At 43.7% G+C, this 288358-nt stretch overlaps 1 protein-coding gene, 2 long non-coding RNA genes and 1 other non-coding gene across 11 annotated transcripts; 1 reads left to right on the forward strand and 3 right to left on the reverse strand.

The window, feature by feature from the left end:
- Nucleotides 1-208: 208 nt before the first annotated feature.
- LOC139032442 (uncharacterized) lies at nt 209-7210 on the reverse strand. Its single transcript, XR_011484981.1, has 2 exons — nt 3694-7210; nt 209-731 (listed from the first exon to the last, which is right to left on the reverse strand). It is a non-coding gene; the product is annotated as an uncharacterized lncRNA (long non-coding RNA).
- Nucleotides 7211-8378: 1168 nt separating this feature from the next.
- Nucleotides 8379-214407, reverse strand: DAPK1 (death associated protein kinase 1). Of its 8 annotated transcripts, none has more exons than XM_070459526.1 (27): nt 214336-214407; nt 212862-213031; nt 104159-104380; nt 69634-69772; nt 67747-67876; nt 67523-67571; nt 67410-67436; nt 66777-66929; nt 66360-66405; nt 64797-64886; nt 63355-63447; nt 60384-60503; nt 59824-59922; nt 58890-58988; nt 57361-57459; nt 56286-56483; nt 54502-54699; nt 50346-50444; nt 43672-43749; nt 29150-29372; nt 21666-21854; nt 18860-19057; nt 17640-17778; nt 16310-16430; nt 13566-13754; nt 9439-10667; nt 8379-8975 (listed from the first exon to the last, which is right to left on the reverse strand). In XM_070459526.1, exons 2-27 carry the CDS (start codon nt 212921-212923, stop codon nt 8942-8944), a joined length of 4323 nt encoding a protein of 1440 aa, XP_070315627.1. In that variant the 5' UTR covers nt 212924-213031; nt 214336-214407; the 3' UTR covers nt 8379-8941. The 8 variants fall into 8 exon arrangements, with proteins under 8 accessions (XP_070315627.1, XP_020757799.1, XP_070315626.1 ...); XM_020902140.2 differs by lacking the exon at nt 214336-214407 and adding an exon at nt 213893-214241; XM_070459525.1 differs by lacking the exon at nt 214336-214407 and adding an exon at nt 214167-214234.
- On the forward strand, nt 115290-139810 carry LOC110142782 (uncharacterized). The gene is made up of 5 exons (XR_002315410.2): nt 115290-115562; nt 129386-129513; nt 129714-129786; nt 137933-138171; nt 139634-139810. It is a non-coding gene; the product is annotated as an uncharacterized lncRNA (long non-coding RNA).
- Nucleotides 214408-236186: 21779 nt separating the features above from the next.
- On the reverse strand, nt 236187-236294 carry LOC139032503 (U6 spliceosomal RNA). The gene has a single exon (XR_011485045.1). It is a non-coding gene; the product is annotated as a U6 spliceosomal RNA (small nuclear RNA).
- Between the last annotated feature and the right edge of the window lie 52064 nt (nt 236295-288358).

Genomic DNA, 288358 nt, shown 5'->3' on the forward strand with positions numbered 1-288358 from the left:
AAAACTTGGCATGTCAGAAAATGATACAGTTCATATGTATACTTGATAGAATTTTCTTGGATTTGAAAACAATTCTCAAAATTTATATGGCATTACTGATAGTGAATTTTAAAGCTGAAGGTTTTCTAAACAATCAGTAACTATAATTAGTAACTAATCATTTTCATGTCTCATGATGGTGATGTTGATTGAAAAAATACACACAACCTAAAAGTTGAGAGTGATCTTTTACTTAGAGGAAATTTTTAGGGTTTCAGTCTGGAGGTAGCATCTGAAGAACCCTGAGAGAACTGCTCCTAGGAGGTGAGGCGAGGAGTCAGGTTATATAGAAGTTTTGGAACAAACGGCGGGTAATCTGAAGGTCAAAAGTATTTTTGTGAATTAAAGAAAACCAAGCATCTCAAGTTCAGGAATTTAAAATTTTTCTCTGGATAGAAGTTGCAAGAGTCTGGGCTCACAGAAGTCATTCCTTTCATAAATGCATCTCAGCTATCTGAGGCCAGGGTCCGTGTTTTCACACCCTGAGCTCCTTTGGGCTCACCATAGGTAGGGAGTGGCCGCAGTCTGATGGAGGCTGATGGCGGGTATTCTTCTCCTTCCCCAGTGCTCTTAGGCTCACCAGCTCACATTGGAGGGCTGTAGTCACTGATGACTCTGACAGCCTTGTTTACTGATATGGCAAGAAATATTTCATCTCTCAGTGGAAAGATTGAATTTTCTTTCCATTCTTGCTAAAAGAATGATATTATAAAAGTTGTTATAAGCAGCAAAAAATGTAATAAGAGACCATCATAAGGTGTGTTCACAGTTAATAGGTAAAATAACACTTTTCTGGGAAAATAGAAATCCAGACAGAGTGCAACACGAATGCAGTTTTTTTGTTCAGCAATAAATGTTTCCGACCTTGGATTTTTAATTGTCATGTGACAAAGCTTCACCCCCACCCTGAATGTTTCAAGTCTAATCCAAAATGCAGGGGGGAAGATGCATAAAGATGTTTGTCCCAGTTTTATTTATAATGCGGGAAAAAGACCTGAGTATTTCATGGTAAGGAACAGTGAGGTTAGGTGGGATATGACAATGCTATTTTAGTATTATGCAGCCATTAAAACTAATGTTTCTGAAGAGCTTCTAGTAACATTGAAGCAGCTGTCACGTTACATCAAAGAAAAAGCAGGTACACCAGAAACTAAATGATAGAATATGTCAACTACACTTCAATTTTTTTTTAAAGCAGCATATAAAATTGTACATCTTAATGTCCATTAAAATATGTCTAGAGAAAGAGTGAAAGGAAAAAACAACTTCCATTGCATGGAATTGCCTCGAAAGCCGAAGGACACAGTTGAGCCCCAGGGAGGGCCGGCATAGCATGGTTTGCTGCCTTCAGCACAGGGGCTTCTCCTTCCCAGGCGAGGACTGGTCACAGAATCCCGTGATTTAGAGGAAACAGCCCTGGCCTCCGTCTAGGGTGACTGCCTCTCCCTTCTGGGAAGACAGTAACTTCGGCATCAACACTGGCTGTGATGCAATCTGAGGGCTGTGCAGAACCCCAGAGGGTCACACTGGTGTGGGAGGTTGGCACAGGGTGGGGCAAGAAATTTCTTGTGATGCTGTTAGTCACCCCGGCTGTGGGAGATGGGCCCTCAAGGCTGAATTAGCAGGAACAGAGGCTCTTGCCCAGAACAGCTGCTCATTAAACATATACACACACTTATACACAATACACAACACACACATTTATACACACGCATATACTCATACACAAACTTATACATGTATATACACATACACTTGGGTTTCCCTTGTAGCTCAGCTGCTGAAGAATCTGCCTGCAAAGCAGGAGAGTCCGGTTCGGTTCCTGGGTCATGAAGATTGGCTGGAGAAGGGATAGGCTACCCACTCCAGTATTCTTGGGTTTCCCTGCTGGCTCAGACAGTTAAGAATTTGCCTGCAATGTGGGAGACCTGGGTTTGGGAAACCTGGGTTCCATCCCTGTGTTGGGAAGATCCCCTAGAGGAGGGCATGCAACCCACTCCAGTATTCTTGTCTGGAGAATCCCCATGGACAGAGGAGCCTGGTGGGCAACAGCCCATGGGGTCACGAAGAGTCAGTAAGCACAGCACACATACACTTAGACACAGGTACACACAGTTACATGGAGGCATGGACACATGGACATGCCGCACACGTACACATATACACATACACTTGTGCACACTTATGCATACACACGCAATATACATACATACACATGCACTCATGACACTCATACTACATTACAATATAAACACTTAGCAGAGGAGTATAAACGGCCCCAGTTGTCAGAGGGCCCGACACGTAGTCTAAATTATGACTAATTGAACCACACTTATTTGGTCTAAATCTCTTAAAAGACTTTCCCTCCAAACAGTGTGGTTGAATCACTATCTGTAAGATCTCTTTTCATTGTAAAATTCTGTGATTTCACTGGGACAAGACACATTATTCACCAGGAGTTTGTCTCGGTCCCTTCATGGTCCTGCTGACAGGATCCCCATGGGCTAGCATCCGCCTTGGGCACCTGGCCAGACCACACTCACCAAGCATTAGCCCCTAGAGTGATGGGCATCAGAGTCCAATGCCATGGAAACCTATGCTGTAGTATCTGTGGAGCTTCTTTCCTGCCCTCCTCTCCACCCCCACACATTTCTTTTGATCAGAGAATTGCCTTGTGAACAGTAGACACAAGCACCCGTTTGAGGTGTTTCTGCTAGGATTAGCAGCTGTTTCCTTCTTGGGTCATTTCCTGCTCCACTACACGCATTTCCAGAGATGCGGATGGAAGTGGCTGACTACTGCCTGAAATCCCTTTCCAGGGGCACCTCCCTGACCAGGTGTTCAGCAGGGACAGAAGTTGCTGGTTCTGACCTGGCCCCTGCCTGGCAGCTGCTGAGTCCTCTCACCTGCACATGACCTTTGGCTGCAGTGATAAAATGGACCTCAACCTCAGGTGGCCTTGCAGACACAGTCACAGTCCCTGAAAATAGCCCCCTGAGAGCAAATTTTTGGGCTCCAAAATCACTGCAGATGGTGACTGCACCCATGAAATTAAAAGACGCTTACTCCTTGAAAGGAAAGTTATGACCAATCTAGATAGCTTATTAAAAAGCAGAGACATTACTTTGTCAACAAAAGTCTGTCTAGTCTAGGCTATGGTTTTTCCAGTAGTCACATATGGATGTGAGAGTTGGACTATAAAGAAAGCTGAGTGCTGAAGAATTGATCCTTTTAAACTGTGGTGTTTGAGAAGAATCTTGAGAGTCCCTTGGACTGGAAGAGATCCAACCAGTCCATCCTAAAGGAGACCAGTCCTGGGTGTTCATTGGAAGGATTGATGTTGAAGCTGAAACTCCAATACTTTGGCCACCTGATGCTAAGAGCTGACTCATTTGAAAAGACCTTGATGCTGGGAAAGATTGAGGGCAGGAGAAGAAGGGGATGACAGAGGATTAAATGGTTGGATGGCATCACCGACTCAATGGACATGGGTTTGGGTGGACTCCGGGAGCTGGTGATGGACAGGGAGGCCTGGTGTGCTGTGGTTCATGAGGTTGCAGAGTTGGACATGACTGAGCGACTGAACTGAGAGCAAATTCCTTAGAGAGCTGAGTTGAGCCCCAAGGCCAGCCTGGGGATCAAGTGCCAACTCACCAGGCTCCGTGTGCCCAGGGCTGGCACCTCTCATAGCAACAGGTGCCCAGCAGACATCTGGGGAATGACGAATCGGAGCACCTTATCCCCGGGAACAGTGTGGCCGAATTAAATCTTCAAGAATCCAAAGTCCTGAAAAGACTACTGTCGCCTTCACAAGTATGAATTCAAACTTTTCAACAACAAAAAGAATTAAAACCTGAACAGTAAATGAAAAAAGAAGTCAAACAAAATTCTGACTTCTTCCTCCCATGATAACCATTTTATAGTTTTTTTTTTTTTAATAACAAATATCAAATCCTTCAAAAGGCAATCTTTCGTGTTTTTATTTCACCTTCCCCCCAAAGTGGGAGGCACATGCTTTGTTGGGCTGCACTAAACACATGAGTAGTCTTGTATATTACCAAACATATGAGTAGTCTTGTATATTACCAAACACATGAGTAGTCTTGTATATTACTAAACAAACACATGAGTAGTCTTGTATATTACTCAGCAAGCTTTACAGTTACCTGGGTATTTTTAGGTTCCAGCTTTCTTTTTTATCTGTTCTTAAAAAACTGCGGTAAAATAAATATAACATTTTTTTTTCCCATTTTAATCACTTGTAACTGCATGGTGCAGTGACAGTAAATACACTGGTATTGTTGTGCCACTGTCACCTCCAGAACTTTTTCATCTTGCAAAACTGCAGCTTGCCTTTTATTCTTAATGAAGGTCTTCCCCTATTAGCTCAGATCTCTTGGCTACCCTTTGGTATTACAGCCTGGCTAGCATCTAGTGCTGTTGATGCAGGAGTAGCCAGGCCCAGCTCTCCACTCTGGTGTGGTTTTTCTGGGGTCACACAAGCAGGATTTAGAAAGACTGGTGGAGACTCTGGACACTGAAAGGGCCAGAGAGAGTGTTTAGTTGCTAAGTCGAGTCTGACTCTTTGCGACCCTTTGGACTGTAGCCTGCCAGGCTCTTCTGTCCGTGGGATTTCCCAGGCAAGAAGACTGGAGGGGATTGCCATTTCCTTCTCCAGAGGATCTTTCCAACTCAGGCACTGAACCTGCGTCTCTTGCTTTGGCAGGTAGATTCTTTATCCAGTGAGCCATCAAGGAATCCCAGAAAGGGCCAAGGGTAGTTTTATGGTTTCAGAGAATCCTGTAAGTGTAATTGTAAACTGCTTTTTGCAGAAAAGACCACCCAGAATTCTGATTCCTTTTCATAGGTGTGGGATCCAGATTTTTGAACCAATAAGAATTCCCAGAAGTCCCCTCCAGCCCATGCCTTAGACACTTTGGGTCATTAGCATGCTTCTGTCCACAGGGGGACCCTGGGCACCCCAGAGCAACCACAGGGGATGAAGAACATGTGCCCAAGTGCATTTTACAGCAACTCTAATAAAGGGTCCACAAAGGGCTTCTTTCTGGCTCCGAAGAACCTATACTTGATTCTCACTGTGGTGCAGGAGGCTATGAATGGCTTGGCTTCTTCCCTCCTGTAGGAGGCAGAGTCGTCTACTAATGCTGGGGTTCTGTGACGGTTCCAGCCTGGCTAGAGTTCATGGCGCAGAAGACCCGCAAATGTGGCCTGGAATGTCCCCACAGCACTTGCCGGGGCAGGGCAGTGAGCTCAATGGTCCTTAAACTCTGGGTAGTAATGATTCTGAAGTATGGCTTCAATATTTCAGCAGCTTAGGTGGCCCCATAATCTTACGAACAGGCACCTGCGTAAAACAAAAGTATGAAGACTCGTGCGGGATGTTTGCATCCTCTGCTTTATTTACCCAGCATCCTCCTTCTGTCCCTTTCTCCTGCTGCTACAACTCCCTTCTTGGGCGAAATTGCTCCTTTCCCAAAACTGTCCCAGGGTCCACAGGGCCAGGCCAATCATTTGACTCTGTCTCTCTCTCTTCCAGACACTGGGAGGGACCATGACCCAGACTGGAGCACTCAATCTTTCTCTGGGGTTTTACTTACTGATGCAACCAGACACAGTCCTTGCCTCCTGGGTGCTATGTCCTGGTGCTAGAACCTGTGATGTGAAGCACTTTTGAAGCAGGAGGAAACAAAGCTGCCACTCAGGAGGGAGTTAACGCAAGAAAAGGAGGTTCTGGGAGTTCTCTGGCAGCCTAGTAGTTAGGATTTCGAAATTTCACTGTCAGAATTCAATCCCTGGTCAGGAAACTGAATTCCTGTAAGCTGAGTGTGGCCCAAAATAAAAGGAGGCTCTATTCCTCTAAGGCAACTGTGATTTCAATTTCAGCGCCATCCTTTTGACACATGTCTATATGTAGCTTTAAATTTTACTCCATTAAAATTTATTTTCTCCCTATAAAAGTAAATCATGTTTACTAACGACAATTTAGGCAAAACAGAAATGAATTCTACTTCCACCACCACAGAAAAACATCAACCACACCATTGTAGTATTTTCCTTCCAGTTTTTTTTCCTTTGCTACTTTTTTTTTTTAAAGAAGCTTTGAGGTTTTACTAAAGATGGGTTTTGTCACTTAAGAGTTTTTGTCACTTACAGCTATCAGCTCAGTTCAGTCACTCAGTCGTGTCCGACTCTTTGCGACTCCATGAATCGCAGCACGCCAGGCCTCCCCGTCCATCACCAACTCCCGGAATTTACTCAAACTCATGCCCATCGAGTCGGTGATGCCATCCAGCCATCTCATCCTCTGTTGTCCCCTTCTCCTCCTGCCCCCAATCCCTCCCAGCGTCAGGGTCTTTTCCAATGAGTGAACTCTCTGCATGAGGTGGCCAAAGTTTTGGAGTTTCAGCTTCAGCATCAGTCTTTCCAATGAACACCCAGGACTGATCTCCTTTAGGCTGGACTGGTTGGATCTCCTTGCAGTCCAAGGGACTCTCAAGAGTCTTCTCCAACACCACAGTTCAAAAGCATCAATTCTTTGGTGCTCAGCTTTCTTCACAGCCCAACTCTCACATCCATACATGACCACTGGAAAAACCATAGCCTTGACCAGATGGACCTTTGTTGGCAAAGTAATGTCTCTGCTTTTTAATAAGCTATCTAGGTTAGTCATAACTTTCCTTCCAAGGAGTAAGAGTCTTTTAATTTCATGGGTACAGTCACCATCTGCAGTGATTTTGGAGCCCAAAAAAATAAAGTCTGACACTGTTTCTACTGTCTCCCCATCTATTTCCCATGAAGTGATGGGACCAGATGCCATGATCTTAGTTTTCTGAATGTTAGGCTTTAAGCCAACTTTTTCACTCTCTTCTTTCACTTTCATCAAGAGGCTTTTCAGTTCCTCTTCACTCTCTGCCGTAAGTGTGGTGTCATCTGCATATCTGAGGTTATTGATATTTCTCCCGGCAACCTTGATTCCAGCTTGTGCTTCATCCAGCCCAGCATTTCTCATGATGTACTCTGCATGTAAGTTAAATAAGCAGGGTGACAATATACAGCCTTGATGTACTCCTTTTCCTATTTGGAACCAGTCTGTTGTTCCATGTCCAGTTCTAACTGTTGCTTCCTGATCTGCATACAGGTTTCTCAAGAGGCAGGTCAGGTGGTCTGGTATTCCCATCTCTTTCAGAATTTTCCACAGTTTATTGTGATCCACACAGTCGAAGGCTTTGGCACAGTCAATAAAGCAGAAATAGATGTTTTTCTGGAACTCTTGCTTTTTCGATGATCCAGCAGATATTGGCAATTGGATCTCTGGTTCCTCTGCCTTTTCTAAAATTAGCTTGAACATCTGGAAGTTCTCGGTTCACGTATTGCTGAAGCCTGACTTGGAGAATTTTGAGCATTACTTTACTAGCGTGTGAGATGAGTGCAATTGTGTGGTAGTTTGAGCATTCTTTGGGACAGCCTTTCTTAGGGATTGGAATGAAAACTGACCTTTTCCAGTCCTGTGGCCACTGCTGAGTTTTCCAAATTTGCTGGCATATTGAGTGTGGCACTTTCACAGCATCATCTTTCAGGATTTGAAATAGCTCAAGTGGAATTCCATCATATCCACTAGCTTTGTTCATAGTGATACTTTCGTGCAGGACAAAATCTGATGGCCTGGGGCAGTGTGGTCTCTAAGTAAAGGCAGGCAGGTATGTATCTTTTGTAGCAAGTTTTCTCTTGCTCCCATAGAGCACTAGTCTCTCCATCTTTGTACAGAAATAGAAAGCTTCCTGTTTCCCCATAGCTGAGAACTAAATGATACAATTTGGTTTTGGGGCTCACCCAAGGAAGTGGAAAGAGCTTCTTTTCTTTAAAGCAAAAACACAGGTGACATCATCCAAGCTCTTTCTGTTTTTCCACACCATTCCCAACTTCAGTAATAATTAAGCACCTAATAAACTGCTGTTGATTTCCAGCCCTAAGAGTTTAGGTTTAATCACTTTCTGGACTGGCTGGTCCCACGAGGGTACTGATAAATGAAAACATGACAAAAAGAATCCTTCTTGAATTAAAGACCAACAAGCTAATGCAACAAGCAACAGTTTATTTATAAAAAAAAAAAAAGGAAAAGAAAAAAAAAAAACCAAAAAGAAAACTTTTTTTTACTACATCTTAAAGATTAAGTAAAAATACCTGTATTAATATATATGTATATACATACTGCATATATATATATACATATGATATAATATTAAAATTACATGCTTCTCAGGACAGAAGAATTAGGACATGTTCCCTTATTTCAATTTAAAACTCCATCACAATTCAAAATCACTGCAAGAAAACTTGCTTCCTTTATTTTCTTTTTGAGACTTCAAGTATAGGAAGTTTTCAAACCAGGATCTAAATGTGGAGAACCGTCTGCTATGCACATGACAACAAACTGCCACAAATCATGAGTCGGGGTCTTCTGAATTCTCACACAGGTCTTGGCTCCCTATGACCGTGTCAACCTTCTACCTGAGACGACAGGGGATGAAGAAGCAAGACAGCCTGCAGGTTCCACGTGAATGTTCACACTGACGTTGAAACAAAAGCAAACACGAACATGTCTTGTAGTAACAACACTGGCCATGAAATTGCTCTAGAGGAGGTTTTCTTTCTCCCCTTTCCTTGCCAAAGGAAACACAAAAGTTTCCAAAAAAAGAAAAAAAAAAAAAAAACCAAAATACAAAAAACCAAAAAACCCTCGGGTGAAGCACCTCTGGCGATGATCAGCATACAGGAAGAGACAGAGAGGGAGTGTTTCTTTCTCGACAGCTTCGGGCTGACTTGGATGATTTCAAACACACCCTCTTCTGCAAAAGGCACTCACATATTTTCTGTTTATAAATCATACAGTGGGGTTCCTTACATGGGAGTTTTTCCTACAAATATAAAAGAGATAAGCTGAGGACATGGTATAACAAAGAAAAGAGTATAAGAAATACACATCTTGGATAAATGTGCACTTTTTTTTTTTAAAAGGACATTTAATATAATAGTTTAAAAAAATTTCATTGAAAAGTTAGGAATTCCAGTAAAATTATCATTAAGAAGCAAGGTACTAGAGGATGAGAGGTGGAGGGTGGCTAGCTTTTCAAATGGCCAAAGGTTTAAAGGACAGGGTCTGCTCTTGAACTAGAAAGACCATTCATTCACACACCAGGGAATGTGTGAGAGGAGGGAGGCGGTGGCAGAGAAGTAGGTGAAGCGGGGAGGGAGGGGGCGTCCTTCAGGATGTGGGCGTAGGAAGGAACGCGCCAGAATCTCTGGTGGGAAAGATGGGCTTGTGTCCCCCTCGCCCCTGCAGTTGGAAGAGACCCTGCCCAAGCCGAAGGCTGCCCTCACCGGGACACGACCGAGCTAATGGAATTGTGAGATGCGCCACTGTTGCAGCTTGAGGCGTAGGCCTCCTGGCCGTTGCCGTCGAGGTTGATTTTGAACACAGAGGACGCCTTCAGCAGGAAGTCCGCTGCGTCCCGACGCCCCAGCTCCCGCAGTTTGGACATGAGGATGCCGACAGTGCTCTCGGGGTAGGAAGTCCATTCCCGGAGCAGGGCGTGGGCTGGGCTTGGGAGGAACTCCTTGGGAGACCCGTGATTGGTGTTGTACTTGGCCACAAGGTCGGGGAGGCCCAAGTTCATGGCAAGGAGGCACCAGTCCTTCCCCATGGGGTCGGGTGGGTCCAGCAGTCGGCTGAGTTTCCTCCGGGTCAGGAGGTTGAGATCTGACGCGTGGATGTCCATGCCCAGGCTGGCCTGCGAGTAGACATCGTGACAGCCGAAGCACATGATGCTGCTGAAGCTCTCCTTGTACCCGCCCATAGTGTTGGTCAGCGAGGTCTCCTTGAGGGTCTGCGCCCGGAAGAAATCCCGTGGCTGGTAGATCATGACGGGCTCGTGATGCTCTCGCAGCTGCTGGGGGCTCAGGTAGTGCTTCACCGTCAGCAGCCCGGGCAGCGTGGTAGCCATGACGTTCTCGATGGTGCTGCATACCGAGTCCAGCAGGAAGCAGCACTTGATCTTCTCCGTCTCCAGTCCACGCACCTGCACCTCTATGCCCTGGCCGTGGTTGACCAGGAGCACCAGCAGCTCGGCCCCGCGGTTGGCGATCTTGCAGCCGTTCACCCACAGGCGAATGTCCGCGTCTCCCTCCGCGCTCTGCTGGTGGATCCACCGGCATAGGTTCACCTGCACCTTGTGGAAGATGCCACACGGGAAGGGGGTGAGGTGCTCCACCGGGACGACGCGCACGCCGCCGTAGACCCGCACCTCGTCCTCCTCGTCCGTCCAGGAGCGGTGCAGGTTGTCAGTCTTGATCAGGGCGGGGATGTCCACCATGGTCCCACTGCTCAGGTCCCGCGCGCAGATGTCCATGGCATCCAGGATCTGCAGCAGCTCCTCCACGTCGCTGTCGGGCACCAGGCGCTGGACGTCCTCCATGGTGTAGCGGCCGCGGTAATGGTGCAGGGCCCGTGGGGTCTCCACAGAGAGCAGCTTCCCCAGAACATTGGTGCACAGCCAGCGGGGATCTAGGAGCAGCACGTCCTGGACGGTTTCGCTCTGCATGATGTTGATCTGTCCCAGGGGACAACAGGAAGTCATGCATTAGGAACATAAAGGACCAGATAACCCAGCTGCTCAAACCACTAATGGGCCTGAGCAGGGATGAAATCTGTGCAGATGCTATAAGGAACGACCCAGGACATTCGTATGGAGGGGTCTCAAAATCAACACTGAACCAAGAAATACCATTTGGCAATGCCATAAAGGAGATTCTGAAAAGATTACCTTTGACTCTTATTATAAAAGGCCAATGCAATAAAAGAGAGAGGGAGAGACAGAAGCCCAATGCAATGGGTGACTTTTGACTGGATTCTGAATCCCAAAATAAATACACAAATGAATAAAATTAGCTGTAAAAGAAAATACTGGGACAAGTGGCAAATACTTCAATGAGGACTATAAATTCAACCATAGTATTATATCAACATTACGTTTCCAGGTTATGATAATCAAATATATTATGGTTATGTGGGAGAATGTCCTCCTTAGCAGATGCGAACTAAATTATTTAGGGGTGAAAGGTCATGATGTTTGCGAAGCAAATACATGAACAGAAGAGAGACAAAGTAAATTTAGCAAAGCGTAAACAGCTAGTTAAATTAGGTTTGGAGGATATGAGGATACATCCTACTATTCTTGCAACTTCTCTGAAGGCTTGAAATTTTTCAAAAAAGATTCAGAATGTTACATTAGACTGTTCTGGAAAGATATGCCACCACAGTGGTTGGCCCTGGAGGGGCAAGGGAGGAATGAGGTGAGAGGTGATGGCAAAGGGGACTTCAGCTTTTCCTGTCATATTCATTTCTTTAAAAAGCAGAAGTTAGAAAGAATTTAAAAAAATGACACACACATACACACAAATAGAAGCACCTTTCTCCTTTTTGGCACTTACCCCTCCTTCCCTGCCTCTCTGTCCTGGGTTAGTTCTACAAAGATCAGGGATCTCACATGGAGGCTGAGATCTGTTTGCACTGGGAGAACTTTTCTCCCCATGAAAAGTGAAAGAGAGTGTTAGTTACTCAGTCATGTCCAACTCTTTGCGACCCCATAGACTATATCCTCTGTCCTTGGAATTCTCCAGGCAAGAATACTGGAGTGGGTAGCCATTTCCTTCTCCAGAGGATCTTCCTGACCCAGGGATCAAACCCAGGTCTCCTGGGTTGCAGGCAGATTCTTTATCACGGAGCCACCGGAGAAGCCCCACTTTTCTCCTCGAGTCTAAGTCTTTGAGATGCCCTCTGTTCAAACTTGAGACATTTCTGGAATGTAGAGCAGTACCTTTTAGTTTTTAATAAGACATTCGGTAGAATGGGCTTCCCTGATACCTCAGTTGGTAAAGAATCTGCCTGCAATAGGGGAGACCCTGGTTCAATTCTTGGGTCGGGAAGATCCACTGGAGAAGGGATAGGCTACCCACTTCAGTATTCTGACCTAGAGAATTCCATGGACTATCCATGGGGTCGCAAAAAGTTGGACACAACTGAGCGACTTTCACTTTCACTTTGGTAGAATGCTGTCTGCAATTCAGTCTCAGACATAACTATCTCCTCAGGGTCACAGAAGACAGACAGATACACTGTGCCTTATTGGAGGCCACTAAGGAGACAGATGACTGAGTGCAGTGTGTGATCCTGAGCCAGAAGAAGACAGAACAACTGATGAAATCTGAGTAAGATCCTTAGATTATTTCCTAGACACCAGAACAGTACTGGAGAGGGGCTGGCAGCCAGTCAGAGTGAGGCTGCCTGATTCAGATTTCCCTTCTTTTCTTTCTACCTTTATTTACTTATTAAAGTCTCAAGAGCAGGGAGAGATGAATTGCCAAATCTCCATAATCTAGAAAGTTGCTGATCAAATGCCAGAAGACAAGAGAATACTTTATTAAAAAGAGTGAGCTTATTATTTTTGTTAAAATATATAAATTTATATGTAGCACTATAAGGTAAGCTTTGGTCCTTCATTTTCCCCATCCTTGGAGGCAATCATTTAAAGTACCGCTGGAGGGGCTAGTAGATTTAGCCTGTAGTTTCATGGGGAGTCAAAGTGACACAATCACTGCTTGAGGCTCTAGTATTTTAGGATCACTGGCTTCTTGATTTAATTAGAATTTCAAGCCTATATGATCCATGGCCAAGGGCCCAATGTGGCCCCTGAGAATGGGGAGGCAAACTTCTTGTTTGTAAATTCTCCGAACTGCTTCTGGTTTTTCACGTTCAGAACTGTTCTTCTTGGTCCAGACTAGCTTATACTGTCTCCTGATTTTACAAGATGGACGCATGTGAAGGCTACGCCCTCTTTAGTGGGACAGGCAGCATATGAAGCAATTAGAACAGACTTCCCAAACTACATCCCAGTGCTGAATGTAACATAACCAGAAACAGAGATTTCTATTTCTTGATCATTTCTGGGGACCACTGCTTGCTACATCTTACTGTCTCCAGATGTCATCTCCATGAGGACACATCACTGTCATTTCTTGACTGTCTGTGAACCCACTAGGTCTGTGTGTAGCTGACACAGCTCATGGGGATCAGTCATCCGAGCTGCAGGAATCACAGCTAAGCACCAGGGGCTATGGGGAGAGGGAGGAGAGGCCCAGTCACCCAGTGTCATGGGAATTCTGCCCTCAAACTAAGAGAAGCCAGAAAATCGACCAAGCAAAGCAAAGAAAAAAAAGAAAAAAAAAAAAAAAGCACAAAAAAACCACCACAACAATAACAAATGAACTGTGCTTTTAAGGTGAACAGGAAAGCAGAGGCTCGCAGTTTAGGAAATCACCCAAGCCTTCCTGTGAGGCATCATGGGCAGTGCGCAGTTGCCACTCTGCCCCTCCAGCTCATCCTAGCTTCAGATGCTGGAAATGCATCCTGGGGGGCTCCTCCCAGATCCCTGCCAGGCTGGAGCTCTCACCTCGCCAGCACTGTGGAGCTGCTGAGCGATGCGCCGGAGGTCCGCCTCGCTGGCCAGGGGGTTCAACTGGTCCTGTACATCATACACGAACTGCTGCAGTGACATCAGCTGGTTGGGGCCGTTGAGCTTCCTCCAGGAGGGCAAAGTGGAGATGATCTTTTCACATAGGTGAGTCATTGGAGGGCAGACCTAGAACATGCAGGATGGGCAGGTCAAGGTACTGCTGTGGGGACTCAGGGAGAGCTGGGATTAAAAATGATGCTGCTCACATCTGCACTGCTGCATGGAATTATTTGGGTGCACTCATGCTTTTTTGGCTAAGTACTGGGGCAGTTCTTTTTTTTTTTTTTAATTTGAACAACACTAATAGCTTTATTTAACAAACACGGATTGACTACCATGTGCAAAGCACTGTGTTAGGTGCCTGGGGCAGTTCTTTTTTCAGACTTGCCTTTAAGCAGAATCTATTTCACAAATCTACAAGTTTACAGAGGCTTTCACTTCTGCTCATGTTAAACAGATGGTGAGGCTTTGCAATAATGGTTCTGGAACTGTGGACTCAGTGACCTAAGGTGCACCAACTTCTGATGTCCCCCCACCCCCTTGGAGTGAGGGTTTCAGCCAGGGGATGACCGCTTTATGAACAAAAAGACAGGAGAAGAGAGTTAAGTATCATTATATCAACATTAGATGGGTTTTTTTAAAATTAGGTATCGGTGAGGATTACTGTTGAGACATGCACGCGTGCTATGTCACTTCAGTCGTGTTCCACTCTGTGTGACCCTATGAACTGCAGCCTGCCAGGCTCCTCTGTCCATGGGATTCTCCAGGCCAGAATACTGGAGTGGGTTGCATGCCCACCTCCAGGGGATCTTCCTGACCCAGGTGTCGAACCTGTGTCTCTTATGTCTCCTACGTTGGCAGGTGGATCTTTACCATTAGAGCCAATTTGATTAATTCTTGGTAATTGGCTTGTAATGAGCTTTTCATCTCTTAACTTGGTTAAATAAACCAGTCTATGTTACAGACTCATATAATCAACACACCTTCCTAATTAAACCTCCCACAAGCCATACACTGCACTGCATCATTCGTTAGGCAGTCCCTTCTGCAATCATTTTTATGCCTCCTAAATTTAACAGCGTTCCTAGGGCTAAAAGCAGTGGGTTTGGTGAGTTCCATCTGCCTGATTTCAGGAGCTATGGGGTGCAGGGACGTGGAGCAGATATATGCCACACTCAGCTCAAAACTCCGCAGGGAGCACAGGCCCTTGTCCCACCTGGTGCGCAGGCGCTGAGCCCTTCACAGACCGCTGTTCCTGATCGCCACCCACTGGGTTCTGTGACCAGGTTCTCTGAGGCCCTCCAAGCTGCCCACTGAGCACTGTAGTGTGGCCCTTTTCAGAAAGTCAGGGTCAGGCTTCATGAGAGAGGAAAGAGTTCCTGAAAATTCCCAAAGCACATCTGGAACTGGAGCCTGGTATTGTAAACAGGTCACTTCCATCAGGTAAACAGTAAGCTATAACTAAAGATGGCCTCTACCAGGCAGGGGGATAAGAGGTGTATCGTTGTTACACTGGAGCTTAGAAGAAGAAACAGTCCCTGGAGCACTTTTTTGTTTTGTTTTGTTTTGTTGTAGCATTTTCCATTGGAACATTTGCTCATTTCAGAGAGCTTTTTGAATATTATGGATAGTAATCTTTCATATGCCAGAAACATTGAGAATATTTTTTTTTCCCCAGTCCATGTCACCTTTTAACTTCATTTATGGAATTTATTTGCCAGAAAAAACTTTTTAAACTTTTATGTTGTCCAATGTATTTGAACAAAATATTGGTGTATTTTCTTTGAAAACTTCTGAGGTTCTCTGTCTTGGTTTGAAAGTTTTCTCGAACACTCTGGAGGTATTTTAAAAATAAATTCTCTTGCATTTCCATTCAAGATACTACTTTTTACATTTAAAAGCTTTAATCTGCCTACATTTTATTTTGGGGCTGCGTAGTGAGGAGGAGTTCAACCTTATTTCCTTCCAGGCAAATAGCCAGTTGTGCCAGGTCATTTATTAAATTTCCCCATTAAATTTAAATAACATCTCTGTTTTCTATTACATTTCTGCAGATGTTCTGAACTATTTCTACCCTCACTAATCTATTCCATTTATTTACTGATTGCAGAGCCTTTATGTTCACTTATTCTTCTATTGAAATGTTAAGACAAAAACCCCATGTCCTCAATCCCATTCAGATGCTAATGAGAACTGTACAAAGTTTATATAACTCCGGAAAATGAAACACTTCCTAAGATCTTGCCATCTAAGAACACCATCTCATTCCATTTGGTCATCTATTATTTCTTCAGTGAATTTTGTTGGTGACTGTTTTTCCACTTTTCTGCATTTCTGAAATATTTCACAATATGTTTACTCACTTTTGAATTGCTTTTGTAATTTTTAGGAAGCAATTTTACTCTTAAATAAACCACTAAAACTCAGAATTTCATACACTCTAAGGTAGTCTGTCTTGCCCATAACAACTCTTCATCTCGAGGCCATCTCCTCATTTCTTTACTCTTCCTCACCCTAGAACAACAGGATGAAAATGTGGCGATGTAGACACCTTGTACTGGGTCCCGTGAAAACCAGACTAAACCATGAGAACCATACAAAGAGGCACAAAGAGGTCCAACTCCCTGGTCACTGCATGGTCTGGTTGAAGGTTGGGTCCAACCCTCCCCAGGTATACTCACCGAAACAATCTGGCTCCGTATTTCTTGCAGGTGATTTCGAAGTACCTTCATGTCCTTAGACCCAGAAGCCCCAGCATCCAGAACAAAGAGCTTATTTGAAATGTGAAGATCGTTCCCAAACCTAGGGGAAGAGCAGTGGCCTCCTGAGAGTGACGCAGTCTCCCCAGGTGTTTCCACAGAGGACCAGGCTCCTGCTGGTCCAAAGGGCTGGGGGTGAGGGGGAGCAAGGAAGGGCTGGTGGCCTTGCGGAGACACACCCCCACCTGCTGTTGGCTGGACTCTGTAATGTTACCCTGGTGTGGAGGCCTGGGGACACCGCCTGCTCCAGGTGCAGATAGGTGCCCCAGGTTCCACAAAACTGGGGAACACAGCTTCCCTCGACACAGGAAAGGGGAGGCCTAATGAACTCACTTGACCAGGCAGGAGAGGAGATACTGTGGAAGCTGATGGAGTAAGAACAGAGGGATGAGTATGCACCAACACCTTAGATCTAAGGTATTAGTAGATCACCGGAAACTGTCACAACATTGTTAATCGGCTACACTCCAGAAAAACAAGTGTTAGTTCAGAAAAAAAGTTCAGAAAAAAAAGTATTAGTAGAAGCCCAACTTTTCACATCAGGAAGATAATAGGTAAGTGTGAGTTGATAAACCAAGAAATCAAATTACTAGCATATTAAATAGAGCTGCAGGTTCAACATTTTTTGGGGGGGGGATAGACACTAAGTAAAAATAGATACTTTTACACTGTGATTCTAAGCGAAACAAAAAAAGTTTTCCAAGAATACTTGACGTAAAATGCACTCCGATATTTTCTATCATGTTCCTCTCACCTACATTGTACCTTGTACCGCAGGCCTTTGATACAAAGTTTATGATCCACTAGCAGGTTGCAACTTACATTTTAAGAAATACTGATTGATGTCTTCATACACAAAAAAGATAAATATGTGAGGTGACTGATATGTTAATTAATGAGATGGAGAGAATTCTTTCACATTGTGTATATATATATATTGAATCACCACTTTGTATAGTTTAAATAGCTTACAAATTTCACTTGTCAATTACACCTCAGTAAAGCTGAAAAAAAATGCATAAAACAACTAAAAAGAGTTACCTCTGGGCAGTGGTACTCCAAGGCTGCTGATTTTTATCCTGTGCCTTTTACTTCTGTTTAATTTGTTATTATGTGTATTGGTGGCTTTGGTAACAATGAAACATACAATTAAAATTTCAGCCAAGCCAAAGAGACCTTTCAGTTCTTTCATTCCTCTCTCTGGGTCACCTGATTTCGGCTGCATTACCTGAAGATACAGCAGCCACCTTACCTGTTCCTGATCTCTTTCAGCAACGAGGTATCTTTGTCATATCCAAACTCGCCTCCAGCTGGACGAGGAAGGTTCATGATGTCAGCATGGGTGGCCACCACGACAACTCGGAGTGGGTTCTTCAGCTTGCCGCCAAAGGCTGAGGGCAGAAAGTGAGCCATTTCACACCTGCCCGGGTGTGGAGAGCAAACCTCCACCCTGCCCAGGTGAGGTGGGGTGCTCGGTCTGGGCTGCCTCGCTAGGTGGATGAGACTGGTACATTTTGCCTGCAGACTTGCAAACCTGTGCCTGCTGATCGGAGTGACCTGTAAGGTCACTAGAAGGTCTAGGCCTGGCCAAAGATGGAATGAGCCTATTTCCTGGGCCTCAAGGAAGGCTGCTCAGAAGTGGGCCAGAAGCGACCACAGAGTGTGACACAGCTTCTCAGATCTTCCTCCAAGTAGGCCTTATTTGCACAGTGAGGGGAGATCTAGCTTCTGGCTGGGGGATGCCCTTTCCAAGACCAGAGCCAGCTGCTGAATGCAGCACAGCACAGAAATGGCTCAGAAGGGAAACTCCTGCAGTTCACATCAGCAGAGAGCCTCTCACTTATGGCAGTGTTTAAAATGAAAACATGAAGAAGGAGGAGGCAAAAGTGGAGGTACCCTGAAGGGAATTAGCCCAATTTATTTTGCTGTTATATGCTTCTCAAGAAAAGAATTGACTGCTGAGTTTTACATTTCACTAGGGAAGGCTGCTTCTTTTTTTTGTATGAAAAGAACAAAATAAGTCTGTCCATGCTGTCTTTTCCTTTAGGAATAAGGCTAAAATACTACATTCAGTTAACATGGTTCCCTTTCTTTCATTTTTGATGGATGAAGGGGAGCTTGTTCTGTTTATTAACTACATGCCCATTAGGTAAAGGCACAGCAGCTATCAGATAAGGTGCCCCCTATGCACCTAACAAAAGTGACCACAGCTCTGAAATATAGAAAGAAAGTCAGAAATGACTCTCAAGGAATTGTTCAGAACTGAGTCTTTGTGGCAGAAATATGCAGTCATGAAACAACTCCTTGCAGAACAAAACCAACAGCTGAGCCTTAGAAAGCTTCCCGAGTGGAGATCTCCTGATAGGAAGGAGGAATAAGGGTGGCTTACTGGCCACAAGCTGCCAGATCTGGGCATGAGCGGGAAGCAAGGTCAGGAGGAAGGGACACCTGCCCCCCAGCGTCGTGGCTCACCTATTGGTTCTTCCACTGGGACAAGAGACTTCAGGAAACTAAGCCAGAAAATCACTTGATTCAGCTGAATCTCATAGGGCTCTTCTAGACTGAAAACGATGACATGGATGGACGTGGGATCGTTTGCAGCAAAATAGTCATAACAGCAGAAGTAGACAGGATTTCCAGAGAACTCCCATACACTGAAGTCACCAATGCCTACAGAGAAAAAGGAAAGGAAAGATTAACAAGCGTGAAATGCCACCAAATTTTAATCACAATTTTTCTTAGCACTTTAGGGATTATGAATAGGGACAGTGACATCCACCGCATTCATCTGTTTACTTATGCATCTACTTAAGTATAGATCTACATATGGAATATTTACATATCTCTATATTTTCTGTTTATGTCTGTTTCTATACTCATGCCTTTTATCTATACAACGATAGATGGCTTAGGCGGTAAAGAATCTGCTTGCCATGTAGGACACCTTGGTTCAATCCCTGGGTCAGGAAGATCTCCTGGAGAAGGAAATGGCAGCCCACTCCAGTATTCTCGCCTGGAGAATCCCATGGACAGAGGAACCTGGTGGGCTACAGTCCATGGGGTTGCAAAGAAGTGGACATGCCTGAGTGACTAACACTACTACTACAGTAAACCTACTTGTATCTGTAATCTGCTTTTCCATTTTCCTTGACACTTCCATGATCATATCTGTATCATTATTACATGTGTATCTCTATCACATCTATTTATAACACCCCAGAGTGGTACAAACACACACAAACCCCACACATGTGGGTATGTGCATGCCTATAAGCATACCTGGAGAGGTGTATGTGTACAAACACTTGGTTTTCTATCCCCCAACACTGGAATCTTCACTATGAAATGTAACCTTAATTTTGGTTTAATAGTGACTAAATTCACCTTTACGGCTAAGGGGCGATCTGTTCTGGATGGTCAGAAGGGAGTAGGCCACTGCACACAGGTTTAAGATGCAATAACTGATTAGCGGCTTGGCACACGAAGGATGCAAGAGGAACTGTGAGGAGACTGGGTCCGAGAGGCCAACCACACTGGGGGAGGCAGTGGAAGGGTCAGGCTGGGGAGGAAGTGTGTGTGTGTGTGTGTGTGGTAGGGGTGCGGTCGCTTTCCCACACAGGGGCTATGGTGTGGCTGGTTTTCCTGTAAATGTCATGGGCGAGATTCTGACCTGGAGTTTCTAGGGCACCCAGAACCTCCTCATGATCGTCCAGACACCAGGACACCACCAGATCCCACAAGGTCGGTGACACCTACCCAGTGGCCTCTGGGGAGTCAGGCAGGACCACTTCAGTTACAGGATTTCAGGCTCCTTTTCCCTAATTTTCCCCCTTGGTGCTTACTCTGTGCAGAAATTCTGCAGTCGAGACATTCTGGAAGATCCACAGGGTTTTTCTAGAGCCCAGCACTCCTGGGGAGCATGACCCTCTAAGTCTGGCAGCTAAGACCTCAGTGGGAATAGTTTGGGGAACACAGAAACAGGCCCTTTGAGCCTGCGGAGTGCTGGAGCCAGACCGGGAAGGGGGTGAGACCAGGGAAGGAGGAGGGGTGAGGGTGTGCTGCGCACACACTTCGCTCCCTACGCGGCAGGGCCAGCTGTGCTCCCTGGAACTCGGACAACACTCAACTTTTAAGGGAGCAAAATGCATATGAACTTTATTTCCTTAGGGTCCCTGGCCCAGTAGCAGCATCGCCAGGAAACTCCCCAGATGGGCTGAATCAGAGGCTTAGGGGCAGGGCCTGGCAGTCTGTGCTTCCAGTGGCTCCAGGGCGTGTGTGTGTATGCTGGAGTTTAAGAACTGCTGCTTTAGGTAAACACCCTGAGTATTCTATTTTTAACTGGGTTTAGTATATAAAAGGGCTTTCATGAAGATGCCCCCAATTTCTTCTGAGTTCCTCTCTCTAGTACTTTTAATAGACACCAGCTCATAAAATCCTCACAGTTAAGGGAACTGAGGCTCAGAAAAACTGCTCTATCCCTGTTCTGAATGAACTGCATCTCAGCAAGCTTTGTGTTCCTGGTTGGGGCCCTGGGAACTCTAGGGAGAGCCAGCACTTGGGTTTCAAATTGGGTATACCAACTGCTAATGCGACTCTATTTTATGAGGTTAAAAAATGTGCTAATTTACTCAACAGACTCAAAAGACTGTTGAGTAAAGTCTTCATAAAAAATTTACTCACCGTCTTTGAATTTGAGTCTTTAAATTTATTCCAAAGAGTAAACATACTCTTTACTCAAAAGACTCTTCACTTTTACTCAAAAGACTATGAGAGTCTCTTGGACTGCAAGGAGATCAAACCAGTCAATCCTAAAGGAAACCAATCCCGAATACTCAGGATGCTGAAGCTGAAGCTCCAATACTTCGGCCACTTGATGCAAATAGCTGACTCATTGAAAAAGATCCTCATGCTGGGAGGTACTGAGGGCGGGAGGAGAGTGGGGCTCAGAGGATAAGACAATTGGATGGCATCACAGACTCAGTGGACATGAGTTTAAGCCAAGCTCTGGGAGATGGTGAAGGACAGGGAAGCCTGGCGTACTGCAGTCCATGGTCTGGCAAACAGTCAGACACGACTGAGCAACTGAACAACAACGTAACAGTCATTTGTTAAGCACCTACTGTGTTTAGCTTTACTTTTGGGATACTAACCAGCCGTGCCTCAGCCCTGGGTCACTCCCATGCTGGCCCTATCTCCACCCTTAATGCACCTGTGGCAGATGCCCGCCAGGACAGGTTCCCTGCAGGAAACTCTTTCCGTTTGGGGAGGGTGAGCCTACCGTTCAAATAGGCATTCTGGATGTCGATTGCCTTGGTGGACTGGTCATCCGTGGCGCAGTGCGGGTGGTGGGACGGGGCCCCGAACACCTCCAGCACCCCCTTGGTGAGGCCCGGCTCGAACATCATGCTGCGGCTCCTGACACTCACGTTCTCACAGCCGGGGTACAGGTTGTTGATACTCACGGACACTGTGGGCCAGAGAGCGGGCACGTTAGGTCTTGCCCACCCTGTCCCTCCCAGCCTCTACCCTCTGTCTCTCCCTCCCTTCAGGCCAGGGTGTGTGTGTGTGTCGCTTGCATATGCTGCGCATCAGTGATTCCCAGGGACATTGTGCTGATCCTGTTCACTCCACCTCTCGAATCCTTTCCTGTGCTGACTCAATGGACTGCCTCTCTCAGGCTTGCTCACCATTTGCCTCCAGTTAGGGGCTGCCGAAGGGAGGCACTGGAGAAAAACGTTGATGCCCATTTCCCCTTGCACTGCCTGCTGCTTTTCTGATGCCAGTTGTGTCTCTGACTCTAGACTTCCCTGAGCAGCTTCTTCCCTGGAGCTCCAGCTTTCCCAGGATTGCGACTTCTTCCTCTTGCCCTTTCCGCCCCAGGGGTGGTAGCTAACCTAGCCTCTGGGTGCTTCACGCTCTCTTGTGCATACCTATGAATTGTGTCTGTGACTTGGACCTTTCATTAAATCCCCACCAGGAGCCTGACTGATACAGGTGAGATGAGTATCACTCCAGCACATGAAAAGTTAGATTGAAAGAAAAGTGACCTTAGACAGTAGCAGGCCATAGCATTAATTAATGCTGAATCACAGTGAGAAAGCTATTCCTTTAGAAGATCCCCTTGAAAGTTTTTAAATTGCTTTAGCGGTAAGTCTCAGTTTGTGGCATTAAGTCTTTAGCATGTCTTCAATCCTTGCTAATCTCCCCTTTTAATAAGGAAGGAGTGGGTAACAGTATATGAGTTTCCCTGGTGGCTCAGATGGTAAAGAAACTGCCTGCAATGCAGGAGACCTGGGTTCCATCTCTGGGTTGGGAAGATCCTCTGGAGAAGGGAATGGCTACTCATTTCAGTATTCTGGCCTGGAGAATTCCATGGACAGAGTAGCCTGACAGACTATACAGTCCATGGGGTTGCAAAGATTTGGACACGACTGGGAGACGTTCACTTTCAACAGTGCATAGCTAGATTTTCATCACATCACTGTTCACTGTATTTATTTTTATTTACTGGTAGCAGTGGTATTGGTTTTCTATTCACAGAAAGGATGGTAAGGATTTCATTTTCAAATCTACATATTTTAGTAAATAAAAAGAACCAGTTTTAAAGATAGTATCATGAATAATAATGGCAGAACTTTGTGGGGGATCAGTTGAATAGCACAGTTTGGGTCCCCGGGGCTACGAGCAGAGCCCTGTCCTCAGTCCTGACTGCCTGTTGGCTTGCTTGTCTCTCCAACAGACCTCCAGCAGTATGGTGAAGGCTAGGACTTGGGTGGGTGCATCTGGGGGCTCTGGGAGTGCATTAGGGCGGGGCTCAGTGAACTAAATCATACTATACAGTCAGTACCTTTGGTTCAGAGTTAACAGTGACAGACACAGCAAGGTCATCACACCTGGGTCACTTGACTTTTAAAACTGGTGATCCAAACACAAAGACAACCCTTGTTGAAAGGCCAAACATTTCAGATGGAGAACATAGACAATAGGAATTTTCAAGAGGTTGTGGGGGAGGAGGATAAAATTGGAGCTCAAAGGCTGGGTCAGGTACAAGGGCGGAAGAAGGGGCAATAAGATGGAAAGAACTATTCATATATATGTTCTCTGCCCCACAATCTTCCCCCAGCCCTGGTATAAAAGAAAGAAACTGCTGGCAAACAGAAAGGTTAAAGGCCAACACTCTAGGCCAACGAGATAGTTTAGTGTATTTCTTTAGAGATTGTTAGTCCAAGTCTGAGAAAAGCCATGTGACTTCCATAAGAATGGGTGTGTCTATTTTCCTGTGCTCCAAAACCTGTGTCTGGCACGGCCACTGTTAGGAATAAGTTTTGTCTTAGTAGCACTGTGGGCTTGCCGAGGAAGAGCAGACTAGATTTGGTAAGTGACAGGCACTCCTGCACCTCACTGACGGTTTTTGTTGGGAGGATGAAAATCAGGACATTGTTTGCATACAGTATTATTAAAGAACAATTTTACAGGGAAACAATAAAATCATGAGGAAAGCATTTTTGCTAACCACTGACCTCTAGTGGCAAATTTGGGAAACTCAGCAGTGGCCACAGGACTGGAAAAGGTCAGTTTTCATTCCAATCCCAAAGAAAGGCAACCCTAAAGAATGCTCAAACTACCGCACAAATGCACTCATCTCACATGCTAGTAAAGTAATGCTCAAAATTCTCCAAGCGAGGCTTCAGCAATATATGAACCATAAACATCCAGATGTTCAAGCTAATTTTACAAAAGGCAGAGGAACCAGAGATCAAATTGCCAACATCCGCTGGATCATCGAAAAAGCAAGGGAGTTCCAGAAAAACATCTATTTCTGCTTTATTGACTATGCCAAAGCCTTTGGCTGTGGGATCACAATAAACTGCGGAAAACTCTGAAAGAGATGGGAATACCAGACCACTTGACCTGCCTCTTGAGAAACCTGTATGCAGGTCAGGAAGCAAGTTAGAACCGGACATGGAACAACAGACTTGTTCCAAATAGGAAAAGGAGTACATCAAGGCTGTATATTGTTACCCTGCTTATTTAACTTATATGCAGAGTACATCATGAGAAACGCTGGGCTGGAAGAAGCACAAGCTGGAATCAATATTGTTGGGAGAAATATCAATAACCTCAGAAATGCAGATGACACCACCCTTATGGAAGAAAGTGAAGAGGAACTGAAAAGCCTCTTGATGAAAGTGAAAGAGGAAAGTGAAAAAGCTGGCTTAAAGCTCAACATTCAGAAAACTAAGATCATGGCATCTGGTCCCATCACCTCATGGGAAATAGATGGGGAAACAGTGGAAATAATGTCAGACTTTATTTTTTTGGGCTCCAAAATCACTGCAGATGGTGGTTGCAGTCATGAAGTTAAAAGACGCTTACTCCTTGAAAGGAAAGTTATGACCAACCTAGATGGCATATTAAAAAGCAGAGACATTACTTTGCCAACAAAGGTCCATCTATTCAAGGCTATGGTTTTTCCAGTGGTCATGTATGGATATGAGTGTTGGACTATAAAGAAGGCTGAGCGCCAAAGAATTGATGCTTTTGAACTGTGGTGCTGGAGAAGACTCTTGAGAGTCCCCTGGACTGCAAGGAGATCCAACCAGTCCATCCTAAAGGAGATCAGTCCTGGGTGTTCATTGGAAGGACTGATGCTGAAGCTGAAACTCTAGTACTTTGGCCACCTCATGTGAAGAGTTGACTCATTGGAAAAGACCCTGATGCTGGGAGGGGTTGGGGGCAGGAGGAGAAGGGGATGACAGAGGATGAGATGGCTGGATGGCATCACCGACTTGATGGACATGAGTTTGAGTAAGCTCTGGGAGTTGGTGATGGACAGGGAGGCCTGGCATGCTGTGATTCTTGGGGTCGCACACGACTGAGCGACTGAACTGACCTCCAGTGGTAAAAAGTGGAAGGCCCCGATGGAGAAGCCACTTTTGCACCCAGGTCAGAAGAGACTTCCTGCAAACACTGCTCTCTGATAAGCAGGCAGCAGCCTCCTCAGGGCTCTTTCTGGGCATTCACTCCCCCACGGACACCAGGCGTTTCCTTCCTACCGCAGGATCACAGTTCCACAGCTGTAGCACAAAGGGAGCGTGTGCGGCAGCCATGTGCCGTGAGCGGCTGCACCAGGTCCCGCACGCCATGCTATCCTGTCTCCTGGCTGGTGGCTCAGCCTCTAGCTCCAGCACACCACAAAAGGCAAGTTTCTAAAAGCCCAGAACCTTCCTGCCGCCTGAGGGATATAAACGTGCTCACGCAGGCACCTCTCCCGGGGAAAGGACGAAGGCCTGACCACTCTAGCGGAAGTCAGGGGTGTCTAGAGCTGGGGCACAGCTGAGCCTGGCTGCAGCAGACCTCCTGCGCTGAAGACTATGCTCCAGAGCAGCCTTTCCTCATGCCTTACAGAGAAACGCTGCCCGGTCCCTTCTCCTACGGTACCCAAGGCCCCCAGAGCCTGCCGCCCTCCCCCAGCCGGGTCCCCCCAGGCGGCCCTCCTGGTGCTTATCTGTGCCATGCTCCGTTTTCCTGAGGACCCCCTTCTGCTTTGTGAGGGTCAGAAAGTGACTGTTAGGCTGCCTGGTCTGGGGCTGCGGGCGTCCTGGCTTCATGTGCTGCCGCCTCCTGCCTGCACTCTGCAGCCGGGGGCCTTCTGGCCCGGCACTGGGCAGGGCCGGAGAAGGAGCCTCCTGCAGAAACACAGCCTCCCAGCTCTTATCAGCCTCAGCAGGACTAGAATTAGCTGCGAGTGAATCAGCCTCAGCAGGACTAGAATTAGCTGCGAGTCAATCTTGTCACCTCTAGGAACTGTCCATATAGACACTTCAGCCACCCTCAGAGCAGACCAGCCACCTGGGCACGAAGCCGGGTGAGCCTCTTCCGTCCTTGCCCAGGCCCTCCTGGAGGCTGCCTGGCCTTGGTCAGACAGATTTGGGATAACTAGGAGTGACCTTAGCCCAAGGGTCACACACACCAGTGCACTGCTGAAATGTCATTTCTGTCACAGGGAGAAATTTCAGACACAGATGTGGGGAGTCTACTCCTGAGCTCTCTGTCCCGGGGTTAGGGGGCTGGGTGGGGCAGGGTAAAATGCAGAGCCTGGGCCCCTCGATATGCTGCTACGCCCCTCACCCCAGCCACTAACTGGCTCCAGGTAGAAATGTGAATCCAGCGTGGCCAGAGCTCCCAATTTTATTTTTCACAAGAAACCAAATAAATATCCAACTTTTAAGGTGAGGTGTCTTGATTTGCAAACTCTGGAAGTTAATTCAACTTTTCTCCTTCCCCTTCCTCATACTACACAGAATGCTGCAGCTTACCAGGCTGCTGACCTCTGACCTTACATCCCTGCACCCCGAGTTACTTTTCACAGTCAGGGACACTCTTCTGGTCCAGAGCACCTGTCGTCCTTGAGAGAATCTTGTCACTCAGCCGCATGACTCACGTCTCTCTAAGCCCTGGCTGGAAGATGCAGTGAGATTTGCCGATAATCTAGTCATCCTGAGGGGCCTCCCTGGTGGCTCAGATGGTAAAGAATCTGCCTGCAATGCAGGAGACCTGGTTTGATCCCTGGGTCAGGAAGATCCCCTGGAGAAGGAAATGGCAACCCACTCCAGTATTCTTGCTTGGAGAATCCCATGGGCAGAGGAGCCTGGCAGGCTACAGTCCATGGGTCGCAAAGAGTCAGACATGACTGAGCGACAACTCTTTCTTTACTTTAGCCATCCTGAGCTGTGTTTTATCAAGAATCTACTTCTGGATTCTTCCAGACATGGGAACTGATCAGAGGAAGAAGAATGGAGATCCGACTTCTGAGAAGTGAGGACAGAGCTGTTCTCCCTCCTGGAGAGCCTGTGTGTCACCTGAAGTGTGCCCAAGCGCTCCTGCAGCGTAGGTGAAGTGTGAAAGTCGCTCACTCGTGTCCAACTCTTTTCGACCCCATGAACTGTAAAGTCCATGGAATTCACCAGGCCAGAATACTGGAGCAGGCAGCTGTTCCCCTTTCCAGGAAATCTTTCCAATCTAGGAATTGAACCCAGGTCTCCTTCATTGCAGGTAGATTCTTTACCAGCTGAGCCACAAGGGAAGCCCCCTGCAGCATAAATTCATATCTAATATGGCTAATGGAAATTCCAGATCACGGATCTGTATAGATCTCATCTCTTTGTTTCTCTCTGCCTCCCTCCGGCTGCACTTCCCAGCCTCAAGTCCTTGAGCCTGGGGTGACCTTACCCACAGCAGGTGAGAATTGGCTCCCTCTAGGGGCGACACCAGGAACTGCTGGAGAAGCTCACTTAGAAACAAGCAAAGGTTGGCAGCGTCCACACACACAGGCTGAACTTAATGGTTAAATCCGGAAAGCTACTGGCTTCCGAGAAGGTATAAACCTATCTTACATCCTGAAATTGAGCAAAATTACGGTGGAAGATGGAAAATGTGAGCACAAATATGCCCCAAGTCAGATGGAGTTATAAGCGTCATTAATGAGCCCTGGCTCCGGAGCCAGACACTTCATGAACTGCCGGCTGTGTGACTCTAGGCATGTATCTGACCCCGCAAGGCTTCAGTAAAAGGCTGGCAAAGCTGCCAATAAAGCTGTCACGTGGGTTAAATGAGGTGTCAAACGTACCACATTTTGCCTAGTTCCTGGCACACGGTCAGGGCTCAGTTTGCATTAGCAGTATGTGTTAGCAATATTATAATCATTCTAATTATGTGTCCATGTTGGCTGTACTTCTTACCCTCGTTTCAATCCTATTGCTGTGCTCAGAGGGAAAAAGTTGAAAGGGGCATTAAGATCTCAGTCAATGGTCCCTCACCCTATTAATTCTGCCCAGACCTCCTTCCTTATGGAGAGAGAAATTACACAGAAGCAAAACTTTGAAACACCTGCTTCCATTCTAGGTAACAGATATGACAGCTTTGTATTATGTACAGAAAGCGAATCTGAGGCACAGAGCTTCAAAAGTGACATTGTTTAGAAAGTCTCTGAAGGTCTATATTCCTATCTTTGAAAAACTTAATTCCCTTACTCTAAAAGGGGTGGGGGGAGTCAGGAAAAACAACACTCCAGACTGTTCAGCTTCCTCTTGGTCATCTCAGGTGTTTCTCCCTGGGAGGGACAGGTCGCCCTGCAGTTCTGGGTGTGGACCCACTGATAAATTGTGTCTGTGGGAGGTGGGGATAGATGGCAACATCTGCTTTGCAACCAGGGTCCAGGTGAGCAGATGGACCAATTGAAAAACCATTAAGGAAAATGTCAAAACCACCACCCCACTTCCAGATACACGTGGATGGGCCTCCCCATGCACCCAGATTTGTTGCTCTGTGTTCTCACATTCCTGGATGTGTGCACAGCATTCCAAGGAGAGAGCGTTAGCGGTGAAGACCCATCCTGGGAGCCGGTATCCCATCTGTGCGGCCTTGAATTTGTATCAGCCCCAGTTCTTTGCGTCTTCAAGGGCAGAGTCCCTGAGCAGAATACGATGCGGTTGTGCTATTTTGCGCGTCTGTGACTGTGGACTGTGAGTTCAACGAGGCCCTTCCTTGCTAGCCTGGGGGCAGGGTGTACTTGCCGTCCAAGAGTGAGGTGGACACGGGGCCAAGAGCCAGGGGCCCACACCTTGAAGCCACCAGGACGGCAGGAGTCGGTCAGCCTCTGGCCACGTGCTCAAAACAAAGCCACCCCCCCCCTCCCTCCCCCCGGCTTTGACTTTGGAAGCACCCAGTGGAGAGACAAGGGCTGGTGGGGTGCACACATACCTGCCGGCTTGGAGGCCAGGGGCGAGGGTGGGAACCGGGCAGAGTTGGTGGAGGAGAGCCGAGGCCGGCGTCTTCGGAAGAAACTCCTCAGCAGCCCGCACTTGAGAGATTCCACCAGAGTGGTCTTCCCAGACCCCGAGTGGCCGAACAGCTTCAGCTTGATTCTCGGCTGCAGGTTCTGTGTGGGTCGCAGCTGCTGGATGAAGAGTCCTCGGTGCGTGTCCTGAATAGAGACGAAACGGGGCCCTCAGTCAGGGAGAAGAGCAGGCCCTGAGCAAAACGCACATGCTGATTGCCACGGTTCAAGGGCTGATTGCCCTGCTACTTGGGACTTCCCTGGGGGTGTGGGTCCAGTGGTTAGGACTCCATGCCCAGGTTCGATCCCTGGTCGGAGGACTAAGATCCCGCAAGCTGTGCAGCGAGGGCAGAAGATAAACAAAAACATAAACAGCCCCCAAAACAAACAAAAGACCCCCAATGCATCCTTTTGGTCTGTGAGTTTTCTTTGCCTCTAAAAAAAAAAAAAAAAAATGAAGGTAAAAGTAACTTGTAACATTAGTTTCAAATCAATGTAAATGATTTGATGTTTGTATCTATTGTGAAATGATCATCATGGTAAGTCTAGTTAACATCCATCACTACCCACAGTAAAAATATTTTTTTTCTTGTGATGAGAATATTAAAGATCTATTCTCATCAACTTTCAAATGTGCAGGAGAGTATTATTAACTCTAGTCAAACGGCCGTGCATTACAGCCCCAAGGTTTATTTAACTTCTAACTGGAAGTCTGTACTCTAGGAGGTCTGCCATTTCTACTCATGTGGTAGATACTTCTTATTCTGTCTCCACTGCATTAACATTTTTTTAATGTAAAATAGACATAATATAGGCTCTCCAGGTAGCATTAGTGGTAAAGAACCTGCTGCCAATGCAGGAGACATAAGAGATGCAGGTCTGAACCCTGGGTGGGGAAGATCCCCTGGAGAAGGACATGGCAACCCACTCCAGTATTCTTGCTTGGAGAATCTCAGGGGCAGAGAAGCCTGGTGGGCTACAGTCCATAGGGTCACAAAGAGTCAGACACAACTGAAGCGACTTAGCACACATACAGGCATAACATACAATTCACCATTTTAACCATTTTAAAGCAGACCTTTCAGCGGCTTTTACTACATGTACAACTATCACTGCTATTTGGTCCCAAAGCACTTTCACCTGCCCTACAAGGAACTTCTATACCTACTGGTGGTCACTTTCCAGCCCTCCCTCTGCCCTGCCACTAGCAACCACCGATGTGCTGTGTCTCAGTGGATTTGCCCACTTCTATTGCTCTTCGATACACAATGAACTGGGGAGAACAATTCCTGGGAAGCAGTCTAGACTGGCCTTGTTAGACCGGCCAGGGCACCTGCCCCTTCTGTGTGGAAGAGTCCTGCTCCTCGACGACATCCCGAAGGTACAAGATGAAGGGCGTCACAAGGTACAAAGTTAAATGTTGGGGAAGGGCCTGCAGGACATGATAACATTTCTGCTGTCTTCTTTCTCAGCCCTACAGGGAGAAGCAGAAGTCTCCCCAGCCCTGGATGATGCACAGATTCATCAATAAACATTTGTGGAGGACCTCCTGTGTGCTAGAACAGGAACGTCTACACCAGCCCCAGATCCACAGCTTTGAGGAGAGACAGACACACGAACAATGTGCTATCAAATATAGCACGGGTGCTTTTGAAGGGATGGTGCTGGCGAGGAGCTCTGTGCAGCCGGAGAACCCACCTCAAGGGCTACATGGCGGAACACTGGTCATGCCACCCTCGCTCCATCCTGGCCTCACGCATCCTCTTGGCTCTCAGCTCCCAGCTCTGTAATAACAGCCTCTTCCTTGCAGCCTGAGGACGAGTCCTTCTCCCCTACCCACGATGGCGCCCTAGGCTTTAGCCTGTTAACTCCTTGCATCCTAGGAGACCTGTCTTGCTGTGATCTCTCCCGGAAGTTTCCTCGACGGCAGGCTCCAGCCCACATGTGGTTCTCCATCGTGACCCCACTGGACTGGAGGGTAATCATGTGATACCCTTCCCCTCTAAAACAGAGGCCAGCTTGAGGGCAGGACGGTATCCCCAGCACCTGGCTCATGTAGGACAATAAAGAGGTGCTGCATAAATGAGGTACTCAGCGTGACCCATGCAGGAAAGCCTCAGAGCTCAGGCTCTGCCTTGTCCTTCCAGCGCGATCTCAGGCCTGGCTGGGCCCCTGCTTCCAGACCTAAATCCTAGGAGGTGCTGATTTAGTGCTCATCTCCTCCGCCTGAGCTGTTATTACATTTCCCACCAACAACCAAGGGTGGGAGCCCTAGGGCATGCTCATGCCTTAGTAACAAACTCACAACTCCCCCGCCTTCCCTCCCCCATTTCCTCCTGGTAAACTCCAAGCCATCTTTCTGGACAAGGGGAACACCACCCAGGAGCTGGCATTTTGAAGATGGCTGGTGGCAGTTTGAGTTCTCAGCGCTGGGGGATGCTCGGGGGGGCGGTGGGTAGGGTGGTGCTGGGCTCCTGACATGTACAAATAGTGTTCTGAGTGGGACGAGTTCTCCCGAGTCTGCTTGACTTCTGAGTGTCTGCTGAGCATTTATCTAAGAGAAAGAACTTGTTTGTGATCATCTGAACTTAGGACTTAACTGCATTTTAATATGACCCAGAGGGTTTTGAGAAGGTATGGTTTAATACATACTGACTTTCTCAAGAGTGCAACTATTGTATACGTTGGTGGAATTATACACACATCCTTTTCCGCTTAATCTTTCAGAAGCTCTGATCCCCACTTCTAAAATGTCAGCCTGTTGCTGCTGTTTCGAGTTGCTGTCCCTCCAACATCCACGGCATCTGTAGTGTTACATCCGGTGATTCTGTGGATGGGCCCAAGCGTCTGTCAAGTTAACAACGCCTCCTCATCGCCTGTGCTCTGCACTTATAGACTGAAACACATTCTATGATACCACATGTATATTACTTTGATGTCTTTGTTCTATTACAGTTAGGCCATTCTGTTGATCTTTTAAAATTACCTCAGTAGGTATACTGTTATCTTTGAGTTTTATTTCAGGACAGTAACGGCGGCATCACAATATGTACATTATAAAGCAGGGGTCCCCAACCCCCCGCCAGTCCTTGGTCTGTTAGGACCCAGGAAGCGCAGCAGGAGGTGAGCAGCAAAGCTTCATCCGCCGCTCCCCAGGGTTTGAATTACTGCCCGAACCACTCCCCTATCCAAAAGGTTGGGGACCGCTGTTACAAAGTATTGGTTCTCCTAGGGTTGGAAACCACAGTTTGGACAGTGATCTGTAGAACTTGAGGTTGTCCTTATTGGGTTTCTTCTTTTAACCTCAAATCTCAGCAGGTACTGAGACAAAACTCTGCATTGGGTGGAAAGGGCTGGAGTATCTTGCCAGCCCTTCCCCTGAATTATGACCCAAGTCAGCACAGGAGTTGAAAAGTTCTGAGGCAGTTACTCTTTGGGGTGCTGCTGATCAGGCAAGAAGAAATGGGGCACTGGCTTCTCCCTGATGCCATTTACTGTGGCAGATAAGCCTATGAACCCTGAAGCCAATTTACCACCTTTCATTATAATTTCATCTTCAAACTAGCCCTTCTATCTTCAAGTAGTGTGTGCTGCATGCTAAGTTGCTTCAGTTGTGTCAACTCTTTGCGACCCTATGAACTGTGGCCGCCAGGCTCCTCTGTCCATGGGATTCTCCAGGCAAGAACACTGGAGTGGGTTGCCGTGCCCTCCTCCAGGGGATCTTCCCAACCCAGGATCGAACCCACGTGTCTTATGTCTCCTGCATTGGCAGAGGGGTTCTTTACCACTAGCATCACCCACTGCACAGTGAGTGTCTGAATTGTGAGCAGCTCCCTCCTTTAGGAGTATCTCACAAATAAATAAAGAGGTTCTCCACCTAGTCCATGACACATGGCTAACTAACATGGACAGATTCTTTGTGTGAAGCTAGTATGTGCTTCTCCTGAGATGGGGCAAAGGCAGAGAACCTGCTTCTGGCTTTAGTCCCATTATTGAATCTGGGGGCATTACCCATAGCATTGCTCTATTCTGTTCCGTGTCCCCTGATCCTGACACTGTGAGGCTGGGCCAACACATCTGTCTTGTGTGAAAGAGTGAGGGCACCTCTGTTCCCCCTGCATGAGTCCCGCAGGTCTGAGCCCAAGTCTGAGCAGATTGCGGTAACCGTTGGACACAGGTGTTACCCCGTTGCTTCCAGCAGCTGCTCTGAACCAACGTGGGCTTGTCCCCCACCACTGCGAGAGGGTGTGTCCCGGCCTTGCTCAGTGCTGCCTGGGTTGAGAGCCCTCCTCGCTCCTTCCAGTTCCACTCAGGGCAGTGGTGGGCTAGCAGTGGCTGGTGGTCTGTCTGCCTGCTTCCCAAGTCAGCCCCAGAAATGGAGGAAAGAGGGAAGAGGGACTGGTGACGGTGGGCTGTGTCAGCCTGGTTAGTCGAGGAATTCTCCTACCCTTGATATCTGAGCAAACTCATGATGCCCAACATTGATATCTGAGCACCTGCCCTGCCTTCAGCAAGAATCCTGATGAGTATTATAATCTTTAAAGCTTTCTATGTTTCTGCAGCTTCAATGTCCCCACAAACAAAACATGTGAGCGCCAGCCCAGGTGCACCCGTGTGTAAGTGGGCTCAGCCACAGGTTCCCCTTCCTACCCTCCCACTGTGACCCCAGTGACACGCCCTGCACCTTTCCTGTGTACCCACCCTGACCCCAGGAAAGCACTTGCCCCAGCGGCTCTCTGCTTCCCCCTGCTTAACTGAGTCTGAGCTCCATGACCCAACCCTAATCCCTGTCTCTCTGGGACCAATGATATAAACAACTGCATTTCCCCCAAGCCTCCCTTCCCTCTCCTCTTGTGGCCTCAGCTGGCTGACCATCTCATGAAAGAATCCAAGGCATGGGTCTAGCAAGAAACCCCTTAGCCTTTGGGTTTTGCCTTAGTGATTTTCCATCCATGAACCCCACCCAATTCCTTGGTTGTAAATCCCCGCTTGTCCTTGTTGAAGTTGGGGTTGAGCTGATCTCTTTCCTCTGCTCCACACCCACTGCAATACCCCCAAATAGTCAATCCTACTGTTTTCAACAAGGGTCCTGAAGTATTCTTTCATGAACACGCCTAGGAGTTGTGACAGATGCAGTTCCTGTCTGCAGCAGTAACTTTCAGGTTTGTATCTTTCAGCTTATGCTGGGCTTTTACTCACATTCCTCATTAAACTGCAAAGAAACCTTTGTGATTAATGTGGTCGTTCTACCTTTCAGATGTGGAAACCAAGGCTCAGAGAGGTCAAGGCCCTTTCTTGACCAAGGAGAAGACAGAACTAGGTTTCCTTTCTATCACTGCTGTCCCTGAAAGGGAGGTGATGGGTTTCTAGAAGGGGAGTGGTGAGCAAGGTGGAGTAAACAAGGATTTACAAAGTTGAGAACAGATACTCAAAGCTGGGTTGTGCTTCAGTTATTATGAATATGATATGAATATGAATATGAATATCCAACAAGGACTATGAATAGCCAACAAGGGTCATTTCCAGTTTGTTCCACTAAGAAAACACTTCCCACTTAGTGCAGAGTCCTGATTTAAAGTAAGGCTTATAAGTCATTGCTATGAAAAGGGTCAGTAGGATGAGCGTGCACCCTGCCTCCCCACTCTGGATTTGCACGGACAAAGGGTACACTCGGGCACCTCATTTTTCCTAAGCAAATGAGTTGGACTGCTGGCCTGTGTTAACAGGCTCCATGCCCTTGGGGAGCTCCAGGGGAGCGTCTTTTTTTTTTTTTAATCAGAAATACAGATTGAACCTTTTTCTGCAGGGACTGCGTTCATGTCAGAACCCATCACTAGCTCTCATGCTGTTTCCCAAATATAACAATCCTCAAGAAATCTTGTTTTGTCCAAGAAAATACTGCTTCATGGGACTGACAGCTCAGCTTTTACAGTGTCCTTGATTCTGGGATGATCACACAAACACACACACATTCTCACCTTTCAAGTGGAGATGAATGGCAGGCAGGTGAGAAAAATATTTCGAGGGCCGAAGAAACAGGTCTAGGGGTTGCAAGCCATCCCACATTCCTGCTCTCTGCCAAAGGCCTTCACACATCTCCCTGCCCTCCCTTCCCCTGCAGTCAGGAGCTGCTGGCCTAGACTGGGAGGGACTCTCACCTTTTACTTTGCCCTTTGGGAGATGGCCTGGGAAACTGCTTAAAGTCTAGGACAAGCAGAATATACTAGAGTCTTCAGTCAAAGGAAATCTAACCTCATCCTTGAGGAGGGCCCCTCCCTGCTGGTGCTCACTAAGAACCGCGAAGAATCTGAACACAGAATTTGAGACAGCCTTCTGTGACAGAGGTGTGGTACTGGAGAGGACTCTTAAGAGTCCCTTGGACAGCAAGGAGATCAAACCAGTCAGTCCTAAAGGAAATCAACCCTGAATATTCATTGGAAGGACTGATACTGAAGCTTCAGTAATTTGGCCACCTGATGCGAAGAGCCAACTCATTAGAAAAGACCCTGATATTGGGAAAGATTGAAGGCAGGAGGAGAAGGGGGTGACAGAGGATGAGATGGTTGGATGGCACCATCAACTCAATGGACATGAGTTTGAGGAAACTCCAGGACACAGTGAAGGATAGGGAAGCCTGGTGTGCTGCAGTCCATGGGGTCACAAAGGGTCACAAAGACACTGAGTGACTTAACAACTCTGCAACAAGAAGTTTCTGCCGTCTCTCTCCTGCTGTTGGGTGGTGCACTTCCACTTTTCACCATTAGATGCCGCAGCAGGGACGAGTGGCGTGCTCAGATTAGCATCTGTCCCCAAGAAGGCAGCTTCCAGCAGCCTAAGTGTGTGTGCCCTCCAATGCACACTCTGGTTTTGATGCAGAGAGGGAGCAACAAGAGGTATAGAGTGTGCTCCTGGTTAGCTCGAGAAGGTGGAAGAATGTGGATTTCTTTGGAGGCGGAGTGTGGTCTGTATTTAACAGAAGCTCCAAGATGCCCCAGTGCCCAGTCTGGTCAGGCCCTCACTGGCCGGGCCAGGGTAGCGTGAGCAGGGACGCTGCCCAGAGGAGAGGAGGGTCAGGACTTCTGGGTTCGCTAAGTCTTGACTCACACCTCAAAATATTCTCGTGTGTCCCGGCCCCCTTGACCCCCCAGGCTGGTGGGTGTGGCTGGGACGCAGCAAGGCCTCGCGTGCAGGCTGGGAAGGTGGGAGGGGAAGCAGCGGGGACCCTGAGGAACCAGACCCTGAAACCAGAACTCAGGCTCCCAGGTGCTCACAGAGGGGCATTTGTGAAAGTGGGAGGCCAGAACGTCCCCGTTAGCTTTAACCACATACTTCAAATATTTACACAGGAAAGCGGGCTCTCATTTGTATTCCTGCCCCGAGCTCACAAAGTAACAGCCTGAACAGCACCAGTCCAAGCAGCCGTCCCATCTCGCCTGGCTGCCAAGACCACCTTCTCTCTGGCTTCTGGGTCTGAGCAGTCGGAGGGAAATCCCGAGGCAGGAGGAGAAGGGGCCGACAGAGGACGAGACGGTTGTGTGGCATCACCGACTCGATGGACATGAGTGTGAGCAAACTCTGGGCGCTGGTGAAGGACAGGGAAGCCTGGCGTGCTGCAGTCCACGGGGTCGCAAAGAATAGGACACGACTGAGCGATTGAACAATTTACTTAACACACTTGGGCCAGTACCCGATCATCTTTCCAAGCCAGGCCTGTCTTTCTGCTCACCTCCGGCACCGTCCTCTGCCCCAACAATCACACTCGAACTCTGCTGCTGCCCCAGTCGCTCCCTCCTTTTAGAGCTATTTCTAACTCTTTACTTTTCTCAGACCTGTTTCACTCACTGCTCCCTCCGCCTTCTCCTCTGGCCAGTTCCTGTAAAGAACCTGGGGGTCTCTGTTGTGACTGCCATGTATGCATCTAGAAACCAGCCATAGACAGGAGAAAATAGAGGGGTGTAGCTCTGTTCCAATAAAACTTTATTTACAAAAGCAGGTGAGGGGCCGGTTTTGGCTCTATGGTTATTGTTTGCCACCCCCTGACCTATCTCACATTTTCTTATTTGTTTATTGACTGGTCTTGCCTCTTTCCTTCCCTTGGTCTCTCATAGTTCTTGACCTATGGTAGATACTGTGATTATCTTTTAAAGGAGTATTCTTTGGTAACTGTATTGCCTTTTGAAGCCCTGGTGAACCCTGGTGTGAAATTAAAATATCTCCTGCCATATTAATAAACCAGAAATGTCACAGCCACCAGCGATTTCTGGCCTCCAAATGTGAATGAGAGCTCCCAAAAGTGCAGATGCTGCCACCCCCAAGGGTGATTGCTGAGGAGCTAGGGGAATGCAAGAAGCAAGGTGAACAAGGAAACAGGATTGGCCCTAGAAAGCTCAGCTGCCTTTGAAAGGAATGAATTCAGTGAGCCCAGAAGCTTGCATCTCCCCATACATATGATGCTAAATTCCTTAACTTGATACCCAATGTTAGGTGTTCAAAATGCCTGCTCCCTTTGTTACAAAACTGTATACAGCCTGACTTCCCCTCCTGCCTCTTTGGAGCAGTTTTCTCAGAGCTACTGAGATGCTGTCTCCTTGGCTCAGAGTCCTAAACATTCCCACCAAATAAAATAACTCTACTTTCGCATTCTGACTATATTTTTTAGTCGACACCGGTTCCTAGTTTCCTTTCTTCCAGCACCTTCTACCCCCTGGCAATTCAGCTTTCACTTTCTCATTGGCAAAAGTGACTAAACAGCAGATTGATGGGAGATCGAGAGCCATCTCCTGTCTGGGAAAGATACATAAGAGAATGGAGTGGTGACGTGGCTCTCTGCACGTGGCAGGATGCAATTAGACCCACAGGATGGGAGCAGCAACTCTTAATTATGCAAATGCAGTTTACTTGTGATGAATTCTAAATTTTGGGCAAGCTCCCAACTTTGTCCTATTTTTTCAAACTATTCCTGGGCATCTTTCTTCACCATCTAGTCTCAGACTTAGGAAAAGCAACTATTTTTAATATCAGTTTGCAGAAAAGCTGATTAGAAGGACAATCAAACAAAATAAAAATAAGCTGACTCCTCAAACCCCTTAAAACTAGTGTTTTAAAATCAGGAAAGAATAGACCTTGATATGATAGCAAAAATGGATGCCAGTACAAAACCCGAGTGGAACCCCCCTCCCCGCCTGTTATAACAAGCTCCCCTTTTTCTAGGAGGAGAACTGGTTTGGCTAAGTAACCACAGAGCTCTTGAGCAGGTTTGGAGGGCTGAAGGGGGCTTTGTTTAGCAGTGGGGGTGAACAGAGGACAGTAGAGGGTGCAGCGTCTTATAAGAAAGTGATACCTACCATGCATGGAGGAGCTAAGGGGGCCTCCAGAGACCCCTAAAGCAATGGTGTGCTGGGAGACCAGCTCAGTGCAGGGGATGGCGGGGGGAGTGGGCTGGGGTTTCGGGCAAAAGGTGAAGCCTGACCAGTGTTTGCTGATTCCTGTGGTGTAAATACCACTACCACAGCTGATTTCAGCCCCGAATGTGATGGCACTGAACATGCAGTTGGGGAGAGACGTGTATGGTGGGCTCTCCCAGACATTACCAGGGGCTCCTGCATGCCACCACCCCATCATCTCCTGTTGAACTGGGTCAGAGAGGAAGATGTGCTGTGTTCTTCCTTCCCTCACAAGCCCCAGCTCGGCTCCCATCTCCCCTACCTGCCCGGATGCAGACGCACTGGCCGCAGGTCTCACCTCCCATGGTCAGCCCCCTGCGTTAGGGATGTCATCTCCCCTCACTCTCCTCCAGCCCACCCTCCGCTGCCCCATGCAGCTCAACAAGATGACTTTGGTTCTGTTTTCAGAAGAGCCAGCTCCATGGCTTACCCTTAACAGATGTTTAAGAACACGTTCCTAGGCTTGACAACTGGTGAGAGGTGAAAACACCTCTCTGTAGCATTTCTGTTGCTAATTTGGCCCTGAGAAACCAAATGGCAGAGCAAGGCAACTTACGGCCAACCCCCACTGCTGTCCCAGACACAGACTTCACCCAGTGACTGCGCTTAGGGTGCGTGTGGGGTGGGTGGGCAGAGGGTGGCACCAACCCTGGGGGTGTCAGGAAAGGTACAGAGGCAGTTTTTTGGTTTCCACAATGAATGTGGGAGGGGATGCTTGACATTAGATCCTTGGGGGTCCTTGCATCCTGCAAGGACAGGAAGGTCCACCCACCCCCAAATTCTGACAGCATCCTGGTAAGAAACACTACAACCTGGAACAGAAAATGACACTGAAAGAAATGGTGATAAAATGCCCCTCAGTGTAAATTATCTTCTTTCGTTCCCCTCACCCTCTGTACAGGGTGGTGGGCAGTCTCTTGCTGCAGATGATCCAGGTTACGATTGCAAACAAATCGCCTTTCTTGGCTTTCTCTGCAGGTAGAGCCTGCTCCTTGAGGCAACCGCCCACGAGTCCTCTGTGATGCACTCTCCAGGGACACATTGGGACATCATGATCATTTTCAAGAACCAAGTTCCAGTACTGGGTGTCCCGAAATCCCAAGCAGTTATTTATTTTGGGATTTACTTTTTTTTTTTTAAAGATAGAGGATGGTCAGAAATGTTTGGCAGTCAACTCCTCCCTTTCTGGCTAATGGGAAAGCTGAGGTCTAGAGTCGTTTGAAGGCATGACTAAAGCAAATGATTATATGGATCTTGTCGAACATGAAGCTGGGGAGGCACCGCTGAAGGGCCCAGGGCTCTGCATTACCTCTAGGGAAGTGACCTGTGTCTGCCACCAAGTGGGTGACCCCACTGGAGGGAAGGACCATCTTGGGCTGTTGAAGAATTGACTCTGAAGGAGTCCTGAGCCCCTGATCAAGCCTTGGAAGCAGGCACTTCTGTTTTGGTCTGGGTCTCTGCTCTGTAATTAGCATGTTGCTTAACCTCGTGGAGACCGGGTTTCCTGCAGGAACATCCGCATCTCAGGGATGTAAAATTACAGTGCTGTCACACACACTGAACATCGACGGTGGCTGTTACTAAAAACGACTCTCAAACGTACCCTGCCACGGCTGCCATTGCTGACACCCCAACATCTGCTCCTGGGGGCTGGGTCACAAGAGGGGGCCCCCACGGAAACCTCCATGGTTCCCCTGGACCTGGAGGGTGGTCTGCAGGATGCGAGCTAGGATGCCGACTGTGGCAAACACACGGTGCTCACGGCGTGCAGGCACTGCTCTAAGGACATCATTTACACCACCCGCCTGGCCCTCACCACCATCCCGTGAGTAACACTGTACTCCCCATTTAACAAACAGGGAAACTGAGGCCCAGCCTGATAAGCAGATTGCTAGTTCACCCAGCATGAAGGTGTGGCAGAGCGGGGACTCCTGAGTCTGTGCTCTCAGCCTTTACCCTATATTTTTCCTCTGAAGACAAAGACAAGAGGGGAATCTCCCAGTAGATTCTGGGCTCCAAGAGGGATGATGTACGATGTTTCACAGGCATTGCAATGACTTTCTTTATCTCCTTACAAAAATCATAGGATAATGGTAAAAGACTAAACCCTGTAATATTCCTTCTCCACCCCTCTTGAGAAAATCTAGACATCAAAAAGCAAAAGTACAAATTAATGGAAGGAAAAAAAAAAAAAAGGAAAGCCCCAAACTGTGACCGTATAAGAACCCATGCCACACCGAATTCAAAATTCCAGTCTGGAGACCTCCACCCTTCCCTGAACTGCATGTGGTGTCACTTACTATTTATATTCCTAATGATAAAAGTAGCTGAAGCACAGTAAGAAATACAGGAATCAGATAACGGGAAGAAGTGCTTTGAGCCCCACCCATCCAATCCACCCAACAGTGGCTATCTTGTAGAGTGCTGTCCTTCCTGTCTTTTTTAATGGCATTTGTCTGTGGTTTCTGACCTGCTGTAATGGACATCTGGGCTTGTATCTAGCATAGTAACGTTTTTAAATAAAAGTATCTTCCTAAGGGGTAGATGGGCACTAAAATACAGCACAGTCCAAGGAAGAGCCTTGTCCCTTGGCCAGAAGAGGGTGTTTCCTGGGGTGACCATTAAACCATGGAAGATCATGGCTTGCAGCTGATCTCTGCTTTAAGATGAACAGGCTGCTCCTTTCCCTGGAGAACTGCTATGTAACAGGCGTTTCTGAGATGATGAACCGCACTCCAAGCCAAGAAAGTAAGAGGCAACAGTACTGTCCAGAGTGCTACGCTTGTGAGAGGGGTTGCCCGTGCACCAGCCGAGCCCACAAAATACCCGCAAGGACGACACTGGGCTCAGAGCAGGACGATGGCACCAGGGGAGGCAGGCAGGTCAAAATCCTGCTTTGTGGAATTCGGGGAACCTCAGAATACCTGACTCAGCATGTTTATATACCTGCTAAGGTATTGAGCCTAATAAAGTGTTTCTTCCTCATAGTGGACCATACTAGAGGTATTAACTGTAAAAATGTGTACTCACCCAAACTGTGGAAAGGCCAGATTTGCTTTGGTTTCTTTCCACGATGAATGAATATTATAACGGGGAATCAATTTAAAACTGCCCTTATTATGGGACTTCCCTGGTGGTCCACTGGCTAAGACTCTGTGCTCCCAATGCAGGGGGTCCGGGTTTGATATCTGGTCAGGGAACTGGATCCCACACGCTGCAACTAAAACCCGGTGCAGCCAAATAGATAAATATTAAAAAACAAGCAAAAGATACTGTTTACATTAAAAAAAAAATCCCTTAAAGTGTGATAATCTGTCTATAAACAGAATTCTATACTCAAATGCGGGGGTCCCTAAAATAAAATCCACCAAAAGTCAGAGGTTGCAACTGGTGGCCTCTGAGTCAATCTGGCCAAAAGTTGTGTTTCATTTGGCTGAATATCACTTCAAATAAAGTGAATTTTAAGATTAGGAGATTTTATGCGAAAGTTCATTGTTGATTTGCTGACAGACTCATAGGTTCCTGCAACCCTACGCCCCCCCAACCCCTTGCCTCTTGTTTTGCTTGTAAACAAAGTTTTCCCTTGCTTTTCTAGTTCAAATTCTCCCTCACAGTGAGATAGTCTGTGGTGGTACAGAGTGGGAGAACATGAAGTCCAGAGTTAATTTAAGTTTTTCCTCTAAGAACGTGTGAATAAGGCAGGTCTCTTTCCAGAAATTCTAGATCAAAGGGGAGACTGAATCCCAGCAGTGGCCTGGAGGATCTGTGTTGATCAGCTCACAGACTCCAAAGCACAAAGGTGTGAAAGTCCATTATCTTCCCGGCCAACTCCAAGCACTGAAATCATTGCAACCTCTGCGTGTGTCCCCTTGCCCTTCCCCTGTAATCAGGACCAGGGGACCACTATGACAATTCAAACTTTTAGTAGCTGTGAAAGTTAAGACATTTTTATCCCTCCCCCAGGCACTTTTCAATTTATATGGCAGGATCTTTGTAGGATACCCTGAGCTTATTTTAAATAATAATACTGTTTCATGAACACTTAAATTAACTGAGTAATTTTTAAAATTTCTATAACATTTTTCCTTTTTAAAAAAATTATTACGTGATTATTATAGGAAGTTTGGGAAAAAGTTATGTTTAAAGAAGAGACTGTTAATTAAGAAAGCAAAACCCAAAGACACCACTGTTAACATTTTCTTTCTATGTATTTTAACAAACATAGCTGGAATTATAATGTGCACATAATTCATCTTCTGCTTTGCAGCCTAGGAACATCCTAAACATTAAATTCCTGTTACTAAAACCTCTTCAAGAACATTTTAAAGGCCAAAATCCATTCTATTTTATAGCTGTATGACAGTTTATCAGACATTATTTTTGGTCATCCAACATTTACAATTTTTATTGTCAATTTTTATAAATAATGCTACAATGGACATCTTCGTGCATACAACTTTTTTTTAAATGCCTTTCTTTCATTTCTCTAGGATAGAGTCACAGACAGAGAATCCCTAACTTAAAGGGTGTGACTATTTTGAAGTCTCTCAGTACACACTGTTGTGATGTGGGCTGAAATGGCATACCTGCATTTATTTATTTTTGTCATGTCTTCTTAAACCTTAAGCCATGATGTTGGATAAGCTGGAGCATATGTGATATTTTGGAGCTCGAAACATTAAGAAAGAAAGAAGCAGGGTCGGCTTTTTCATTTCCCTTCTACTTCACAGGGGGCAGGTATTATAGACAGGGTGAGAGGAGGAAAATTGGACACAGACATCACAAAAAGAGGCCAGTGATTTCCAAGTCCTAACACAGAAGAAGAAACCAGAGAGGGAGCTGACACGTTTATGCAAATTGATAAGCAAACCACAGCCCAGGACAGGTGCCTTTCGGTACCACCTGTGTGTCTAACAGAGTGTTCATTTTCAGCGATCATAAGGGACAAGACAGCATTCTTCACATAAAAAGCACAGAGCATTTCAGAGCACAAAATTTCTCACCTTTCGGAGTCTTGTGAGGAGACCAGCTACATGTTCATGCTGTTCCGATTTCGCAAGATCTTCTGCTGTCTTTCCATCCTGTTGGAGATAAATGATTAGTTTTTTCCTTCACTGCAGAGAACTGTGTGTTCCACACACCAACATCACCTTCTGAGACAGAAACAGTGTAACAGGCATCAGAAGCAAATAAGGTGGACAAAAGACCCTGTCCTGAATTATTCCCTTTTCTGTGGAATCCTTATTTCACTGACTGTCCAGACAAGGAAGATGAGAAAAGTAGGAAAAAACATGCATTGGTGCTTGAGGTCCAAAGGCAAGATGTCTCAGGTCCACAGGCTTTAATCAAGCCAGGAACCTCATTAGCAGGCAGATTACTCTGCATCCTGAACCTCCCTCCAATTAGGCCAACGATAAAGACTGTCATTAGCTGCCAAATTCTAGTTAGTGGAAGCTAATGTCTTAGAATCCTTCCAGGGACAAACCTCAGCACTCCTATCAAGCTAGTTACTGGTTAATTACTGTGCATTTCAAAGAAAAAGCTGAGTTTTACAGACAATTTGGATCTGAAGATCTTCAGTGAGACATAAAAGGGGGGAAATAAGGGTCCACAGCAATTCAGCGTTTGCATTTTAATTGGGGAATTTTCACAGGGCTGCAGTTTCATACTGAACAAATTTGTTTCCAGGCTGTGAACATGCACGATGACGGCTAACGTTTTCCGAGCGCCTCCTCATAGTGTCAGAGCGTTGGGCGTAGTAACCTCCGAAGAGCTCCCGGGCGGTGGGAATGCTGGCTGTTCACCCACCACAGAGCAGGGATCGGAGACTGAGGGACTGCTCTACTGCAGCTTAGGAATCATTACAAATTTAAGAGTAGAAAAGGTGAGAAGCAATTTCCAAAGAGATAAAAGCAATATTTCTTAAATGAGAAGACTAAGCAGTCTTTGGCCCATCTGTCAGTGTTTACTAGGGACAGTTCAAGCACCATTCCCGAGGAAGCGGGGGGATGCCCGGATCTGCCTGACGGCACACCTGCCAATCTCGCAGCCCAGGTCACAATCCCAACCAGCACATCATCTCAGCCTTGGCACTGCTGACATTCTGGCCAGGACGATTCCCTGCCGTGGGAGGCTGTCCCGTACACTGTGAGATGTTAAGCAGTACCCTGGCCTCCACCACTAGACACCAGCAGATTTCCCTTGCACCAGCTGTGCCAACCCAGCGTCTCTGTTCTGTGCTTAGTCGCTCAGTCATGTCTGACTCTTTGTGACCCCATGGACTGTAGCCCACTAGGCTCCTCTGTCCATGGGGATTCTCCAGGCAAAAATAATGGAATGGGTTGCCATGCCCTCCTCCAGTGGATCTTCCCAACCCAGGGATCAAACCCAGGTCTCCCACTTTGCAGGTGGATTCTTTACCGTTTGAGTTACAAGGGAAGCCCTTTACCATCTGAGCCACAAGGGAAGTCAGTGTCTCTGGACATTGCCAAATGTTTCCTGAGCAGTGAAACTGCCCAGCTGAGAAGTATGGTCATAGGCTGTGGTCGGAGCTCTGGTGGGTGCTCCCAAGAGGCATGCTCTACACTCCTGTTGCCCACCTCTCTCTGCCCACTCCCCACTGTCAAGTCCTGCAGTGGCCCCCGTGGGCAGATAAAAGCTTCTAGTTTGCTTTGGGGTGAATGAGGTAAGTTTTCAGACACTGCATCCAAACAAGGGGGTCATACCAAACTGTCTAGGTCCATACTGACATGATAAGGACAGGCCTTACTTCTCAAACCTCATGGCACCCTGGAATCACTGGGGTCTTTAAGAACTTCTGCTGCCTGGTTCCTACCCGCATACTCAGCTTCTACCTTTCTGAGGTGTGACCTGGACATCAGGGTTCTAAGCCCTCCCAGGTGATTCTATTGTGCAGCCAGCAGAATGGCTTCTAACTAAGGCAATGGTTCCAATAGGCTTTGGAACCATTGCCTCAGTTGGAAGAAACCTGAGCCCCAACCTAAAATCTTCTGTCTTCTGGTGTGACTGACCATAGATTTCTCTCAAAGGCCTTCGACCTGCATAGCACACAGACACAGGATGTTTGTTCACTGGCAAAGTTACTATCTGCAGTCAAGTCTCTCAAATGACAGGAAAACTCCACCAATACTTCCTTATGTTTGCATGGTACTTTACAGTTTGCAAAAAGTATTGCTCTGAAGGACACTGTTCAGCTTCCAAAAGAACTCTTTGCCAGTGTTTGGAAAGAGGCTGAACTCTAGAGTGAGAAGCACCAGGTTTAATTCAGATTCCGCCCCCCCCAGACTCTGTGGTCAGTCACTTGGCCTCCTAGAGCCTGGGTTTCTTCATCCATGAGATGAGAAATGACACTCTACGGCAATGGTTCTTGAGCAGATTAGAGAAAAACAAATAAATGAAGCACCAAGAGCAGAAAAAGGAAGCGGCAGTCATTAACAAAAAAAGAGCTGAGAGTGTCCCCAGCGTCCCCCTCCCCATCTTTCCGTCCAAGAAGGAAAGGGGTAGGAGCTAGATCTCCTCATCCCAGTCTCATGCTAAGCAAGGTGCCAGCTCTGAAGCTGGCCCACAAGTGAGCCCAGCACTTTCTGCCTTCCTCGTCATGCACAGTGGTCTAGGAGGCTGACATCATTAAGAAGGTGACATTTGAGTCAAAACCTGAAGGAGGTGAGAGAGCAAGCCATTTGGATACCCAAGGAAGTTTTGCAAAAGGAAAACAAAAACAATAACAATAACAACAAAACAGCAAGTGCAAAGGCCCTGAGACAGCAGAAATAGCAAGGCTTGGTCCTAGTGCTCAGGGGTCAAACAGGGCTGGAGATACCGGATGCAGGTCTGAGTTCCCAGGTGCAGCTGCAGCCATGGGACTTCTGAAAGGAGCAGGGGGCAGAGAGTGGGAGGGTAGCTGGCCAGGTTGGGTGGAACAGCAGCAAGAAGACCTAGAGCTGGAGGAGGGCAGCACAGGTGGGAGGGGAAGAAGGGCAAGTAGGATTTTCTCATCCAAGGCAGGGGTGGATGTCAAGGAAGCACCACGTCCTGAAGAGATAACTAGATGTGACTGCTGGCTCGTAGGTGAGAAAGACATCAAAGAAAGGCAAGGAAGGAAATGCTTAGAGAACTACAGAGTGGGGCTTACACTTGGGGTGGGGGGTTGGGGTGCACTGTGGCTGGGACAGGCCACTGGGGGCTTCTGGGGTGGCCTCTGAAGTTCTGTTTCTAGATCTCAATGGGGCTACAAAGGCGTTTGTCAAATTCACCAAGTTCTTTTGTCCCTGTCCTTTCTTAAACAGAAAATCTGTCTTATTTTACAACAAAGAAGTTTTGAGGGGCTTCCCAGGTGGCTCAGTGGTAAAGAATCCGCTCACCAAGCAGGAGACACGGGTTCGACCCCTGTGTCGGGAAGATCCCCCGGAGGAGGAAATGGCAACCCACTCCAGTATTCTTGCCTGGGAAATCCCAAGGACAAAGGAGCCTGCTGGCCTCTACGGTCTATGGGGTCACAAAGAGTCAGACATGACTTAGCGACTAAATAACAACAAAAAAGCGAGGTGACTCCCTCTGCTGAGTCTCAGGGATTCGACGACAGACTGTGGCGGGTAGAGGAGAAGTGGGAAGCAAGGAAAAAGAGAACCAGACAGTCAGAAGACTTTCCAGCCATCCTGGCGGAGGACAGGCTGGGAGAGGAAAGATAGCCGCTAGGAGGCGCTGTAGGGTCGAGGGCGGTGGTGCTGGCGGGGAAGACCTGTGCGGTCCAGCAGAGAAGAAAAGCTCGCTGACAAAACGGGCTGGAGGGTGCTGTCCATAGTGCGGCAGCCGAATTCCACGGACAGAGGAGCCTGGTGGGCTACAGTCCATGGGGTCACAAACAGTCAGGTACGACTGAGCGACTTAACGCTTTCATTTTCACTTTCCACTCCCCATGCAGCTCCTGGGGCTGGAAATGTGGAGCTAAGATGTGCTGTGGATGAAGACTTAAATCAGAGAACTTAAATCAGACAGATTTTGAAGACTTAAATCGGAGAACCGGACATACCTCAGTAATTCAAAAATAATGATTGCAAGTCAAAATGATAATATTCGGCATATGATGTGCAAAATATATTACTTCATATATTACTTTTAGTAACTGACTGATACTGACTTCCTGTCTTTTTCCTCATCAGATGTGGCTATTAGAGAGTTTAGAATGACTCAGGCAGCACGCTGTCCTTCTATGGAGCCAGCCTAGGCCTGCATTGGGGCACCTCCATGATAACGCCGGTCCTGGTGGAGCAAGCGTGGTTTCCACCGTGCCTGCTGGGGAGGCCAGGCACACCCAGCCCCGTCATCCCCCTGTGCTCCAGCCCACAGACCTTCCTCTGGGCTCAGACTGTCCTCCTCTCTCTCTGAGGAGTGCTCCTGACCTCCGGAAACTCCTGGGGACCCTGGCTCCCAACTGGCTCAGGTCCCACTCTGCAGCTGCATATTCACTGTGACCCTTGGTTCTGACTCTCTCCCACTAGACTGGAAGTTTCTCAAGGGAGGGCAGCTCGCCTATCGCAGCCCCGCTGTGTCCCCGCATCTGTCTGGAGTGCGGTACCTGCTCAGTTATCTGTTGATTGAATAAACAATGGAGCCCCCAGGAAGCGGACTCGCAGGACCGAGAAGGAGCATCTGCAGTGAGCTGGGGTGGGCAGGGAGTGGAGGTTCACCTGAGAGCCTCCAGAGGGGGAGCCCGAGGCTGGGGGGCAGCTGCTGTGGGGAAGGCACGGGGAGGTAACTGTGGCCTCACAGAGGGCTTCCCTGGAAGCTCAGCTGGCAAAGAGTCCATCTGCAATGCAGCAGACCCCGGTTTGATTCCTTCCTGTGTCAGGAAGATCCCCTGGAGAAGGGAACGGCAACCCACTCCAGTATTCTTGCCTGGAGAACTCCATGACAGAGGAGTGTGGCAGGCTATAGTCCATGGGGTCTCAAAGAGTCAGACATGTCTGAGCAACTTTCATTTCACTTTCACAGAGGCCACGGGGAAGCCTGAGGACCCAGCAGAGTCCAAGACTGACCCACACTGCCAGGCTGGTAGGAGCAGCTGCTGGCATCTTCAGAGCCACTGGCGGCAGTTTACTTTTTATGAGGCAACATCTGTAAAAAAAAAATATTTCTTCTCGTAAAAACGTTTATAAGTGCTCTCTTGTGGAGTAACTAGACTGAGTGCCTAGACATGGCTGGGGAAGCTTTGATAATGGCACATCAGGTTCATAGGTGGCTGTGGGTGGGCTTGTGATAGGTGAGCAGGTGCCCTAAGAAGGTCCAGTCCCATGTAGAGCACTGGTCATCACTGGGCCTGCAGAGGAGCCCAGCTCAGGGCTCAACACTGCATAAAAGAACCCCTGCTTGTGGGGAGGGAGTGACATTCTCGTCACATTTGTACAGCCAGGGAGGCAATGCCCTAGGCCAGGAGTTAGCAACCATTTTCTGTAAAGGGCCTGAGAGCAGATATCTGGGGCTCTGAGGGCCGTAGGGTCTCTGCTGCAGTCGCTCAAGTCTCCCCTTGAAGAGTGAAGATGGCTGCAGACAATATGTAAACAACAGGCATGGCAGTGTCCCAATAAAACTTTATTAACAGAAGCCGGCAGCAGGCTGAATTTGGTCTGTGGTCCACAGTTTGCCATCCCCTGTATCCAGCTTCAGATCCTTGATTTTCCCAAGGTTAGCTGCCATGTTTTAAAACTCCAGGGGGTCTCCTCTAAAGAAACAATTTATGTCAGCGAAGCTCTTCTGAGTTTTAGGAATCTCCCACATGAGCCAGTGGAGACTCAACCCACTGCCAGGCCAGAAACAGCTCAAAAGATAATGTTTCAGTGCAGCTGTAAAACAGCAACCTTATCTCATCCGCAGGCACATTATTCCTCTCTGGTATCCTTGAAATGAGGATCAAAGGGTTTCTTCTGCAGGGAGGTACCAGGTCTGGAATAGGGAGTGTCAGGAGTGAGAGAAACTAAAGAAACCTCATTTTAAAATATGCTGTGGCTTCCCAGGTGACGCTAGTGGTAAAAAAACCCACCTGCCAATGCAGGAGACATAAGAGATGTGGGTTAGATCCCTGGGGTTGGGAAGATCCCCTGGAGAAGGGCATGGCAACCCACTCTAGTATCTGGAGAATCCCGCGGACAGATGAGCCTGGCGGGTCACAGTCCATGGGGTCACAGAGAATCAGACACGACTGCATGCACGCAGGCCCAAGAGCAAAGCCAGACTTTTCAAAGACGAGAGGACAGCTCTTGTCACCTGTTCCCCCCCACACCGAGGGGCCTTCCTCCTCCCTCTCTGAAAGCCCATGGCCCCTCCAGTCCCCCCCAGTGGAGGGGGCACATTTAGAAAAGATAAACACACAAGCTAACACAAAACATGAAGGCCTGTTGTATAACACAGGAAATGAAAAGGCCAGTGGGAAACAGCAGGTGTTCCTGGCAGTGCGGGTCTGGGGAAAGAAGAGGATGAGGCATTAACAAGATCTTACCCTGGCTTTGTGTGGGCAGATGTTTACGTAACTGCCTGTGGAGGAGCTGGAGCTTAATAGCAGCCTGTCTGCTTTGCAGTGCAGTTGCCAAGCAATACCTTTCCTCTCGTGCCCTTGAGGCCTGAGACATTTGCAGTCATTTTCTCCTGCCAGAGGGCCACTCACCGAGGTCAGCGCCTCCACATTGGCGCCCATCAGACACAGGTAGCGGACCACGTCCAGAATCCCGTTGTTGGCGGCAAGGTGCAGAGGCGTCCGTCCATACTGCGGGAGACAAAAAGACCCGGGAGAGTCCTCACGCTTGCTGCCGAGGATGACGTGTGTGGAGGGATCTCACGGGGCCAGCACTGTGTAAGGATCTGGGAGCCACCAGGAAGAGACAGGAGGCGAGGTCTCCTCTCTCCAGAAACTTGCCATCTCCTCGGGGAGGCAAGCCAAACAAAATGTTTTCAAGTATTTCTCAGCTAACAGAGTGACTTTAAAATAAAACTTCAAAGGCTGAAAGAGTGGGAGGCTTATCATAAAATAACTAAATTAAGTCTCCTGCTGTGCTGGCAGAAAGGAGGCATGAGTCAGGGCTGAAGGCCCCAAAGTTCCGGAAAGATTTGCACTGTGGCTCAGATTTAGATACAGCAAGGGAAGAAGGCATGGAAGGACAGAAAGTGAAGATGCTCTAATGAAGTGAAACACCAAGGCCACACCCAGCATTTTTGATTGCCTACGGCTCCCACACCATGTGCCAAGGTATCTGGGGGCACTGCAGTATACTCAAGGGGGTGCTGAGGAATATTTTAAATTTTTGATGGAACCAGCAGATTCAGACACCAGGGAAACTACTAGCTTCAGGTAGTTCAGTGTCTCAAATTAGCTGGGACTGCCTTCCTTTCAGTGACATTGTGTATGCACAGAATGGGGTTGGTGGCGGCTGTGATACAAAGCAGGTCTCTTGTGAAGATCCACACAGAACAGGATACGGGGTGGTGGTGTCCACTCTGAGTCCAAAGTTTAAAGAGTCGTGAGGCGCCCAACAAGCACACACCTTCCATTAGTACACAACTGTGGTCAACTGAGAATTAAATAAAAATAGCTTTCTTTCAATTTATGTGAATCATTTGTTCCATCAGCTCCTGAAATATTAGGTTGTTTGGGTTGAATAACTTAATAAACAGAACGTAAGCAGCCTGGAGTGCTGCAGTCTACGGGGTCACAAAGAGTTGGACACAACTGAGCGACTGAACAACAAAGGTATTTAAACAAATTTTTTTTCTTTTTTGCTTGCACCACATAGCTTGTGGCGTCTCAGCTCTTGGCCAGGACTGAATCTGGGCCATGGCATCGGTGAAAGCCCAGAATTCCAACCACTAGGTTACCAGGGAACTCCTGGAACTTAAGGTTTTTCTTTTGCTCTGGGGAAATCAGAAAAAAATAAATTACTTTACACAATGGAAATTATGAACTGAGCAAGTCTGGCTCTCTCTGTTTTGTACTGCAACTAAATGTAGGTTTTTGTTAAGAAGTTAACACAAGCTCATTTAGAATATCCAAACAACATAGAAGGATACACAGTAGAAAAATGAAGTCCTTTTCTTCCGTTCCCCCAAGTTCCCCCACTCAGAGCTAGCCCCACGCAAACCTTCCAGGCTTTTCTCTATGAATTCATAAGTGGAGAGAAATAATTTTAAAAGTGAAGACATAATCATATTCTACCTTACATTCTGTCAACTTGCTTTATTCATCTGACAACAGACTGAATACTTTTCCATGTCTATAAGGAAATCTATTACATTCTTTCAGATACCTGAATAATATTCAATATATAGATATATCATAACTTATTTAGTTAGCCTGCTGAGGATGGACACTTAAGGTGGTTCCATTTCTTGCTACTATAAGTATTGCTGCAGTGTGTGTGCATATTTATCTTTTGTTTACTGTTAACTCCTAGAGTCATTTAGAAAGCAGATATGAAGCTTTCAAATACCACAGAGCTAAAGTGAAAAGTAAGGAGTTGGTTTGGAAGATCTGGAGGAAGTGTTTGGATTTCTGTGTAAGGAAGATAGTCCTGGGTAACAAGATGCATTGTTTTATAGAAGGGAAAAAGGTCAAGGAAGAGACATATGATGAATAAAAGACTAGGAGAGTTTACAGTTTCATGGCCTCCAATGTTTGACCGAAAAAAACTCAAACTCCTTAGCATTATATTCAAGGTCTTTCACCATCTGGACTCAATTCCCCTTCCTGGCTGCCTCCGTCTTATTGAAATATTGCATTCCCCCTCTTTTCCATCTGTCCAAATCCCAATCATTTAAAATAATCACCTCTGAACAGCTTTTCCCAGTTTCTTTAGTCTCCAGATGCCCATGCTTTTGGAGCGCCAGTGTCTCTATCACAGTAGTGGTTATAACACGAGATGCTCTTATAGTGAAATGTCCTGGGTGTGTGTGCACATCTGTGTGTGTGTGTGTGTGTGTATGTGCGTGTACACCCAGGCATGTGTCAACATGCTTTTTCTCCCTTTGCTGATCAGAAGAGCCAATTCAGAAGGGAACAAAGGGTTAAGGGTGTGCTCTCTGTATAGTCCATTTCCTCCCTTCTACCATGTTCCCCAACACAGCCGAGTTAAATAGCCAGTCTCCCGATTTTCAGGTGAGAAGAATGCAGATAGAGAAATGCCTGTTTCATGGCAATGACTGTCAGAAATCGTGACAAGCTCCTGTCACATCTTGGTGACAGGGGTAGGATCTGAATGGCCGTGTGTGTCTCTGGGGAATGGAATTCAGGTGAGGAAACGGCAGGGCACGGGAAAGGGGTGACCGTCTGCCTGGGCGACGTGGGCGACGTGGCCGTCACTGTGCCATGGCCACGCTGTCGGTTACCAGGGTCAGTCCATGTAAAGTCAGATATGCTTTTTGGGGAAACAAGGCCTTTCTCTTACTTTTCTGCACATTTTTTAAGTTCCTCTATAGACCTCATCATCTTTCCTAAAATAAGCAACAAAAAAATGGAAGAGAAAAACAAGCTGACACCAGATCTTCTGAAGATGCAAGACCCACAAAGTCACCATGTACAATGGCCAAGTCAAAGCCATTCAAATGAGTGCCACAAGGTCCCTAAAGCTGCTTTTTATTCATTTAAAGACTCCTAGAAGGAAAGCCAACCTCTTGATGCTGCTTAATATTATATTACACTTAGTTTCTTCCTTAAGCCACTTACATAACTGACTTGGCAAGATTAGAAAAGGATAAACTAAGAAAGCAACCAGCAGCTGATGGCTAGGACTTAGGCTATTGCCTTTTCATACTTCCAGAATATGAAGATTACCTATTTCAATTTCTATTAGAATTAATCACATAATATGCAAGAAGAATATTTTTCTTTTGGTAGAAGCATAATTTTCCAGGCATTTCAGTTATTCTTTTACCTTAAACAAACCATATTAAATTCTGCTGGTATCATGTCTGCCACTTACAAACCAACATTTCCTGCAACTACAAAATTAATTCTACTTGGACTTTGTTTTTAACATAATGGTAACAGAATAGTGCTTGCCTTTCATACAGTTACAGAGCTGAAACCACATGACTATCCAACTGTTCTACCATACTTGGTAGTGAAAATCTAGATGGCATTCAGGGAAAAGAGAAGGTGTTAGCTAATTTCTAGAATTTCTAGAAGTCAACATATGGGGATTTTTATTTCTTTGTCATTCACCAAATGATAGTATACCCTTAGTCTTACCAAATGTATTTAGCACAAGAAAGATGTTATGAATTTTTGACCATAAAACACCCAAATGGGGGAAGCTGGAGAAATCTGGTTCCAGGGATTTCAATCATATCATAACTCATTAGGTGTTTTCCTGAAGACTCAGTGCCCCTATTTATACCATGTTCTTTGATTCTTCTCCAGAAAGAGAACATATACACACACACTCTCTCCCCCGCCCTCCCTCCTTCTTTCTCTTTCTAAATGTTCATAAATGGTAAGCCAGTCTCAGCAGGAAGTATTAATGTAATACTTTCCTGGGACTATTATTAAATTAATAGTCTACAGGAATTTAAATAATTTAATTTAAATAATTTCCTATATAATATTTATTTAATAATTAAATAATTATTAAACAATTAAATTACTAAACTATAGGAAATTATTAAAAAGTCATATGCAAAATACACTTAAAGTGGAGAGCCCTATGAAAAAGAACAGGTCCATAAAAGCAATACTGACTTTGAACAGTGAAGAGAGAAACTTGCCCAAACCCAGAAGCAGGCAGACACAGAGACATGGATGGACTGTGCGGGGATCTTCCCTGCAGCTTTACCTTGTTGGAGAGATCCAAATTGCAGTTAGCTTCACAGAGGGCCACTACAATCGGCACGTTGCCATCTTTACAGGCCACATGGAGGGGGGTGTTGCCATGCCTGTCTTGGAAATCGACAGAACAGCCCTGGCTGATGAGAGTCTGGATGACCTCCATTTGACATCGTCTCACGGCAAGATGTAGAGCAATGTGTCCATCCTGTAACAAACACCAGGGCCATGAGTGCTTTTGACCGGGCATGTGGGACTGGCTGGTTGCCTTTCTAGCTTCACTGGGTCAGGTTTAACTGGCAATGGGACCAAACCTGAAGGAGGATTAAAAACCAGAAACTTTACTCGTGGCGGGGTTGAGGTGAGGCCCCACATGTCTCACTCTGAATAATCACGGGCTGAGCTGAACATCAGTTTAATTAATCTAGGCTTGGCCACTACATTCAGGTGGGAAGACACCACACTCCTTCTTGTGTGTGAATTCATGGGACATAAATCATTGTTGGTTCTCCAGTGGCCTGTTTTATCAAGTATTTTGAAAACATCTGCTCAGTGATCTTTACTAACTTCCTAAGTAGAGAGTTTATTATTTTATTTTATACTCTGAGAAACTGAGAAAGCGAGGTGATTGGCTATCACATAGATGAGAAGCAAACTGTTGTTGCTTAGTCGCTAAGTCATGTCTGACTCTTTTGTGACCGCAGGGACTGTAGCCTGCCAGGCTCCTCTGTCCATGGGATTTCCCAGGCAAGAATATTGGAGTGGGTTGCCATTTCCTTCTCCAGGGGATCTTCCCAACCCAGGGACTGAACCCACATCACCTGCATTGGAAGGAAGGTTCTTTACCACTGAACCACCAGGGAAGCCCTGAGAAGCAAATATAACATATTTAATCTCTGCACCCACACAGCACCAGCCTGGGAGTCATTCTCCCTGTTGTAGAGCCCCTAGTGAAGATATGTGCTGAGTTTTAGGAGCTGGGTAGAGGGAGCTTAGAAGCATTTCTATAACTCATCTATTCTAGGGTTGTTCAACCTCAGCACTGTTAACATTTGGGGCCTGTCCTAGGAATTGCAGGCTGTTCAACAGAGCCTCTGGTCTTTATCTTCTAGATGTCCCATCCTGGCTCTGATGACCCCAAACTACTTCTACAGCCACTACCTAATGTCACCTGGGGGCTAAGTCACTGCCCACTTGAGAACTGCTGCTCTGGACCAAGAGAATACTCCAGAGGGCAGTGACTAAATGAACCACGGTATGCCCAAACCACCATGGATGGTGGCATCAGCTTCACTGTAGCATAAGTTCACAGTAAGAAAAGATTATGTTGAATTTGCTTAATTAAAGAAGGGAAACCTTGTCTAGAATTGTTATCAAACAAATAAGAATAGTTTATTGTCTTTCTACAAAATAGCAGGTGATGGAAGTAAATAGACCACTTATTTCTTTGTCTATCTACAAATCGATAGTGTGCTGCCAATTTCAGTCCTAAATGAGGATTTGTCTTGGGTACCACGATCATCACTGTACCTGCTCCAAAGCTAAAAAAGCTAAAAATAAAATAGAGACTTGAATTATTTGATCATCTCATAAATTTTGCTGCATCTCACAAATGAACATTAATTACGAAACAGAATCGAGAATCACAGAATCTTTAGATTACCGAAGAGAAAGGATAATTATAACTTGTTGCATCTAAGTTATTTTAGGGAAACGAATTGAGCAGTCTTGTGGTCCCTGGAGCCCCCACTAGATGACTTTTCAGCAAGTGGGATACGTTCACCCACAAAGCACCTTGTCGGATGCATTAAGGTCGGCTCCGTGCTCAGCCAGACACTCCACGATGTCTTGGTAGCCCCTGGCAGAGGCTGTCAGGAGGGGGGTCTCGCCTTCTCTGTTCTTCATGTTGACGTTGCAGCCGGCTTCACAAAGGGCTTTGGCCACAGAGTAATAGCCATGCCAGGCAGCAGAGTGAAGGGGTGTTTCTTCTTCCTGGCCACGGAGAGAGGCACAGAGAAGAGAAGGCAACGAGATGAAAGAAAGTACAGGCGTGGTGAGCGTCCTAACCACATTTGGCAGCAAACTCAAGGCAGTGGAGAGAAAGGGCTTGTAGCTATTGGAGCAAAACATGAACATGAAGTAATGGGCTGGGTCTGATGCCTTTCCTTAATTCAAACTCAGCTTTCTCAGCATTTTACTGACAATTGACTTTTCAGAGCCCACTGGCATCTTGGGCTCAGCTCTTCTGAACAATGGAGGCCCCGCGTGTGTGATGTACAGCATCTTTCCTGTGAAAGTGCAACAGTTGACTTCATTTGCGATTACTAACAGAGGGAGATCTGAGCAAGAACTCCTCTGACAAACCTGTCTCAAGATTCCTGACACGAACATCACATAAAGATGAGTCACATCAATGGATTATTGTTCTGGCAGAGAAAGGGTCAAGATAACCACGCTTCAACAAAAAGGAGTGGTCATCAGGTCTACATATTCATGACCAACATCATCAGACACACAGAAATCTGTCTATAAGAGGCTGTTACACTGTAGTGGTTATGAACACAGACTCTGGAACCAGTCTGTGTGGGTCTGAGCACTGGCTCCACCACTACCGAGCTGTGCTATCTTAGGCAAGCTCCTGAACGTCTCTCGGCCTCAGTCTCCTCATCTGTAAAATGGGAATTGAAGGGTTGTTCAGAGGATTCATGAATGAATGAACGGCAGTGCTTTTGTTTGAGTCCCTGCCCTCTGTAATTTAAGCAGAAAACCTAACTTGGATGCACCTCCAAGCTACTCAAGCCTATCATTTGGCTATCTGTGCATCCATGCAGAGTCGGAAGAAGTGAGGACATCAGCTACCATGACCCACCTTGTCCTGGAAGTTGGGATTCGAGCCGAAGCTGCACAGTAACTGAACCACGTCAGCGTGGCCGTAGCGAGCTGCCACATGAAGGGCTGTCTCTCCAGACTGCAAAAGACACAGCCAAAGGGTCAGAGCCCCCTGAGAATCATCTCCAGGGACTAGGACATGCAGGACTGGAGGCCCACTCTCACACATGCCTGGCTCCATGTCCTCCCCTGAGGCGGTGCCTGCCCCTCTCAGGCCAGATGCCCCTTTGGTGACTGGGCCAGGGACCCTGCAGTGGGGTGTCCACCAAGTCGCTAGTGTTAAACTCACATACCTGGCCTCTCTCGTGTGTAATACCACCCACCCTAACCACCCCGCCAGGTGAGAATCCATTCCCTTTTCTGTGACGGATGTTCCTAATCTTTATATACTGATGCTTCTAGCTATGTGATTTTTTTTCAAAACACAAAATTCCTTGTTTAATATTAAGTTACTTAAACACAAGGTTTTATTTATTAGCAAGTTTCTGATTTCACTGTCTATGTTTAATACAATTTCTTACATCCTCAGAGATTTTTATAAATATTACCATTAGCCCCTACAATAACATATTCTGTGAATTAGTAATAGATGCAAGTTCTTAAGATATTTGACTTATATCTGCCATAAAACTGTCAGAATAAACTGATCTAAAACAGAATGAGATATTTGTTGCCACCTGACAGAAAACTGCTATAATGACAACCCATTCCAGTATACTTGCCTGGAAAATTCCATGGACAGAGGACCTTGATGGGCTACAATCAATGGGGTTGCAAAGGGTCGAACATGACTGAGCAACTGAACATGGAATGTGAATGTTATCCCTTATCCCTTAGATATAGTACAGTGCACAATCCATACAACTGTACATGACAGCCCTGACTGAACATAACAAATCAGTCTACTAGTATTAGAAGCAGAGAAGGGTTACATACACAGTGGAATACATACAGAGGAGAAAGTAGGAACCCTACATGCAACTCCCAGCCTTGCAATTGATTCACAGGAGTATTGTGTGGACTGAATGAAACCTGGTATGTGAAAGTAGGGTATCTTCCTAAACTGATAATTTTTATAACATTTTTATCCCCAAAGCCTTAACTTTACTTGCACTGTCTCATTACCCCTCTAGTACCAGTGGTCAAGGTCAGCAGAGTCAGTCATGTCAAAGACGAAGAAGATAGTAAAGAGACACGCATATGGCGCGGTGAGAAGAGGATCAGGACTCAGGTCACTTTCTGGTTGTCCTTCTAGCAGAACTTTTGAGTTTTCATGTTATGGGGAAGATAGTTCACAGCTCACATAATATAACAACCACTTGGCATATTTCAGCTAAAATCAGGTTTTAATGTTAGACCAAGTCCCCAGCAAAAAGAAACTTCTAAATTAAATTTTCTGTAGGAAGATTGTGGTTCTGAATCCTTATTTTTTGGGTCATGATGCAGATGGCATGCCGACACTCAAATGCAGTCTTTTATCACTTTCCATAAGAAGAGTTGTGGCCTTACCTTGTCTTTAACGTCCAGAGGGCATTTGTTCTCATTGAGAAATTTCAAGGTATCCACGTGGCCATGCCGAGAGGCCCAGTAGATGGCATTGGACCCACCCTGTACAAAAACCAAGGCAGTGTCATGCTCCCAGGTGGATCCAAACACACACATCACTCAGTTGCTATATTTCTTTTCCTATGTGATGGCAAATGCCAAAGGAGCAACTCCCAAGAGGAATAAAACCCCATTTCAGTTTTTGGTTTGACAAAGGGACCAAGGTTATGTAAGACATGAACATTCCAGAAAGCTGGGTGAAAGGGATAAGTGAGCTTTCTATATTATCTCTATAGATCTTTTTTTTAAAATCTAGAATTATCTCAAAATAAAAAAGTTCTTTTTCTTTTCCTAAAACCTTCATTTCAACTTCCAGTTAGAATTCCCTGTATTGTCAAGGGCCAGTTCTAGGCTATTAACAGTGCTGTTGAAAGTCTATGGAAGCTGATGACAGATCCATTGTAATGACAATTAGCTGGTTATCACTTGTGTCTACACTTCAAGTGAGGTATACACCTCAAAGCATATCCTCATTTTGTTACCCTAATAAACATGTGGGGAAATACATTTCTGATGAGATTAATTGGATAATGAAAACTTCTCCAAATGTAGCATCAATTAACAACGCTGAGTCAATGTGATAAGTAAGGAGTCAATCTGGGCAGGATGCAAAGAAAGGCAGACGCTGAGTAACAGAGCCTCGAGGAAGATGAATGTTTGCCTTTTCCCTTATAACCTGTTAGACGGGACCAGACTACTTAATCAGTTCATCTTCCTTTACAGGAAACTGAGAAATGAAGTAGGGCATATGTGGTATTTTTCTCTGTTACCTCTATGATTAGAGACATTTGGAAATACTTAAAAAATAATTCCTTTTGCAATAAAACAGAATTATGACCTTATCCTGGATGTCAATTCTTGAGCCTCTCTTAATGAGCAACTGTAGTATTTGAATATTCCCACAGCCAGCAGCAATAAGTAACGGAGGAGTCCCATGCTGGAAAAGGTGAGAAAAAAAATACAATTTTTCAGGTTTGATAGGGAAGGAAAAGCCTAAACTACCACCGCTGCCCCAGACACCTTCCTGGGTCTTCACAGACACACACCTGCCGTGCCTGACAGGAGTGGAAACAGAAGAACACGGTAGCCTGCCCTCTTTTAGATTCACAACCAAAAGTGACATTTTCACTTGCAAGATGAATACATATAGAATTTCATGGTTAGAGCTGCATGCTAGCTGCATATAGAAAGGCCTTGTGTGAAGAAAGGCCCTCAATGCAAAAAGACCTTATTTCTAATTCAATTCACTTTCTAAGCAGAAGTGATTTTCCCCACAGTATGGAGTTTATACAGGAAAGGAGGATGGAGAAGTAGATGGGTTCTCTCCACCTTGGACTTGGAGGAGCACAGTCACCATGACCCCTGACCCCTACTCCCCCCGGCAGGACAGCGTCAGACCTTGTTGGGTTGGTTAACGTCGTAGCTGGACAAGGAGCCCAGGAGGTGCTGCAGGCCGGGGACATTGTCATCGTTGATGGCATGGATGATAGCTTTCATCACAAAGGAGTCTTCCTCATCCTTGAAAGAGACACGGAAGAGGGAAAAAGGTTTATACAGCTGGCTATACTGCTCCTTTCACCAGCATCAGAGAAATTAAGGCTCATTTGTTAAAAGGAGCCTTCACGGGGCAAGTAAGCCATTTAATCCCCAAATCTACCTGGTTATGAATGAAGCAGGAGGTCACCTTTTGCCCCTCCCACATTGGGAACTAATACCACCTACTATTTACCTTTGACTTTATGTCACCTGCATTATAACCCAGACAGCAAACAGCTCTGAAGATTCAGATTTAGGACAATGATTGATGACAAACTACTCTTTGTGTTTATCATAGGAATCTTTCAAAACATATAGTTCCAGAAACCACTGTAGAAAATTTCAGGTGTAACTCAGACTCTAAAACCACTGAACCAAGGAAATGATGTCTTTGAATAAGAAGGACTTACTTTGCCATTTTTGCAATTACAGATTGTCATTTTTTGATTACTAGAAATTCCTGTATTCTATAGCATAATACAATTCTCTGAAAGTTGGTCACAATTGTTTTTTCTTTTTTTAAAAAAGGTCCTAAAAGGGGAGAAATGTAAAAATAAAGGCCAGATAAAACAAAGTAAAATGGATGCATTTCTATTTATGAAGAGAAAATAACTAGATACTGTTGAACAATAAATTTACTAAATTTTTGCTACTTTGTCAAAAGACTTTCTTAAATATCTGGAGTTGGTGATGGACAGGAAGGCCTGGTGTGCTTCAATTCATGGGGTCGCAAAGAGTCAGACACGACTGAGCGACTGAGCTGACTGATAATAAGATATTTGTAAAATATGGTAAATTAAAACCAAAAATTAAGCTGGAAAAATTCCACACAAAAGTTTTGGACTTATACAGGTACGGCTACTACAATTTCAGACCCGGAAAAGCATAGCTGCAGAGACTGAACCTCTGCCTGTGGGGGTGGTATGGAGAAAGCATTTCTCTGAACTCTGCTTTCTCTTTGTAAATCTGAATTCAAACAAGCTTCACAAGGGCTGTAATACTATTTGTAGATAGTATGTGCTTAAGATTACCATCGGTTTTCCTTTTCAAGTTGAAGACTAGGAGACATTTGCCTGAAAGTGAGTGACGAGAAAGGGAGAATGGAGGAATAAGCAGGCTGCTGTAAGACCTCATGATCAACAGGATACTGAGATGATGAGACAGAATCTGAGGGCTGCGGATGGGGGTCTTTCCACCTGGAGCTCCTTCACAAGCCCAGGCCCTCCCCTACCCTAAACTTTTCATGGCAACGTATTTTCTCCCGACTGACTGTTCTGTGATTTTAACTGATAAGATTTAATCATTCTCATCCTCTCCCTTAGATGAATAGTCTGTATCTTGCCTTGGTTCCACTGTCACCCTCAGACAATTTCCCAATCCAGACTTCTTCCTCTTCCTCTCCTCTCTTCTCCTAACTTGCTTCTCTCCAACTTCTTTTTTCTTTTTAGTATTTCCTAACTCTTTTCATTCTATAAGGCTAGCCCTGGAACTTGGGTAAAACTGTTAGCTTCAGGGGATTAAGAAAAGAACTGGTGTCTGCTGACATGTGACCTTGCCCTTGGTGTCCCCAGATTCCACTCAGGAAGCCCTGACTTCTCAGTGATATGAACCCGCAGGTTCCCACAGAACCACCCTTCCTGCCTTTTCTGGAGTCTGCTTCTCCTCCAGGCTTCACAAAGTCCCGTTTGTCTGACTGTCTGGTGAAGTCGTGTTGAATTTTGATGTGTCCACTATATCTCAAGAGTTAATCTATGATTAGGTTTCAGTTTGGATTAGGGAAAAAAAATTGTGCAGCTGTTCTCAAGGCCCTTTGGAAGTCAATACAATGTCAACAAAGAGAGTGGGTTTAGCCTTCTGATCTACCATGAACTATATCATCAAGCCCCACTGCATTTGCCCTGATTTTCTGCTGTGTGTGTTTGTGTGTGTGTGTATATTCAGAAGCAGGGTTGTCTGTCCCTTTTGTACTATTACAGTTCAAGATCCTCCAAGGTCAGCGGAAACAGAGGGCTCTCGTTTTAGTTCATGAAAATTAGATGCTCCTTCCCCTTTACTGGCCAGCCTCTCTTTTATCAAACTGTGTTGGAGGGGCGGAGGAGGGTGGGAAGGTGGAGGCTGGAGGTAGTGGGTATAGCCAATCAAAACAAAGAGGAAAAAGGACCAAAAAGTATAGAGTACATCAAATCAGCCATCCCAACTCCCTCTTCGAGAGGAGGAAGAACAGGCCTGACTGCGGGGAGCCAGCCTGACTGCTCAGGCTCCTTCTCGGCTCTGAGAGAGATCAAGAGGTCCCTCTCTGTCCCGCCACCCCTGATTTATTAAAGCACAGGTTGGCCTTTCTCACCTCCCTCAAGGAAATTGCTGTAGCGATCTTTCACCTGTTTTCCTGGTGCTGATAAACTCGTCATGATTGAAGCCTGTTATCTATCTAGTTAATGTTCTATTGATCTCAGTCATGTTGGGTGCTAGGGTAATACTTTACTGTCCTTAAGTGGAGGAATTTAAAACATCTGTGCCTGTAGCTCTGCACATATGCAAACCTTTAATCTATTAGTAACTCCTGTTAGCACATATATAGGTGTGGTATTCTTCAATAAAGTCGTCGGTTTCAGTCGAGAGCTGACTCTGTCCCTCTCAACCCCATCTTTTCTAGTCTTTTATTTCTCAGGTATTTCGGCGATTGCGCCCGTGACCGGTTCGTTTGCCGGCAGGCTCCGGCACCTGACATTTCCAAGATTTCAGGTTTTCTGGGTTGTTGAACAAGTCAAATAGCTTAAACATTGTAAATACACAGTGCTAAGAATGAATCTATCCAGGGAAAAGGATTGCTTACCAGAGTATCATCGCTTCTGGCAACACTCATGTTACTTCTGGACAAGAATGACCTGGATAATCTTTGGCACAGTGATATCAAGCGAACAGATTGCTTTATTAAAAAAAAAAGAGAAAGAGAGAGTGAATAAAAGGCAGGGAGAAAGGAGGAGAGAGAGCTTATACAACAATACTCAAATTAGTGCAGATGACAAAGTCTTTTGAGATAGCATTCACTGCTGACAGCACATACTCTTCAGGGGTGGGCAATCCCAGAAGCAGGTTGGATTATATTTGCTTAAAGAAACTTCTAAAGGTCTTATAAATCAAGACAACAAAAGAGAGATTCTCCTTCTGCATTTCATTGTCAAACCATAGAGGTGGACATGTCTGTTCTCTCTCCGTATTTCACTCTCTACTCTTTGAGGAATGTGATCTGACCCTAACAAAGCCTGTGGACGTCCCCCCTGGAGAAGCATGGCAGGCAAGGGCCCCGAGTCCGTGGTGGCCAGGCAAGCTGGTAACGGCAGACGGTGAGACACTCAAAACTTTTATAGTTGTTAGAAATGAGCGGCGGGGGGCGGGGCGGGGGGACATTTTTGCCAATAGGACAAACAGCTCTGCATTTACTCTCAAAGGCAGAAGCAACATGTAAAGACTCTGTGTGTGTGTGTGTGTGAGAAAGAGAATGAAAGAAAGAAAGTTACGGTGGTTCATTTAAGCCTTACTTTCAGGGCTTCTTTGAGAACTAAGAGTCAGGTCTTGAATAATCTGTTGCTGTGGTCCTCATCTCTATCAAGGCATCCCAACCTGATGGGCATGACAATGAGGTAGGTATACCTCTGGGCCAGTGATGAGGAGATATGGCAAGTATCTGCTTCCTCTGGGCTTGATGTGACCCTATGCGCAGGAAGCCATCCTGTCCCCCTCTGAACCCTGAATTTGTATTTGTTCAAGTTGGATGGAATGTTCTTTGGAGCCACATCCTACTCAGCCCCTGCAGAAACCATCCACCCTGAGAAGAGATATCGTAGTGAATGCTCCTGGCCCACCCTACCCTCATCTCAACCACTCACAGACCAAAGCTGGATTTAGAGAACCATTTACACAAACTCTGGGATAATCATAATGCCATGCTGCTTACCACAAGGAACAAATCTATTTAAAATGTGGTTTGTTGCATTTAGAAAAAACTGCACTATAATTTTATTGTACTGATTTAAAAATGTGCCTTGGGAATGGCTTTGATTTAAAAAATAAATGTAAGATTACATGTAGAAAGATGAGCTAAATAGGACTGAAATACTATTTTTGCTTGTCTTTGAAAATAGAGTAATGGTACAGATGTGAACTTGAAAAAAGGATGCACTTTTGCATTGCTGAGATCAGAAGACATGCGCCCTTAGCAGAGGGAACCATACAGGAAATTGAATTAGTTAATCCCTTCAAATCAAACAATCTTACTTTCCATTTTTTCCGGGCTGCGAACTTCTTGAATTTCTCCATGTTTACTGCTGATGCTTTTCTACTAAGTGCTTGTTGGGTATCTTTAGGCTAAAATGAAAATCCAAGACAAACAATTTAGAGCTCTCAAATCACAGAAATGTGTTACATGACCACTTCTGGATACCTCTCACTATTTGGGATGCTTACCTATTCACCTTGCTGAAGTAGCAAAACAAGTTGGTATAATACAGCAGATCTAAGAATCTAGTCTCCAAAGGCTAACTCTTGTGGCTAAAGATTTGAGAAAAATCCATAAAGACTGGGTCTTGGGGGAAAGTTGAAAAGTTGAGCTTGGACCAAGCTGAATTACAACTCTCCAAAAAAGAGTCTGGGAATGGGATGATTCATGGTGAGGCCATGTTATGAGACAAGTAAACTTAACATCGTCAAGCAATTTAGAGCTGTTTGAGACCTCAGAGGTTAGCAAACTCACTATCTCACAGCATTAAAATCCCTCCTCCACTGTATCTTTTTCAGAAGGCCATGAAGCTCTACCTCTGAGAGAAGGAGATGGCATTGCTTTCCAAGGAAGCCGAGGTAACTGCTGGGAGCTGGCACAGGCGGACTTTGTCCGCTGCCCCAAACCTACTTCTGCAATGCAAGTTACTGCATTGCAATCTGTTTACTGGTTCCATGATTTTAGTCTGCAACTGCCATGCTCCCCCACCCTTAGTCCTTTCTGCTCTAGCTGAAGCAACTTTGGTTCTCTAACCCAAATGCCAACAGGCGCCAGGCAGGTAGGTATATGTATGGTGGGGGTGACCGCTGGCCTGGCACAAGGGCAGCAGAGTTTCTGGCAGCCTTGAGGAATGAGGTCTCTGTGTTGGCAGAACTTCAGATTTTTCAAGAGAAGCTGGGAATCTAGGTTTGATATCATATTTAAATGCTGGAATTTAATTAAAAACTTAACAAAGACAGTGTTTGGGCTAATATCCCACAATCAAACGCAAGGCGGTTGAGTGGCTCTGTCCTTCAGCTTCTCATCACCATCCTGCCCTGGGGTAGCTCACTCCTCTCTACCTCTGTTATCATGAGGATTCTCTCAGCTGTCTTAAGATACAGCACCAACAGCAAACAGAATACTCCACACGTGGCCGTGGTTAGAACCCACAGTGCCACGTGATAGCCTGTGCTGTGCTGAGTCGCTCAGTCGTGTCTGACTCTTTGAGACCCCATGGACTGTGGTCAACCAGGCTCCTCTGTCCATGGGGATTCTCCAAGCAAGAATACTGGAGTGGGTTGCCATGCCCTCCTCCAGGGGATCTTCCCAACCCCGGGATCGAACCCAGGTCTCCCATATCACCGGTGGATTCTTTACCATCTGAGTCACCAGGGAAACTCAAGAATACTGGAGTGGGTAGCCTATCCCTTCTCCAGGGGAAACTTTCCAACCCAGGAATCGAACCAGGGTCTCCTGCATTGCAGGTGGATTCATTACCAGTTGAGCTACCCAGAAAGCCCAGGGCAAATGAATTCCAGGACACCCTATGATCCCCAAACCAACTGCAATATGCAACTCACCTTGATCCAGGGATGCTGCAAACTATCTTGAATTGTCATTCTCTTCCTTTGGGGGTGGGGGGGTAGGGGAAAGAAAAAAAATGTGGTGACCATAGAAGCAAACACTAAGATTGTTTCCATGCCGGCTGGCTCTACCAAGCAGATGCTCTGGAAAACGCAGCTCGGGGCCTGCTTCACGGAAGCAAGCTGAAAATAATGTCAGTCTTTGTGTGATTATTTCACTGTGCCCACCGGGACTGACTGAAAGGTGCCAAGGGCCCTGCCTGCATTTTCTTAAGCGTTTCACGGGGCATGCTTCTCTCTCCCAGGTGGAAACAACCAGAGAGGAATAAACACAGCTGCGTGTACAGGATAGGGGCTAACCCTCATCTAGCTGAGGCTGCGGCTAGGCGACTTTCAGGAATAAGGGCCACTCACTTTGGATCCTTGACGAGGAGTCTTCTTATGAAATCTTTGGCTAGGGCACTCGTATTACTGAAGTACTCTTCCTCAAATTCGTAGTTGACAGCAGATACGTTCGCTAATGTTTCTTGCTTAGTGTCTCCGAGAAACGGGGAGGCCCCACTGAGGCTGTTAATAAAGTGGGGCACAGAACATGAGTAAGTTCCCCCTGGTGTTATAACGCTGCTCCTCTAATACCTGATTAGGAGAATGAGGAACCACAGTCTGCTCTGGTGCTTGAGCAGTCACTTCAGAATTCAATTACATTTTACAGGGCGTTTAATCGTCATGCACAGAAGCTTCAGCTTATGCAAAGGACACATTTAAAAAGTTCATTTAGAATAGCGTTTAGTAGTTTATAAAAGAAAAACCTTTCCTCTTTTCTCAGGAGTGATGGGCCGTCAAGCTTTCTTTCAGTGATTACGTTGCAATTTCTGATGACTCATTTCAAATTAAGAGAAAATGTGTAATTAGTATAAACTAAATGTGTTCTGGAGGTGTAAAATGACTATGTGTACATAAAAAGCATGCATAACCTGAAGTGATCAACATGACACATAATTTCAAAGAAAAAGGGGAAGAACATAAATAGTGAAGTTGGGTACTTACAGAATATAGGTTATTACCCCAATACTCCTAGACATGAAACAAGAAGAAAAACAATATCAGACGAATAGTAAAATAAATCAGAAAAATGATAACATTAAGGACATGTTCCTTACCACATATCTGCCTCAAGACCAAGAGGTTCATAGTTGACTATCTCAGGAGCTATGGGGAAATGAATGCACATTTAGTTTTGGAAGGAAGTGAACCAACAGAGTCTAGTTTTCATGTATAAATCAGAAACATGTACCCAAGAAATGATGCTGCAGCAGGGGGAATTCTGCCAGCATGATGTTTATGAGAAATGAATGGAATGGCCATAGGAATGAAGAAAACTTACCAACAAATTCTGGTGTCCCAAATATATTTTTGAATTCATTTCCAAAGTCAATTTTATGGGCCAATCCAAAGTCAATGATCTTGATCCGAGGCTTGGGGACATTTCTATCCAAAAGCATTATATTTTCGGGCTTTAAAAAGAGAAAAATAGTACAGCAATGTTCATTGCAGTGTTATTCACAATAACCAAAAGGTGGAAATAACATGATGTCCACAAAACAGGACCTACCCATACAATGGAATATTATTTAGCCTGAGAAAGAAAGTAAACTTCTGACATGTGCATCAATATGGATGAACCCTAAAGATACGATGCTAACTGAAATGTCAGTCACAAAAGGAGAAATGTTGTATAATTCCACTTATATGAAATATCTAGAATAGGCAAAATCATAGAGACAGAAAGTAGAATGATGGATGCCAGTAGCTGGGGGTAGAAGGGCTGATGATTAGTGTTTAAGGGATACATAGTTTCAGCTTGGAAGAACAGTAAATTCCAGAAATAGAAGGTGGTGATGGCTACACAACTACGTGCATAGATTTAATGCCACTTAACTGCATACTTTAAAATGGTTAAAATGGTAAATATTATATTGTGTTTATCTTTCCACAATAAAAAAAAAATACTATCATAAGTTATGCTGAGGACAAGATGGCAGTGTAGTTCTTCCTCTCTCCTGAAAAAACAACAAAAAGTAGGGATAAAAGAGAGACTGCAACAGAACACCAGGAAAAACAAGTGTCTTGGTTTAGGTTCTCCCAGGAACGGATCTGGAAAGGGATCTGCCTGCAAGCGGCTTAAGTGGGAGGGGACCCCAGGGAATACTGGGCAGAGGAATGGGAAGACAGGAAAGAGAAGGAAGGAAGCTGATATAAAGTGTCTTATCAAGGTGGGGGTGACTGGAGCACAGTCTCTTTGGAGGACTTGGGGAGAAATGGAAGCACTCCGAATTTGCCAACTGAAGCACAAGGAAGCTGGGGTATTTATCCACTATCTCCCCAAGTCTACCGCTAAGAGCTGCTTCAGTGGGTATTTATGCTTTGGCATTTCCAGCTCCCAGCAACAGTCTTTGGGGTATGTGCCAGTGAGTCCTGGGGGATCCAGACGTGGTCTTGACAGCTCTGCTACAGTAAGTATGGAGAAAACCTTCCCTTCTCTTACATCTTATCCTAGCTCCAGTGACAGGGATCATTCACTTGGCAATCAACCACACACTGCTTGGTGATAATCTCACTGTTTTGGACTGTACCCTGAATCTTACACTGTCACTTCTGTTGCTCATATGGATGTCTTCCCCTCCCAAAGAGACCATAACCTCTGTGATGGGTGGGAGTATGACCTGCCCACCCCCCCCAGCTTTTTTACAAATTGCTGATAATGCCTTGCCCCTAGTCAACAAAGACCCCAAGCAGACAGTCTCAGAGTCTGGCTTAATTGATTGCGAGACACCGAGTCAGCCCAGAAGACTTTGCATCAAGAAAGAGAGCAGAGATTAAAATACCTTCCATCTTCTATGCTGGCAGCCAGAGGCAGAGAGGAATGGAGCAGCCAGTGGCTACTCCAGGCTGAAAATACCCCATAACCAACAGCAGCCCCCTTGCTTAAAGACTTGGCTGGCAACAGCCCTCAATTCTTCCCCAAGAGAATCCTATACTGTGATGATTAATCCTAAGCCTCTATTCCACACAATCGTTAGGAACTGCTGTAGTAAGCATGCATTATATACTTGCTGATTTATACCGATAATTGTATGCAATAAACCCCTTTACGGAAAAAGAAAACAACAACACATGTATCTCTTTTGGATGCCTCCATTTTTCCCATCAAACAAACAGCAAGTGCTATGATATGCATATGCTTTCATCTGGTTTACACCAAGCAACGTACCTTAAGATCAAAGTGGGCAATCTGAAGGGAGTGTAGATAGTAAACACCATTAAGAATTTGTTTGAGAAATTCAGTTGCTTCCTCTTCAGTCAGAGATTCCTTTTCAGCTAAGAAGTCAAACAGCTCACCACCTGCAACGCTGAAAACCAGGAAGCAGAGGTTACTGATGACAGCTTCTGTCTCCTATTGATTTGTTTTCTCAAAGACAGTTTGCACGCTCAGATTTCTGGCAAGAAAATAGCATTGAGGACATGCTGAAACTGCTAAGCAAGGAATCAGAATTCTCTGTGCTTCTCACTGTTGGACGACAATTCTGCATTCAGGTATGATTGTGCTTGAAAGCAGCTGGGTATTACTCTCCTAACATGCTAGGTTCACAAATGGGGGAGGAGCAGAAACGTGATGGGAAAAAAAAAACATCAATGCATCTTTCAGACATCTTAATTCAACATATTCAGATGTGAAGTCTTAACTCACTGATTGAAAAAAAAAAGCACCCTACAATCCAACTTCGTGTAGAATTTATAGAATATATCTTCCTAGCCCAGTCAGAGACTACCTGGAAACTTCAAAATCTGTAGGTTAGTCAATTAAAAAAAAAACAACCAAAAAAACCTCACATCACAACCTATGGCCTGACAAGCAGTGTTTGTTTGTATACTTTGTATTTGTATCTATGTAAATACTTCCACATTTATAAAAATCACAAACATACACAAAATTGAAATGCCTGTGGTTGCTGGGGATTTATTGAATCTGTCTCCTTGGCCAGACTGTAAATCCCTGGAGGGCGGTGGTCGGCCCCCAGCTGTGGGCCCACTGTGTGTATTCTCCCCACTCCTTCCAGTGGGCCAGGCACACAGGAAGAACACGAAACTTTTTAATTAAGTAGATGAATGAAGAAACTCCCCTAAAAAATCCACAGTAGTGATTAATGGCAAATAACAGAGAAGTTGTAATAAGAGTTTTTATAAGTTGATCTTTATCGAGTTTAACCATACATTCACAACACAATAATTAACTGCAATTATGCACATAACTGCGTGTGCATTATCTTTCTTTCAGCAAGACAGCTCTATAAACATACCTACCACATCTACATCCAGAATAAGAAAACTGGTGTTTGTGAGATTAAACTATAATGACAAACAAGCTGCTTTAACAAAAGAAGTTTGAGATTTTGCCCCTTCACCCTCCAAGTCCATGTTTCTCTTAGCCTGGCTCAGGATTCACTGGGAGCATAATGGCTTGGGGGTGTTTTAAATATGCAGATTTGGGGCATCACTCCCAACCTGCTGCATGAGTTTCCAAGAGTGGGGACCAGGAGTGCGGCATTCTAAACAAGCACCTCAGGTGATTCTTGCATGTGTACTAAGTCGCTTCAGTTGTGTCTGACTCTGCGACCCTAGTGTTCCAGGCTCCTCTGTCCATGGGATTCTCCAGGCAAGAACACCGGAGTGTTGCATGGCCTCCTCCAGGGGATCTTCTGGATCCAGGGGTCGAACCTGCATCTCTTGCATCTCCTGCATTGGCAGGCAGGTTCTTTACCACTAGCGCCACCTGCGAAGCCCCAAGTGTGATTCTTAGCACACTAAAAACTGAGGACAATTTTTCCAAGTGTTAATGACATCCTCCCGTTTCAAGGCTTATCTCTAACATTTAACCTGAGGATGTTTATCTGGAGGAGGGGGCAAAGTGACTCCTCCACCCCTGGGGCCCGAGGGCATTTCTGTCACCAGCCACAGAGTCTGAGCCCTGCCTTGGGAGGGCAGAGGCTGGTGTGGCCCTTCATAACACCACCGTCTGCACCCTCCCAGTCTTGCTCCCCGTGGCCATGGTGCCTCACACTGGCTCCCTGCACAACTTCATGGCGCCCTTTGCTTCTCACTTTTTTGTTTTATTCCTCTTAAAACCAAAAAAACAGGGAGAGGGACTCCTTCAATTATAGGGAACAAAAAGGAGGAAAAAATGGGAAACTGTGAACCACTTAATGCTAAGAAAATCGTTCTACGGTCCTTTTGCTTCTTTGTTCTCCGGCCTGCACGGCCACCCCTTAGGTAGACACTGCGGGCTGCAGGATGGAGAGATGGGCCAGAGTCAGCCTGTCACACTCAAACCTTAATTCTGTGGCCAAAAGTTTATTCCTTTGTGCTGAGCCTCATTTTTTCATCAAATGGGAATAACAGGACTTACTATTTGAAGGTTTTGAAGCTTTATGATAATAAATATACATAAAGTCCATGGCAGGCAGGTCTGGCATGAGGCTGAGGTGCAGTAAGTAGCCTGGTACTATTATAAAGGAAGGATCCATGCACCTGTGCTCCAACATGAAAGCCGCTTCCTGCCTGTTCCCCTCTCCCCATTCAAATCCACTGCCTGCATGCTCAGCTGTGTTTGATTCTCTATGATCCCATGGACTGTACCCCATCAGGCTCCTCTGTCCATAGGATTTTCCAGTCAAGAATACTAGAGAGGGTTGCCATTTCCCCTGGAAGAGGAAATGTGATGTGCTCAAAGGGAAGGGACGTGTTTAAACAGCTCTGAGACCTGGTCCATGGAGGCATTCCAGATTTCCCCAAGATGGCATAGCAGCACCTCTCACCTCCTCTGCGCTGTGATCTTGCATCTCGTTCCACCCCCTTGAATCTGGGCAGGTCCATCACAGCTTTGACCAATTAGACACAGCAGAGTGACGCTGCGTCAGCTCTGGTGTGTTTTTTCACAGGCCCAGGGCTTTCATATCCCGCCTCGTGAATCCCTCCTGTAAGTGTGATGATCCTAAAACTACCCTGTGGCATACAGAAACCCTGGAAGATGAGATGCCTCATAAAGAGAGAAAGAGGCAAAGGAGCACTGAGCCAGGAAGGAATCTTGGAAGTTAGACTGTCCACCTGAGTCCTTCCAGAATTCCTGACCCATTAAATGCAATGGTCATTTTAACCTGCTATGATGGACACCATCATATGAGCTCCGCCCACATTTCCCTTGAGGAAAGACCTACTGTCCCCAATGTTGGGGGTGGAAGCAGCATAGCCCCAAGCCCTCACCCAGCAGGGCTCATCTCTGCTGCAGAACTGCTGTCCAAGGTCTTGTCCTTTCCCTGGAAGCCCACAGCCAATGGCTACTGTGGGAACACAAACCTGAGGTCGACTCACTTCTAGAAATAGCAAGATACTAAATGTTTTAGGCTTTATCAGTAATACAGATTCTGTCACAACTACTCAACTCTATCCAAGCAGCCTGAAAGAGCCTTAGATCATATGGAAATGAAGAGTGGAACTGCGTTCTAATAAAATTTTATTTACATAAACCCTTACTTGTCTCTTGAGAAACCTGTATGCATGTGAAGAAGCAACAGTTAGAACTGAACATGGAACAACAGATTGATTCAACATTGGGGAAGGAGCATGTCAAAGCTGTATATCGTCACCCTGCTTATTTAACTCCTATGCAGAGTACATAAGGCGAAATGTTGGACTGGATGACTCACAGCTGGAATCAACTGTTTTCTGGGAGAAATGTCAACAAACTCAGATATGCAGATGATACCACTCTAATGGCAGAAAGGAAAGAGGAACTAAAGAGCCTCTTGATGAGGGTGAAAGAGGAGAGTTGAAGAAAAAGAGAAAAAAAGAAAAAAGCTGGCTTAAAACTCAACATTCAAAAAATTAAGATCATGGCATCCAGTCCCATCACTTCACAGAAAATAAATGGGGAGAAGGTGGAAACAGCAGGCTTGTCTTGGGCTCCAAAATCACTGCGGACCATACCTGCAGGCATAAAATTAAAAGGTGCTTGCTGCTTGGATGAAAAGCTATGACAAACCTAGAAAGCATATTAAAAAGCAAAAACATCACTTTTCCAACAAAGGTCCATATAGTCAAAGCTATGGTTTTTCCAGTAGTCCTGTATGGACATGAGAGTTGGACTATCAAGAAAGCTGAGCGCTGAAGAATTGATGCTTTTGAATTGTGGTGCTGGAGAAGACTCCTGAGAATCCCTTGGACAGCAAGGAGATCAAAAAATTAAAGAAATTAACCATGAATATTCATTGTAAGCACTGATACTGAAGCTGAAGTTCTAATACTTTGGCCACCTGATATGAAGAGTGGACTCATTGGAAAAGACCCTGATGCTGGGAAAGATTGAAGGTAAGAGAAGGGGGTGCCAGAGGACGAGATGGTTGGATGGCATCATTGACTCAATGGACATGAGTTTAAGCAAACTCCAGGAGACACTGAAGGACAGAGGAGGCTGATGTGCTGCAGTCCATGGGGTAGCAAAGAGTCAAGAAATGACTTAGCGACTGAACCACAACAAAACAGGTGGCCACCTGTATTTGGAAAACATGCAAGTTTGTGCACCTCTGATATAAAAGCCAGGTCATCCCAGCCCAATTTGGGGCAACTCTCAAGGGTCATTCTGGCTCCAGAACTCTGTTAGACCAGCCAGGGCTGAGCTGCAAGACAGTTCCTTCCTCTCCCTTGGAAGACTTAATTCTAAGAGCAGTTCTTCAGGAACATCCTATACATTCTACTCCAACTCAGAGTCTGCTTCCCAGGGAACATACCTTGCGCCCTGCTAAATTTGGAGGTAGTTTGTTACATAGCAACAGCTGTCTGGAACACTCACCATCTTGCCTGGGTCTGTTTATTCTGAGCAGCCAATGGACATCAAGTTTACTGTTCTAAAGGCTGGCTACCTCATGCTCTATTCAGTCTTCAAGTCCTAAGAAACTTAACTCCAACAGTGCTTCCTGACCACAGAAGTGAGAACTGGGAACAACCCCAGAGTGAGGGAGCAGACAGCAAAGTGGCACTGCTATGAGAAAGGAAGCAGGGATCATCTTTGATTTTCTCCATCTACCCTTAGCCTCTCCATCTGCTCTTAGGCCCTTTTCAAACTCTGTGCTGTTCACAATGCGGTCCATACCATCACTTGTGCTGGGAGCCAAATCTTCTAGCTAGACATCAGGAGGGTTAGGACGATCCCCATCTCACTGCACCTGGACCCATCACTGGCTTCCTGATGCCCTGAAGGTCCCCCCTATATCCTCATTCTCCTTCATGCCAGTACAGCAAGGCTGATGTTTTAGCCAAGGGCCTCCACTTTACAAAATCTTTAATCAATAATCAAAATAATTGAAACTAAGTGATTCCAGCAAAGGGTGGGGAGAATGATAATCATCCCTTGTTAATTTACCCCCTTCTTGTTCCCCTAAACTCAGAAGATAGAAAGTGACCTGATTTTTTCACATAGAAACTTTCACATGCATGCTTTGAACCAGAACTCAAATGCTTACAATGCCATTGCCGCACAGCAGAATATTGTAAACAAGGAGATCAGTCAAAACCCTAGTATTTTCACTCTTTGTTCCAAATTGTACATTTTGCTTAAGAGGAGGAAGATTGATGGAGAGAAGAGAAGAGCAATCTGTACAGTAAATTTAGAAAGTGAGTTTCACCTCCTTTATTAGGGCATTGAGTCAGTGTTTTAAATTATAGCATCATAATAGAAATTGTGTGGAATGCATGTTAATAAAGCATCGGCTGTTTTCATCAAGAGCTTTGGAAAATATGAAGGTTTGCTTTCCTCCTCATGACTTTCATCAAACAACAATGCCTTCCCTGAAGCTACTGTATCAGAATGTCATCAGGACATGTTACAGCCTTAAAGATGAGGTGGGCCTTCAGACAGACCTAAGAGAAATTACTATAGGATTCCAGTTTCTAAAGTAAGACACTCTTCAGGGTCCCTGACTCTTACTAGGAATTGTCCAAGATATAACAAGACTTGATTCTGGACCAGATTTGATCATAATCGAAACTTCAGGGGACTCCTGGCTACAAGTTGATAAGGATTTTCAAGGCACATGCTGTGACTCTACAGTGTTGGGCTGGATTTCCATGTCGGTGGCTTAGAGCAAGTCTGTGTGGTTGTTGAATTGGGGGCCATTCAGGAACTGAGTATGCTCTGCCGGCTATGACACAGAGCCCTGGGAGGCAGCCTGGCAAGTGGACTGGATGGGCCTCAGCGCACAGGCCCCCACTCCAGCTCTGGCCTCAGGCTGTGGGTGGACAGGAGGAAAGTATGGAGGTCACGTCGCTTCTCTGGACCTCAACTTGGCTGTCTGCACAATGAGAGGGTTGAACTGGTAAGGGACTCTCTAGCCTTATTGTCCATAACAAGAATTGGGAGGTTTGGAAAAATGCAATTTCCTAGAGCCCCTCCCTGAGGTTCTGACTCAGCAGGTGGGGCCCCAGAAGCTGCATTTTAACAAACCCCTCAGGGGTCCTGATGCTGGTGGATCGCATTTGGAGAAGCCTACCTCCCGTCCCTTGCAGCCCTGATCACACAAGATTCTATGAATCTACGTGTGAATGCAGCAGAGCTGTGCCTCCATCACGCTCACCTTCTCCTCCCGGGTGCAGGGCTAATCTGCACTTCCCAGCTCCCTTGAGCTGAAGACTAGCTCTAGCCAGTGCAACACGAACCAGAATGAAGTGTACCACTTCCCGGCCTGGCCCCTGAAATACCTCATGCAATCCTCCACTCTCTTTCCCCTTTCTCTTTGGCTACCTGAACATAGACGACCCAGCAGAGGACCCCAAGGAGGACTAGAAACAACGGAGACATCAGTTAGGAAGTATGTGGATCCCCGAGTTAATGCTTGTAGGAGAGCCACTCAACCTGCAGCATCCACACTGGACTTGGAGTGAGTGAGAAATAAGTACGATCAGGTTAAGTCACTGAGATTCCATGGTTGCAGTCTGTTTGCTCTGAACATAAATCACTTTAGTCAGAAGTAAAAATGCAAAATCCATTTTTTAAGTTAAACTTGAAAGATGGCACTGATGAACCTATTTGCAGGGCAGCAATGGAGACACAGACATAGAGAACAGACGTGTGGGCACAGTGTGGGAAGGAGTGGGTGGGACGGATTGATACAGCGTAGAAACATACACATTACCATATGTAACACCGAGAGCCTGGGGGAACTTGCTCTGTGACACAGGGAACTCAACCCACTGCTCTGTGACAACCTAGAGGGGTGGGATGCAGTGGGAGATGGGAAGGGCGTTCAAGAGGGAAGGGACATATGTATACCTGTGGCTGGTTCACGTTGATGTATGGCAGAAACCAGGGTAATTATAAAGCAATTATCCTCCAATTAAATTTTTTTTTAAATTAAAGGAAAGCAACCAATGCAAAGCACAGAGTACATTAACTGTTCCTGTCATCTATTGCTATGTTACAAATCTCCCCGAACTTACTGGCTTTAAATGCAGCTATTGTTTTGTTATCTCTTAAGGTTTCTATGGATCAGAAATCTAGGAAGGGCTGGGCTGGGCGGTAGCTCTGGCTCAGGGTCTGACATGGGGGTGCAATCAGTGGCTGAAACTGAAATTACAAGGGTGCCAGAACACCTGGGACTGTCTGGGTGTCTCTTTCCACAAAGTCTTGTGTCTCTGTGTGGTCTCTCCACTTGGGGTACTTTGGGCTTCCTCATGGGATGGCAGACTCCAGCCAAGTGAACTATTTGCATGGCAGTTTAGGGACCCAGGGCAAGTGTTCTAGAAACAGGGTGGAAGCTGCCTTGGAAGTCACAGAGTCAGAGCCCGTCCAGATTCAAGGGGAGGAGATTTAGGATTCATCTCTTGATGGGGGAGTTTCAAGGGTACAGACGGACAAGGAGGACAGGGGAGGAAGTTGCAGCCATCTTTGGAAAATATAATGTCACATTAACTATGAGAGAGACGAATAGAAATTCTCACTCTTACTTATCCTACATGGATATTTGATAAGGGCTAGGTATAGGTAGCTGCATTAGTTTACTAGGGCTACATAAACAAACTGGATGGCTTCAAACAACAGAAATTTATGGTCTCACAGTTCTAGAAGCTGGAAATCAAGGTGTCAGCAGTGCCTTGCTCCCACTGAAGCCTGTAAGAGAATCTTGCTTCTTCCTAGTTTTCAGAGGTTTGCCTAAAAGGAAACGCTGGGCTTTCCTTGGCTATGGATGCATCACTCAAACCTTATGTTTGCACATGTTTGCACATGGCCTTCTTTCTTTCTGTGTCTTCACATCATCTTTCCTCTCTGCAAGTCTGTTTTTATGCCTAAATTTTCTCCTTTATATAAGGACACGGGTCAGATGGATTAGAGCCCACCACAGTAGCCTCATTTTAACCTGGTTACATCTGCTAAGGCCCTATTTTCAAATAAGGTCACATTCTGAGGTACTAGGGATTAGAGCTTCACCATATCTTCTTTTTTTTCTTTGCAGGGGGCATAACAGGTAGTAACTGCTCACAGGGCTGTAACAAAATACTATGGGATGGCTAAAGCAACTCAGGGAAAGGAGAGGATGCAATAGAAAGGGAGGATAAATAGAATCCACTGATGTTTTTTGTTAGTCTTGCTTTCTCCTATGAAGGAGGGGTTCATTCATGCACTATTATAAAAAAACTTTTAAAATCAAGTCGGAAAATGCTGGAGAAAAATGCACATCTGTCTGATCCCATCCTGAAGTAATTTCCCCAAGACTTTGAGATGCTTCTTTGAAAACCAACTCTCCCAGCGGACTGTGCTGTGAAGGTGTGAGGGGAAGTACCCAACCATTTCTCAGTTCTGCTTCGAAATAAACCCCAAATTAAAAAACAATGCTCCACGGTCATTAGCAAGTGCTGAATGCTCTTTCTTGTTAATCTAGGGGAAGTCCTGAAGGGTTTTCACATTCTCACCTCTCACTCTCTAATTTAAATTCCCTGGGTAACTGAGGTCTTTGGGGATGCAAAACTGAAGCTGGAGAATCCAAAGAAAAGATGTGGTACAATATCTTCCTTTTTGCATCTGTGAAACAGGTGTGAATTTAAGGTCACAGGAGATTAGTGGTTTGACAACACCATTCTTTGATTATAGACTGTTGCCTCAAATCACATAAATAATATCAAACGAGTTCCCAACCTCCACGCCTCCTCTTGAATTAGTCCTGCCTCCTGCATCCAAAGTGCAAGCCATATCTGCAAATAAGTTCTCTGTTTTTGCTTCAATTCAAGTGGAACTTAAAAGGAGTTCTGGGGATTCTCAAGGAAAAGAATGCCTGGCACTCAAAATTCATGTGGGAAGTGATCTTTCATTTCACCCGGGGAGGTTGTGCCACAAACAGGAAGACTTCTGAATGTTTCTAGAATGAAATCCCTGAAGGAAGAAAGAATATGGTTCGAGTTAAAAAAAGCATTGGAGGCAGGGTTTCAGTCTGGACTCTGGGATCTCAGATGGGGCAAGTTACTTTCTGAGGTGCAGTTCATCTGTTTACAGAATAGGAACAACACCTATTATTGCCTCTGGGGATGCATGGGGATAATGACGCAGGCTAAGCATGTTGGCCACTGGGCAGGGTGTCAGTGTCCTGGGCCTTCGCTACTCTAGGCCACAAGCATCTGGGTGAGGAAACCCTCTAAGCTACTTTCTGTGTATCTTTTGTCAAAATGCCATCGTAAAGTGTGGACTTCTCATGTAGTTCTCACGCTAACAGTAGAATGATGCCACACACCTGCCTGTGGTTAAACATAAGAGTTTTCCTGAAATGTGGGGACATTCCTGGGGTCCATAATCTGGGGAAGAGGTGGGTTCCCTGACATGAATCAGTAAGGTGGAAGGGAGCCTGGGCTCACTTTCCTTGGGTCTGGACACACAGGACTCTAGTCCAGCCTGAGAGCTGCCTGGGGCACTGGGATGAGAGCCTTGAAGGGGAAGGTGGGCAGGGTGGGCAGAAGCCAACCCCAGCCCAATAGCATCCATCCAGTGTGACTCCAGTCCCCTCGTTCCTGGCCAGTCTCAACTGAACAACAGGCAGTTAAGGATAACAGCCTTTTCTTGGCTAGGCAAAAGTGTTAAGGAACACTGAGACCTTGGCGGAGGTAAAGAGTCCTCAAGGGAATTTCAGGCTCACGGGCCAAAATGATCACCATTCTCACACATGCCTTCCCAAGTGTGACCCTGTTGGCCAATCTGGTCTATGTGGGCTTAGCCAGGCAGATGGCACAGAAACCCAGGTGGGGAGGGCTGAACTTTAATTTGGTCTCTTGAAAATATTGTACAAGAAATACATGAATATACTTGCCTTAAGGAAAATTAGAACATCCATGTATAACACTAAAGTTCCTCCTATCTCTCTCCCCTTCTCCCCAGTTCCTGTCTTCTCTGTCCCTCCCCTTCCCCAAAAGTACAGATCACACCGATTCAATTTATGATGCAGCTTCATGATGGTGCAAAAGCCATAAACATTCAATAGAAATACTACATCGAATTTTGAAATTTAGTCTTTTCCCAGGGCTACTGATAAAAAGTACAGTCTTCACCCGTGATGCTGGGCAGGGGAGCTGTGCCCAGCAGAAATGGCCAGTACTCAATAACGTAACATGTACCAGTGTTTACTGCATATTGTGTTTTATGTTCCAAATTCCATCATGTCTACAAAATGCCCATCTGCTTCTCCCGTTTCTGGTGAGAAGAAGAGGAAGGTAAAATAATTAGTTTTGGCTCAAGAAAACTGCTCAACTGCAGGCTGATGCCAGTGTTCTGAGCATGTTTAGGGGAGACCAGGCTAAGCTACAGTGCTTCGGAGGTTAGGTGTATTAAATGCATTTTCAACTCAGAATGGGTTTATTAGAACTTAATTAACTCCATCATCATTCAAGGAGTACCTATGTACACAATTATGACAACAGTGTATAGCCTCCTGAAACTTCCTATATATGTCCTATGGACTACAGGGCATTCTCTCATGTACACTTTAAGAACATAAATGGTATCGGGCAGCGTGAGCTGTTCTACACTCTATTAATCTCAGCTCAGCTATGCCCATCGGTACAGGGCTCCGGGGTCCTCCTGTCCACTGCTGCCTGGCGCTCACTGGAGTGTTTAAATCAGAGTGTACTCAGCCCCTCCCCAACTGAGGGGTTTTACGCTGTTTCCAATTTTTCACTATCATAAACTACAAGGCAACAATATTTTTGTGTCCCTTGCCTCTTCTGAAAATGTGAGGGCTTTTCTAGGCCATAGGACATATAGCCTGATTTGGAATTTCTGCGTCAGAGGTTATTTTGTAGGCATGATGCCATTTGAAACATAAAACACAATATGCAATAAGAGGGTCTGTTGGTTCCCCTCGTGTGGCTGACTGGGAGCTGCCCAGCATCACGGGAGATCACTAGACCCGGGAAAAGATTAAAATTCAGACTCTGAAGTATAGTTTCTACTGAATGCTTATTGTTCCCACACCATCATAAAGTTGAAAAATCATGAAATTGAATTGGGACCATCTTTACTTTTGGGGAGGGAGGGAGGAGGAGAGGGAGGAGGCCAGGATTCGGGAGAAGAAGAGGTAGAAGGAACCTCAGTTTTGAATATGAATGTTTTATATTCTTCCAGCTGCAGTGGATGAATGTGCTGTGGATCAGCCTCACTTGCTGGTGTCATGACTTTGGGCCAATTTGATGGATGAAATGAATCCCGTTATTATCCCACATCTCCCTGCTTAGTAGTGAGACTGGTACTCTTACGTATTGAAAGACTAGTCATCTTTCATATGTTATCGGCCTTTGATATTTGAGTGGAGGTACACTGTCTGTCCATACCCTTCGCCCATTTTTCTATTGGACCATCTTTGGCTTTAATTTTAAATGATTGATAGGCGTTCCTTACATCTTTTTGACACGAGATCTGGATCTCTTAAGATTCCAAATATCTTCTTCCAGTCTGTCATCTACCTTCTAACTTTGTTTAAAGTGATGTTTTCTTAAACAGACGGTCTCAATTTGGATGCAGTCCAACTTTTCACTCTTTGTAGAAATCAGGATTTTCTAAACCACATGTGAGGCAGTGAAATGGCAGGTGGAGTTTTTAAGCAGCTGTGTAATTCAGGGCATGGAACTTCATCTTCCTGCGCCTACAGATACTAACAGTGGCCTCCTGTGAGCCCAGAGAGGCAGAGGGAAGGGCAGAGGTTTTTCCTGCCCTGCTGTTCTTCCTTGCACCCCTGAAGCTCTCGGCACTGGAAGCTACCAGAGGGCAGCGTTACACAGTATCGATTCCCAGTTCCCTGAACTAGAACTCCAAGAGCCAATTATGTGCATCTCTTCCCAACTCCATCCTTAGGGCCATCATGTCAGAACTAGAAATTGACCACAGTGAGATCCCTACCAAAGAAATAGACATACATTACAGGTCAAGATTTTTCTTGCCGGAGAGCCAGTTTTATGCATTTACCAGCACACCACTGACAGCAGCGTCCGAGGCACACAGCCCTCGGCCTGCATGGCCTTCAGCTGAGAGCTACTGTTCCTGCATATGGACAACTCTAGATCGAAAATTCTCCCTATGCAGACATGAATGCTAGCTCCGCTCACACAGTCCTGATTCTGTCTTCCAGAACAGAGGTTGATTATCTCTGTAAGAGGCTTTGTGTGCGACACAGTCTCTGCTGCAGCTATTTGACTGTTACATGTCTTCTTGCTTTTTCCTTCAACCATTTAAAAGTGTTGAACCATTTTGTTTTCCTCAAGGGCTACCCATAAACAGGTGGCAGGCTTTGGTTCACTGGTTGGAGTCTGACAACTACTCGTGAGCAACACAGATGAAGAACACAAGTTACACCGTGACAGACACAACCATCGTTCCCGTATCCCACGGCTCTGGGTCTTTTCTTCTCAAGCCTAGGATTCTTTCAGGGATGTTCTTGAAGTCAACCCCCAACACAGGTGCCGTGATTGAGGGATGTTTCTAGAAACTGCTTCACTGGGCACTGATAGTATAGGCTGGGTTAGTGGCAGGAAAAGGAACAGAATTCTGGACTGAGGTTAGTCAGGTGCTCTAGCCAACTTGGGAATGTCACAGGGCCTAGAAGAAGCAGAGCACAGGGGAGCCGTCTACACGTTGGCTGTGTGGTCCAGGGCAAAGCATTTAACCTTTCTGGGCTCCTGGAAAGATAAAGACGGCTGCCAAGGCTTTGGTACTACCCACTGAGAGCTGTGACCTTGGTCTCCTCGCCGTGAACCTGAGCAGGCTCTGTGTCTGCTTGACCAATAGAAGACGAAAGAAGTGATGCTGTGTCCATCTTAAGACACTGGCAGCTTCTCCATCCTGTTTGGGATTCTTGCTCCGGGAACCCAGTTCCATGTTGTGGGGGAACCTGGGTGGCTTTGTGGAGAGGCAGGCACACAAGGAGTGAAACCAACACCCCCGCTGAACTCGTGGCTGACAGCTGCCCATCACATGAGGAAGCTGTCCTAGAAGGGGGTCCTCCAGCCCCAAGCAGTCGCCACAAGAAATAGAGAAAGCAGGCATGGCTGATCCCTGCCCACGTCGCAGATATGTGATCAAAACAAATGGCTGTTTCCATTTTAGGTCATTAAGCTTTGGGGTCGTTTGTTATGCAACAAAAGACACCCAGAATGGGGTCCAGAACACTACCTCCTTGGGCTTTTGTGAGGATTAAATGACATGATGTATATAATGTGCTTAGCTCAATGCCTGGCACATAAAAAAGTCCTCAGTAATTTGCAATTACTTTTTAGAAAAAAATATAGCTACTTGAGTTCCCTTCCAGGAATAGGGGAAATGTTTCACTTCCTCATCTTACGGGGTCTGCTCTTAACACTCAGCTTTCTAGAGAGGCTGATGTTTCTTGTGACTTCCTTAAGTCACAAGTCACATTAAGTGAGATTAAATGAAAAGCATTTGGCAGAGTATGGCATAAAGTAGTTTCTCAGGAAACATCAAAAAATCCTGCTTGGATGCTCAGAAATGTTCCCACAAGCTCTAGCTCATCTCACCTCTCCAGCCTACCACGTAACCACTCCACCTGAGTAGATCTACCTAACCCTCAAACTCCTCAAGAATTAACAATTTCATTTCAGTTTCTCTGCATTCTGGTGGACATGGCACCTCCAGTGATTCGAGAATGACTGACTGATGTAAAACCTGAAATGGTACTGAAAAAATGGTGAGCTGATCTATGTGCTTTTAGGGACCTACGCTTTGTGCAAGAGGTACCACACTTGTTAGCTCTGCCAGCTATGGCAAGAAGAGGAAGATTCTAGTCTTGTGCAAAAGATACATTTGGAGATAAGCTGGGGTCCCACAAAGGTCCCTTCTTCAAAAATCTAGCCTTCTATTGTCAGCAAGGATTAATTTGTGATGCTGGATTAAAGTATGCCTTCTGTGAAAAAAGTGAAGATTTTAAAGCAATCACTTTCCTTCATGAATGAAAGAGCAGAATCATGACTTTTCTTTCAGTATCCAAGACGGAAACAGGATGCTGGATTGGTAAACAGAAAATGCATCATGACTTATCAATACAGCAGGCACGATGCACGGGAGCAGGCTGCATTGCTCAGCTGATAAGAGGGTAGCAGTAGCTGTGGACAATACATAATTAGTGATTGTGCTGCAGTCTGAGTGGTCCCCGGATGCGATTATCCAGCCCCTCACTTACATGATGACATGCTCAAGGTCAAAGCAGAGAGCCACAGTTTGCTGAGGCAGGCTTCCAAACAGGAGGCTGCAGTTTTCAGCTAGATATGGTACTAAAAAAAAAAAAAATCCCTAATTTTCTTAACTGAAGAAGCTCTATGTGGAATATAATGAGGCATTTATAAAACAAGCCAACAAACCCAAACCAATTTTGTTTCTTCCTCTCTCAGGAATCAAAATCTACTTGTTCTCTGTCATTGACCAGATCAAAATCATCATAACGCTTGAAAATATGCTATTGGCTCACAGATGCGGTTTGTTAGACCAGGTCTCTGGAGAAGAAAACCTTGATGGCTGTCTTTTGGGGTGTCAAGGCCTGCTGCTCAGGCAGTGGGGTGACATGTCACACTGCAGGATGTCTCACGTAGGTGGTCATCACAGCTACAGTAGGTTAATGTAAGCCACAGCCATCCACCCCAATTCTGAGCACTTGCTCATTTTCTGATCCACCACTTGCATCCCTGCCCCCCCATACTGGATAGGGAGCAAGGGGACATCGGAAAGAGAAATGGATGGAGGAGGGAACATAAAAATATGCCAAATCAAAAAAAATGTATCAGTTTAAAGCTGAAACCCACCAGAAACTAAAAATGAGGGAGTATATCAGTTTAGGGCAGAAAATAGGAAAAAGGTAAAATACAGGACAAAAACCTCTGTAGAACAAAGACTCAATGTGCTTTCCAAAGAATTCCACTAGACCGAAGAATGCCCTTGGACAGAAGGAATGGTGTGCAAGAAAGGGCTGTGCTGAGAGCCCAGCATGACTTCAAGAGAACCTTGGGTTTCTGAGTTAGAGTGATGAGAAGCCCCAGATCTGGAGGCACCCAGGCCTCTGTTCTAACAGGGGTGGAGAAGAAGAAGAAAGGGAGGGTAGAGTGGGAGTGTCAAAAGTACCCACTCCAGGTGAGATTATAAACAGACTCAGATGAGAAAAAGCAAACACTCGCATGCAAGGAAGGGCACCAGTGTCAGAAGAGACCCTCAACCGCTTGTGCTGGGGAATGTAGGTGGATTCAGAACCTGAGCACAGGGGACTTCCCTGGAGGTCCAGTGATTAAGACTCCGTGCCGCCAATGCAGAGGGCGCAGGTTTGGGGCCTGATCAGGGAACTAAAGTCCCACATGCAATGTGGCACGGCCAAAAGATTAAAAAAAAATTTTTTTTTAATCAATAAATTTGTTAATTCTTTTCATCCCCTCATCAGTCAACAATCTGAGGACAGCACACTGTCCCGGTCCTACATTTCAAGCAAGAGGTGGAGTCTGGAGGATATTTAGGAAATGCCAGGCCAGCAATGGGGATGATACACATAAAGACTGTGCATGCCTGAGGAGCTTAGGGAGGCCAGGAGATGGGGGAAGACAGGACCCAGGTGGCCCAGGAATGCAGAAATCCTGGCTGAGGTGGTTCAGGCAAGAAACTCCCTAGAAAGGCCACATGTGGCCTCCTGAGCATAGCATTCAGGGTTCAGAGGCAGAGCCTGCCAACTGGGTTACCACAGGTAAGAGACAGGTATGCAGAGGTACCAGGGCCCCAGACTTCAGGTGTCTGGGGATGGGGCCCAGAGGTGCCTGCCTGGGCCTAAAGGGTGGTCACCTCCAGCAACGAACAGCCTCATCTGTTTACACCAGGGCTTCCCACACCAGTGTAAGGTGGCAAGGAAGAGTTGGCACTGCTGGGGGCTGGGGGCTGGAAGACAAGGTGCTGAAAGACGGACTGGTCCTTCTCTCCAGGATGTCCACGCAGATTTCTTCAACTAAAAAATGTATGCATGTAAAGGGACACGAGAAACTCATCAGCAGGACTAAGTGCAGCATCCGACAAGCCTCTTTCTACTTTAATGGGTCCAGCCTAGGCTTTGGAGACCCACAGAAATAATCAGGTCAATCAAAAGTGGGGCAAGTGGAGAAGCCGGGCAGCAGGAGACCTTCCCAGCCCGGCCCGTTGTAACTGGTGTGAGAACAAAAGGCCAGTGGGAAGAAAACCGTGCTGGGACAGCCAGAGATGGAGGCTCACTCCAAAACCAATCTGTCTCGTCTAGCTGCAAAGCAGGCAGGGCTATCATCTGGGGAAGCCCAGGGATCCACCCCTCCCACCCCTTGACCAGGTTTATTGTCTCTGACAATCCAGCTCAAAGGGCTCAGAGGAAAGCTGCTCGTAGCTGTTTATGCCCTGGAAATCCCAGGATGGAAAACCACTGTCACACAGGGGGCACAGGCCAATCGGAAGCACAGAGTGGGCCAGGCTGCCTCCAATGTGGAAAGCCGTGATTTAAATGGGCGTAGAGCAGAGTGGTCCTTCCCCTGAAAGTGAGCATGGATTTCAGGAAGAGGAAGAACTGGAGGAGGAGGAGGTGGAAAAGGTGAGGGAGTTGATAGTCACCCAGCAGGTTGGAGGCTCTCAGGTCACAGTCTACCTTGGCTTCCCTGCTTAGAGCTCCAAAGAACTTGGCCACCGCTGGCAGACCAGGAGTCACCGGCACAGCAGGGGCGGAAGCTGAGCGCCTCCTACTGGCCATCTCGGTCGGTACAAGGAGAGAAGGCAGGAGAAGGGAAGCCGGAAACCGGCTCTCCTTGGAAGAGGGGGCCGAGAGTGGGCAGTCATCCTCACCGGAGGCATCAAAGAAAGATGGAGAAGGGATGTGGACCTCTTTTCTAACAGTATGGTCAGCCTGGGGCAGGCTCTATGCAGAATGCTATGATGGGCAAAGGTGACTTTTGACTGTCTGAAAAGCTTTCTTTTTTCATTCGCATAAATATTTATTGAGAACCTGCCTTGTGAAGGGCATTATTATACCAGATGCCAAAGACAATCAGCAGCTTTAATTTTAGCCAACTACCTCTGATTGTCATTGGCATCGAGGCTCACAATGTCAGGCACATTGTAGGCTCTCAGTTCCCCCTCCCTCAGAACCCCACCAACCAACCCTCTTTACCTACTCTTTGCTTATCCCTCAACTTAAACACACAGTCCGATTCAGGCCCAGGATAGAAACTAGCTAAGGTGACAGATTGCTCTTTTCTCAGGAGAGAGGGCAGCCTTCACAGGTCACAAATGATGCAGAGCTTTGTTAATTCTTCTCATCCCCACTGTCCTAACTAGAAAAGCCCCTCATTGCTGTTCATCAGGATGTCCCCACTAGTCTCCTTGACTGAATTCAACTTCAGCAACTTTTACTAGGCACTGACTGTGCGCTCGTTTTCATCTCCTCTACTAGGGGCTTGAGATGAAAAAAATAAGTAAGTAATACCCTGGCACAGCTCCTAGAAAGCTCACAATCCATTACAGGGAGACATACAAACATTAAAGATATAGTACCACATGTGCTATAATCAACACACTTCTCAAAGGTGATAAAGACACACAGAAGAAAGCAATTAAATCTAGCCAGGGCAAGTAGGAAAGCCAAGCAGAGAGAGTGATGTGTGAGTAGGCTTTGAGAGATGGGTTGGAATTCTCCAGGTGGACAAGGTATGATGTGGCAGATAGAGGGTAACAGCATAAACTCAGGTGAGGGGTGCCTAGGAACCTGGCAAAATCTGATCAAGGCAAGAGATCCTCTGTGAATCAGGCAACAGGGGTGGAGGCAAAGGGCTGCAGGGGAAGTAGTTGGCTATGAGGAGGGGGCTGGACACAGGTTCAAAATCCTATACCATTCTATAGATCATGGGCTTTATTCTGTGGCCAGGAGGCAGCCATCGGAGATGTCTTCTAAAGCTTTCTTGAGATATGACTCATATACCATACAACTGACTCTTTCAAAGCCTACAATTCAGTGGTTTTTAGTATATTCACAGAGTGTGAAACCATTACATAATCTAATTTCAGAACATTCTCATGGTTCCAAAAAGCACCTTGTGTCCATTGGTAGCCACGCCTTGTTCCCTGACACTGGGAGGCAACTGCCAATCTGCTGTCTGTCTACGGATTTGCCTGTTCTGGACATTTCATATTCATCAGATCATATGACATGTGGTCTTTTGAGACTGGTTGCTTCACTTAGTATAATGTTTCAAAGGTTCATTCACAGAAGCAAGTATTAGTACCTCTGTATTTTTTTAATTGCCAAATATCAATTTATGGTATAGATATACCACATTTTTTGCTTGTTCATTCATCAGATGACGGATATTTGGGTTGTTCCAATCTTTTTGGAACTGTGAATAATGCTGCTATATATTTCATGAGTAAGTTACATGGACATATATTTCCATTTTTCTTAGGTATAATCTGAGGAGTGAAAATGGTAACTCTGTGTCGAACATTTTGAGGAACGAAAGAAAGAGAAAGAAAGAAAGTGAAGTGGTTCAGTTGTGTCTGACTTTTTGCTACCCCATGGACTGTAGCCTGATAAGCTCCTCCATCCATGGGATTTTCCAGGCAAGAATACTGGAGTGGGTTGCCATTTCCTTCTCCATTTGAGGAATGGCTGAACTGTTTTCCAAAGTAGTGGAACCATTTTAAATTCTTACAAACAATGTAACTATGCTACATAACATTGTAATTACAACGTTAGGTTTTGGAAAATGTTCCAATTTCTCCAAAACCTCCACCAACATTTGATATTGTCTTTGTTTTATTACGGTCATCCTGTGTATGTGTGTGTTAGTCATTCAGTCATTGTCTGATTCTTTGTGACACCAAGGACTGCAGCCCTCCAGGCTCCTCTGTCCATGTAAGTTTCCAGCAAGAATACTGAAGTGAGTTGCCAATTCCTCCTCCAGGGGATCTTTCTGACCTAGGGATTGAATCCAGGTCTCCCACACTGCAGGCAGATTCTTTACTGGCTGAGCCACCAGGCAAGCTCCATGGTTATCCTATTGGATATGAAATAGTCTCACTGCAGTTTTGATTTGTAGAGATACCTAATGATGAATGATGCTGAGCATCTTTTCATATGCTTATTAATCAAAGATTTTTAAGTAAGAGATGTAGCTGTTTTATAATAAATTTGGGGGTGAGTTGGATGGGAGAGAAACTAGAGGATATTCTAATAACTCAGGGGAGAGTTAATGAGGCCCTGGGTCAGGGGAAAGTATGAGCGTGGTATAGAGACAGGGACTCAGAGCTCTTTCAGAACCAGCATCCACAGGACTTAATGAAAGACTGACTGAGTAGCACAGTGGGGAGTGAGGGGAGAAGGAAGTAGCAAGGGTGGTGCTAAGCTCTCCAGGCGGGGCAACCAGGAAGATGGTGGCACCATGAACTGAGCTAGAGAAGGAGATGGAAGAAGTAGATGGGGGAAGGCAAGATCATGAGTTCAGAGAGGACATGTTAGGTTTGAGGTACCTGGAAAGATCCATCCGGATGGAGACGTTGGATAGGCACCTGGAGAAGCAATCACGGAGCTGTAGAGAGGCTGAGAGATAAAGCTGTAGGGACATCAATATACTGGTAGGTGATGGTTGAGTAGCATGCATTGTTTATATATTATGGAATTTTGTGAATTAGGAAGCTTCGGCAGGAGTCCTTTCAGTGGCAAGTAGAGAAATGGAAAGTAGACTAAAGAGATCTGAAAAGGGAATGCAAGTCATGAAAAAAGAAGGGGACAGATAAAGAGAGCTTCCCATCTCCATGGAATCCTTCCCAGTGCATCTGTTAGATACCTGTGTGTCGAGGCGCATCAAGACCACTCCTGTCCCTTCAGAGAAAGATGCGGCACTCAAGGGGTAAAAGAGGTAGGGTGAACACAGTTCTCCTGCTAGGCAGGTTGCCCTGGCAACAGAGAACTACTGCCTGTCAAAGAGCCAGGACTTTGAGCCTTGCCTTCCATGTCTCCACCTCCTCACTCCAATAGAGTTTTTAACAAAGTAAAAAACAGGAAAAACAAAAGGGAGTTATGCTTCCAAAAAAGTACTTCCTTTTTAAGAATCTGTGATGGGCACACAGCCTATGAGAAAGAAGGGCGTGAGATCAAGTGGATCCTAACCATCCAGGGACAAACTGGTATATTTTGCAGGCCTGAATAAACTTCATGGGGGCGGGGGAGGTGGTGGTGCCAGGCAGTTTAAACTGTAACTACTTAGTGTCAAATGATTAGAGAACCAAGAAAAAAAAAATCCTCCTAAACCCAGAGCAAGATTACCTCTCCAGACCTATGTTATATTCTTCTCCATCCACTTTTGGGTACAAGGAGGCTGCTCACTGAGACAGAATGAGAAGGTTCCCCTGTTAGTTGGCTTCTGGTTTGGTTTGGCAACAGGCAGCACCAGGAGAGAGGGCAGGCAACTTCACTCCCCCTGCCAGAGTGCCAAGGGAGGGCCATCCCTCTGCTGAGGGCTTAGCTCAGGTCAGGTGGGCTTTCTCTCCAGGAAGTTATCCTTTCCAGGTTCCCCAAACCACTCCCTCTCCTGCTCCCCTCCTCACTCCCCGACCTCAGGGTGGTGAGAGCACCGTTCTATCACTAGTCCAAGGGTGATTCCTTATCACTGGCTTTCTTTAACCCTTGGACACACTTTTACTAACAGTCGCTATTAAATGCTCTTCAAATTTCCCTGTTTGTGTGCGTCATCTGCCTCCTGGTAGGATCCAGACTGACTCAGCTCCTAACGTTAAAGGTGTTATTCCTTACCCTCTAAGAGCCTTAGTCAAGAGTACGTTTCCTGAAGCCCAAGCAAGCCGATCAGCATCGCACAAAGAAACACACGGTCAACTGGCTCTTGAGCCACACGTGCCTCTTCCATCACATAGCGTTCTTCTGGCCCTATCTGCACACATTTATTAGCTCAAGAATAGTCTTAGGGGCTGCGGGAGCCAAAGCAGGACATGGTCCTGTGCTCAAAGAAACATTGAGGGGGGCAAATGTGCACACGAGAGCCCTCACACAGCGTCCTGAACTCCATCATCCCATGGGAACACGAGAGCGTTTTCTGCTCTCTCCCAGCACCGTGGAAATGCTAAGAGATGAGGGGCAGGAATAACATGATGCTGGAGAAACAGCACCAAAGAGAGAAACCGAAAGGTCTTCAAAGTCCAGATTGGCTTTCAAAAGCTGCTGAGTCACTGCTTTGAAATTGAGAGCAGCAGGGTGCAGCTCAGGACCCACCAGCACTTGAGCAACATTGCCCTCAGGGTCACGTCCAAGTTGACTGCAGCCCCAGAAAAGGAAGAGGGTGGGGGGCAGGCCTGGAACGTCCTCCCCGCTCCATAGTGGCCTTTCATTTCAGTCACCCTCTCCCAACCCCCAAAGATGACAGCTTAGAAAAGACAGGTGATAGGCTTTGTTGGCTAAGTCCTACAGTGGCTCAGCAGAACTTCAGGACTTAAATAAAACACTTCTCTCCCCAAGAAGCTATCTGAGAATTAGAATTCCCAACCACTCAATGTGGACTGGCGTGCATAGCTTTCCAGATCTGGAGGCTGGTGACAACACCACCCTGCTGGGCTTGTGTCCAAGGGCTGAATGAGAAAACATAAAGCAGGGCCCCCCCAGTGGCTGATTGACCCAATGAAGGCTCCAATGACGTGTGCGTCCCTTTCTTCTCCAAGGAAGCCTCTCTCATCCTCTATCCTGTCTCTCAAGGAAGTCTGTAAAGATCCACGTCCATTGGATGTGCCTCAAAACAAGTGAACAGGGCTTCCTTGCTGGCTCAGGGGTAAAGAATCTGCCTGCCAATGCAGGTGACGTGGGTTCAATCCTGTCCCCAGCTTCCTGTCCCCAAAGCGGACCCCCAACCATTGCCTCAGAATTCTGGGTTCAGCGTGCCCAGACGTGGAGGGCTATATGACCGGCGTGGAGGAAAGTTTGCTGAAGGTTTGGGCTGAGCTTGGACCACAAGCTGGCAGCCCTCAGCCTGGGAGGGACCTAGGCTCTAGGGGCAGACACGCCTCTGAGCATCGCAGGGAGGCTGTGATTGTGTCCGGGATAGCCCCACCCCAGAAGAAACCAGAAGGAACAGAGCGAGGGGAAACCAGAACGCCTGGGGGGGTGGTCAGTTAAAGCCACAGTTCCAGAGTAACCTTCTGTTTCGTCCTCTTCAGGTTGATGGTGAGGAGAGGGGTTAACCAACACAGGAAGAATAATAAGATCTGTGACATGGCTGTGAGCTTCCAAGAGGAAGTATGAATGATCCAGGGATTTGCATCATAAAGTAGAATCTGTGGTCCCTTAGGAGTGATTAAGAATAGCCCACCCCTGGAGCTCTGGAAGCCTCTGAGGCTGGCAGACAGCAGTGTTATCCCAGTTTACCAAACTTTAACAAGTATACACCTTTCTTGGAGACAAGCAAAGACTTCAAATCCGCACTACCTATAATTTAGGTTTACAGCACAGAGTATATTGAGCCAGATACTAAAATTATGAATATATGATAAAGACTACATACCTATGAGTTCACAGATACTATATGTGGTCTGCTTTTATGACTTTCATTGTCTCACTTTTTTTTTTGTCCCACTTCTTTTAAGGCCATTTGGAAATCAATTAATCCATTTAAGTGAGTAAAAATGCCCATTTAATAAACACTAAGGAAAGAAACACTTTTAACTGAACTGGCAAGAAGTAGGAGCATGGGGAAAATCATACATACAGGGTTTTATTTCTCAAGAGAGTGCCTGAGTGGAAAATAACCTATTCTACACCATTTAATTCTGTTGTGTAAGGTTGCGACTGTTGCCAAATGCATTTCAGTTCTCTGTTCTTGCCTAATAGTAGATATCTGAGGAGCCAGATGCCAAAAGTGTAACCCAGAACAGTTCTTGAAATTACCTTTGTGAATAAAAACAAGAGTTCAAAAAGTCAAAAGAGCTGGCTGGAGCTCAGAGAAGAGAGAACAAATGTAGCTGCAGGAAAAAAAAAAAAAGAAAGAAAGAAAGGAAAGCATTTAAGAAATTTGAGTGTGCTTTTACATCTTGGGAGAACCAGGAGAGCAGCAGAGAGTAGGGGTGGGGGGCTGGAAGGCCCCTGGCATCAGACACACCCCATTTACCAGCATCACTTATGTCCCTACAAATGCTTTCAACTTAGTATAACTTTGCCACTTAGGCAGCAGCTTGAAACCATCACTTTAATCACTGCATTTGCTTCTTGAAAGGCTCCTGCAATTCTGGATTTGCTGACAGTGCCGCATGAACCCAATCCACATGCAACCACTGTGCTGATACACATAGAAAAATCATATTTATATTCTTACTGGTGTGTATTTCAGTCTGGCTACAAGAGAGTGAGCCAGCTTAACAATGATCCCGCATACTGCACAAATGTTTGAATACAACTCAGCAGTTGTTTGCAATGAACAAACTGAATTCCAGAAATTATTAACTTATACAAAGTGGAGGAAAAAAAGAGCTAAGAAAACAGGGTTGTTGTTCCATAGGTATAGAGTTTCTATTCTGCCAGACGAAAAAGTTCTGCAGATTTGCTGCACAGGTGAATACATAACACTACTGAAATGTATACTTAAAAGTGGTTAAGATGGTCAATTTTACGTTATGTGTTTTCTACCAAATTGAGAAACTAATAAAATTTACTTTATTAAATGCAAAAAAAGAGTGCATTAATTTCATGTCCCATACTTGGCTAAAAGCACTGCATACTGCACTAATTAAACGGAATTTCCTGTGACAAAGAGAAAATCAGAAAGAAAGAGAGAGAAAAAGGTTACTCCAATATAAAGTGAATGAAAGTCACTCAGTTGTGTCCAAGTCTTTGTGACCCCATGGATTATACAGTCCATGGAATTCTCCAGGCCAGAATACTGGAGTGTGTAGCCTTTACCCTTCTCCAGGGGATCTTCCCAACCCAGGGATCGAACCCAGGTCTCCGGCACTGCAGGCAGATTCTTTAATAGCTGAGCCACAAGGGAAGCCCAAGAATGCTGGAGAGAGTAGCCTATCCCTTCTCCAGCAGGTCTTCTGGACCCAGGAATCGAACTGGGATCTCCTGCATTGCAGACAGATTCTCTACCAACTGAGATATCAGGGAAGCCCCCCTCCAACAGCTTTAAGTTCCAAACCGAACAAATAAAGGAGAAAACTTAAGGTTGGAGAGCCCAAACTGGCTTGATTTCATTGAACAGTCCACTGTGATAACATGACATGGCAATTCCAAGATTTTTACTTTAAAAATCTTGACAGGGTAACCTATCAGACAGGTCACCCAAAGCTCAGGTGTCCCTCCTGAAGCAGGCTGTGACGGGTGAGGTCCACTCCTGCTGTAGGTAGACCTAGAATCACCTACCCCATTCCAGTCCTCCTCTGCTCAGGCCTCCAGTTGTGAGGAAGATTCACACATCCCACTGTGTTTCGGTTGCCCGACGGAACTACACACTTAGGTATTTTACTTTGTTATTAACTGGCTTACAGAATTTTAGATTAACACGTGAGTGGGCTCCGAGTCCAACTAGGAGCCTAGTAGTTTTCTATTCAACTAGTGCTTCTGTATTAGTTTTCTAGGGCTACCGTAACAGAGCGCCATACAGTGGGTGGCTTAAAAAACAGAAACGGATTGTCTCCCAATTCTGGAGGCCAGGTGTCGGAAAGCAAGGTGTGGGTTGAGGTCTTGGCTCCTTCTGAGGGTTTCAGAGAGGAATCTGTTTCAGGCCTCTCCCCTAGTAGTGTGTGGAGGCTCCTGTTCCATCACCCCAACCCTCCATCTCCACAGGGTCTTCCTCTTACAAGGATGACAGTCACAGGGGATAAGGAGCCTGCTCCACTCCAGGATGACCTCATCCTAACAAATGACACCTGCAAGGACCCCAGTCCCCAATACGGGGACATTTTGTCGTAAAAGGGATTAGGACTCCAACATATCATTTGGGGGCAGGGGACACAATTCAACCTACAACATCTTCTCCAAAGATGAACCCTAGGGATTCCCAGGTGGCGCAGGGGTGAAGAAACCACCTGCCAATGCAGGAGATGCAAGAGAGGTGGGTTCAATCTCTGGGTTGGGAAGATCCCTTGGAGGAGGAAATGGCACCCTGCTGCTTGCCTGGGAAAAGGTCAGACATGACTGAGTGACCAAGCACACACACAACAATATATAAAAATATGGATTTTTCAAAAGATGAGCCCTAAGACCAGCAGCATCGGCATCACCTGGGAATTTGTTTGCAATGTAAATTCCTGGACATTACTGTAGACATATTGACTCAAATCTTGGAAGTGCAGACAAATAATGTATATTTTAACAAGCCTTCAGGAGATTCTGAGGCATGCTAGAGTTTGAGAACCACTGAAAAACCATAGTGTACATTTAAAAAAAAATCATTTTGCAATGCTAAGTGTGTAACTTGCCCTTCCAACAGGGTTGCTAGCCTTCTGGGGCGATCTCTGACTGTATTCATCACATATTGCTAATACTTATTCCTTACACAAAAGAGGTAAGAATCTGAAGTTCTATGAAGGCCACATGTGACCTTCTAGGAAGTTTTTATTCTGTCTGCTTGTAAGTATGAATTAACTGCCAAAATTAAAAGCCTAGATACCAGAGTTTCCTTGGAAAAAACTGCAACATCTGGCAACACTGGACCCAATAACCCACATGGCAACAATCCACTGCTGAGCGCTGAGGGTTTCAATCAGCCACAGTCCTTACCATTCCCTCATACATCCCCAACACAGAGACTCCGTGCAGACCAATCTCACTCATTTACGTCACCTGTCTGGCCCCTAGGGGCATTTGGACTTGACTCATGTCTGGGCAGGGGCTTCCCAGATGGCACTAGTGGTAAAGAACCTGCCTGCCAATGCAGGCGACATAGAAATGCCGGTTCAGTCCTTTGGTCGGGAAGATCCCCTGGAGGAGGGCATGGTAATCCACTCCAGTATTCCTGCCTGGAGAATCTCATAGACAGAGGAGCCTGGTGGGTGACAGGATCACAAAGAGTCGGACACAGCTGAAGCAACTTAGCATGCATGCACACACGTCTGGGCAAAGGGAACCTAAATTATCCGTAGCCTGAAATACTTAGCTGTTTCTGAGCAGCAAGTGCAGAACAGAATTCTAGAAGCCAGTGTTTCTGATTAGCACTGACTTTGTTTGGCTTCACTTTCCACCAGATCATGGAGCAAGTTATAAAATGACGCACTGAAGATCAAGGTTTTGCAGTGACTTGCCCATGTGACAACGCATGAGTGAGCCATATTACGGCAAGAAGAGATTTTCATTAAGGAACCAGGGATGGGGAGGATATGAAAATGTGATTTTTGAGACCTCAGGTTTGCCTCATTCATGTATGTGCTCTACTGAGCTGCAATAGCATATCAGCTTCGTTTCCAGAGAAGTGCGTGGAGAAAAAGTCACTCTTCAAAAATATTTTCAGGGCTCACAGAAATTTTAAGCCAAATCCTGGAGTAGAATTTGAACAAATGTGCCTTTAACACCAAGTAGTTTCTGTACAAAGGACACAGAAGGTACCATTTTTGCATTTTGCCCAGATCCCTGGGCGCAGCTCATGAAATACTGAGGGGAGTGGGAGTTTGGGGTCTCTGTCTCAGTGGTAAGGACAAGTCCAGAGAGTGGTGGTGGGAACTCACACATCCACGTGGAGACAGGCTTCAGTAACAGAAGTTTCAACAAGGGAACACACTTCATCAGGAAGCCTGAAGGAAGCTCTACTTGCCATGGAATTCATCCCAAAGCAATATATATATATATATAAAAAAATACACTCAAAGATTCTGAACCAGAGGATACAGACAAGACAACACTATGAGTTGTAGGGCTACTTTCTGACAAATTCTTACGTTTTTTTCTCTTCTTAACTACCACTGCATCCCAGCACCCTTAAGAAAGGAGAGAAGATGGAATATGTCACTGATGACTAAACGTTCTTTAAAACTGTTAGAATTTACAACAAGCATGATTTTCTCAAAGGCAAAGATGACTCAGAAAGACCTAATATTTTGAACAGTGCATTAAAAGTTAAAACATTTCTTAATGGCAAAATAAATATATATACAAAATGGGACAGACTTGTGATGTGAAAACAAGAGTGCACTTTCTCTCCTTAGTCCTTGGTATCACTGTATTAGTCAGGGTTCTCCAGAAACACAGAACCAATAGGATGCACATATGTAAAGGGAGGATGAGATGTATTTTATGGAACTGGCTCATGCCATCATGGGCTGACAAGTCCTGAGACCTGCAAGGTGAGTTGAATGGACATAGCTGGTGACCCAGGAGAGCCAATGTGTTAGTTTCAGTGTGAAGGCAGGAAAAAGCAATGTACCTGCTAAAGGGCTGTCAGGTAAGAGGAACTCCCTTTTATTCAGAGTCAAGTCAGTTGTTTTGCTCCATGCAAACCCTCAACTGATTAGATAAGGCCCACCCTCAACAGGGAGGGCAATCCACTTTACTCAGCCTACAAATCAAATGTTAACCTCATCCAGAAACACCCTCAAGACACAATCCAGAATAATGTTTAACCAAATCCTGGGACACACTGTGGCCCAGTCAGTTGACACATAAATGTAATCATCATGGCTCCCCACATGCCCGATGGGTGAAAAAGCAAAGACAGTCACCTCACAGGGATTTTCGAATCTGTGAGGAGCAAACACCCAGGGAAGACAAACATGTGTCTGACTCTGTGGAGAAGAGGCCATCTCTTGAGGCCCCTCCTTCCCCTTTCACCTAATAGCTGCTCTTTGTAAGCTCACTCAACTTTTATTTAAGATCAGTTCAGTTCAGTCACTCAGTCATGTTCAACTCTGGGACCCCATGGACTGCAGCATGCCAGGCTTCCCTGTCCATCACCAACTCCTGGAGTTTTCTCAAACTCATGTCCATTGAGTTGGTGATGCCATCCAACCATCTCATTCCCTGTCGTCCCCTTCTCCTCCTGCCTTCCATCTTTCCCAGCATCAGGGTCTTTTCAAAGGAGTCGGTTCTTTGCATCAGGTGGCCAAAGTATAGGAGTTTCAGCTTCAGCATCAGTCTTTCAAATAAATATTCAGGACTGATTTCCTTCAGGAGGGACTTGTTGGATCTCCTTGCTGTTCAAGGGACTCTCAAGAGTCTTCTCCAACACCACAGTTCAAAAGCATCAATTCTTAGGTGCTCAGCTTTCTTTATAGTCCAACTCTCACATCCACACATGACCACTGGAAAAACCATAGCTTTGACTAGATGGACCTTTGTTGGCAAAGTAATGTCTCTACTTTTTAATATGCTGTCTAGGTAGGTCATAACTTTTCTTCCAAGGAGCAAGTGTCTTTTAATTTCATGGCTGCAGTCACCATCTGCAGTGATTTTGGAGCCCCCCAAAATGAAGTCTGCCACTGTTTCCACTGTTTCCCCATCTATTTCCCATGAAGTGATGGGACCGGATGCCATGATCTTAGTTTTCTGAATGTTGAGCTTTAAGCCAAATTTTTCACTCTCCTCTTTCACTTTCATCAAGAGGCTTTTTAGTTCTTCTTCACTTTCTGCCATAAGGGTGGTGTCATCTTCATATCTGAGGTTATTGATATTTCTCCCAGCAATCTTGATTCCAGCTTGTGCTTCCTCCAGCCCAGCGTTTCTCATGAGGTACTCTGCATATAAGTTAAATAAGCAGGGTGACAATATACAGCCTTGACGTACTCCTTTCCCGATTTGGAACCAGTCTGTTGTTCCATGTCCAGTTCTAACTGTTGCTTCTTGACCTGCATACAGATTTCTCAGGAGGCAGGTCAGGTGGACTGGTATTCCCATCTCTTTCAGAATTTTCCACAGTTTATTGTGATCCACACAGTCAAAGGATTTGGCATAGTCAATAAAGCAGAAATAGATGTTTTTCTGGAACTCCCTTGCTTTTTTGATGATCCAGCAGATGTTGGCAATTTGATCTCTGATTTCTCTGCCTTTTCTAAAATCAGCTTGAACATCTGGAAGTTCATGGTTCACATGTTGTTGAAGCCTGGCTTGGAGAATTTTGAGCATTACTTTACTAGTGTGTGAGATGAGTGCAATTGTGTGGTAGTTTGAACATTCTTTGGCATTGCCTTTCTTTGGCAGTGTAATGAAAACTGTCCTTTCCCACTCCTGTGGCCACTGCTGCTTCTTCCATATTTGCTGACATATTGAGTGCAGCACTTTCACAGCATCGTCTTGTAGGATTTGAAATAGCTCAACTGGAATTCCATCACCTCCACTAGCTTTGTCTGTAGCGATGCTTCCTAAGGCCCACTTGACTTCACATTCCAGGATGTCTGGCTCTAGGTGAGTGATCATACCATCATGATTATTTGGGTTGTGAAGATCTCTTCTGTATAGTTCTTCTGAATATTCTTGACACCTCTTCTTAATCTCTTCTGCTTCAGTTAGGTCCATACCACTTCTGTCCTTTATTATGCCCATCTTTGCATGAAATGTTCCCTTGGTATCTCTAATTTTCCTGAAGAGATCTCTAGTCTTTCCCATTCTATTTTTTCCCTCTATTTCTTTGCACTGATCACTGAGGAAGGCTTTTTTATCTCTCCTTGCTAGAACTCTGCATTCAAATGGGTATATCTTTCCTTTACTCCTTTGCTTTTCACTTGTCTTCTTTTCACAGCTATTTGTAAGGCCTCCTCAGAGAGCCATTTTGCTTTTTTGCATTTCTTTTACTTGGGGATGGTCTTGATCCCTGTCTATAGTCCATCAGGCAATCTGTCTATCTGATCTAGTCCCTTAAATCTATTTCTCACTTCCACTGTAAAATTGTAAGGGATTTGATTTAGGTCATACTGAATGGTCTAGTGGTTTTCCCTACTTTCTTCAATTTAAGTCTGAATTTGGCAATAAGGAGTTTGTGATCTGAGCCACGGTCAGCCCCTGGTCTTGTTTTTGCTGACTGCATAGAGTTTCCCCACCTTTGGCTGCAAAGAATGTATCAATTTGATTTTGGTGTTGACCATCTGGTGATGTCCATGTGTAGAGTCTTCTTTTGTGTTGTTGAAAAAGTGCTTGCTCTGACCAGTGTGTTCTCTTGGGAAAACTCTATTAGTCTTTGCTCTGCTTCATTCTGTACTCTAAGGTCAAACTTGCCTGTTACTCCAGGTGTTTCTTGACTTCCTACTTTTGCATTCCAGTCCCCTATAATGAAAATGACATCTTTTTTTGGGTGTTAATTCTAGAAGGTCTTGTAGGTCTTCATAGAACCATTCAACTTCAGGTTCTTCAGCATTACTGGTCGGGGCATAGACTTGGATTACCATGATATTGAGTGGTTTACCTTGGAAATGAACAGAGATCATTCTGTCGTTTTTGAGATTGCATCCAAGTACTGCATTTCAGACTCTTTTGTTGACTATGATGGCTACTCCATTTCTTCTAAGGGATTCTTGCCCACAGTAGTAGTTATAATGGTAATCTGAGTTAAATTCACTCATGTCAGTCCATTTTAGCTTGCTGATTCCTAAAATGTTGATGTTCACTCTTACCATCTCCTGTTTGACCACTTCCAATTTGCCTTGATTCAAGGACATAACATTCCAGGCTCCTATGCAATATTCAAGATCACTGCACAATAAACTACGTAGAGCTATGTGCCACTATGCATCTGACTGAATGGCTACAATTAGAAACAGATGTTGAGAATAAAAAGGACTGATGGGACAACTAGAACTCCAACCCATTGCTGGAAAGGCTGTAAACTGGTGCAGCCACTTTAGAAAAAGTTTGGCAATTTCTTACAGAGTTAAGTGTACCCATCACATGACCCAGAAATCCCGCACTATTGTATTTACCCCAAATAAATAAAAACTTATATCCACACACACACATCTGTATGTGAATATTTACAGTAGCCTTATGCATGATCACCAAATGCTAGAAACAACCCAAACAGATTAAAAAACAGCATACAATGGAATATTATTCAGGGCTAAAAATGAAAAACTGACTCATGCTTGAATCTCAAAAGTATTATGTTGATTGAAAGAAGCTGGTCTCAAAAGATATTCAATCTTTTGAGTTCTACTTAAATAATTTTTGAAAACACAAAACTAGAGTGATAGAGAATGACTCAGCAGCCACCAGAGGGTATGGAGTAGAAGGTGGGTGTGACTCTAAGGGGTGAGCACAAGGGCGTTTTGGGAGCAAATGGACTATTCTGAATCTTGCTTTGGGAGGTAGTTATACAAATCTACACATGTGTTACCTTTCATAGAATTATACAACTCTCCTCCAACACCAAATTTTCTGTATAATAATTTTAAAACAAGTGGCTAAAGAAATTGCATATCATCCACTTTATACAGAGGATAAATGAATCTAATGGAAAATTTCTATGAACTGGGAGTCAGGCAACAGAAGTTGAACTCAGAATATACACACACAGGCAGCAGTTAACACCTCACCATCATTTGTAAGTTCTGATATACAAAGGGAGCAGATGACATTCTAGAGTTACTAGGCGTGTAGGCATGCCCAGTCACTCAGTCATGTTTGACTCTTCGCCACCCCATGGACTATAGCCTGCTAGGTTCCTCTGTCCATGGGATTTCCCAGGCAAGAATACTGGAGTGGGTTGCCATTTCCTTTCCCAAGGGATCTTCTCGACCCAAGGATTAAACCCACGTCTTCTGTGGCTCCTGCATTGGCCTGCCACCTGGGCAGGCTCTTACCAGGCATGACCTGGTAATTCTCTGAAACGGCAAAACATTGTGATCTATATGATTTCTTTCCCAGGAACTTTGCATTCATGGTCTCTGACAACAGCGTTAAGAGAGAAAACTGAGGTTTAGAGATATATGGTAAGGGCTTCCTGGGTTGCTCAGCTGGTAAAGAATCTGCATGGGTCAATTCCTGGGTCGGGAAGTTCTCCTGGAGAAGGGATAGGCGACCCACTCCAGTGTTCTTGGGCTTACCTGGTGGCTCAGATGGTAAAGAATCCATCTGCAATGCAGGAGACCTGGGTTCGATCCCTGGGTTGGGAAGATTCCCTAGAGGAGGGCATGGCAACCCACTCCAGTATTTTTGCCTGGAGAATCCCTATAGAAGGAGGAGCTGCAGTCCATGGGGTTGCAAAGAGTTGGACACGACTGAGTGACTAAGCACAGCACAGCACATAGATGGGAAAGGATTTGCTCTGGATTTTGATCTCGGGTCTGTCTAGTTTTCAAATCACCATATAAAGTCACAGGAAAGATTACACTCTGATTCCTCTCTTTTTTCTGCTGAACCCTCTAATCCTCTGTGCTCTTAGAGTCCTGCTCTTCCTTTAATGCTATGGTTCTCAATGGGGGAGGGGGGAAGAGTCTGTACCCAGGGGACATGTGGTAACATCTGGAGGCATTTTTAGTTGTGACAGCTAGGGGAGAGGATGCTCTCTGGTGGGTAGAAGCCAGAGATGTTGTTAAACATCCTACAATGCACAGGACAGTCCTCTGAATGACTGTGCAGCCCAATACGTCACTAGTGCAGAGGCTGAGAACTTCCCAGAAACGTATTAAATACAACCATGGAGAAGACTCTTGAGACAGCAAGGAGGTCAAACCAGTCCATCCTAAAGGAAATCAACCCTGAATATTCATTGGAAGGACTGATGCTGAAGTTGAAGCTCCAATACTTTGGCCACCTGATGCTAAGAGCTGACTCACTGGAAAAACCCTGATGCTGGGCAAGATTGAGGGCTGGAGAAGGACGGAATGGTTGGATGGCAAAACCGACTCAATGGACATGAGTTTGAGTAAACTCCGGGAGGTGGTGAAAGACAGGGAGGCCTGGCGTGCTGCAGTCCATGAGGTTGCAAAGAATCAGACACGACTAAGCGACTGAACAACGACAACAGATGAGCCAGACACTTTGCTAGCTATGTTTATATTCTCATCTCACATATCTCCTCAAAACCCTTCTGAGGTATTAATTGATCCCCATTCATAGTTAAGAAGGTTCCTGTTCAGATGCATAAAGGAACGAGCTCGGATCCCAGTGATGAGACAAGAAGCAATGGCCATCCCAGGCCCTTGTGACTGCAAAGCACAGGTCCCCACAGTGAGGTGCCGAGCCCTCTGTATACCTCCTTTTACTTCCATCTTCTCTGGTCTCAAAAATCACCTCTTAGCCCTGAGAGATCTGCAAATAAGGAGGAGCTGCTGAGCTGGCAAAAGGGTCCATCTGAATTTCAGAGGCTCCAGGAAACGGGTGGGGCCTGTCATCACTAAGAACCACCCAGGATTGCTCCATCCATCCCTCCCTCGGCCCCCAGGGTGATAATGTGTGTCCTCCACCCAAAGCATCCAGAGACACTCCCAGCTGCATGTTCTTGGATGACTTCCTCTCCTCTCCCACCAGCCTCTGTTGGCTGCTGGATTCATTACAGGGAGCGGGGCCCTCAGGCAGCGGGCCAGGGACTGGGACACATCATGGAACAACGCACTACAGTCAGTTTCCCATAATAACATCCGACGGACAGGGTGTGCCTGAGAAAGTCAGCAGAACGCTTTAAAAACAAGTCCTGCAATCACCCTTGAGTGATTCTGCTTCAATCTCACCCTTTCATATAATGAGTGTCGACAGTTTCAACAGTTAAAAATGAGGCGTGTATAAGACAGAGGGAAAGAGAAGAGAGAAAGACAGAGAAGAGACAGATTTCCCTGGCTGTCCAGTGGTGAAGACTCCACGCTTCCACTGCAGGGGGGCAGGGGTTCCTGGTTGGGGAAATAAGATCTTGCATACTGTGTGGCACAGCCAAAAAAATAAATTAAAAGTATTAAAAAAGAGAGAGAGAGAAGAGAAAAAGAGAAGTAGGAAAATAGAGGGAAGGCAGAGGAACAGTGTGAGAGGAGAAGAGCATATGCCTACAGCTTAGCATGAAACTTAGAACACAGACGATCTCATGACAAGCAAGGAAGAACTCCAGACTGGGGACCCACTGGCAAACCAAGTGTGACCACATGGGGGGAAGCTAGTGCAGACCGACTCCAGACAACTGCAGCTGGGCCTCACGGCAGACCGCACACCCCAGTTCTCAAGCTCAGCAAAGCCGAGTCGTCCCCAAGGAGGCCCCAGGCTCCTGGCTGTGCTGTCCGGCCTCTGGGAGCCCGCAGTGTCCCTCCCCGGCCCCAGCACTGCACTCACAGTTCCAGGATCAGGATGACGTCCGTCTTGTTCTCGTAAACCTCATGCAGGGTGATGACGTTGGGGTGCTGGATCTCCTTCAGGATGCTGACCTCCCGCTCGATGTCCTCGCGGCTCACGCCCCGCCGGCTGGATTTGGTCCTCCTTTTCTTGATGAATTTGGCGGCATACTGTAGACCGGTGCTTTTCTCACGGCATTTCTTCACGACTGCAAACTGCCCACTGCAGAGAGAAGGGAGAAGCGGTCCCGGGTCACTTATACGTTCCTTGTGTGCTGAGCTTAGGCCCTCAGTCGTGTCCCAGTCTTTGCAGCCCCATGGACGGTAGCCCGCCAGTCTCCTCTGTCCATCAGATTCTACAGGCAAGAATACTGGAGCCCTCCTCCAGGGAATATATATTCTTTATTGTTCACTAAAACCCAGGTTTGGGCAAGAATGTAGTCTCATGGGGTGGGGTGGGGTGGGAACAATAGGATTGTAAATAAGGACATCCAAATTGAGGGAAATTAATAAATTCAACAGAGAAATTTTTCTTCTATTTTGGCTCCATTAATTTAAGCCTCTTTCCTTATGAACAATGCTGCAAAGAATATAAATTTCTTTTCTTGAATTACATTTTATTAAATGGGTAATAATGCCTCCATTTCTCCGTTCTCCTCCTTCTGCCCCATTTCAGACTCAGGGGCCACAGGAAGGAACTCCCTCCCACTGGGCCTCACTTCCTTGTTCTTGTCCTGTGTTCTAGGAAAGCAAGGGGTCAGGACCAAGGGGCCAGGGGCAGAAAATATACAGGGTCCTGCCTTCAATGATGTATTTCTAGCATGGACTAAGTTGCTTCAGTCATGTCCGACTCTGTGCGACCCTATGGACTGCAGCCTACCAGGCTCCTCTGTCCATGGGATTCTCCAGGCAAGAATACTGGAGTGGGTTGCCATGTCCTTCTCCAGGGGATCTTCCCAACCCAGGGACTGACCCAGCCTGCATTGCAGGCTGCTTCTTTACAGTCTGCTTCTTTACAGTCCTTCTTCCCAGTAGGGAAGCACAAATACTTATTCACTGAAACACATCAACAACAACAAAAATACAAGTATACCTCATTTTATTGGGCTTCACTTTATGGGCTTGACAGATATTTTTTACAATTTGAAGGTCTGTAGCAATCTAGTATTGAGCAAACCTATTTGCTCCATTTTTTCCAACAGCATTTGCTCACATGTCTCTGTTTGCAGTATTTCAAACTTTTTCATGATTATTACATTTGTTACAGTAGTTTGTGATCAGTGATCTTTGATGTTACTCCTGAAAAAAGATTACAACTTGCTGAAGGCTCAGATGATGTTCAGCAATTTTTTGCAATAAAATACTTTCTAATTAAGGTATCTATATTGCCTTTTTTTTTTTTTTTAGCTCTAATGCTATTGCACATCTAAGAGACTACACTATAGTGTGCAACTTTTTTATGTAGCCATTTTTGACTCACTTTATTGCAATCTTTGCTTTATTGACGTGGTCTGGAACTGAACTTGCAGTGTCCGAGTCTGCCTGTATACATTTTGTTCATACTCCAGGGACTGATAAGTCATATGCACTAGACATTTGTTGGCTGCTTCTTTAGTATCACCTCTCTCCTATGCCCTTCCCAAAATATCTACCACCAGGGTTTTTTGGTTCTGGGAAGCCAAGTCTACCCCCAACCATAGATATGGTACATGCAACCTAGACTAATCCAATTTGTGCACTATATTCTTTTTTTGGAGAATGTGAAGACAAAGATTTTTGTTAAGACGCTTTGACACCCCTCTCCCCCCACAAAGCTGCTGCCCGTCATCTTGGGGCACTCCTGATCTAAAGCAGAGGCACCACTGGTCAATGGAAAGAAAACAGGTCTGTGGGAACCCTGTGGAGTGGCTGGATCCACCCTAGCCTGGAGTCGTCTGCCTTTAGACTTTTCAGCAACACAAGCCAATAAAATCCCCTTTACTGCTAAAGCCAGTTTGGTTGGGGTTTTTTATTTCTTGCAGAGGAAAGCATCCTCAATTTGACAGCAGAGCCTCCTAGCCAGGTACTGTTGCTAAGTCGTGTCCAACGCTTTGCAATAAAAGAACGCAATAACAGAGCTTGACACAAAATAGTAAAGTGACCACGTAAGTGGGGGAGAAGTATACCCTAGAGTAAGTATACCCTTGGGGTACACGACCGCAAGTAGTACACCCTTAAAGTCGGTGAGACACAGTGGAAAGCTGCTCCCTATGTCAGTGCAGGCACCGTCACTTCCTCCTTAGCACCCTCGTGCCAAGGGCCAATCCAGCCATCACAGGATGGGCACATTTCTTGGCACCTGCTGGGGAACTGCTATGTGGAGAATTATCACAGTTACTTTTTGCTAGCTTTATTCTCTTCACATGAAGACAAAAGGAAGACAGAAAAAATCAAATTAAGGCTAATATTTTAATGTTAAAGAATGGATACATTAAAACGTTACTCATTTACTTTGGCGGTGGGAGGCCCATGAAGATTAAAAACACACATAGTGAAGAATTATTTTTAGAGCAGTGTCAATTTTTTTTTGCATGACAGGTTATTAATACTTTCTTTCCCCGGTCAGCAGGATAGCAGAGACACTGAAGAATAAATCACATCAGAACACTATTAGCACCTACTGCCTGTAAGCTCACAACCTTAAAGAGTCACAGGAAAGGTTATGACTTTATTACAATCATTTTCTGATTTCCTTGGGGAGTGGAACACTGTGATTTCCCTTTGGTAGGGGTTGGGGGGTGGGCTGCAGAGATGGGGCTTATGGAGAAAAGAGGAAAAACAGCCTGAATACAAAACAACATTAGCTTTCCAGAAGTCAGTGAAGTGCTGCTTGTAACCCCTCTCCTCAAAAATACAGTACCACTTCCCCACTAAGCATTCTCAAGGGGCCCCAGGACCCAGGCCAGCCAAGGACCTCCAACCCACAGCAACACCTGCTTCTAGGAGCTGGGTCCAAGCGTGAGCCTGACAGCCACTTGTCAGGCAGACTTAAGGCAAACTTGGTGACTTGAATCACATTGCTTAAAAAAAAAAACAAAAGCAAAGAGCCAAAGGGGAAAAAAAAATAATCAGGAGAGCCACAAAGTATTTAAACGCAAGACCAAACTCAAAGATTTTCACAGCCAAATGTTCCATGTTGGCATTTGATGCTTTCAGTCATGGGAAGTGAGAGCATCAGGTTCCCAACCCTAAGGCTGAGTTCAACTATGGTTCTGAACATCCTGTGTGTCGAGGCCAAGAGTGTGTGCACACATCTAAGATGACCGTGTCGCCCAGGTTTGCAGCCTAATGTCTGGAACCCATTCCCTCGCCAAACCATTGAACCCTCGGTCACACTTCAGGGTCCCCTCATGAGCGGTCTGAAGGTGGGAGAGGCCCCTGCACAGGAGAAGATGTGATTCTAGGGCCCCTCATGGCAGCATGCTAGCATCTCAGCTAACTTTGGCTGCACGATGTCAGACGAGGGTGTAGAACAATTTGGGGAAACACTGTTTAGACCTATCTCAATGCTGCCTCTTTTAAAGACACTTTTCCTTACTTATCACCCACTCTTCAACAATCTGCCTCCCCATTCCTTTATTCCAATGAGTATTGTATCCCCGAGTCTACAGGGCACCTCATACCCCTCTGTGGTACTTGCGATTTCCTGTTTCTTGCCCATTTCTGCCCCTCCCAAGACCATAATCCCTTCAGGACCAAGGGCTGATTGGTGCATCTTCTATCCCAAAGCCCTGGCTGCACAGCCCCTCCAGGAACCCATGCACAATGCAGAATTCTTGAATTCTGAGTCTATAACCTAAAAATCATGGGCTTCCCTGGTGGCTCAGTCAGTAAAGAATCTGCCTGCAATGCAAGAGACCAGGCTTTGATCCCTGGGTTGGGAAGATCTTCTGGAGAAGGAAATGGCAACCCACTCCAGTATTCTTCCTGGGAAATCCCATGGACAGAGGAGCCTGATGGGCTACGGTCCATAGGGTCACAAGAGACTTAGTCACTAACCACCACTACCAAAAACCAGAGGTGCTAAACTGAAGCTGCCTCACTATAATTCCATAGAACCATGAAGCAACGATGGGCACAGACTGACTGTATCTGAGTCCTGGTTCCAATGCCTAGTAGCTGTGTACCTGTGGGCTTCAGTCAGTCAGTCAGTTCAGTTGCTCAGTCGTGTCCGACTCTTTGCGACCCCATGAATTGCAGCACGCCAGGCCTCCCTGTTCATCACCAACTCCCAGAGTTCACTCAAACTCATGTCCATCGAGTCAGTGATGCCATCCAACCATCTCATCCTCTGTCGTACTCTTCTCCTCCTGCCCCCAATCCCTCCCAGTATCAGGGTCTTTTCCAATGAGTCAACTCTTCGCATGAGGTGGCCAAAGTATTGGAGTTTCAGCTTTAGCATCAGTCCTTCCAATGAACACCCAGGACTGATCTCCTTTAGGATGGACTGGTTGGATCTCCTTGCAGTCCAAGGGACTCTCAAGAGTCTTCTCCAACACCACAGTTCAAAAGCATCGATTTTTCAGCACTCAGCTTTCTTCACAGTCCAACACTCATATCCATACATGACCACTGGAAAAACCATAGCCTTGACTAGACGGACCTTTGTTTGCAAAGTAATGTCTCTGCTTTTTAATATGCTGTCTAGGTTGGTCATAACTTTCCTTCCAAGGAGTAAGCATCTTTTAATTTCATGGCTGCAGTCACCATCTGCAGTGATTTTGGAGCCCAAAAAAATAAAGTCTGACACTGTTTCCACTGTTTCCCCATCTATTTCCCATGAAGTGATGGGACCAGATGCCATGATCTTAGTTTTCTGAATGTTGAGTTTTAACCCAACTTTTTCACTCTCCTCTTTCACTTTCATCAAGAGGCTTTTTAGTTCCTCTTCACTTTCTGCCATAAGTGTGGTGTCATATGCATATCTGAGGTTATTGATATTTCTCCCAGCAATCTTGATTCCAGCTTGTGCTTCCTCCAGCCCAGCGTTTCTCATGATGTACTCTGCATATAAGTTAAATAAGCAGGGTGACAATATACAGCCTTGACATACTCCTTTTCCTATTTGGAACCAGCCTGTTGTTCCATGTCCAGTTCTAACTGTTGCTTCCTGATCTGCATACAGGTTTCTCAAGAGGCAGGTCAGGTGGGCTTGTTTATTGCTAATACTTAACCACTCTGCCTCACTTCCTTCATCTGTAAAGTGGGTACAATATAGTGCTTGCTTGGGAAGATTGTTGGGATGGAGGGAGCAGGATTAAATTAAGCTAATACTCGGCAAGTGGTTAGAATAGTACCCGCCAACAGTAAATCCTTAATAACCCTGAGCTATTATCTTTCACAACTGGAGTTATTGTTAACAGCTCAGTTCCTTAAATCTCAAAGCACTGCAGTATAAACCCCTAAATGTCACCTCTCATGACTGCGTGGGGGAAGAGAACCCTGAAAGGAAAAGTAAAACAGAACACAGAGAGCAGGGCTGTGCTCTGCGGAAAAGTATAAAACTACTGCTAAATCCGGAGGCTGGCTCCAGGCTTCTAACACAGCATCCTGTCCCCGCCCCACCCAGATGGAGAGAACTGCTCAGGACTCCTGCTCCCCACAGCTGCGTCCAGCACCCCAGTAGGGATGCAGTCCCAGCTGAACTGCCCTGGAGGCCCAAGGCGAGGAGCTTGGTGTGACTCGGTGATGCCTGTCGGGCACTTCGGCAGGGTCACCTTCTCAGGGGGATTAGCAGGCTAAGGACAGACTCCTCGGAGAAGAAACTTGTCTCAAACACAGTGATTTGCTAAGCGAGACCTAATTCCCGTTGGAGTGTGGGTTAACTGCGGCTCCCAACCTTCCCTTCCTGATCCAGCTTCCAGGGTAGGAGGAGAGCAAACGCACAGAGAAGCCAAACCACGGCTGCCACCTAGGGGACTGGCTGTCGCTACAGCTCCTGTCCTGTGACAGACACGGGAGGCGCCTCAGTGACTGACACCCACACAGGCAGTGGATGGGGAAGGTAGCCTCCTTACTAGAAAACAGAAACATTTAAACTTGACAAGACAGAGTACAGGCAATCCTTATTTTCTTCGGGATCTTTATTTGCAAATTCACTTACTCCTTACAATTTTACTTGTAATCTAAAAAACTCAATACTCACAGTACTTTTGTGGTCATTGGTGGATCTGACCACAAATGACCAGACATGCTCAGACATGCATGCTCCCAGCGGAGCTCGGTTAAGGGCATGCTCTGCCTCCTTGTTTCAGCTCTCACATGGTGAACAGTGTCCTTTTCATAGTCTGTTCAGTGCCATGTTTTCCATTTCATTTTGCATTTTGTGCTTTTTGTTCATGACTTCCCTATTTAAAATGGCCCCCAAGCGTGGTATTAAAGAGCTGTCCAGTGTTCATTAAGCATGGAGGCCATGGGGTGCCTGACAGAGAAAATACATGTTAGATGAGCCATGTTTGGCATGAGATATAGTGCTGTTGGCCATGAGATCAACATTAGTGCATCAACTATATACATATAGTGAGGTGCCTTTAAACAGAAACACAACAAACAAGGTTATGTTTTGATCTATTGGTAAAAATGTGACCAGCTCACAGGACCCTAACTCTGCATTTCCTCCAGGACCACTGGTTCAGTATCCACTAAGTCAGTATTTGTGATTAATTTATAGAACATTAACTACCATGATGAGCACTCACCGTGTGTCTTTTTATTTTTTTGTTTTTTTTTCATAACATTCTCTGTCATCTAATAACTGACAGTTTATTACATCAGGCACAGCCACACTCATTTTCAAATGAAAACTTTCCATTTAAGATAATGTTTATTAACCACCAGTGATCAGATGCATATAAAGACAAGAGCCATTCCTGCTTTATAAGAGTTATCTACAAAAAAAGAAAAAAAAGTGTTTCAAACATAATCACGAATTTCATTGAAAAGAAAAACCTTTGGCTAAAAGGACCAAAACTTCAATAAAATAACCTAATCTAATTTTGGAGGCTTTCCTGGTGGCTCAGTGGTAAGGAATTCACTTGCCAATAGAGGAGACGCGGGTTCAATCCCTGGGTCAGGAAGATCCCCTGGAGCAGGGAATGGCAACCCACTCCAGTATTCTTGCCTGGGAAATCCCATGGACAGAGGAGCCTGGCGGGCTACAGTCCGTGCGGTCTCAAAAGACTTGGACATGACTGAGTGACCACAATCAACAACAATCTAATTTTAGCCAACAATCTTAATTTCCAATCTGATTTCCTTGTCTTATTTATTAATATATCTAATTTAAACAGTACCCTGGCAGTCATTCAGTGAGCTTTATCCAGGATGCTATGCAAGGCATTTTACATGAAATTCACATTATCACCATCTCTTCTATCAACGAGAAAACCAAGCCTCAGAGAGATTTTTAAAAATTGCGCCAAATCACTCAGCAAGTAAGTTGCATAATTGAGAACTGGAGTCAAACCCAAGTGCATTTGCCTGCAAAGCTCTATTCAATGAGCACAGTTGCTATACTGGGCTTGTGTCCGTTCTAACTGAGATACAAGCCACCTCCAGTGAAGTCACAGACAGGACTGGAACATCATTCAGGAAAGAGTTTTGTGAGGGGAAGGCAAAGAGAGGGGTCTTGTGGTTAAGTAAGTTGGGGCAATGGAGCTTCCTCTTCTCCACTGAAAATTCCAAACAGTGTTCAATTAACTGAAACCATGGCTTTTACATTCTCAGGTGGGCTCTGCGATCAAAGGAAAATGCTGTTCATGTGCATGCTTAGGAAGCAAGATGCTAACACTGAGAAAGAACCACAGAAGGGTCATTCCCCAGGTCAGCATACAAGGTTTACATACAACTGATGAAACATTTGTGTCTATAATTAGTTCCATCTCTCCCATCCTTCCAAGATTTGCAATATGGTTTCTAATCAACACAAAATAATTTTTACTTTTGAATTCATATATCAAGCTCCTGGCAAAATTTTCGTGCTGATGAGGAGCCTGGCAGGCTACAGTCCGTGGGGTCGCAAAAAGTCAGGCATGACCGAGCGACTAAGCACATTTTTCTTGAAAAGTTGCGTTCTGAGAGTGGCATAGACTCAAATCCTGCTAGAATACAGAAATTACAGGTCTTAATTATTTAAGAGGTGAGGTGACAGAAAAGACTGTTCAAGGATGAGTTCACATTTGATAATAATTCACATGTATGGCAGGCGATAAAAACCCCAAAGAGCTTATAGAGTAAGGGAGAGAGAAGCCTGTTAACACTGTGAGGTGGGAAGGGCCACAGAAAGGACACGGCCACTTGGGACCACTTCAGGGGAGAGGATGGGGGCCAGGAGACCCAAGCTGTGTCCTGAAGTCCGGGCTCCAGCCAAAAGAGGAAGAAGCTGTGTGCTGGAGGGATAGCTTCCAAGAGGAAGAAGAGCATGACCCAGGGCAGGGAGGCATGAGAGAGCCTGCCTGGTATTCTTGAAAGAAGAGGAAGCGGTTGGGGGGAAACTGAGTGATCCTCACAGCCAGGGTCCTGCCCAGAATGGAGCAATGCCAGCCCCAACCCCACTCACAATGTGGGAAAGCAGGGAGCTGAATGAGCCTTGGTTTCCTCCTCTGTATAAAAGCAACGGCAATCTGAAATGAGGCCATGCACGTGAGTACGGCATTCAAGCACACGAAAAGGATGAAAGTTAGCACGTTGGCTCAGCTTCAAACTTCTTAAAGAAGCCAAGAGGTTTCCCTGATAGCTCAGTTGGTAAAGAATCTGCCTGCAATGCGGGAGACCCTGGTTCGATTTCTGGGTTGAGAAGATCCCCTGGAGAAGGGATAGGCTACCCACTCCAGTATTCTTGGGCTTCCCTTGTGGCTCAGCTGGTAAAGAATCTGCCTGCAACACGGGAGATCTGGGTTCAATCCCTGGGTTAGGAAGATCCTCTGGAGAAGGGAAAGGCTACCCACTTCAGTATTCTGGCCTGGAGAATTCCATGGACTGTATAGTCCATGGGGTTGCAAAGGGTCGGACATAACTGAGTGACTTTCACTCACTCACTCAAAGAAGCCAAGAGGGTGGTATTTCAGAGGCTGAAAGTATTAGTATTAGTCGCTCAGTCATGTCCGACTCTTTGCGACCCCATGGACTGTAGCCTACCAGGCTTCTCTGTCCATGGAATTCTCCAGGCAAGAAAACTGGAGTGGGTTGCCATTCCCTTCTCCAAAAGCAGCACATAATTTCTTCTTGGCAGTTTTCTTTACAATATCTTTGAAATCTAAGTGTTAAATCTCTACATTTTCCCCCTCATTAGGACTCAACAAAGCTATTTTCATTTTGGATGGGACCTATGTGATTTTCCACAGTTGGTCCATAAAGGACCGTGTGGCTTTGTATGCTGAATTTTTAGCCTGTAGGTAGGTGATGGGAGGGCTTCCCTGGGTGATCAGCAGTAAAGAATCTTCCTGCCAGTGCAGGAGAGGTAGGAGAAATGGGTTTGACTGCCCGGTTGGGAAAATCCCCTGAAAGAACACATGGCAACCCACTCCAGTATTCTTGCCTGGAGAATCCCACGGACAGAAGAGCCTGGCAGGCTACAGTCCATAGGGTCACAAAGAGTCAGACAACTGAAGCGACTGAGCACTAATGCATACAGGTGATGGGAAGCAGACAGCATTTTGCAAAGATGACCTCAGCTGTATCTCCCATCGCTCACGCTCTTGCTTGGTGTGGCCCTGCCTTTCCCACCATCCCAGTCCCCTGGAATCTGAGCTTGGTTCTGACCATTAGAACGTGGCAGACGTGACTCTGGGGCTTCTGCCTGGGTTGTCAGCATGCACACTCTTGAGAGCTAGCTCCCTCTGGGAACCCAGCCACCATGCTGGGAGAAGCCATGTGGACATGTTCCCATCAATAGCTCCCGCTGAGTGTGAGAGCAGCTCTAAAAAAGTCAGCCAGGTGAGTCTTCAGGTGGCTCCAGCCCCAGCGAACACCTCAGTGCCACCATGTGAGAGAGACCCCCAAGCAAGAACACTCACAGAAGCATATGTTCATAAAAAAATGTTGTTTCAAGCTACCAAGTTTTGGGGTGTTTGTTTCACAACAGTGGATAGGTGGAACATCTACTAAAAAAAAAAAAATTTTTTTTTAAAACAGATGATTCCAGAAGCTACGTGAAGAAAAGAGTCAATACACAAGGTGAGGGGACAGAAGGTGACCAGTGCCTCTGACAAGCCTAAAGGAAGAGCCGGGGACAGGAGTGAGAGTGTCTGGACCATTTTGCATGCAGTTGGCCCCCCGGCGGGGGGTGGGGCCCCATGCAAACAGCCCTCTGTTACATCAGCAGGTGTGAGTTCACTTTTCAGGTTCTCTGCTTCTCATCTTGGCAGCAAGATGCCCTCTTTCAAGGGAAGTGTTACATCATTTACGAGGGACCTCTGTGCCAAAACCCAAAACCGATGACAACAAAACCCAAAGATCACACTAAAATGCCTCTGCAGATTTCTGGCTGAACTGTACTCATCCCCAACGTACCTTTCCCAGTCCCTCTAGGGAAGCAGGTCCTCCCCTCTGGGAAATGCACAAGACCCAAAGTCTCCAGCCACTTAGCTGTGTCCTATTATTTGTGATCCCATAGACTATAGCCCGCCAGGCTCCTCTGTCCATGGGATTCTCCAGGCAAGAATACTAGAGTGAACAGCCATTCCTGTCTCCACGGGGTCTTCCTGACCCAGGGATCGAAACTGGGTTTCCCACACTGCAGGCAGATTCTTTACCAGCTGAGCCACCAGGGAATTGCCAAACTCTCCAGCAAGACCCGGTAAACATATGGCCACGAATCTCCATCCGGATTGGTGCAGACGCCCAGGGCCTACCCCTAGGGACATCACCTGTAGAGGTCTCTGGTGATGAGGAAGCACTTGGTCCTCATTCAGTGGAAACTTCCCCTTCCATCCCAACCCACCGGCTGTGCAGACATCAGCAGATGATGACCCAGTATGGGAACCTGGTACTTCAGCACCAAGTCTGAGTTCCTGGAACACTTCCATGCTACAGCCCACACTTGGAACTGCTCTCTTTCTGCCTTTTGAGAAGCTATGTGTGACAGGAAGAGAAACCACATTTTTTTTTTTTTACAAAGAAACAAAGTTGGTGATTTAATACTATTATTATTATTAAAAATAAACAATCCTCCAAAAATTATTCTGAACTGCCGCCATGGGTGAGTTAAAAAGTCACATGATCTAGAGAACAAGAGTTCCCCCACCAGTGAGCAAACAGCAGGTTGCCAGGACACCAACGCGGAGAAGCAGGGTTTGCCAAGAGGATAAACAGCAGCAGGTCACCCAGGGAACCAGGACAACACGCGAGTCTGGAGTGAGCTGCAGAACGTGAGTGCTGCCTAAGGGTACTCTGGGAGCGACACGCTGGGTGGGGGAGCTCAGACCAGAGACGGACCCAGAGACGGCTGCTTGGGGGGAGCATCCTCCCAGAAGATAGGACACAGAGAAGTCACCCAGAAGAACGGGGCAAGACCCAGGACCTAAGGCAGGGCAGACAAGGGTCTGGCTTCCCACACAAGTGTGGGGCTGCCAGTGGGTCAAAGAAACCAAATACACAGAGTATCAGGTGGCTGGAGCAGCCTCCTTATAATTAAGAAACTAGCAAACCAGAGCTGGTGAGGACCCAGAAATAAGGAAGATGGGAAAGAGAACAGCGGTTATCTCTGCTCACCTCATGTGTCCCCGGGATACCTCTTTGGAGGGGGAAGGTCAGAGCTCCACCTAGAAGATCATTTCCCGAAGTGGGTTCTCTGGAGCTCATGTTTGGTATTAGCAGATGCAAACTATGATACACAGGATGGATAAATAACAAGGTCCTACTGTCTAGCACGGGGAACTATATTCAATATCCCATGATAAACCATAATGGAGAAGAATATTAAAGAGAATGTATACACATATGTATAATTGAGTCACTCTGCTATACAACAGAAATTAACACAATATTGTAAATCAATTATTTAAAAATTTTTTTTAAAAGAGGTTACTCTTTTAAAAATTTTTTTCATGGAGAAAGTTTCATGGCAAAGCACATCTAGGGAAAATCGGGTAAACAGAGACACAACAGATGTCTATATGGAGAACTCACCAGACTCTGCCCTCTGTCTCCGAGGGGGCACGGAATTCAGCGTTTTAGCAGGTTGGAGGGTGTTGTTAACCATAATTTTTTTTTCCTGGTTGTGAAATCCAGTTTTCTAGGAGAGTTTGCTTTGGTCTTCTCTTCCAGTTAATGGTTATATTCTTAAGACTGAGGACTAAGTCTGCAGACAGCAGTTCTCTTTCCTTTTGAACCCAGAGTTGCATTTAGAGGTGTTTCCTAAGGCATGATGCTGCTCACGGGCCTGGGGGAGCTGAGTGCAGAGCTTGATGGAGGTATCCACAGAGATTCAGATCCTTTCGGGGCTCTGGCCCAATAGAAGGGTGGGGGATCAACTTTGTCAGGCCTGGAAGAGGAGGCCACCCCGCCACCCTGGGCCTGGGGCTCTCTGCCTCCTCCTGGCTGCTGGTCTGGCTTACTCACAGGAGGCAGGCAGATGCACAGTGGTCTTCATCCTGACAGACGCCTGGCACTACCAGAGACTAGCAGGGAATCTGGTGTTTCCCTTTTCTTTCGGATGGTCAGTCGGGTTGGGTATTTTCCGTGGCAACTGAGAACAGGCTGAGTAGGTGTGGAGAGTGGGGGCCAAGGCAGAATGTAGGGATATCTGCTTTATGATGACTCCAGGTGAGCTCTGGAGTTCTTGCTGTCACCCTGGACCATGAGCACCACCCCTGAGAAGAGTGTGGTGGTAGGAAGGAGGCCTCAAAGTGAGTCCTGAATGGCCTCCCCCAGCACTTGATTTGCAGGAGCCTAGAGAAAACCATCTTGTTCTGGGAGCCGTCCTTTGGTTTGCATTACTCATTGTCATAACCTAATCACCCGGCCTGATTCAGATCCGGTCTGTGACTTAAGGAACCTACAACCCAAGGGGATTTACAAGCCTTTATAAATTAATATTTCTATATGACAGAGCTGTGAGTACTGCATGATGAAGTATGCCAAGCAGATGAAGTCCTGCTGGAACTGAGGGCTGGGGGAGACTTTATCCCCTCTGCTCAGCACCACCCCTAGTACCAAACTCAGGGCTGGGCAGAGAGCAAACTTGGTGCCTGATGACTGTTTGCTTGTTTAACTTTTTACTTTATAATGGAGTATAGCAGGGCTTCCAATTAACAGGGTTTCCCAGGTGGCCCAGTGGTAAAGAATTGGCCTGCCAATGCAGAAGCTGTAAGAGATGCGGGTTCAATCCCTGGGTCAGGAAGGTCCCTTGGAGGAGGAAATGGCAACCCACTCCAGTCTTCTTGCCTGGATAATGCCATGGACAGAGGAGCCTGGCGGGGTACAGTCCATGGGGTCACAAAGAGTTGGACATGGCTGAAGTGACTGAGCATTCACGCACACATGCACAGCCAGTTAACAATGTTGACAGTCTCAGCAAAGGGACTCAGTCATGCATATACATGTAACCATTCTCCCCTAAACTCCCATCCCATACAGGCTGCCACATAACATTGAGTAGAGTAGGTCCTTGTTGGTTATCTGTTTTAAATAAAGCAGTGTGAACATGTCAATCCCAAACTCCCTAACCATCCCTTCCCCCCATCCTCCCTACCTGGCAACCATAAATTTATTCTCTAAGTCTGTGAGTCTGTATCTGTTTTGTAAATAAGTTCATTTGTATAATTTCATTTAAAGTGAAAAAGAAAAAGGAAAGAAGAAAATGAGTATTGGAAAAGTGTCATTTAATCCAATCTAAATGATGTTCCAATGGATCAGACAAAACAAACAACACTCCAAATGTTTTTCCCAAATAAATCCCACACGGGAACCAGGATTGCCCTGTAGGTCCAGTTTTATGAAGAATCAAATGCCTTTACAAAGAGAGGGTGTCATGTCAGGAGCAACTCGCATGTTTAATGAATGGTGACCATGTCAGGGGACTGGAGATTGGGGCCTCCTGCCCCAGACAGCCAGAGTTGCAGGAGACCCTCAGGATATTCTGAGACTCAGAGGGGTCTGTCCCTTGTTTGGTCACTCCAACCTCAGCAAACTACTCCCCAGGCCAATCCTATTATTTGATCCTCCAGACTTTGTCATGCAATCCCCTCTAGCTACTACTGGGCTCAAGGTAACTGGGCCATAAGGTACGATCCTTAACTCAGCAAGTAGCTCTTGGGGAAAAGGCTGAAAAAGGCAGCAGGAGGTTCATATGTCTTCACAGGGAGACAGAAGTCAAGGAGCTGAGCTGAAGTTGCTCATGCCTCAGCCAAAGAGAAAGGCAGATTCCTTCCACGTGCTAAGCTTCTAGACAAGGGAACGAGCTCAAGGCAATGAAAAAGGACCAGTTTAGCCACCTGATGGGTACAGGTTGTAACTGCAAACACTACATTGAATTGCGTAGATTAAATGTAATTTATAGAAACTGTGGGATGACCCCCACCACCCCCCACCACGCAGTCTGCCCAGTTTTGGAGTATTCCAGGTGCTGAACAAGTATGTCCGACCAGCTTCATGTCTTCCCTCTCGGTTTAGCTAGAAATACTATTTGCCTGTGTGTTTTCATGAGCAGGTTTGGGACCCTCTGTCTTGCTTTGAGAATCAGCTCTGTCTTATCCCAGGAAGTCAGGTCTGTACTGGTGAAGAGTTTGGACTTGAGTGACCTGCAAGAAATTCCAATACGCTGTCGTGATGTGGCTCTTAGTGCAGCCATAGATGGATGTGCTATAGAGACACTGCTCACGGGCCTGTCCGGCTCTGGAGGCTGAATACAAACTGGGGCGGCGGCTTCTTGAGGGTTTGCCTTCTCTGGGGCAGCCAGTGGTTGTCTGGCTGTCGGCCTAGCCAGGAGGAGCCCTTTTCGCAGTGCTCCTGGCCAAGCCCTCTCCCATGGGGTCTATAGATGTCACCTTGGCTCTAAGTCAGGAGGGGACTCACCTCCCAGAGGAAGTCTGGGGAGAGGAGAAAACAGGTGGAGGACCGAGGGGGTCACTTCAGGCCAGGCTAGGAGAGGCTGGCAGGGAAATTCACTGCTGGAGTTACCCAGAAAGAGAGCCACGCAGATAAAACTGAAAGATGATAAGTTAGAGAGAAACCAGAGCTGCCGGGAAGGCTGAGTATTCCCTCAGTGGAAGCAGAACTCTCTGGAAGCCTGCCACGTGGGCTGACCTCACCCTGGAACCCCGAACCAGAGCAAACACAACGCTTATCGCTGGAGGCTGGGAGGGCGCCAGGAGCCCGGACACACGGATGACGTTACCTCTCCCAAGAAGGGAGACTTCTGAGGAGCAGGTGTCACTTATCAGGTCTTAGATCAAACATTAAAGAAAATGAAAACTAATGCACACTTCATATTCATGAACACAATGCTTCCTGAAGCAGGGGCTTCAAATCCCGCGGCCGTTTTGTGACGTCTCTTCCTAAGAAAACGTGGAACCTGCATTCAGGGGGATCTCAGAGTGAGCATGCCCCTCATCTGCAGTGGGGGGCTCTGAGGGTCTGTGCAACCCCCACCCTACCCCACTGATGGCCTTGGACTCTGCAGAGCTGAGTGAGGCTGTCAGAACTCCTCCCCCGAGGGTCTTCACTGTTTTGCCACTTGGATCAAAAGCCAGTACTTATTTGCAGTAACAAGGAGACACCTGGGCCAGGCTACTTGGTTGAAAGATCCACAACTTGCAGGCAGGTAATGAGACACAAAGGAACCACGACTACAGGCCTGGAGCAGCGAACAATCCAACAGGAATAACACACCCGTGACCCCTAGGCAGGTGCATCAGAGGTTATAGGCAACACTCCAGGCCACCCGCTTAGGCCACTTCCAGTTGAGGGACTGACTTCTGGGGGTTCGAGAGCAACTCAAGAAGAGAGGATAGCTGGATTCAGCTGTGGCTAGGTGGCTTCATGGTGACAGTGAACTCTAAAATGCTGTAGCTGTGTACTCCGAAGCCCAGCACACAGTTTGGAATGGATTTTCCATTTAACAGGCAAGTGAACAGCACAGAAGTAGAATCTGTTTTTCCAGCTACTCTGATCTGTGAGGTATCTATGAAAGATACACCATTAGCTATGTTCAGAACCACAAAGAATTAAAACTAGAAGAATCCGCTTATAGAGTCTGAATTTTAATCCTCTTCATAGTGATCTACCAATATATTAGCTTGTAAAATGTTGTTTATATCACACATGTATATAGTATTCTTCCTAAAGATTAACACTATTGAGTGCCAAGAGCACAACACGGTACATACAATAAAATTCTGAAATTAATAATACGTTGATTCAATCACCTTATGGGTCACCCTAAATTTATATGCTGACTATTTAACAGTTTAGATTGCTTCCACTGACCTTCTGGACAAGGAAAAACTGTTGGTGCAGTATTTAAAAATATCACACAATATGTTTCATCATTTGCTTTAAGAATTTCGTGGCCCTGGACAGTCGATGTGCATTTACTTTCCTCCAATGTTTACTAGGCTTCAGCCTTGTGCTAGGTCCTAACTGGCCCACCTGCTTTAGAAACTGTCAAAGGGATAATCAGTGTATTTGATCATGTACATTCATTCGAAAAGCAAAGGTATATTATAGTTCTCATAGGGCTACTGACACTCCTTGGAATTCCCCCAGTCTCCTTGAGGTTAAGTGCTTTTCCCAAGCAGTTGCCTTTAGGCTATAACTTTAGGTGACTGGGAAAATTTCCTAATCAAAGCACAACCTAAAGACTTTTAAAATATGAACTGTTCATAGTCATTAATTAACTTGTAATTGGCCCTTGAAAGGTCAATGCAATTTGCAAACTCCAGGAAGTGAGATTTCTAAAAAAGGGAAAATGAGAAAGCAAGGCTTATAAGTTTGTATGTATACAACAGGAACCCTAAAAGAAGTTAAGATTTAGGGGAAAAAAAATCCTTCAAAACCTAACAGAAGATGGATAGAAAGGGGCTAAAGATGGCTGATTAGAATTGATGGTATAACAGACATGTAGGAAGCAAAATTAATTCTCTGTGCTTTCATTTTTTTCATATGAAGCCAGTTTTCTTCCCTTAGGGAAGACTGGGGAAACACTATAAAGTGTAACCAAAGCTTGAGTTTAGAAAAGACACGATAAAAGACTGCCTGGCTAGACAATTTAAAAAAAAATAAAGAAAAATTCAAATCTACAGCAAAGTCAAACCTCAGCATGGCAGAAGTAATCTCAAATCACTGCTGGTAACCTTGGACAAATTATAAGGAGTGATACTGGATTGATATTCAAAAGAAGACCACGCCGGTCACAATGGCTGCTATCCAAAAGTCTACAAGCAATAAATGCTGGAGAGGGTGTGGAGAAAAGGGAACCCTCTTATACTGTTGGTGGGAATGCAAACTAGTACAGCCACTATGGAGAAAGTGTGGAGATTCCTTAAAAAACTGGAAATAGAACTGCCATATGACCCAGCAATCCCACTGCTGGGCATACACACTGAGGAAACCAGATCTGAAAGAGACACGTGTACCTCAATGTTCATCACAGCACTGTTTATAATAGCCAGGACATGGAAGCAACCTAGATGCCCATCAGCAGACAAAAGGATAAGGAAGCTGTGGTACATATACACAATGGAATAATACTCAGTCATTAAAAAGAATACATTTGAATCAGTTCTAATGAGGTGGATGAAACTGGAGCCTATTATACAGAGTGAAGTAAGCCAGAAAGAAAAACACCAACACAGTATACTAACACATATATATGGAATTTAGAAAGATGGTAACGATAACCCTGTATGCGAGACAGCAAGAGAGACACAGATGTATCGAACAGTCTTTTGGACTCTGTGGGAGAGGGCGAGGGCGGGATGATATGGGAGAATGGCACTGAAACATGTAAATTATCATATGTGAAATGAATCGCCAATCCAGGTTCGATGCATGATACAGGATGCTCAGGGCTGGTGCACTGGGATGACCCAGAGGGATGGGATGGGGAGGGAGCTGAGAGCGGGGTTCAGGATGGGGAACACATGTACACCCAGGGCAGATTCAAGTCAATATATGGCAAAACCAATACAATGTTGTAAAGTAAAATAAATAAATAATTTAAATTAAAAAAGAAAAAAAAAAAGACCAAATTGGATCCCTCTCTAAGATCAATTAGCTTGTTATTAGTACAGACCAAACACTGAGAATCAATTATTGATCTGAGGAATTTTTTTCTTCATTTATTTTTATTAGTTGGAGGCTAATTACTTTACAATATTGTAGTGGTTTTTGCTATATATTGACATGAATCAGCCATGGATTTACATGTGTTCCCCATCCCAATCCCCCCTCCCGCCTCCCTCCCCATCCCATCCCTCTGATCTGAGGAATTAAAAATAGCAAATAATAAACAGCATAAATAGCCAGAACTTTCCCATTGTCCCAACTGCATTATAAAATCAGCAAAAATGGGAAATGCTATAGACAAAAGCATGTTTTGATTTTAGCAGGGCCTCTGACATAATTTTTCATTTTTATATTTTTGTAGATGAAATGGTGAATCACCATGTGGTGGATTCTTGCAGGCCATAAGGCTCTCGAGTTTAGCACTGTCCTAGACAAGATATTTTTCAGTGTATCAGATGAAGGCATATTTACCACATTTTAAAATAACATGGAAGGTAATGGCAGTATTTACTGACAGAATCTAGAATCTATATTATCCCGACTGGCTTAATAATAAAACTCTTAAGAGAAATAAATAGAAATCCCCAAAGTCAGGTTCAAGGAAATCAACCTTACAGGAGAGCAGTTCAGATGATGGTTCTATCTGACCACACATGACACAGGCACAGTGTAACCTCACCGCCCACACTTTGCACGTGGCCCCAATGTGCCAAAGGGGTGCAGTGCTCCTGCCCTCAGCATGAACCTGTGCCCCATGCTGGGCACTTGCCCTTGGTAGGAAAGATGCTGGCAGAGCAGGTGGCAGTCAGGGGAGGACCATGACAATAGGGAGGTTTTGTTTCTGGGAATGAGAACTGTCACTATTTGAAAGCTTGTCAAGAGGAATCAGGCCATCTGCCAGGAGTGAGTGGGAGGCTGGACAACGGTCTCTTAAATTCCTTCCCACCTTAAGATGCTTTGTTTCTAGAGGTTGCAGACATCAAGGCACTGTACTCCTCACTTAACTGAAAGAAAACATATTACTGAGTACAGTTGAAATGCTATGATGCTATTTTTTCTTCATGCGTTTTCTGAATCTCTGTTATACTAATGATATTCCCAGACTGAAACTCAAAATAAATCCCATACTGCCATCAACTTGTCTCAACTCTATCTGGAAACTTATGCATCTGTACCTTAAGATTAATTCTCCAAAATGACAGAGTATTAATAATCTGAGTGGAAAAGCCAGGAGGCGGCTGACCCCACTCTCCCATCCAGCAACAGTGGGGATGCTGATCCTTTAGAACCTTTCCTGAGCCTTAGCATGGTCATTTTAGAAATTACACACACACATACACACACATACACACACACACACACACACACACACACACACAACCGAGATTAACAATGCATAGCTTATAGGGCTGCTGTAAGACTCAAAAGAAGTAAAAAGATGTGACTGTGTTTTACGGAGTCCATACTATCACACAAATATAATGCTAATAATTGGAAATATTTCAGTGATATCACAGCCGGGAACAAAATCCCTGTGTCTATGTCCAAAGATCCCTAATAAGTTCAAGTCACTCTCTAAGAGGGAATGACAAAAAAGGGAAAGAATTCTTTTAAGCAGGATTTAGAAACAGCCCATTCAAGTCTTCCAAAATGAAAACTTAAATATCTAGACAGATAAATCTGCATGACATCATGTATCTCGAACTTTGGGAAGAGAGGGCCTAGTTTTGAATCCTGGCTTTGCCACTTACTAGCTGTGTGAAAAGAGCATAAAGGCAAACAGAGGATTTATACTTTTATGAAAACAAAAATTTCTGTTACCCTTCAGATTTCTTGCAGTTAGCAAAAACATGTACTAATGTAGGTCTTTCATAAAAGCTAAGTGGCATAAAGTGAACTCTTGGAAAGCAGGAGATATGCTTCGTTTCATGTTATTTCAGCTTAGGAGGTTTCATAGGAATACTGTACTTCCATACAGTAGGAAAAACCTGTGCTATTATAGTGTATGGTTGCTTAAAACCATTACATCTCTTAGACAAATATCAAGGCTCATATATAGCCTTATTAGAGAAATAAGTGAAAGAATAATTTACACAAGTTTTTTCCCACCCTGTTCTAGAAAAGCCACCCTGAACATGGACTGCTGAGTGAGTCCCCCATGAAGGCTGCTGGCTTCAGAACACTTTGGGACATGAGGATGGTGCTTACCAATTGGACTCAGGAAATACTAAAATATTCAGGGTGAAGAGAAGGCCAATTTTCACATTTTGGGTCTCTAACTAATATCATTCTGATGTCTTTCTGGTGTCATGGCCTCAGGAATGACTAGATGGTCAAATTCTGTGAAACAACCTCATCCTGGGACAATTATAGGTCCATCTCTTGGACCATCTGAAGCCACAGAGGAAAGACTCTCAGGCTGTTTGAAGCTGTTTCTAACTCAAGTTTACCTGAGTTCAAAGAAGCCTCAAATGTCTCAAGCTAACATTGTGACTTTGATCATTTAAGACCAACATTTATCATGCACAAGAAAAATAACATTTTCTAAAGCACAGGCAAAGCATTAAAAAAAAGTATAGGAAGGGAGTAGAGAAAGATCTGGTCTTGTTTTTGCTTCCATTATTGATAACATAAATGTGAAATATAATCATCTACCTGCCATGAAGACAGGGAACACAGAAAATTTCAGGCCTGGGATCTAGCTATAACATTATTCCTGCCAATCTGACAGCGATGAACTCAGCAACTGGTAGCTACTAGAATAGTGGTCCCCAACCTATTTGGCTGGGGAGTTCTAAAGAATAGCAAGGAGAGATAAGAAAGCCTTCATCAGTGATCAATGCAAAGAAGTTGAGGAAAACAATAGAATGGGAAAGACTAGAGATCCCTTCAAGAAAATTAGAGATACCATCTTTAACATGTAAAGATGGGCACAGTAAAGGACAGATATGGTATGGACATAACAGAAGCAGAAGATATTAAGAAGAGGTGGCAAGAATACACAGAAAAACTATATGAAAAAGATCTTCATGACCCAGATAACCACAATAGTGTGAACACCCACTTAGAGCCAGACATCCTGGAATGCGAAGTCAAGTAGGCCTTAGAAAGCATCCCTACAAACAAAGCTAGTGGAGGTGATGGAATTCCAGTTGAGCTATTGCAAATCCTAAAAGATGATGCCCTGAAAGTGCTGCACTCAATATGCCAGCAAATTTGGAAAACTCAGCAGTGGCCATAGGACTGGAAAAGGTCAGTTTTCATTCCAATCCCAAAGGCAATGCCAAAGAATGTTCAAACTACCACACAATTGCACTCATCTCACATGCTAGCAAAGTAATGCTCAAAATTCTCCAAGCCAGGCTTCAACAGTACGTGAACCATGAACTTCCAGATATTCAAGCTGGATTTAGACAGGGCAGAGGAATCAGTGATCAAATTGTCAACATCCGCTGGATCATCGAAAAAACCAAGAGAGTTCCAGAAAAACATCTATTTCTGCTTTATTGACTACGCCAAAGCCTTTGACTGTGTGGATCACAACAAACTGTGGAAAATTCTGAAAGAGATGGGAATACCAGACCACCTGACCTGCTTCCTGAGAAATCTGTATGCAGGTCAAGAAGCAACAGTTAGAACTGGACATGGAAAAACAGACTGGTTCCAAATCAGGAAAGGAGTATGTTAAGGCTGTATATTGTCCCCCTGCTTATTTAACTTATATGCAGAGTACATAATGAGAAATGCTGGGCTGGATGAAGCACAGGCTGGAATAAAGATTGCCGGGAGAAATATGAATAACCTCAGGTATGCAGATGACACCACCCTTATGGCAAAAAGTGAAGGACTACTAAAGAGCCTCTTGATGAAAATGAAAGAGGAGAGTGAAAAAGTTGGCCTAAAACTCAACATTCAGAAAACTAAGATCATGGCATCTGGTTCCATCACTTCATGGCAAATAGATGGGGAAACAATGGAAACAGTGACAGACTTTATTTTTGTGGGCTCCAAAATCACTGCAGATGGTGACTGCAGTTTGCTCCTTAGAAGAAAAGTTATGATCAACCTAGACAGCATATTAAAAAGCAGAGAGATTACTTTGCCAACAAAGGTCCATCTAGTCAAAGCTATGGTTTTTCCAGTAGTCATGTATGGATGTGAGAGTTGGACTATAAGGAAAGCTGAGCGCCGAAGAATTGATCCTTTTGAACTGTGGTGTTGGAGAAGGCTCTTCAGAGTCCCTTGGACTTCAAGGAGATCAAACCAGTCAATCCTAAAGGAAATCAATCCTGAAAATTCATTGGAAGGACTGATGCTGAAGCTGAAACTCCAATACTTTGGCCACCTGATGTAAAGAACTGACTCACTGTTAAAGACCCTGATGCTGGGAAGGATCGAAGGCAGGAGGAGAAGGGGACAACAGAGGATAAGGTGGTTGAATGGCATCACTGACAGAATGGACACGTGTTTGAGTAGGCTCTGGGAGTGGGTGACGGACAGGGAGGCCTGGCATGCTACAGTCCATGGGGTCGCACAGAGTCAGACAGGACTGAGTGACTGATCTAAACCTTTTTGGCACCAGGGACTGGTTTCATGGAAGGCCATTTTTCCACGGGCCTGGAGGGAGAAGAGGGATGGTCTTGGGGTGATTTTCATAAGGAGCGTGCACCGTAGATCTCTCACATGCACAGTTCACAGTAGGGTTTGCACTCCTATGAGAATCTAATGCAGCCATCGATCTGACACAAGGTAGGACTCTGGTGGTAATGTGAGTTATGGAGTGGCTGTCAATGCAGATGAAGCTTTGTTTGCTCACCTCCTGCTGTGTAGCCTGATTCCTAACAGGCCACCAACGGGTACCAGTCTGTGGCCTGGTGGTTGGGGACCCCTGTACTAGAACGTATCATATGCTTTTGAATCTGTCTTTGGGTCTGTCTACAAGTCCATGAACCTTACACGGTGAGGGAGAAGAGAGAGTTCCAACCCTGTTAGGACATCCCTTTTTCCTCCTTCTCTCAGCAAATGTTTGTTGAATGGGTGGATGTATTAATTTATTTAGCTTTGGGTCCTTGGAATTCCAAGCTTCTCTTGTTAGTTTTTGATCTACTGACCAAATTAACAGAAATGTTAGTTAGATGAATTTCATTGCTAGGCCCATGGAATATGATAAAGACATATGTAAACAAACTAAAGAAGATGACTTTTAGCATGCTGAATTAACTTTACAAATGCTGGGTGTCATGTCACTGGAAGAGTTAATATTAGTGGTTCAGGGCAAAGCAAACAGAACTGAACTTTGCACTAATTCCAGAATTCTAACCTCTAACAGAGGTTTATTTAACCTGTGTTAAACAAACATACTTAGAATAAAATTTCACATAAGAAAAGCTTTAAAAATGGACAATCTAACTATACTAAGTTTGATTCAATTTACATTTATCTATTTAACTACTATCTATTTAAGTATCAATTAATTTGTTCAGAGATGTATCCAATAGTTTTTCTTACAGTAAGTGAATTAGAAATATGTAATCTGATATATTTATAGGTATAAATAAATATGTGATCTTCCTAATTAGGATATAAATTCAAAATTAAGTTTTAAGCAATTAAATTAAAATATGATTTATTTAAGACAGAAATATAACACAATATAAAATACAATAATTTCCAACAGAAATATAATACAAGTCACAAATGCAAGCCCCATGTGCAATTTAGAATCTCTGAGTAGCTACAAAAAGAAACAGGTAAAAGTAACTTTAATAATATATTTTATTTATCCCAACATATATCCCAAATATTAGTTTCAACATGTGATCAAGAATTAAAAACTATTATGATTTATTTTACCCTTTTTGGGTTCTCGAGCCACAGTGAGTGATACCCACAGCACACCTCCATTGGGACTGGCACAGTCTAAGTACTCCATGGCCACAAGTGGCTGATGGCTGTTGTGCCACACAGCACAGCTTCAGGCTAATTTCATAGCCATAACATAAAAGAGGGATAGAGTGTGATTATTTTATTTATAGAAGGAAGGTGGAAAGGATACTTGTGAAGTCCCTGGGAGGTGAATCACTGCTAATTTAGTACATTAATCATTAGAAGATAAAAGATACTACCACTGACAATACTAACAATGATAGTATCGTTAATAGTACAATACTATCATTGTTCTATTATTAGAACAATAATAGAGATGAAAATTCTCCTGGAAACCCAGACTATGTATTCTCGATAGTCTTCTTAAAATTATATGAATACATTTCAATTCTTCATTTATGTGCCCTAAGATAGTTTTCTTTGTAAATATACTCTGCTGTTTGGAGTATGGGAGTCAACTGGACAATCTATATGCTTTAACCAACTTTTTTGCATTTTAAGGCATTTCCTAAGTCTCTGTATAGCTTTCTCTATCAAATTCCTACTATCACAAATCACTGGTTGGTACAGACCATCTTATGGTTCCAAAAAGGCAAACATCAAGATTTCTATGCAGCATACTACATGAAACTACAAAAATACATCCAGCCCCAGTGAGAAACACAAAGAGTATGACTCAGCTAACTTCAGAAGTTTGGCCCTATTTGGCAAATTGATTTTGCATATGATCTTATTTATTTCAGTCACCCCTTCCTTCTACCTGAAGACTAAAGTGGAGAAAGAAGAGCAGTGATGGACATGGGAAAGTGGTAGATGAACCATAAGCTTCCAAGGAGGCCAGAGCGTGTCTGTGGTGGAAGGGGTGGGCAGGTCCGCGGGGGAGGTGCTGTGGGAAGTGTGTGTGCTCAGTCCCTCAGCTGTGTACAGCTCTGCAACCCCACGAACTAAGGCCGCCAGGCTCCTCTGTCCATGGGACTATCCAGGCAAGAACACTAAGGTTGGTTGCATTGTACTACTCCAGGGCATCTTCCCCACCCCGGGGTCAAACCCGCAACTCGTGTATCTCTCCCATTGGCAGGTGAATTCTCTACTACTGTGACATCTGGGAAGCTGCCTGGAAATGGATATACTGGTAGAGTCTCTGGTGATACTGTGGAGCCGAGAAAAGGATACCAGAAACAAGGAGGTCAAGGAAGTAGGAGGCAGGTAAGGCTTCTGGCATCCACAGAGAGGTTAAAGCAGGTGACAGGATGGTGGGGAAGGGTGGAAGGGATGTCTGCAAGCCCAGATTCTCACTGCTCACTGACACCTGCCCTCTTCATGCACATTTCTTAAACACAGGGCTGATTTATTTCTTCTCTTGTGAGAGATCATGGTACTGATACCCATTATTTCCCCTTGCTTAGGAAACTCATAAGAATTAACAAGCCTATCACGTGGACTCACTAGATCTGCCATACTTCGTGCTCCTGTCAGATGGTAAGTTTATGTTGAGAAAAACTGGGGTCTCTGCCTGAATTCCAGGTAATTGTTACTTTCACTCATTCATTCACTCATCAGACAATTCTTGCGCACTGTGTTGGCACAGTATGGTGGGGTTTTTTTCCTCCCCAAAATACCACTAAAAGGGGGAGTCTGTAACAATGAAATGTTACTTTTTCCTTGCCTGACTGAGAATTACCATCTCTAGGTGTCTCTCCTCTGTTTACTATTCCTTTGCTTCCTCCCTTCTCCCTATTAAATAATAGGAAGATAAATGTCATGCCATTTTAAAAGTGGCCAACTCCAGTGATGACCTAAAGACAGGTCCCAAGATCCAGGGAGGAGCTACTTCTTGGCAGATGTGAACATGCTACACTGCTCCTGTGGTTCTGATCACCACTATTCAGGGTCCTTCACAGCACAGGGACCCCACCAGAAGTAGGGATGGCTGGCAAAGCGTGATCATGGTAGAAGGAGGAGCTTCATGGTTATGGACACATGTGGCAGAAGCAACTGGAGTAGAGGATTAAGTCTCAACAAACGTGCTGGCCACTCCTGATCACATTTTTAAGGACTCATCCGTCCAGTCCATTATCCTGAAGAGCAGTGAAGATGGTCACTGAATGTCAACCACTACTGGGCCCCAAAGGCTACAGTCCCAGAGACTCTAGAGATTGCTGTTTTTCTACTATTGTTTTTACAACACATCTACTCTTTTAACTCATTTTACCCTTTGTGTGTGTGTGATTGAAAAGTTTTTTCTTTTTTTGTTAACTTTGTATTGGAGTATAGTTAATTTATAAATATCATGTTTCAGGCATACAGCAAAGTGAATCAGTTATACATATACACAGGCACATATGTCTATGCATAACTTTTTTAGGTTCTTTCCCTGTATAGGCTATTACGGAGTACTCAGTAGACGTCCCTGTGCTACACAGCCCTTTTGAAGGGCTGAATGTTCGTGTTCCCCACAATTCGAATGTTGAAGCCCTAATTTTCAGCATGATGATATTGGAGGTGATATGTGAGACCTCTGGGGGAGACTTCGGTTTAGATCAGGTCATGAGGGTGGGGCCCTCATGATAGGAAGAGTGCCCTTATAAGAAGAGACACAGTGACAAGCCAGCCATCTGCAAGCCAGGAAGAAAATTCTTACCAGGATCCAACCATGATGGACCTTAACCTGGGACTTTCAGCCTCCAGAACTGTGGGAAAATGCATTTCTGCTGTTTAAGCCGCCCAGTCAATGGAATTCTGTTTTGGCTTCCTGGGCTGACCTATATACACCTCCAACTTTGCTTTGAATTATTTGGTACAATCAGAAAAGCTGACAAGATTGTAGCAATTCTTCCAGTGTTACTTTATGTGCACTTCATTCAGATCTCACTGGATACTCCAGCTCATTAAGAAATGAACTGGAGGAGAAGAACACACTGGTATGGGCCCACATTCCAGCAGAACACAAAATTCTTTTTTTTTTTTTTAACATAAAGTTGATTGTTTTAAGTAGTATAGCTGTGAAGGCTTTCTAAATTTGCTTTCTTTTGGAAATTCAGTTATTTTTTTGTAGAGCACTAACCCTATATGTGAGGCTCTGTTCAAAATTTCAGTTAAACTTTCTTATTACATTAAGCTGAATAATTTCAAATTAAAGAAAATGAGATGGAATAAATGTTTAAAAATACGCATGACCTCCAGGCACATCATCTACTCCAAGTGAAGGGCATAGATGAATTGCTGGTTTGTTCCCTGACCATGACCCTCTCCCCACTGGGGGAAGTTTCTCCAAGTTTCCAAACTGGTTTAATCCGGCATGTTTTAAGGCTGCCTCTGTTTATTAGCTGGTCATGTGAGCACAACACTGTCAACATACAACAGCTTACCTTCCACATGGCCAAGGGGGAATTGGGGTAGTTAGGGAAAAGAATAAAATTCTAATTTACATCCCCAAAGTGAAAGTGAAGTCTCTCAGTCGTGTCCGACTCTTTGCAACCCCGTGGACTGTAGCCCACCAGGCTTCTCCGTCCATGAGATTCTCCAGGCAAGAATACTGGAGTGGGTTGCTAGTTCCTTCTCCAGGGAATCTTCCAGACCCAGGCATTGAACCCAGGTCTCCCACATTGCAGGCAGACGCTTTAACCTCTGAGCCACCAGGGTAGCCCATTTATATCCCAACCTAGCCACAAATACAGAACATGTGGATCTCAAAATTGAAATGTTCTTAAACACCTCTGAAAACACAGGCCCTGGAGTCAGCTTTATTACTGATAATGATAACTACACAATTTTAAATCCATTTTGATTACAGGATATTATCATAAGTAAAATTAACTACATTTTAAAAAGAGTCACAGCTTGGTTCCATCATCACCATTTGTGCTTAGGCAAAGCTGAGTCTATCTGCCTATGGACAGAAAAGCTTTTATGATGGATTAAGGTAACTCCTACCAGCCACGCTATTCCCTGCTCCTCCTCGTGGAAGGAAAAATGAAAACAAAGGCACAGAAGCTATGCAATTTAAAGATTATAGTTGGTGTCCGAGGAAGCTATGCTTTTGGAGGCTGGTCTGAACCGCTGAGAGAAACAGCCTGCATCATAGTTTTAGACAATGAGTTTGGAACTGGTTGAGGTGGCTGAGCGAATGGTGAGAACCACTCAGGTGTCATCATGTTTTCATCTGGCTGGGGCACGCCGTCCCTCTGCGCTGATTTTGTCAGTATAGCATTCCATGGAGGTTGGTGTCATCTCCACTTTACAGCAGAATCAACACTAAGTTATATAAAAGTCGCACACTGAAATTACGATGTTATTTCGTATTACCTGCTCTGATACACTGTCAGAACCGTACTCAGGATTGCTTCTCCATAAAACTTTCAAAATCCTCTTTGGAAGTTGAACCTCACAGTCTTACCTGAGACAGCCATACATGTTCTACCTTTATGGGACAATCTGATCACTACTGGGACATCATGGAGGCTAGGACCAAAGGGATCTTAGAACAGGTGGTAAAGTAGTGAAAACCAAGAGCTAGTATCAACATGCAATAAACCAAACTTAGAGCAAGAAGTTCCTCCAAAGATAAAGGGAGAGAGGACAGAATTCATTTCTGTGTAATCTGCTATGAGATTGAACATTTTAAACCAAAAAATAGGACAGGTAGTAGGAAAAAGTCAAATTATACTTGCGCACATGCGTGCTAAGTCACTTCAGCTGTGTCCAACTCTTTGCGACTTATGGACTATATAGCCCACCAGGCTCTTCTGTCCATAGGATTCTCCAGGCAAGAATACTGGAGTGGGTTGCCATTTCCTCCTCCAGGGAATCTTCCTGACCCAGGGATTGAACCTGGGTCTTCCACATTGCAGGCAGATTCTTTACTGACTGAGTCACCAGGGAAACCCCTTAGGATAACATATTTGAGATTTCTTCTGCACATGTTAGTTCCTCCTGCCACCTCTGCAAAGCCCCTTTACCACATATTCACAGGTCCAGGGATTAGGACCAGGACATCATCGGAGGCCATTATCCAAGTCTGCAACACCTACAAAATGAGCTAAACATAACTCCAGACCTTTATTTTTTAAATTAAAAACTAAAAGGAATTGTATGGAAGAAGAGGCAGGCTGGGCAGCTCTGTCTATAGCCTGGAGGTTCTCTCACCAAAATTACAGTTGTTCTCCAACTGTCCCCTCAGTCACTACTTACATGCTATGACTACTGTCTTTGAATAGATTGGACCTTATTATTGGCTAATTTCCTATTTACCTGCCATAATGTGCAGTTTAAGTGAAAAAAAAAAAAAAAAAACAAAACAAAACCCTGCATATGCAAATGAGTTCATACCTGGGTCTCTGGATTCACAGCACATACTCATGTGTTATACAGTATTACAGTGCTTCAGAAAACCAGGGACAAAAGTGACTGCTTTCTGATAGTATATGTTTAATAAATGTGTGTTGGAAAGACAGATGGGTGGATGGTGTGGGTCGATAAGTGGATGGATGGATGAGTGGGTGGGTGGATGGATGAGTGGGTGGATGTATGGGTGAGTGGATGGATGGAGGCATGGGTGAATGGATGGATATGTGGTGGATGGATAGATGAATGGGTAGATGAGTGGGTGGATGGATAGATGGATGGATTACTGGCTGGCTAGTTGGGTGGCTGACTGGCTGGCTGAATGGGTAAGTAGGTGAATGGATGGATGGGTGAATGGATAGGACAGAACACATCCAGGAGCCTTTGGGATAAAAGCAAGGCCATCAGTTTGCTTCTGACCCATCAGTTATCTGATTTGCCTTAAAAAAAAAAAAAGGAATCACTCTGCAAACAAATAGAAGACAATGTAATGTGGCCCTGACCTTGAAATAGAAGAGTTCAATCTTTTCTGCTCTTGTCCTGCCTAAACTTCCCACCTCTCAAATAATGCCAAATTCTTGAAATTCACCAATAGTTGGGCCTCTGTTATTTACCACAGACCACAGATGCTCTAAGCTTGAATTGAAGTTGGCAGGTAGATGTCTACACTTTAAAAGTAGAGCACCTAGGATGGGAAGGTACCAGAAGAAGCCTCACGAATCAGAGCAATGATGATTTACAACTTCATCACCACCCTTCCGGCACAGAGACTTTCCTGCATGCATGCTAAGTCGCTTCAGTCATATCTGACTCTTTGAAACCCTATGGACTGTAGCCCATTAGGCTCCTCTGTCCAGGGGATTCTCTAGGCAAGAATCCTGGAATGGGTTGCCATGCCCTCCTCCAGGGGACCTTCCTGACCCAGGGATCGAACCCACGTCTCCTGCGTTGCAGGCAGATTCTTTACCCACTGAGCCACCTGGGAAGCCCAGAGACCTTCCTAGGAGATCCCAAACCTAAAGGCAAGCTATTTTGGCTTGATCTACATGGCTTAGCCATTGACAAGCTGGGAAGGCTGCACGATGTTAAATGGCGAGTGGAAATGTTCTCAACCTCTTCCTCCACAAAAGTAAGGCACATTCAGTTTAAAAGGGAAGTCTACAATTTTAACCATTCTGTGCTTCAAGCACATATCATTTGTCATGAAAGGCCAAGAAAATGGATTCTCTGATTCTTTCAGTTGAAGGTCCTTAAAAGACCTTCCTGCATGATGCACTGTAGAAGTACACTTGAGGGTGTGTGTTGGGTGTTGGGGGGGGGGGGCGGTGGGGGGGGGTGGGTGTTGTGTGCAGATGCAGTGCTACTTCTGCATTAGATGACTTATACCTTGGATGACCTACAATAATTTAATTTTGATTGTAATCCTATGTATGCCCTTTGCTGCCACATCCCAGAGCATTTATTAAGGGACTCTTACGGGAGTAGTCCTAGGGGTCTCCTGGGTAAGCTGGTGTGCATGACATGAATGGGTTCAAAGGTTCAATGGCAAAGAAGATGAAGCCCAGATACAGTAAAGACAGAGTTACAGTAGAGCAGAGTTGGGAATTCCAGATGGCTTCAAATCCCAAGATAAGACGAAAATTCCCAAACTAGTGCTATCAGACAGTAAAAGATAAACATGATCCAAAAGATGAATGAAAGGAAGATAAGATACATAGGTTTAGAAATCTGTGACCATGTCCACAGAGAGCTGCTAGAGAGCAAGAACATGACCACTTGGCTCAGCAAAGTGAAAAGTTTTGCTTGTTTGTTAAGATAACCACCAATGTTAGCAAAAGTACAAGCAAACAGCACACTTTCAGAGAGTGGGAATAATGATGGCATACATAGCCCTTTGGGGAAATGAATTCAGCACTAGGTAACAAGAACCTTTAAACTGCTTAAAAGTTTTGGCTCAGTGATTCTACTTCTAGGAATCTATCTAAGGAAATAATCAGAAAAGCAAGGATTTATTTACAAGGATATTTGAACTTATCCTGGAAAAAACAGAATGGAATTAACCAGAGTGAAATGGCTGAGACAATTACGACCAAATCCACACAGTAAAATCTGATGCTGGCTTTGAAACAGAATTCAGAGAATATCATGCAAAATTATAATGTCAGATAAAAAAGCAAGATATACAACTATATGTGTGTGTGTGTGTGTGTGTGTGTGTGTATGTGTGTATACATATACACGATCCTGATTTCATATTGAAAATAACAGAAGTGCAAGACTGGAGGCTAATACAGCAAAATGTTACATATTTACTTATTTTTTATAATTATTACTTTTTACCTTACTTTTTTATTGTAGTATAATATCTTTACAATGCTGTGTTAGTTTCTGCTGAATAACAACATGAATCAACTATATATACAAATATCCCCTCCCTTTTGAGCATGTCCCCCATCCCACCTCTTTAGGTCATCACAGAGCACCAAGTTTAGCTCCTTGTGCTATAGAGCAGTTTCCCACTAGCTACCTATTTTACACATGGTAGTGTATACATGTCAACGCTACTCTCTCAACTCATAAAATGGTAACATGTAATGAGATCTTTGCAGGAATAGGACTATGATTGTGTGGTATTTCTATTTTCTTCTTCAAAGTTTCTCAGCTTTTTCAAACTTTTTGTACATCAATGTGTGGTATATTTAAAGTCAGACTTACATCACAGAGCAGAGCTCTGTAGGAATGAAGCAAAAGAAATAGAAATTTTCTGTGGTCTGTGGGTAGCATCTCCCCCACTCCCTGTGAGCCCCTCTGGATTCATGTTACAAGTGGATTCTTTCCCTAATTCCAACATGAAGGAAGAGGGAAGAGGAAGAAGTGGGGAGGGGAAGAGGGAAGGAAAAGAGGATAAGATGGAAACTTTTCAGAGCAAAATTTTTCAATCGTGGCACACAATGGAATTACCTGGGAATCTTTAAAACATCCTCATGCCTGGGTTCTATCCCAGACTACCAGAAAATGATAGCCTCTGGGATCGGGGCCCTGGTGCACGAATTTCAAAACACACCTCAGAACTCTCAGGTCTAGCAAGGTCTAAGAACCCATATATCTAGAGGAGTGTTCTCAAATGTTAGTGTACATTCAAATCATCCAGAAGTCTGGTTAAAATGCAGATTGCTGGACTTCATCTCCAGAGTTTCTAACTGACAAGTCTGGGGTGGGGGCACTGAGAATCTTCATTTCTGACAGGTTCCCAGGTGATGATGCTATGAGGTTGAGGACCACACTTCCAGAACCACAGATATAGAGCAAGAATTTCTTGAATTTGCCACAGGGACCTTGAGTCCCACCCACAGCAGGTTCTCAAATTTTAGTGACAAACCAGATTATTATTTCTTGCCTTAAACACTGACTGGCAGGATATTTTTTTTTTCCCAAAGAAGGTAAAGTTCTGGAAAATCAAGACAGAGAAAGGAAATGCTCACTGACTAAGCAGCTGCAGGGAACTGGGCATGGACTGGACCCTCTGCATCCTCTAGAACTCATTCCATCCTCCTGGAGGGAGGCACGGCCATCTCCATCAGGAAAGTGTGAAAGTGTTAATCACTCAGCCGCGTTCAACTCTTTGCAACCCCATGGACTGTAGCCCACCAGGCTCCTCTGTCCATGGGATTCTCCAGGCAAGAATACTGGAGTGGGTAGCCTTTCCCTTCTCCAGGGGATCTTCAACCCAGGGATCGAACCCAGGTCTCCAGCATTGCATGCGGAATCTTTACCAGCTGAGCCACAAGGGAAGCCCAAGAATACTGGAGTGGGTAGCCTACCCCTTCTCCAGCGCATCTTCCTGACCCAGGGATTAAACCGTGGTCTCCTGCATTGCAGGCAGATTCTTTACCAACTGAGCTATCAGGGAAGCCTGAACCTGGGCCTCCCGTATTTTGGGCAGATTCTTTACCATCTGAGCCACTGGGAAGTGAGAGGAAGTTTCCCTGGTAGCTCAGCCAGTAAAGAATCTTTATCAAAGGAAATGAAAACTGAGATCCCAGGGAACAGGGTCATTTGCCAGGGACAGGCAGCTAGTGAGGGGTGGGGCCGAAACGCAACCAGGGTTGTCAGATGCCCAAGTCCTGGCTTCTCTCCCACTGAGAACAGACACATTTTACTAAGATAAAACCTTTCCTCTGAACAAATATCATGCTGCCTCAAAAGACATGACCTACATAACATAGGAAAGTGCAGGAGCAATCGTATGAGTTTATCATGCTTTTTTTTTTTTTTTTTACAGTTATTAGCACAAGGAAGAAGCAATGCATTCAGTATAAGAAAACATCTTCTCAGCCTGCCTTTAGCACAAATTCAAACATTCTTTCAATGTGTATGTCTGTGAAGAAGGAGCCCATCAAAATCCACTGGGAAGTTTGAAGGACGCTGGACACTGATGTTAAAGGGGATTACACTAAAGCAGACATCCTGAGTAGTCAGTAAAAGCAAAGCAAAAAACTACAGAAAGCATTTGTAAAAAATGTGAGTTTTGTCTACTTTGATTTCAGGACTTAACTGTATTCACAGCCTCCCCTTGCAAGGCATGGCCGGGTTTACCTACATCTTCAGTCCTGCCCTAGATTCCACTTGCTGGGGAGCTCCTTATTACCTGTGAGTGTGAGGACTGTTATGTTCCAATTGTTTGGAATGATTAGGCTGGAGAAATCTCTTATTTTCCCACCTCTTCGGGCACTTTCTCTTCTAAAGCAAAAACTGTGTTTGCTATTAGGAAAAAAAAAAAAAAAGGTGGGAAGGCAGCCCATTTATGGACTACACAGAAGTTATCTGAGGTATTTTCTAAAAACAAGGCAGAATATTCTAGAAAAAACACAGAATGACCCACTCAGCCCTATACTATCTGAGAAAATATACTTAGCTATCAATGTTCAAATAATATAGATGCCACTCCTCAAACTCCTGAAACTCTCATGAAACCTGACATCCCAGGTACCTCCAGATGCAGGCTTTCATTTTACAAAAGAATGATCTCAGGACACAAATGCTCCTAAGATTCACAGGCTCTATTGTGCTATAGAATGCACCCAATGCTGATTCAAAACAACCATCTCTTCTGGTACTAAGACTTGGTTCATTTTTCTCTTCTTGCTGTGGTTACAGTTAATCTCTTTGCCTGGCTCCAAACACATGTGCAAACATCTCCAGCAAGCTGATGATAGCATCAGAGAAAATGCTATATATCTACCAGTCTTGCCTTCTGCCTTTACGCGTTGATTACTGCTGGCAGCTTTCTCCTCAAATCTGCATTCCACACCAATCCTAATTAATTATATTACTAAATAATAATTAATTGGATAAAACTATAGTGCCAGCTCTGGCTTCTCTTGGAGGAATGCCTAAGCAATCCAGCACAACCTCAAACCTCTTGTGGTACATAATGTGGCTCAGAATCATCGATCTGAAACATTTATTTCTAATTCAAATACTACCTGGGTCTGAAAATGACCGTAAGAGGCAGGGCCAGTTGTCTATCCCAATATTTGATCTTCCTTTATCTTGAGTCCTGTGTTGTGTGCTGTGCTAAGTCACTTCAGTCATGTCCAACTCTTTGAGACCCCATGGACCATAGCCCTCCAGGCTCCTCTGTCCATGAGATTCACCCGGCAAGAATACTACAATGGGTTGCCAAGTCCTTCTCCAGGGGATCTTCCCGAACCGGGTATCAAACCCAAGTCTCTTACATCTCCTGCATTGGCAGGTGAGGTGAGTTCTTTATCACTTTGAGTCCTAGAATTATCAACTTTCAGCTGAGAGTCAGGTCACTTGCTGTAAAGACAACATTTCCCAGCCTTTCTGTGGCAATGTAACTACCTTGCTATAGCCATGTAACTTCATCTTGGTGAAACTGATTTGAGCAGAACTACTGGGTGAAACATTCAAGGGATGTCTTTCATGAGAAAGTACATGCCCTCCTTTCTTCTTGCAGATGGAATGAAGATGTGATGGCGGAAGCATGTGCAGCCACATTGGACCATGAGGTGAAAATCCCATACTTAGGATGGCAGAGTGACATCACAAAAGATGGCAAAGTCCTTGATACTACAGAGGTGCCACAGCAGCATGGACCTCTACACAAGGTAGAAATAAAATCTATTTTCTTTCAGCCATTATTATCTTGGGTTTTCTGTCACAAGTGGTGAAAACTAATCCTAACAAACATGCAGTAATGAAAATATCTTCAAACCTCCAAATGATCAAGGGTCAGCTTGGGTTAGAGTCATAGAGAGCAGGGGCAGGAAGTGAATCCTGTAGGACCATTTCAAAAGCTTGCTGAGTTCCTGGATACTTATGGAGACTGGGGCTGAGTATAAGTGACTAGAGAATGTCCTGAGGCCATAGGACACTGCCGTACGGTGCTGGCTAGAGTTGGGAGCACTTCCAGAGCCTAGGCCTTCCTGGTGAGGGATGGACACCAATGCCAGGGAAGCCTTTGCTGTGCTGCCCACCTCTGCAAATATATGCTCGGCCTCCTCTAGAACCACTTATCGTCACCACCCCAGCTCCAGTCCTCCCCACTTCCGCCTCATATCACCTCCAGATGCTATGTTAACACATGGCTGTGTGCAAGGATACAACTCAAGGGTCACCAGCTCTTTAGGGAGCACCGCTTCCATCCTGTAGAGACAGAACCTTAGCTGAGCTGCCACCTGAGATAAACGTGCAGCAGACAATGAGACATGCAGGGAGGAAGACCAGCTCAGATCACATGGCAGGAAGTGAGGCCCATTCCTCCTGGCAGCCAGGGTGCTTTGCCAGCTATGCAGTTTCAGCAAGCAGGTAAGACATAAACATGGGTGCACCTTTCAGCACAGGATTCCAGTCAACAGTAAGTCACAGGTGGTGTGAGGACGGAGGTGTCCTGGGCCCCAGGAGGCTGCATTCCTGTGTGTGATCTTATATAGATCACAGCTGCTCTCAGCGGGGTTAGAGTTGGCTTACTGTATAAAAGCCAGGCTGGGGGCTTCCCTGGTGGTCCAGTGGTTAAGAATCCACCTTGCAATGCAAGCGACACTGGCTTGATCCCTGGTCTGGGAAGATCCCACACGTTGCATAGTAACTAAGCTGGTGCACTACAACTCCTGAGCCCACGTGACCCAGGGCCCGGGCTTCACAACGAGAAGCCACTGCAATGCTGAGCCCATGTAGCCCCTGCTCACCACAATTAGAGAAAGTCTATATGCAGAGACAGAGACCCAGCACACCAAATAAATAAGTATATTTTTTTAAAGAATTAAACAATAAAAGCAAGTCTGATGTCTTAAGAATCAGCATCTCAAAGGTAGAAGTTCAGTTCAGTTAGTTCAGTTCAGTTGCTCAGTCATGTCCGACTCTTTTGCAACCCCATGGACTGCAGCATGCCAGGCTTCCCTGTCCATCACAAACTCCCAGAGTTTACTCAAACTCATGTCCACTGAGTCAGTGATGCCATCCAACCATCTCATCCTCTGTCGTCCCCTTCTCCTCCCACCTTCAATCTTTCCCAGCATCAGGGTCTTTTCAAATGAGTCAGCTCTTCACATCAGGTGGCCAAAGTATTGGAGTTTCAGCTTCAGCATCAGTCCTTCCAATGAATATTCAGGACTGATTTCCTTTAGGATGGACTGGTTGGATCTCCTTGCAGTCCAAGGGACTCTCAAGAGTCTTCTCCAACACCACAGTTCAAAAGCATCAATTCTTTGGCACTCAGCTTTCCTTATAGTCCAACTCTCACATCCATACATGACCACTGGAAAAACCATAGCTTTGACTAGACGAACCTTTGTTGGCAAAGTAATGTCTCTGCTTTTTAATATGCTGTCTAGGTTGGTCATAATTTTCCTTCCAAGGAGCAAGCGTCTTTTAATTTGATGGCTGCAGTCACCATCTGCAGTGATTTTGGAGCCCAAAAAAATAAAGTCTGTCACTGTTTCCATTGTTTCCCCATCTATTTGCCATGAAGTGATGGGACCAGATGCCACGATCTTAGTTTTCTGAATGTTGAGTTTTAAGCCAACTTTTTCACTCTCCTCTTTCACTTTCATCAAGAGGTTCTTTAGTTCCTCTTCACTTTCTGCCGTAAGTGTGGTGTCATCTGCGTATCAGAGGTCATTGATATTTCTCCCGGCAATCTTGATCCCAGCCTGTGCTTCATCCAGTCCAGCATTTCTCATGATGTGCTCTGCATATAAGGTAAATAAGCAGGGTGACAATATACAGCCTTGATGTACTCCTTTCCCGATTTGGAACCAGTCTGTTGTTCCATGTCCAGTTCTAACTGTTGCTTCTTGACCTGCATACAGATTTCTCAGGGGGCAGGTCAGGTGGTCTGGTATTTCCATCTCTAAGAATTTTCCATTTTTTGTTGTGACCCACACAGTGAAAGGGAAGCTGTATTTCAGTCTCCAGGCGATTCCACGATCAGCCAGGTTTGGCAATTTCTGACTTAGAGAAACTCACCACACAGGGTGTTCTATGGGCCTGTAGCATCACACTCATTGGAAATGCAGACTCTCAGTCTCCACCCACACCCACTGAACCAGAATCTTCATTTTCACAAGATCCCAGGTGAATCATGTTCACACTGAAGTTTGGGAAATGCTGGCTTAGGTCCATGATGTCATAACTTCATGGAGAACGTAACATATTTAGCCACTGTCTTGGGAACCAATCTCAATACTTGCTTTTCATTTTGTTAATAAAAACCACTTACTGTGAGATTATAAGTGATAATGCTTTTAAAGGTTATGATATAGTGTGAAATCCCACAAGGTCTAGTGGTTACAATTCCTGCTTTTCACCCAGGTGGGCTGGGTTCGACTTTTGGTGTGAGAAGGAAGAACATTTTGGGCTTCCCAGGTGGCACCAGTGGTAAAGAGCCTGCTTGCCAGTGCAGGAGACATAAGAGACACGGGGTTCGATCCCTGGGTTGGGAAGATCCCCTGAAGGAGGAAATAGCAATTCTCTTGCCTGGAGAATCCCTGGACAGAGGAGCTTGGCAGGCTATGGTCTACAGGGTTGCAAAGAGTCAGTCACGACTGAAGTGACTTAGCATGCATGTAGTATGAAAGGTCAAAAAATTATAGCTTAGTTTTTGCTACCACCATTATTAATAGCTGTGCTATTCACTGATCTCAATTTGTCACAACTCAATGGGATCATTGAGGGAATAGGAATTTCAAATTCTGAAGTAACTCTTTTGACTTGAGACACTTTATCCCCAACCCCTGGCAAGTCAACACTCTCCCCCAGTGAACCAAAACACCTTCTAAATATTAATCCTGGCTGATACTCCAAAGGCAAAAGAAAATGTCCTGGGACTTGAGGTCTTCAACCAAAGTGCTGGCTTCAACCAACAGCAAAGCCAACTGCTCAGCCACTCTCAGAAGAGAAAAGTGGCTTCCGACCCAACATGACCATTCAAGGAGATACAGTTTCTTCACCCTTGTGTGACAGAAGAATCAAGGGGCTGCCATTATCCACCCGAAAAGCTGCTGCCCCCAAATTCTCACACTGCACACAGTCGTTGCCTGCAGATAACTGAACAGTGGGTCAACGCTTTTTAAATGGATTTAACCACCGCTGAGCTGCTGGCAAGCAGATGGGACCCACATGACTGATGCAGTCATCAATTTGTGTCACTGGGGTTTTGCAGGGAAGAGGCAGGTTGAGCGGAGGAACCAAACTCTGTCCTTCCCCTTTCAGTCTCCTCCTTCTGCTTGATGTCTGGCCTTGGTCAGGGAACTTGGGGCCCAATGCCTGGCCTCTTCCGAATAAGCCAGGTCTGCACTTCCGCCACATTCCTCTCATTTGTAAGCACCAGGAGAAACCATTCTGTGGATTACAATTTCAAATGCAAACAGCGGCCACATGCAAACATTTGCTGTGGGGTTCCTAGCAAGGTTGACTTTATAAAGAGTGAAGTCGGGTGAGCAGAAGACTGGGGTCTCCCATCTTAGTCCCCAGGTAATAGCTTTTGTTCCCAGGGTACAATTAAGTCACTGTTCACTTTTTTGTGTGTGGACCGAATACACAATGCCTTTCATTCTCAGGGACTAAAGAAAACAGGGGTTGGCATGAGGTGTCCACATTTTCCTTAATGAAATGAACAGCCCAACCCGAAATTCAAGTGCTAAACTTTCAACAGCAAACAAAAGGCTCATGTTCCAGTCCGGTTCACTGAAACCAAGTGACTTTTATATCAACCTCGAACCTTGGGAGCATTTACTTACTTATTCTTCTCTTATCAGCACGTTTAGGGGTCAGCTCCACATGTAAGCAAGGAAAACAAATAGAGCAAATGACACTTAGGATGAAAAAAATTACTGAGACTCATATCCAACACACTATGTGTTCCTGAATGCTTTCTCTGCCTCTCCTGTTCCCCAAGTCTGGGGAGTCAGGTATTTCAGACATTTGAACAGAAAATTCAGTCTTTGGAATAAAATCTCTGGTGACTGCTGTGATCGATGACTCTCTGCCTTCAAGAAAATCCTAAGAAGTGGATGTGCTCAGTGGGCTTTTCACTCCCTGAAAAAAGTTCTCTGCTTGCAGGTGCCCCATGAATTCTAGCTCTGCATGTAAAACCTGTATTACTTATGCTGTGTGCAACTGACTATTTGTTTGCATAACAGAATAAGAAGAAGAATGGAAAAGAGCACGGCCCAAGTGGAGGGTAATATCCTTGAAGTTAAAGCAAAGTGTTTGACGACATATAGATACACGTGGCAGATTTTCATCAAAGCCATTTTGAGATGTAATAAAATTAGCCCCAAACCTAAGTTTCTCCCCCTTACTGATCAACTCAGCAGTAGTACCTCTCAGTGTTAATAATTAGACAAGGTTGGGATCAGAAGGGAACTTTCTAGTAGACAGAGAAGCCTGAACAGTCAGAATGAAGGGTGACTCCTGTAAACACAGGAGGGAAGCAAGACCAGGAGTCCATACAGGCCCAGGTGATATCTGATCTGCAGGGTTTGGACCTTCTTTCTCCTGGACTGCAGCTCACTCTTATCACAGAAGAGCAACAAAAATAATATTAGCAAGTGATTCAGTTATGCAAAGACCAACACTAAAATGTGCAATGCAAACTTCAAGATAAGGAGTGTAAGAATCACATTAGGAAAAACGAACTGCTTTTGTTTCAGAAGCTGTTCCAACATGCTCAGGCCCAGAAGCATGAATATTATGGTGCCAGAAATAAAATCATGACATTCAGAGTTCTTGAAGGTGGGTTTTGTGGTGATTTCCTTAATCAAAAGAGAATAAGTAAAACTAAGTTGACATTATTGGACAGACGTGTTCTCTGGAATCTGAAAGAGAACAAAGCAAGAGGACAGACAACTCTCAGCCTTGCATTTACAGCGATTTGGCACCATTTCTACAAATGACACAAAATCAGTGGGCTGGAAGACCTCTAGTACAGGGATCCCCAACCTCCGTCCGTGGACTGGCACCTCCTGCCAGATCAGCGGTGGCATTAGATTAGAAATAAAGGGCACAATATATACAATGCACTTGAATCATCCCGAAACCTTCCCCCTCTCCGCTCCTGCTCCATGGAAAAACGGTCTTTCACAAAATCAGTCCCTGGTGCCAAAAGGTTGGGGACCGCTGCACTAGCAAAGTCTGAGTTTAACCAGAAGCCCGGCCCAATCCAGTCCTTGCTGCCCCATCCAACACCACCCTCTTCCTCCCCCAGCGAAGAGCTGGGCAGTCAGCCTTTGTGGCTTAACTGACATGTTTCAGGAAATCTATTTTCACCTCAAGTGCTTGCCAAAGGTGGGACAGTAAAGTGTTTCTATTTATTAGAAATACCTGTAATTGGCGTGTTTGTGTGTGTACTTGGATGCCCATATGGCAGGGGGTGGTTTACAAAGGGCTGAAAAACTTTATTAAAAATCTAAGCCAAGGATCATCTGGGGTCTTTAAAAACAGAGTTTGGGGCCTCCATGAGGTTCTTATTCATTGGACTGGGCAAGGCATCACTGCCCATGTTAACAGGCTCCCTGGGTGCTTTGATGCTGAAACCCCCAGACTTGCAATTGTTCTCAACCAGAGTTACAGGGAGCTGTTGAGAATGCAGGTGCCTAGACCAGACGTGGACCAATGAAATCCTAATCTCAGAGGCTGGGCCCTGATGGCAGTGGATTCTAAACTTCCCAGGAGATTCCCTGGGACCACTGAGACTCATGCAGGCTGGTTCCGCTTATGCGAAATAAGGATGGCCTAAGGCACTCCTGCATCGAGAGAGTGCCCCCGACCCAACCACCATATTTTTAAAATCACTCCTGCTAGGTTGGCACTTCCTTTCAGGAGCCAACTCTGTTCCTCTAAACTCCTTCCCCAGTATGAAGCCTGCTCATTACCTCAGCTCAGAAGTACACCAAGTTCTTTGTTGTGGCAAGATCCTCCTTCAAACACAGGGGGTAGATGATGAACAACTGCAATTTTAAAATGGATCTGCTTTGCAACCACCCCAAATTATAAACTACAGCTCACACAGTCCTTTTCCCCCCTTTTCAAGGATTTTTAGAAAACGGTTTTTTAACGACTTCTGTGCACTCCCCAGGGTGAGTTTAGAGAGCATCCTCTTCTCCACCCTGGTGCGCAGCCACCTTGCAGAGTTTAGACCCCTGTGTAGACAGAACAGGGGTGGGGGCGTGGGGGTATATGGTTATACGCTGCAAGGCAATGCTATGCATACTGCATCCCATTTTCAAACTCTCTTTAGCCAAGATTTGTTGAAGCTGAGGGATTTAAAGCAGGCTCAGGAAGGTGGTGCCACGGATGAAAAACATCTCCCCCACTGACTGCATTAATTAGAAACTGAATTGTTTCACCAAGTTCTTTTAAAATGCAAGTACCCTCAAAAGCAGCTAAGCACCATTCACTGGGGAATATTACTGTAATCTGATGATCAAACTGGAGGGCTATGGGATGATTTTTGTTTGAGCCACACAGTGTTTTGAGAAGAAATGAATCCACTGTCAATATTTTAAACTAATTCTTGGCACTGCCTAGACTTGGAAGAGGCGGCAGTGCTGGCCCACACCCCCACATACGACCATCACACAGTGAATAGCGGCTGGCCACTTGCGATGACTCCGTGCCCTCTGGCAGGACCCAGGCCTCACTGCTCCCTACTGCCGTGGTCAGCCTCACTCACTGCTGCTAGCTGCAGAGCCCTTGCCAACACCTGAGTTTGCAAACTCTTCTTCCCTCTAAATCAACAGAACCGGTGATAAGATCTGCATTCACATTTTTCGTCTCCTACTGCTGAGCCATGGGTCTCAGATGGTCACAACCTCCTCGTTGGATGAAGCTGGAGTTTTTTTAATATTCCTACTCTCATTAAGTAGTGACAGCTTCTTGGGGAGCCTATGAGTATGAAAAGGAGCTGAATGTGACTGTGAAAGTATTTGGAAACTAAAGCCATAGACGCCTGTAAATGACAGTTGTCCAATCAGCTCAAGATGGCCACTTGGAACAGCTGAGTTATGCTTGGGTGGGAACACCATGGAGGGCAGTCTGGGGTGCGGGTGGGGAGTGAGGGGGCTGGGCTCATGGGCTAATGACAAGGCAACCTGGGGAATCCAGGCAATACCCCCCTAAGAGGGGCAGAGACCTCAACCCTGCACCTGGAAGAGCACAGATCTGACCAGGCTTCCACGGCAGCAAGCTGATCAGTGGAAACCATGTCAGGGGCTGAGACTAGTTTAGGAAGTTGCAAGATGCATTCTTAAACAGGAACCTCCTAATTCTCCCATTACTTCGGGTTCTGACCCAGCATTTCCAGTTGAGACCAGGGTCTTCTGCTCCACACCTGGTCTTTCTCTAACAGGAAGAAATACAGGTGGAAGAAAGACAAAGAGAAGCTGAGAAGACAGTCACTTATTTCTACCCCATCCCCCCACAGACCTTATCTTCCCCTTTATTATCAGTTTAGTAGGTTATTTGCATTTTGGCAGGATTTCCTTTTCCCAGGGCCTATCAGCTGAGTCTGGAGGAGACGGCAGATGGCCTACTGCACAGCTAATTTGAGTACATATTCAAGACAATAAACAGCTACAGATTGACTTGGCACCAGCCACCAGGGAGGGGACGCCAAGTATTTCTCATGTCCGCCATGTCCCCTGGACTTTGCCTTCACTTGCTTTGCCAGTAGAAAGAGTATATTTTAATCTTCTAATAATTGGTTTGGGAGGAACTGTATATTTCATAAGTAGTCCAGTTATATCTTTAGATGAACTATGAGCACAAATCTTTGCACTGGTAAACATTATCAACCAGAGTTCTTGCTGTTTTGCTTTCCAACCAGTCACCAAAACGTACAGATGTCTTTCCAAAGGTATATATTGTACATTTCCAAAGTATATCTCTTTCCATATTGACCACACGTAGGAATCAAACACCCTACTGAAACCCTCTGTGTGCGGTAACCACACTCCTCTGTTCCAGCAGCACAGTCATCTTTTCAAACAAGGAAATAAGGTCAGCCTGTTAAGACCAGCACCCCAGTGTTCACTGCTTTCCTTTCATCCTTCTAAGAGGTCGATTAATGCATCTATTCCATCCTTGTTCTTCTTCAGAACATCAGTCTACAAGATTTTTTTTGGTTTTGTTTCTGTATTTAGTATCTGTCACAATCTAGGCTAGTTCTGTAGTCAACAGCACTGATATAATTGATTCTCCCTACTTTCGTTTTTGGTAGATCCTTTAAAAATCTGAGCTTATTTAAAGCATTCCTTTTCTAATCAATATTTATCTCCTTCTACCATTTCCCTTCAATTGGAACACCCTTAAAATGATCACATTCACTTTATTAGTCATATTCTCTACTCTATGGCTATCAGCACTGCTAATCAAGACTCATCCTTATTAAGTGTCCATCAACAGATGAATGAATAAAGATGTGGTGTATATATATAATGAAATACTACTCAGACATAAAAAAGGAAATTTTGCCATTTGTAACAGCATGGATGGATTTGGAGGGTATTATGCTAAGTGAAGTAAGTCAGACAGAGAAAGGCAAATACTGTGTGATATCACTTATATGTGGAATCTAAAAAATAAAACAAACTAGTGAATATAACCAAAGAAAAGAAACAGACTCACAGATACAGAGGACAAACTAGTGGTTGCCAGCGGAGTGAGGGAAGCAGGGAGGGGCAATATAGGGGTAGGAGATTAAGACATACAAACTATTGTGTATAAAATAAGCTACAAAGATACATTATATAACACAAATAATATAGCCAACATTCTATAGTAACTATAAATGGAGTATAACCTTCAAAAACTGTGAGTCACTATACTGTACACCTGTAACTTATATAATACTGCACATCAACTGTACACTTTAATTAAAAAAAAAAGACTCTTTCATAATTTTCTTCTTCATGAACCACTGAGGACCTTTGCTACTGATTGTCATTCTTGGGCATCTGGCTTATCTTATGGCCTTGCTATTCAAAATGTAGATTGTGGGAGCTTGTCAGAAATGCAGACCCTCGGGCCCCTCTCCAGACCCGCTGAATCGGAAGCTGCGTTTGAACAGGATCACAGTTGATTCACATGAGAAGCATGCAGTATGGCACGCAGTTATATCCAGGACTCGGCAGCCATGTCTCATGGTCAGGGCAGGGTTCACCCTCACAAAGGAGTTATTCTCCAAGCTTGGTCTCCCAGTGGACCGCCACGTCCATTGTGTGCCAGGATCTGAGTAGAGGCCCCAGAGTCAGTGAAGGAGAGGACAGCCTCTTTCCCTAGGAGGTCAGCATCTAATAGGAGCCCGTAACATGTAAATCCCAGGTAGCTCAAATGGTAAAGAGTCTGCCTGCAATGCTGGAGACCTGGGTTCCATCACTAGGTCGGGAAGATCCCCTGGAGAAGGAAATGGCAACCCACTCCAGTATTCTTGCCTGGAGAGTTCCATGGACAGAGGAGCCTGGCGGGCTCCTTGGGGTCACAAAGAGTCGGACACGACAGAGCGAGTACTACTTTCACTTTCAACCTGTAAGCACAGAACCACAGGGCAACAGAGAAAGTATCACTTACAGAGATGTGTATCAAGGGCTCCGGGAGAGCTCAGAGAGGCACCTTGCTCTTGAAGATAGGACATGAAGTTCTGAGAAGGAAAGGGGCAGAAAGCCATTCCAGACTACGGGGACAATATACCCAAGAAGGAGCTAAAAATCACATCACGTTGGAGAAGAGCAAGAGGGTAGGTCTGGCTGTCACAGAGGGTAAGTGAAGGCAGGTGGCCACAGCCAACCAAGAGGCGCAGAAACCACTGCAAACTTCATAGTTCAAATAACAGTCATTGACTTGCTCACGGTGTAATGTTTACCATATGGGCAGGCTGTCCACTCCTCACGGTTTTGTCCTGGCTCATTCACATGTTTGCAGTCCACTGGGACTGGCTGGGGTTGATGGCCTAACTCACATATCTGGTGGCACATGCTGGCCGTCACCTAGGCCTCTCGCTCCATGTGCCTCTCACCCTCCAGGAGCCTATCCAGAGCATCATTACATGAGGATGAAGTGGCCAAGAGAGCAAGGCCTAGCCTCAGAGGTCACCACATCCCTTCTGTAGGACTCTGCTGAGGCAGGTCAAGTCACAAGGCCAGCCCTGATTCAAAGAGAGGGGAAGAACAGAAATGTCAAACTGCTAAGGCGGGTGGTGCCCCTTGCGGAGGTTCCTGAGGGAACATGAATATTACCACCTACCCCAGAGAGGAAAGAGATATCATTAGACCATGTATTTATACCTTCTCTGTGGGCCCCTTAAATTCAAAAGCATTCAAGAAGCTTAAAATCCTGCTTACTTTTGTAACCCCAATTGTAACTCCCATAGTTCTTTCTGGTGAGTACTTAATAAATTCATGTGGAAAAAAAATAAATAAATAAATAAATTCACGTGGATTAATTAAATTGTCACAAATGCACATGATTATAAACTTAGGAATTGGAGTTTATGGGCAGAGAATGCCCAAGGGCCCAGTTAATAAAGAATTAAAAGTCTTTTTTGCTTACAAAACACGTCAAGACGACAGAATAAGAACATGACTGTTTCACAAAGAGTATGTGCCCTGGAATTCACCAGTAACAAATCTCCAGACAGATTACTGCTCTCCTTCCATTTTCCAGCCTTCACTCTAAATCCCATCGTTTGTCATGATGGAGGTAAAACAGTTTGAGAGGTCAGGACCTGCTTTAGGTTCCATAAAAAAGCAGAGCAAGTCATCATGTCCAGGCAGAATCCTCTTTAAATCACTCTTTAAGCTTAATATACAGCAAATTGTCTTTGCTCGGCAGTAGCAGCAGACTGCTGTTTCAATCTGTCTTCCTAATTTGGGCAACTGACAAGCTATCATTTTATGAGTTAGACTTGGCAAGATTTATTTCCTTCTAGACATTGTGCCTGAGATTAAGCAAATGGAATGGTAAGGTTATATGGGAGTCTCAAATTCCTCTAGGTATAAATAATGTAGGGACTTGGATTAGCAAATGACCCAGTTCCTGACCCCTTTTCTATAAAAATATAACTCTTTATTAAAATAACTACTGTGGCAGTGCTATTCGTCACATATTTCAGCTACCTTTCTGATCAGCACACGGTAGGGAGGCACCCCCATACTCTTCAAGTTACGCTTGGCCATGTGACTTCCTCTGGCTGATGAAACGTGAGCCAAAGTACTTGCCTTGGATGAAAGTTTCAAGAGCCAGTCCTCGATTTGCCACATCTTTTTCCCGCACCCAAAGTGACTGCCATTTTTCAGATGGTAGAACTTGGGTACCAGAAACAGGACATGTGAGACAGAGCCCTCAGCTCACTCATACTGGCCATTGGCATTGTTTGTTACAGTGGCATGACTTTGCCCATCTTAACATAAATAGATGAACACAATTACCTTAAACTGCTACAAGGAAGAAAGTGATAGCCCATTTAAGCAAGATGGCTCCTGATTTCAGGGCAGTTGAAGTGCAATAATTACTCTGCCCCTCACTTCCCTCTGCCTGAAAGCTCCTACTTCTCTCTTCTTGCCTGCCTTGAATTTAGGAAACTTCTTTGTATCCTTTCTTTGCAGGGAACGCACAGAAATGACTGGGTTAAGGGAGAGAGACTGGGGCATATCAAGCTCCTCTCTGGTACGGGATCTTGGCCTTGACCCCTTGGATAGCACCCCCAAGCCTAGATCACGGGGCTAGAGGGTCTTTGTGTTGCCTATCAGGGCCGTCTCACTCACAATCCTGACCCTGAGTGCAAGGAGTGAGCCACTTGCCTAGAGAAAGGAGAAAACTCGGGTCTAAAGCCCGGCTGTTCCCAAGGCTCATGGCTGGCTCATAGACTATTCCCTGACACTATACATGCACCCCATGGAAGCCAATTTCTTTTTTTTTTTGAAGCCAATTTCTGCCTGCCATCTCCTTCCCCTAGAATCTGACTTGCCTTTTCTGCCCCTGGTCTGAGATTCCTCTGCTTCCCCAAGAGGTTTCTTTTCTCCGGTCCTACAGCTACATCTCCTCAAAGGCCACCCCTGGATGCCCAAAGCTGATCACTTCTAGCTGATCACAGCTGCTCAGCATGAAAACCCCGCTAGGACTTTCCAGCCCAGCACCTAACAGTCCTGCTCTTACCTCACCACTTTGAGGAGCCAGGACTTAAGACAGGGCCCACACTCTCTGCGCCCTCTTCCTTCACAGACCCCTGTGAAGCACAGAGGAAGATTAAATTACCTGTCTGCTCAAACCAGGAGGGTATCTGGGCAATTGCAGTCTGCAAACCAGCCTCAGGAACTCTCCCCAATCCTTTCTAACAAAGACCTAATCACTATGAATGAGTGTCTTTTTTAAGCTGCAGTTTGATGAACTATCATCTGAAAAAGACTTCTTTAAGGGGTCAACCCTTTTTCCCTTTCACATTTTAAAACCCATTTAAATAGAAGAATTTTAAAAGAGACCCATGCAGAGGAGACCTCACAGGCAGCTGCTTTATCCCACACTTCTCCATGACAAGACACACAAAGAGAAGGACACCAAACAGAGACACAACACACTCTTTTCCTCTATTTTGGGAAGAATTCAGTGGCCTCAACCACAAAGGGAAGCTGGCACGCTTTAGCAGCAAAAAAAAAAAAAAGGCAGTTGAATGCCTCTTGTATCAAGCGCAGGCCATTTGAAAGGAGTCTGTGCCCCAGTTCTAGATGCCATATCCTGAACCCCAAGAGGGTAGATGCTGAAGACCCCCAGCTGTGCTGCTGGCTGCCTGCCTTATGTCCACCCCCTTCCATCTTCCCACCAGAATCAAATTTTATTCATGGCAGCAAATGTGCCTTGTCTCCCATGCTCTAGGGGAGGGGCCAGGGTGCCTTCTGACACAGTCTGGTTGATAAGTGGACAGTCTCAGGTGGCACTTCCAGGACCCCTTATGCTTCCCTTCTTCTTGCCTGAACCGCGGGCATGATGGATGGAGCTTTGGGGGCCAACATGGAGCCTCACAGATGACAGTGACCCCTAAGGATGGCTTGGGAAAAACCCATGTGGAGTTTGTGTCTCTAATGGCACTCAGTGGCCTCCATGCCACTTACCTCCCCGCTTTCGTAGGAGAGAAAAATTAACCCTTTAACATGTCAGGATTACTGTGCTCAACGTACACAAACATTACCCCCAAAGCAACGCCTATCCAACCTACCATCTGAATGGGGTCATTCTCTAGGCCTGGAAAATTTCTTTTTCCATGGGAAATCAACAACCTAGAGGAATTAAAATCACTGGAAGACTTTGTTACACTAAAATCCACTTTGGGCAGACACATTTGGTGCACTTTGGGGTGATGAAAGGAACAGAATAAAGACTTAACATGTGTTGCTCTTAAAATATGAAATAAGCACAAACTACTCCTCATCTGTGACCACAGCCATGAAATTAAAAGACACTTGCTCCTTGGAAGAAAAGCTATGACCAAACTAGACAGCATATTAAAAAGCAGAGACATTACTTTGCCAACAAAGGTCCATCTAGTCAAAGTTATGGTTTTTCTAATAGTCATGTATGGTTGAGAGTTTCTTTCTATAAAGAAAGCTGAGTGCCGAAGAATTGATGCTTTTGAACTGTGGTGTTGGAGAAGACTCTTGAGAGTCCCTTGGACAGCAAGGAGATCCAGCCAGTCAATCCTAAAGGAAATCAGTCCTGCATATTAATTGGAAGGACTTATGCTGAAGCTGAAGCTCTAATACTTTGGCCACCAGATGTGAAGAACTGACTCATTAGAAAAGACCCTGATGCTGGGAAAGATTGAGGGCAGGAGGAGAAGGGGACGACAGAAGATGAGATGGTTGGATGGCATCACCAACATGAAGGACATGGATTTGAGCAAGCTCCGCGAGCTGGTGATGGACAAGGGAGGCTGGCATGCTACAGCCCATGGGGTTGCAAATAGTCGGACACAACTGAGCAACTGAACTGAACTCCTCATCTAATACAATAACTGTCTAGATATGTTAATTATGTATTATTGATATACCTGGGGAAAAGGAAGAAAAGATAAGATAGAAGGGCATCCAAACATCCATCAGTGGATGAATGGACAAAGGCAAACATACATACAATGGAATACTATTTAACCTTTAAATACAGAACCTTTAGGCCAGCACAGTGGACAGCATAGAACATTTCCACAATCACAGAAAGTTCTATCGCACAGCACTGGTATAGATGCTACACTATATAATACAAGACACAGGGATGGAAAGAAGGCTTCCTGGGGCACTGGGATCTACATGTGATACATTCAGTTCAGTTCAGTTCAGTTCAGTCGCTCAGTCGTGTCCGACTCTTTGCGACCCCGTGAACCACAGCATACCAGGCCTCCCTGTCGATCACCAACTCCAAGAGTTTACCCAAACTCATGTCCATTGAGTCGGTGATGCCATCCAACCATCTCAATCTCTGTCGTCCCCTTCTCCTCCTGCCCTCAATCTTTCCCAGCATCAGGGTCTTTTCAAATGAGTCGCCTCTTTGCATCAGGTGGCCAAAGTAAGAGTTTCAGCTTCAACATCAGTCCTTCCAATGAACACCCAGGACTGATCTCCTTTAGGATGGACTGGCTGGATCTCCTTGCAGTCCAAGGGACTCTCAAGAGTCTTCTCCAACACCACAGTTCAAATGCATCAATTCTTCGGCACTCAACTTTCTTTATAGTTCAATTCTCACATCCATACATGACTACTGGAAAAATGTGATACATAAATTTATGTGATACATAAACTATACTATACTTATAGGGCTCTTCAGTGGGAAAAATGGGATCATACCTCTCAGGCACACAGTAAGAGCTCAGGGAAGACCAGCTATTATTTTGTGCAACTGGGAGGGTGCAACTGGAATATGAATGCACACAAACACATATACGTTGGTGACTTCTTGCAGAGAGGGAGCATGAATCCATCCTCTGTACACCCTCCTCACCCCCAGAGAGTGCATAAGACTCTGATTAAACAACTGAAATGGACAGCCCCTCCCAGATGGCCCACGAGGCACCAGGCACAGTGGCCAGGCTCAGGGAGGTCTGGTCTCCCTTCTCCCACCTGCTTATCAGGAGTCCACCCACAGGGAATGTAGGGAGAAGGAACACGTGCGGAGCCCACGTGGCGGGGTGCGGCCCAGAGCAGGCTGTCAACGAGTCAAGTGAGGGATCCACAGATGAAAACTTGCTGCTCATGTCAATAGGAACCCCTTCGATCACAGCCCTTCCCTTCAATGACTCTGCAGTGATAGATGTCAGACACCCAGGGACCAGCCAGTACTGGGAATTGTTCATGTCCCTCAAGAGGGGCCCTGATATTCACTGACTGCTTTGCACCTCGCATATCCAGCATACTGCTACTGTGCATGTGTTTACGTGTATGGACATATACATATGCTATATTTGTGTATATGGAGCACATAATCAAGGGATTCCAAGATCCTTTACTCATTTAAGATTTTTTTTTCATAACTAAAATATATCTCAATTTTATAAACTTGCCTTATTTATTTTCTCCTATTGGTCTGTGGGCTTACCCTCAGGTTTTGTAATACACACCACTGGGCTGTTATCACAAAAGGATCCAATCCACTTTGTTTAGCATCCTCCCAGGATGCCTCAAGGAGAGTATGGACAGGACCACACACCTGTATGCAGATAAGACGTCAGCTGGGGCAATTTTGTGACCATGATATGAAACCAGACAGACTGCCTGCCCCTTACACTTGACTTCCAAGGGGCTAGTCAGACAATTGGACGTGTGATGAGCTCATTACCAGCTATCACACTGGGCTCTCACTCAAGATCCTGATCACTGAAGTTAAAATTAAAGACTGATCACAGTGGGGTAAGTGAAAGAAGGAAAGCACCGACTTTTCAAACAGACACACTTGGCTAAAGGACTCGGTATTTTTAAAAGCCCAATACATTTTTAATAGAAAACTTCTCGATGAGTAATGGTTTAAGTAATAAGAGGAGGATTCTGTAGGAGACAGGAAAAAACAGGAAAAAAAATCTATCAACTAAAACTGTTGGACAATAAGAGCGATGAACAGGGGAATTCCCTGGTGGTCCAGTGGTTAGGACTCAGAGCTTTCACCACTGAGGGCCTGGGATTGACCCTTGGGTGTGGAACTAACATCCTGAAAGCTGCAAAGCATGGCCAAAAAAAAAAAGCAATGAACATTCAATGCTATTCTAACTTTATAATTTCTTAATCTGTATGGCTTTAGAGCTCACAAAGGAGGACTTTTTGAATCAAAAAAAGAAAACTGTAATTTTCTTCTTGAATGCCATGCATTCAGAAGCACGAGGAAGGGGCCAGATGTAGTGAACAGAGGCCAGGACGAAAGCAAAAGGTGATTCCCCTTCCCCTGAGGCCTAGCCATAAAGGAAAAGGCAGATTCCAGGCTTCCAGACTCTTCTCAGGAGTCCCACACATTCCTCAGAGGGCTGCCTGGTGATGTGGGGCTGCCAGGGAACATGCCCTGAACAAACGACTAGAGACCAAAGAGGATTAGAAAACCACAGCCTCACAAAGGTGAACACTGACCTTGGAGAAGCCACACTGCCGCAGGCGGTGTCGGCCCTTCCTTCCTGCAAAGTGGCCTCTGGGAGGATAAGGGTAGAGGCCAGGCCTCCACCTTCCTCTTTCCTTGACTCCTTAAAGGATGTGAGCAGCTGCAGGCCTGACGGGAAGAGCTGAAGGCCCTCCAGCCACCTCCACCACCAGGTCCGAGGTGCTCTGCCCACCCTGCCTCCATCTCCAGGCTGCCCCCTCGCAAACAGCAGCTGAGAAAGCCCAGCCCCAGCCCCAGGCCCTACCCTTGTGACTGCACCCCATTTCAGCCTGGCAGGGGCGAGTCACTTCCATTCTTAGGCTTTCCTGAGAGCAAGGGGAGGGAAAAGCAATTTTTCTCCCTCTTCACATAAAAACATGGGGAGGAAGTCCTCCTTCTAAGATGCTGGGCACCACATAGGTCTGAGCTGGAATCCTCACACCGTGTTTGAAATACGTGTGTGTGTGTGTGTGTGTGTATGAGCTAGTCACTCAATCCGTGTGTGTGAGACAGAGTTAGTCACTCAGTTGTGTCCAACTCTTTGTGACCCCATGGACTGTAGCCCACCAGGCTCCTCGGTCTGTGGGATTCTCCACTAGAGTAGGTTGCCATGCCCTTCTCCAGAGGATCTTCTCGACCAAGGGATCGAACCCCGGTCTCCTGCATTGCAGGCAGATTCTTAACCATCTGGGCTACCAGGGAAGCCCAGGTAGGGGTTTACCTCCGGGACTGTTGCGAGGATTAATTGAGATAATACATGAAAAAGCACTTAGCACAGTGCCTGACCCACACAGCCATTTAGCCATACAAGTCACTGTTAATGAAAGGTCCACCCCAAATTGCCTTCTCCTGTTTCTGGGTCCGGCCTCATCCATGATTCCCAGTGACCAAAACTAGACCACAAATAGGCAGCTTCTACCCTGCTCCTCAGCAGTAACTATGATGGTCACGTTTGCACTTGCTTCTTCATTCATAATACCTAATTTTCCCAATTGTCTTTTAAAGAATAAAACAGTTTTCTCCCACAGCGGCAGCGTGTGACTACCTCCACTCTAAAGACTCATTTTCCTATGCACCACTTAATCATATTGATATGAAACTCACCTGCCTTGTAGCAAGTTAGTAATTTTTAACAGCATGCTCTTGCGTGACTGCATATTTGTGCTTAAGAGTAAACGTTAAGGTGCTTTAAGTGGTTAGTTTTTAAAATTGGGGATTTAAATTTTTGGTTTTGGTTTTGTTTTGTGTTTTCTATTCCGTAAGGATCAGTCCTGGCTTCTCTTTGATCCATCAGACAGGAGAGAGAGGCCAAAAGGAAGTGCAGATACACTGCTTTAGAAGGTTGAGACCAGGCTTAGCTCTGAACTAAGTGCTTCCTGGTTTAACGCCTGCTGAAGACTGTGCTATATTAGGGAAGTGCTCTAATGGGACAGCCAGTTCCGGAACTGGATCTTCTCAGAGCAACAAAATTCAGAAATAAGGAACTTACTTTGCTGAGAAAAAGGGATATTACGTAAACCTCCAATCTTTAAAAGTCATACCAGTGAGGCTTCCCTGATCACACAGCTCTTCTGCATCTGCTTTGCTACGGGCTCTGAGAGGCTGATCCACAGTTCCTCCTCTGCTTCAGCAAGTCACTTGGCTCCCTGAGCACCTAAAGAGCCATCATTACAACCTCGCTCTGGGCCGTGTCAGGGAATTTGTCACCAGCTAGGCTTCTCTGCAGATGTTGACTGCAGCCATGAAATTAAAAGACCCTTGCTCTTTGGAAGAAAAGTGATGGCCAACCTAGACAGCATATTAAAAAGCAGAGATACTACTTTGCCAACAAAGGTTCATCTAGTCAGAGCTATGGTTTTTCCAGTAGTCATGTATGGATGTGAGAGTTGGACTATAAAGAAAACTGACCGCTGAAGAATTGATGCTTTTGAACTGTGGTGTTGAAGACTTTTGAGAGTCCCATGGACTGCAAGGAGATCCAACCAGTCCATCCTAAAGGAGATCCGTCCTGAATATTCATTGGAAGAACTGATGCTGAATCTGAAACTCCAATACTTTTTTGGCCACCTGATGTGAAGAACTGACTCATTTGAAAAAACCTTGATGCTGGGAAAGATTGAAGGTGGGAGGAGAAGGGGATGACAGGATGAGTTGATTGGATGGCATCACCGACTCAATGGACATGAGTTTGGGTAAACTCTGGGAGCTGGTGATGGACAGGGAGGCTGGTGTGCTGCAGTCCATGGGGTCGCAAAGAGTCGGACACGACTGAGTGACTGAACTGAACTGAACTGAGGCTTCTCTTTAAAGACCACCCAGAGAACCAGCTAAAGCTGAGAGTGGAAACCCCTTGCCCCAGGTGTCCATGCGAGGCAGGAAGCCAGGGCTGGACCAGCCACCACTGTCCCTCCAAGTAGTCAGCAGGCCCTGAACAGTCAGTGGGCTTTGCTCCCTTGGTCCAGGTTGCCTTAGAGATTAGCAGTCTCTCTCTAGATGCCCCCACTACAGGACCACTGGAGGGAGCTACGTGAGCACCTCTAAGTCAAGGCAGTGAGGAAGGGTGCTTTGTGTACAGACTGGGTAGGTTGGGTCCCCATGACCCTGCTGGGTCAGAGGGAATGTTCTGGTTTAGTCACTGTTACGTCTGGAAGGAAAGGATTTCTTTTCTTTCAACTGAATTTCCTAGATGAAGTAAAGATGACTTTTTAACATTTTTTTCAGTATTATATTTTACTGCTTTGCTTCCGGTATTTCACAATTATTTAGTCATTAGTTAAATTGATGAGGGCTATTGAGCTTAAAAATGACTTGAGGCATTTGCAAAAGATGGGAATAATAATAATAATTTTTAAAATGGTAGTCAGCAACAAGAACCCTTAACAGCAGCAGTATGATTACTCTTGAGAATACCCTCCTTTGACTCCCTTGCATTCGTTGAAGAGATTCCTAAGGGCAAAACCAACTGTAAAATTTTAATAAATCTGTAGCTCCTTATGAACTTTATTTAGAAGAAAATTAAAATTCTATTTTTTAGCCTTGGGACAAGATTTCTGACCTGTAGGTTAATGGATGGGCTATGTGTTTGAGTACTTCAGGGCATTTTTCTAAGAAAGGAGTATATACTCTCAACTATTCCCAAAGAAGATTCCCAAAGTGTTAAGTTTAGAGTCTACTTAATTTACAGGAAAGTTATTCCATCCAGTTCCTTTTATTCCCTTGAACATATTAAAACTTGGTGGAAGGCACATATGGGGGTGCCTATCTCCCTGTTCTGCCCACAAGTTACTATCTCATCCTCTCTCTTTTTCCTCCTCTCCTTGTCACCCTCATCTGGAGAATATTTAAAACTAAATAAATCAATATTGAGTACCATGTGCCAGACATGGTGTTCAGAGTCGGCAATACAAGGTCATTCTGACAGGGCCCATGTTCCCAAGGAGCTTGGTGTCAGATGCAAGAAAAGAAGACACAAATAATCTGATGTGCCTAAGGCAGAATGCTGGAAGAGCCTCACAAGTTGCTGGAGAGATGTCAGTTTCCAATCACCAATCCCAGCCTACATCAGAGACAAAATCAAGGGAAAAGACACTCAAAGAACCTGATGACTGGGGTCTTGAGTGGTTTCTAGCCAAGTTGGCTGGCTGGAAGTTAAGAATTAATGAAATAATAAGCAAAAACCAAAGAAGAAAAAAAGATTTAATGAAATAAAATTCATATTTTATGGCAAGATGAGAAAAATTTGAACATAAAGTTTTTCTCTGCCTGTTTGGGCCTCCTTCCTCCCTATTAGTGTGTGCTGTGCAAGTGCGTTAACCAGATTTTCTCAGGAGGGCTTTCTTGGTGGCTCAGCTGGTAAAGAATTCGCTTGCAACAAGGGAGATCTGGGTTCAGTCCCTGGGTTGGGAAGATTCCCTGGAGAAGGGAACGGCTACTCACTTCAGTACACTTGCCTGAAAAATCCCACGGACTGTATAGTCTGTGGGGTCACAAAGAGTCCAGACAGGACTGAGCGACTTCCACTTTCACTTTTCTTCAGTTCAATTCAGTTCAGTTACTCAGTCGTGTCCGACTCTCGGCGACCTCATGGACTGCAGCACGCCAGGCCTCCCTGTCCGTTGCCAACTCCTGGAGTTTACTCAAACTCGTGTTCATTGAGTCGGTGATGCCATCCAACCATCTCACCCTCTGTCGTCCCCTTTGCTTCCCATCTTCAATCTTTTCCAGCATCAGGGTCTTTTCAAATGAGTCAGTTCTTTGCATCAGGTGGCCAAATTATTAGAGTTTTAGCTTTAGCATCAGTCCTTCCAATGAATATTCAGGATTGATTTCCTTTAAGATGGTCTGGCTGGATCTCCTTGCAGTCCAAGGGACTCTCAAGAGTCTTCTCCACACCACAGTTCAAAAGAATCAATTCTTCGGCGCTCAGTTTTCTTTATAGTCCAACTCTCACATCTATACATGACTACTGGAAAAACCATAGCTTTGACTAGATGGACCTTTGTTGGCAAAGTATTGGTCATACTTTTTCTTCCAAGGAGCAAGCATCTTTGGATTTCATGACTACAGTCACCATCTGCAGTGATTTTGGAGCCCACAAAAATAGTCTCTCACTGTTTCCATTGTTTCCCCATCTATTTGCCATGAAGTGATGGGACCAGATGCCAAGATCTTAATTTTCTGAATGTTGAGTTTTAAGCCAACTTTTTCACTCTCCTCTTTCACTTTCATCAAGAGGCTCTTTAGTTCTTCTTTGCTTTCTGCCATAAGGGTGGTGTCATCTGCATATCTGAGATTATTGATATTTCTCCTGGCAATCTTGATTCCAGCTTGTACTTCATCCAGCCCAGTGTTTCTCATGATGTACTGTGCATATAAGTTAAATAAGCAGGGTGACAAATACAGCCTTGACGTACTCCTTTCCTGATTTGGAACCAGTCTGTTGTTCCACGTCCAGTTCTAACTGTTGCTTCCTGACCTGCATACAGATTTCTCAAGAGGCAGGTCAGGAGATCTGGCATTCCCATCTCTTTAAGAATTTTCCAGTTTGTTTTGATCCACACAGACAAAGGCTTTGGCATAGTCAGTAAAACAGAAGTAGATTTTTTTTGGAATTCTGTTGCTTTTTCTATGATCCAAGAGATGTTGGCAATTTGATCTCAAGCTCAAGAATACTCGAGTGGGTAGCCTATCCCTTCTCCTGGGGATCTTCCCGACCAGGAATTGAACGAGGGTCTCCTGTATTGCAGGCGATTCTTTACAAACTGAGCCATCAGGGAAGCTGCACTTTTCTTTTTTTTTTTTTGCACTTTTCTTAAGAGATAACATTCTTTCTTAATCTCATCAAGAGTTGCAGCTCCTTTGGAAATAACCTTCTTTCTTAATCCTGTAAGGGGCCAGGGTGACCCATGACTCTGTAGATCTGGATTGTGTAAACTGTCAACAGTACATCATTTGACATATAACCCTTTATCTCAAATACATATTTATCTGTAATGGCCAGGAACAGTTCTCAGAGCTTGTTGAAATACTGTTTCCTGTGTTATCACCTTAGGGTGGCTCAAATAAAATATTCTATTTCTCAGATCAAAATCTTCCATTTCTTACTACTGACATCTTTTTTCATTAACAGTATCAATAACAATGTCAAGGATGAGCTGTGTGTCCTCAAGAGCAGTCTTAAATTCAGAGATAAAAAGCAGATGACCAGGAGGAAGGCTAGGAATGGGGAGCTGGTGTTTCACGGGCACAGAGTTTTGGTGGCAAGATGAAAAAGTTCTGCAGGCAAATGGCAGGGATGGCTGCCCAACAATGCGAATGTATTGAATGGCAATGAACCGAACACATTAAAATGGTAAATTTTAGGGAATGTATACCTTACCACAATTAAGAAGCAGCAGTCTTGATTTTCCAGTGTGTGCTGTTCACTATGCTAAGTCACTTCAGTCATGTGCGACTCTTTATAACCCAGTGGACTGTACTGTCAGATTCCTCTGTCCATGGGATTCTCCAGGCAAGATTACTGGAGTGGGTTGCCATTTCCTCCTGCAGAGGATCTTCCCGACCCAGGGATTGAACCCATGTCTCTTATGTCTCTTGCAATGGCAGCTGAGTTCTTTACCACTAGTGCCACCTGGGAAGAACTTTCTGTTCATAGTTGACAAAAAAAGAGATGCTACTGGCACCCCCTCAAGCTGGGTTGCTAAAGAAAATGAGTTTGCTGGACTCAGAGTTTCACAAACCCCGATGCACACCTGGTTCTTCCCTAGGTGGTGTCCCTGCTCAGGCTGACACTCCCTTCCTTTCTTTCCTCTAGGACGTCCTTAGGGTTGAAGGGAGTCCTGAGCATCCCTGAGCAGAGCCGTGGTGCCTGGAAGCCTGCTCTGATGCTTGGAGCGGCCACCAGCTACAGCCTGCTCCCTGGGTCCTGGACGGCATCATGTTTCCGTCTCAGGCAGCCTGAAAAGTGAGCTGCATGTGGGGAGAGTTACATGGCTTCCTGGTCATCTCAGAACTTGATCTTGGTTATCACAAAGCCCCCAGGCTCACTGGCAGCTGAGATTATCTAGAGTGCTATGCTTCTAGATTTGCCACCCCACAGAGGGATCTGAAACTCCGCATCAGCTTCCAGCTCCCATGTCTATCACTGCTATACGGAGGTGATGCTTATCTTCATGATCCACCTTCAGAGCTCCTCACCCTCTGGTTTTCTTATGGCTCCTCTGTGCTGATGGATCAAGACCTGAGCTGCCTTGGAAACATTCAAGGCGCTGATCATTCCCTTCCCCATGACAGATGCAAGGGGCATCATGCTAGGCTGGCCCTCCAGATGCACAGGGAAACCTGTCCCCTTTATTCTGCAGCTCTGGAGGATGTCACCTTCTTCCCTGTCCTTCATCACTGCCAGCACAGGCCTGGGGACTAGGACAATCTTCCCTTTGCTTTGCGGTCTCACTAACACCCTCAGTCACTGGGTCTTTAGGGATTTCATTACTCACCTTAGACAGAAACCAATAGATCTTGGCCTAGGGCTTAAATGAAGGGACATGAAGATGTCACCCGCCTTTAAGAAGGAGGGCTGTGGTTTATATTGCTGTCTCCCAACTGGACTCTATCCTAGCACCACTTCGAGGTTGCTGCCCATAAGAGATGGGGGAGGGGGGGATCCACCAGCTGGGGTCCTCCGACCTGGAGAGGAATGCCCTTTAATATTTACCCTAAGACATACCCCCACCCCTGAGGTCAGCCCCTCTGGTTTTCCCATGGATGGAGGAACTTCTAGGCTCTGCTGGGCACCAGGCTGTTCTGCACGACCCTGAAAAAGTTGCTATTTATTTTTATCATATATAAAATATAACACACACACTTATTTTCTGTCTCTGCCTTCCCCTAAATATTGCTGCTTCTGGACGCTGGGACATCTCATCCCTGCTCCTGGTCCCAAGTCCCTGAGATGACACAGGGGTTAGACTTTCCTCTGCTTGTCCGGACGACTGGCAGCCCAGCCTCCTCATCTGACCCCTCCTGGCATCCTGTGTAGTTGCTGGGCGACACCTCACCCATCACTCGCTGTTCATCTGGAAGCTCTGCTGACACTTTGTCCCTCTTTGGGTTCCATGCTGACTTTATCCCTGGCCTAAGGGGTCCCTGGCCATCACCACACAGGGCCCTATTTTGCCTCTCTAGCCTTTCTTTGGCCCCAAGAGGCCTCCCTTCCCTGAATTCCGCTTCAGATACAGAGAAAGCTTCAGATCACAGCTCACTGCCTCCTGTTTTTCACACCAGCCCCTCTTTAGGGTCTCATCTAACCTATGTGTCATCCCCTCACCCTACACCAAACCCCTTGGAAAGTAAGCATTGTGTGTGTGTGCTAAGCTGCTTCAGTTGTGTCCAATTCTCTATGACCCCATGGACTGTAGCCTGCCAGGCTCCACTGTCCATGGGGATTCTCCAAGCAAGAATACTGGAGTGGGTTGCCAAGCCCTCCTCTAGGGGATCTTCCGGACACAGGGATTGATCCTGTATCTCTTGTGGCTCCTGCATTGCAGATGGATTCTTTACCACTGGGTCACCCAGAAAGCCCAGAGTAAGTAATGCTTCAATCCAAACTTGAATGCATTCAAGTCCTTTTATGGAAAGGACAAAAGAAGTCACCTTGGCACACCTGCCTGACGATGCCCAGCGCTTGCCCAGCAAAATTAATTTTCAATACCACCGATAGGGGCTTCTTGGTGGTGCGGACAGTAAAGAATCTGCTTGCAATGCAAGAAACCCCAGTTTGATCCCTGGGTCAGGAAGATCCCCTGGAGAAGGGAATGGCTACCCATTCCAATATTCTTGCCCAGAGAATTCTATGGACAGAAGAGTCTGGCAGGTTACAGTCCATGGGGTGGCAAAGAGTTGGACACGACTGAGTGAACAACACACACACAAATACCACCTGTCACCTACAGGTCTGCTGAATTTGTTGAACCTTCTCACAGTCAGAAATAACTGACTTTCTCATTATTTCACTGTATATTTTAAGGTGAAATGTCAATTATTCTACAGGAGCTATTTTATGGCAAGTATGAAATTCACTTGTTATTTCATTTTCCCCAAGTCTGCACTGCCAATATTCAAGGCTTACTGTGGTTACTGTCCTACAGCTGATGGGTCCTGACATGCTGGGGAATCCTCCGTCTCTTGGTTATTATTATAGAGGAACATAGAAGGAAGCTATTTTCTTTGAGATTATTTATTTAGTCTAATCATCTTCATCCCACAGATATGGCAATAGAGGCCCAGAGATTTGCTTCAGAATCTCAGTAGATTAAAGCTGGAAGAAGATGAGCCAGTCATCCCACACTAGTTCTGTATCCAAGAGAAACAAAAGCACAAATCCCCAGAAAGACTTGCTCAAGAAAGTTCCCAGGGATTTTATTCACCACAGTCAGAACTAGCACCCACCAACAGGATAGTGACTAAACAAACTATAGTTTATTTACATGATGGAAAACACTTCAAGACAACAAAGTATTGACCCGTGCAACAACCTAGGAGAAACTTTCAGTCATTCCTTGGGGTTCTGGGTTGAATTCTGTCTCCCACACATTGCCTCCCACAGCCTCTAGAGCTGGGAGAAAACACATTTCTGATGTTTAAGCCTCCCAGTCTGGGACACTTTGTTCCACCAGCCCTAGCAAGATGTTGGTGGCCACAGAGGTCTTAACACAAAAGCATATAAAATGTATGATTTTATCTATCTTGAGTACTAGAATAGCTTAAACAAAACTATAGTGAAAATAGGAAATGACTAAGAAGCGGGCAGAGGGAACTTTCTGGGGTGATGTTAATGTTCTATAATTATCTTGATGGGGGTTTGGGTTACATGGGGGTAGGCATTTACCAAAGCTCACTAAAAGGTACACTTATGACGAGTGTTTCTCTACATGTAAAATTTACTTCACATAAAAAGAACTACAAAAAAATGCTGAATTCTAGGGGGTGATAGGCAGGTTGAAGCGTTAAGGAGTGGCATGTACTGGTATTCCCAATTTACTCTGAAATCCACAAAAAATGAAGACGGCTTGTTAGAGGGCTAGACCCCTGAACAGAGATTTGATAAAGCAAATAGAGCAAAATGTTCACTGCTGAATTCAGGAAATGATTGGGGTACTCAGTACTACAAAGTTGCAAATTTTCAAAATCAAATATGGAAAACTGTTACCAGGCCCACCGTCTGATCTCATTCAGGGCACCACTTCCAGGCAGTACAACCTCATGACAGTTCTACTAAGGATCTGAAAACCAGGTTAACAAGAGGGAACATTATTTTATGTTCTTTACAATGAGGAAGGTTTTCCTACTCCAATCTATTTCTAAGACAAATTTGTCTGAATTCCTACTTTAAAAAAACAGAATAGAGTGTGGAGAGTACCAAAAACTTTTTCTTGATTTCAGGGATGTCTACTTATTTCTCTTGGAATAATACCTTCTGAGTCCATCCTTCTTGTTGCAAATGGCAAAATTTTCCTTTCTTTTATGAGGGAAGTCTATTCTTAATAACCCCGAGGATAACTTAAACCAACAAACCACATAAAAAATTCACATTCAGAATATAGTTAAGTTGCAGGATATAAAAGAATATAGTAAAGATAAAGATGCAGGATATAAAATTAACACACAGCAATCCCTTGCATTCCTATACACTAACAATGAGAAAACAGAAAGAGAAATTAAGGAAACAATACCATTCACCATTGCAACAAAAAGAATAAAATACTTAGGAGTATATCTACTTATACATAGAAAACTATAAAACACTGATGAAAGAAATCAAAGAGGACACAAACAGATGGAGAAACATACCGTGTTCATGGATTGGAAGAATCAATATTGTCAAAATGGCTATACTACCCAAAGCAATCTATAGATTCAATGCAATCCCTATCAAGCTACCAATGGTATTTTTCACAGAACTAGAACAAATAATTTCACAATTTGTATGGAAATACAAAAAACCTCAAATAGCCAAAGTAATCTTAGAACTAGAGGAATCAACCTGCCTGACTTCAGACTATACTACAAAGCCACAGTCATCAAGACAGTATGGTACTGGCACAAAGACAGAAATATAGATCAATGGAACAGAATAGAAAGCCCTGAGATAAATCCACAAACCTATGGTCACCTTATCTTCAACAAAGGAGGCAAAAATATACAATGGAAAAAAGACAACCTCTTTAACAAGTGGTGCTGGGAAAACTGGTCAACCACTTGTAAAAGAATGAAACTAGAACACTTTCTAACATCATACACAAAAATAAACTCAAAATGGATTAAAGATCTAAATGTAAGACCAGAAATTATAAAACTCCTAGAGGAGAACATAGGCAAAACACTCTCTGACATAAATCACAGCAGGATCCTCTATGACCCACCTCCCAGAATATTGGAAATAAAAGCAAAAATAAACAAATGGGACCTAATGAAACTTAAAAGCTTTTGCACAACAAAGGAAACTATAAGCAAGGTGAAAAGACAGCCCTCAGATTGGGAGAAAATAATAGCAAACGAAGCAACAAAGGATTAATCTCAAAAATATACAAGCAACTCCTGCAGCTCAATTCCAGAAAAATAAATGACCCAATCAAAAAATGGGCCAAAGAACTAAACAGACATTTCTCCAAAGAAGACATACAGATGGCTAACAAACACATGAAAAGACGCTCAACATCACTCATTATCAGAGAAATGCAAATCAAAACCACAATGAGGTACCATTACACGCCAGTCAGGATGGCTGCTATCCAAAAGTCTACAAGCAATAAATGCTGGAGAGGGTGTGGAGAAAAGGGAACTCTCTTACACTGTTGGGGGGAATGCAAACTAGTACAGCCACTATGGAGAACAGTGCGGAGATTTCTTAAAAAACTGGAATTAGAACTGCCATATGACCCAGCAATCCCACTTCTGGGCATACACACCGAGGAAACCAGATCTGAAAGAGACACGTGCACCCCAATGTTCATCGCAGCACTGTTTAAAATAGCCAGGACATGGAAGCAACCTAGATGCCCATCAGCAGACAAATGGATAAGGAAGCTGTGGTACATATACACCATGGAATATTACTCAGCCATTAAAAAGAATTCATTTGAATCAGTTCTAATGAGATGGATGAAACTGGAGCCCATTGAACAGAGTGAGGTAAGCCAGAAAGATAAAGGCCAATACAGTATACTAACACATATATATGGAATTCAGAAAGATGGTAATGATAACCCTATATGCAAAACAGAAAAAGAGACACAGATGTACAGAACAGACTTTTGGACTCTGTGGGAGAAGGCGAGGGTGGGATGTTTTGAGAGAACAGCGTCGAAACATGTATATTATCTAGGGTGAAACAGGTCACCAGCCCAGGCTGGATGCATGAGACAAGTGCTCGGGCCTGGTGCACTGGGAAGACCCAGGGAAATCAGGTGGAGAGGGAGGTGGGAGGGGGGATCGGGTTGGGGAATACATGTAAATCCATGGCTGATTCATGTCAATGTATGACAAAAACCACTATAATACTGTAAAGTAATTAGCCTCCAACTAATAAAAATAAATGAAAAAAAAATTCACATTCAGTGCTGAGTTCTCAAAGGGTGTGTCCTTGAGAGTCTTGTGTGGAGGTGTGGCATAGACAGAAGTTCCCCAAAGCAGAAGCAGGTACTGAAACCTGATGGAGAGGCTCCAACTGAGAACCTCTGGAGTATGCATACCAGGAGCAAAATCAGCACTGTGCTCCCCAAAATGGCAGTCAAACATGGGGAAGTGGCTCACAGACAGTTACTCAAAAGAAAAGCCTTACACAAATAAGAAAAATGCCATGCTTTCCTCTTTGAGTAAGCAAGGTAATTCAAATATGTAAGTTTAGTTGTTCCTGTAGAATTAAAGAAGCCATTCCAGCACTCTAGCATTAAAGAAAGAATGTAAATCAGTTTAACTCTTCAACAACCAAATGCCTTTCATTGATGACATTATCCATCTGTTTTGCAGAAGAGACACAGGAATAGGAAAAACGTAGTCCCCAAGATGGTGAAAGAGACAAACGCAAGTAAAATGTTAGGACCCTCTCATCCTCTTTCCCCTCATTAAAAAAAAAAAAAGAAATGCAAGCGGAGGGAATAAGCTTCCCTGTATTAGAGGTGACGATACTGTTCACAGACATTAAGTGAACACATCACACAGCTCTGTAAAGGGCAGAACGAGGGTTCTAACCTAAGCTTTCTGACTTTAGCCTCCATAAAAAAAAAAGACTGGTGTTTAGAAAGCAACTCTGCCCCTGACAGCTAAGGGAGGCTCCCAGGCCCTCTGTAGCCAAACTGCCCAGGGTGAATCCTAATTTACCGGCCTAGTGACCTTGGGCAAATGACTTAACCACTGCTTCTGCAATGTTCTCTACGCATGTATAACAGCATTTATTTAATGGAGCCCGACATGAAGCGCCTGGCACGCTAACAGGCAGACTGTCTTTACTTGTGTGGTGTTCATCCGGGCTGGCTATTTACATTTAACTTTAGATGAGCTAAAATTAAAAACTTGGTGCCTCAGTCTCACTGGCTACATTTCAAACGCTCAAGAGCCACATGCAGCCACAAAGACACCTCTTCTTTTATAGTGTTTGGGGATGCAGCAAAATGGTTTGTCCTACAGGACCATGTGGAACTGATCTCAAACTTAATTATCAGATGATCATACCAAACCCCTTACTTTAGAGCTGAAACATCTCGCCAAAAGTCACCACCATGAGTAAAACCAGGTTTGCATTGGTCTCTTTCACCGTCTTGGGGACTACTTTTTTCCTATTCCTGTGTCTCTCCTGCAAAACAGACGGATGACCTCATTCGTAAAAGGCATTTGGTTGCTGAAGAGTTAAACTGATTTAATGTTGATCCTAAACATTCTTACTGATACCTGTGTCCAGCCTGTTTTTCTCAATCTGGTCCACATTCACCTAAAACTACTAAATGACAAAGACTCTTGCTTCTGGTTGTCTTGTTGTCATTGTTCAGTCGCTAAGTCGTGTCTGACTCTTGGCAACCCCATGGACTGCAGCACGCCAGGCTTCCCTGTCCTTCACTATCTCCCCGAGTTTGCTCAAACTCATGTCCATTGAGTCATTCATGACATCCAACCATCTTGTCCTCTGTCATCCCCTTCTCCTCCTGCCTTCTATCTTTCCAAGCATCAGGGTCTTTTCCAGTGAGTTGGTTCTTCGCATCAAGTGGCCAAAGTATTGAAGCTTCAGCTTCAATGAGGTTGCCTAATCCTCTCTCTATATATGCATTTTTTCATTTAAAAAGCCATTAAGATCTATTCATACCAAGTACTGCTGGAACTGAGATGATTAATAACAATTTACCTTTGGTTTTGGTTTTTCTGGTGGCTTAGTGGTAAAGAATCCACCTGCCAATATAGGAGACCCAGAAGATGCTGGTTCAATCCCTGGGTCAAGAAGATCCCCTGGAGAAGGAAATGGCAACCCATTCCAGTATTCTTGCCTGGGAAATCCTGTGGACAGAGGAGCCTGGCGGGCTACAGTCCATGGGGTCACAGAAGAGGTGGACATGACTTAGAGACTATACAACAACAGCAACAAGCTTTGGGTTCAGGAACCATTCTCAGGCTGAGTCCTTCCTAACATCTCACCAGGGAGCCTGCTCTGGGAGAAGCAGGGAGACCAGACTGCTGGGGGGCCCTGAATAAAAAAAAGGTTGTGGTAAGCACTTCAGCAGCTGTTCTGACACCCTCTGCCCTTCAGGAGTTCTGTCCTCATCTGTGAAGTTACAAGGGTAGCTGACAATATCTTCCAGATGGGAAGCAGATTTGAAAGCAAGCAATGAGATGCTGAAAGCGATCTAGGGGAGTGTGAGGACACTGCCCACCGTGTGGGGGCCGCAAATGTGCATAAAATCATTTACCTGCCAGAAAGCAGAGCTGTTTCGCAGTTCCACCTTGGGGATTGGGGGGAACCAAATTAAAATCTTCACTTTTTAATTTCATCCTAGAAAAAAAGTGCCTTTCTTTCTGCATTTTGGATACCAGCAGGGAAGTTAACTTTGTGTTGATCTTAAGCTCTCATTTAAAATTTACCATTATTCAGCTGTCCTGCCTTCCCTGTTTGAAGTGGGACATACAGAATTCACCTTGCAAAGAAGAGCACCATCTATAGGGACCACCCAAATCTTACTATGAAAAACACAGTAAGTCCCTTACACATGAACCTTTAAGTTGCAGACTTTCAAAGATGTGAATGTGTGTTCCATCAGCATCAGGCATGAGTGAAATTGCAGCTTGCCCTCCTGTCTCCTATTGCTGATGATTCTTCAGCTCTTCCATCTTCCACTTCCTCTCCCTTCTCCAGTCAGTAACTCTTCTTGCCTGTTCACTTGTATGCCAGTTGTTGTACTGTACAACCATACTTTTCATGTTTTTGTACTGTAATATTTAAAATGTTTTATTTTTTAAGTCTGTTTTTATGGTTATTTGTCCAAAAAGTATTATAAACTTATTACAGTACACTACTCTATAGCTGATTGTGCTAGCTGAGTACCTAGGCAAACTCTATTAAACTAGCTGGGTACCTAGGCTAACTCTGTTAAACAAATCTGACTTATGAACATGCTTTTAGAACAGAACTCATCTGTATGTAGGGGACTTGGTGTAAATGATACAGTCACTAAATACAATGGAAAAATACTTATTTTCATAAAGGTGCAGACTGTGCTTTGGAAGAAATGTTAGACAACTTCCTGAAATGTGTGTACATATATGTATACATGTATAAACACATTACCTGAACACACTCATAGATTCTCAAGTACCACACAGTCTTGAGTATGGTATTTACAAAATTTTTCCCTGCTCATGCATGCAATGTTTGAAAATGAAAACCTGGTGAACTACTGGTTTATCTTCATTGCCAACAACCGTTTATTAACTCAAAATCATGACAAAGTTTTAAAGAAATAGTAGAGCTATGAGTGAATTTTCTTTTTTTTCAAAATTTGGATAATGAATTTTGGTCTATGTATAATTTTTCTACAGATAATAGATTTATACATTTAATCATGTATAGTCTCTTCTGAAACATTATCCGAAATAATTTTTTGGATACAACCCCTGCCTTCTGAGGCTGCAAATATTAATACTTACAGCTTCTATATTGATTATCTCAACACAAGTTTGTTGAAAATATGACAGATCACTAATTAAGGCCACAGTCTTCTAAATCTTCAGTCTTTAAACCTACAGCACAATGTTACAATAAACAAAATCCAAACACACAAGAATATACTGAAATTAACTTGAATATTTAAAAAGTGAGGCTTGTTCATTTTCCCCAAGTCTGTACCACTTCATTCAGCTCATACAAACTCAAAGTTTATATTATTAAATAATGCAATGCTTAATAAAACAACTGCAGAAAAAACTCAGATAAGGACAAGTGATAAATGTGCAGAAAGCTCCATGAAATGAAAAGATAATCCTCAGAAGCATTTATGCTGATTGTGCTGCTTTTATTAACCACACCAGAATCTACTTATCTACCTCCAGAAAACATTTATTAACAATGTATTTTAAAGAAATTGGGTTCAAAATGATTAATAGTTATACTTAACTGGTGAGCAAAGAAAATTTTCTGTATAAAAAGCAATTTTTAAGAGATGAGCACTGAGAAAGATTCATCCATATGTCTGTTAAGGAGGTCACCATAATTTTGTTTTTCTTTATAAAGACTTCCTGTCCCCACCCCACCCCAACCTTCAGGGTTAAGGGATGTTCAGATCATTTGCTTCAGACAAGCAGAACTATCATAGCCAAGAATTATATATTTTACACATAAATGTGAAACTTTAATACTTTTAGAATTTTTTTATGTCATTCTCTAACTTGTTCTATATAATACATGCCATATTTTTAATATTTATTAAAATGATTCTTACAAAATGTCCACATGTTTTATGGTAGAAGCAATAAAAATTTATTCTGATTGGTCACCTGTACAATCACTTTTGTTGTTGTTCAGTCACTCAGTCGTGTCTGACTCTGTGACCCCATGCAGCATGCCAGCCTCCCTGTCCTTCACCATCCCCTGGAGCTTGCTCAAATTCATGTCCATTGAGTCGGTAATGCCATCCAACCATCTCATCCTCCGTCATCCCCTTCTTCTCCTGCCTTCAATCTTTCCCAGCATCAGGGTCTTTTCTAATGAGTCGGCTCTTCTCATCAGGTGGCCCAAGTATTGGAGCTTTAGTTTCAGCATCAGTCCTTCCAATGAATATTCAGGATTGATTTACTTTAGGATGGACTGGTTGGATCTCTCTGTAGTCCAAGGGACTCTCAAGAGTCTTATCCAACACCACAGTTCAAAAGCATCAATTCTTCGGCGCTCAACCTTCTCTATGATACAAATCTCACATTCATACATGACTACTGGAAAAACCATGGCTCTGACTATATGGACCTTTGTTGGCAAAGTAATGTCTCTGCTTTTTAATACACTGTCTAGGTTTGTCATAGCTTTTCTTCCAAGGAGCAAGTGTCTTTTAATTTGATGGCTGCAGTCACCATCTGCATTGATTTTAGAGTCCAAGAAAATAAAGTCAGTCACTATTCCCATTGTTTCCCCATCTATTTGCCATGAATTGAATGCCACGATTTTAGTTTTTTGAATGTTGAGCTTTAAACCAGCTTTTTCACTCCCCTCTTTCACCTTCATCAAGAGTCTCTTTAGTTCCTCTTTGCTTTCTGCCACAATTGCATTAGGATTTAATTATAAAATGACATGCTAACAATATTCCAGGTTATTTGAACATCTATTTAGGACCATGCTGACATTTCATGTATTTGTCAGTGAACTCTTTGGTGATAAGGGCAAGGAAACTTGTGCAGGGCATCTAATCATTTCAAAGCTGCATTGACTCTGAAGTCAGCCCCAGGCAATGACAAGGGTGTTAGTCTTGGCTTCAGACAGACTTGAGTTTCACTTCTCACTGGCCACCTGCCTTTTGGCAACTTAGCCACAAAGCCAGTTTCTTCATCCTTAAAATGCAAATGATCCTTCTAAGCTCATGGGGCTTGGTGAGGCTTCAAAAAAAAGTCATTGAATGTTATTCACATTTAGCACCATAGGTACCTGGTAAGTCCTCATTAACATGCAGAGGAAAACCTAGCTGAAACCCCTGCAGTACAGGCTGGGTCTGGTGAGGCAATAGCATGCACACTGTTTGCAGGTTCATACTGTACTGCTGACAAAGTTAGCAGTGATGGGTGGAGCACAACGTCAGGGACCAGGAGGTCAGACACACCTGGGCTCATTCTGGCTTTATCCCTTACTCTCTGTGTGACATGGAGAAATTCCTTCACCTCATCAAGATGAGAAAACATCTGCAAAACAGGCATAACAGCAGCAACTTCTTACGATTATAGTGATGATTATGGGAAAACCCATAGAATGCACTATTATTAAACATTATCACTATCTGATTTAAGTTTTTAGGAAATGTTGCCTATTATTATTAATAATTAATTTTTGTACCTTATTAATTTTCATTGTTAATGTAAAACTAAAGTGAGCTAAATTATTATGGAGGGACAGATTAGTATAAAACTTTGCTGACAAACTCTGTACTTTATTTTTTTAAAGTCCCCAACTCTTTTTAATTAGAGCAGAGGACTTATAAATACTACTGTAGTCCTGAAATTCAGGGTCTAAGACAATCTAACTTTCATTTCTTAAAAAATTCATTTAATTCTGTGTAGCCATCAATACCATTTTGAAGATGAGCGAAGACGTCCTCTGACCTGAGACACAAGGAACTACTGAAAACAACAAAATCTAATTGTAACAAACAAGAAAAGCATAAATATATATAGACTACATGGTAGAGAAATAACAGAAAAATAAGTCAATAACACTAGTAACCGGAACAGCCCTACAGATAACAATAGTACCTGCAGCAATGTAAGATGTGATTGTAGTTAATGAAAATATATCCTTGAGAGATTCTAACTCTTCTTACTACATCTTCAGCCTGAAAATAAACTTCACATTTCCCCTTTCGCAGTTCTTCATTGGTTAACCACAGTGTTTTGAGGGACTTTTCAGAAAGTCACAAGTTTCCTCCAGTGGGATGCAGTTTGCTCTAGCTTCTTTCATTGTCTCCTACCATCATTCTTTAAGTGCTGGAAGAAGAATCACTTATACTTTAACTGGACAGGAACTACACAGGAAAATATAAGCATTTACCAAAACTGGCTGATGGAGGAATAAAAGCAGTAACCAACATTCAATGTTCAGTAAAAGGATGTTCTAATTGAATGTCTTAACTTTGCTTTTACTTAACTACTTCTGGTAATTTACACATAATAAATATTACCATGTCTTTTTGAAAATCTGGGGTACTTTAATCAAAATGTGGTAAAGTATGAGAATGCTCCTGGAAAGTAAAATTATTTTCATTTCTGTGTGAGGATGAGACTGACATGGAAAACTAAAACAGATTTCCATGGTATGCATGTCACAGTCCAAATGAACTTAGGTAAAGAGAAACCAGTTCTGTGAAAGGGTCTTTCATTAATTCAACAATTATTTCTATCTCAAGTACATGTCAGTTCTAGGAATTAAAAAATGATTAAGACAAATGTTTCACTAAGAAGCTTACAATTTAGGACATAGACAGATGAGTGAGCGACTACATTGTTGAATAATGTGTATAATAACAGAATTAGTTATGGCTGTCACACTGATATTCCTATTATCAACTATAATTACTTGTCCTATTAAACTAACTTTACAGCAGCCAGGAAAAGGTTTAACCGAGCTTTTACCAGCACATATAACCTATACATCTTAAACTATACATCTATTCATCTTAACTCTAAACAAAATCTATACAACTTAAACTTCAGTAACTGCCTTGATATAAGTCTCATCAGGACTTCCCTGGTGGCTCAGAGGGTAAAGCGTCTGCCTACAATGCGGAAGACCCGGTTTCAAACCTTGGGTTGGGAAGATCTCCTGGAGAAGGAAATGGCAACCCACTCCAGTACTCTTGCCTGGAAAATCCCATGGATGGAGGAGCCGGTTAGGCTACAGTCCACGGGGTTGCAAAGAATCGGACATGACTGAGTGACTTCACTTTCACTTTCAAGTCTCATCACTTCTAGGAGACTTGTTGTTTAGTAGTTAAGTCCTGTTGGATGCTTTTGTGACCCCAGGGACTGTAGCCCACCAGTCTCCCCTGTCCATGGAATTTTCCAGGCAAGAATACTAGAGTGGGTTGCCATTTCCTTCTCCAAGGGATCTTCCCGACCCAGGGATCAAACCTGCATCTATCTCCTGCATTGACAGGTGGATTCTTTACCACTGAACCATCTGGGATGTCCCTTTAGGAGACTTAAGCTAACATAAAAAGCCTCCAAATATATATACAATCCAATTAGGGTATTTAGCCCACTTTTTGGAATCTAAAGGCCTTTACTATCTAGCAACTAAAAAGACATCACAGCTGAAGACCCCAAGCCACCTAATTTTAAAAATTGTTAAAATTAATTTAAAAAACAAAGTCAACAGTTTATAAAGCTATGACAATTCATTGTTGTTTTGCAATTTATTATTTTTAACTTAGGTATATTTAAATATTTTAATTAATCAAATGGACAGTTGGTTTTGTGGTTTTAAAGTATTTTTTATTTTTGTTTCATTTTGTTTCTAATCTCTCACAATGTCTTTTTAGTTATATGGGCAATTTCCATAGAATGAGTCAGCAACAAAACATATGGGCAGAAAGTCAGTCTTAATTAAATATTGTATCTTGCATATTCAGGATTTTAAAAGAATTTTGTTCAAATATTTGTTCTAACAACAGGTCTCCAAGACATGTGAACTGTGACATATTGGGGATTTCAGATAAAGGCCTTTGAAAGGGGGACAATAATAGAAACTTAGCTTGAAGAGAAAGATACTAACCTTTATAGACACAACATGAACTGCAGATGTGCAAAATAAATCAACACATACACTTTCATGCAGCCTCAGACATATGTATTTATGATTGGGAAATGAAGGAATATTTACAATGATTCTCTTTGAATGGGGGAATTATAAATGATTTTCTTTTCTTTCAGCTTCTTTTTTTTTAATAGTACTTTTTTAAATTAGGAAAGAAAAAAAAAAATCTTTCTTAAAAAAAAAGTGTACTCCAAAAAGGCAGATCTCTAAATCATTCTTTAGTGTAATTACTTGGTTCAGTTATTAGTATACTACACTTCTGTAAGAAATTAACATCTTCAAATGTCTTTAAAAAGATTCTATAACTACATTCTTAGTGAATTCATTTAAACAACAACATTGAGATTGTAGCTTTAACTTTCATTAGAATTCTTTGACCTTACATTAAAAATGGGAAGAAATAGTTCTTCAAGCCATTTTCTGAATTACAAAGTGTTCTGGACCAGTAAAATACTTGTAATTCCCATGGGACTGTGAATCAAAGTTGGCAGCCCCTGCATTTGTGAATGGGAACACATTTCAGCTCCTCTCAACCCCCCGGGTGGCCTCCGGCTCTGCTATCTGATGTTTATAGTTTTAAGTGATGGATTTTATGAGGATGCTCAGGCCTGAGAACCAATCTGGTCCCCAACAACATTTTCTTCTGACTTTACAGCAGCACATTTCATTCCATCTGCTGCTTCCAGAAATCATTTTCCCTTCTCTTAGAGCAAAGCATGAGAATGCATCCTATGACATCCATTATTCCTTCCGAGAACACACAGACACACACGTTATACAATACATATGATACACACACACACACACACACAGACATACAGAGGCATCCCATAAGCCACACACACAAACAGAGACCCTACCACACTCGGGAACATCTCCTTGGACCCCCAGCCTGTCAGGGGTCGGTGAGGGGTAGCTAAGACAGTCCTTATCACAGTAGCTGCTGATGTTCTCAACAGGACTTCCAAAACACATCCAAACCTCATCTCTCTTCAGTATCATTTTTTTCTAAGTAAAATTTAATTTAAAACAACTATTATTGCCCAGATGATAAAACCAACACTGCTATTTCATTATAAACAATACAAAATGGTCAGGATAATTAAAAATTTTTCCCATTCTTGAATTTTGAATACATTTATTGTTATTGTGCCTATTCAAAACAATACAGAATTTAAATAAGGATAAAACATTCTCAGAGAGGATATCATCTGACTTAAAACCAAATGACATGGAAAGAGTAGCAATAAAAGCAGTAATTTGTGAAATGAATTAAATATAGCATAATACTAGTTTCATTTAAAGCTGGCATGAATTGGGGGGGTGACTGAAAAGAAGAGTGATTAGGAAATCAAGTATTGTTGATTTTTTTAAACTCTCATATGACCTCAAGATTTTTCTTTTAAACAAACTCAGCTGTCAGACTCTTAGGCAGTTGGTTTTCAAAACCAGGATAGACAGATAAAGGCTTTAATTGTTGAGCAGTTCCCTGGAGAAAAGAAACCATCATTACTCAGCCTTTGGGTCACATTCTCATTCACATGGTGTCTTAACACCATCTTTGCTTGCAGATACACACTATGACTTACATCCTTTCCCCTCACTTGGCTTGACATCATCTTTGCCAGGGAAGCCAAAGCCCAAGCTTTCCGCACTATGTGAGTCCCCAAAAGAAACCAAAAGAGTTTATTGATTTAAAATCCACTGAGACCTGAAGCCTTCTCCACGCCCCTGTCTCAGCCAGTTAGGCCACTCTGGTGACAGCAAGCTACCTTTACTCCTGATCTCCAAGAGCTCCTGGTGCTGACCTGAGCAGTGATCTCACTTAAAGGGCAATCAAAAAGGACAGATACAACCCTAAGGTGACTGCCACTGATCACACCGTGGTATTGTACTATATAAGGGCCACATGCTATAAAAATAGCATTTAAAACGTTCTCACTAAAGGAAAACAACTTTCCTTGGATCATAGAGAAAGGGAATTCCAGAAAAACATCTACTTTTGCTTCATTGACTACACTAAAGCCTTTGACTATGTGGATCACAACAAAGTGTGGAAAATTCTTAAAGACATGGAAATAGCAGAGCACCTTACTTGTCTCCTGAGAAACCCATAAGAAGGTCAAGAAGCAACCATTAGAACTAGATATGGGACAAATGACTGGTTCAAAATTGGGAAAGGAGTACAATAAGACTGTTTACTGTCATCCTGTTTATTTAACTTATATGCAGAGTACATCATGTGGAATACTGGACTGGATGAATCCCAAGCTGGAATCAAGATTCCCAGGAGAAATATCAGTAACTTCAGATTTGCTTACCAGGTGTCGATAGAGGTAAAGAACCCTTCTGCTAGTGTAGTTGATAGAAGAGACATGGGTTCGATCCCTGGGTCGGGAAGATCCCTTGGAGTAGGAAATGGCAACCTGTTCCAGTATTTTTGCCTGGGAAACCCCATGGACAGAGGAGCTTGGCAGGCTACAGTCCATGGGGTCGCAGAGAGTTGGACACTTGGACAACTAACACTTTCACTTTTTCAGATATGCAGATGACACTACCCTAATGGCAGAAAGCAAAGAGGAACTAAAGAGCCTCTTGATGAAGGTGAAAGAGGAGAACAATAAAGCTGGCTTAAAACTCAACATTCAAAAAACAAAGATTGTGGCATCTGATCTCATCACTTCATGGCAAATAAAAGAGGAAAAAGTGGAAGCAGTGACAGATTTTCTTTTCTTGGGCTCCAAAATCACAGAGGATGGTGACTGTAGCCATGAAATTAAAAGACGCTTGCTCCTTGGAAAAAAAGCTATGACAAATCTAGACAGCATATTAAAAAGCAGAGACTCTACTTTGCCAACAAAGCTCCATCTAGTAAAAGCTATGGATTTTCCAGTAGTCATGTATGGATGTGAGAGTTGGACCACAAAGAGGGCTGAGCACCAAAGAATTGATGCTTTTGAACTGTGGTGTTAGAGGAGACACTTGAGAGTCCCTTGGACTGCAAGGATATTAAACCAATCAATCCTTAAGGAAATCAACCCTGAATACTCACTGGAAGGACTAATGCTGAAGCTCCAACAATTTAGCCACCTAATGTTTAGAACTGGCTCACTGGAAAAGACACTGATGCTGGGAAAGATTGAAGGCAAAAGAAGTGGGCAGCAGAGGATGACATGGTTAGATAGCATCACCAACTTAATGGACATGAATTTGAGCAAACTCCAGGAGATAGTGAAGGAAAAGGGAACCTGACATGCTGCAGTCCATGGGGTCACAAAGAGTCAGACACAACTGAATGACTGACCAACAACAACATTACATATGTTTGTGTCCCCAGTGGCTCAGCTGGTAAAGAAGCTGCCTGTCAATGCCCAAGACGCAAGAGACTTGGGTTTGGTCCCTGGGTCGGGAAGATCTCCTGGAGCAGGAAATGGTAACCCACTCCAGTATTCTTGCCTGGGAAAATTCATGGACAGAGAAGCCTGGCAGGCTACAGTCCATGGGGTAACAAAGGCTTGGACGTGACTGAGTGCAAATGCACACACTGGCACATGTATACACATATGCACGCAGGCACACACACACACACACACACACACACACACACTAATGGGAGGAATCTTTTCACAATGCTGATCAAATCACCATGATATCCACTTTAAATATCTTAAAATTTTGTCAATTACACCTCAAGAAAGCTTTAAAAAACCCTTTACATGAGTTCTGCTTGACTTGGGAAGGAAGAAAAGCTGAGAGGTACTGCAAGTGATTTTATTAAACAAAATCTATCATTTTTTTTATTAAGGTAAAACATCTACTATAGAAATTTTAGAAAACTGATGAGCAAAAGGGAAACAAAAATGACTAAGGTGCAATTTTTTATGGAAAGATAACCATCACTTGCTTTTGATTTATATATCTAACCCTTTTCTTCCCTATACATATGAATATATTTAGCTGCCTTAATAATATGTCTTAGGCAAAAGACATTTACTTTATCATCATCTAATTTATAAAAAATAATACACACTCTGTCTAATAATTTTGTAAGGAATTGGTGAAGCAAATTTATGGGTCTGGAAATACACTAAGATATCCTGAATTATGTCAGTTATGTCCCTATCATACAAAGGAAAATGAAACTCTAAAGGACTATGTATTTAAATTAACTTAGGCAAGACTATAACCTTGCTTAGAAAAGGAAATCATATTTATAGACAGTACTACGTTAAAAAAGATTATACATTTGACATCAAAGGAGACCTTCACACATAAGAACTCCATGTTAGGATAAACGGAACCCTGTAAGTTATTCTGAGTATCCATAATTTACAGTATAAAATGCTGATTACACATAAGAACCAGTTTCAAATTTATAGGACTTTCTTTAACCACACTCAAAAGCTAGGACTTATAATTTTAAGTCAATATAAAAAACAAATTAATTTCATGTCAATACTAGAAGTGAACACCAAGATAAATCTAAGAACACTGGTGATTCAGCATGTTCACAAGCAACTCTCTGCTGCTTTCTGCATGAAGCTGCTAAGGGAACAATAATCCAGGGTCAGGTAAACCCAGAAAAGGGGGGCTAATGGAAGAGTCATTTTTAAGCCATGGTGACAGAACAACTGGGGCCATTACAAAGGAATTAGCCTGGGGCTAGAAGCACAGAGGACGCAAAAAACCCCAAAATGCTTGTGTCATCCGTTCATCTACATCACATAATTTCTAGAAGCTAAGAGCTGATGAAGTTTTATTTATTCTTGTGTATGTGTGTTTGTGTGTGTGTGTGAACTCTCTTAGGAAATTTCAATCACACAGAACAGTGCTATCAACTATCATCATCATGTTATACCCTAGATCCTCAGACCTTATTCATCTCATAGACAAAAATCTGTATCCTTTTAACAGCCTTTTCCTGTTTCCTCCAGGGCCTGGCAACCACTTTTCTCTCTCTATTTCTATGAGTTTGACTGGGTTTTGAGTTTTTGTTTGTTGTTTCGATCCCACATAAGTGACACCATGCAGTGTTGCCCTTCCGTGTCTGGTTTATTTCATAAACCGTAATTCCCTCAAGGTTCATCCATGCTGTCAGAAATGGCAAGATGCCTTTTTCTCATGTTGAATAATATTCTATACCACTTCTCTGTTGATCAAAACATTAGGTTGTTTCCATATCTGGGTTACTGTGAATAACGCTGCAGTGGACATGGGGGTGCATATATCTCTTTGCTATCCTGTTTTCCTCTGCTTTGGATATTACCCAGAAGTGGGATTTCTGGATCATATGGTGGTCTTACTTTTAAATTTTTGAGGAACATCCAATACTGTTTTCCATAGTGGCTATACCAACTTACATTCCTACCAACAGTGTACAAGGGTTCCCTTTTCTCCACATCCTCACCAACATTTATCTTTTTGATGACAGTCATTCTAACAGATGTGAAGTGATAGCTCACTGTGGTTTTGATTAGTGATGTTGAGTATCTTTTCATCCACCTGTTAGTCATTTGTATGTCTTCTTTGGAAAAATGTCAAAGCAGTTCTTCTGCCCATTTTCTAATCAGATGGTTTGGGGGTTTTGCTGTTGAGTTATATGAGTTCTTTATATATTTTGGATACTAATCTTTCATCAGATATGCAAGTATTTTCTGACATTCCATGGGCTGCCTTTTCATTTTGTTGGTGATTTCCTTTGCTATACAGAAGCTTTTTGGTTTGATGTAGTTCCACTTGTTTATTTTTGCTTTAGTGCCAAATTCAAAAAATCATTGCCAAGGCTGATGTCAAGGTGCTTATCCCTATATTTTCTTCTAGAAGTTATATTCAAGTCTTTAATCCATTTTGAGTTATTGATAGGATTGATTCTGTGTATGGTATAAGACAGGGGTCTGGTTTCATCCTTGTGCATGTGGATATCCTATTTTCCCAACACTATTTATGGAAGAGACTGTTGTTTCCCCCTTGTAATGTCATGTCTCCTTTTTTGAAAACTGACTATAAACATGTGGGTTTATTTCTCGACTCTCTATTCCAATCCATTGATTTATGTATCTGTTTTATGTCAATACCACACTGTTTTGATTACTATAGCTTTACAATATTATTTAAAATCAGGAAGTGTTTATTCCTTAATCTTCTGAATAATATGTCTTCTTGAAAAGTGTCCTTCATATTAATAAATACATTTGCACGAATCAAATCAACTATAGAAAACAAATCAAGGATGAATACAACACAAGCAAGAATACAATTTTAAAATAATGGTCTCCAAAAAAGAAGGTTATTTCATGTGTTCACGACATATCCACTTACCAGAATACCGAGTATGCCTAAAGTTGTTTTTGCTGTTCTTTGGGCCAGAGATGAATCAAAACTAAGTTATCCTATCAACAACTCAAAGTCTGTTTAAAGGAAGCATTACAGAGTATCTGCAAGAGGATCAACATTATGTTAAGGGGCTTAGAAGCTTTGAGTAAATGTCTAACAGAGTACTCCAGCCCTCAGGAGCAAAGACTGGGAGTGGCAAAAAACTGTCGATTAAAAAACTTCTAAACCAAACTAATTGGAACAGCATCGTAGCATTAAAACAAAAACCAAAAACAATTGTCAAAATAAGCCATCTTTATTTTGCCACATGCGTGGTACATAGTTTCATGTACATTTACTGCTAAATAGGCTATAGTTTTCCCTAAGAACTCAGAGCAATTTGAAAAGAAAATTTCTCCTAAGAAATTGGGATAATAATCCCCACCTGATCATAGTGGAGGTCAATACCACCCATGAAAAGTGCTTTAAAAACTGTAAAGCAGTATGCAAACATATAATTAAATACGGTCTGGGGACAGGGAGCTGAGAAGGTTGTGAACACAACTGGTTAAAGATTAATTGTTCCTGTCATAAAAGGCTCTCTGATAATCAAAGTGTCCTCGCTGGTCCTTCACGTAGCAGGTTGCCTACTGCACTTCAGACTCTCCCTCAGGGACCTGACTCTGTGCCCCTGAACCCCGCTCTGCTCTCCCTGCCCACCCGGGCACAGGGCGCTCTGGGTTGGCCGGCCTCTGTTCCTAAGGCACCTCTCCACCTGTCTGAAGCCACCTGAACACACAGCCGCCTCTTTTCCTGACTCTTCCCACTCCTCGAAGGCTCTTCTGCAGCAAAGCCCAACAGGTTCAGGCAAAACTGCAACACAACTGCAGGAGTGCTCAGGCTTCTGGAGGATTCGCCAAAACTGGGCAGGCAAGTCCAGGCTGCCCTGGTGGTGCCACACACCCGGGCTAGTAAGGGGGCTGCCCAGGGGGCCACATGTTCCCTTCCTTAAAACACATCTGCTCACAGTCCAGACACTCAACCCGACCTTGTCTCTAGCATCTTTAAGTTCACAACGCTGTCCTGGTGTCCAGGCCCAGCAACGCATAGTTCTCTCCCAGCAGCTGCCTCTGAACCAGCTTCCCCAAAATTCCATTATTTCATGGACAGGTTTCTTACTTTATTTTCTGTGTAGACATATATACACATATACACACACATGTATGTACACACGATTTTGCAACGTGTGTGCACACACACACACGTTTAGTTTTATAAACCCAGGCTTTAATTAATTATCTCTTCCTGTTTGCTCCTATCTACTTTTAGCACCTCCCTTTTACTCCATTCAGAGAATAAAAATATTCCACACCCTTCTGGCTATGCCTCATCAGTAGTGGAAATAAAAGTAACCCATAGTTGAAATGTAGTAGCATATGCCACTTATTTTAAAATGCATTGAAAATGAGGTAGACTGATGGATAGATATAGGATAGAGGAAATAAAGCAAAATGTTAGCAAATGCAGAATCTCAGTGGTAGGCACATTAGTGTTTACTGCATAGTGAATTTCTCTGCATATTCCATTAACTATTTTGCATATTTTAAATTTATCATAATAACATGTTGGGGAAAAAGGGGTAGAAGTGGAGAGATGAGGTTTCTCTTCTCTTAAAGCATCAGAGCGCTTGGTTATGGAGACCTGGCTCTGTCTGTTCAACAGTTTCAACATCTATTCATTGTCTAGCATTTTCAGATTTTTATAGGGGGTATGAAAAGTGCTGTCAAAACAAAAATTGCTCCACTATAATAATATAAACAGGATAAATTTAATACATTTCAATTCTCAAAGTTTAAACAGCATAGGATAATGGTACAATATGCCAAGCCCAATGATATAAACCAGAGATTAAAGACTTTTTTCTGTAAAGCGCTAGATAGTAAGTATTTTCAGCTTCAAGGGTTCAGATCTCTGCCATGACCCAACTCTATAGCATAAGAGCAGCTGTAGACCAAATGTAAAACAGCGGGCGAGGCTGTGTCCCAATGAAACTTTATGTGTGGATACTGAAATCTGAATCTCAAATAATTCTTACATGTCGCAAAGTATTTTCTCCTCTTGATTTTTTCCAATCATTTAAAAACGTGTAAGCCATTCTTAACCCGTGAGCTAGACAAAAAGGCATTCGGCCAGACTTGGCTTTAGAGTCATTTTTCGTGATCCAATGTAAACCACAGGACCTTGGTCAAGTCTGACTCCAGTTATCAACGGCACATAAGGGCTCATAAATAGGAGAAGATCAAAGGGTGTCATTAATTCCCACATGGCCAGAAAGAGAGCAGGCCCATCACAGCACAAGCACCAGTTTAGTAATATGTTGTTAAGATGATGATGCCTCAAAAAAATGTAAAATGGAGAGCCAGGAATGCTCTCTACCTGAATGCCACTACCTGTAACAGATTACGGAGCAAATGCCCAGGGGACACAGCGGGAAAATGGCAGAAATAAGAGAGCCCAGGGATTTCTCTGAACTGATACCATCTCTCAGGCACCCTCCTCTTTCTCTCTCCCATAGTCTCCAATATACTGAGAACTCTCCAGCAAGCCAGAGCAAACAATAATTAGCTTAACTTTTAACAACTAGCTTTCTAAACTATATGTAATATCTAATCCCTGAATGAAATCCTGAAGGATCCCATGCCTTCTGCCAGGGAGGGAGTGGCTTTCCCTTGGCATTAAAAGAAAGTGATGACTTTTTTCTACCTCTGTCTACCCGTCCTGGGTCACTAATCTCACAGAGGTTTGCACTGGCCTGAAACACACCAGTCTCTGCTGTCTGGTGACCAGGCCGGGTGACCCCGGCCTTTCCCTCTCACAGTTCACAAAGCCTTCAGATAATCTCATCTCACGACCCTTCTTTTTGCTATTTATTCTGTTTGCCCCAATTACTGTACAAAGGAAAACATGCTCAGTAAAGAAAATGCAGGAAATTTCAAAGGGGGAAAAAAAAATCAGGCTAGTTTTCAAATATTGTTTCTTCTTTGAACAACTAGGCCGGAGGCTGGGGGCCCAGTAATGAAATTCAGGGGCTGCTGGCAACGGGCATAGGGCAGCCCCCCACTCAGAGGGGATGGTGTACAAGAGGGCTTGCGAACAAGCCACCATCCGCAATGGGGTGCACACAAACCAAGCCCACTGTGCCCAGCACAGAAGCATCAGACCACTTTTTCCCCTAAGGATGTCTGACTCTCCTCTCCTTCCTCCGTGCCCCATCTTTTGCATAAATCCACCTCTCTCTAGCTTTCTTTCTCACTCTTCCACTCTCTTCCCTCCCTCTCCATCCCCTTTGAGAGAGAGGGTTAGATAGACAGCTACTTTAAAATATATCCATGTCTCTACTCAACTTTCCAAAGGGTAAGCATTTCTTAAGTTCATCAGTCTCTATTTTTAAAAGGCTTGATGCTAATTCTTGGCTCACAGCTGCTCCATCCCCCGGGGAAGAAAATTACTTAAAAACCTCCTTTGAAGGGGAGAACTACATGAATATGAAGAGGCCAAGGGTCTGGCCCCAATGACTATCTTTGTTCTAGGGCGCCTGACCTTCAAAAGGGCCCTTTAGGGATCTCTGATGTCCTTTCCCGCCGGCCTGAGAAGGCTAACTACTGTCCTTTCCAAAGAGCAACACCCAGCCCCTGAATCCAGGGTGTCCCCAAACAACAGAATTCCACTGGAAAGTCGTGTCCAGAAATTAAAATTAAATACATGCTTATCTTTTTAAAAGCCGTATTAATATTCCTCAGAGGAAAACTGTTTCGGAATTTTCTAAGAAATACAGTGGATGAAAGAACTTTTCATCCATTATTAAAACTAAAAGGAAGGGCACGCAGCTGCCTATTAACTGTCTCTGCCAACTTCAAAATGGGTCCAGAAAAGAAGAGCTATTATCTGACCCTCAGAGAGACCGAGGTAGTCAATGGATGGTAGCCAATGTACTGAATATAAACTGTACCTATGAAACAAACTTGAAATCAACCTGCAAACTTAAAATCAAGCTACCTTCCAAAAAACTAAAGGCATGAACTGAAAACACGACCTATGTTGGTAATGCAAGGGTCTCTGAGGTTGATGCTAAAGGTCAAATGAGCTCTCAACTGCTTCTTCCAGACCTCTGACAATTGCACAAAAATGACAGTCTCAATGTTCAGTTATTCGTCACATTCTGGAAAAAGCTACTTTTCTATGGCCTAAGTTATGGTGGATGGAAGAATAACAACAAAACACAAGAGAAACCATAAGGTTCTTGTTGGGGAAAACAAGAGGGCAAGGTTTTTCTCAATTCTAAATAGGGATGGTAGCAGGGAGGAAGCAGGGAGCTTAAAAATTAATGACAGAACTGCAATAAGAAGTTATGGACATTCTTTCATTTAATGCGCACAGGTCTCTAAGGCAGTTCTTGGGATTTTATTTTGCAGATGAGGAAGAAGGGGTTCTGAGAAGCAAAGGAGGCATCAGATACTCTACCACCCCCATGTATTCTCATAAAATCCCAAATTTAAAGGGCCAGAGGCAACAAGGAGACCAGATTCCAGTGCAAGGAGGCGATCTGTCCTGTACTAAGGGGCAGATGACCAGGATTCCTACTCCTTCTAGGCTCTCTCTGTCCAGCCTGAGCCTCCTGAGGGTCACACCTTCCTCATTCCAGGCAGCCTCAAAGCAGTCAGTTATCCCAGCAGGAAAAGGGATGTGGACTGCAGCCCATGTAGTGTTAAAGCTTGGTCTCCTCCAATGCAATCTGGGCCTTCCTACCAGCTTTGCAGGCAAGAATGAAAGCAAACAACTACGCCATTCATGCATATGTTCACGCCATCACTTTTTGTTGAGCACCTATTATGTGTCAGGCAGATAATGTTCTAGATACCTAGGATAAAAGAGACAGTGATCTCTGCCCAGAAAAAAAAGAAAACATTCTTAACTTTAAAACATTGACTTAAGGACATGAGTTTGAATAAACTCCAGGAGTGAAGGACAGGGAAGCCTGGTGTGCTGTAGTCCATGGGGTCGCAAAGAGTTGGACAGAACTGAATGATTGAACAACAACTTTAAAACGATAAGGTTATATTAGTAGCATGATAGAGAGTGCTAAGTGCTGGGGGAGATATAGGGCAGAAAAATGGGGGGGGTGGTGTGGGGTAAGAAGTGAATTTAATAGGTTAGTGAAGTTCCACTTCATTGATACAGTTACACTTGACTAAACACTGAAGAAGGTGAGGATTAACATGTGACTCTTGGGGAGAAGAGCATCCCAGGAAGAGGGAATAGACATCACATCCTTATGATAAGCTTAAGTGGACAAAGCATCCACATGTTGCTGAAGTACTCATAAGAATGATGAATGCAAAGGAGCATTCACTATCTGGATTTTAGCCTTACATGGTGCATTCCTATATGTCACCAGCATTCTCTGTACAAAGGTGGCTTAATATATCCATGTATGGAATTCAAACTACCCATGCATATGTGCACATGAAATAACGTGGGCTGTGCAGAGCACTGCTTCTGAAATTTCACTTTCCACCTCAAAGTCACTAGAACACAGCAGCAAAGGAGGACTCATGGCTTCTGTATTCTAGTCGGCAACGATCATTTGGAGATAAGACCTCAGCCAAAAGATCTCTCTCTGCCTGTCCTAGGATTTTCTCCTGGCTTACCATGGCGTGCTATCAAAGGAGAAGTGCTGATATTTTAAATGTCACTCACAAGAAAAGGAGGATGTGAAATAACCATCTGAGGTAAGTCCCAGTAATTCAACCACTGATAGCTCAAAAAAAAAAAAAAAAAAAAAAGCTCAGTATTTGGAAATGGTCCAAAAAATCCCACGAGGTTTGTGTTTTGAAAGACAGTATTGCATGCCCATCTAAATAGGGGATTTTCAAAGGCTCTGGAGATCTTTGGCCAGACAGCCTTCTTCATAGGCCTGGATTCAGAAAGCATCAGAGAAGTTTCCTGGGAAGTTCCCAAGGGCAGCAAGCTGTACCTGCACTCTGTGAGGGGGGCAGGGCCAGCCCAGGCTTGTCCCACATCAGAGTATGCCCCCTACCCACCATGCCTGGTGAGCAGTGATGGCAGCAGGGACCTCCCCACGGTACCAAGCTGTCACTTCTGGACTTGCAGATGCAAAGAGCAAGGATATGCTGGGCTCTGAGAGGGTGACATCAGTGTCAGAGACCCAGGAGGCCCATCCCCTCCAAGCCCTTCATTCTGGCAAAGAGGAACTAGAGAGTAGGTGATCCACCCAATGACACACAAGTCAAAGTCAAAAGATGAGTTTCCTCAATTTGTCTCTCAGATTTTCTTTGGTCGCTGAGAGATCAACATCTAGAGAGGCAGATGTGCATGCTCAGTCGCTAAGTTGTGTCTGGCTCTTTGCGACCCCACGGACTATAGCCTGTCCGGCTCCTCTGTCCATGGGATTTTGCAGGCAAGAACATTGCAACGGATTGCCATTTTCTCCTCCAGGGGATCTTCCCATCCCAGGGATGGAACCTGTGTCTCCTGCATTAGAAGGTGGATTCTTTACCACTGAGCCACCTGGAAAGCCCAGAGAGGCAGAGAGTTGCCTCCAAATGAAACACCCCATCCGTGAAGTATGCAGACCCCAGCTCTCGTCACTGGAGTGTGTAGAGCGTGTAGCCGGCTACCACCCTTTGCTTTCACGGAATGTTTGTGGAATTCTATTTCCATCAGCTAAGTAAGTACAGAGGACTAATGTCACCTCTGACCCTCCACCCTTCAGGCATCCACGTTCACAGCCTGCCTGAGACCAGTGTGTTCTGTTCAGGGGGTTCTTCCCATCCCCTCCTCCTTGGCTCCACTGCCAAGAGTCTTTCCTGTTCTAATGGGAAGAAATCCTGTCAAACTAGCCTCCAACTGTCTTTGAAGCAGAGATCAGCATATGGAGATGGTTTGGTTTGGGTTCTGAGTTTTCAGAGAAATGCTTTTTATAACATTTCTAATTGGCCTCAACATCAAAGAAGGCATGTCACCCACAAGAGCGAGCGGCAGAGAACAATTAAGGAGGGCTGAAGGGTGAGAAGTCAGCCAGGTCTGGGCAGACTCACCTTAAAGGACCATCCACTGCAGATAGACCACCACCACTATCACCTTAAAGGACCATGCACTGCAGATAGACCACCACCACTATCACCTTAAAGGACCATGCACTGCAGATAGACCACCACCACTATCACCTTAAAGGACCATGCACTGCAGATAGACCACCACCACTATCACCTTAAAGGACCATGCACTGCAGATAGACCACCACCACTATCACCTTAAAGGACCATGCACTGCAGATAGACCACCACCACTATCACCTTAAAGGACCATCCACTGCAGGTAGACCACCACCACTATCACCTTAAAGGACCATCCACTGCAGATAGACCACCACCACTATCACCTTAAAGGACCATGCACTGCAGATAGACCACCACCACTATCACCTTAAAGGACCATCCACTGCAGATAGACCACCACCACTATCGCCTTAAAGGACCATGCACTGCAGATAGACCACCACCACTATCACCTTAAAGGACCATGCACTGCAGATAGACCACCACCACTATCACCTTAAAGGACCATGCACTGCAGATAGACCACCACCACTATCACCTTACAGGACCATCCACTGCAGACAGACCACCACCACTATCACCTTAAAGGACCATGCACTGCAGATAGACCACCACCACTATCACCTTAAAGGACCATGCACTGCAGATAGACCACCACCACTATCACCTTAAAGGACCATCCACTGCAGACAGACCACCACCACTATCACCTTAAAGGACCATGCACTGCAGACAGACCACCACCACTATCACCTTAAAGGACCATGCACTGCAGATAGACCACCACCACTATCACCTTAAAGGACCATGCACTGCAGATAAACCACCACCACTGTCACCTTACAGGACCATCCACTGCAGATAGACCACCACCACTGTCACCTTAAAGGACCATCCACTGCAGATAGACCACCACCACTATCACCTTAAAGGACCATGCACTGCAGATAGACCACCACCACTGTCACCTTAAAGGACCATGCACTGCACAATTTCACAAGGGTGCCTTGGAAGATGCTGCTCAAAAAGCTTTGCCTTTGAAAAAGATACCAAACATACTAGGTTAGTACCATAACAATTCTCTAAAAGCTTCCCACCTGTAGTAAATGGAGTCAAATTGCTAATATTAGAAAAACTCAGGTGTCCCCTCAGATGGCAGATGGATACACTGTGGTGTATTCATATGACAAGATACTACTCAGCAATAAGAAGGAATGAACTAAGATATCAACAACGTGAATGTATGTCAAATGCATTATGCTAGCCAGATTTAAAAGGTATATATGCTATAATTCTATTTCTATACCATTCTCGAAAAGGAGAGACTAGAGGAACAGAAAACTGATAGTGGTCAGATGCTGGGGATAGGGAGAGTGTCCACTATAAGGGGCACAAGGAAATTTGGGAGGGATTACAAAACTACTGTATCTCTCAATTGCAGCAGTGGCTACATGACAATATGGATTTGTTAAAACTCATAACATTGTACAATATGAAGTACAATATTACTGCACACCACCTATATCTGAAAAAAAAGGCCAACAAAAAAATCTAGTAGTAACCAGGAAAAAGTGCAAAACCCAATGAAGAACTTAAATATTTGCTGTTTCTAGGTAAGTTCCATTTTAATATTTAAAAACAAACTTACATCTCTCTGTACATTGGTGGCTCAATTGACTGGCCATGCCCTTCAGAACAACTGACTTCTCGCCCATGGTAGGAGCAACAGGGGCAGGCAATTAAGTTCCTCAAACATTCAAGCATTCAGTAGATGCCAAGCCTAGAGAGAGGAGCTGGGCAAAGGAGAGATGCCCCAGACCAGGCCTTGGAGAGCTCACGGGGGGAGGGATGAAAGGAAAACACAGGAGGACATGGACCAGAAGCCCCCAGTCCGGATGCGGCTGCTCTGACCAAAGAAATACCACAGGGGTTTTTTCGGAGGTTCATATTGCGTCACTCATTTATTCAACTCATTTTTGAGCTGCACGCAGTGAAAAACAGAGATGGAGAAAGTCCTGGAACTCACCCTCATTCATAGAAAAGACATATCCTTCCACCCCATTTGCTCCCACTGGACCACCCACAGACTGCCATGAGATAAGATGGGACCCTGGGGAGACTGCAGGGCACACCATTCAAACGCTCGGATGTGAATATCCATGGCTGGTGTCCTCTGGAGTACTGTGGGGAGCTGGTTCCGGCAGGGAACCCACCCCAGCTCCACCCGCAGGCTTCTGAGAAAGAAGACACGAGTTCAAGAGGCCAGGTCTGTGCTTGCCAGCTTTTTCCCCACCTCACGGACCCTGCAGAAAGGATGTATGTGCTGCCTGCAGCCTGAGACAGCCAGCCTCAGGACTCCGGTGCCCTTAGGCCATGCCCAGCTACCCTGAGAGTGAGGGGACCAGTGACCCACGGCCCAGCCCACCTGGAACATGAAGGGTGCTCCTTGACCCTCTGCTCAAGGAGCATGGGAGGACAGATCCAGAAGGGTACTTCCCAGTGGTCTGGAGACCTGGGAAACTGAGTTCTTACGTGATGGCACCTCTTGCTTACTTGGTACCTTCAGGAGAATTAGAAACAGGTGCCCCCTCTTCCAGGAAGATGCCACTGAGCATCAGCTGGACGTCAGCCCTGACCTCACTGCTCCCTAGCCTGCTGCAGAGCCTCTGGCAGGACACAGACTGTCCTTGCAGGACCGCCTCACCTAGGAGGCAGTTCTGTCCTGTGTGCTGTACGTAACCTACCTACCTGTCGTCAGGGAGATTCTCTTTCAGCAAATTCCAAGTACTGACCAGCATGTCTGTGATTTTTTTTGAGGCTAGCAAACATAAATACCTAAGAGCTTGTACTTCCTAGAATGTGACTTCATCAGTCTAGGTCAGGCTTAATTTCTGAAGTTTCCCCCGCCCCAATTCACATGGACTGCTCAAAATAGCTTCTTCTGCTGTTCCCCTATAGCTAGGGGCATCCAGCTAGTCCTCAAACCATGTTTGATGACCCAGTGGCAATCAAGGAGCTCACTATCAGGAATAAGTATGCTTGGAGCCATAGTTCACACTTTATACCCATAGGAATTCCAAATGGATCACAGAATTTAAATGTAAGTAATAAGATTTCCCTGGCCCAGGAGCTACAACTACTGAGCCCGAGTACTGCACTACTGAAGTCCACACACCCTAGAACCCAGAGGCCACATCTACTGAGTCCGCGGGCTGCAGATACTGAAACCCATGTACCTAGAGCCTGTGCTCTGCAATAAGAGAAGAGACCGAAATCAGAATCTGTGCACTGCAGCTAAAGAGTAGCCCCTGCTCACCATGACTAGAGAAAACCCATGTAAAGCAGCGAAGAGCCAGCGCAGCCAAAAATAAGAAATAAATAAATTAGATAAGTAATAAATCATAAAAAGTACTAGAAGAAATGATAGAAAATATTTTTAATAAACTCAAAGTGAGCAGAGACTTTCTAAATGTGATATAAAACCTAAAAAAGATGAAAAATTGTTGATAAATGCAACTACTTTAAAAAAATAGAATGATGAAAATGTTCTGGAGCTAGATTGTGGTGTATAACCAATGCGAATGTACTTAATACCACTAAACTGTACACTTAAAAATGGTATGATTTATTTTATGTATATTTTACCATAATACAGAAAAACATACATATATGGGGAGGAGACCAGAAACAAAGTCAAAAGACAAAGGACAACCTAAAGAAAAGATGTGTAAATCATGCAACAGACATTAAGCAGTTTTTAATATATAAAGAGTTCCTACAAATTAAGAGGTCTACAATGCTATTGAAAAATGAGCAAATAGTATGAACTCATTTTTCAACAGTAGTTCACAACAAAGACAAATACTTCTTAAACACATGAAGAGATGCTTATACTCATTCATATTCAAAAATTAATGACAGAATCCCCTGGTGGTTCAGTGGTTAGGACTTGGCACTTTCACTTCAGTGGCCTGGGTTCATCCCTGGTTGGGGAACTAAGATACTGCAAGCCACATGGCAGAGCCCCCCCCCAAAAAAAATTAATGAAACCACACCTATCAAAGTAGCAAGTACCCAAAAGTTCCAGAAAAGGGGGGAGAAATTGGCTCTCTCAATTGTACTGGGTTGCACTATGCTATGCTAGTCACTCAGTCATGTCTGGCTCAGGGACCCCATGGACTATAGCCCACCAGGCTCCTCTGTCCATGGGATTTTCCAGGCAAGAATATTGGAGTGGGTAGCCTTTTCCTTCTCCAGGGGCTCTTCTCAACCCAGGGATTGAAGCCAGGTCTCCTGCATTGCAGGCTGATTCTTTACCAGCTGAGCCACAAGGGAAGCCCATACTGGGTGGTAAACTGGCTTATTTTCTATAAAGAGCAACCTGGAGGATATCTATCAGAATGACAAATGCTCATACCCTCTGACCCAGCTATTTCACTTCTGGGAATTTATCCTACAGATAATTTCAACCTTTTATGCAAAAGTTTTCATTACAGAATTATTTGTCATGAAAAATTGGAAACGAACTCTAAAAGTTCATAGATAGGGAGAGAGTTAAATAAATTATGGTAAACCCATAGAATAGAGTCATTTCTCTTTGTGTAATAATGGGCTGATTTTCAAAATATGTTGTCAGGTGAAAAAAAACCAAGTGTAGAACAATGCATGTAACATGATCCCATGATTGTAAACACATGAAAATATGTAAAAAGTTTTTTGACTGAAATATGCACAGGCTCCACCTGGAAGGAGCCCCAAGTAGCTGAAGAGCTGGTGGCTGGAAGATGGAAGGAGGGACATGTTTCTCTCTGCATGTCCTCTTCAACATCTGTGTCATGTGACAGGTATGACCTGTTCCATTTCAGATGATGTGATCTTGTTCCCATCACTGCCTACCCACATTGAGGACTGATGACTAAGGAAGTCTCCCCACTGATACATAAGAGGGCCACATCGAAGACGGGGCAGAGAAATGTCAGGTCTGATAAAGCTGGAAGAAAGGGACACAGAAGGAGATGCTGTCCTCTCTCCTGTTCCTTCTGTCACTGCCTGAGTGCTAACACCCCACCAGAAGGCAGGGCTCTGGCAGCCAGCTCTGACGGTGGAGACAGTCTCTGCTGTCTCTTCTTTCCGGAGCTTCCTCACTGCCCACCAAGGACCTTGTCCTCATGGGGTACAAACTGGAGTCCCACAAACTGGCTCCAGGTCTCAGCTTTGAATTCTCATTCATCCCTGTGAACACGTCCTCCAAGCACACATTTGGCAACATCCTTGGGACTGGATTCAACAATGAGTGAGACAGGCAAGCACTTGCCTTTTCAGACCTTAACAATGGAACTGGGAAGTGCTCTAGATGACCAGTGCTACTCACAAGAGCCCACTGCTCATTTTGTAGGAATTTTGTGAACTGCTGGTTAAACACAGCCACTGTTAAAGAATACAGAATCCAACAATGTACCAATCCCAGCAATGATACCAAGAGCTGAAAACACAGCACTACCATAATCAGCAGTGCCGAAGGTGAAAGAGGGTTCAATTTACTGAATGTGATCTGTACAAGGGTGAGAAATAGTCTAACAGTAGATCACATGTCAGATCCGGGGCAATCAATTTATCAGGAAAAGAATTAGCAGATGGACAAGAACTAGCATTTGTCAAAACAACATCAAGCATAGGTTTGTCAAAAATTAACAAATGCATTCTGGCTATATACTGGCTATATGGAATTTATAATAATAAATATGGACATTTTGTATTATTTGTCAATTGTTACATATCCTTTACATCAGTAAGATTTACAATAAATGTAGGTATGGTATATATTTATATATATATATATCTCCATGTGTATATTATATATATGTATATATACATGTATGTAAGTATATACACACACACACACATATTTCAATTCACTGTAAACTGACCTATGCTACCTTGAGCCTAACTTCTCTAAACTCTAGTTTCCCAATCTGAAAAAGAAACAAAAAAAAAAAACTCTTTCCACCTACCTTCAAGGGTCAAAAAAGAAACTCTAAGTTATAAAGTTGAACCCTAATTGTTTCCAACATCCTAATTTTTCCCATCTCATGATGGCTGATTTTTAAATATATACTCCCCACAACTGTCCCGCTTTCAAGCAGCTGTCTTCTTGCCTGTAACCTCTTTTTTATCACAGGAAGAAATTCTACCTGAGAAACAAAAGCTTCTCTGCCCTGGAAACTGCTCTGGTTCCAGGTGTCCCTGTCCTCCAGAGCAGGGGCCCCCCATGCTGGCATCCCCTCTCTTGCTCCCTGAGTGAGGAGGCTAATTGACACCTTGTAAGGCTGGCAACGTGCCCAAATCCTCCGCAGCAGAAACCCATTTTCTCATCAATCCGTTTACACGATTCCACCGGAGCCCTCCATTTCTTCTCTCTGGGTGCAACTCCAAGCGCTTCCTGGAGAACTAATTATAAACCATAATTAAATACTATCTTTTCAGAACACATGATACACCTTTCTACTTGCACTAGAATCAATTAAAATTTGGTGGGGAAGAAGTCAATTCTATATTCAGACCTCCTTTTTCCTTTTTGAAGTCCCAGTTTTCCAGCATCGTAATAAAACAGAGCAAACTTGACGGGACTGACAGCAGGGAGACTCCCAATTGCAGAGAGGTTTAACATCAAGTCCCATGGGTTTTCACTTTTAAATTACAAATATTCTAGGGCAAACAGTTCTGCCGTAGAGGCTCCATTCAGAGACTCAGCGCACACGTGGGCTGCTTTCTCTAAGGGCCACACAAGTTGTGACATGGGCACATCAGTATCTGGTGCCTATCACATCTGATACCTACTTTCCCTTCGGTAACTGATATGGGTCAACCACAGCTTACTCCCACTAGGCTCCACCATGCTTTAAAATTTAAAAAAAAAAAAAATGACAATGAGAATAGGTAACATGATAAAGAAAAAAAAAGCACCACCAGATTTGGAGGAAACTATCAGGATGCCATGATGGAAAGGACATAGACATTTTGTCCATATCCTACTCTCCAGCGAGCTACTGACACTGGGACCCACTCTGTACCTTTAAGAGGCTGATGTTACCCAGGGCTATTCCAAGGATGAAAACATACTATGCTTCTTAAGGAAGTTTTTAGTGATGACTTCAGTTCAGTTCAGTCGCTCAGTCATGTCCAACTCTTTGCGACCCCGTGAATCGCAGCACGCCAGGTCTCCCTGACTTAGCCCCCTTTAAAATTCATAGGAGCTATGGTACAGTCCTGCATTTCAGAATTCTGTTGATTATGGACAATGAAGGGAACTGATCACCAAACAGCAGGTACTTCTGGAATACTTTCTCCGCACAAGATGCTGGGAACAAAAGAACCATGACAACTTAAGTGGCTTACAATACAGGGAAGATACACACACTGAAGAGAGCCTCTTGATGAAAGTGAAAGAGGAGAGTGAAAAAGTTGGCTTAAAACTCAACATCCAGAAATCTAACATCATGGCATCTGGTCCCATCACTTCATGGCAAATAGATGGGGAAACAGTGGAAACAGTGACAGAACTTTTTTGGGGGGGCTCCAAAATCACTGCAGATGGTAACTGCAGCCATGGAATTAAAAGATGCTTGCTCCTTGGAAGAAATGTTATGACCAACCTAGACAGAACATTAAGAAAGCAGAGACATTACTTTGCCAACAAAGATCTGTCTGGTCAAAGCTATGGTTTTTCCAGTGGTCATGTATGGACATGAGAGTTGGACTGTAAAGAAAGCTGAGCACCGAAGAATTGATGCTTTTGAACTGTGGTGTTGGAAAAGACTCTTGAGAGTACCTTGGACTGCAAGGAGATCCAACCTATCCATCCTAAAGGAGATCAGTCCTGGGTGTTCATTGAAAGGACTGATGTTGAAGCTGAAACTCCAAACTGGCCACATGATGAGAAGAACTGACTCATTTGAAAAGACCCAGATGCTGGGAAAGATTGAGGGCAGGATGAGAAGGGGACGACAGAGGATGAGATGGTTGGATGGCATCCCTGACTCAATGGACATAAGTCTGAGTAAACTCCGGGAGTTGGTGATGGACATGGAGGCCTGGCGTGCTGCAGTCCACGGGGTTGCAAAGAGTTGGACACGACTGAGCGACTGAACTGAACGGAAGTGAACACACACAGAGGGACAGCCAGCAATGCAACATGGAGGGTCCAAATGCTGGATGACTGTGCTGAAGAGGAAACATCCAAGTGTTTGCAAGAGGAAGGAACACTTTGCAAGGGCATGGTCAAGAGTGACTTCCTGGGACAAATGGAATGGAGACCCAGTATTCAGAGTAGAGAGGTGGGTCCTGCAAGCTGACAGTACAGATTCTGAGCACTTGCACCAACAGAGGGGAACAGTTTCCATGACAAACCCACTGCTATTTCACAGCTGTAATTAGTGGACGTCCCTCTCCTCCATCCATCCATACAGCTAGCTGCCCCCAAATCTGTTCTTCACTCTTCTCTGCCCAGACAGATGCTGCCCCACATCCTGCCCCACCCTGGTTCCCTGCAGGAGGTTAACAGGAAGAACAGGTGTTCTTCCCCAGTGTGGCATGTGCTAATGGCCCTCCTTGGTGGCTCCAGCTCAGCCCTAGGTGAAGTATCATCTTCCCAGGCAGTGCATACTTGGCCCATCAAGAGTGGGCTCACTTCACACCAGCCCCCTGACTGACTCATTTCCCTTCCCCACCATGCCCTTCCAATCAGCCCGGGTCCTTTCACATCCTCCACTACTGACAAGCTTCCTTGGGTAAACTCCACATAAGTGCTCCTTCCCCCAGGGAGCTGGAAGAGGGCAGAAAGCATTCTTCACACCTCCTGCCACATCCCAAGACCCAACCTTTCATCTTCAAAAGCCCCCTGCCAGAAGGAGGGGATATGGGAGGCAATAACTAACCTCTGTGGGTTTCCCACAGTCTCACAGCATGCTATGTTATCCAGCCTGTTGCAGAGGCTGGAACCACACTGCAGGCTTAAGAGAATGTAAAGTGATTAAAAAGCAAGGAGTTAAAAAAAAAACAAAAAAATTAAAAAATAAAAATAAAAAGCAAGGAGTTGGGAAGATTCCCCTGGAGAAGAATACCCAATCCATATTCTTGGCTGGAGAATTCCATGGACAGAGGAGCATGGCAGGCTATAGCCCATGAGTCACAAGGAGTCGGACATGACTGAGCAACTAACACACTTTTCTCTAGCTCTAACTAAAAATCAGAGATCAGTATTAAAAAGAAAACCACATAGCTATTCAGGTTAAAAACAGAGTCATAGAGACAGTAGCAGAAGGCCACCATGGGAGAGAGCATAGTGGACCAAGAAAGAGCAAGCCATGATGGGGACCCGGCTGAGCCATGACTCAGAGCAGCCTGCTCAGCAGGGAGGGGCAAGGCAGAAACTTTCATGTGGGCCATGGGTGGCTGTCACACTGGGTGAGCAACACCATGGAGTCTCTCCAGGTCTTACTCACTGTCTGTGTGCCACCCTATAATACTGGGACACAACAGATCTGCCCACCACAGGGACAACATAAAGACCAGACCACAACAACACCTACCCCAGAATTCTGGCTCACACCATCAGTAGCCTGCTCCCTTCCTTCCCCAGCTCTGGACACCCAAGGCCAATACCTTCTTTCAGAGGCAGTTTCTTGGCTCACTGGGTGCAGGATCCTCCTTGCCTACCACCTGTTCCAACCCCTAGGTCCATTTGTTAACACTTCCCTGTCTTGATCCTGTAGCCCAGTGATTCTCAGTGGGCTGGGGTGGGGGTAGGGTGAAAGGTTACTAGCATCCAGAGGGCAGAAGCCAGGGATGCTGGCTTCCCACAACCACAAAGAATCATCTCGACCAAAATGCTACTAGTACTGAGGTTGAAAACTTCCAATTTAAAGGAAGGAAACATGTACTGAACCTGTCATACGCTAGGCATTGCTCTGAATGTTCTAAAGTTCTTTGAACATCCCCCTTCCATGACAGTGGCAGAGGAACAGGCCACAAAGCAAGCCCATCACCCAATTTCCAGTCATCACTTAGCAATCTGGGGTGTCCAAAAGTTGCCTCCACTATTTTAAACACATTATCCAAAGCCAATGTCTTTCTGTACCTCAGTTTTCTCATCTGTAAAATGTGGGTTACAAAACTTACCTCCAGTCACTGGTCTAGAATGGGTTCCCAGTAAATCTTAGTCTCCTAGTCTCTTTTTTCATGTCTGAGTTTCAATTTTTTTCAGGGACTAAACAAGTAGACACACACACACATACACACACACATATCCACTTGGGCACCTACCTGCTTATGTTTTTAGTCCCCACAAAATCTGGATGAATGAGTGAATAAACATATGAACCCTCAAAGTCAGAATGGCATCTCTTTGCTGGAACTCCAGAAACAGTTTTTCATACTTGGTTTCTCTCACTTCTTCTTTAGGTTTTCTATAATCATTGATTATGTAAAGTCTGTCTGCCCCACTTGGAACTCATTGAGACAAAAGGTTCTGCCCACTACCCCACTGCCCTACCATTGAGAAATCAATCAGCCCTGGATGAATGAATACGTGATGGGCGGATATCACAGCTCACACGGCAACTTTTGTTTAACAGGCCATTTATGTTGCCTGTTTATAGTTAACATTGTCACTCCCTGATATTTCACTTGAACTCACCTGATAAGCCCAATTTCCAGGCATTCTTCTTTAAAAATTTGTGAGCAACTAATGTTACTGTTACAAACTACGGATATCTCTACACAAGGGGCCATAAGAATAAGGAAGCATCCTTTTAGAGTGGCCTCTTGTAAGGCCGCCATGTTCCTTGAACAAATGGGCCCCGAGTCCAGGGAACAAGGATGCACTCAAACGCCTAAGTGGGCATTCACTCCCAGCAGCTGGCAGAGCTTCACCATTAAGTAAATCCTAACAATTCAGCCTTTCAGCCACCAACCTAATAGGCTTTTCTTGGCACAGGAAACTCTGGCTTGGCCAAACACTCATTTTCACATCTTAAATCAGTACGTGTCAGAACTGAGCGGAGGCTCAGACCTGCCGTACGTCTTGCCTTCTGCAGCAAGTTCATCGTGGAATGGAACTCACACACTCATTTAGACTCCTTCCCCCATAAAGATCTGTAATAAAAATCAATGATTTGTTCGTCGGATCAAATTCCTAGTCTCTTATTCAGCTGCTTAAGACAGTTTTTTTTTTCATTTAAAAAGCAGCTAGAAAAATGAAATTGACTTTTCAGGAAGCTACAGTACACCCCATTAAAACATGAATTTGTGTGCTGGCATACCTCAGGTTCTTAATAATGCCAGGATGACCGGGTCCCTGAGCATTTCTGAGCAGCCCTCCCTCAGTTGTGCAGCTTTTAGCTGTTCTGGCTTCCCCGAAAGCATGTCTTCCCATCTAGATATGAGCTCCTCCCTCCCTCTTCCCAGAGACTCTGGGTGCCCTTTGGCAATGGAATCCCATAAGCCCCATCTCTAGCAGCCCACTCTCAAATGCATGGCTAAATTCCTGGATAACTCATTTCTCAGGAGTTCAGAGGATCACTGACCACACCAGAGGGCAGACCAGAGAGGGAGCCCGGCACATAAACTGAGTCCTGGGTCTGAGCCAGCTGAAACAGATAGCCAAGACGGGGCACACAAATGCATCAAACTTGGTAGAATGAGCCCACCCTGTGGGCTGAGCCAAAGGCAGCGCAGACAGAGGAGAAGAGAAGGAGGGAGGATGGAATTGAGGAGAGGTGGGAAGTAAGCCCCACCCTGCCCCTAGACAGCCAGGCCAGAACCTGGGTGAGGAGCTGAGAAACTAACAGAAAAAGGCAGGCCCCTGAGACCCAGAAGCATGTTCAGTCTCTCCTACCCTGTCTTAGTAAACAGCCACCCCTTCTTCAGTGCTTTCTATGTTCCTGCTACTGGGTCAAGCACCTTACACACACCACATATATCTTCACAACCACCTTCTGAGGCAGGTATGATTATTATACCAGTTTCACAGATGAGAAAACTGAGTCTCACAGAAGTCAACTGCCTTCCCCAAGGTAACAGCTAGTGCTTTGTTGAGTCAGGGATGTGGGTCAAAAGCTCTGATCTATATTATCATTTCTGGATATGTACCTTCATAGTTTCCCTGGTGGTTCAGACAGTAAAGAATCTACTGCAATGCGGGAGACCCAGGTTCAATCCCTGGGTTGGGAAGATCCCGACTGCAGTATTCTTGCCTGGAGAATTCCATGGACAGAGGAACCTAGAGGGCTACAGTCCACGGGATCGCAAAGGGTTGGACACGACTGAGAGACTAACACTTTCGAGGCAGATAAACAAGGCCTCCTGTGCAGATAGCTGCATCCCACCCAATGTAAGACACACAAAAAGTCAATTTGTGAAACGCACCGTTCATAGGGAGAGCCAAGAATCACAGGGACAAGCCAAGTATAAAAAAATATGAGCTGCCCAGTTATTTCGGAGAAGGCAATAGCACCCCACTCCAGTACTCTTGCCTGGAAAATCCCATGGATGGAGGAGCCTGGTGGGCTGCAGTCCATGGGGTCGCTAAGAGTTGGACACGACTGAGTGAGTTCACTTTCACTTTTCACTTTCATGCATTGGAGAAGGAAACTGCAACCCACTCCAGTGTTCTTGCCTGGAGAATGCCAGGGACGGGGGGAGCCTGGTGGGCTGCCGTCTATGGGGTCACACAGAGTCGGACACGACTGAAGTGACTTAGCAGCAGCAGCAGCAGCCCAGTTATTTACCACAAATTAAGGATACAGAAGATAAGAAAGAGAACCTGCAGGACAAGCCTAGACAGGCTCCACAGAAGGCTGCAGGCCGCCACTGGCCAGCTCACTCTGCACTTGCTTTTTAGTTCTCCAGGTTAAAACTTCTCTCTAAAGCAGATAATTTTTTTTTTTAATTAAAAAAAATATGTTTTCATTGCCTGCCCAGCTTGGGCCAGAGTGGAGGTGGCTCAGGGTTGGCGGGCAAGGGCACTGGCCTTCACGGGCCTGCATCCTCCACCGGGCAGGCTGGGTGCACACTCCGGCCAGTCAGGACCCAGCCTGGCGCAGGGCTGCGGGCAGAAGGCAGGCTGCGCCATGACTGTGAACGCCTCCCCATGGGCGCCTGCGATCTAGATGAAATTAAAGGGGACACTGGGCCTTTTGGAAGGAGCTCTGGAGACTCAAGAATGTTGGGAGTGTGGACCCAGAAGGACTCTGGATCCTGCTCCACTGTTTCGAAGTCTGACTTTGTCCAATGGGTGCAAAATTTAAAAAAAAAAAAAATTTTTTTTGTTTTAATTATATGCCTCAAAGAATGTTGCTTCTGAAGATAAGGCCTACAAAGGATGGTCCATCTTAACTGGTACCATTCATAAAACTGGATGGACTCATTCAGTGCCCCAAGCATGTTTAGCAAAACCAAGGGACCTGATGCTTCTATACCACAGCCAGGCTTCCCTTGCCTGTCCCCAACTGCATTTGCCAAGCTCTCCTATCTCTCTGTGTCAGGGGAGGGGTGGGGATGAGAACAAGATGATAAAGCTTCATCCTGGAAAATATTCCACTTGTTCAAATTCACTTTCTCTGCCAAACAATTGAATCAGCTGCCTGAAGCTGGTGAGGAGGCACATCTGACAGGTGTCCAAACTCTGCAGTTCGAAAAGGGTCATTGTAACTATCTTCCCTCTATTCCAAAGGCAGTGTGAATTACATGGCAAAGAAGTGCCTAGAACAGGGTCTCAAGCACTCTTTTCATAGATTTTTCACCAAGTGGGATGACACGTGAGGACGCCACTCTGATTGTATAATGTGGAAAAAGAGACATTAGGAGGAAAACAAGAGCAGAGTTGCCTTAGGTCAGGCAGGCCTTGTCCTGAGCACATGATGCCACCGCAATTATGGTCTGAAAAGAGGGGTAAGCTGGCCAGGGAAGGGGAAGGAAATAGACCTATTTTCATCCAAAGAAAGAGGAGCTCCTGAGGACATTTGGTGGAAATTTCTGGCACTACAAACAGCAGTATATATGCAAAAACAACACTTAGAAAGACAACTTTCTATATCCATATCTACGGTGTATAGCAGAAACCCTGGCAGGCCCTGGTTTCAGATAACTGATTTAGTAGCAGTAAAACAGTATTTTTAAGATAACAAATAACTTATTAATGTTTCTTTGACTTACCAAATTTCTAAGGACAGTTCCTCAGGGTATCAGGTGCAATTCAGCATTTGCAGCTTCAGCAGTTAGCTGTGAAAAGTGTATTCTCTACTATCCATATACCTACAGGGCCAATTGTTTTGTTTTTTTTTCAAGGGAAGCAGTCTATTATATAATATTAGATTCAAAAGGTTGCAGCTTTTCAACACTCTTTCAGAGACACATATTTCTGCTGCTTACCCATAAACCACAGATGACAAAAAAAAAAAAAAAATTAGCCTTAGGGGATGCAAAACAATTTAGAAAAACTTCTCAAAGTGGGGTGGAAACATCAGAGCAGAATCAGCACTAACTACTGATCTCTTCTCCCCCAAGCCACTCCTTCCATGTGCCAATGTACCCCTGTCCCAATTCTGTCCCATCACCTGAGCTGAGTCTTATCTACCCTGCCACATATATAGCCTAGTCTAAGACAGCAGTATGAGGTGCTAGGCAGACACAGACAGGCAGTTCAGAAGGAAATCTGACCCTCTTCAGGATAGGACCAAAAAGGTACTGATTACCTCACCTATGGAAAATTCTCCACTGGGAGGGGGACAAGAACATGTGGACTGAAGTAAGGTCTCAAAAATCCTGACAATTTTTACAAGTTAAAAAGGGAAGGGGTGCCTGGTTCTGAAGGAAGAAAACAATGAGCGATGGAAAAATGGAAATTAGCTCATTACTTATAAGTGAAAATTTACTATATCAACTGTCCTGAGATATTTAAAAACCAGTCCCACTCATCACATGATATCTGAGTAGGAATAATCAAAACAGTTTTGACTGAAAATGTGTCCTGCAAGAGTCCACACACAGAGCCAAATTTTCCAGCTGAAAACCATCAGGCTTATGAATATCAGCACCATCAATACAAACTTTTCAAACACCAGAGATCAGCAGTTCACAGCATTCATTTGTTCAAACATTATGTTCTTCCTCCAAAGTTGAAGGTGTTTTTAAACGGGGATAAAACCAACCTTCTCCCCAACTCCTTCCCCTCCTGATGTCTCTGAACCTAACATTATATTACGGAATAAAATTTCTCAAGCTCACAATTGAAATGTCGACAGGGAGGACACAAGGGAAAGACTCAGGGTCATTTCTCAAGAGGTAAGCAACATTATACGTAAATGATCACACTGTGGTCTGTACGCCACACGAGCTCTTAACATCACCTCCAGAAGACAGGAGTGATAAACAAGAGTCAGTAAGGATCACACCTGTCAGCTATCACAAGAGTTTAGTTACCAGCACGTGACTGGTTTTGTTTTGTTTTGAACTAGGATTGAAAATGAGACCAGTGATTTTAGGTTATGGGTTTGGGCAAGCTCCGGGAGTTGGTGATGGACAGGGAAGCCTGGCGTGCTGCAGTCCATGGGGTTGCAAAGAGTCAGACACAAAGGGCAACTGAACTGAACTGAACATCAAACCTAGAACGGGGATATGGCACTTTTTGTTTTACCTAAGAAATATGTACTAGTTAGTCAGTTATTTTTAAACCTATTTTTGTTAGACGATGTAGAAAAACCAAAGATCAATCACTTTTTCCTCTACTCTCTCCTAACTGTATATTTAAAAGAATTCATTTAAAATATTAAGAAAGTAATAATTGTATTTATTATAAAAAATTATACTACCATATAATCTCCTTCAAGGCTGAGGGATGATGCATTCTGTTGTGATAACTTACAACAAACCAAAGCAAAACAATTAGGTGTCACTTTCCAAATAAAGATTTAAACAATCATACCCCAACCTTAAACCAGACAGACTAGTGATACTTAATGAAATGAGAAGCTGTCACTTATAGGGTGGCCTGTTAGGTAGAGCCACAACTCTCACATATTCCAAGACTCAAAGGTTAAATAATAATGAAAGTGTTCTGTGAACTTTCTAAAAAGCTAAATTATTAACTTTGAGACTTGGGTAAAACTACAGCAGGTTCTAGCGCCATTCATAACTATGGGGCACAGGCCATTTGGAAAAGGCAAGAATGTCGCATGTGTTGTCTAGTGCCCATGAGTGTTCTGAAATCCAGGGGTCAACCTCTGCATGGGGTAAAAATGAAAACCCACCATGAAATTGTTACTGGTTACTCCTGACCATCCTGTCCAAGCAGGTATGAAGATAGATGGGCATTAGATGGCTACCTAAACCACTTCTCTTAAATATCAACATTTCCTGGCTTCCAAAAAAAAGATAATTGCCAAATCCTAAGTAGCGTGAAGAATATAATGAAAACAGTCCTGTTCAGGAGTCTAGGTCCATCTCTTGCTACCTACCAACCAGCTACCTCAAGAAAGCTACTGGACCTAAGGTCTGATGGGATGAAACAAGAAGAAAGGATTCACTGACTGCTCAGCTTCTTCTAAGGTCTAAGTGTCCAAGGGTCTTGGGCTGCCCTTCACCAACGAAAGCTCCTCCCCTCCCCTCTACCGGTAGGAAGCTTTCTTTGTCTCCTGATCAGAAATAAGTTTTTACACTAAAATCATGCTTTATTTCATGCATATGAAATGCAAGATTAGGTTAGGTTAGGTACACAAAGCAACTGACTAGAATTAAAGGTGAGAGTTCGTAGCACATTCCCTGGCAGGGTGTCCCAGAGGTCAGACAACACAATCTTGACCTTGAGGTTCACCTCTCATCCCCCTACCACAGCATCTCTGAAGACACTCCCCTCCACCCCTCTCCTCAGTGCGCACACACACACACTCACACACCAATTCCTCACATACACACACACACACACACACACACACTCACACACTCACACACCAATGCCTCAAGGAAATGCACTCTGCACTTCAGAGGTTACAAATTTGCTGAGAGACCAGAGGATATGTCTGATAATGGCACCTCTTCTGACATAACACCGTATTTGCAATAACTGCAATTAATCTGAGCATCCATCTCTGTAAGCTTATTGTGTTTTTCACGGCTTTACAGGGGTGAGCCAACGCTATGGGGCTTTTAGGTTCCTAAGCAGCTGGGTGAGACACAAGCCTAGAGGAAAGAGCACAGAGGGGCCAAGAAAGCTGCTTCAGTGTTCCCTGGCTTCTCCGTCAATAAGCACCTCCATACCCTACATTCCTGGGGTATGCCCCACTAGGTTCCAGTGAGCTGAATTTCTGGGTCCCCAGGAGGTCCAGAGGCAGATTCTGCATTCCCAGTGCTGGCAAGCAAGCATTCAGCCCAAATGTCACTCGGCACTGTCACCACGCCCTCCCTTCGCATTCTAGAAGACTATTATTAGATCTCCCTGAAATGCACAGAATTTTAAAATCCCTGACTGTTATCTCTAATAGGTATATTCGAACTTTCTCTCTCTTAAAGCTTGGCTGCCTTTCCCATCAGAGCAAACATCTGAGGGGACAAGAAAGCAGAAAGGAAAAGAGAAAACTCACAGTCAGCGAGGTCCTACAGGGTGATCTCACTAGTCAACCCCATGAGCCTTTGAGCCCCACTTCCAAGAAGAAAATATGCTCAGAGGTCTCTCCTTCCACCCTCACCCCCATCCCCATGAGATTGCCAGTATTCTTACGACTGATTTCTGCAGTTCACAGTAAATCAACTGAAAGATGTACTCAGACTGTCAGGGTTTATTATCAATACAGCTCCTTATGTTGATTAAAATGCCCATGGATTTTATGCCAAAATGAGAATGTTTTAACTTTGAATTATTATCTTCCAGTGACCATCCAAACAAATGTAGAATATGTAAGGCTCCATTGTGTTTTGTTTAAAACACATCTTGTGCTTAGAAATTTTGGCTGCTTTTGCACATTACTGTTCAGCCAGAGAAGGCAAAGGCAAAAGCAGCTCTTATTTTGATGAGCTGCAGTCTTTAATATCCTAAGTTCATCCCCACCAGTCATCACTTATTGAGGGTCATATAAATGTAAATATATATGGGTGTGTCCATTGTGCTTTAAGAATATTAATCCATTCATTCATTCAATCAGCAAGCATTTATTGAGCACCTAGAATCACACATCTAATTAAGCATAAGAGACAAAAAGTGATGAGAAAGTCCAAGGTCACAACCTTGGGACAAGTTGTGGGGAAAGCAGACAATCAAACCAGTAATGAGTATGCACTGTGGTAAATGCTATAATGAGGAAAAGAGGTTATTAAAAATAATATCTGGGGCAGTGACTATGTGTCCGATGTTTACAGCCACTGCCTCCAATTCTCACAACATCCTGCAAAGGTAGGTATCTTTCCGCTTTCCAGTGTACCAGACTGTCCCATGCTAAACACTGCCTCTCCATCTGAGTCGGTATCGTTTGCATCTCAAATCCCCATTCTGGTCTCAATACCTACCTGCAGGCCTGCATTAACTTATTCAGGCATCGATCAAATTTTTGCCTGGAATTATAAAGCACATTGTAGACCTTGGGGAGAAAAGAGACCAGAACACACTCTAAAGGAACTTTCAAGTCGGCTACATAGAGCAATACAAGAACATTAATAACACAAAGCAAAGATGGAGCATGGACCAGGCGGTCTGCGGTCACGATCAATGGCGTGCTTCAGACAAGCCATTTGGCTTCTGAAAGGGAGAAATCATTGTGGAGAGATTTATTTAGGAGGTAGGACCAAGGTCTTAAGATCACATAAGGGCAGAGAGTGGAAGAGAAACAAGGCCAGTCCTTAGCAAGGCAGTGTTCAGAGAGGTGCCCAGAAGGCTCACAGATTAGGCTGAACCAAAGCCGGGGTGAAACTGGAGCCCGATGGTGGGGCAAGCCAGACTTCAGCTGCCCCAAGTGCCAGCTGATAAGAGATGCTAAGGCACCTGGGCATTAAAATGACCCAGTGTAACAGCGCATGCAGAAATCCACATTTGTGAGAACTCCTCCCAGAAGCCACTACACATGATGGAAGCAGTTCTTCATTCCACCTCCTGGGATACAGGCTGAGACCCAAAGGACCTCCTAGAGTCAACAGAGGTCACCAAACAATCCTCTAATGCTGAAGTCCCTTTCACTGCAGGCGCTCGTCTCCACTCGACTTCAAGGCCAGAGCTGTATTATTCAGAATCAGAGTGGAGAGGCTGAGGGCTGTCAGCAATGGGTCTTCCCCATGGCCCTTTTCCCACAGGCCCTTCCCCAAATTGGGAAACAGACACTTAAAAGAATATCGGGTTGCAAACCAAGTTATTAGCGTGCCTGGAATACTCACGTCTCAACCAAGTTCTGCGGATGATATCTTTGTTTGTTTAACTCCTGACTGCTGATAAAATACTTTTACATGTCTTAGATTACTTGGTACTCACAACAGTCATGAAATAAGCACTAGGCCTCTAATTTTACAGATGAAGACCCTGAGGGTCAGGGAGGATAAGTGACCTATTCAAAGTTATAAAGCTGCTGAGCTGTATACCCAATTTTGGATCAGACTATCTGTCCAGTGGTCTGTCTGCTCTGTCACTACTGCAAATGATCATAATACTTTAAAAGTTTTTTAGAGCTGACAAAGAGTTTTTATGGTAGTCCTGGCAGTATATACACTAATATACACAGACAGAGACACATGCACTCTCGCCCTTGTACATACAAACTCTGTTTTCATAAAAGTAAAGTGACAATAGTAATAATCATAATACTATATTCTGCTTGTTAAAAAACCCATTTTCCTCCTCTAGCTATGGACTTTTCTCAGCTCATTTATAAATTGAGTAGCTATTATTTAGATTACTGCTAAAGATACATGGGTGAAGTCTTAAATCCTAGATGTGGGCCTATTTGTAACTCACTCTTAGATCAACCTTGCTTTTGTGTTAAGTATCTGCCCATTTCCATTTTCCACCACTAAGCTCTTGCCTCTACTCCCAATCTCCTCGCAGTGACACATGAAGCGGCATCTTTCCCAAATGTCCATCTTATGCCTGCATTTGTTTTCAGGAAGTGGCAATTTCCCAGCAGACATAAAATTCACAGGACTGGAAAAAAAACTTCAAAAAAAAAAAAAAAAGATTTACCACATTTTTAGACAAAAACAAAAGACCTATTAGACAGATGGGCACGTGTACTTTTTTTTTCAAAATCCCCAACCCCCAGTTTTTCAGAGCGCTTCTTTGAAATTCACAGGTCACACAAATTAAAATTTTCAATAAACAATTTGTCAGTTAGTCTTGCACAGTGGGGAGAAAATTATACACAGAAATGTAGAATGAGCCAGAATCAAAGCCAACTGCTAGTGACAAACGAGCAAACCACTTCCCATAGCAGAGGCAGAGGGCCTGTCATCACACCCACGGAATAAAGGATCACAAACTCCCCCACCAGCCACAGGGAGTCCTCATTTTTTTGTTTTTCCTTCTCATCACACATAATTCTATCAAAAGATCTTAATGAAAATAAGGTCAGCATATTTAATCTATAAAGCAGTCAACTCACCTACTTTTAACCATCTTTCTTTATGAGAGAATTTATATAATCAGGCCACACTACACAAACAGAATTTAAATATAGTTTTTCACCTTTCTCCCCTGCTCCCAAAGGGAAACTCCATGTACCACTCATCTTGCTAAAAGCCACAGGAATAAAGTGACTTAATTCTAGTTAAACCAAGTATTTCAACCACATACTCTTAAACCTTAACCTTAAACATATCCACAAAATGTGATTTTTGAGAGCTTTCCATCTTATTCATTCAGTAAATCTCCAGTATACAATAAAATTCCCCTAAGCACAAGCTCCCAGTGATGTTCTTAGTTCATACTAAAGGTATACAGAAATATTTTATACAATAACTTTAAAAACATTGCTTTTAGTCTGAACTATTACTTGAAAAATATTTTAAACTCAACTTCAGTTCTCATAAAGTAATCTAGGGTGTGGGTGTTTTTGAATTTCCTTTTCATGGGGAAAAAGGAAGCACTGAATCAGACAACAGATGTATATGGAAAAACACATATTTTGATACACATATTAAATAAAGACATACTTTTTTGTTTGTTTAAAGATTCTTCTGTCTACTTGACTCACAATACAAATAAACCACAGTCAAATTCCTTATGCAGAATTTAAATTAAGATGTGAAACCTGGGTTTTCTGCTGAAGTCAGACCAGAGCACAACCCACCTTGTCAAATCCCCAGTCAAGAAGAGACCCATCCAGCCCCTCCATGTCCCCAAAGAAACCGTTCTTTGTTCACCTGGAACTGAAAGGCTCCACTTTCAGAATCACAGCTCCTGCAGCAATGGAAGTATGCTCTGAATCCAGATAGCCATATTAGACTCGCCATCAGGGATTTGTTAAAAATTTAACATTGTGAATGAAAGCAAAGCAACCACTGACACCAACTGGGTAATTAAACTGCTGGTTCAAGGAAGTTTGAAAATCTAAACCCAACATCAACATCTGGCAAGTCTTCATGTGTGACCTACCAATACTTGTGCATGCATGTTACTCAGAAAATTCATAAAGAGGGAACGTATTAAGCTTTTAAAAGCCTATTAATTGGTTTGTTCTATCTGAATCACACATAAGCAGCTAACTCCAGTTCCAACTACATATCAGCGTTTGCCTCATTGTCTCAGAAGGGCAAAAGCTGACAAGAGTTATTGAAGACAATTAAATCTGTTCTTGTCCAGGGGTCTCAATCAATACACTGCATCATAATCTAACACTGAAATTGCCTCTCCGCCCCCCAACCCCTTGGACGAGGTAGTTTATTTCTGGTCCCTAGTCCTTGCTGGGTTAGTAACTCTTTTCTCTATAATTTGCACATCTCCTAGAAGGAAGAGGGAGACATCTGAATTCAAACTGCATTTGTTTACCGCCCACTACCAGCAATATTATGCATTCCCACCACCCAGAAGCTTGAGCTTTCAGCACCCTACCCCACCTGCCCCGTACCTGCCAAGTTCCTCGCCGGTGTCGTAGTAATCATCCACGTTTTCCTGCCTGAACACGGTCATGATAAACTGTCACGCGTCACCAAAGCCCAGCGCACTTCAGCTCCGCTTCCCAAACCATCACCACCACTCCTGCGCCTCCGTGGGCCCCTCATGCATCAGTCAGCAGTCCTTAAAAAAAAAAAAAAAAAAAAAAAAAGGCAATATAATAATAAAATGACAATCCCAAAAGGAAGTACCCTTCCCCTGGACTAAGTCTAGCTCGCTGAAGACCACCTCTCCGGAGCTGCCCCACCCCGCCGGGTGGAGAGGAGCACTCTTTGTTAAACCCCAGCATGGGGATGCCCCCAGCCCAGCGTCGCTTGCGCACTCGTGTGGCCGGGCACCGCCGCACCCCAAGCTCTGGGTCTCCGAAAGCAAGGCGCGGAGCACCGATCAGAACCCGCTCCGGAAGTCGCTGACCTCCCCGCCTCCTCTTTCTATGCACACACGCCCACCCAGCTCCCCACCTCCAGGGGCGCCGCGGAAGAATGAAGCCCTCGCCCGGGCGGAAAGCGCCTGGCTGGAAGCATCCCTCTCCTGCCAGCAGCAGCCGCGCAGCCCCCGCGCCACCTCTCGGCGCCCGCAGCTCCCCGGCCGCCACGGCCACCTTCTCTCCTCCCTCGAGCCAAGCTGTCCCCAGAGGCACATTCCTGGTGACTCCCGCTCCGTTACCCAGCCGACCCGGTGTGCGGCCGCCCGGGGGAGCAAGGGAGGGAAGGGAGCGGCCGAGGGAGGCGCGGCCGCCGGCTCCCAGTCTCCGCGCCCCGAACACAAAGCGCCCGGCCCGCGCCACCTGTTCCCATCCGGCCCGCGGGGCTGGGGGCACCTCCCGGTGGCGATCCCACTTCTCCCCTCAGTCAAGTTTACCCTGCCTTGGCCTTCTCTGTTGTCTTGGGCGCTGCCTGGGCAAACCTCGTCGTGCCGCGGCCGCGAAAGCCAAAGCAGGCGGCGGGGCTCGGGGGGAGCAGAGAGTCGCGCGCGGCCACTCACCCGGGCGCCCGGGAGCTGCCCGGGTCCTTCCCGGGCGCTGTCGGAGGCCGACGGTAGGCGCCAGCGCCCGAGACGAGCTGGGCGGCGGCGGGAGTGCAAGGAGGCTGAGAGTGGGGGCGCGGATTCCGCGCGTCCTCCCGGCGTCGGCTCGGCCTGGCTCTCCCGCCCCGGCTCCGGAGCAGCCCCGCGGCTCCTCGCCGCCTTCCGGGCGGAGGGCGGCCGACAGGCGGCCAATAGGGACCCCGCGGGCGGGCTGGCGACACGGCCCACCCACCTCCGAGCTGCCCGGTCGGGCCGGCGCTGCCGCTGCGGCGCTGCGCTGGCTGCTCCTCCCCGCTCGGCTCGTGGGGCTCGCTGGCGCGCTCTACCGCTCACACCCCCACACCCACCCACTCACCCCACACCCGCGCGGAGAGCGGTCGCGCGCAACGTGGGTGCCCCACCTGTGACACGCGGCTACGCTGCCCTCTTCCGCTGGGATCCGGAGGAATGCGATTCCTTCCTCCTGCAAAGGTGTTTTGAGCCCTTGGCGTGGGCCAGGCACGGTGCTTTGCACCGGAAAATCACAACAGACCATAAGTTTTAAAAAATCTCTGCCCTTCTGAAACTTAGATTCTGGCAGAGAAACTAGACAATAAGTATGTAAACAAATCAATGAGATCATTTTAGAAGGGGTGGGTTCTGTAGAGACAATACTGCAGGATAACACAATAAAGAATGACAGGACAGGAGTAGACCTCATTAGGAGTTTCTCTACGGGACAGGTGTTTCGAGCTAAGATCTGGACGGTGAAAAGATATGAAACCAAATAATAAAGGTTTGGAGTATCAGAGGCCCAATGTAACAACAGAAACGAAGGGCTTAAGTGTGCAGTCCAATACGAATTGGTTGTTGATACGTTGAAATGTGGTTAGCCCAGAATTAGGTGTGGAAGAAGTGTGAAATATACATGGGTCTTTAAGACTTGGTATAGAAATAAGGATGAAAAACATCTCTTGAATATTTTTTATGTTAAATGCATGTTCAAATAATAGTATTTTGTACATATTTGGTTAAATAAAATATATTATGAAAATTAATAATTGTTTAATTATTAAAAAATCACTTTTTACTTTTCAAAATGCAGATATTATAAAATATGAGTACCTGTGTGGCTTGCAGTTACATTTCTATGGACTGTGCTGGTCTTCTTAGAGCTCCAATACCTACTGGAGATCCTTATCCATTCTCTCTGCTTCTTACCCTAGGCCCCCACCAAGCCCTGAGGTGTGAGAAACAGAGATGTTTCCCTATAAGGACTGCTGTACCTGCAAGCTCAGTCATGTCTGACTCCGTGTGACCCCATGGACTGTAGCCCACCAGGCTCCTCTGTCCATGGGATTTCCCAGGCAAGAATACTGGAGTGGGTTGCAATTTCCTTCTCCAGGGGATCTTCCAGATGCAGGGATCGAGTCTTCTGAGTCTCCTGCATTGGCAGGCGAATTACTTTACCACTGATCCACCTGGGAAGTCCATAGAGACTGCTGGGAATCCTTACACAGAGAAAAGCTCTTATTGGAAAAATCTACCTTACTGCCGAGAGTTACTAAAACTGGTATGTGAACACACTGAGAATTCAGCTCCTTCTCATTGTTCAAATTTCCAGATTTTCCAAAATGAGATGGTTTAAACTCTCTTTGCTGTCTCTTCAGTCGGGTCCGACTCTGTGTGACCCTATGGATTGTAGCCTGCCAGCTCTCCATGGGATTCTCCAGGCACAAAAACTAGAGTGGGTTGCCATTTCCTTCTCCAAAACTCTCTTTAGTTCAACAGAAATTCTTGGGGTAAAAAAGAATACTCCTCAGATCTTATGTGAGACCCTCCTCTTAAAGAAGGGTTCATACAGTGACCCATAGAGAGGGCACACGTTCATTATGATGGAATCAAGGGAAGATTCCAAATTGGGAGGCGTTATCAACCTAAGTGATGGGTTTCAGAATTAACACAAAAGGATCTTGAGAGGTGAGAAATACAGGCAAAAATAACAACAACAACAACAAAAAAAGTGATTCATTTTGGGAAAATGCAATTGAATACATCTGTTGGAGGGAGGGATTAAAAACACAGACCTGAGTGCTTGTGGATGACTGCTTTCGGGGTAATATTTTCCTGCAAAATAAATAAGTGTGTTTTCCCAGGCAGTGAGGAGAACTGGCTCTGTTTGGTGACCAGCATGTCTTCCCTACCCTACTGGACATGCTGATCACAGTGGATTTTCTAGAGTATTAAAAAAAAGCACAGGCTTGGGAGTCACACAGTTGGATCTAATATTAGTGGAACAATTTAACCATAGCTGTGAATGACCCTTATGTGAATGACCTTAGCTGTGTCCCTTACCTCTTAGTTTCATGTCTGCACTAATTTAGGCAAGCATTTTAGACAGGGAAATGTGCCCAAAATTCAACAAAGAAGCTGAGTCTAATTCTCCTCCAAGAATATGTGTTAGCTGTGGTGGCTTGAGTCTAAGAAAATGTAGTAGAAGTTGACACCGTGTAATAATAAACATCCTTCTCGGAGAAGGCAATGGCAACCCAGTCCAGCACTCTTGCCTGGAAAAGCCCATGGACGGAGGAGCCTGGTGGGCTGCAGCCCATGGGGTCGCACAGGGTTGGACACGACTGAGCGACTTCACTTTCACTTTTCACTTTCATGCATTGGAGAAGGAAATGGCAGCCCACTCCAGTGTTCTTGCCTGGAGAATCCCAGGGATGGCGGAACCTGGCGGGCTGCCGTCTATGGGGTCGCACAGAGTCGGAAACGAGTGAAGCTACTTAGCAGCAGCAGCAGCAACATCCTTCTAAGTCTGGGTCGTACGGTTTTAGAGTTTCTGCCTAATACCCTCTTATTCTCTCTCTCTCTCTCTTACTCTTGTTCTTGCCACGCACTCCGGAAGCCTTCAGCTGCCATGGTTACACTGGGGCTGCCATGTGGAGGGACCACGTGGAGAGACCACAGAAAGAGAGAAACCCGAAGAAGCCAGCTGTTCCAGCCCCACCCCCACTCTCAGCTATTTGGGCCTTCACAGCCCCAATTCTGGGAGCAGAATAAAGGACTGTTACCGTTCTAAGTCATTATTTGGGGGTGGTTTATTATAAGGCAATAGATAATTGATATAAGAAAACTTAGCTCTTAACTTGTGCCAAATGATAATCAGATTAAATTATTCTCTTGCTTAATCTACGAACAACTCTAAATTAATTGTTTTTTCCACTTTATATTTAACCTTCTTAGTCTCACTTTCATCACCTGCAAAATGGGAACAATAAATAGACCCTTATGTTTTCCTCAGAGTTGCTGGAAGATTCTAAAGAGATGATGCATGAAACAAGGCTTTGTACATTATAAAATACATCAGAATGTTGTTATTATATTTTCTATTATATTCCATGCAAGAGAAGCTCTTAGGGGCATCTCTTTCATGGAAGATGACAATACTACAATCCTGAAATTATGAGATTCAATCTGGAAAGGACTTCCATGAAGAGAACTTGCTTATGATATGGACTGGGACTTATAATCATGGTGATAATATTTAAAACAGACTCAAGTATAGAATTTAGGACATTATTTTACATCTGCATTAGTCAGGGTAAAATAAGTGGTGCTAAAAACTCCACAGATCTTAGAGGTTTGACGCATTTAAAGGTTTCTTTCTTGCACTCAGAACAGATACTTGCAGGAATTAGAGAAAGGGTTCCCCTCCACACAGTCATTAGAGGATCCAGGCTCTTGTCCTCTAAGAGATCCATGGTTCCTTGGTACACTGAGTTTCTCAGTTGATGCTTTTCATCTATTGGCTGATGAGAGAAGAGAGAATTCAGAAAGGACTGCACTGAAGTTTTTTTACGGGGTCAGGTTTGAAGTCTGAGGTTTAACCGTTTCTTGGAAAAGATGTTCTAATAGCAGAGAGAGTGGAATACACTGGCTCAGTTCAACTTTGGGTTACTTTTTGTGACATGCCTTTGGTTTTTATCAAGGGCTAATATTTTTAAATGGCTGCAGGAAGAATGTTTCTGCACCTGTGGTTTCCCTGTTGAAGATATTGCCCATTATGTAGTTGAGTGCCTCTCATGTAGACAGTCACATGACTGACTCCAATTCTTCTCAGCACTGAGCACTAAGAGAACTCATCATTTCTGACCAAATGATGCTTCTTTTTTATGACAATGAAAATTCCAGAGCTCACTTTGTTTTCCATTTTCCCCTGGCTTCCAGAAAGCACATAGCAGGATCAGAAAATATAATCCTCCAAGTAATGTCCAATTTGCTATATTCTCTGAATCAATCAATAAGCATTTATTGTTCCATACATATTAAATACTAAGGATGCGAAGATAAATAAATAAAACATTCTCTGTCCTCAAGTAACTCAATCCAGTGAGGGAGACTAAAGAACAAAGGGACAATTCTATTTAAGTGTGGTTGTGTTAGATATAATGCATTTATTTCTCTAGGTGTACCTTTACAGATCTCCAGGCTGGTGGTAAGGTTATTTTAATTCACTGCATTATTATCTGGTGGTTTTGGCCAATGAGGTACAAGGCATTGTGTCAAGGAAAAGGGAGGTGAAGAAGGCCAGGGTTATTATTGTCCTGCTTTTCTCACTGCAAGTTTGCCTTGGTCACTATCAAACCAAAGTCACTGCTGCTCACCAGGTAAATTTTCTTTGTGATTGTCTCTGTACAGGTGTGACTGGTGACCACTCTCTCCCCTGGTTTCTTCAGACCTAGAACCGAGGGCAGCTCCACCTTACAGACCTGGAGCTCCTGCCTCGTCCTTCATGGCTCCTCCGCACCTCTTGCACACCTTGTTGAATCATCTTAGTTTGAGTATGCTATCTTTTTCCTCTGCAACCCCCCAGACTGTGTGGAAACACACAGGGAGGGCACTTAAGTCAGATAAAAAATGGGGATGGAGGTGACAGTGGGTGAACCTGAGGTTTCAGGGAAGTTTCCTGGAGGAGCTGATGATCCTCCTAAAAACCTATGAAAGCAGATTAAGAGCTAGCAGACTAAAGTGGTGGGTGATGGGGTGGTGGGTTATGGGGTGGGGTGGCTGGGAGAGAAGGACTTCTAGGGAGAGGAGAACAGTGAGGGTGAAATCACAGATGTGAGGAAGATTATGGTTTGTTCAGGAATCTGTAAGTAACCAAAGTTTGGGCGGATAATGGTTTGTTCAGGAATCTGTAGGTAACCAAAGTTTGGGCAGCAAAATATTCCAGTTTAAGAGTAGCATGGGGAAGGGTCTTTTGCACTGTGTCCAGCACTTGGATAAGAGCATAGAGATAAACCAAGGGAGAGCTGGACAGTCTTGTCCATTGTTCTCGGCACTTGGGTCTTCACTCTGAAGACTCTTTGATACCCGGGGTGATTTGTGCTAACTTGGCACATCCTAGGAGACAGTGGGGAGAGAGAAACAATGAGAAACTTTAAGGAGGTAGAACTCACAGGACTTGGTACCAGAGGAAAAGGACAGAAGTTTGAGGTGCCCATGGGGCATTTAGATAACATCCCTGGGGAGAAGGGTTCCTATGGGAGAACAGAGGTAATTCTTGTGTACACCATGGGAGGTTTGAGCATGAGTTAGTCTGCTGAGCAGCTATGGGTTTTACTTGTATTTCTTGAGGTCAAAAAGGGTTCAGTTCAGTTCAGTTCTGTTCAGTGGCTCAGTCTTGTCTGACTCTTTGCGACTCCATGAACCACAGCACACAAGCCCCCCATGTCCATCACCAACTCCCGGAGTTCACCCAAACTCACGTCCATTGAGTCGGTGATGCCATTCACCCATATCATCCTCTGTCGTCCCCTTCTCCTCCTGCCTCCAATCCCTCCCAGCATCACGGTCTTTTCGAATGAGTCAACTCTTCGCAGGAGGTGGCCAAAGTATTGGAGTTTCAGCTTCAGCATCAGTCCTTCCAATGAACACCCAGGACTGATCTCCTTTAGGATGGACTGCTTGGATCTCCTTGCAGTCCAAGGGATTCTCAAGAGTCTTCTCCAACACCACAGTTCAAAAGCATCAATTTTTCGGCACTCAGCTTTCTTTATAGTCCAACTCTCACATCCATACATGAGTACTGGAAGAACGATAGCCTTGACTAGACGGACCTTTGTTGACAAAGTAATGTCTCTGCTTTTTAATATGCTGTCTAGCAGAAAGGGTTAGAGTGGTGAATTAAGACCTCATGAATATTGAGTACTTCAAATACCTCCTGTATGTACAATGCATTATAAATATTTGCTGTTTTCTTGGTCTAATAGGTTACTAACTTCCTTATCTGTGCTTAACACATCTTGTGAGTTTAATCCATCCCATTTGTTTTCTTGTTTTCTCTAACAGAATTGAATATTAACAAACAAAATGTCAAATGCACATTGCACACTCCTTCTGAGCTGTGAAATAAATGAAACACTTCTCTGACCCCTTTTCCCACCATTGCTCCAGACTCAGCCCCACATGCACCTCAGACTTCATGTATCAAAGACTGTTCTCATCTTCTTATCCTCCAAATAGCTCATCTGTCTGTATTTCAGCTCACATGGCAGTAGTACCTACCTAATCACTCAACTCAAAATTTGGGTATTGCCCCGACTCTGTCCTTTCCCTCTGGTACCAAACCCTATGAGTTCTACCTCCTTAAAGTTTCTCATTGTTTCTCTCTGCCCACCATCTCCTAGGATGTGCCAAGTTAGGACAAATCACCCCGGGTATCAAAGAGTCTTCAGAGTGAAGACCCAAGTGCCGAGAACAATGGACAAGACTGTCAAGCTCTCCATTGGTTTACCTTTCTGCTCTTATCTAAGTACTGGACACTGTGCAAAAGACCCTTCCCCTCTCTACTTTTTTGTAGTGCATAGTTTTAAAGATTAGGACTTGCCATTACCTGCCTGGCCCTCTGCCCTGGAGTTTAAGACCCCGGGTTTGAGACCCCACGGCATGCATTTTGCCTACTTGGCTACGCCTACATTCCTTTGGCTCAGTTTCTTTCCAATTTTCATTTATTTATTTTATGGTATTGAATGCTTTGCTAACCTTCATTAAATCCTTCGTTTAAAAAAAAAAAAAAAGTGGGATGTAAACAAGCACATACAAATCCTGACCAGTGTATGACAGGCCATAGGAGGTTATAAACATCTCCAGATACAGGCTTACTTTGGTCCTTAGCCTGATTTCTTTTGTGCGTGGCCCAATTTCTTTTAGGTTCAGACACTCCCTGGAGCAAAAGATTGGTAACACTGAACCACTGAACAGCACTCAAAAAACTCATGGCCCAGAAAGTCAGCCGTGTTCTTAACTAGAGGTTCATAGAACTGTCTCTAAGCACCATACATGTCACTCATTTTACTGTTAAATACAAATAGAGCATCTGCATAACTCCTTATCTCTCCGTAGAGTTCCTGCTGTTGGATTTTTAGGGCAGTTAGCCACCAGATTGTACAGCATTTCCCCATTTGGATACAATGGGTAAAGTTGGGGCCATATCCATTTGGATATAGAGGGAAGGGGAAGAGTAGAACATTCAAGAGTTTCTGTTTTGTCAAACAAACTTAAAGCAAGATTGAAAGAAAAGACATGCCTAAGGAAGCACTTGACATTACTCTTCCATTAGAACCGGATGTACAAATCATAATTACAGGTAAAATCTAAGCTTACAGCCCCATTGATTTAGTGAAGGTAATTCTATTTATTTTCTACTGTTTCTAATCTTTTTTTTCTCTATCAGTAACTAACGAACCTCTTTAAAATCATCAGATTTAATATCATTGTTTTATACTTATTTTCCTTTAAGAAAAAATTATGGTAAAAATATTTTGGATCAGTACCAAATTCTTTTTTTGGACACAGAGATATTAAATATTACAGGAGGAGATTCAATATCAATGAAAGCCTCCACGTTTCTTGGCATGGTTTTGTGAAATACAGGTCCCATTACTCAAGCCAATGAAGTGATTTACAGCCTTATTCATAGCAGTTTGGTAGGATTTATAGAAACATTGCTTTTTAAAAAAGACAAACTTGTCATAAATTTTTCGAGAAAGTTTTGTCAGTCTGAAGATTTGAAAATAAAGCAATAATCTTTGACCGTTTCAATGCTGTATTCTCAAAAATTTACACACCTATAAAATTGATAGCTTTTGCTTACATAGACTTAATAAGTCCAAATATATTCTTTTTAAAAAGTTATATTCTTACAATGGGCATAATTTAACTTGTTGCTTAAGTATTTCCTCCATTTTCTCTTAATTTTAAGAAATATTGAGATGATGAAAATTTCTGAGGAAATACTACTTAAGAACACTTTACTGGATTTATAACTTCTTAGGAATCCAGAATTACTTCTAATAGCTTCATGTTCACTCATTCATTTAATTATTTATTGAGTGATAAGGAAAATGGTGAATAAGACAGACCCAGGGAGTAATGACTTAGAAGTAGCTACATTTTATATTTCTGTTTTAATAGAATCCTCTTAAAGAAAGGATCTACTTGGTTTTTCTGAAATTTCCTAATTAAGATTCCTAGAAGAAATCTCCCCAATGGAGCTCTCCAAACACAATTGATAAGAGTAGTTCTTAACCAAGTTTATACAATAAAAAAGACATAATAGCTAAAAATGTACCTCCCACCTCTTCTGTAGACCTTCACACCACTGCCATATCTCCAGTCTACTGCACTTTCTTATTATCTAAAAAACATAAGATTCCCACCCACTATCCTATCCTAACTTTTTGCAAAGGTGGTTAAATTTTCAAATATTAACTAAATAGATTCTTCCATATATTAAAAAAATAATTACATCTAGGGAGAATTCCCTTGCAATACAGTTGTTAGGACTCCAAGGGGAATATGGGTTCAATCTCTAAACAGGTAACTAAGATCTGGCTTGCTTCAAGGTGTGACCAAAAAGAAAATTACATTTTGGTTGACTTAAATATGTCTTCAATGACTTAAATATGTCTTTTTTAAGTGAGTTTTGCCCACTTGATTTGCAAAGTCAAATATTTTTCAAATATTTGATTAGATATTTGATTTAAGTTTTTAAAACACTTACAGACTCCGTGAGTGTTAAAAGTCCATGTTTTGTATCTTTAAGAAGATCTCAAAAAGTTAGTACTAAAAAAGAATGGTGCTACACACATGATAGGCTTCCCTTGTGGCTCAGCTGGTAAAGAATCTGCCTGCAATGTGGGAGACCTGGGTTCGATCTCTGGGTTGGGAAGCTTCCCTGGAGAAGGAAAAGGCTAACCACTCCAGTATTCTGGCCTGGAGAATTCCATGGACTGTATAGTCCATGGGGTCACAAAGAATCAGGCACGACTGAACGACTTTCACTTCACGCACATGATGGCAGTGAAATTTTTTCATGGATTAACTGCCTTTTGGGGTAATCAGTTAGCTACAATGATGTTCTGATATACAAACAGTCTTTGCTTTTAACCAAAATCCATTTGAGGAAACTAGAACATCGTGCAACCCATGGTGTGAACATACAGTGCTTTTCCATGGGAAGAATGCAATAACTGGAGGCTGTACTACTGACCAAGGATTTGCATGATATAAAATATGGCAGTAAACAAAAATATGTCATAAAAATCAAGGCTCAGCAGCAATGACTCTATGAAAATACAAAAGAGCAAAATTATGTTCCAAGCCTAATAAAATGGGTATAAATGCACTGTAGACATTACCATAGCACTCCACTGTTACAGATACATGTGTGTATACATATGTATGTCACATCAAATGCATTTCATTGTATCATAAATTCTAGTGAAAATGGTATGCTGAATAAAATATGCATTAATTAAACAGTTCATCAATAATTATCATGCTTATTTTCTAAGTTTGGAAGGACTTTGGGGAGATAATTGGCATGGACCAGGTTTCTAATGTCTGTTCAAGAAGGTTTAAGGTGGTTCCCCTTTCTTTCTTAGAAAGGTTCCTGAAAGCAACGAGAAGCCTTGGAATTCATCAGTGCTGCTTCAAAGGATGGTATGAAGTTATCAACATGTGTGACTTGTTGACATCAATGGCTATTACACTGAGAAGTAATTTTTTAAGGATCTCAAGTTTGACTAAACATCTCTTCTTCACTGTTTGCTGCATCATCAATTTATTTACAAATTCTGTTTATCATAAAATAAAAGGAAAGCTCCCAGAAAATAATACAGAACAACATTTTCCAGTTCACTGGAAAACCTTGAACTTAGAATAAAAGTTTTATGTATTCTAATAGAGTTAACCAAGAAAGGCATACAACACAATCGAGCAACTGGAGCTCTTTCCTTGTTTTCTAACAGAAACCATGCAGTGAAAGTGAAAAGACATTTTGAACTTGACTGTATGGCAAATAAGAAACCTTAAAACCCTCTAGCTATGAGTTATCAGAAGCACTAATAACATACAAAAAAGTCATTTAAATGTTCATCTGCAGCTGAAAGAAATTGAGGAAGAAAAAAAAAGAAAAGATACAGCTACTAAAATTTTAAAAATAAATGATTAAAATGAATCCTGACAGCACTGGAGATGGGTGTCAGCCTCAGGAATATAAAGGGTTAGACTTTTAATACTCAAATGGGACAGTAGTTGAAACTTGGGGCAGTTTTAGATAAAACACTCTTCAAGAGATCAAACCTTCAGTAACAGATGAACTATATTAAAAACCTACCCTCTTACATGGGCGGATGACATAAAGCTGATCTGCCACAAGGTGTGTGGGAATTCGTAACTTTACGCCTCCTCCTCACATGAAATTGAGTTTAAAATTGATACTTTGTGTTGGTCCAGAATCACCTATGTCAGGAAAGTGGTCCTGAACTGGTAAAATCCTCTGAAGAGACCTGGCCTCATCCCCACCCCAGGGAGGATACCCAAATCTCACTGAAGATGAGTTCACAATCAAAAGCGATAAAACTCTCCAAGAACAGTGCAGCAGAATTAAGAATCACTAGGCTTAGTCATGACTTCTCTGGTGGATGAGATGGTAAAGAATCTGCCTGCAAAGTTGGAAACCCGGGTTTGTTCTCTGGGTCAGGAAGATCACCTGGAGAAGGGAATGGCCACCCACTCCAGTATTCTTGCTTGGAGAATTCCATGGACAGAGGAGCCTGGCGGGCAACAGTCCATGGGGTCTCAAAGAGTTGGACACCATTTTGGTGTGAATTAGTTAGTGAATACTAACACTTTCACTACTTTTCAGGCTTAATCAATGAGAGGAACAACCTCTCTCCCAAGAAATTTAGCTAATGGGACAATTGGATAGAGATTTGAAAGAAAGAATGACTAACGACGTTGAAGGAAGATTCAGACTTAAAAAGCATAGAAGGACACAAATGGAAAAGTGTTTCTAGATGACTGCCAGGCAGTAGGGAATGCACGAACTTCAGTACTAAAAGAGATGAAAGGTGGGAGCTGTGGGTCTTATCCATGCTTGATTTAATCAGATCATTCTCCAAACACTGCATTCAGCCGCCACGTTTTTAAAAAATTACATCTGCTTTTTCAAGGTAAGAGTGGGGTGAAAGTATATCAGTCTTTAAGGAGAAATAACAGATTTATGTGGCTAAAAAGTAGACCAGAGGGAATTCCTTGGCAGTCCAGCAGTTAGAACTCCACACTTCTACTGCCCAGTGCAAGGGTTCAATCCCTGCTCAGGGAACAAAGATCCCTTTGTACAAACTGCAAAGTGCTGCCAAAAAATGTATATGTAGACCAGAAATCCTTATGGAATTAGTTGGTGATTGCAAATTCTTATTGGGACCACCTTTATGCATTTGAGCAATTTTGACATTTTAAAAATCATAAGGCATTTTTTTTTTCATCACCTTGACAATTATTTATGTTTGGCCACATTTCAGCAGGTTACACTTCAGACTCCTGTTTTTTTTTCCTCTCAATATCAGTTGGAACATTGTTCCGACCTGTTCACCTGTCTTTCTGAGCATTTCAGGGTATTGATATGGAAGCCTCTGTAAGGGAGAACTTTGCGGAAGAAGCACAAGGACGGAATTGAGGAGATCTGAGTTTTATCATTTACTGTGCCACTAACACTGCCGTGGGGCCCTGTGCAAGTCACATAATAGCTCCTGATGTCAGTTTCTCTCTCTCTTTTTTATATATGAAGCTTTGTGCCAGACAGGAAATGTAAGTACGTAAAGTAGCAAACAAAATACATGTGTGGACCAGATTCCACGGATGTGTACTGCATGTCTGACTGGGTTAAGTTTTTTTTATAGACTTTATTTTTTAAAGCAGTTTAATTGAGGGGAAATTTTAGGGGAAGTGTACAAAGATTTCCTTTATAGCTCATGCCACAAACATGTACCGCTTCCCCTATTATCAACATCATCAACATCTTGCACCAGAGTGGTGCATTTGTCACACTGATGAACTTATCTTGACACAACATCACTCAAAGCTCATCGCTTACACTAGGCTTCATTCTTGTACATTCTATGAAAGTGAAAGTGTTAGTCCTCAGTTGTGTCTGACTCTTTGTGACCCCATGGACTGTAGCCCTCCAGGCTCCTCTGTCCATGGGTTTCCCCAGGCAAGAATACTGGAGTGGGTAACCATTCCCTTCTCCAGGTGATCTTTCCTTCCCAGGGATGGAACCCAGGTCTCCTGCACTGCAGGCAGATTCTTTACCATCTGAGCCACCTGGAACAAATTGCTAATGACATGTATCTACTATTATGGTATCATACAGAGTAGTTTCACTGCTGTTAAGATCCTTTGTACTTTGAGTATCCATCCTTCCCATGTCCCACCCCCACCCCATCCCTGAAACCACCATCATTTTACTGTCTTCATAGTTTTATCTTTTCCAGAGTGTCACTTATGTGGAATCATACAGTAGGCACCCTTCTAAGATTGACTTCTTTCACTTAAGAATATGTTTTTCATTTTCCTCCATGTCTCGTCATGGCTGGATAACTCACTTCTTTCCAGCACGAATAACCTTCCACGATCTGCATGTGCCACAGCTTAGTCATCACGTTCTGAGGACATCTTTGTTTCTTTAAGTTTTGGCAATTATGAATAAAGTTGCTATAAACATCCACGTATAGGTGCTTGTGTGGACATAAGTTTTCAGTTGGATGGGGGAGGGGTGGTTCTAAAGACTGAGGAACATGGTTACTGGATCCTGTTTAATTTTGTAAGAAACTGTGAAGCTGTCTTTCAGAGTTGTACCATTTTGTATTTGAAGTAGCAATGAATGAGAGTTCCTGTTGCTCCACATTCTCACCAGCATCTAATGTTGTCAGTGTTGGAATTTTAGTTATTCTGATATGTGTGTAGTGGTACCTTGTTGCTTTAATTTGCATTCCCTGCTGACAAATGATGTGGAGATCTTTTCATGTGCTTACTTGCCATCTACCTATATTTTAAAATCTTATTTATTTATTTTGACTAAGCTGAGTCATTATTGTTGCACCCAGGCTTTCTCTAGTTACAGGCGAGTAAAGGCTCCTCATTGTGGTGGGCAGGCTTCTTCTTGCAGTGGCTTCTCGTTGCAGAGCACAGGCTCTAGGGCTCACGGGCTTCAGTAGTTGTGATGAATACTGGAATACTGGGGTGGATTGCCACGCCCTCCACCAGGGGATCTTCCCAGACCAGGGATCAAACCCATGTCCCCTGCATTGGCAGGCAGATTTGTATCCACTGTACCACTAAGGAAGTCATTCTTTTTTTTTCTAATTTAATTTTTATATTTTATATTGGAGTATAGTTGATTTACAATGCTGTGTTAGTTTCAGATGTGCAGCAAAGTGATTCCATCGTATAAATACATATGTATACATATATCTATTCTTTTTCATATTCTTTTCCCATATAGGTTATTATAGAATATTGAGTAGAGTTCCCTCTATTGAGTTCCCTATGTTGAGTAGAACTCCCCCTAGAGTTCCCTCTTACCTATACAGTAGGTCCTTGTTGACTATCTATTTTGTATAGATATATGTATAGATATATTAACATATAGCTATATTAACATATGTCTATATATAATATATAAATAATAACATCTATTAATAATATATACAATATATCTATTATATTAACATATAATATTGTATAGATATATTAACATATAGTGTGTATATGTTAATGTATATCTTCTTTGATGAGGTGTCTTAAAGGTCTTAGAGTTTCCCTGGTGACTCAGTGGTAAAGAATATGCAGTGTGTATATGTTAATGTATATCTTCTTTGATGAAGTGTCTTAAAGGTCTTAGAGTTTCCCTGGTGACTCAGTGGTAAACAATCCACCTGCCAATGCAAAAGACCCTGGTTTGATCCCTTGGTTGGGAAGGTCTCCTGGTAGAGGGCATGGCAACCCACTCCAGTGTTCTTGCCTGGAAAACCCGTTGACAGAAGAGCCTGAGGGGTCATAGTCCATGGGGTCACAAAGAGTCAGACATGACTGAGCACGTAAGCACTCTTCAAGGTCTTTGGCACATTTTAAAAATCAGATTGCTTGTTTTTCATTGTTATGGATTAATATTTGCAATCTGTTTGCCATGGAGTTCAGTTTTTTGACATGTATATTCTGCGTAACATGCATTCTGTGAGAAGCAGTGTTCCATGGTCGGATAAGTAAGTAGGGTTAAACAGTTTCTCTTCAGCTTAACTTCTGAGAACTTTAATACACTAATGTGCAGGGCTCCAAGGCAGGAATTTGGTAAGCCTGGTCACCCTAAACTATTGGACCTTCTCTTTGCCCAGGAACTCTAGATAATGCAAACTTACTTTTTGTGTGTTCTAGTTCTATTATTCTTTATATAAGGATATGGATACACTTCTACTTACGTGCTATTTCTAAGTCAATTTCAGTCAGTTCAGTTCAGTTCAGTTCAGTTCAGTCGCTCAGTTGTGTCTGACTCTTTGCGACCCCGTGAATCGCAGCATGCAAGGCCTCCCTGTCCATCACCAACTCCTGGAGTTTACTTAGACTCATGCCCATCGAGTTGGTGATGCCATCCAGCCATCTTGTCCTCTGTCGTCCCCTTCTCCTCCTGCCCTCAATCCCTTCCAGCATCAGGGTCTTTCCCAATGAGTCAATTCTTCGCATGAGGTGGCCAAAGTATTGGAGTTTCAGCTTCAGCATCAGTCCTTCCAATGAACACCCAGGACTGATCTCCTTTAGGATGGACTGCTTGGATCTCCTTGCAGTCCAAGGGACTCTCAAGAGTCTTCTCCAACACCACAGTTCAAAAGCATTAATTTTTTGGCGCTCAGCTTTCTTCACAGTCCAACTCTCACATCCATACATGACAATTTAGGTGGATATAAAGAGCGGTGGCTGCGGGGGGCAGGAGCGGCTAGGGGCGGTTGGGCAGTGCAGGAGCTGAGAGTGGCAGAGAGGAGATAACCCACGTTCAAGGTCAGGAGCTGCGGCTGCACTTTGCTGGAGCAGCCGTGAAGAGAGACCCCACGTCCAAGGTAAGAGAAACCCAAGTAAGATGGTAAGTGCTGAGAGAGAGCATCAGAGGGCAGACAGATTGAAACCACAATCATGGAAAACTAGCCAGCAAATCTGATCACATGGACCACAGCCTTGTCTAACTCAATGAAACTAGTCCATGCCGTATGGGGCCACCCAAGACGGACGGGTCATGGTGGAGAGGTCTGACAGAATGTGGTCCACTGGAGAAGGGAATGGCAAACCACTTCAGTCTTCTTGCCTTGAGAACCCCATGAACAGTATGAAAAGGCAAAATGATAGGATACTGAAAGATGAACTCCCCAGGTCGGTAGGTGCCCAATATGCTAGTGGAGATCAGTAGAGAAATAACCTCAGAAAGAATGATGGGATGGAGCCAAAGCAAAAACAACACCCAGCTGTGGATGTGACTGGTGATGGAAGTAAAGTCCCATGCTGTAAAGAGCAATGTTGCATAGGAACCTGAAATGTTAGGTCTATGAATCAAGGAAATTGGAAGTAGTCAAACAGGAGATGGCAAGAGTGAATGTCGACATTGTAGGAATCAGCAAACTAAAATGGACTGGAATGGGTGAATTTAACTCAGGTGACCATTATAGCTACTACTGTGGGCAGGAAGCCATCATAGTCAACAAAAGAGTCCAAAATGCAGTAGTTGGATGCAATCTCAAGAATGACAGAATGGTCTCTGTTCATTTCCAAGGCAAGCCATTCAATTTCACAGTAATCCAAGTCTATGCCCCAACCAGTAATGCTGAAGAAGCTGAAGTTGAACAGTTTTATGAAGACCTACAAGACCTTCTAGAACTAACACCCCAAAAAGATGTCCTTTTCATTATAGGGGACTGGAATGCAAAAGTAGGAAGTCAAGAAACACCTGGAGTAACAGGCAAATTTGGCCTTGGAATACGGAATGAAGCAGGGCAACGGCTAATAGAGTTCTGCCAAGAGAACGCACTGGTCATAGCAAACACCCTCTTCCAACAACACAAAAGAAGACTCTACACATGGACATCACCAGATGGCCAACACCAAAATCAGATTGATTGTATTCTTTGCAGCCACAGATGGAGAAGCTCCATACAGTCAGCAAAAACAAGACTGGGAGCTGACTGTGTCTCAGATCAAGAAGTCCTTATTGCCAAATTTAGACCTAAATTGAAGAAAGTGGGGAAAACCTCTAGACCATTCAGGTATGACCTAAATCAAATCCCTTATGATTGTACAGTGGAAGTGAGAAATAGATTTAAGGGACTAGATCTGATAGACAGAGTGCCTGATGAACTATGGACAGAGGTTTGGGACTCTGTACACGAGACAGGGATCGAGACCATCCCCATGAAAAAGAAATGCAAAAAAGCAAAATGGCTGTCTGAGGAGGCCTTACAAATAGCTGGGAAAAGAAGAGAAGCAAAAAGCAAAGGAGAAAAGGAAAGATATACCCATTTGAACACAGAGTTCCAAAGAATAGCAAGGTGAGATAAGAAAGCCTTTCTCAGTGATCAATGTGAAGAAATAAAGAAAACAATAGAATGGAAGAGACTAGAGATCTCTTCAAGAAAATTAGAGACACCAAGGGCACATTTCATGCAAAGATGGGCTCAATAAAGGACAGAAATCGTATGGACTTGACAGAAGCAGAAGATATTAAGAAGATGTGGCAAGAAAACATAGAAGAACTGTACAAAAAAGATCTTCATGACCCAGATAATCACGATGGTGTGATCACTCACCTAGAGCCAGACATCCTGGAATGTGAAGTCAAGTGGGCCTTAGGAAGTATCACTATGAACAAAGCTAGTGGAGGTGATGGAATTCCAGTTGAGCTATTTCAAATCCTACAAGATGATGCTGTGAAAGTGCTGCACTCAATATGCCAGCAAATTCGAAAGGAGCAGCAGTGGCCACAGGACTGGGAAAGGTCAGTTTTCAAGGCCTTCAGTTTTCAAAGGCAATGCCAAAAAATTCTCAAACTACCACACAATTGCATTCATCTCACATGCTAGCAAAGTAATGTCAAAATTCTCCAAGCCAGGCTTCAGCAATACATGAACAGTGAACTTCCAGATGTTCAAGCTGGTTTTAGAAAAGGCAGAGGAACCAGAGATCAAATTTCCAACACCCGCTGGATCATCAAAAATCCAAGAGAGTTCCAGAACATCTGCTTTATTGACTATGCCAAAGCCTTTGACTGTGTGGATTGCAATAAACAATGGAAAATTCTGACAGAGATGGAAATACCAGACCACCTGACCTGCCTCTTGAGAAACCTGTATGCAGGTCAGAAGGTAGCAGTTAGAACTGAACATGGAACAACAGACTGGTTCCAAATAGGAAAAGGAATACGTCAAGATTGTATATTGTCACCCTGCTTATTTAACTTATATGCAGATACATCACGAGGAACGCTGGGCTGGATGAAGCATAAGCTGGAATCAAGATTGCTGGGAGAAATATCAATAACCTCAGATATGCAGATGACACCACCCTTATGGCAGAAAGTGAAGAGGAACTAAAGAGACTCTTGATGAAAGTGAAAGAGGAGAGTGAAAAAGTTGGCTTAAAGCTCAACATTCAGAAAACTAAGATCTTGGCATCTGGTCCCATCACTTCACGGCAAATAGATGGGGAAACAGTGGAAGCAGTGTCAGACTTTACTTTTTTGGGCTCCAAAATCACTGCAGATGGTGACTGCAGCCATGAAATTAAAAGACATTTACTCCTCGGAAGGAAAGTTATGACCAACGTAGATAGCATATTTAAAAGCAGAGACATTACTTTGCCAAAAAAGGTCCGTCTAGTCAAGGCTATGGTTTTTCCAGTAGTCATGTATGGATGTGAGAGATGGACTATAAAGAAAGCTGAGCGCCAAAGATTTGATGCTTTTGAACTGTGGTGTTGGAGAAGACTCTTGAGAGTCCCTTGGACTGCAAGGAGATCCAACCAGTCCATCCTAAAGAAGATCAGTCCTGGGTGTTCATTGGAAGGACTGATGTTGAAGCTGAAACTCCAGTACTTTGGCCACCTCATGCAAAGAGCTGACTCATTGGAAAAGACCCCGATGCTGGGAAAGATTGAGGACAGGAGGAGAAGGGGATGACAGAGGACAAGATGGTTGGATGGCTTCACCAAGGCAATGGACATGAGCTTATGTTGGCTCCGGGAGTTGGTGATGGACAGGGAGGCCTTGCATGCTGCAGTTCATAGGGTCGCAAAGAGTTGGACATGATTGAGAGACTGAACTCAACTGAGATACAGATTATGCCACTCCATCAGATTTATGACTGTATGTATCAAAGTGTTCCCATATTTGAAAACTTTCTGTTGAGGATATTAACCATCTCTTAGGTCCAGCACATGTCTTGTTTTCTGTATAAAAATTTCCTTATTATTTATGGTCTATTTTGATCTCTCTTCTCTAAGCTGCTTTGACCTTTAGGTCTTTCTATCCAACTTATCCCCAATATATGTATTCCCTTATGTAGCCTTCATTGTTCCATGTTTGCTGCTCTCATCTCTCAGCACAGAGTTTGTTTCTTCAGGAACATGCCTTGTATAACTGCTAAGTATCTTACACTTACCATATACATGGATTTCAATTAAAACTCTCAAGTAATTGTTTCTTTCCTAGTCTTCCTTCATTTACCTTTTGATTAAATATATGTTAATTGAAAACCTAACAGTTCTATCTATTTTCAAAGTGGATCACTGTAGTGCTAAATTAGATCAGCTGGCTTTTAATATGCACTGCAAGCTGTTTAAGTACACCAAGGCACAGATGTTCATAAGGTGCAAAATTTACAGCACTTTTATATGCTGTATTGGGGCAATCTTTCTCAATGATGGATAGGTTGTACACCTTCCAAAAAGCAAAGGAAAATTTATTTAATGATGATGAAACATGCATTTTGACAGTGGAATAGACCATTTTAAAATAAAATTGCAGAAGACAGATTTATATGCAAACTGTAAATGTTTAACACATCATGGCCTGCCCTTGGAGTCTTTTGTGATGTTAAATAGGATTAGCCAGGCAGATTTCTTGGTATTCTGATTATAATGCAGAGGCAACCAAATATTTGTTAAAAGCTGTCATCAGGGAATCCCAGGGCTTTCAGTCTTCTAGTTAGCAAGAATTCAGAGTTCTGTACAAAAGAGTAACCCAGATACAGGACAACCAAAACATTCGAACTGGAAATGATTCATGTGGTTAGGAAAACTCAATGTATACTTTTACCAAGGATAATCACTTTGAAAATGAATAGCAAAATGTACTAAACATCATTGAACACTTAAATGAATTTCGAAAAAGCTGTTTTTTAAGAAAAAGAATTGCAAAATTTTATCCAAAGTAGCATTGAGAAAACTCTTGAAATTCTTGAAGTAGAGTTGTTGCTGTCGCTCACTCAGTCATGTCCGACTCTTTGGGACCCCATGGACTACAGCACACCAGGCTTCCCTGTCCTTCACTATCTCCCAGAGTTTGCTCAAATTCATGTCTGTTGAGTCGATGACTCTATCCAATCAACTCATCCTCTGTTGCCCCGCTTCTCCTCCTGCCCTCAATCTTTTCCAACATCAGAGTCTTTTCCAGTGAAAAGGTGGCCAAAATATCGGCGCTTTAGCCTCAGTATCAGTCCTTCCAAAGAAGTGTTGATTTCCTTTAGGATTGACTTATTTGATCTCCTTGCTATCCAAGGGAGTCTTAAGAGTCTTCTCCAACACCACAGTTCAAAAGCATCAATTCTTCGGTGCTCAGCCTTCTTTATGGTCCAAATCTCACATCCATACATGACTACTGGAAAAACCATAGCTCTGACTATACGGACCTTTGTTGGCAAAGTAACGTCTCTGCTTTTTAATACACTATCTAAGTTTGTTGTAGCTTTTCTTCCAAGGAGCAAGCATTTTTTAATTTCATGGCTGCAGTCACCGTCTGCAGTGATTTTGGAGCCCAAGAAAATAAAGTCTGTCACTGTTTCCATTTTTTTCCCTTCTATTTGCCATGAAGTGATGGGACCGGATGCCTTAATCTTCGTTTTTTGAATGCTGAGTTTTCAACCAGCTTTTTACTCTCTTCTTTCACCTTCATCAAGAGATTCTTTAGTTCCTCTTTGCTTTCTGCCATTAGGGTGGTGTCATCTGTGTATCTGAGGTTCTCCTGGAAGTCTGATATAATAGAACATAACCTTTTGCATGTAACACACAATATAAATATATTCTTAAAGTCTCTGGATGAATTAGTTGTCAGACAACCTCCAGAGCTGACTCCTCTCTAATTGTTACTACAGTGCATGCATGCTTGCTCAGTCAATCAGTCATGACCGACTCTTTTTTTTTTTCCATTTATTTTTATTAGTTGGAGGCTAATTACTTAACAACATTGCAGTGGTTTTTGTCATACACTGAAATGAATTAGCCATGGATTTACATGTATTCCCCATCCCGGTCCCCCCTCCCACCTCCCTCTCCACCTGATCCCTCTGGGTCTTCCCAGTGCACCAGGCCCGAGCACTTGTCTCATGCATCCAGCCTGGGCTGGTGACCTGTTTCACCCTAGATAATATACATGTTTCGACGCTGTTCTCTCAAAACATCCCACCCTCGCCTTCTCCTACAGAGTCCAAAAGTCTGTTCTGTACATCTGTGTCTCTTTTTCTGTTTTGCATATAGGGTTATCCTTACCATCTTTCTGAATTCCATATATATGTGTTAGTATACTGTATTGGTCTTTATCTTTCTGGCTTACCTCACTCTGTTCAATGGGCTCCAGTTTCATCCATCTCATTAGAACTGATTCAAATGAATTCTTTTTAATGGCTGAGTAATATTCCATGGTGTATATGTACCACAGCTTCCTCATCCATTCGTCTGCTGATGGGCATCTAGGTTGCTTCCATGTCCTGGCTATTATAAACAGTGCTGTGATGAACATTGGGGTGCATGTGTCTCTTTCAGATCTGGTTTCCTTGGTGTGTATGCCCAGAAGTGGGATTGCTGGGTCATATGGCAGTTCTATTTCCAGCTTTTTAAGAAATCTCCACACTGTTTTCCATAGTGGCTGTACTAATTTGCATTCCCACCAACAGTGTAAGAGGGTTCCCTTTTCTCCACACCCTCTCCAGCATTTATTGCTTGTAGACTTTTGGATAGCAGCCATCCTGACTGGCGTGTAATGGTACCTCATTGTGGTTTTGATTTGCATTTCTCTGATAATGAGTGATGTTGAACATCTTTTCATGTGTTTTTTTGCCATCTGTATGTCTTTCTTGGAGAAATGTCTGTTTAGTTCTTTGGCCCATTTTTGATTGGGTCATTTATTTTTCTGGAGTTGAGCTGGAGGAGTTGCTTGTATATTTTTGAGATTAATCCTTTGTCTGTTTCTTCATTTGCTATTATTTTCTCCCAATCTGAGGGCTTTCTTTTCACCTTGCTTATAGTTTCCTTTGTTGTGCAAAAGCTTTTAAGTTTCATTAGGTCCCATTTGTTTATTTTTGCTTTTGTTTCTAAAATTCTGGGATGTGGGTCATAGAGGATCCTGCTGTGATTTATGTCAGAGAGTGTTTTGCCCATGTTCTCCTCTAGGCGTTTTATAGTTTCTGGTCTTACATTTAGATCTTTAATCCATTTTGAGTTTATTTTTGTGTATGGTGTTAGAAAGTGTTCTAGTTTCATTCTTTTACAGGTGGTTGACCAGTTTTCCCAGCACCACTTGTTAAAGAGGTTGTCTTTTTTCCATTGTATATCCTTGCCTCCTTTGTCAAAGATAAGGTGTCCATAGGTTCGTGGATTTATCTCTGGGCTTTCTAAAAATATGGAATGCTTCACGAATTTGTGTGTCATCCTTGCGCAGGGGCCATGCTAATCTTCTCTGTATCGTTCCAATTTTAGTATATGTGCTGCCTGAAGCGAGCACATGACCGACTCTTTGTGACCCCATGGATTGTAGTCTGCCAGTCTCCTCTGTCTATGGAGTTTTCCAAGCAAGAATACTTAAGTGGGTTTCCATTTTCTCCTCCAGGGGATCTTCTCAACCCAAGGATCGAACTCCTGCATCTCCTGTGTCTCCTGCATTGGATACAGGAGACAAATTCTTTACCACTGAGGCACCTGGGACTATAACAGATTTGTTTACAATAAATTTTCACCATTTTGTGTTGAAGGGTGTTGAAAGACAATTTCAAGTGTAGTGACACGCAAGATACTTTTTTAAAAAGCTTTTATTCATTTTATTGAAAACACAATGTGTTTTATTGTGGAGCAAGGCCACTAATTACGTATTTGAGAACAGACAAGAAGATGTGGCTGTGCAAGGACATTCCTCAATAGTTCTAAGCATGCAAATACCTGAATAAAGCATTTATTAATTGGCCCTGAAGGGTTAGATTTCACCCGTTATGATAATAAGATTGTGTCATCAAAGAATAACTTGTGAGCAGCTAGTAATGGAAGTTTCCAATCAGTGCCTCAGATGTGTGTACACGATTTTCCATTCTCCTGCCTTCTCTGTAGAACATTCAAAGCAGCTTATGGAGATGAAGATGTGGTTCACCACACTGAAGTTAATAGGCACTCCTGAGACTTATCTTTAACTTTTTGTAACAAGAGAATGTGATCATCTCAGGAGACATCCAATTTCTTTTCTAACATCACCTCTTGCAGAGCCATGTTTGATTAACACGTAGGACGGTTGGAATCTTCCCTTTCTCTATTTTATGTTTTCTCACACAAAACACTTCCATCCTCCAGGCTGAACTTCACCTGGGAAAGATACTCAATAGTTGTCCTGAGTCACTGATAGCACTATGGTGGGTTTGGATAAACATTAAAGTGATCTCATTGTCATAGTGATGACATGACCTCACCATCTTCACAGTTTAGGTGAATCTCCAAAAAATGTCATTTAGCATTGTGAATGAAGAAAGTAAAGGGTGAAGAGAAGAAAGGGCCATTAGAGGTGTCTTTCTGGACAAGAATGGTCATGTGTCCAAGGAAACCTACAATGGCTCAACTCCCACAAACCACACACTCCAGACACTCACTCTCCTGCTGGGTATTGCTCACAATTCCAGAGCCCTGAGAGAAACAGAGACAGAGAAACAGAGACAGTCCCAGAGGCACAGAGATGCACAGAGAGAGAGAGAGTAATTAGCTGTGTTACAAGGATTTGTCACATTCATTCACAGATGATTTTTTTTTTTAAATATAAACATAAAAGGAGCAGAATTAACAAACTGGGATCACACACACACAGAATTTTAAAAAATGTGAAACATCTTGTATATGTAAGGTATTATCAATTGTATATTTTTCTACCCCCACTGTGTTTCTCCTGCCTCCCCCATCTCCTTCAAGTTGGTGAGGCTGAGAAGTTCCCCATCACGTTCCCATCCATACACCCACCCCTAGCACCAGGCTGGCCCTACTCCTCACCCAGTACATCAGTAATCTCCTTTCTCTTCTCCATTTAGCCGCACACCCCAAACTGGGTGTGTGTGTGTGTGTGTGGCCCAGACAATCTTGCTGGGCTTCTAGGGGTTTCTAGTGATTCCTTACTATCACGCTGGTGGAGGAGAGAGGGCAGTAAGGCCCAGGCCCCAGGCCATACCCCTGCATTCAGGGGCCCTCTAGTTGGCCCCCTCCTGTCTGGGTCTGCATCGTCACAGGCCTGACCTGGAGTCTTGTTTGTGCTCTGTTGAAAAGCCTGGATTCACCCTCCAAGCCCAGGCACTCCCCTTCTTCTTGGGATAGGAGCTATGCGCTGACCCCTGTCTTGGGATGACAGCCCTAATGCTCTTGCCTGGCTTTGTAAGGCCTTGCACCCAGGAGATGAGCACACTTGTGTCCCTAGGATGGTGCTGATGTGCCCCCCCAGGCTCCCTTCAGGGATGAAGCACTGATCTTCCCAGGTGCTTGGAGGTCTCAGCTGTCAGCCCAATGGAAGACCCTCCTCAGCTGGCAAGGGTCTCATGAGTCCGCCTGGGCTGGACTCATCCAGTGATGGCTGGAGACATCTTTGAACAGTCACCCTAGCTTTAGACTTCGTGAACGAGTTATCCTGTGGCCTTCTGCTGCTGCACTTACCCCTCTTCCAAGTCTTATTCCCTGCCCTTCGCTCCCTCAAGTGTGGATCTCAAGATATTCCTTAACCAACATTCTGCAGGCCAATCTCCTCCGCTCAGAGTCCTGGGAAATCCAAGCCCCATAACCCAATTCCTGGACCTCCAGGGCTTTGGCAGTGGTGACCTCTGCTTATCTGGTGTTGGGTATTCAGAGTCACCTGGATTCTCACTGGCCAGACTCCTTCCAAATGTTTCCTGAAGTAAGACCAAGTTTTGCCGCTTTACATATTTGGAAGAAGGTAAGTTTATTGAGGTTTCATGTATAAGCTGAAGGAAGCTTTCTCCCTGAATGAAGAAGCATAAATTATTATGTTTTCTATGTCTGAGAGAACTTGATGCTGTATTATAGCAATTTTCTCTCTGTCATTTTGTCCCAGTTTTCCTCCCGTTATACTTAGAACCTATTGAGAGAAACACAACCCACCTCCACCAACTTTTAACCATTCTTGCTCAGCCTGGCTGCTCTGGTTAACAAGCAGACTGTGAGTTTAGAAGATGCAAGATAAAATGCCATATGGAGAGAGAGAATAAAGTAGATTGCCAACAGTGAAACTGCACTGACCGCAATTTTGTCTTTTCTCTGGTGATCCAGAAGGTACAGTGAAATCTGGAAGAATTATGAGCATCTTTTATGGAAATTCCAGCTAACAGAGATTTGCAGGTGCTGAAATATTGGTAAAATCTGTTGTAATGCCAGAGAAAAAGTGAACATCCAGATTCCAAATAGCCAAAACAATCCTGAGGAAAAAAACTAAGCTAGAAACATTATCCTCACTAATTTCAAACTATATTACAAAGCTGTAATTAATCAAAACAACATGGTATTAGCATAAAAAACAAACATATAGATCAATGGAGCTGAATTGAGCGCTCAGAAATAAGCCTAGGCCTATATGGTCAATTAATTTACCACAAAATAGCCAAGAATATACAAAAGGGCAAGAGCAGTCTCTTTAATATACAGTGCTGAGAAAACTGTATCGCTACATGCAAATGAATGAAACTAGGCCCATATCTTATACCATACACAAAAACTCACCCCAAATGGACTAAAGACTTGAATATAAGACTTGATACCATAAAATTCTAGAAGAAAGCATAGGTAGTAAGTTCCTTGGAGTCAGTCTTAGTGATGAGTTTTTGGATTTAACAGCAAAAGCAAAGGCAACTAGTGGAAAAACAAGCAACAGGACTATATCAAGCTGAAAAACTTCTGCACAGCAAAGGAATCCATCAACAAGATTAAAAGGCAACCTACGGAATGGGGGAAGATATTTGCAAATCATATATCTGATAAGGAGTTAATATTCAAAGATTATAAAAAACTCATACAACTTAACAGCAAAAAAAAAAAAAAAAAAAAAAAAACCCAAACAAAAACCACATTCAATTAAAAAACGAGCCAAGGATCTGAAAAGACATTTTTCCAAAGAAAACATATGGATAGCAAACAGACACATGAAAAGATGCTCGATCATCAGGGAAATGCAAATCAAAACCATAATGAGACACCATCTCACACCTATCAGAAAGGTTGTTATCGAAGAGAAATAACAAGGGAACACTTGTGCACAGTTGTGGGAAAGTAAAACTGGCGCAACCACTACGGAAAACAGTATGGAGCTTCCTCAAAAAATTAAAAATAGGTCTATCACATGATCCAGCAATTCTACTTTTAGATATTTAACCAAAGAAAATGAAAACACTAACTCAAAAAGAGATGCGCACCTCTATGTTTACGTAATATTATTTATAATAGCCAAGATATGAAAATAATCTAAGTGTCCACTGATGATAAATCGATAATAAATTGTGGTATACAATGGAATATTATTCATCCATAAAACAATGCAATTTGCCACACCATGGATGAATCCTGAAGGCATTATAAGTGAAATAAGTCAGAGAAATAAAACTACTGTATGATCTTATGGACATGCGGAATCTAGAAAATGTAAACAAAAAATAGGCAGGACTGGGGGGGTGGATAAAATGGGTAAAGGAGATCAAAAGTTACAAATTTCCAGTTTTAAAATAAACAAATTATGTATAGTGTAAAGCATAGTGACTGTAGTTAATAATACTGTGTTGCATACTTGGAAGTTGCTAAAAGAGTACAATTTAAAAGTTCTCATCATAAGAAAAACAAATTTTGTAACCATCTTATAACTATTTGTAAATCTAAAACTAATAAAGTGTCATAAGTCAATTACATTTCAAAAAAAAAAAGGAAGATGAACATCTGATACTTTAATATTATTGTCTCTGTGTTTAACTTGAGCTATTGAATTGACATTGAGAGCCACACACTTTAGCCTAAATTTACCTATTTGAGAGGCCATGAGGTGCAGAGAAATTGGTTAACTGAATAAATGGTTACAGTTTTACCAAAAACTTGTGAATCTGGGTAAGCCAATTTCCTTCTTTAGACTTCTGTTGTCACTGTGGTAAGAAGAGGGGGGTGGGTTAGATATTGCTGTGGACTGCATATTCATGTTTCCCCCACCAGCAAATTCGTATGTTGAACTCTACTGTCCAACATGATGATATTAGAAGCTGACTAGGTTATGAGTCGGAGCTCATTAGGTTATGAATGGGATCAGTGCCCTTATAAAAGAGATCTGAGGACATCCCTGGCAGTTCTTTTCATCATAGGGAATGGAATGTAAAAGTAGGAAGTCAAGAAGTACCTGGAATAACAGGCAAATTTGGCCTGTTTGGCCACAAACTGTGGAAAATTCTCAAAGAGATGGACATACCAAACCACCTTACCTGCCTCCTGTGAAACCTATATGCAGGTCAAGAAGCAACAGTTAGAACATGGAACAGACTGGTTCCAAATTGGAAAAGGAGTATGTCAAGGCTGTATATTGTCACCCTGCTTGTTTAGCTTATATGCCGACTACATCATACGAAATGCCAGGCTGGATGAAGCAAAAGCTGGGATCAAGATTGTAGGAGAAATATCAAACAGGCAAACAGGCAAAATTAAGCAGGGTTAAGGCTAATAGAGTTTTGCCAAGAGAATGCACTGGTCATGGCAAACACCATGGACATCACCAGATGATAAATACTGAAATCAGATTGATTGTAGGGAGAAGCTCCATACAGTCAGCAAAAACAAGACTGGGAGCTGACTGTGGCTCACATCAAGAACTTCTTATTGCAAAATTCAGACTTTAATTGAAGAAGGTAGGAAAAACCACTAGACCATTCAGGTATGACCTAAATCAAGTCCCTTATGATAATACAGCGGAAGTGACAAATAAATTCAAGGGATTAAATCTGACAGAGTGCTTGAAGAACTATGGACAGAGGTTCGTAACACTATACATGAGGCGGTGATCAAAACCATCCCCAAGAAAAAGAAGTGCAAAAAGGCAAAATGGTTGCCTGAGGAGGCCTTACAAATAGCTATGAAAAGAAGAGAAGCAAAAGGCAAAGGAGAAAAGGAAAGATATATCCATCTGAATGCAAAGTTCCAAAGAATAGCAAGGAGAGATAAGAAAGCCTTCCTAAGTGAACAATGGAAAGAAATAGAGGAATGGGAAAGACTAGAGATCTCTTTAAGAAAATTAGAGATACCAAGGGAACATTTCATGCAAAGATGGGCACAATAAAGGACAGGAACAGTATGGATCTAACCAAAGCCGAAGATATTAAGAAGAGGTGTCAAGAACACACAGCAGAACTATACAAAAAAGATCTTCATGACCCAGATAACCACGATGGTGTGATCACGCACCTAGAGCCAGACATCCTGGAATGTGAAGTCAAGTGGGCCTTAGGAAGCATAACTATGAACAAAGCTAGTGGAGGTGATGGAATTCCAGCTGAGCTATTTCCAATTTAAAAGATGATGCTGTCAAAATGATGCCAGCAAATTTGGAAAGCTCAGCAGTGGCCACGTGATTGGGAAAGGTCAGTTTTCATTCCAATTCCAAAGAAGGGCAATGCCAAAGAATGTTCAAACTACCACACAACTGCACTCATTTCAAATGCTAGCAAAGTAGTGCTGAAAGTTCTCCAAGCCAGGCTTCAACAGTACATGAACTGAGAACTCCCACATTTTCAAGCTGGATTTAGAAAAGGCAGAGGAACCAGAGATCAAATTGCCAACATCTGTTGGGTTATAGAAAAGGCAAGGGAATTCCAGAAAAACATCTACTTTTGCTTCATTGACTATGCTAAAGCCTTTGACTGTGTGGATCACAACAAACTGTGGAAAATTCTTAAAGAGATGGACATACCAAACCACCTTACCTGCCTCGTGTGAAACCTGTATGCAGGTCAAGAAGCAACAGTTAGAACATGGAACAGACTCGTTCCAAATCGGAAAAGGAGTATGTCAAGGCTGTATATTGCCATCCTGCTTATTTAACTTATATGCAGACTACATCATATGAAATGCCAGGCTGGATGAAGCACAAGCTGGAATCAAGATTGCAGGAGAAATATCAATAACCTCAGATACACAGATGGCACCACCTTAATGGCAGAAAGCAAAGAGGAACTAAAGAGACTCTTGATGAAGGTGAAAGAGGAGAGTGGAAAAGCTGGCTTAAAGCTCAACATTCAAAAAATGAAAATCATTGCCTCAAGTCCCATCACTTCATGGCAAATAGATGGGGAAACAATGGAAACAGTGACAGACTTTATTTTCTTGGGCTCCAAAATCACTGTGGATGGTGACTGCAGCCATGAAGTTAAACGACATTTGCTCCTTGGAAGAAAAGCTATGACAAACAGACAGTGTATTAAAAAGCAGAGACATTACTTTGCCAACAAAGGTCCATCTAGTCAAAGCTATGGTTTTTCCATTAGTCATGTATGGATGTGAGAGCTGCACCATAAAGAAGGCGGAGCAGAGAAGAACTGATGCTTTTGAACTGTGGTGTTGGAGAAGACTCTTGAGAGTCCCTTGGACTGCAAGGAGATCCAACCAGTTCATCCTAAAGGAAATCAGTCCTGAATATTCATTGGAAGGACTGATGCTGAAGCTGAAACTCCAATACTTTGGCCACCTGATACGAAGAGTTGACTCATTAGAAAAGACCCTGAGGCTGGTAAAGATTGAAGGCAGGAGGAGAAGGGGACGACAGAGGATGAGATGGTTGGATGGCATCACCGACTCAATACACATGAGTTAGAGCAAGCTCCGGGTGATGGTGAAGGAGAGGGAAGCCTAGCGTGCTGCAATCCGTGGGGTCACAGAGAATTACACATGATTGAGTGACTGAACAACAACAACAACTGGTGGTACTGAGGATCAGATTCTGCCTGCCGATGCAGGGGGCATGAGTTTAAACCCTGGTCTGTGAGGATCTCATATACCATGGAGCAACTAAAGCACATGAGCTGCAGCTACTGAGCTTCTGTGTTCCAACTACTGAAGTCGGTGAGCCTAGAGCTGTCCTCTGCTACAAGAGAAACCACCACAGTGAGAAGCCTGTGCATTGCATCGAAGACCAAGCACAATCAAAAATAAATAAAATAATTTTTTAAAAAAGTAAATAGAAACAAGTAAAATCAAAAGAGAGAGAGAGATCCTAGAGAGCTGCTTTCTCCTCCTGCCATGTGAGAATACAGCATGAAGTTGGCAGTCTGCAGCCTGTAAGAGGGCCCTTATTGGCACCCTGATCTTAGATTTCCAGTCTCTAGAACTGTGAGAGATAAATTTTTGTTGTTTACACTCAGTCTATGGTATTTTGTTATAGAAGCCTGGACAGTCTAAGACAGGTGTCAAGCTCTATGACTGTGATTTCTTATGTGTGTGTGCTCTTTCGCTTCAGTTGTGTCCGATTCTTTGCGATAGCCTACCAGGCTTCTCTGTCAAGGGATTCTCCAGGCGAGAATACTGTGCCATCTTCCAGGGGATCTTCCCTATTCCAAGATCAACCCTGGGAGGTAGGCGCTAAACTGTTGTCCCCATATTTTGAAGGAGAAAACTGAGACATGGGGATTTCAGTAGCTTGTGTTTACATGGAATGGAGTTGAGATTTAAAATGAAGCCTCTAACTGCAGAGACCATCTGTGGTCGTAACAATGTATACAACTCCCACTAAAAGATAGTGAGGTTTTATTTTCTTGTTTTTCTCTTCCTTCTTGGAGGTTTGAAATACCATTCAATGAGGGCAGAACAGGTAAACACAAATACTCCAAAGGGAAACACTGTGAATAAGTTGGTGGCTTTATCCTCCTTCAGGGAAGACGCCAGTCAAAAGGTGAACTATGAATTTACACCAGACAATAAGCTATAACACAGAGGCGGAAGCTTGGAGGCCCTTCACACCAACCACACACAGTCCATGGGGTAGCAAAGAGTCAGACACGACTGAGCGATTAACACTCACTTTTTCATAAGGTTGATGTGAGTTTTAAATATGTGTATAGCCTGGTGCTTGACACACAGTACAGCTCAGTGAATATAAACTTTATTTTTATTATTCTATGTGCAACATCATGACCATTACATAAAATTATGAAGAGTTGGATGATTACTATTATAGGAAAAAAATTAGAATAAAAATAATACAATTACAGATGATTGTTTAGTCTTAGATAGTAGCTAAAATCATTAGCCTATCTCTCATGTAATCTTTATGACCATGGGAGGGATGAGGACCTAGCACTGACTTTAATAAACGTCTGGAGAAGGAATAACAATCGAATAGACAACAGTTTGAGCTTAAAATTTATTCCTCAGCAAAAATAGAACAGTACAGATTTCTCACATACTCTACGTTCTGAGGAGAGAAAAAAATAACTCACAGAGAGAAAAGGATAAAAATGTGTGGGAGTGTTTCAAAATTGGGCTAGGAAAGAAGAGTCTCCTGGTTGCTCCTTTCAAGTTAGATTGAAATGAGTCTATTCCCTACCCAAGAAATGAAAGCATGATTTGCAGTGTATGTTTAATTTTTGCTAAAAATATGTAACTAAGAGAAAGCCAAAGAAATATTTTCATTTAAGAGAAGCCAATTTTGCTGTTGTTTTCTGTGTGGGTGGCTGTGTTTTTATTCTTGCCAATCAATAACCAAAATTCAAAGTCTTGATACACATTCCCACTAAACGACTATAACCTGTCTGGTCTTTAGGGAGTTCAATGTTGAAAGCAGCAGGTTTCCCAGGATCAACCTTTCTTTCTCTAGTCGAGATGTGTATTCCCTGATGCACAATCAAGAAGTTATTTCCAGTCTTCTATCAACGTTTTGTTCTGCTTGAATTTAAGTCCCATTCCTTTGTGGGTCACATGTGAACATAAACCAGAGCAGTTGGCATGTTCTTTGTGTATTCGTATCCGACCCAGTTAGCACCTACAACTGCATTTGCTCTATGGTGAATTCAAAGACACAGCCTTGCCTGCCCCTGCTTAGTTCTTTTCATTTGGATCTGCATGGTATTTTTAGTTAACTAATTAATTTTTTGCTGCTCTGAGTCTTTGTTGCTGTGTTGTCTTTCTCTAGTTGCAGTGAGCAAGGGCTATTCTCTAGTTGTGGTGAGTGGGCTTCGCATTGCAGTGGTTTCTCTCTCTCTCTCCTTTTAAATGAAAATCTGACTTTTAAGAGAATTTCATTTATTTGCTTACTTTTGGCTACACTGGGTCTTCTTTGCTGCACAGGCTTTTCTCTAGTTGCAGTTAGCAGGAGCTACTCTTCTAGTTGCAGACTGTGGACCTCTCACTGAGGAGGTTTCTCTTGTGGAGCATTGGCTCGAGGGGGTGTGGACTCAGTAGCTGTGGCACATGGGGCACAGGCTCAGTAGTTCTGGTGTACGAGCTTAGTTGCTCCACAGCATGCGGGATCCTGACAGATCAGGGATTGAACCTGTGTCCCCTGCATTGACAGGTGGATTCTTTACCACTGAGCCACCAGGGAAGGCCCGGTAGCATCTCTTGTTGCCGAGCACAGGTCCTAGGGCGTGTGGACTTCAGTAGTTGTGGCACACAAGGGCTCTGTTGCCCCACGTTATGTGGAATCTTGGTTCCCTGAGCAGGGATTGAACTCATGTCCCCTGCATTGGCAGGCAGATTCTCAACCACTGGACCGGCAGGGAAGTCCTGCAAAGTGTTTTTAAGAAGTTTAAACATTTGTTGCCAATGTTAAACAAAAAAGGGGTAGTTCTCTTAAAAGTCTGTGATGCACCTTCTTGTATTAAATCAGTAAATTAAGAAAGATGGAACCCATTTTCCTTCATGGCAACAACTGGGGATCTTTATAGAGGTTCTTTGCTCAGACAGAGCTGTTATCTAACTCACTATGGAAATCTGTGTTCTCCAACTCTTGATGCTTCACATGTGTTTGTTAAGAAGAGAAAGATCAGTGATTGGTGGAATTAATTTAAATTTGCATATTTTTATTGGAATAGCCAATTTATTCTTAAATTTATGATGGTCCAAATATTTGCAGGACCTTTACATTATCTACTTAATCTATCTAAATTAAGCAACCTGGTTACTTATAACCTAAAAGTTTAATTAAATAACCTAAATATTTACATTACTTAAATTCCAGGAAAGGAAAATAAATGCTAAAATGTTAGATTGGGGAAAAAGCCTTGAATGCAAAGTTCCAGCAATGACAGATTGTAACAGTGGTTTGGCCAAGTCCTCTGAAGGGAACCAGGGCCTTGACTGAAGTGAACTGTTCATGGAAAACAAACACATTTTTATGGTATCAAGTAGATTTAAAATTACTATAAAGACTCCAGACTGCTTTGAATTCCATTCCCCCTGGATCAGCCATTTCTCATTTTCAATTTGTTTACTACTTCTGTCTTACTTGCCTTGCTTCACTGTGCTTAATGAAATTATTCTGGAGCCTCTCCTGATTTCAAATTAGAACCAGACAAAATTAACCTCCCAAAACAGAACTGCTATGGTCTGGTTTCTATGAAATGACAATACTGAGTGAAGTTATATGAACTAGAAATTTGAGACTGTTTGTTAAAAAACTGAGCTGCCACCACTTCATGTATCACATACATGTATCATTTCATGTGTACTTGCATAAAGGGCAATTCAAAGAATGATTGGTCACATTCCTGGGTAACTATGCATTGTAGTGCAGAAACCAGAAGAAAAAAAATTGGCTACTAATACCTACTGAGGGTGTACGAACAGGAGATGAAGGGCAGAGGTGTAACTCAGTGACAGCGAAGCTGGGCCATCTTCAATCAACTTTGGCAACTCTTCATTAAGGTGCACTGAGCTCATAACTGGTAACCTCTTCCCAATATCCATTTGGTAACTCTAGGATGGGATGGGAGGGCAAGAAGTGGGGTGAACAAGTGAAGAATTGTCCAAGGATCCCAAAGGAGCTTTACTGACTGTCTTGTGGGCTGTGGAGAGCTATATGATGGTGGTACCACTTTTAACTATTAGGTGACGGAATTAATGATGGCTTGCTTTGAAAGAAACTATAGTTAGCTGTCACTGGCTATGCACCATCCCTCAGCTGTACCACCTTGGCACATGCCACCTGCTGGCCCTGATGTCTCTTTGCCTGCTTTCTCTGTCTGCGCCACAGAATAGGACAAGAGTGCCTGAGATGAACACACTCAGTCCTCCCAGCAGCTTTAATGAACGATAGACAGGAATGGTGTAGAAATACCCTGGCAGAAGGAGATACCTTGGAAGCACTGATTTTGAAGTTTCCCAGCAGGATCAAGTTTCTGTTGCCCATGGTGGTAACTGACTTGAAATCACACCCTTTATTGGCCTTCTTTCCTTCCCAGTTTCACTTCTCCACTCCCTGGCTTTTGTTTTTGGCCTTTCTAGGATGGAATGAGAGAGCAAATATTAACAGGTAAATCCCAAATAGATCACTTGTGCTCAATCTTTGTCTCAGGGACTGTTTTGGGGGAGCCCAAAGCAATATAGCTTCTATTTTTCAAAAGTTTCTCCTTTGTCTGTGGGATAATACCATGAATGCCTGGACTGCCATATGTCTGTGTGCATTCATTAATTCACGGACTCATTTTCTCTTTTCAAAAAATATCAGTGGAGTGCCTATTTGATGCAAAATTGCTGAGCCAGGCGCTGAAAAGACAGTAGTGAATAGTCATAAGTCTTGTCCCCTAGAGCTGCCTGTCCCAAAGAAACAAGTCATGTGCTACAAGTGTAATTTAAATTTCTTAGTGGAGAAAAAACTGAAAAAGAAAAAAAAAAGGAAAAAGAGAGAAGCTCAATATAGCAAAATACTGTCATTTCAATGTGTTCCCAGTCTTTGAAATCTAGTGTTTGTTTTATAATGGCAGTATCTCTCAATTTGAACTGGCCACAGTTCAAGTTCTACGTAGACACATGTGGCTAAAGGCTCCCGCCATAGAAAACAGCCCAGTTCCTGAGGTTTATGGTTAGTGAGCAGGAGGAGGGAGCAGGTCACTTAAGAGGCAATCACACGATAGGAGGTTGGTTACCTGAGTCGGTGGTCCCCCAACTTAGTATGTATTTAAATTTCCTGGAGAGCTAATACAGGACACAGAGTCTAAGGCTCATAGGAGACACCTGGGACTAAGCAGCCTCCCCAAGTTCTCCAGGGGACTGGATACACAGCAAAGCTTGACAACTACTGCCCTACTTCACCCTCAACCAATCTCCTCACTCTCAGTTCTTTGTGAAAATGTGCATGCATGCATGCTACGTCACTTCACTCATGCCTGACTCTTTGTGACCCGATGGACTGTAGCCCACCAGGCTCCTCTGTCCATGGGATTCTCCAGGCAAGAATCCTGGAGTGGGTTGCCATGCCCTCCTCCAGGGAATCTTCCCCTCCCCAGAGATCAAACCTATCTCTTGTGTCTCCTGCATTGAGAGGTGGGTTCTTTCCACTAGCACCACCTGGGAAGCCCTTATATAAGTGTGGGGGAGGAGAAATCATTTCCCCTTGACCCTCCCAGGTTCTTGGCTGGGTCCCCCCTGTAAAAAAAAAAAAACAGGTTAATGAGAGAAAAACAAATGAAAGTCTGTTAGTGTGTATACCTGACATATACATGGGAGATACCCAGGAAAACTGAGTAGAACTCCCTCAAATGGCCCAAGCCACCACTTTAAATGTATCTTCAGTTAAAGACAAAATGGTGGGTGGAGCAGAAGGGGAGCCAGTTATGGGAGGGTACCAGGAAAAGCCCAGTAAAGGAGGGCACGGTTGTTATGCAGATTTAAGTGGTGCCTTCTCCACTGATAAGTTTCTTGTGGTTTACAGTCATCCTATTCCTCCTGGTGTAGAGGGAGACACTGCCATGGATGGAGAGTTCCCTTAAAAAAGTAAATGTTCCTTAGTAAACGGTAATTTCCACTCTGTTTTCAGACCTCCCATGCCTGCAGTTTCTCAAAACAATCCTTATGCCAAGGATGCATATGCATATTTAGGGGTGGTATACTCTGCTACTCTGCATAAGACTTGCTCTCAAACTCGTTTGTACCTGGGATATACTTCGGAAGTATTAAAAAATACTGAAGCCTTGGTTTCATTCCAGAAATTCTAATTTGAAGGTCAGGATTGAGACCAGTCCATCAAGGTATTAAAAGTCTCCCCAAGTGATTATAATTCGTAGCCAAGTTTGAGAATCAAAGACCTAAAGTATGGCGTGTAACAGACAGCACTTACTTCAGGGGTCCAGTTTTGTAAAAATATTACCTATATGTATGTGTGCCCACAAGGCTGGATCTTGAAGGACGTGTACAAACACTCCTATTAAAGGATGTTATAAAGATGTTCATTGTATAAAGATGTTCTGTGCTGGGTGTGCACAGCGTTTGAAATGGAAGCTAATGAAATGAAACCCAATGAAAGACACTATATAAGAGATGGATCTAGATATATTTGGGCTTTTTTTGTTTGGGTTCTGCCTCTAATTTTCAACCTATTAAGTCTGCTCTGCTCTTTGGCAATACCTTCCTAAGTGTTTAACTTGATCTTGATTTTAATGGGTTGAATGCTTCCCATCTTTGCCCCCTGGAAGGATGGATGGCCCTGCAAGGGTGCCTCTGGAAGCCTCATAGAGATGTCTGGAGAGGGTCAGAGGTGGCAGAGAAACCAGTTAGGAAGCTGGTGTTAGCCTTTTCAGGACTGGGTCGGATTTGTGAGCATGCTTTCCTACCTTGTTTCTGGACCCCTGGTCAGGAGGGCTTTGCAGTTAGGTTTCTGAAGTCTCCTTGGCACCTGGGAGTTAGCATGAGGCTTCACGCTGGGTTGGGCTGTCAGGGATGAAAAAAACCTCTGAAATGTCAGGCTTTGGTTTCAGCTATAAACCTGCTTGCATTTAAATTAAATACTGAATGAATTTAAAGCTATAAACATTGATCTTCTCTGAGAACAGTTGCATTTAAGTCTGAGTGGTCAAATTCAGAGGTGCTACATTTTGTGTGTTTGCATAGTTAATCCCTGGTGTTCATGATTAATCGGAGCGCATTCACTCAGGTACAACCATATATTTTTGAAATGAAGTTTGGTCTTCTCTTTCAGCCACTGTGTAATGTCTTCAGTGTTTCAGTTTATTCATGGAAGTCACATTAAAATGTTTTAAGTTCAATTTGAATATTGCAGTACAATTAAGCTTAAACTGTTGTTAACTTTTAAGAAGTTGTCTACACGGTGGTCTGATCTGTTCTGACAGAAATGAATTGAAACCGAAAAGAAAGAACACTGTTTTGATCATTCAATTCTTGTGTCTTCCTTGGTTTTCATGTCCATGTTCATGTGTTTTCCTTTGTCTTTCTTTCCCAGTGAACTCAACCTGAAGTGACAGACTGCTATACAGGAGTCAGATGCTGAATTTCTTTTAGCACAGTGCAAAATGGTTTCATTCTTTCAAAACAGGATGGGGTGGGGATGGAGGTGGGAAGGGGGGATCGGGATGGGGAATACAGGTAAATCCATGGCTGATTCATGTCAATGTATGGCAAAAACCACTACAATATTGTAAAGTAATTAGCCTCCAACTTACAAAAATAAATGGGGGAAAAAAAAGATAAAAAAAAAAAAATAGGGTTTTGCTTTGGAATATAACATGATGAGGGAAATGCCTGTAGCCCACATCCTTCCTTGAGCCTCTTGCAAGGTTCAGACTGTCTGAGGAGCTGGGGGTGGGTAGGTCATTAAGAGGTGATTTGCCTGATTTGGGCTATAGCCAGCCTGCTTTGGTTGCATTGGGTGAGGGGGAGTGGTGAGAAGGATTTGGGTGAGTTTAGGGAGAGACACACAAAGGAAATGAGTCCCAAATGGAAGGACTGATGCTGAAACTGAAGCTCCAATACTTTGGCCACCTGATGTGAAGAACCAACTCATTGGAAAAGACCCTGATGCTGGGAAAGATTGAAGGCAAGAGGAGAAGGGGATGACAGAGGATGAGATAGTTGGATGGCATCACTGACTTGATGGACATGAGTTTGAGCAAGCTCCAGGAGTTGGTGATGGACAGGGAAGCCTGTTGTGCTACAGTCCATGGGGTCACAAAGAGTCGGGCACAACTGAGCGACTGAACTGAACTGAACTGAACTGGGGAGAGACAGGGGTGGGAGAAGGCTGCTCTGGTGCCTGTCCTCTTTCCACCTTGCTGGCCTTGGGGAGTCCTTGGTGAGAGACTCAGCTCCCTCCAGCTCCTACTGACAAAATATGACCCAGTGTCAGTGATCCTTTCTCCTCAGTCTTTTAGGGCCTACATCACCAGGCTATCATTGAGATCTGGTGCCATTGGGAGGATCCAGAAAGAGCCAGAACATGGACTTGGGCCATCTTGTGGTGGGCGCTGAAAGCAGGGCTCAGTGTAGCTGAGGGCAGAAAGCATCAAAGAAGAGACCAGGAGAGAGGAAAAATGTGGGGGTGCCTCGCTTGAGGAATGTAGCTGATACGGGAGCCCAGATGAGACTCTAGCTGGGGGCACCCAGACTTAACCTGTGACACTTTTCAGTGTTCTAGAAGAGGTCAGTTCAAGGATCAGAGAAATATGGGCTTTCCCTATTAATATGACTCCGTTTAACCTCAGCTTCTGGATTAAAGGCAAACAGAATGAAAACACTTTTATTCAGGAGTGATGGCTTATATTAGCCACAGAAATGCTTCCTGAGCTAAATAGGTCCCTACGTGGGAAGGTCAGTGGTGACAGGCTACAACATCCTGTCTTAGGTTTCTAGAAAGATTCCTAGAAATCTTGCACTGGAGTGTAACAACAAACAAGCAGCGTTTGGATTCTCAGAGAGGATATGCCCTCGGCCAGCAGTCATCCGCAGAAAATCTTCAGAAATGCACGTGATGCTGAAAGAGGTGTTGCTTTAGGAGTACCTTGTAATCAGTTCCAAACTCTTAGCAAACAGCAGCACAGTCTATAATTTCTATGTAAACTCAGCTCATTGTTTGCATCATGTCATGTTTCTTTGCTGGGATGTGTCATCCATCAAAAAGCAACAGTTTTGGCTATTCAAACTAGGCAGTCACCTGAAATTGCTGGAGGGAACGGTTGCTTTCTTCAACGGGGGTGGTCTGTTTGGGTTAGACAACCAGGAGACCCAGGGTCAGGAAGCCTGAGTTCCTGACATTACTCATTGTGCAAGCCTGGACCTCCTGTCTTGTAAAATGAAAGCCTAAATGAAGGTTTTTATTCAGTAACTACTTAGTAGGTAGCAGATTTGTGCCACATATTTCCACAGACCTTTCTCAACCCAATCATCACCACTTCATTTCTGATCTCCAAGGTTCACTTCAGTCCTAAGAGTTTAATGTACCTGAGAACGTAAGTTTAGAATTCTCTGAGAAACTTACCTGGTATTTAAAAAACAGGAAACATCTCAGTTATTTTTCCTGATTTTAACTTGCCAATTATAAATATTCATGCAACACAGAAATTTATAAAATAAAAACTGCTTGGAAGCGTCGCTGTCAGCAATAACCACAGTCCATATTTTCGTGTAGTCCTGTCTAGACCTGTTTCTGTGGAGCCTCATATACATTATTTTTCCTAGGGTATTTTTAGAAGTCTTCCAAATCCCCATGTATTTTTCTCCCTCACTGCATGCTATGTGGATATCTTTCCACGTCAGTGTGAAAACTTTTCATGTCAAGAAATATAGATCTATATCATCATTTTCAATGACATCAAAACACTCCATTATATGGTTAAATTATAATCTATATAATAGATTGTTGATAGACACTGAGGTTGATCCCATTTATTGTATGAAAACAAAAAGATGATGAATATCACTATATATCCATCTTTGTGAATATATATCTTCATTTCTCTATTTTTCCCCCTTAGATGAATTCCTAGAACTGGAAATCCTAATTCAAAAGATACTTAGTGAGCCTGTACCAATTTACATTCTTGCCACAGTGTATAAGAATGCCTGTTTTTCTAAACTATAGCTATATTGTCATTTATTGTTCTTTAAAATTTTTACCAAATGCCAGACAAAAGATGGTAACTTTTTGAAAAATTCCTTTGATTACTAGCAAAGTTGAACATCCTTTTCCTGTGTTTATTGATTATTTTGTTATTTTCTTTTGTAAATTGTCTGTCTATAACTTTCCTTCATTCTTTTATAGGAAAATATTTTCTTATTGCTTTGTAAAGACTGTTTCTATATTAAGGATAATCTATAAATGCTAACACAGACCACATACTTTTATTCTCAAATTACTCTTACTTTGAATTAAAGCTCAATTCATTCATTAGTATATAATATATAAATGGAAAACTTGAGGTATGTTGAGAAGAGTAAATTGCTATATGAAGGTCAAATCTTATTTTATACAATAATTTATTTCCAAATTTTACTTTTTTCTTAAATTTCACTCCCACTCTTTGTACATAACCCTTTCTGAGTCCCCAACTCCCACTTCAGTTCCCCCAAAGTGAGGCTATTAAGATACTGAGTGATTAGAGGATTTGAACATTTTGAAAGAGAAGTAGGTGGTGACGGCACGTTATTGAAACTTGAAAGAAAGCCAGTGTGATATAATTTCACACTGAGAGCAGATCACTATGGCAACAAAGAACAAATTTTGAAAAATAAGCTTCAATATAATAGAATTAGGGGAGAAAATTGATTAAAATAAAAGGACTGTTTATCTTTTGTTTTTTTCTCAACTTGTTTATCATGTGCACAAAAACTCCACATGAGCACCCAAAAACATATTTCTGCTTTCAAAAGCAAACAGATTTTAATTATGTTTACATTATGTGAAGTCACAGGAAGGTAATACTTTTGGTAATATTGCTTTTGTTTCTAATGATAGTGACAGTATCTCTTTGGAGTCTTTTATTTGAGGAGAAATAGGGTAATTTACAATACATACACGGGCTTCCTTAGTGGCTCAGTGGTAAAGAATCTTCCTGCCAATGCAGGAGACAAGAGTTTGATCCCTGGGTTGGGAATATCCTCTGGAGAAAGAAATGGCAACCCGCTCTAGCATTCTTGCCTGGAAAATTTTCAGGACAGAGAAGCCTGGCAGGCTATAGTCCATGGGGTCGCAAAAAAATCAAACGTGATTTAGCAACTAAACAACAACAACAAAATATACATAGCTTTGAATTTTCTTTTTTTTTAACTCAGTACTTCCATCCACCCATTCATTCATTCAGTAAATACTTACTGAGCCACTGTTAACTGAAAATACAGTGTTGAGGAAATTCAAACCTGGTCTCTATCCTCAGGAAGCTTACATTCTATAGGAGATATTATACCATATTCTTTGAAACATGAATTCAATAGTACCTCATACTCCAGTGTATGTATACATAATAACTTAATTATACTATTGTTTTACATTCAGACTGATTTTAATTGTTATGATAATAGATGATTAAATGATGAGCAAACCTGTATATTAATGTGAATTGCTGATTATATCCTTAGGATTGCTTCCTAGAAAAGGAATTACTAGTTAAAAATACCTAAACTTCTCTCTTAAAAAAACAAAAAATTCATAAATGATAAAAATCACAGTTTTCCCAGTGAAAAGATTATCCTAACTGTAACATTATTTCTGGAAACACAGCATGGTTAGGATAGGGCAATAAATTACTTTTTAAAATTAGTATTTCCTGAAGAAGATGTGGAGTGTTGAATTTTGCTTTAGAAACCAAACTGAAGTTTAATAAAATGTCAAAATTCAATCAGTTCAGTTCAGTCATTCAACTGTTTCCAACTGTTTGTAACCCCATGGATGACAGCATGCCAGGCTTTCCTGTCCATCACCAACTCCCGGAGCCTGCTCAGACTGCTGTCTATCAAGCCAGTGATGCCATCCAACCATCTCACCCTCTGTCATCCCTTTCTCCTCCTGCCTTCAATCTTTCCCAGCATCAGGGTCTTTTGTACTGAGCCAGTTCTTCACATCAGGTGGCCAAAGTATTGGAGCTTCAGCTTCAGCATCAGTCCTTCCAATGAGTATTCAGGACTGATTTCCTTTCGATTGACTGGTTTGATCTCCTTGCAGTCCAAATCCAAAATTTGATATTACTATTCATTGCATAGAGGCTTTGTAGAGAAGGTCATCTTTTGATCAGAAAGAAAAGAGATGACATATCTATGCATAAGGGAAAAACATGATTCAGTTTAGATATTAATCTCCTTCTTTAGGAGATAAGCCCTTGTAGTCAACAGGCAAATTAGGAACATCAGAGTCCAGTGGTCTGAGGAGTCAAGAGTTGATTGTCTTACTGGTCTGTCATCACTCATGACCATAACTCCCCATGACGAGTGATAGCTTCTTGTCACACCATTTTTGTCCCATAGACTTCTCATTCCTTCTGTCAATTATGTTGTTTTCCAAAATATAGAATACTTATTTGGAATCTGTTTTGCTTGCTTGAAAGACGTTTCCATTACATTTTACAAATCATCAGACCCACCAACATAGTATTGTACAAAATTTGCATTTGCAAGAATCAAAATGATAAACTCTGCTTCCTTTCATTTGGCTCAAAACATATGTACTCCAGTAAGTATTTTTCAAGTAATTACTTTTTCCTGATGAGGAAATAAGAAGGAAACTGCACAAATGTTATGAGTCTAGGGTGCTATTCTTGGGTCTGAATTTATATGATTTCAGGCAAGTCACTGGGTCTCTGCACCTGAGTTTCCCCACCTATAAAATGAGGAGGTTGGACTTGATGATTTCTAGTCATGTCTATGGGTCCTTCTTTTCCTTTTCATGCCCACCACTCATAGTTTAGCCCCATTTTTCAATCATATGGTAATTTTATTCCTAGGTTTTCAAGGAACCTCCATGTTGTTCTCCATAGTGGCTGTATCAGTTTACATTCCTACTGTATTGCTCTTCATCCTGTTCGTGACACCAACTGTCTCACTGTTCACACTGTCCACACTGTTTGCTGAACCCAGGGTAGGCAAGGTGCTAGCTGAGAGGCTGGAAGGAGCCGTAGGAACTGCAGACACTTTTATTCTCTTGGGGCTGGTCTGGCAGCCGTAACACAGCCTCTTTCCTGGTTGACGCAGGAGCTGTAGCAGCGGCCACAATATCACCATAACGAGCCATAAAGGAGCCAAAACATAATCATATAACACATATAACATAACATATATATGTTATATGTCATATAACATAATCATGATGCCACTCCAAGGTAGCCCCAAGGCAGCAGCAGCAGGGCTTTCATGGTGAAGCTCCTACCGGCATCCTACACACAGTAGCCTGCAACCAAATGAGTACCTCGTGACCAAGTGAGTACCTCGTAGCGTACAGGCTGTAAGTCACACAGTCATTATTTACCAAACATTAGGTGAGCGAGAGGCTGTGGGGCGAGAGAGCCTGACCGTACCATCTTGGCTAATCTGCTGTTGTCCTACCCCTACCAGCAGTGCAAGAGGGTTCCCTTCTCTCCGCATCCTCTCCAGCACTTATTGTTTGCAGAATTTTTGATGATGGCCATTCTGACCAGTGTGAGGTGATATCTCATTGTAGTTTTGATTTGCATTTCTCTAATAATCAGCAGTGTTAAGCATCTATTCATGTGTTTATTGGCTATCTGTGTGTCTTCTTTGAAGAGATATCTGTTATGCCTCTTGCCTAATTTTTGATTTGGTTGTTTGTTTTTCTGATATTGAGCTGTGTAAGCTGCTTATATATTTTGGAGATTAATCCTTTGTCAGTTGCTTAATTTCAATTATTTTCTCCTATTCTGAGGGTTGTCTTTTCATCTTGTTTATGGTTTCCTAGTACTGATAAACCTATTTGCAGGGAAGGAATGGAAGTGAAGAGGTAGAGAATGGATTTGTGGACACAGTAGGGGAAGGAGAGGGTGGAACAAATTGAGAAAGCAGCACTGACATATATACACTATCATGTGTAAATTAGATTGCTAATGGGAAGTTTTATACAACACAGGAATCCCAACCTGGAGCTCTGTGATGACCCAGTGGAATGGGAGGGAGGGGAGGGAGGCTCAGGATGGAGGGGATATATATATATGATTATGACTGATTTGCAAGGAGATCCAACCAATCCATCCTAAAGGAAATCAGTCTTGAATGTTCATTGGAAGGACTGATGTTGAAGCTGAAACTCCAATACTTTGGCCACCTGATGTGAAGAAGTGACTCATTTGAAAAGACCCCGATGCTGGGAAAGATTGAAGGCAGGAAGAGAAGGGGACGACAGAGGATGAGATGGTTGGATGGCATCACCAACTCAATGGAATTAGTTTGGATGAACCCCAGGAGTTGGTGATGAACAGGGAGGCCTGGTGTGCTGTGGTCCATGGGGTCGCAAAGAGTCGTACATGACTGAGTGACTGAACTGAACTGAACTGAACAGTAGAAAACAATACAACATTGTAAAGCAATTTTCCTCCAACTGAAATAAAAATCTGGATCTCCTAGGAAGCATAGGGGTTGATTATGGAGGAAATAGCAAAACTGCTAGTAAGGCAAGGCTAAACTAGAGAGAAGGGAATACATACGCTCTTGAACTCCTACTCATAAGGAACTCTCAGACTCCAAGTCCAAAGCTTGTGAAGAAAGCCGATGCTGAAAAAGATAAGGAATAAATTCAGAAGTTGGCTGAGGTATTTACTCCCAAGGAGCAATATGAAAATGACTTTAAAATAAGTGTGTCTACAGGTGGCCAATAGTCACATGAAAGGATGCTCAATAACACTAATGATTGTGCTGTGTCCTCAGTCTCTCAGTTGTGTTCACTCTCTCTGTGACCCTTTGGACTGCATCCTACCAGGCTCCTCTGTCCATAGGATTTTTTAAGGCAAGTATAGAGGAGTGAGTTGCCATTTCCTCTTCCAGAGGATCTTCCTGACCCAGGGATCAAACCCACGTCTTCTGTGGCTCCTGCATTGCAGGCAGATTCTATATCCACTGAGCCACCGGGGAAGTCCTCACTAATGACTAGAAAAATGCAAATCAAAACTATAATGAGGTATCACCCCATACCATCAAAATGGCCATCATCAAAAAGTATGAAAAACAAATGATGGATAGGGTGTGGAGAAAAGGGAACTTTCCTGCACTGTTGGTGGGAGTGTAAATTGGTATAGCCACTGTGGAAAACACTATGAAGATTCCTTAAGAAACTTAAAATAGAATTACCATATGATTCTGCAATCCTACTCTTGGGCATATATCTGGAGAAATCTCTAACTGAAAAAGATACATGCACCCCAATATTCATATCAGCACTGTTCACAATAGGCAAGACACGGACGCAACCTAAATGTCCATTAACAAATGAATAGATAAAGAAGATATAGTATATATACAATGGAGTACTACTCAGCTATAAAATGAATAAAATAATGCCATTTGCAGTAACATGGATGAACCTAGAGATTATCATACTAAATGAAGTAAGTCAGAGGAAGACAAATATCATATGACATCACCTATATGTGGAATCTAAAAAAAATGATACAAATGAACTTATTTATAAAACAGAAACAGAGTCCAGACATAGAAAACAAATTCATGGTTTCCAAGAGGGAAGGGAAAGAGGGATAAATAAGGAGTTTGGGATTAGCAAAGCTATATATAAGTATATGTAAAATAAACACTATATATATAAACAACAAGGTCCTACTGTATAGCCCAGGGAACTATATTTAATATCTTTTAATAAACTGTAATGGAAAAGAAAATGAAAAAGAATATATATGCATATATTATATATACATATATATGTAACTGAATCCATTTGCTGTACATCAGAAACTAACACAACATTGTAAATCGACCATACTTAAAAAGTTTAAAAAATGTCTAAAATCAAAAGAGACAGAGAAAGGAAAAAGTATTCATTTGAACCTTGCCATCACTAGGGGCGGGGGTGTCAATTTGTTCTTTGGTAATTAAAAATCTGAGGCTTAGACAGATTAAGAACCTAGCTCAATGTCCCACAGCCAGTAAGTAGGAGAGCCAGGTGTCACAGTCAGGGCTTTGAGTACAAAGCTAATTACTTAAGCACTGTTTTATTATCCCTATCAGTGTCTACAGAGTAAAACGTCTTTACATGTTTCAGACTATCCTAAAGGAAGAGATACAACAGAGCACTTCTTGAAAAATAAACTAGGCATGCAGAAATCTGGCCTCCACTGCTGAACTAGAAAACAAAAACTCATTCCATGGAATTTCAATTCAATAAATGTTTGCTGAACATCTACATCTTGTCCATCTGCTTGCTAAGTGCTATGAGGGTGGATGATGGTAGTGGGGAGAGAAAACAGTAGAATTTGAAGTCTTGTAGAGGGAAGGACCTGGGCTTGTCCACTAGTTTACAATAATGTTCAGCAAGATGAGCTCGTGGGAAAAAGAATGGTGCGGCCAATCAGACAACCAGGATGCCAGAGAAAGCAAGGGCAGCGGAGGCATTCAAGTACAGTATTGAACCATGGGCACAATCTGGATGGAGTGATCTGCCAGGGACACAACTCCAGGGAGCAGGAATAACTTGTCAAACAGAAGGAGGTAGGGAAAACAGAGCCTCTTTCAGGGCCCAGTAAATATACCAGATTAGCAATTAGAGAGGAAAGATTCCATAGAAGGGGCAAGAATGCATTTGTACAGATCAGATTAAGTTCAGGTTACATGTATCTCTCACTTAGTGAGTATCATTCATTCCTGCAAATCTTGCTATAAAGTGAAAAACCAGTAAGGGAAGAAAATTTTTCATTAATTTTAATAGGAAAAATTAGAATGTGTTCCAGATCAGAGCTAAGATGCCCAATGTGCAGAAGTAGAAAGTATATCAGTTGAACAATGATACCTTTATATAGGTCCTAAAGAACAATCTTAAGGTTAATAAATAAAATTTGTACATGACTCACGAAAGGTTTTGGTCCCCAGGATGGAGGAGAAGATGACGGCTCGTGGTAATTGATGGAGGAAAGACACCATGAAGTCATTTTGTTTCTGCTCCATTTTCTTTATCAACTTTTCAACTTCTAGGGGGGACCCAAGATTTTCATGCACTAAAATTGCACAGGAAAATAAAATGTTGACTCAGAAAACATCTTTCGGGCAAAATGAAAGCTGTGATGAAACTCCTGGAAAAAAAGGCTGCACAGCTCAGGTGGGAGAGTTGTCAGAGATGGCAGTTCTGCATCCTTCCCACTCAGTGGGATCTGGGCAAAGCCAAACATCTGTGAGTCACCTGAATGCGTATCACTAGCCTCAGTCATCCCCCAAGGGAGTCTGTGGGTAAACTCATGAGTATGGCTTTGCTTAACATGTAACGTTGAGCAATCTATTTGCTATTTAAGTTTGGGGGTTAAAACTCATTGTGTTAGAAAAACAGGAATTGGTGTCTGCAGAGTGAACCATTTCAAGAGCCACTAAGGAACAGTTCATAACCTTGTGAAATAGGTTTGTGCTTGTGAGGTGGGAATTTCTGGTGAGATAAGTAAACTCTTCCTCTTGGAGACAGATGCACTACTAAGAAATACCTGTTTCTACCTGTGTATAGGGAGCCTCCCATTGCACTTGGAGGCAAACAGGGACAGTGGCCTTAATCCTCAGAACATTCTGGTGGCCCTTTTCTATCAACATCTAAAGAATGGGATGTTTGCATTGCAAACAATTATGTGTCATATATTCGTAATATTTGTGGTCTTGTGAAAACTGTGTTACTTCTGTGTATAACCTTTTTGATAAATATCTGCTGAGGCCCTGATGTTCTTGTTATTAAAATAGTACAACAAAATTATGAAGACCACTTTGTGTGTTATAACAGGAGTTGTTTGATTTTCTAGGTTGATATGTAGCTAAGACAAATATTGACTTCACTTTCAACTTGATGCTTCCAGCATATATGCCACTAACCTCTTAATGAGGGGACACCTGCTCAAAGGGAGAAATTAAAGAAAATATAAGTGAGAGGGAAATTCTGAGTTACTATCATGAAGAAGGAAAATAGATAAGCTAGCCAGTAATCTCTAGTAATTGGTTTTTTCTTTTTGGGCATTTTCAGTGTTTCTCTTGTCTCCAATTTCTCAAATATAGAAAAACCAGGTCAAACCCTGTGGAGGCTTTGCAATAGGCTATTGCTCAGAAGAAAAGAGTAGTAAGTCTGCTAGTCTTATCTCTAATTTTTAATATTGCATATTTTTTCTTTCATCTCCATCAAAATGAAAACAGATGTATGATGAGGTTGACTTCACATTCATTACTGAATTAAATAATAACTTGAGAAAAAAGAGGGCCACTCAATGTTTACTCACACTCCACTACTCTATTAAATAATTAGTTAGGGGTTCATCATTTTATGGTTAATAATAAGGATGATGACAATAATTAGTTATGCAGAAGTGATGCATCATGAGCCATCCTCCCTACTGAGATGCAGAGAGCTTTTGAGGTTTATATAAATTAAGGCTAATTTAGCCTGAAATAACTATCGGCAGTGGAACAATTGCATCAAAGATATTTGCATCTTCATATAAATTGTAGTTCTCAGACCTGGGATCCCTTGAGGTGTATGTATTTTTCAATCTTGATGTAGAACACAAATTTGACCCTAATTTATATTCAGGAAGACTCTGATTGAAGAATTCTTAATAATTAATGTGTGAAAACCAAGACCACACATGTATATTAATGGCTAGACAATTATGTTAATGGATAAATAATGTTCTATCACACATTTTAATTATGCATTTTATTGGCAGCTTGCTTCTAGAAGTGGCTTTCTCAAAACAAGCCACTTGAACTTGTAACACTTGAACTGTTACTCCCATTTGCACAACGGGGAGCAAGAGGTGCATGGAGCAGGTAACTTCCTCAAGGTCAAAGAAGTGAAGTAGGAAATGGAGTTCACAGCCCTTGAGCTTGAGTTGTTTCTTAGTTCTTTGTTGCTTCTGGTCTGTTGCCTAGAAACAGCAGTGCTTCCTTACCCAACAGCATAATATCTGCAAAGCATGCTATTACCAGTGTGGAGTTTTTAAGCGGAGCTTAAATTCTTGTAAATTAGTTCTTTGAATTCTGTATATGGCAAAACCAAAAACCAACCAACCAACCAAACAAACAAAAAACCAGAAGTTCTTCTGAAACAATCATAGTTTGTGGAAGCTGATTTCTGCCAAGATCTGAAAAAAGAATTTTATCCCAAGGACTTATTTAGGGTCACTTTTCTTTTGGAGTTTCCTTTTCTTTTAATCTGCTGTTTATCCTTTCAATTTATTTAATTGTTTTTAAGAGGTGATATCAGTATATCACAGCCAAAAGGAATCTGTTTCTCATAGGAGGGAATAATAATAAAGAACTTTGAAAGCAACAAGAATAGTAGCTGGTAATAACTGGCCATTTACTAGATGCCAACACTGTTTTCTATATTTAACTTGTAAATGGTGGCATCAGAATTTGAATCTAGGACTCTGGTACTGGTGTGCGACCATCAGTCTCATAACACTACCTTAGAATAGCATAATGGCCATGACCTTGAGCTCTGGGGTCAGTCTCAACATCCTGTCCTGGCTGTACTCTTTATTCCCTTGGACATACTGTTCTAATGCTATTGTCTTTCTTCAATGCAAAAAAGGGAGGGAAAATATATTCACTGTTAATACATTAGTTAGGAGGGGTCGGATGACATAATGCATGTTAAGCACCTCATGCCTGGCACATCGTAGGTGTTCTGTGTTAGCTATCGCCATTGTTATCTATTGTATTAACCAGGAAATCTATGTAGAAAATGCCTTTCAGAGTTGAAAGGGGTCTTTAAGTTCATTGTTCACCCTCATCAATTTCTGATGAAGAAACTGAAGTGGGAGAGGCTAAGTTTTTCATACAAGGTCCCCAAATTAGATAGTACCCAAGCCAGTACTGGTCAATGTTCTCAAGATGTGTTAGCCTTCAAGAGTGGGAGGGTGTGTGTGTGTAAACACAGGTAGAGGTGGGGATGCAGAAATAAAGCGAGAGATTCAGACAGGCTTTGAGAACCAAGGTGGGAGGAGTGCATGTGTGTTTGTGTGGGTGGGAGCATGTTTTTCCAGGATGCCAACTTGCTGTAGCACAGAGGCTATGGAATAGTACAGGGTTTGGGTATGCAGAAAGTCCTGTTTATGAATGCATTGGATGGACACTGATGGATGGAAATAAAGCCTGGCCATGGAAACAGGACTGTCAGACACACCAGAAGGAGGCCCTCCTAGTTGGTCAGAGAAGAGGAGAGCAGGAAGGATGGGAAGTACAGAATCCCAGCTAGCCAAGGGACCATATGGCTAGTCCAACTGCCACCCTGTAGATTTGCAGGGGCATCTACTTTCTGTGGAGCCCAGAGAGGTCACTCCCTGGACCCTACTGGCTGCTGGGTCAGAGGTTGGGTGCTAACAACTAGTCACTGCAAAGACCTGGGGCTTACTCTTATTAGTAACTCATGAATAACTTAATCATGTTATGAATAACTCAAATCATAAATAACTTAACTTTATAATCCCAACTTCCATCTAGCTCAGACTTTTCCTAACTGACTGTTATAGAATGTAACCTTGGGAAAGATACTTATATAAATGTAAAACAACTAAGCACAACCTCCAAAATACTACAGTTTTACTCCAAGATCTTCATTTACAGCATTTAATTTCAGCTCTAAGCTCTTTAAAAGAATGCTGTGCTGTTCTTAGTCACTTAGTCATGTCTGACTCTTTCACAACCCTATGGACTATAGCCCTCCAGGTTCCTCTGTCCATGGAATTCTCCAGGCAAGAATACTGGAGTGGGTTGCCATGTCCTCCTCCAGGGGATCTTCCCAACCCAAGGATCAAACCCAGGTCTCCCGCATTGCAGGCGGATTCTTTACCAGCTGAGCCACCAGGGAAGCCCAAGAATACTGGAGTGGGTAGCTTACCCCTTCTCCAGGAGATCTTCCCAACCAGGAATTGAATAAGTGTCTCCTGCATTTCAGGAGGATTCTTTACCAACTGAACTACCAGGGAAGCCCCTTTAAGAGATTAAGTCAGCTCTAATCTGTGGCTCTTCATCCATTACCATGCTTTGTCCTTGCTGAGTATTGTCTGGGTTTTTTGCGGGCAGGTGGGAGGCACCTCTCCTAGTGAGGGTGCTGGGCTGAACAGGTGCTCACACAAATAGCATTACTAGTATTGTCAGAGAAAACTGCCCAGAAGACCACAGCCACACCTGGGATGACCACAAGGAGAGTTGGGCTTGGGGGACAGGGTGATGATGGACAGGCAATGACTAGTGAGATGGAAAAGAAGTACCAGTAGGGGTGGGAGGCCTACTAGGGTGAAGTCTTTCCCAATGAGTCTGCTCTTTGCATCAGATGGCCAAAGTATTGGAGCTTCAGCTTCAGCATCAGTCCTTCCAAAGTATACTCAGGATTGATTTCCTTTATGATTGACTGGTTTGATCTCCTTGCTATCTGAGGGACTGTCAAGGGTATCCTCCAGCACCACAATTCAAAAGCATCAGTTCTTTGGCACTAAGCTTTCTTTATGGTCCAACTCTCACATTCATACCTGGCTACTGGGAAAACCATAGTTTTAACTATTCGGACCTTTGTTGGCAAAGTCAAGATCTCTGCTTTTTATTTTTTTCTCAGTTTTATTTATTTATTTACTTTACAGTATTGTATTGGTTTTGCCATACACTGACATGAATCTGCCATGGGTGTACATGTGTTCCCCATCCTGAACCCCCCCTCCCCCCCTCCCTCCCCACCCCATCCCTCTGGGTCATCCCAGTGCACCAGCCCTGAGCATCCTGTATCATGCATTGAACCTGGGCTGGTGATTTGTTTCACATATGATAATTTACATGTTTCAATGCCATTCTCCTGTATCATTCCACCTTCACCCTCTCCCACAGAGTCCAAAAGACTGTTCTATACATCTGTGTCTCTTTTGCTGTCTCACATACAGGGTTATCATTACCATCTTTCTAAATTCCATATATATGTGTTAGTATACTGTATTGGTGTTTTTATTTCCGGCTTACTTCACTCTGTATAATAGGCTCTAGTTTCATCCACCTTATTAGAACTGATTGAAATGTATTCTTTTTAATGGCTGAGTAATATTCCATTGTGTATATGTACCACAGCTTCCTTATCCATTTGTCTGCTGATGGGCATCTAGGTTGCTTCCATGTCCTGGCTATTATAAACAGTGCTGCGATGAACATTAGGGTACACATGTCTCTTTCAATTCTGGTTTCCTCGGTGTGTATGCCCAGCAGCGGGATTGCTGGGTCATATGGCAGTTCTATTTCCAGTTTTTTAAGGAATCACCACATTGTTCTCCATAGTGGCTGTACTAGCTTGCATTCCCACCAACAGTGTAAGAGGGTTCCCTTTTCTCCACACCCTCTCCAGCATTTATTGCTTATAGACTTTTGGATAGCAGCCATTCTGACTGGCATGTAATGGTACCTCATTGTGGTTTTGATTTGCATTTCTCTGATAATGAGTGATGTTGAGCATCTTTTCATGTGTTTGTTAGCCATCTGTATGTCTTCTTTGGAGAAATGTCTGTTTAGTTCTTTGGCCCACTTGATTGGGTCGTTTATTTTTCTGGAATTGACTTGCAGGGTGATTTCTGCTTTTTTTTTTTTTTTGATTTCTGCTTTTTAATATGTTGTCTATGTTTGTCATAACTTTTCTTCCAAAGAGCTCGTGTCTTTCAATTTCATGGTTGCAGTCACTGTCCACAGTGATTTTGGAGCCCAAGAAAATAAAGTCTGTCACTGTTTCCATTTTTTAAAAAACGTACACTAAGACAATTCAGAGTTCTCCTTTTGATAGCCTCTCCTGAAAATGGTATCTTAGGGCATAGGGCTATACTCCAGATTCTCCCTCAGGATTAAGTGCAGCTGCATATAACCAAAGACCCCAGTATGCAACCTAAAAAACTAGAGGTTTGTTTCTCCCTCATATAAGAAAGTTCTGGAAGTAGGCATTGTGAAGCTGAGATCAAGTAGTTGAAGTTCATGTCATCAGGGAACCAGGCTCCAACAATCCTGCTCCACCATTTCAGCAGCATCTTCCATACTCAGATATCCTCATGGTTCAAGACAGCATCTGGAACTTAAGCCATTAAATCTGAGTTCAGTGTGGAATCCAGAAGTAGAAGAGGGGAAGGGTATACCTCCCAGCTAGGTCAGTCCCCTTCATGAAGGCATATACGAGCATCATTTTACCTCTGTTTACATCTCATTGGTCACTTCTAGCAGCAAGGAAGTCTGGGAAATGTAGTCTATGAATTAGTCTATACTATAGTTTTATTAATGAGGAAGATGGAAAAATGGATATTACAAAGACAACAAGTGGTTTCTGTCACACCATCCCTACGTCATTACCATCTTTCATTCATGCCTCTCCTTACTCTTAGCAAACGTTTCCTGACTTATCTCTGATTCCTAACTCTTCTCCTAAAATTTTTTTCCCTAACATGTTAGTGGCTAGGAGGGCTTAATATTCAAGGTTATCTTGAGGGTGAACTGTTAAATGTCAGAATTTCAGGTAATTATGGTGATCTGAAGATAAGGTGAAGGGAGAAGAGAAATTATTAGGTGAATATACTTCACACATAGAAGACTTCGCTGTATGTCATCTTCCCCTAGTCTCAGGGACTTGCTTGCTGTCTTTTCTCCTTTCTGTGATTTTCAGAACTGGGTCAAACAGTTCTTCTCACCTCAGGCTTTGGGCTGCTCTGATTTCCAAGTCAGCGGGTTTTAACCCTGGCTATGCTTGAGGACCCTGGAGGAAGTGGCAACCCACTCCAGTATTCTTGCCTGGAGAATCCCACGGACAGAGGAGCCTGGTGGACTATAGTCCGTAGGGTCACAAAGAGTCATGTCTCACTCTTTGCACTTAATTACACACACGCGCACTTGAGGAATACCTCTCTGTCCACAGCACATGTATCTGGGTTCCATCACACTCTCTGAGGTTTTATCATGATCACATTTATTTTGAAATAGCACCCCAGTTTACACTGGTGGACATTCTGTCCTGAGAACTACTGTTTTTAGATGTTTCTGATTAAGGTGGGAATTTTTCTTAATGCTTCAGCCTCATATCATAAATAATGAGGGGAACTTAGCATTGAGAATGCCACCCACCCCAGCTCCTATTAGCCTGACCAGGGCAGCAGTGCCTGCTGAAAAATGGAACATCTGGAGTTCTCCATCCGTGACTGAATCATAGAGCCCTGTCACTGAGGGGTCCCTGCTCTGAGAATGGGGAACATCTGTCTGAATTCCTGGAAAGGGATTCTGCAGTTTGATGAATTAGACCTTCCTTGAACTCAGCTCTGAAATGATGGCTGTCCTGATTATACAGCCTACCATAGTAAGTATCTGGGATTTGTCTGGGAACATCTCTTTCTTGGGAACCTATTTCTCTTCCTGATCTATGTAATTCTGGTAGGGCTGCCATCAGAAGATGCTGTTGCTGTGCCCACCACAGGGCTGGCACACCACATCAAACAGGGTCGATCAGACTCTTTTCCACAAATTTGAATCATTAGCAAATGTGGCTGGAAGAGAACCTTCAGGAGATAGTCTATACATTCCTAAAGTTGAGGGTCCTGAAACTTTTTCCAAAGTTTGGTTGTTAAGAAGTTCTTTTGATTTTGTTATTGAGTTTATTCCTGAATAGCCTTTTTTTTTTTTCTTCTTGGGTTAGTCAGAATGAATTGTTGTTATTTACATCCAAAGAACTCTGAAATATACAAAAATTGACAAGAAAGAGAGTAATGGATGGACTGAATAATATAGATCCTCAAGGAAATGGAGATTATTAGAATTCATTATTAAACCAATTTTAAAAGAATGAAAAATTCTGGGAGCATAGGAATAGGATGGTCTCTTCTAACACCATTGGATATTTTAATAGCTGTATCAAACTTTGAAATTATTACCTCAGGACTTGGGATAAAACTCAGCGTCTTCATGAGATTGTGGTTGAAATCTGTTACTATGTAGTCATGACCAAGGATTTAAAAATAGCATATAACAGAAGAGAAAATATCAAAGTACATTACATACAGCTAGAATAAGAAATATTTCATATAATTTTTCATTCCATTGTATGTATGTGTGAACTTACTTGTGATAGAGAATTTATTTTACATGAATAATGTAGGTTATGGCCAAAAGTGCTTGAAAAACACTGAATATTTGCAGCTTGCTTTTGGCTTGTAGACATGGGGCTAAAATAGCTAAAAATGAAATTCACAGACTGACTCTGCAGGTTGCTAATTTAAGTACCAGTTTAATTTACAATCTGACTAGATCTTTTACTAAACATTAGGACTTTGACTGGGGACCTCAGTAATTGAAATAGGAGATACAGTGAGATTCAATGTGCTTTTCAGATTCTCCAATCTTTCTAAAGGCAGCATTGCCTTTGACAGAGGAATCTTCTATGTAGAAGAAAGACAGTAATTTTCCACATGCCCCATCTCTTATTGATGCTCCAGAGGTCACCAGGATTTAAACATAATATGATTAGGAAGATGAGGTGCAAAATTTAGATGTTGTGTTTAAGAGAACCTGAAAGGATTTGTAAATCTATATCATTAAAAGTCTAAATGGATTAGTTTTTGAAATGGATTTTGAGAATGCTTCATCAGAGATGGTACTCAAAGTATTTAATGGGTGTATTTACTAGAGATTCAGTGTGAAGTGGGCTAGGGTCAGCTGACCAGTTGTGGTTCTACTTGTTTTTTTGATTAACTTATATAATCTTGGATTAAATGCTGGCCCTTACTCAATAACACAGAAAGGCCAATAAGGGTTTTATAATGCAGGAACAGTAGTTTCAGGAATTTGTGTAACAGACGCTGAACTGGATCCATCACATATGCCTTGCCTGCCCCCTTGTACTGTCTCTAGATAGAACTGAGAAGTCGCTCCCTCTACTCTTGGTATGAAGATTATGTTGATGAGAAAAGCATCACAATATTTAGAAAGAGCTTTACAACCTGTCCTTGAGAGATCAAAAATGCTGATGAAAAATCCTGCCATTGAGTCAAGCTTCTTGGTTTTGGTCTGGTTGAAGGAAGCTCAGAATCCCTGAGTTCAAATGACAGCAGAAGCCAAGTGGATGTGGTCATTTCATTTTGCAGCAGGGCAGGCACAGTGTGAAGATTTTAAGAGATTCTTAGTTTAAGGCATGTATACATTTATGGCTGTAGTTTTTAAATTATGAAATCCTTAGAAATGAAATCAACAGGTAGCCCATGAATGAACGGAAAGAGATATTTGGTTCAAGCTATTACATTAGAAAATAAGATTTCTTACCCACCTCCATAGTATGCATCAGTCAAAAAAAATCTAGAGCCTCTGAGTAAAGGTGAAACTAAGTACCACCAATGAAAGGATGTGCTGTATTGTAGCATACATCTAACAGGTTTCTTCTGGCATCCCTTTTGAATAATTGTGGCTATTTTATTGTAAAAGCTATTATATTATTATTATATTATATTATTATATTATATTATATATATTATATTATATTATATTATTATATTATTATATGCCAAGATCAAATGAATTCTCAGTAGTATAGAATGCCATTGTAGTTCACTGATCAGAATAATTGGCTAAACGGACTAAATAGTACATGGAAAGCAAAATTCTATTTATAGGAAAATTTCAGAGATTATATTACAGTCAAACATTTGAATATGAATGTCTAATGGTCTTTATTGCACTCTGACATGTTTCCCAGTTTGGAAAATTCAAAAAATGGAATGATCCTACACAACGAAGGTAAATTATAAATTTTATTGGGTAGTAATTCCCACTGTGGTTGCTCATCCACACTAAATTTTATTACTGGAGCAAATTTATAAGCCTCTTACATTTGATGGGCAGCTATTTAGCTGGTATATATTTTTTAATTTGTTTCAATAAGTGGAGAACACCAGAAATATCTTGCTTTACCTGACAGGTCAACTATATACATTTGCCACCCTCCTGCAGGGATATATCAACTCTGACTTTGTGCCTCAATCTAATCCATAAAGATTGACACCAGATTATCATTTTAATGTAAATACCACTGATGTTTGCACTAATGACATTAGGCTGATAGAACATGGAGAATAGGAAGTAGCAGGTTCTTTAGTTACTCTAGTAAGGCAGGTGAACCAAAGACATTGTAAAATAACTTATGTAAAATTTCTGGAGCTCCAATGGGTTGGGAAATATTCAGTTATTATTTTTTTCAGTAGGAAACAACAGCTGCTTAATATTATGTCTCCCACCACCAAGAAAGAGGCATGGTCCATAATGAGCCTCTTTGGATATTGGGTGTTCTGTTTGGACCAATTTACCAAGGATTCCAAAGCTGTCAGCCTTGTATGGAGCCCAAAATAAGATATGACTCTCCAATGGACTTGCCTCAGAACATTCAATGATTTCTAGACTATCTGTGGCATATCAGAATGTATATGAAACTCACATCAAGTCCTGATGCGAAAGTCACTACAGAGACCCCAGGGAATACAGAACAATGCTATGCTCCTGTAAGCAAGTAACTGCTCTTTTGAGAAATAACTCTTGACTTGCTACTGGGCTTTTTAATTAATTAATTATTTTAAAAATTAATTAATTTATTTTAATTGGAGGCTAATTACTTTATAATATTGTGGTGGTTTTTGCCATATATTTACATGAATCAACCATGAGTGTACATGTGTCCCCCATCCCGATCCCCCCTCCCACCTGCCTCCCCATCTCATCCCTCAGGGTTGTCCCAGTGCACCAGCTTTGAGTGTCCTGTTTCATGTCTTGAACTTGGACTGGTCATCTACTTCACATATGGTAATATACATGTTTCAATGCTATTTTCTCAAATCATCCCACCCTTCGCTTCTCCCGCAGAGTCCAAAAGTCTGTTCTTTATATCTGTGTCTCTTCTGCTGTCTCGTGTGTAGGGTTGTCCTTATCATCTTTCTACATTCCATATATATGTGTGTTAATATATTGTATTGGTATTTTTCTTTCTGACTGACTTCACTCTGTATAATAGGCTCCAGTTTCATCTACTTCATTAGAACTGATTCAAATGCATTCTTTTTAATAGCTGAGTAATATTCTATTGTGTATATGTACCACAACTTTCTTATCCATTCGTCTGCTGATGGACACCTAGTTTGCTTCCATGTACAATAGCTTCCTAGCTATTGTAAACACTGCTACAATGAACATTGGGGTACATGTGTCTCTTTCAATTCCAGTTTCCTTGCTGTGTATGCTTAGAAGTGGAATTGCTGAGTTGTATGGTAGTTCTATTTACAGTTTTTTTAAGGAATCGCCACACTGTTCTCCATAGTGGCTGTACTAGTTTGCATTCCCACCAACAGTGTAAGAAGGTTCCCTTTTCTCCACACCCTCTCCAGCATTTATTGTTTGTAGACTTTTTAATGGCAGCCATTCTGACTGGTGTGAGATGGTACCTCATTGTGGTTTTGATTTGCATTTCTCTGATAATGAGTGATGTTGAGCATCTTTTCAAGTGTTTTTAAGCTATCTGTATGTCTTCTTTGGAGAAATGTCTGTTTAGTCCTTTGGTCCATTTTTTTGTTGGGTCATTTATTTTTCCAGTATTGAGCTGCATGAGCTGCTTGTGTATTTTTGAGATTAATTCTTTGTCAGTTGCTTCGCTTGCTATTATTTTCTCCCATTCTGAAGGCTGTCTTTTCACCTTGCTTATAGTTTCCTTTGTTGTGCAAAAGCTTTTAAGTTTAATTAGGTCCCATTGTTTATTTTTGCTTTTGCTTCCATTACTCTGGGAGGTGGATCCTAGAGGATCTTGCTATGATTTATGTCAGAAGGGTTTTGTCTGTTTTCCTCTAGGAGTTTTTTGTTTCTGGTCTTACATTTAGATCTTTAATCCATTTTGGGTTTATTTTTGTGTATGGTGTTAGAAAGTGTTCTAGCTTCATTCTTTTACAAGTGCTTGACCAGTTTTCCCAGCACCACTTGTTAAAGAGATTGTCTTTTCTCCATTGTATATTTTTGCCTCCTTTGTCAGAGATAAGGTGTCCATAGGTGCATGGATTTATCTCTGGGCTTTCTATTTTGTTCCATTGATCTAATTTCTGTCTTTATACCAGTACTATACTGTCTTGATGACTGTAACTTTGTAGCGTAGTCTGAAGTCAGGCAGGTTGATTCCTCCAGTTCCATTTTTCTTTCTCAAGATTGCTTTGGCTGTACAAGGTTTTCTGTATTTCCATACAAATTATGAAATTATTTGTTTTAGCTCTGTGAAAAATACCATTGGTAGCTTGATAGGGATTGCACTGAATCCATAGATTGCTTTGGGTAGTATACTCGTTTTCACTATATTGATTCTTCCAATCAACAAACATGGTATATTTCTCCATCTATTTGTGTCATCTTTGATTCCTTTCATCAGTGTTTTATAGTTTTCTATATATAGGTCTTCTGTTGATTTTAGCTAGATCTTTTATATAGGTCTTTTGTTTAGCTTGATTTATTCCTAAGTATTTTATTCTTTTTATTGCAATAGTGAATGGGATTGTTTCCTTAATTTCTCTTTCTGTTTTCTCATTGTTAGTGTATAGGAGTGCAAGGGGTTTCTGTGTATTAATTTTATATCCTGCAACTTTACTATATTCATTGATTAGCTCTAGTAATTTTCTGGCTGTGTCTTTAGGGTTTTCTATGTAGAGGATCATGTCATCTGCAAACAGTGAGAGTTTTACTTCTTCTTTTCCAATCTGGATTCCTTTTATTTCTTTTTAACTTATTTTTAACTAGAGGGTAATTGCTTTACAATATTTGGTTGGCATATGCCATGAAAGTGAAAGTGAAAGTTGCTCAGTCGTATCTGACTCTTTGCAACTTCATGGACTATACAGTCCATGGAATTCTCCAGGCCAGAATTCTGGAGTGGGTAGCCTTTCCCTTCTCCAAGGGATCTTCCTGACCCAGGAATTGAACTGGGGTCTCCTGCATTAGAGGCAGATTCTTTACCAACTGAGCCACAGGGAAGCGCCGGTGTGTGCTGTGTGTGCTTAGTTGCTCAGCCATGTCTGACTCCTGTGACCCCATAGACTGTAGCCCACCAGGCTCCTCTGTCCATGGGATTCTCCAGGCAGGAATACTGGTGTGGGTTACCATTCCCTTCTCCAGGCATCTGCCATACAACAACATGAATCAGCCATAAGTACACATATGTCCCCTCCCTCTTGAACTTCCCTCCCACTTCTTACACTGGATAACTGAGGCCTGACTTCATGGGTGGGGGATGGGGTGGTCAGAGAGGATCCAGTTCATGATCATGCATTTAGATCATGTAGCCAGCATATACCCTGCTGCTGCTGCTGCTAAGTCACTTCAGTCATGTTCGACTCTGTGCGACCCCACAGATGGCAGCCCACCAGGCTCCTCTGTCCCTGGGATTCTCCAGGCAAGAACACTGGAGTGGGTTGCCACTTCCTTCTCCAGTGCATGAAAATGAAAGTGTAGTCGTGTCCAACCCTGAGAAAGCCATAATTGAAAAAGACGTGTGTACCTCCAGTGTTCACTGAGCACTATTTGCAATATCTAGAACATAGAAGCAAACTAGGTTGTCATCCCATCCCTCTAGGTTGTCACAGAGTGCCATGTTGAGTTCCCTGTTACGCAGCAACTTCCTATTAGCTATCTATTTTACTCATGGTAATCCATGTGTTTCAATGCTACTCTCTCAGCTCATCCCACCTTCTCCTTCCCCTGCTGTGTCCAAAGTCTGTTCTCTAAGTCTGCATCTCTACTCCTGCCCTGAAAATAGGTTCATCAGTGTCATTTTTCTAGATTCCATATATATGCATTAATATATGACACTTGTTTGTCTCTTTCTGACTTACTTAACTCTGTATAATAGCCCCAGGTTCATCCATCTCACTAGAACTGACTCAACTGCATTCCTTTTTATGGATGAGTAATATTCCACTGTATATATGTGTCACAACGTCTTCATCCATTCATCTGTCCATGGATATCCAGGTTGCTTCTATGCCCTAGCTATTGTAAATAATGCTCAGTGCACATTGGGGGTACATTTGTCTTTTTCAATTGTGGCTTTCTCAGGGTATATGCTGGCTACATGATCTAAATGCATGATCATGAATTGGATACTCTCTGACCATCCCATCCCCCACCCATGAAGTCAGGCCTGTTATCAAGCATAAGAAGCAGTTACAGGAGTAGGCCTGGGCTACCTTTGAAGACACAAATAGATCTCATGACCACGTGGTTCAGGCTTACAGCCTGCCTACTCCCTCCACACATCTGTCCTTCCTTCAGCCCACACTTGTGACCACATGGAGAGTTCCCTATAACCAACCTTTTAAAAAAACCCAACTTGATCTTTTTCATAGATATTCCTTTGAGACTTGCCAGCCTCCACAAGCATGGGTAATGAAATCATTTCAGTATGAGAGTAGTGAAGAAGAACTAAAGAGCCTCTTGATGAAAGTGAAAGAGGAGAGTGAAAAAGTTGATTTAAAGCTCAACATTCAGAAAACTAAGATCATGGCACCTGGTCCCATCACTTCAAGGCAAATAGATGGGGAAACAGTGGAAACAGTAGCTGACTTAATTTTGGAGGGCTCCAAAATCACTGCAGATGGTGACTGCAAATATGAAATTAAACGATGCTTGCTCCTTGGAAGGAAAGTTATGACCAACCTAGACAGCATATTAAAAAGCAGAGACATTACTTTGTCAACAAAGGTCTGCCTAGTCAAAGCTATGGTTTTTCCAATAATCATGTATGGATGTGAGAGTTGGACTATAAAGAAAGCTGAGTGCCGAAAAATTGATGCTTTTGAACTGTGGTGTTGGAGAAGACTCTTGAGAGTCCCTTGGACTGCAAGGAGATACAACCAGTCCACGCTAAAGGAGATCAGTCCTGGCTGTTCATTGGATGGACTGATGTTGAAGCTGAAACTCCAATACTTTGGGCACCACATGCAAAGAGCTGACTCATTTGAAAAGACCCTGATGCAGGGAAAGATTGAGGGCAGAGGAGAAGGGGATGATAGAGGATGAGATGGTTGGATGGCATCACCGACTCAATGGACATGAGTTTGGGTAAACTCTGGGAGTTGGTGATGGACAGGGAGGCCTAGCATGCTGCGATTCAAGGGGTCCCAGAAGTCGGACGTGACTGAGTGACTGAACTAAACTGAACTGAGTAAGGGAAACCCTTCCTGTGGGCAGGATTTTGAACAGTGTATTTCTTTGTCCACTTTCCTAAAAGGTGAGGTATGTGAAGTAATGAGGATTTACTCTGCTGGATGGTGGTTCTGCCCACATTATCAGGGGATTGGAAAGAACAAGATGGGAAGATCTGGCCAAAGAAGTCTGGAGAAGGAACAGTCTTCTCAGAATGTATCCAAAGTATGAGAATCTTCGTATCTTGCTTGGATGGTGGGCAAGAACTTGCCTGGAAGTTCTTTGGGCTTCCCAAGGTACAGAATGAAGAGAATCTTTCTTGATAAGGTCATAGGAGACCCTCAACCTCAGAGGAGGGCATGGAGGTGGAGTCTATAATCATGAAAGCATTGTGGATATAAAGAGCCACCCAAAGTTTTGGGAGGGAGTTAAAGAAAGTTTGCACTGGTGGAGCCCAGAACAATACAGTGTAGGAAGCTCTAGGCTTAACAAGGGACTTACATTCTGGGTTTTGATCAAGGTTAATAGAGAGGTAAAACATGATGGGTTTATTTGTCTGAGGGAGTCCTAAATCAGGTAAGAGTTAAATCCAACTAGTTGCTAAGTACAACTAGAAGGAACCCTGACCTCTATAGAAGGATTCAGACATGTTCAGGACTAGTGGTCCAGGGTTCTAGGGAGTGATTCCAGTCTGGGGATTGACACCACCCATTAACCATTTTGTTCTTCTTTCTCACTAACATAATCCATCTTTTGTTCTGGATGGCATGCACCCCTGCCCCAAATCACTTGATTTCTCAGGCTTCCTAGAGATAGGAATAGCTATGTGACATAAACCAGCAAGTCCATAGGTAAGGTTTCTTGGAAAGCTATTATTTTCCTGAAAAGAAAGACTCCACAGGCATGCTCTGCTTATCCATTGGCTGGACCCCCTTCTCCTGCCTGAACCCAAATGTGATGCCATCTTGCCACCAGAGGACAAATGCTTCAAGAAAAGGATGGTCAATAAAAAAGTTAGGGGGGGTCCTAGGTCTTTGATGATCTCCACAGCCTACTACAGCAGCTCTGGGCTTCTTGGTCAGTGAGGAAATTAACTCCTAATTTGTTTAAGGCACTTGGTTGTCATCACTAGTGATATCAGCCCCCTCTTCTTCCTCACCACCATACTTATTGCCTTCTTATGATGTCTATGCATCTTTCCTCTTTTGATATTAGCTTAATGTTCATCATGAATCAGATTTCACTTAGATACAACAGTTTAGGAGTGATTATAGCCTGAAAGAGTAGACAGAAGTTTGATTACCCATGTAGCTGAATGCAATCCTAGCTGAAAAATCTCTGTGGGTGAAGATGGATGCCTGGATAGAGGTTTGAAGGATTGGAAATTAGTCTCCAAATGTTGAAATAATTTTCTTTCTCAGTGTCTCATTGTTGGAGTTGGGACAGGATGAGAAGCTGATATTGAGGCTGAAAGGAAAGGACACCAATTCAGTTGTTTGGTGAGGTATGGACATATACAATCAGTTCAACAAATAATGAAATGGTAGCAAGGCCTCTTGGTAGCTAGCAGCCCCAAATCAACCATATCTCTTTGCTCCTGTATATTCTGGGTCTGTCTACATGAAAGTCCTGACCTGGGAAGATTTAAAGCATGGGAGACAGAGGAGAGACTGAAAGAACTCCATGTGACCGGACTCACCAGCCAGCAAAATCACCTTACCTCCTCAGGGGCAGAGTGGATATGGGAAGCCTGTAGTGCTCTGAAGCAGAGAGAGGCATTGACTCCAACTGCATTCATACTCAGATCTTCTAAAACTGCCAACTTCTTTTTTATGACTTGACCAAGAGTTTAGAGCCCTAGGCCCCTCAGGCCCATAGCTTATTCCATCCATCATGTTTATGAAAATGTATGTAAATCGCCAAATATGCAGAGCCTGGCCCATAGTAAATGTTCAGTATGGTAAGAGGGCATCATTTTTTTCTGTGGGTATTATTAGTAAATATGGGAGGCAGTCTGTGTAGTAGAAATATTATGATACAGGGACCTGGGGTGTGATCCCAATTCTGCTGTTAATAGCTAAACAACCTGGTGAAACCAACTTCTCTAAGGACCTTGCTTTCTTTACCTGTGAGTGTTGGATAATCTGTGTGAAGCACACAATTCTTGGAGTCACCAACACATAGAAGGCAACGTATAATGTATCTCCTGGAGCTGGGCAGTGTGAAGGGCTTGCAGTTGTTAACCTCCCTCCATGCTAGAGCCCAGGAAGAATTGTGACTTTGCTTGGCTTGCAGTCGATACTATCTGATTGCCCTCACTGCAATCATGGTGTAATCTATTAGTCAATGGGAAGTGCTTGAAATCAGTGATAAAATGCGCATCTGGGAATTAGCCAGCCTTGCTGTAATGAGCTTCAGGCTGGTGAGTCTGTATTATTTGTCAGGCGGAAGGAGCGAGTATAAATCTAAGAGGAAAGCAGAATGCCTACACATGTTCTGAAGTTCTGATCTGTACAGGAGACAACCAATCGGGCTGACCACTGGACTCTTGAACACTAAGCTTTCAAGATCCCTGAGATAATCTCTGACAGGCTACTGGAACATCACAGAAGACGGGGTGGAAATAGGAGGCCAGTTGATGCTGAGAAAAACTTGAGGCCCCTGTACACATACAGGTGAATTAACTACTGGGATGGTTGTCATCACTAGTGACATTACTCCCCTCCCCTTCCTTACCACCATGCTTATTGCCTTCTTGTGATGTATATGCATCTTTCCTCTTTTGATATTAGCTTGATGTTTGTCATGAATCAGATTTCACTTAGGTACAATAATTTAGGAGTGGTTGTATCCTGAAAGAGTAGAGAGCAGTTTGATTTTCCAGTGTTATTTAGAAAATACACAATCCAGATGGCTCTGTAAAAACTTAATGGCCCACTTTTGGTCAAGTAACAAAAGATGACATTTTGATTGGAAGAAGAACTTTTCAAAAGAAAATACCTAGAAAGCATGCCCCTTATGAAGGTCCCATTCTATGCTGCACTCCGCTGTTATCGTATTCTGTTTATTCCAGAGTGATCAGGCTAGGTTCTTGTTGTTCAGTTGTTAATTCGTGTTCAACTCCTTGCGATACATAGACTGAAGCATGCCAGGCTCCTCTGTTCTCCACTATCTCCAGGAGTTTGCTAAAATTCATGTCCATTGAGTTGGTGATGCTATCTAAACACCTCATCCTCTGCCGCCCCCTTCTCCTTTTGTCAGACTACACGTTAAAACAAGCACAGGCTTCCCATGTGGCTTGGTGGTAAAGAATCCATCCTCCAATGCAGGAGACATAGGAAACATGGGTTTGATCCCAGGATTGGGAAGATCCTTTGGAGGAGAAATTGGCAACCCACTCCAGTATTCTTGCCTGGATAATCCCATGGACAGAGGAGCCTGGTGGGCTACAGTCCATGGGGTCAGAGAGTTGGACGCGACTGAGCATGCACATACATGACATTTTAAAGCAAATAATGTGGGTACATACAAAGTAGATGTATGTTGCTGCTACAAACTGCTACATCCATTGTCTCTCCACTTGCCCCTTATGTCCCATTAAAACATCCTTCACGCACTTCCCCTCAACTGCCAGATGCATTAATAAAATAAAGTGCATTAATCAAATAATATAATCCCTACTCTGCTGCTATTATATTCTTAGCAGATGTTTGAGTGGATGTTTCTGGTTGTGCAAGAGCTCAGTGATTTGTTGCAGGGAGACTTTAAAATAGAGTAAAATAACATTTTATTTAGGTAAGTTTAACAACCAATTATCTAGGGGAAAAAAGCAACCAAACCCTAATTTTAGTATTTGCCAATATCTGTGGTGTAAATACTTTCACTGTGGACAATTTCAGGCTACCAAAGTGCTTCCCCTGGATGCAGAGTTGGGAAGAGAAGCATATAAACAACTTCCATGAGCGAGTATGAGCTGCTTTCTCTCCACCAAGCAAATTTCAAAGCTCACTGTTTAATGCAGGAGAATTTCAGACAGCTGCCAACAATTTGGCAAAATCTAAAATCCAAGAGGATTTAGTTCAAAGGGTAATGTGTTCAGAAAACAAAGTCAAACCCAAAGGGTTCAGTTCTACCAACTCACAGATATGATTAACTTGAGCTTTTGAAGAAATGGGATGGAGCAGAAACCGTAATCCTTTAGCAAAGTGTCTGAAAATCACAATAAGCATCAAATTATTACTTGCAAAACGTCAGCCATATTTGGTTATTGACTGTACTCTTATTTACTTCAGTATCTTAGTTAATTTTATTCAACTCATTTGAAAAACTTAGCTTCATCTTAAGCAACTATATTCATTAAAGCATGGAGATGGTGGAGTAATTATGCTTTCAAATATACTTTTAAACAAATATATAACCTTAAAATTAAACATTCATTGTTGGGGGAGGGATCAATTAGGAAGTTGGGCTTAAAATATACACACTACTATTTATAATATAGATAACCAACAAGGACCTACTGTATAGAACAGGGAAATATAGTAAGAATTTTGTAATAACTTGTAAGGGAAAAGAATCTGAAAAAGACTATATACACGAGTGTGTAAACTGAATCATTGTGCTATGCATCTGAAACTGGCACAATACTGTAAAGCAACTATATTTCAAAGCAAAAGAAATCATCAGATAGGGCCTAAAATCACTTTGTATACCATCTGTGGTATCTGAAAAGGTACTTGGGTCATACTTTGTGAAACAAGGCACCAAATAAATGATGTCCATTATTAATATTTACCTTTGGAGCCTGAGTATTGAAAGGCTCTGTCTAATAATGCAGGTGGTAAATTCTCAGCCCTATATTTAGAAAAATCATCAGAAAACCTGGCTCCAAGTATCCTGAAAAACCTTTAGGAAAAATGTATCTGACCTTTCTTTAAAAGGTCACTGCTGCTAAGCACATCTTTCTTCTGGGATGCTGACTACATTTCTTAGGTTTTATTAAAGCACCTGCCTTGGTGGGGTTGAGGTGGAGGTGGAGGAAAGCTTTCTGTTTGTCTGATATGTTGGTACAATAGAAACACAGAGAGGATGACAGGGCTGTGTACGCAAGTGTTCCTGGATTTCCTTCCCTGCTCTCAAACATCTGTGGGTGCCTGTGCTGTAGGCAACACTCAGTAAATCGGAAAATGAATTCTGTGCGCCCACCTTGGGCCTTCCACCTCCTCACTAGGTAATCACTGGGCAGCCGCCCAAACTTAGGTTCCCTGTTTGTCAAACCAGTCAGAGCAGGAGCCTGTTTTCAACCGTGGGGAAGATCAGATTTCAGAAATGGAAGATGTTTTGCCCCATCCTCCCTCCTGAGTTGATCAGTGGTAATTATTAATGGCAACAACACACTGTGGGTGATTTTCCTTGAATTTGTTGATTTCTAACCATGAAAGAGATAGCTCCTCCACTGTAAATCTGGAAGAGAGGTACTATCCTCTGGAATTTAAAAATCCCCCCTCCCTCATTCTAAGAGAGACTATTGCATTCAAACAAACAAACAAACAAAAAAATCAAAACCCAGTTTCTTCAGGTGGTTAATTGAATCAGAAGAAGAGTTGCTCATAATCACCAGCAGTCTCCTGATTGCAGAGTTATCTGTATTCATCTATGTCTAGTGAATTCATAATTTATGAGGCCCTACACAGACACTTGCCTTAATAGCCTTCATTTGAAAAAGCTGATGTCTTCCAGCCAAAGGATGCTTAACAATGTTTACTGATGTTGCTATGCCTTGATCAACTGTTCCTGAAGTAAGTGCCTGTAGAGAAGGAAGTCATTTCTGATTAATCTCTGTGTCTCTTTTGGGCCAGCCCTCCCAAGCTCTTTCCCCCAACCACAGAAGCATCAGTCTGGAAGGTACAGGAAACCCTTCAGTTGCTGAATCTGATTTCACTGAAAAAGCCAAAACAGTTCAGTGCATTTTCAGCCCTCCAATATTAGCTTGTGAGTGACTGGTCCTCTAACATGTCACATTTTCATGTTCAATGATTAAAACTTCTTTTTTGGCAAGAGGTTACCAGAACTTCCAGTTTCTCAAGAGGTCTGTTGTGGAAAAGGGCCCAAGAGGAAGTGGACTCTTGCCTCTGGCAAGATTTGGCCACAAGTTTAGAGCAGGTTACAGTCATGCTTTCTGTAAAGAAGGCTGTTCCTGGATCCAAGAGAAGGGCTGTGTCAGCATATTTGAGCAAAAAGGGCCCATATGGATGCCACAAAAATGCCAAATGCACCGCAGAGAAGACTCTCAAGCAAAATGGATTTAACTCGTGGGCAACTATAATCTAAGAAAATGTTTTAAGTCTGAAAGATTCTGACTTAAAATCCTCCTGAGTAGGAGGGAAAACTACAGTCTGTGTGATGCATGGGGTTGGCAGTGACCTGGTTAGACCTGATGTTACCACCTACCTTTGTGATGTTAGGCAAGGAACTTAACTTTTTCTGAGTCTCTGTTTTCTAAGCAGAAAATGAGTTGGGCAAAATACTTTCTGAAATATCACTCAATTATGCATCTTTACTTTTGGATTCTCCCTTATTACTCTGAACAATTAAGTAACATTTCCAACGGAGATTTTAGTGTCCAGAAGTTAAGGATATTGAGATTAAGAGAGCCTAGAGTCTGAATCTTCTTCTCCAAGACATTTCAGTACTGCCTTTTATTTCTTCTTCTGGGCTTAGAATTCACTGCCCAAGAATGCCATGGATCATGTCTGAACTCCTTTCTGCTCAGTCTCACCAAAGAAAAATGGAAGATGCACACTGGCATAAAAAGAATGTAATAAGCTTTGGAGCCACAGAGACTTAGGTTCAAATTCCAACTCAATCTCATACTCTCTGAGTGATGTTAGGTAAGTATTCAAGGTACCTTGCTGTGTAACGTGGACATTAAAATGTCATGTCATGTGGAACTGTTGAGAGAATTAAATACCCTTCATATCTCAAAGGGTATATCTCATGGTTCATTCATTTAAAATTCACTTTCCTACTTCATCCTTAGAGATTTCCACAATCACTTGAAAGATCTGTCTTTCACATTAGAAGTTCAGTTCCTCTACCTCTTCACATTCATTATTTTCTTTAATCCCAACTAAGCTATTGACTACCATGGCCAAAACATGAACTTTTCATCATCCTTAAGAACATGATCACTGCCAATCAACTTCAGTATCCCATTCTCTGACCACCACCTTCTACCTCCCTTACTTGAGAACATCGGTTCCAACAATTCCTTAACCTCAGCAAGAACGCTAATCCTTTGGTCCTATTAGATTTTCACTCTCAGGGATTTATCATAGTCCCAGGCTAGAATGCATGGTCCATTCTCTTCCTGCACATGCCATGAACTTTCGTAGACCCTCTCCCCAGTAGCTCACTTGTTTAGCAAACCTGAAATCTTAATTAAACCCAAATCTCCACCTCCTCTGTAGCTTCACTTCAGCGGCTAGTTGTTGCTGGAAAATAACACATGATTGCTGACTGATTCTTGCTTTAGTTTCATGATGATAAACCTCTATTACACATTCAGTGTCAGCCTTGTGAAGCTTTCCTAATGGTTTTGTTTTCCCAGTATTTAATTCCACTGCTTCATACCTTCTTCACCTGTCTCAAATCTTTCACATTTCTCCCTGTCTGCCTCATATTCAGTTGAGGAAAAGGGACCCCTTAAGCACACGCTCCCTTATCTGCCTACGCATTCCCGTTAATTACTACTAAAGAGGGTCAGCACCTTCACTTTGCTCTTGGGTTTCATCTCTTCTTATCTGCTCAAAGGGTTTATTTTTGCAGTTACTGATCCTCCCCCTCCCCCAGACCTCTCCTCCCCACCTTGTAACCTGCTTTGTGACAAATTTTGAGCTGACCCTGGAGTATAGCAACAAACAAGACACCATTCCTTCCCCAAGGCTCTCCCAGAAAAATGCCTGGACCACTAACTGAAAGACTATGGGACTGGTGCATTTCTTAGGGGATGTACAAAGCTCTGTGTGGACACAGGTAGTTCCAGGGTACTTTGGGCTTGGGGCCTGGGGCTCAGGGAAATAATTCCAGTGTTCACTGAAGATTTAGTGGTAAGGCCATAAATCATCTTTGTTTGTTTGGGGCCTATTAACTTTCCCATTGTTATTAATGATAATCTTACTCTTATTCAGACTCTGGACTCCTTTCCACTTTTTATAAAGTGAAATCCTTCTCATTTATGTATGAACAGTCACTTAAATTGATGGGAAATCATTAATAAACCAATGTCTGTTGTGTGAATTCCAGGATTTCCCCCCTCCCCATTTTTTGACTTGGTTTACTCACACTGTATGAACAGAAATTGTAACATTTCTATGAAGTCTAATTTATATTTTGCTTTATAATTTTGTGTTTCTTTGTCTTAACATAAGAAGACCTTTCTTCTCCAAAGCAAATTTTCCCACTCATTCATTAATGGAATGCCTACACTGACAAGAATTTTTGTTGGTCCAAGCCTATATATAAGGCAGTCTCCTTTGGATGATTTGTAGTTTTAGTTGGGAAAGGGAGACAATAATATTTGAAAGATAATTCAGGATTGTCATAAAGGCTTTGCAGGACCCAAATGGAGTGATACCTCCTGGGGAATAGGCCACTTGAGATGGAAAGCTAAGATATCTGAGACCTAAAGGACAATGAGGAACCAACCAGCCTTGTCCCCTGAGGGGGAAATGTACTCAGGCAGAGGGAATAGCAAGGACAATAGTTACAAAGCAAAGAAAAGCATGGTATATGGAATCAATGAGAACAGATTGTTGCAGATGAAGTTTCGTGAGCAAAGGGCAAGTGTGCTGAGATGAGGTTGGGGCTTAGACAGGGCCTTGTGAGTGACGGATTGAATTCTAAGGCCAGTGGGAAACTGCTGAAGGATTTTAAGCTGATGACAACACAAGAGTGCACATGGCCCCCAGCGGCTAAGAAGGTATCAGCTCTGTCTAGGTAGGAACTGGGGATGAATTCACTTGATGAGAACTGCCTAAAAGGGTCAGGGAAGTTTTCCAAAATTTTTTTTGTCTGGGACCCAGAGCCAAATCTTTTATTTCTGTACTTACTTTTTAGATCAGGGTAATTACATGAAAATACATTATATTACTCCTCTGCTTTCAACAGAGGGGCATATTTAAGATAAGATACTGGAGGTTACACTTTAGGGAATGGTCTATTTTAAAAGTAAACTGCAATAATCTGGTGGTTCATGAACAAAGAAGCAGGATTCTTTCAACAGGTAAGTATAAGTGAATATGATGAATAAAATGCTATGCTCTAAACATAGCTTTATAAGAAGCCATCTTTGTCCTCTGGAGTCTAAAATCTATCAGTGAAGATAAGACAAGAACATAGGTATGTATATGCTTAGTTGCTGAGTTGTGTCCGACTCTGCGACGCTAGGGACTGTAGCCTGCTAGGCTCTTCTCTCCATGGGGATTCTCCAGGCAAGAATAAGACAAGAACATAAATGCCTATGATATGTGATAAGGCTCTGAAAAGAGAAAATCTTCTTTAGTTCAAGGAGAGCTGGGAAGACTAGGGAAGGCTTCCTGAAGCAGGCAGTGTTTAGGCAGGTTCTCAGGAAGCTCTACAATAGATAAAACCAAGTGGGGAGTATTTCCTGCCATAGGAAATGAGGCTATGAAGATAAGAAATGTTAAGTCTGTGTGCGTATGTCAACAGAACATCTGGATGAAGGTTGAGGTAGATCCAGAGGATTAGTGAGATGCATGGCTTCATGGTGGCTGGTTGAGGACAGTTCAGTTGGCAAGGTTGTGGACTCAGGTTGGGGTATATCTGAAAGGGAAGGTGTATCTGAAACTGAATACTAACTCCTTGGTTTTCCTGGGCCCTGTTTTCCCTCTACCCTAAAACCCTCAGTTCCCTTTTACCACACACTTACACTTTTTCCAGAAGGGATATGTGTGCTTTGATCCCCACAGATTCAGATCTGGTTCTCTTTTTCAGAGGATTACCCTCAGGCTACTGCGGCCACCTCAAGGTCAAGATCAAAGAGTTAGATGTTCAAGGCCCTCTCTGGCTCCTTGTGAGGATAGATTGTGAAAGCTCCCTGGCCTCCAGAGTTCCCTGCAGGATAACGCTGAATCTACTCCATGGATCTTGGAGTGCCTGCCCTTCATTTATTCCTCTCCTTCTACTTTCCCCACTTAGCCAGGTTCCTTGGAAAGACTTCCTTAAAAAATCATTTGGAAATGAATTCTTGTCTCTGGGTCCATTTCTGGGGTACCAGCCCTGAGACGCTGGCCAAAGTCTACTTTCATTTCCCCAGCTTGTGAAGGACTGATCCAGGGTGGAAGGGCCTGATGAGTGGCCCTGAGAAAAAGGTTTAGTGGAACAACGAGATAGAAGCCTAACTAAAGGAGTGAGTGCTGAGGACAATTTGTCCTTTCTGGGTGTCTTACAGGTGGCGCTAGTTATAAGGAACCCACCTGCCAATGCAGGACATAGGAGACATAGGTTCAATCCCTGGGTTGGGAAGTTCCCTTGGAGAAGAGAATGGCAACTCACTCCAGTATTCTTGCTTGGAGAATCCCATGGACAGAGGAGCCTGGTGGGCTACAGTCCGTGGGTTTGCACAGAGTCTGACACAACTGAAGCTACTTAGCATGCACACACACGTCTTGAAAGTCTTGTGATGTTTGGGTTATTTCTGGCCTTTTGCATCTTGCTTCACTGAAAACATAGCAGAACCCAGAAAACTGAAACCCCCAACCTCTTCTGCACCTGGGATGCGAGAGTGTGACCCATGCAGCACTGATGAGACATGCCCATATTAAACATCTATTCAGAAATGATCTATTTGTAGAATCTTCTATTATTTTTGTTGGTTGGGTGGCAGCAGAGGTTTTAGTTTTCTAGGGAGCAGTGGTTGTAAAGTTGCAGTCCCAACTCAAAAAAAATAAAAAGTGTTATCTTTGGGGTGTTACAGTGACCTCCATAGTTCCCTGTGATGTCCAGTAAGGCCGCATTAACAGCATCCACAGCAATGGGAATTGTCTCATTGAAACAGTTCTGAGGCCTGGTTTGAGCCTTGCTCTTAGAAATGTAACTTTAGCCACCTTGGGATACCAGCCCTCCCAACAATGTCTTTTTAATAAATTCCTCTTTGAACTGAACTGAACTAGTGAATACTTGGTGTCAACTTGGATTGTTTGCAAATATGAGCTCTGCCTGTGAGAGCAGAGGGTGAGAAATTGCATGGCTGGGTAAATAGGAGGGTGTCAGAAGACCATGGCAGCCTCTGATGGCAACTGGGGTCATCGTCTTCTAGTGTTCCTATACTCCTCCTTCCGTACTGAATCTGGGCTGGTGTGTGGGGCTAATAGAATACAATGTAAGGGGTATTGTGTGGTTCCAAAGTGAAAGTGAAAGTCTCTCAGCCGTGTCTGATTCTTTGCGACCCCATGGACTGTAGCCCACCAGGCTCCTCTGTCCATGGAATTCTCCAGGCAAGAATACTAGAGTGGGTTGCCATTTTCTTCTCCAGGGAATCTTCTCAGTCCAGGGATCCAACACAGGTCTCCTGCATTACAGGCATTTTTTTTTTTTAACCATCTGAGCCACTACGGAAGCTCAAAGCTAGTTCATAAAGATATTTAACTTGTGCATTGGATGGTGATCACATGTAACAGTGATAGGATTGGCAAGGAGGATAACTTTCTTGTCTTGAGATAAAAAGAGGGAATAAGATTGTTAGGATCAAGAAAGGGGGTAGACCAAGAATTTCACTTTCTCGGCAAAGTAAAAGTCAAGCAAAAGCGTCTGCAAAGATGGAGCACAGCTGGAGTGAGTGGGTCTATTTTTTTTTTTTTTTTTTTTGGTGAATCTATTTTCTAAGCTAACATTTACTGAGGGTTGATTTTGCGCCTGGCATTGTGTTAGCTTTTTCCATATATAATCTCATTTAATTATTCTATCAACATAACAAGACAGGAGCCATTTGATTCTTAATTTTATAGATAATAGAGCAGAAGCTGATAGGAATTAAGGAACTCATCAGATAAACTGGTTCTGCTGGACACGGAGGGTAAACTCCACCACTTGCTAGACCCTTTCAGTGACTTACTAAGGACATCTGCTGTGAGAAATTTATAATGTGAGTCTATGTGAGATGAGCCAAAAGAAGAAGGGAAAGATTTCTTCAGGAAAATATAGGACACTAAATATTCACAA

This window comes from Odocoileus virginianus, chromosome 31 (genome assembly GCF_023699985.2).
Source record: "Odocoileus virginianus isolate 20LAN1187 ecotype Illinois chromosome 31, Ovbor_1.2, whole genome shotgun sequence".
NCBI lineage: Eukaryota > Metazoa > Chordata > Mammalia > Artiodactyla > Cervidae > Odocoileus > Odocoileus virginianus.

Coding starts and splice junctions, on each gene's coding strand:
- DAPK1 (XM_070459526.1), bottom strand. CDS start 212,923: ATGACCGTGTTCAGGCAGGAAAACGTGGATGATTACTACGACACCGGC. Junction 67,572..67,746: donor TGGGACACCAGAATTTGTTG/GTAAGTTTTCTT, acceptor ATTTCCCCATAG/CTCCTGAGATAGTCAACTAT. Junction 10,668..13,565: donor AGCTCCACAGTGCTGGCGAG/GTGAGAGCTCCA, acceptor CCCCTGGGACAG/ATCAACATCATGCAGAGCGA.